This window comes from Perissodus microlepis, chromosome 9 (genome assembly GCF_051167445.1).
Source record: "Perissodus microlepis isolate ML-2025 ecotype Zambia chromosome 9, ASM5116744v1, whole genome shotgun sequence".
NCBI lineage: Eukaryota > Metazoa > Chordata > Actinopteri > Cichliformes > Cichlidae > Perissodus > Perissodus microlepis.
This window is the reverse complement of record NC_140469.1, coordinates 25,896,918-26,185,275: the sequence shown is the minus strand read 5'-3', so window position 1 is coordinate 26,185,275 and position 288,358 is coordinate 25,896,918. Positions and strand designations below refer to the sequence as shown.

The 288,358-nt window shown below is 41.8% G+C and overlaps 3 protein-coding genes across 6 annotated transcripts in view; 1 reads left to right on the top strand and 2 right to left on the bottom strand.

Moving 5' to 3' along the window:
• LOC146380592 (uncharacterized) overlaps window positions 1-4,157 on the bottom strand; it is a 6,112-nt gene extending 1,955 nt beyond the window's left edge. The window contains exons 1-6 of the mRNA XM_084939791.1: window positions 3,971-4,157; window positions 3,100-3,342; window positions 1,791-2,033; window positions 479-721; window positions 210-344; window positions 1-92 (exon numbers count right to left, since the gene is read on the bottom strand). The exon at window positions 1-92 is cut by the window's left edge and continues 3 nt beyond it. Coding sequence (XP_084795917.1) covers window positions 1-92; window positions 210-344; window positions 479-721; window positions 1,791-2,033; window positions 3,100-3,342; window positions 3,971-4,031 — 1,017 coding nt within the window. The 5' untranslated portion in view covers window positions 4,032-4,157. The remainder of the gene's footprint in view (window positions 93-209; window positions 345-478; window positions 722-1,790; window positions 2,034-3,099; window positions 3,343-3,970) is intronic.
• A 68,473-nt stretch (window positions 4,158-72,630) lies between these two features.
• drosha (drosha ribonuclease III) lies at window positions 72,631-212,628 on the top strand. 3 transcript variants are annotated; one of them, XM_084939787.1, is made up of 33 exons: window positions 72,684-72,702; window positions 72,804-72,843; window positions 75,142-75,970; window positions 76,046-76,114; window positions 78,265-78,565; window positions 82,133-82,274; window positions 83,514-83,674; window positions 87,727-87,807; window positions 89,528-89,614; window positions 89,763-89,849; window positions 92,561-92,632; window positions 92,976-93,057; window positions 95,512-95,586; window positions 96,712-96,881; window positions 100,086-100,210; window positions 104,660-104,759; window positions 109,074-109,181; window positions 114,067-114,174; window positions 132,018-132,156; window positions 132,258-132,318; window positions 132,597-132,656; window positions 137,833-137,932; window positions 143,636-143,738; window positions 153,662-153,732; window positions 168,947-168,991; window positions 175,128-175,285; window positions 184,028-184,133; window positions 185,293-185,434; window positions 190,289-190,371; window positions 191,901-192,004; window positions 195,464-195,556; window positions 196,565-196,611; window positions 211,986-212,628. In XM_084939787.1, the coding sequence occupies exons 3-33, from the start codon at window positions 75,144-75,146 to the stop codon at window positions 212,114-212,116; spliced, it is 4,038 nt and encodes a 1,345-aa protein (XP_084795913.1). In that variant the 5' UTR covers window positions 72,684-72,702; window positions 72,804-72,843; window positions 75,142-75,143; the 3' UTR covers window positions 212,117-212,628. The 3 variants fall into 3 exon arrangements, with proteins under 3 accessions (XP_084795914.1, XP_084795912.1, XP_084795913.1); XM_084939788.1 differs by lacking the exon at window positions 72,804-72,843 and having other exon boundaries at window positions 72,631-72,702; XM_084939786.1 differs by having other exon boundaries at window positions 72,662-72,843.
• Window positions 212,629-214,589: 1,961 nt separating this feature from the next.
• Window positions 214,590-287,524, bottom strand: LOC146380590 (cadherin-10-like). 2 transcript variants are annotated; one of them, XM_084939789.1, is made up of 12 exons: window positions 287,372-287,524; window positions 263,400-263,795; window positions 250,363-250,657; window positions 248,354-248,473; window positions 241,567-241,734; window positions 239,280-239,467; window positions 231,494-231,747; window positions 224,612-224,748; window positions 223,910-224,031; window positions 221,609-221,726; window positions 221,251-221,502; window positions 214,590-218,952 (listed from the first exon to the last, which is right to left on the bottom strand). In XM_084939789.1, the coding sequence occupies exons 2-12, from the start codon at window positions 263,631-263,633 to the stop codon at window positions 218,450-218,452; spliced, it is 2,391 nt and encodes a 796-aa protein (XP_084795915.1). In that variant the 5' UTR covers window positions 263,634-263,795; window positions 287,372-287,524; the 3' UTR covers window positions 214,590-218,449. The 2 variants fall into 2 exon arrangements, with proteins under 2 accessions (XP_084795915.1, XP_084795916.1); XM_084939790.1 differs by lacking the exon at window positions 287,372-287,524 and adding an exon at window positions 286,665-286,745.
• Between the last annotated feature and the right edge of the window lie 834 nt (window positions 287,525-288,358).

Here is a 288,358-nt window from a genome sequence, read left to right as displayed (position 1 = left end):
GAAATGATCTGTTATCCTGTAGCCAGCAAACACTGCTCCAAAGCCGCCCTTTCCTAGATGGTGCTCCTGCACATATCTGGCTTGGTATTCCCCTGAAAAGACACAAATGTTGTTTTACTACAGCTGTGACACAAATTACTCTCTGCTGTACCCTAAATGTTCATTTTGCTCTTCACCTGAGTATAAAAGCCAAGCTGCTTGCTACTTACGTTGCTGGTCGGCTGCTGAATTTTGGACGACGTTTTTGGTTTTGTCCTTTTTCTTTTTCTTGGGTGACTCTTTGCTGTCTCCCGCAGTCTTCCTTCTGCCATTTTTTGTGCACCCCTTTGTGTTTTGACTGCAGTCTGCAGATGTGGAAAACACCAAAAGCACATCAGCGTATTAGATCATACACACAAATATCTCCCAAACACTAATATCTTAAACCGAGCAACCAGCTGTGCACTTAATCTACCCCTCACTCAACTAATTAGCCTACCTTTACCAGCGTCCACGGAGGAAGACGCTTGCTCCCTGTCTCCACTCGTAGGCTCAGCAAGTTTAATCTTCTTTGGTGGACTGGTTGTGCTCGCTCCATCTTGCTGGGCCTTACGCTTCTCTGCTTTGACCTGATGTGTATCTGAGCTGGTGGAAGGAGCAGCCTGCTCAGTGACCCTCCTTCTTTTTACGGGGGTCTTCTTTTCAGGACTGGCCTTTCTTTTAGCCATCCTGCTCTTAGAGTCTATAAACAACAACAACACAGTAGTGAAAAAGAGTGCTCGACATCAGGACTGGAAGGATTTTGATGCCATTTTAGGGAGTATTGGTTAAATTATAATAACAAGTTTATCCTTTTGATAAAAAACAGAGCAACACCAGTCCATACTAGGTCTACTAAGACTTAGATCTTCATAACACTTGTTGATCTGTTTATAATTTAATAAGAAGTCGATATACCTACCTATAAATTTTGTTTTTTAAATTGTGCATTTATTCTTTATATAGTGTAACTACTCGACCTTATTTCTCTTTTTAAATCTAGAGGCAACCACGTTTTTGAGGTTGTATCAGCTTTCCATTTTCTATTAAAGTACATTAATTCATGTGTACTTTGTTTTCTAAAATAAAAACATCATAGTTACCCAATACCCCGTTGTTGTGTGAATAGCTATGGGTTAACTAGCTATTGGTGTTAATTTACTGATTAACTTATAAAACACATGCTCAATTTACTGAAAAAGTCCCACAGTGGCTTCCATCCTTATGTTGGTTTGTCCAGTTTACGGCAGAACACATCAAACCTGGGGCCCATGTCAGCCCTACTTGCGGCCGTATATTTAAGTGAAGAAATATAAAGCAATTTGGCACTTGAAGTGCCTTTTTTGTTAGGGGGGATTTATTTATTTTTGAGTCCAATGTTAAAATGCGTTCTTAAAAAAGTTAAAAAAAAAAAAATTAATATGAAGGTCGAACCCAGGTGTCAGCAACCTTTCTGATGATAAGTGCCATCTAAAATTTCCTTAGAAGTCAACGTGCCATATGATTGCATTAGCAATAAATTTAATAACGCTCTATATCAACAGTTACACACTACATAGACCAACTTTATAGAATTATATTTGTTCGCAGATGTTGGCACAGAGCAGATCAGCTATTTTGAAACAAAAAAATATACTTTTTTTTATCAGTAACAAGAACTCCATAACAGCAAATGAACTGTACAACAGAAAAGTATCTCCCAAACACTAATATCTTAAACCGAGCAACCAGCTGTGCACTTAATCTACCCCTCACTCAACTAATTAGCCTACCTTTACCAGCGTCCACGGAGGAAGACGCTTGCTCCCTGTCTCCACTCGTAGGCTCAGCAAGTTTAATCTTCTTTGGTGGACTGGTTGTGCTCGCTCCATCTTGCTGGGCCTTACGCTTCTCTGCTTTGACCTGATGTGCATCTGAGCTGGTGGAAGGAGCAGCCTGCTCAGTGACCCTCCTTCTTTTTATGGGGGTCTTCTTTTCAGGACTGGCCTTTCTTTTAGCCATCCTGCTCTTAGAGTCTATAAACAACAACAACACAGTAGTGAAAAAGAGCGCTCGACATCAGGACTGGAAGGATTTTGATGCCATTTTAGGGAGTATTGGTTAAATTATAATAACAAGTTTATCCTTTTGATAAAAAACAGAGCAACACCAGTCCATACTAGGTCTACTAAGACTTAGATCTTCATAACACTTGTTGATCTGTTTATAATTTAATAAGAAGTCGATATACCTACCTATAAATTTTGTTTTTTAAATTGTGCATTTATTCTTTATATAGTGTAACTACTCGACCTTATTTCTCTTTTTAAATCTAGAGGCAACCACGTTTTTGAGGTTGTATCAGCTTTCCATTTTCTATTAAAGTACATTAATTCATGTGTACTTTGTTTTCTAAAATAAAAACATCATAGTTACCCAATACCCCGTTGTTGTGTGAATAGCTATGGGTTAACTAGCTATTGGTGTTAATTTACTGATTAACTTATAAAACACATGCTCAATTTACTGAAAAAGTCCCACAGTGGCTTCCATCCTTATGTTGGTTTGTCCAGTTTACGGCAGAACACATCAAACCTGGGGCCCATGTCAGCCCTACTTGCGGCCGTATATTTAAGTGAAGAAATATAAAGCAATTTGGCACTTGAAGTGCCTTTTTTGTTAGGGGGGATTTATTTATTTTTGAGTCCAATGTTAAAATGCGTTCTTAAAAAAGTTTAAAAAAAAAATTAATATGAAGGTCTAACCCAGGTGTCAGCAACCTTTCTGATGATAAGTGCCATCTAAAATTTCCTTAGAAGTCAACGTGCCATATGATTGCATTAGCAATAAATTTAATAACGCTCTATATCAACAGTTACACACTACATAGACCAACTTTATAGAATTATATTTGTTCGCAGTTGTTGGCATAGAGCAGATCAGCTATTTTGAAACAAAAAATATACTTTTTTTTATCAGTAACAAGAACTCCATAACAGCAAATGAACTGTACAACAGAAAAGTATCTCCCAAACACTAATATCTTAAACCGAGAAACCAGCTGTGCACTTAATCTACCCCTCACTCAACTAATTAGCCTACCTTTACCAGCGTCCACGGAGGAAGACGCTTGCTCCCTGTCTCCACTCGTAGGCTCAGCAAGTTTAATCTTCTTTGGTGGACTGGTTGTGCTCGCTCCATCTTGCTGGGCCTTACGCTTCACTGCTTTGACCTGATGTGTATCTGAGCTGGTGGAAGGAGCAGCCTGCTCAGTGACCCTCCTTCTTTTTACGGGGGTCTTCTTTTCAGGACTGGCCTTTCTTTTAGCCATCCTGCTCTTAGAGTCTATAAACAACAACAACACAGTAGTGAAAAAGAGCGCTCGACATCAGGACTGGAAGGATTTTGATGCCATTTTAGGGAGTATTGGTTAAATTATAATAACAAGTTTATCCTTTTGATAAAAAACAGAGCAACACCAGTCCATACTAGGTCTACTAAGACTTAGATCTTCATAACACTTGTTGATCTGTTTTTACTGCTGAGTCCAAGAATAAACGTGTCACATTATTTTACCAAAAGACAAAGTGCGCCATTAACCTTTCTTTGATTAGACGTGTTGTAATTATGCCATTTTCAGTCAAACATACCAATATGGAAAAGAAATAGTACAAATTTATAAAAGACTTGCATAAGATGTGGCCTACTTCATACAGTGAATCATATCAGGCTTATATGATTTACTCATGAAAGTGGCCACTTTCTCATTACTTTCATATATTGTTTCAGTAAGTATCCAAAACATACAAGTTTCACACAAGACAGATACAAACTTTATAGGATTTATATATATCTTTTCCATATGGGTAGGATTCAAATGTTTCATTTTATACACAGACTGTCAACATTTTTAGAAAAGTAGATTCTGTTATTTGAGGGATTTTACCCAGATTTGATGTATTTGTTTACTTACTTTGATCTCCTGGATCTTTCTTATCTCCTGGATTTGTATTTTTTCTCGTTTCCTTTTTCATGTTAATTTTTGAGACCTTTTAAAAGGGAAAATGTCACCGTAACGAGGGAATACTTCTTCAAATGTGTGCACTTGTCTTTTCTAAACTGTTTAAGCGAGTTCCGTAAGTGAGCTTTCAAAATAAACTCAGGAGACTATGGCAACAGAACCTTGCCTTTCAATGACATCACCGACTGCCAGTAAAAGTGCTCCTAAGTAGTTTAAAGAAAAACACTGTGGCAGACAAATCCATAATAATTCATATAATTTAATAAGAAGTCGATATACCTACCTATGAATTTTGTTTTTTAAATTGTGCATTTATTCTTTATATAGTGTAACTACTCGACCTTATTTCTCTTTTTAAATCTAGAGGCAACCACGTTTTTGAGGTTGTATCAGCTTTCCATTTTCTATTAAAGTACATTAATTCATGTGTACTTTGTTTTCTAAAATAAAAACATCATAGTTACCCAATACCCCGTTGTTGTGTGAATAGCTATGGGTTAACTAGCTATTGGTGTTAATTTACTGATTAACTTATAAAACACATGCTCAATTTACTGAAAAAGTCCCACAGTGGCTTCCATCCTTATGTTGGTTTGTCCAGTTTACGGCAGAACACATCAAACCTGGGGCCCATGTCAGCCCTACTTGCGGCCGTATATTTAAGTGAAGAAATATAAAGCAATTTGGCACTTGAAGTGCCTTTTTCGTTAGGGGGGATTTATTTATTTTTGAGTCCAATGTTAAAATGCGTTCTTAAAAAAGTTTTAAAAAAAAAATTAATATGAAGGTCTAACCCAGGTGTCAGCAACCTTTCTGATGATAAGTGCCATCTAAAATTTCCTTAGAAGTCAACGTGCCATATGATTGCATTAGCAATAAATTTAATAACGCTCTATATCAACAGTTACACACTACATAGACCAACTTTATAGAATTATATTTGTTCGCAGATGTTGGCATAGAGCAGATCAGCTATTTTGAAACAAAAAATACACTTTTTTTTTTTTTTTTATCAGTAACAAGAACTCCATAACAGCAAATGAACTGTACAACAGAAAATGTAAATGCTATTTATGGTCTCCTCAAAACAATGATAAGAAAAATAAACTGGGCCAATATGGCATGTTTGTCAATACAGGGATGGACATGTTAATGTGATCTTTGGTCTCCCACTCAGAGACACAGGTCTACGAGTGTCCAGCATGCAGACCGCTACCTGAGGACACTCATGTGAGAGAAAATCTGCTCACACAGATATGTAGAGCCAAATACTGTCAATAAGGCCTCTGCAATGTTCTGAAGACAGTTAAACTTGTCAGGTAGTGATGTCCAGCAGGTGAAAATGCAGCTCCATGAACACGCACAGCTGTGGATTCCAGCTGTGTTATTTGTGTTTTGACTTTGACCTAATATTTCATCCATTCATTCGTTCATTCATTCGTTGTGTGAATCTCTAATAAAAGTGAATAGCAGGGTCAGGGTTTTTCTGTTATCCTTGTATACAGATCCACTGCAGTTTGATGCGCTGCTCACTCAGAGATAAGATTATACATGTTCAGTCATTACGCTGACACCAGGAGCATAATGGCTGTCATTACGCTTTTTCTTATTTTAGGGGATAAAACCCCTTATAACTACAGATAACAGCAACCAATATGTAAATTATTCAAATGCATTTGATTAATAAGGGTTGTATTATTCCTTTTAAGTTCTGGAAATTAAATACGTTTTTTGGTTAAAGTTTGCCAAGTGTTATCAGTTGCTATGAATTTGTATAAATAGCTTAAACTAATATTGTCTAATCATAAACGATTGGTGTTGTATATAATACAGCTGTAAAAAACTTGAAGGATTTAGCTTTGTGATTATTTTTGTTTTTTCAAAGCCGGTGGCATAACTGGACAGACTCACAGCCTGTGAGACATTTTACTTTCTGACTCAGTCTTACTCAAGGAAGCATGAAGCCTGAGTCATCAGTAAAAAGTATAGTATAATTGCGAGGTTCTGCTCCTGTGGAACTAGCTCCCAGTTTAGATTTGGAGACACATGCTGTCTCTACTTTTAAGATCAAACAAAACTTTCCTTTTTGATTAAACCTCAGGTGACTCTGAACCATCCCTTAAGCTTTGCAGGCTCAGAGTGCAGGATGCACAGAGGTTCTCCTCCACTATGTAACTCTCAGTGCTGTCATCTTCTCTCTTCTCTTTCTTTGCATCTCCTCAACCAGTTACAAGCAGATACCTGCCCTGCCCTGATCCTGGTTCTGTCAGAGATTCCTTCCTGTTAAAAAGGAGTTCTTTCTATCCGTTGTTGCCAGTCACTTGCTCACAGGGGATTATCTGGTTGTTTGATCAGTTATGAATCTGCATTTGTGTTTGTAATAAATAATCTATTCCATATTTATTGATAGTAATTTAGTATTTATTCAGTAAAGTTAATTGTTGTTGTTATTACAGTGATTAATTTTTATTTATTTATACAAATACAATTAAACATTTTAAAATATATTCTTTTTAAGTCAAGTTAAACCTTACCTTTGATCTTTGTATTCATTTATTTATTTTTAATATTGATTCCATCTATTAATTTTGCACACTCAGCCAATAGGCATCAGTATAAATAACAAAAATATCTTAAGAAGTTTCTTATGCTTCCACAAACTGTCACAAAAATATCACCAAATTTTAATTTGCTCTTATATTTATCAGTGAAAACTACAGAAAAAATTCCATTCATCAATTTGTAGCACAATGCGAGTAAGAATGCAAACATACTTTTGGATCTGAGACGGGCTCAAACCTAATGGAGGTCATTAAACATGCAAATCAACAAAAAGTACAATTACATCACAGACCACAAAATATAAGGAGCCACCAACACACTGTAGAAAAGTTTAATTCTCTTCGTCCTCTCAAAAAAACAAACAAAAAACAAAACCCAGATGCACCAGGCCGTCCACTTGTTTAAATGACAAAAGTAACACTTTTAAAAAAATTACACTGAGCACACTAGATCTAAAGATGAGACCTGTTGCCATCCTTGTGTAATTTGGCATACTTGAACCTTTTTCCATCTCCGGTCTTCACAGCCACCCTTCCACTTAGGCTAATTCTGATGAGGCATCAGTGAACAGATCAGCTGAAGGGCCAGATGAATCTCTCGGGTTCGGTGTCAGCTCTGTTGGATTTTTACCTGTTTCTTAAAGACATGACTTTCATATAGTGTTCTTTTCTTCCATTTCCTTGAACTTCCTCAATTCTGTTCATTGTGAGATGGACAGAATCAACTATCTGAGGCATGCTGAGATATGTTAGCATTAGGTTAATTTTCAGTTTACTGAGCTACTTGGGAATTACTTAAATACGATTATACCTTTTAAACTGTGTTACCGTTGGCATTTTTCATAGCTTCAACCAAAAACAAGGAAACAAATGATGTGTTTTCATGACAGGATGCTACTAACAAAATGCCAAAGATACAATTTAAAAATGGGTCTGAGTGTAGACAAAACGCTGGTTCATCCCTTGAATTAGCTGCCTTTGAATTACTCATAGGTCAGTGTTAAGTGACTTATGAGTGACCTAAAATAAACATTTCACTGAAAATGAGTGAAAAGTCACCCAATGTCAAAAGAAAAACAAAAGAAAGCCAAGAGAACTATTAGTTAACACAGCAGTCTGTGCCCTGATGCACTGGATTATAACATTAGTGAGAGGTACTGGTTACTCCCATCTCATCAGTGGTTTGGTATCTGATAGTCTGGTGTTATATTTTGCACCGCGATGAGAAAAGGTAATTAAAACTGACAATGGACCAGCTGTCCCACTAGCGAGTAGATTCACAGTACACTTCCATTTTTTTAACCAACCAGAATAGGTCAAGGTCGGCTGTGCAGCAGGCAGGAATTGGACCTAAAACGCCAGACTTGGGAAACAAGAGGTAAACTTAGAAGCAGCTTTATTGCTTAGCCTTTACCAAAGCACAAAATAATAACAGCTCAACTAATTCTCATTCACACAATGAAGAGGGAACCAACCATGAGGGAGAACAAAAAGAGCAGATTGAGACTAAGACAATATGTCCACATAGGATGATGAGGAAAATACTAAAGGTGAGCAGATCCATCCAGATATTGACAGTATTAATACCAACGCTGGAAATGGTATCAGAGCGAGAGTATCATGATAGGATTGATCCTTTGTTTCTGTCTTCTAAGTTCAGCAGCATGTAGCCCACTGAATGTCTTCAATTAGTTGTTTTTAGGAAATAAATAGATACACCTCAGACATGCACCCTGAAAAATATCTGAACCTTTTTGTGTTGACTATCATATCTATTTTATTTATATCCCATAGGACATTTAAACAACAGAAGTTAACCCAGAGTGCTTTAGAAACAGGCACATAGCACAAAGGTTTGATATCAATTTTGTTTGATTTGAAGAGGGTGGGGGGGCCAACTTCACTCAGGGACCATGGCCACACAAAAACATACGGTGAACGGCGCTGGATGTAACGTTTTTCAAAGTAACATGCTACTGTAATCACATTACATTTTTCAATAGTGTGGTAATGTAACAAATACTGTTTTCAAAGGGTTTTCAAGTATCTGCATGGCAGGTGATTAGAAAGAAAAGAAACATTTGCCCTTTTATTTCTGCTCACTTACAATTTGAGTCATGTGCAGGAAGGAGGAAAATAGTGGAGCAATCTTGAAACTTGACGTGTCGTCATATTATGAACCGCACTCTGGCCTTTTGTTCTGACAGCAGCTCTTTTGGTCCATTTTGGAAAAGGACACTGTGTATCCACCTGCTCAGTCTGTGCTAGTACTCTGTTAAGCTCATCACTGGTATGCTCGAAACTCTGCCCTCACACAGCTCTATCTCCACTCATCTATCATACAGTCCTCCTGTACAGGTTTTTTTTAATGTCTCATTTAAAGGCTGGTGACAGCGGCAATGTGTTTAAGATACATGCAGATACAGCTGCTAATAAAGGACTACAGTTCATCTCAACTGCGTCTCAGTCAGTTGGTCCTCTGGTTACCGCCCACTGAAACAGCAGTGTCCCTTTCTCGCTCTGGGGTGCATAACACCTCTGAACGTATATTGGGATACATCAAGGAGAGGCTTGCTCAAAATAACACCCTTGGGCGAAAGTTGGATTGCATCGCGGAACGGCTCACTTTAGTTGTGAGTTCTCAGAATCGGCTGTTTGGGCAAAAGAATGAAAACACCAGCAAGTTTGATACCATCATCGGGAAGCTCACAGTTCTCCAACAGGAGATTGAGAGACCAGTGTCGGAGTGTTAAAGAACAGCTTTGAAATTCTCATGAGATGTCGCAAAGAAAGAAAGATTACCATCATAATCCGGCTACCCCTTCGGCGCCAGCTGTGGGCTCAAGGCCGGAGCTGAACAAAAACTCCCTGATAACGACTGTGTTGAGTCTGTTCCTTCCCATTCCATGCAAGGCCACCTGGGTTGGCTGGAAGACTGTTTACTAAGCCTGGCAGGGCGAAGGACACTGTCTCAGCTGAACTTTGGACAAGCACACACATACATATACTGATACTGATAAGCACTCACTGACACATCACCCTCCCTACCCTGGATCCAACGCCACCTCCAACGCTTACCTCCCCTCTGATGTGGACATCGGGTCAGTTGGAGGCGCAGTCGAAAGATTGCAGCGGTCCCAGATCAGATGTACACACTGGAACTCTTTCCCATGTTGCTGTCTGTGTTTATTGTGTTATGGTGTAAAGATATCTGTGCATTCTTGTATTATCCTTCTGTGTTACACATTTCGATGTTTTTTTTCCTCGCTACCTAGCCTGACCTGTCTCCCCAATATGATGTTTGTGTATTGTATGTACGGTCGGCAAGGTCTGTCATCTCGAGACCTGCAACTGACAAATAAAGGCTATCTCATCTCATCTCAATAGAGACTGGGTGTTTCATATGATCAATACACTCGAGGCATGCTGCTGCAGTACTCAGCAGCAGAACTAGGATTACAAAAAGGTTTTCTGAGAAATGTTTTCCCTTCAAACAGACCACAGAACCACTTCATATTGCACATAAAATGGCTACTGGAAGCTTTCTATTCACTGGTGAAACAGGGTCCATACATTTCAGTTGAAGATAGTTATTTAGTTCAGGCTCTGAAAGCATTTGAGTGACAGTCCAGGGAGGAAGCCTAGAATAAAAGCTCCAGAAAGGTGATCCATGTAGTCCACTTGTGATTCACCATTTACCATTATGTACTCGAGATCTCCTGATGAAGGAAACCAAATTTTTTTGTCAAATTTTAAATAAATAAATGTTTAAGGGTGGATATGTAGATGGAAATATCTTGGAAATAGTTTGACACCCTGTTTTGATGCCACAAACATTGGAGCTGTGGAACTGGATGTGATGAGAGAGGCATCTTACTAAGAAACTCAGGCAGGGAAGCAAGCTGTCGAGGTATGCTCACCCTAAAGTATACTCGGCTTCACTGTCTCTAATTTACACAGTGAACATCATTTTGCATTAAATAACACTTCAAACTAGGCTGTGAACTCAGGAGTGTTTTACTGTGTGGTATCAAACCATTAAGGCCCCTTTTATACTGGTTTATATCCAACTTTTATAAATAGCCTATGCCAGGAGTCAGCAACCTTTCTGATGATGAGTGCCATCTAAAATTTCCTCAGAAGTCAGTGTGCAATATGATTGCATTAGCAATAAATTTAATGACGCTCTATATTATTAACAGTTACACACTATATAGAACAACTTTATAGAATTACATTTTTTCGCAGATGTTGGCATAGAACAGATCAGCTATTTTGAAAAAAAAAAAGACACTTGTTATTAATAACAAGAACTTCATAACAGCAAATGAACTGTACAACAGAAAATGCAAATGCCATTTATGGTCTCCTCAAAACAATGATGAGAGACTCCGAGGTCTCTGAGTGTCCAGCATTCAGACGGCTACCTGAGGACACTCTTCGTGTGAGAGAAAATCTGCTCACAGGGATATGTAGAGCCAAATACTGTCAATAAGGCCTCTGCAATGTTCTGAAGACAGTTAAACTTGTCAGGTAGTGATGTCCAGCAGGTGAAAATGCAAGCTCCATGAACACGCACACCTATGGATTCCAGCTGTGTTCGTAGTTCTGCAAACTTTGACCCCACAGAGTCAACCTTTTCAGTTCAGTCAGCTGCATTTCGATGTCATCTGTGTCCAGCCAGATTCCATATCCAAATCCAAATCCACTTGCTCATTAAAGCTTTCTGGTTTGATCATAAAATAAAACATTGGTCCATACACCTAAAAGTCCCGAAAACGCATTGTGAATTCTGTCTCGAGTCTACGGATGTATCCGTGTATTTCCGCGGTGCTGATGCTGCGCTGAGCGGACAGCTCCTGAAGCCTTTGAAGTGTCGGAATGTGGAAATTTCAACATCGCTTGAAAAAACTACCAGCTAGCAAAGTCCCTCTCACTGGTAGGCTACGTTATTTTTAGCCAATTACAAGTTGAATCTGGTACATTGGGTTGTTAGCTTAGATACCGTCATTAAGAAGCAGCACAACTAATGTGTCTATGCGAGTTAATTTACCTCAGATTAATTCACTGGGTGTCGTGCCATCAGTTAACCCTTCACGTGCCAGCTGTGTGGCAGGAGTGCCCAGGATTGCCGACCCCTGGTCTAACCCATGCGAAATACAGGGCTGCAAATTCCCCTCTTGTCATCTAAAACTATTGCCTATTATTGTCACAAGGGGGCGCTTTGATGCAGTCTTGCTGCGTTACGACCTTGCGTCTCGTGCGCAGTAAGCATTGGCTGTCTCTTCCTATGAGAGCTTTGCAATAATGGCGGTTAAGTGTTTTTTTCAACAAAGTATGCAGTGCTGCAAACTAGATAATGAGACCAAATTGTTTTTTTACATATCAATGCTAATAAGCTACTCTTTTATTAGGCCCCGAACTCGTTGGAGTTATTTGTCCCGGTGAGTCACTCGCTTTAGTTAGCTACCTGTTAAGTTTAGACAATGTATTTTTCCCGCTGATTAAGCTCAGAAACGTTTGAAAAAAACTAAACAAAACACCAATACAGTCGGGAACTGTGAGAATGTAGTGTGTTGCTTTACTTATCTTGTTGTTCCTTACAGTGTGGTATAAGTGTTTAATGTTCTAAGCTACAGATGGTACTGCCGATGCTAGGTGTGATGCTATAGCTGCTGCTATGTGCGGTTACTCAGGACTCAGGGAGGGGCGGCCCTCTGCTGCTACCGGTTGGGGTGAGAGAAGGAAAACAGGATAAAGACATGCTGTGGAAGAGAGACAGAGATTAATAACAGGTATGATTCAATGCAGAGAGGTCTGTTAACTAGGGGTGGGCGATAGAAACGATATAAATTTGGCCAACGATAAAGATTTTGACTATACCGCTCAATGACTGTATAAAAGATGGACGAAGCGACACCGCCTCCTCCCATTGTGCAAAAATGAAGCCAAAATACCCCGCTTGTGGAGGCTGCCATCTTGCAAATTTGGAGCCAGAGTCTGCGCAGTAGTGACTTGAGGTGGAGCGACTGTGTAACACTCCCGCCCACACACCCGCTGGACGTGACCGCAAACACGCCCCCTACATTTTTTACGTAGCACCTGTGGCTCGAGTTTTTTGCTGGTTTACCGTGACTGACGACTCGTTTAATTAAGGTAAATACAAGTTATATATTTAAAAATATATGATCCTGTCTGGTTACTCTGGTATGAATAACTCTGAATCACTTTATGGTAAATAACACACTATCTGCAACAAACTGTTTGTAGTTCAACATACAAGTGACGACCTTTGACCTTCATCAGGTTTTATTTAATTGTGTCAGAGAAACTCAAACGTGCTCTTCATGCAGCTGAGTACATCAAGTGTTTAAAACGGAAGCTGTGCAGGTCTGAGATCAGCAGCTTTGTGAAACACCAAACTGAGGTCCTGTTAATGCTGATATATAGTGACACAGTTACATGAGTGATTAATCCTTTTGTTTTTTTGTCTTTAACTTTATCAATAAAACAGCTGCAGCTTTCACTACAGCACGTGTGGTACTTTAACCTTTGTACTGTTTTCATCAGTTCATTTTGCAGTTAACATGTGAACATGTTGGATGATCTGTCTGCTGTCACTGGGTGGTGCTGAGGTCTGAATCTGAGGGCAGCTCCTGTAATCGCAAAGACAACAGAACCATCAAACTCAAATATAAATTTTATCCCTCAAAATTTAAATAAAGCTGATTCTTCTGTCCTCACACACTCAGGATCTGAAGTTCTTCTCTTACATTTTTTTCAGTATTACAGTACACTACAGTACTTTAATCCATAGTTCCTGAGTAATGAGGAGCTACAAGGTACAAGCTTTTTTTTTTTTTTTTAAAGTTACTGTCTTTATAGATGTGGCAAGAGACTGAAAACATGCTGTTGTTTGCACATATTTAATATTCAGGTCTGCACAGGAGCTGAAGCAGGGTGCAGCCTGTTGCTTTTACAGTATAATACTTGTAATAAAAGTACAGTAACAGTAATTAGTGACTGAGCAGCCCGGGGCGTTTCTCTTGATTTCTTTAGTAAATTCATTCACCTGCACAGCTAAACGAACCCTGACAGCCGAGTCCTCATCTTAGCTAGCTAGGTCTCAGGACCGAGCTAAGGACGGTAGTTACGGATTAGCTTACAAACACGTTTAACTTACCGAAAAAGTGCAGCGGGGCCTCGGGTCCTTCTGTCGGGTAGTCCAGTTTACTGAAGAACACCTCAGGCTGTCAGGTTAAAACACTCGGTCGTGTTTTCGTAGCGTAAACGCTGGCCCTCCTCTCAGAGCCTACGCTCTATCTGCTATTCCCGAACAGAGATACGCAAGTTTCTCCGTGACTGCAGCTGCCAGTCAAAGCTGTTTTGATGTTATGATGACGTTTCACCCCAATTTAACATCACCGCGGTAGGAATTAGAATCAAACTTATGGGAGAGGAGACCCCTTGAACACCAATCAGCGTGATGAGAACTATTGAAAACAAAAGAAAGAATCTTTGGAAAAAAATTATCAAAGGAGAATTTATTTATTTTAGTCTGACCCCAGTCCCATCCGCTAACATGGAGGAGGCGGGGTTTATGACCTATACTGCAGCCAGACACCAGGGGGCGATAGAGACGTTTTGGCTTCATTTTTGGGGAGCTGTCACGTCGTCCATGTTTTCTACAGTCATTGGTATCAAGCCTGTAAACTCAATATTCAATCCCATTCCTGGAAAAGGATCTCATTCATCAGGAATCTCTAATCCACAACTATAATCTCAGAGCATCTCCTTTTTGACTAAAGCTAATCTTTTATGCCAAAAGTCCAGAATACTCCTCATAATGCAGCTTGATTTCAAACCAGTCAAAGATGCTGTTTCTGTGTTTTGAAGGTCTGGTCCAGCCACCTCCACAATTTGTCTCAATTTAAGAACTTTTGTCTCAAGCGGTCTCTAGAAGCCAAAACAATGAAGAAGTTGGTTCCAGTCTTTTCCCACTGAAAGTGGTTCAAGCTTTTAAAAGGTCTTTATAAAACATTAGCATTTCATAAGAACATATTAAATTACAGTTTAATAAAAACACTGAAGCATCCATTTCAAACTCTCCTACTAATCTTAAAATAACGCTAGTTACTGTTTTCCAGAAAACATCATCTTCCCCTCCCATCAAGTACTTCTGAATAAACTGCAATCTGAAAGCTGCAGTTCTGCTCTCTCGGTGAACTTGTCCTTGTCCACCTTCTTCTTTGGGCAAAAAAAGCACCGCCTTTTTTAAGCCAACAAGGCTTATTTAGATTTGAGGTTCTCAAACCAACCTCAGTTTCCTGTGGAATTTGCAGACACCTGCAGCTCCACTATTTCAGTCTCCAAATTTCTCATTGATTTGGCTAAAACCAAAGAGACAGTGACAGTGTACTGCTGACAAAATTGTTTGATTTAAGTTTTGCCACCACTGCCATAAAGACAGAAAATCATCTTTCCTAGATTTAAACACTCTCCAGAAAAATCTCAAAGCTGTCCTAAAGTTTGTATCTAATAACAAAGCAGTGTTAAAATGCCAGGACACTATAGCTCAACAGTGATCTCACATACAACAGAAACAATTTCTTTTCTGGAAAGAAATCCTATATTTGTACATTTTTCTTGTTGTTCATGACCTTCAGAAAATGGGGTTATAACTTTTCTTCTGCTGTTTAACAGAAGATATATAGGTCTAACTGGCCGGTTTATCTTCAGTCCAGCCTTCCTCTTCACCTTCATCCTCTATCACTATCAGATTCTGTTTGATTCTTTCCTGAGCTTTCATCTCTATTTTATCTGTGACATCATTTTCAATTTGAGTGCTAGTGACACTCTGATTTTTTTCTTTTTGACAGAAACTTTTAAGGAATCTTCTATCAACATTTGACTACCTTCTGTGTCCTCTGTTTCATTTGCAGTTGTTTTTGTTTCTTGAGTTTTCCCTGAACTCTCCTTCTCTGCACCTGTGTTATTTTCCTGTGTATTTCCATCATAGTTTGACTTTGAGTTTGGACAATTTGCTCTACATTGTCTTCTTCTGTAGTCCGCTTTTGCTGCACTTCAGCTGCTTTCTGACCAAGTTTCACAGTAATTTGCTCTCCTTTTTCTTTTATTTCAGTGCTCCCTGAATCTCTGGCTTCCGTTGTTCTCTCTCTGTTCACTGGTCTAACTAATACACTGATCCATAAGCAGACTGTCTTACCTGCTGGTTCAGTATTCTCATGTTCATTTGCTGCCCTCAGCATTTGGCCTATGTCACATTACAGCTTATTGGTTAATGCAGTCTACCCACTAGTATATATGACTCCTATGTGACTCATGATATGACTCATGTGAATGTTTTAAATATAATGGACAATAAGAGTCACTAAAAAAACCAAAAAAATTAATCACTGACCTTAATACATGTATGGAATCCATCAGTGAAGATCTAGTTTGTTGGTGTCTAATTTTATTTGCTGTTTTTCACTGAAAACATACAAAAATCCAGTTAAAATGTATGTGGTGGGATGTTTTTAATCTACTAAAGCATATTCAAGTTCACTAAAAGATGATGGATCAGATAATGCTGGTTAAAATGACTCATTTCCTGTGTCCTGTTTTTTAAAGACAAATTGCCTGGTCTACACTGATGTTTCTCAGTCCACTGGATTAAAATAGAGGCTGTGCTCTTTAGTTACCTGTTGCCATGTAAAATGATCATGCATTGGAGCTCTAATGTAGATGGTTTTTTTTTTTCCATTGCCCACACATAAGCCTAATTGAGGGTGAATATACAGAGCTTATTTATTGAACCAACTCTAATCAACTCTTTTAATTAACTCCTAGTTTAAGTTTATACACAGAGTTGGTTGGTTTAACCAGAATTTTGAAATAGATGTGAAGACTGATGTGTCAATGATGCTTCCACGTAGCCTGCCATGCACCTCCCGGGAAATGTAACTACATTTCTGTCAGCACATGGCGAGGAAACTCTCAGCTTTGGTCACATTGCAGAGGACTTCATTTCCTGCCCTCATGTGTTTCTTCCTAATTAGAATCACCTGTGCCCTACTTTATTACATTTCCCCCATCGGCCATGTGTTGTTGATTAGAAGATCCTCAGTCATTCAAGGGAAAATTATTTCTGGGTCGTAGGAAGAGAGAGAACGTGAGTAAGCATACGTTACATAATGAAAAGCATCCTCTCTGTTCACCATCTCCTAAGCCAGTGCATCTCAGCATCTTTGTGTTTAAGAAGCTGGTTGTTCTCCTTGTGGCAATGGTAACCAGACCTACCTTCTTCTTAAGGAGTGTATGGACTGATATATGTGTACTTAAATTCAGTTTCAAGAAAAGTCTTACTTTTGAGTCGAGTGTCTTATTAATTCAATTGTTGTTGAAAAAAAAAAGAATGGAAAAAATACACACAAGAAAATTGTAATGAAATGATTTGTATTAAAATCAGTTTGAGAAAGGGCTTAATATTAAACCAAAACAGATGTGTCAGTTCCTCCAACAAAGCCAACAGAGTCATTAAAAAAACTCAAATGTTAGCTTTTCTGAATAAAATCAAACACCAAATCCAATTTTCTATATCTATTTATTTAATGAATGAGTCTTTGGTAAAGTCCTAAAGCGTGACATGTGTCATTGTGTAAACTGGTTATGCCAACCACAGTTGGCAGAAGTTAAACACAGCTACAGCACAGATGAAATTTCCTAAACACGATGATTGATATGCTGGTTTGGAGTGCGCAGCCAGGACGGTGAGTTTAAAGTTGATATCAACAATTGATAGAAATGAAAGAGGAGAAAGAGTGTGTACGACATGGTTGGAGAGGTCGAGGAGAACAATAGTTTCAATACAACAAGGTAGAAGAATTCCGCATTGCATTCTCTAATGTATCATGTATCATAATGTTACTAATCAGTGTAGCCACTGTCATCCGAGTCATCGGAAGCAAATACATTTTTCGATCTCAATAAATCACATTCAGTTCTTCAAAGTGATCTCTCCTTATTAAATATTAGTTACATGCCACTCCTGAACGTTTCTTCCTGTTAAAAGGGAGTTTTTCCTTTCCACTGTCACCAATTAGTTGCTCGTCAGGATCTGTTTCATTGTTAGAATTGTCTTGGTGCTTTTGTAGGGTCTTTACCTTACAATATAAAGTGTCATGAGGCAGGTGTTGCTGTGATTTGGTCCTATATGAATAAAACTGATTTTAATTGAGTGTGACAAACCCACAGATATAAACATGTTTCCAACCTAGTACAAAAGTATAATTTCCTATTGGAATCACCTCTGTGTGACAAGTGTGCCAACACTTAATCTACTCCATTACTAAAATAAACCTCATCACTGTAGTTGTCATGTTGGTGCCATTTAGAACTTTTAATATTACTGGTTACACAGTTACTTAGGTTAGTATTTTAGTCTCATTTTGGCAGTATCATTATCAGTTACACTGTCTATAGTTTTAATACTAAAGTAAAAGCTGTCTAAACTTCACACGGTAAATGTCATGCGTTGGTGTTTGCAGTTAATTAATCAAGTACTTAATTCTCAACTGGGTTTATAATTAGCTTAAATATTTGTCATGGCGGTGTTAACAAGGGTCAAACTTCACTAATAGCCATTTACATTCTGCTATACTCCTCGTTGCTTAGTTTCTTTGCTCATTAAGATGTTCACATCATACAGACACTTCTTGATCTCCCCTATTATAAACCTGAGGTCCCCCAGAAGCCAAAAAGAACATTTGGAGGCTCTTGATAAATAATGATTTAAAAAAAAAAAAGAACAGTATAAAGTCTTATTAAAATGTAATATGGAGATTTTTTTTATTCTACTGCTTTTATGTGTTTTGTACCATGCATAATTATTCTAAGGGGATTTAGTGCAGCCTGGTTCCCCTCATCAACCTCCTCCCAAAGTGACTATTTTATGCAGTGACAGATTAATTATTGAACAATCAAACTGATTATGGTGAGCTTCCAATTTAAGATTTGAACTGAAGGAGGCATAACCTTGCAGTCTCTCGACACAGTACAACTGGCTGTAGGTTGTCTAGCACACCTCAGTATCTCAGAACGCCTGAGTCATTTAAACCTTGCTCCTGAACCTCTGGTCTAAGTGGGTGTAAAACAATAGACCCTCTTTGACTTGGACTCACACTGAGACATGACTAGTGGTCAGACTGTGGTCATTAGTTTGGATCTCTAACAGCAACGGGAAGATGAAAAAGCTGCACACACTCAGCCGCACTGTCGGAGAATAAATGACGGGTAATAAAGGTACGTGTTGCACATGTAATGAAGTTAGTGACTGAATTCAGAATGGATCATTTTCACTGCTTTGGAGCACAGACTTCACAACCTCCATTTAATGAAAGCCAAAGGGGAATCAGTGTTATTTATAAGATAGTTTAAAGAGTGTGTCCCAGCTGATTTCTGGAACGCCTCATGAGATTCGTAGGCATGAACTGCCACTAATGCTGCAACTAATGCCACTGCTTCTGCTGCTGCCTGGCTATGCAGTGAGAATTCAGTATTAGTGTAACTGAGTGAGGATTAAATGTAACGTTACATTTTATTTTCACAGCTTGTGGAAGTGGAAATGGATCCCTTAAAGTCAAGTTTTGTTATGATAGCATTTATTGTAGTTACATAGTCTTAAGAGATTTAAGAGTCTTTCAGTAACTAATTAGTGATTCATGTTCTTCCCATCCATGTGTTAGTGTCCTTGAAGTAAAACACAGCAAAGACAGTGCAGATGGTCATGCCTGTGCCGTCTCCCATAGACCTTTGTCTATGTCTGAATAGGTGAATGACAGATATAAATGAAGAGAACGCAGAATAAAAGCACAACATGAATGCAGCCCATTTACCATTTAGGTCTTGAAAGGAGCCTACATGACTGGAACAAATTGGACTAAGTTTGTAATGAAAACACAAGACTTTGGCAGAAAGGTCTAGTTCGTTGTCCACTGAAAAAGTGACCACTGGCGTGAAGAAACAACTTACCTCAAGTACAATATACGCACCATTAACTGTGGGTTTAAAGTGCTAAAGCTTTTGTTCGTCCTCCAGCTACCCTGACCTCCTCCCTCCTCATACGCTATATTGCAGTATTTTTGATTCACCTCAAAAGATTTCTTCTGTATTACAAAACCCGAAGATACTTTTTATTATATAAAATAGGTGAAGTGATCTATTGGAGAAGCATTAGTCTCTGAATACATGCTGTTCTCCCTTTAAAAATAAAAAAAAACACCATCAATGGACATCCATCCATCCATTCAAAGACATTTTCTTTACCACTTACCTGGAGTTGGGGTAGGGGACCTTTCCCAGGTGTGACTGGATGTCTAACTTGTCTAACTACTATCTAATTATCCACAGCAAGTCTTTTGTCCTATCTTCCTCCTCTCATCCCAACCAGTTGAGATGGTGGCTCCTCCCTGAGTCTGGTTCTCCTGGAAGGTTTCTTCCTGTTAAAAGGGAGTTTTTCCTTTCCACTGTCACCAAAGCGCTTGCTCGTAGGGGGTCATATGATTGTTGGGTTTTTCTCTATATATACTGTAATGTTGACCTTACAATAATACAAAGCATCTTGAGGTGACTGATGCTGTGATTTGGCGCTATATAAATAAAATTGGCTTGAAATCAAACTGAATTATAAATGTGTGTGAGAATTAGAACAGAGTTAATAAACAAACATTTTGGATTGACAGCAATATGTTTTGACTACCTGCTCATGAAATCTGATCATTTTTAAACATTTTATGGTCTGTTTTGTTTTGGTTTTTTTAGTCAAAATCAGGGGGAAAAAATGCATTTAGGCCTGTGACACAATATGAAGTTAGTTTTGCATCAGCTTTTTGGAAAGGTGACAATTACAGCAAAACAATTCTTACATTTTTACATAAAACATGATATCATAATTAATAACTTCATCTCTGCAGGTAGCAATGTTTGATATTAATAAGGTCTGTCCTGAGCGCTTTATCTGGGATTTTTTTTTTCTTCCAACTGTCTTCTCAACCCGCTCATTTCCATAATAATCACCAAACAAATTCATACAATATGAATAATTCCTGTGAATCAAGGCAGGGTGCAGGAGGCTGTCTTTGATCATCATGTACCAGGTAAATTAGATGTTTACATAGACACATGCAGGACTGAGCTACAAAAGCCAAGTGAGCCATGTATGTGGAAAGAAAAGTGTAAGTCTTTGATAGTATTTATATACATCTTGTATGTATGAAGTAAAGTGGTATCGAAGTCTGAGATGCAGCCCTTAACTAGGTTATCAGGAGCCTTTGTGTGTTTGTCTAAATGAAAGCATGAAAAGTTTGGGAATTTGAAAACTCTTGTGTATCTCTGTCCTTGTTTGCTAGCTTATGTTTGGTCCTGAGAAAGAGGGAAAGGACCATGAACCAACATACAGTGAATGTTCCAGCAACAGGATGCAGGTGTGGAAAAGAGTAGTAGGAAATCACTGCTGCAAGCTGTGTGGTAGTCAGCATTTTGTGATTGAAAAGAAGGGTACAAAAAATAGCCCAAGGCCACTTAAGGAAAAGATGTCAGTCACCAGATGGAAAACAAGTTGAAAGCAAATGTCATTTTCCCTGCAAAGGAAAATGTTTGATTTTAGCAATTTAAAGCTGTTCTAAGACTCAGAGGTCTCATGTAGTTCATTCATTAAAGCGACACCTCTGATATTTTTCCTCTTACAGCAGGTTTTCTTGAGTCATACTGAAATCTTATGTCACATAAGCAACATGTGAAGGGCCCACTTTCATAAAATGTAAGACAAACAGCACCAGCTCACAATAGCAGTCATCTCAAGCTGCGATAGAAGCAAGAGAGCTACCCCGTATGAGTAAGCACTTGATATGGTGAGAAGCAAGAAGTCTCTTTTAACAGAAAGAGACTTCCAACAGAACCAGATTGAGGAAGGTGCGGCCATCTGCTGTGCCTGGTTGGGGTTTAAGGGGAAAGAGAGGAGAGGAGAAAAAGCAGAGCACAGAGAGACCACAGACTGGGACAAAACGCACACTGCGTGAGATAGTACATGAAAGCAAATTACAGATTTTTGAAAGGGTTTTTAGGTCATTTTCATTCTCTGGGTAAAAAAATGTTTTTTGTTTTCATAGAAGGTGGTTTGTGTTATGTGCAAAGTCCCAGCAAACATGATGGAAATGGCATCATTCTGTCCTGGATAAAAATTAGTTGGGAGTAATGGAAAACTTAAACTGTTGATGGACAGATGTCGACATTGTTTCCATACGTAATCGATGTCCCATCAGAACAAAGTATAAATATCAAAGAGTTTATTACAATGAAGTTTGTGTCATAAATACTTTTAAGCCATTTATGCTTATATATGTAGATTTTGTTATTTGTTCTGTAGTGAGCTCTACAGTGAGTGCAACAATCATCATAACCCTTTGATGTGAGCCTAATTTTGTGTAAGTAGCTCTGGCGGATGAGAAATGTGCCCCACAGTAGTGAGTCTGGGGTTTGAGTTTTACCTGGAGTACAATTTACCGTTTTAATTATAATTTTAATGTTCTTACTTTCCTCTTGAATTTGTTGCAATCAATAGATGGAAAATATGAATTCTTGAACACTAACTTTCTTCTTGAAAGGGTGATATTCAAGAAATATGATTAGTCGATGTACTTTCATCTTGATGTTGGCACATCTTTCATTTTGGAACTGTTTAGCCATGATTTGATGTCACGCAAAGACGACCAACAATTATTTAACTGTGAAATGGTTGTTGCAACTTGCTGGGTGTTCTTTGGAGGTCAAACATGGAATACAGTGGCTTGCAAAAGTATTTGGCCGCCTTGAACTTTTCCACATTTTGTCACATTACAGCCACAAACATGAATCAGTTTTATTGGAATTCCACGTGAAAGACCAACACAAAGTGGTGTACACGTGAGAAGTGGAACGGAAATCATACATGATTCCAAACATTTTTTACAAATAAATAACTGCAAAGTGGGGTGTGTGTGTAAGTATTCAGCCACCCGAGTCAATACTTTGTAGAACCACCTTTTGCTGCAATTACAGCTGCCAGTCTTTCAGGGTCTGTCTCTACCAGCTTTGCACATCTAGAGACTGAAATCCTTGCCCATTCTTCTTTGCAAAGCAGCTCCAGCTCAGTCAGATTAGATGGACAGCGTTTGTGAACAGCAGTTTTCAGATCTTGCCACAGATTCTCGATTGGATTTAGATCTGGACTTTGACTGGGCCATTCTAACACATGGATATGTTTTGTTTTAAACCATTCCACTGTTGCCCTGGCTTTATGTTTAGGGTCGTTGTCCTGCTGGAAGGTGAACCTCCGCCCCAGTCTCAAGTCTTTTGCAGACTCCAAGAGGTTTTCTTCCAAGATTGCCCTGTATTTGCCTCCATCCATCTTCCCATCAACTCTTCCCGGTCCCTGCTGAAGAGAAGCACCCCCAGAGCATGATGCTGCCACCCCCATATTTGACAGTGGGGATGGTGTGTTCAGAGTGATGTGCAGTGTTAGTTTTCCGCCACACATAGCGTTTTGCATTTTGGCCAAAAAGTTCCATTTTGGTCTCATCTGACCAGAGCACCTTCTTCCACATGTTTGCTGTGTCCACCACATGGCTTGTGGCAAACTGCAAACGGGACTTCTTCTGGTTTTCTGTTAACAATGACTTTCTTCTTGCCACTCTTCCATAATGGCCAACTTTGTGCAGTGCATGACTAATAGTTGTCCTATGGACAGATTCCCCCACCTGAGCTGTAGATCTCTGCAGCTCGTCCAGAGTCACCATGGGCCTCTTGGCTGCATTTCCGATCAGCGCTCTCCTTGTTCGGCCTGTGAGTTTAGGTGGACGGCCTTGTCTTGGTAGGTTTACAGTTGTGCCATACTCCTTCCATTTCTGAATGATCGCTTGAACAGTGCTCCGTGGGATGTTCAAGGCTTGGGAAATCTTTTTGTAGCCTAAGCCTGCTTTACATTTCTCAATAACTTTATCCCTGACCTGTCTGGTGTGTTCTTTGGACTTCATGGTGTTGTTACTCCCAATATTCTCTTAGACAACCTCTGAGGCCGTCACAGAGCAGCTGTATTTGTACTGACATTAGATTACACACAGGTGCACTCTATTTAGTCATTAGCACTCATCAGGCAATGTCTATGGGCAACTGACTGCACTCAGACCAAAGGGGGCTGAATAATTACGCACACCCCACTTTTCAGTTATTTATTTGTAAAAAATGTTTGGAATCATGTATGATTTTCGTTCCACTTCTCACATGTACACCACTTTGTGTTTGTCTTTCACGTGGAATTCCAATAAAAATGATTCATGTTTGTGGCTGTAATGTGACGAAATGTGGAAAAGTTCAAGGGGGCCGAATACTTTTGCAAGCCACTGTACCTGGTTACTGGTGGGAAGGGACAAATTCTAATCCAAACTAAGATTGTTCTTTAAACTCTAACCAACACTAACCTATTTATTGCTTAAACATAATGAATGAGTGAAAGCAAAAGAAAAAATCAAGTTGAAATCCAAAAATCTGTGAATGGCAAAGGGGAAATAAAAGGAAAAGTCAAAAGGAAAGGAAAGAAAGTCTTCTGACTGATAAACTTGTGACAGCAGAGACCTGCTACAAAGTTAGAGCTGAAATTAGAGTTCAGCAGGTACACCCATTGATCAGTTTTTCAAAAGATAGTCTCACCACTCCTTGAAGAGTCCTTGGACCTCTATGCAAAGCTCGTCCGAGGTGCTAAAGTTATTTAAGAGCATCTGAAGGCTTTACGATTTTATCTTCCTCCCTTAACTGAGCGGCTGTGCTGCCAGTCGACGTGCCCACGTTTGTGATTGGTCAGATGTCAGACTGAAAAAGCCTGACTTATTAAGTTGATAACCACTTTTTGTGACCGCTTAGCCTGAATGTCAGTGTTAGGTTAAGTGAAGCCAGATAAGGAAATTAGGTGTGCTGGATGTGCTGAGCTTGCTTCATAATACAGAGCTTTGGTGCCTTGACAGATCTGGGGTGGCATTATGTGACAGTCTGAAATGAGAAAATCTTGTTATTTTTCTGCTTCTTCTTGACAAAGCCAGGCATACTAAAAAGAATAAGCTTGGTTTTCTGTTTATTTATTCGTTTTACTCATATCATTTGGTGGTTTATCAAAGTAGGTCAGAAGGGATGCAGTCTGATCAAATCTGTAGTTGCTGAATCACAGACTTTCTGTTTGTGCATAGCTGTGTTACAAGAAAAAGAGAAGATTCGCAAGCTTTTATCTCCCATCTGGCATTCTGCATCTGTGTAATTAAAGCAAATGGAGGAGAAAGAGTGATATTAATATTAATATCGTTGAGATGGAACCCCGAAATCAAGCGCCAACAAAACACTTTTCTCAGAGGAAACTAAATTTCCTCAGAATGGGCTCGGAAATGCTCAAAGGATGACGAGTTTTTATATTTAAGGAAAATATAATAACCTCCTTCAAATGCTGCGCCAAGTCATTCTGGCAGTAGATAGTGCCTGCAAAGTTTAGTCAATATTTACTTTAGCATCATCAGCCAATATGTTATCACCTTCTACTTTCCCTGTCTGAACAGATAAGGAGCAAATAATGTGAGCATGTCCTCAGTAGGTAACCTGATTGCGTTCTGCTGAGCTTCTGTTTCTCTGCATGACTGCCGTGCTCAGAATTCACAGCAAATCTGGAGGAGTCAGACCTCTATCCCAGAGGTCACCAGGCACAGGATCCCTACTCTTCTTCTTGACAGGGACTGACATGTGAGTTGCCCCCTTGCGCTGCTCTCTTGTCTATGCTGCTGGCATGCTGATCATCCTCCCCTGTTTGCATTCTTTTCCTGTTTTTCCAGAGTAGTCATGCACGGCTGCTTACACTGCTGATTATCAACAAAGTTCTGTAAAACGAAATGTTTAATAGAAAGGCATTGAATCACTAGAGCACTGATTTGCTTTGGTTTATCTCTGCAAACAGTAAATACGGACAGTTTTGTCACTGAAGCATATGATGCTCAAAACAAAGGATGAAATAAGCATCTTTGAAGCTTCCAGCACGCATCATGATACACAGATTAAGATGATATGATTTTAAAAATGCTCAAACTTATTTGTACATTGATTGTGTTCAGCGCTGCAAAAACTATATTTATTTATGACATGCTCTAATTCATGTGGGTGTGGTAGTGCAGCCAACAAAGAGAAGGTTTGAACAACAAAATTTGCATAGACTCCTTACTTATTATGCACTGATGAAAGAAACATGAAAACAAGTCAGCCATGCTGACTGCCTTAGGAGCCAAACAAATGTATAAGTTTGGGCTGTAGGTGGGGGTTGGGCTTGAGGCACACAGATAAAATTTCAATGAAGCTGATTTGCCTCTCTGTGTGTCCTCACTATCAAGCTGCTGCAGAAAAAATGTAGCTTTGGATAAACCCAAACCAGCTCCTCTCCACAGTTGGCTCTGCTCCTTTATGCCTGGCTAAGCATCATTCCTGAGATGTCAAAAATTCTTGTTTTGTCAGAGCTGTTGGCATCTTGCAGATATGCAGAAAGTGTCTTTTGGCATATAAGCATTTATGTCAAAAAGTAAAATGGGCGTTATTCTCCTCATCACATTTTGTGTGACAAAACATGCAGAGGTATATGTTTCCTTGACCTAACAAAGTAGTTTCTGATGCCTAAACTTAACCTCCAAAATGATTAAACCAGTGAAAGCAAAGCAAAACGAGCCAAGGCTTCCCGGCTGACTAACTTGTAACCACCTCCAAATTTGAGTTTGTCGTTCTTGCAGAGAAGACTCCTATCTCTAGGCGTCCAATATTCCTGCAGCCAGTGCGTCAAGGTACTAATGTCCAGGGACAGCTCGTGCGTAACTGTGAGATGCCAGCAGCATCTTAAATAGGATTTAATGCCCCGAGATCAGAACATGTTGTCACGGTCATTCCCCAACTCAAATAAGTGTATTGCCTTAGAGACCTGTGGAGATGAAGAAATGCAGTATTTCAGTTTAGAGTAATTAAACAGTTTATGTAACAGAATTTTTTTTTAGCATTTTTTTAAACATTTTAATCTCTCAAGATTTCAAGACTATGGTTTCTGTTGAAATACTGAGCTCTAATATACAACCTAAAAGCAATTGTTGTCAAGTAGAGCTACCACTGATCATCATGGGCTTTGTATTGAGCTACTGCTACTTAAGTGAACTCCTTAAGATGCAAGCTTTGCCAAAGATGATATCAATGAGAGAGACAAACAGCAGCTAAATTAAAAAGTTAGCTAACAAGCTCAGGACATCATCAAAAAGTGTCTTGTTTCAAAAGTTTCAAGATTTTGATGAAGCAGTCACCTGTGACAAACATAAATCTACAGTACATTGCAATGGAAACAGCTTATTTATATAAGAAAAACTTTGATGCCTGCCACATTTTTTAGCCATCTGTGGCCCCCATTGGTTTACAGATGAGAGCCTTCAATGCATTTTGATACTGGGTCATTAGTCCAAGCTGTGTCTAAGCTAGTGCCATTCTGTTTATATCTGCCAGCTTTTTCCTCATTCGGCTTCCTTTCCTTTTACCCAGATAAGGGTTTGCTTTGCTGGAGGTAGGGCCCAGTTGTAATTTGGTCCCACACCTTTTCACAGTTTCTCTCCATTTTCACATGAGGAGTTCACCACACATCAAGTGCTGTTCCTAAGCAGCTAAAGTGGAGGAGGCTTGTAAAGCCCTCCAATGCAGAGTCTGCACCAATAAACGGTTACTAGCCACACAATGAACGTACAGCACCTGTTTTCTAAAACACAGAAAAACAACTTTGCTCTGCTTATTTCAGGTCTGTCTTAGTTATGACCAATAAAGGAAAGAGTGGGAACATTTTGATTGAAATTCAAACAGAATAGGTGATTTTTTTTAAAAAAAATACATTAATTCCTTTTCACAGCAAGTTTCCCACTGCAGCAAGGACACTCAAGCTTTCTATACGACTGTTAACAGCTCAAGCATGAGTCAGAGTTGCACAACTCACCCGGTGAGAAAGTGAAAGGGCTGGATTGGAATTGGGCCTCAGCTCTAGAGTATCACAAAACACATAAATCCTGTCCTGTCTGACAACTTTGTTTTGAAGCTTACTTTTGCTATATACAATAGATGGCTAGAAGTTATGTCCAGTAAAATAATAAAGTTTGGTTTCAAAATGTCCCCCTTGTACAATAAATGATTCTCCTCTTTACAAGCTGCTGTTTTTGTTATCAATTATATCAGGTCAGTAGATTTATATTATTTTGCTGAGTCAGATCAAAATATTTAGTGTGTTTGGCTTAGCTTTGTTAATTTTATTTCATCAGTGTACCCTTAATGCTCAGTTGACCAGAAATTAAAAGAAAAACTGTCTGAATCTGCATAAGTACTCAAATATGTTGCAGTGATGTTATTCTGAAACACTAGAGAACAAGTGTATGCACAAGTTAAAAAAAAATTTATTTGGTGCATCGCAGCCCCCTAAAGATGTTTTAGTAGGAACCAGAAGAAGACAAAAAATTGCACTTCTGAGGCAGGAAAAACCCTGATCTTGTGACCCTTTGGTTTACACCCACAGGCTTGTTGTTACTCATGTAACTGTAGCAATTGTCACGGCCCGGGGAATCGGCGAGACGCTGATCGGCCTTTTTCTTTCTTTGCTCTCTCTCGCGCTCTCTCTCTCCTCCTCTCTGTCGCCGGGGCAGAACTCATTGTGGGTTCACGCCCTGGGCGCACGCCCCACGCCCACGGAAAAGAACACACCTGATGCCCATCAAGGTGAACGGCATTTAAGCCAGGAGGTGACTGCTGGTCTTCGCTGGATCGTTGTCTACCACGCGTCAGTGAGAGTCAAGCTACAGCTCAAGATAAGTCAAGTGTCTTTTGTGAATATCGTGTGAATCTGTGTGTCAAGTGTGAAGAAAGAAACTGCAGTCGTGTATGTGGAGAGTTGGAGAGCGAGTGATTCCCCCCTTGGATTTGCCCCGTCCCTCACATTGTTGTATATAGCACTGCCCGCACTCTCTGTATATACACCTGGTGAACTCTGTAAATAAATCCTTGTGTTCAGCTGATTCAGGAGTCCCGTGTTTGAGTCCCCTGCATTGAAACTTAACAGCAATAAAGTCTTAACATCTCAGTCACAGGGGATATTTTACTGAACAAATGGTACTTTTTTGATACCTTTTGGTATCAATGTTGTAAAAACGTGGATCTGTTAGCCTGATTAACAAATTTACCAGAAAAGGCTCATTTGCTCCCTTTCAGTAAGATACAGGTGGAGGAGGAGAGTGTATTTCAGTAACAACTATGGCTGGAAATCTCATTAAGTCATGCACTGGTCTGAAAATTCTACACTAAAGAATTTCTTCAAACCATAATCATAATCATCCAATTGCCAGTGGAAAAAAGAAAAATAGCTTCAGCATGCTAAGGATCTCGTCACAAAAATCAGATCAACTTCAAATTTGTTTAGGGAGAACAGTGATTGGAGACTGCAGCACAAACACAGTTACTGTAAATTTGATCAGTGAAATTCCGATTCCGTTGCCTTTGAAATTATTGCTATGTAGACAGGAATGAGGTTTGCAACAACCCGTAGTAAATTGCTGTCCTCAAAGCAACCTTGGTGTGTCAAGACAGTAATAAAACAGCAATAAGACAGTCAGTCTGTGATGAATTTGTGATTAAATATGATCAAGCTGGCCATTACATGCAATCTGTGACCGTGGCAAACATCATAAATCTCTTGCAGTGTGCATATACCGAAATTCAACTTAAGCAAAAGCTCATATCAACTTCTCACACTAGGAACCTGGTTAGAGTCATTGGTTTTTTTTACTCATAGGAAATTCAGAAATCCCTCCAAAAATAATTACCGGTTGTTTATGGACAGCAATTTAACTACAAAATGATGTATGAATACGCTCAGGTCAGTTGATTAAAACTAGAATGCAGCTGAGCTGAGTCCCCACATCGAGTTGCACTTACTGACAAATACTGACTCCAACTGATTCTAACATGTAACTTACACAGCAATTATTTGTAAACCTTCACCAGCCTTTCTGACAGTGATTGCAGTCTAACTCGGTCACCACACCGCAGCACACCAATCTGCGCATTCACCTGAAAGTACTGAAGTACTTCAGTGTCCAACGCCCGAAACCTCTGAGCTGCTAGTCGCCATTTACAATCAGTCGCAAAAGGAAATCAATGGAATCACCAGCCAATCACCTTTTTTACTTAGTCATAAGAAGGTTGCTGTCCTAGATTTATTCATTTCAATTCAGAGTCAATGCACATGTGTGCCTTATTCTCCTAAATAACAAACTGAACCAAACACATAACTTCTTTGGCAGATGTACTAAGGCAGCGGTCCCCAACCTTTTTTGCGCCACGGACCGGTTTATGCCCGACAATATTTTCACAGACCGGCCTTTAAGGTGTCGCGGATAAATACAACAAAATAAAACTAGTACCGGTAGCGAAAAAAAGAAGATTTATTCATAACACACGTGAAAAGACCCAGAAAAACCGAGTTAACGATAAAAACGATAACAAAATAACGCTGAAAACCGATAAAAACCCTGAAAACCATACATTTCACACCTGAGCCTCAACTCTCGCGGCCCGGTACCAAACGACTCATGGACCGGTACCGAGGCCCGGGGGTTGGGGACCGCTGTACTAAGGGATTGGTGCAGGTACTGACAATGGATAAAAAGACTTGGTGTAATGTTTGTCTCTTAATCAGTAGTCATGGTTACGCTGACTACTGATTAAGGGTTTTTTGTGTTGCTTTGAGTTTTGAATATTTAATAAATGAGAGCTTGTTTTTCCGTTGAGTTTGCAGTTTTGATTTTTATGTTTGATTGGTTGAGTTTTGGTTTCCTGCCTTGCAGTATTAGTTAACAGTAATTTCTGGCTCTCTTCCACAGTGCGTCTTTTATCCTGCCTTCCTAAACCAATCCCTGAGCCTGGTTCTGCTGCAGGTTTCTGTGCTTGCTCACAGTGGGCTGTTTGATTGTTGGGGTTTTATCTCTATCATTGTAAGGTCTTTCCCTTATAACACAATGCTCCTTGAGGCGACTGCTGTTGTTATTTGTTGCAAAATAAATCAAATTGAATAGAATTGTATTATCATTCTAGCAATGTTGCGCCTCCTTTGTATTGGATTATTTGAGTTTTCTGAGTAGCTGTTTAGACTGTCTTCCTGTTCTAGTATTTGTTTGGAATTCGTCATGTGTATTTAGCTTTCTACTTTGAATTTGCTATTTGTGTTTACTTCCCTCAGTGTTTCCATATTCGCTCATGTCTCTGCCTTGTTTTGTTGAAAGTTCTCATCTGAATTAGTTCAGTCATGTTGCTAATTTGTTGACTTTGACCTTGGTGGAAAACTTGTTGAGGTCAAGGGAAGGCACGAAGGAGAATTAATAAGAAATCTCACAGCTCTCCCAAACAAATGTAATACCCATATTTGCCATGTTAAAATTAAAATGTCCAGAAGATCGACTACAAAATCCACATCTTACTTCATCCCGTCGTGTTCTATCACGTTCATTACATGGGTTGTAATTTTACACATACAGTAACCTAAAGTATAAATGTCTCATATTTCCTGCACTGTAACTCCTTTCATCCTGATTAAAGATCTCTATTTTCCCTCCAACCATCACTCATCCCAGCTGACCCAGAGTGAAAATTAATTAATGATAATTCTCAAGGCTGGCAAAAGACATCACTAAAGCAGAACTGAAAAGCTTTAATATAATTTGATCAGTTACCATGGTTCATAGTCTTGATTTAGAGAGCTTATATAAATCTTCATAGATTGAAAGCAAAAGCTTGATAAAAAGGAGATTTTGTCTCAGCACTGATGTTCAGAGTTCACCTGAGGATTTACCAGCCTCCTGTTTAAAAGTGTATGAGCAGGCTGTGGCATGAAATTGCAGGTCCACTTATTTAATTGGCCCTTACCTGATGTGCATTACTTTGCCAGTTTTGTTGATGTTTTCATGAATGGTAGGTCGATAATTCGTTGTTATGAATTAGGGGCTGGAATTTTCTCCTGCTAAAGGAGGTTATAAATAAACCATCGAATCATCCTTCCTTAGCTCTTATTATGGCTGCCACACAGATAATTCTAGGTCACTTCCCTCATTTAGGAACCTTCCTAAGCAAATCTGACAGTTCACCAACAACCCATGTTTCTATGTCTCCTTATTTCAGTATTAGTTGGTTCATTTCATGTTGGTTTTAGTTTTGCAAATATCCTTGGGCAAGTTCCTCGCCAATGCATCTGAGCATAAATGTGTGTGAATATTAGTAAGAAAGCACTTACATAGGAAAAGAATAGAAAAAAGTGAGTGTATGAATGAGTGAATGAGGCAAGTTGCATAAAAGCTCTTTGAATGCTCAATTAGAGAAAAGCAGACCAGTCCATTTATCAACTGTCTCGTTGTTTACTCAGCCGTTTTCCTAGTTTCTGCTTGGTACTGCTCTCTGCTTGTTGCTTCATCTCTACTGTAGTTTCTCAGTCTAGTTAGCCTTTGTTTGCTCCTCTGGCACCTCTTTTTATCCATTTTAATTACATTTTTTGTCATCCTGACTTTTCAACATCCTGCATTTATTACTCTCTCTATCAAAAGATGATTCAGATACATAGATTCAGATTAAAATTTGTTTTCTATCCTCTATTTCTTGCATCTTTCCTTAGATCTTCATTTGGGTTACTTGTAAAAAAAAAAAAAAAGAACTCAATGTTCTGCTACGTACTTGACCCGCTTGCTTAAAATCCAGTCTTGTCTTACAGGTTCGGTCATGCTAATCTTATAAAGGTTAATAGATTCTGAGTTTCCTGGCTGTAAGAGACTCAGATATCTAACATAAGCGTGCTTTGAAGCTGAATGAAGATAAGCCTATAATCATTTCAAATGATCTGATTGAAGGTAGCTTAAAAGTTGAAGATGATATAAACCTCCTACCTGTGAACTCATTATAGTGAAACCAAATTTTGCATTTAGACAGACATGTAAAATTACCTTATTCTCATTACTGGTTTCAGTCCAATAATGCTGATGTATTTCTGGAAAGAAATCTGGGACCTCTTGAACCTCCTATTACATTTTCATTTTTCAGCCAGTGCACGCTATTTCTGCACCAAAAAAAAAAAAAAACCCACACATCCTGCCAGCCTCGACGATAGCTTCTAATCTCAGTTTCTGACCCGAGAGGAACTGATGCCTCCTCGAATGAACCATGCTGTTCTCATCAACTGCAAAGAAAGAGAGAAGACTGAGTGACTGAATCATTTTCTTTTCATGAAATATCAAGCTATTATTCTCAAGTGTTTTTCAAAAGGTTATTTTAGAAAATTACCAACAATTTAGTGTGATATTAAAGTTATATCAAAAGTAGTTAATTATGCAATGTGCTGTTTATGTGCCTTCTTCATTTTAAACTGACACTTCCTTTTGAAATCCTCCACACAGGAACGTCACAATCTCCTCCATCAATATTGATCTTCACATCCTGAACAGAGTTGTAACTAAACTTAGTGAACTTAATGGCTTTATCGATTCTTTCAAATGAACAGGAGCGTGTGTGCTCTGTTGGATACTGTTTAAATAATCACCAATAACTCCAAGAACACCAGCAGCGATAAGACGTCAATCACAGATAACTCCTTCAGCAGTTTACATCATGAAACACTTTGATTACTTTATAGAGTCTGCAGTGAAAAAGAGGATGGCTGGCTCTCATGGCAATAGCAATACAGCATGTTGTTATATGCAGACATTTTATTTTAGGAAACTACTGCTTGCAGTATTATGCACTCTCTTTAATAACAACTTCCTAGTATCAGGTTGGACTCCTTTTGCCTTCTGTTCAAAATCTTTGTGCAGTAGAGTCGAGGTGCTGGAAACATTGCTCAGAGATTTTGGTCCATATTGATGTGATAGCATCACAGAGTTGCTGCAGAAGTATCAGCTGCACATCTGTTTGTTCCACAACTTCCCAAAGGTGCTCTGGTGGATAAAGATCTGGTGACTGTGGAGCCATTTCAGTACAATAATCTCACTGTTGTGTTCAAGGAACCTGCCTGAGATTATTTGAGTTTTACGATATGGAATGTCATCCTTTATGAAGCCATTACTAGATGGGTACACTGTGGTCATAGAGGGTGGGACATGATCAGCAACAGTACTCAGGTAGGCTACCCAGTTTAAATCATCCTCCGTTTGTACTAAGGGGCTCAAAGTGTGGCAGGAAAATATCCACCACACCAGGACACAAGCACCTCTACCACCCTGAACTGATACAAGGTGGGATGGATCCATCTCATTATGTTTATGTCAAATTCTGACACTACCATCTGAATGTTGGAGCAGAAATAGAGACTCATCATCTTCTCTTGTCTAACTCCGGTGAGTCTATGTGGATTGGAGTTTCGGTTTCCTGTCCTTAGCTGACAGAAATAGCATCACGTTCTCCAATTTTCAGCCTGTCAGAGATGCTCTTCTGCGTACCTTGGTTGCAATGAGTGGCTATTTGACTTACTGTTGCCATCACCTTGAAACACTCTGGCCATTCTCCTCTGACGTCTCACACCAATGACTCATTTTCTCCCAGAGAACTGCTGCTCACTGGATATTTTCTATTTTTCAGACCATCCTCTGTAAACCCTTAAGATGGCTGTGTGGGAAAATCTCAGAAGTTCCTCAGTTTCTGAAATACTCAGACCAGCCTGTCTGGTGGCAAGGTAATTTTGAACACCTTTCTTTACATTTTGATACTCAGTTTGAACTTCACCATGTCTACATTCTTAAATGCATCTGGTTGCTGCTGTGTGATCAGCTAGTTAGATCATTTGTATTAATGGCAAGTTGCTGTACCTAATAAAGAGGCTGCAGATTCTAGCCGGACTTTGATGCTCGAACCTGAATAAAAATTCGGTCTACATGAAAGTAATTTACAACAGCAAATGTGTTTTTAAGGAAGGGTAATTTCAAGTGGATTATGTTTTCTATTAATGTGACAAGGAAATTTGGCAAGTGGAAAATGGGCTGATAATGGTGTATTAGAAAGCTGTTTACTGACATTTTTATTTTCGTTCCAAAATAATTTCCTACCAGACTACAGCATCATTAATTCTGTTGTGGTCGGATTGTTTTACAGAGAAAAAAAAAGCTATTTTTGCTTGGAGACATGTTTTGTTTGTTAACATCTAAATTTAAAAAATGATTTATAGAATGGATTCAAAAGTATGAACAAAAGTTAAAAGTACTTCGAGTCGGCAGTGAGACTGGAAAAGTAAAAGTACATTACATTATATCACATCTAACCTTAACCAAACAGCTGTTGCCTAAACCCAAACACATATGTGTGAGAGATTATGGGCTTTGCGTACCCACCATCGGCCGTAAAACTCTCCTGACAACTCCAGTCCAATTTCTAATGTATTCAGAAACTTTGTCTGTAAGCCTCATCCAGACAAAAAGTGTTCCTAGCCACAGTCTAATTGGCAAGACAATTTAGAACCATGTGGGCAGTTACGGACTGTTACTTCAGTTGCTACACAATAAGGAAACCACAAGGGATATGGATGACTATATAATTTTTGCTACATAAAAAGTGAATTGCATCTTTGTGAGGCCTTAGCGACCCATCACTGGTGTCTTCAACACAGAATGACGGAAACACTGAAGGACGTTCCCCATTAGATGTACCCATTGAGGAATTCTAGTAATGTTGGTGACAGAAAACATGAACTCACGATTTGTACGTAGGCTTCTTTGCAAACACAGAATGACCAAAACACTGAAGGCCACTCCCCATTAAATTAAATGTACCCATTGAGGAATTCTAGTAATGTCGGTGACACAAAACATGGTAAATGGCCTGCATTTGTATAGCGCTTTACTCAGTCCTTAAAGACCCCAAAGCGCTTTACACTACATTCAGTCATTCACCCATTCACACACAGGCAATGGCAAGCTACGTTGTAGCCACAGCTGCCCTGGGGCGCACTGACAGAGGCGAGGCTGCCGGACACTGGCGCCACCAGTAGGCAAACATGGGGTTAGTATCTTGCCCAAGGATATTTGGCATGCAGCCAGGAGGCAGCGTGGGATCAAACCACCGATCTTCTGATTAGAGGCTGACCTGCTCTGCCACCTGAGCTACAGCCACCCCAAAACATGAACTCACAATTTGTACGTTGGCTTCTTTTTAAACACAGAATGACGGAAACACTGAAGGACGTTCCCCATTAGATGTACCCATTGAGGAATTCTAGTAATGTCGGTGACAGAAAACATGAACTCACGATTTGTACGTAGGCTTCTTTGTAAATTAAAAGTCACATCCAGTGAGAGCATGGCAGGACAGTCAGTGAGATCACCCTCACAATGAAAAAAAGTTCCCAGTATTAATATCTTTCTTATTATTTCTTGTTGTCACTCCTCCATCAAGCAAAGTTGCAGAGGCCTGGCACCTGTCACACCTAAGACTTGGGGAAAGCTCAACAGAGACACACCATTAACACTCACATCTACACCAAATACCAATTTAGAATCCCTCATGCCTAGACTTTGGGCTACCACTCGATATTTATGTTTCATGTAGGATAAATTGTTTGTCTGGTGATTCTCAGACTTCACTTGTAGCCTCATGGTTCACTCAATATATCATTCTGTCCACTGGACTTTAAAACCGATCACCAAAAATAAGATTGTGTGTTCCTGGTAAAATAACAGCAGCATACTAAATTTGCTTTGACTGAGGAAGATAAAGACCACCTCTTCAAATCTGAATGCAGCAGAGTTCATTTCAAAATGTCAGCCATCTGACATGACACAGTATGGAGTTACTGGTCTGACACAACAACAGAGTAAAATATGGATGTACTCTCCGTGCAGTGTCACTGTTATGGATGCACCCCAGGGTTTAGACTAATCTAGAAAGGTCACTGTCCTCCCTTTGCTGAATTCTACAGACATGCTTGTGTTTCCACACTGGACCGTGGCTGAAGACGACACTGATTTTGGATCAAAGTGGCTTGTGTAAGTCAAACTTTAGAAAGTACTCTTAAATGTCTCTATAGAAATATAAAGAGAGCATTCATCAACTTGGAAAACATTAAAACATGAGTTTATTGAAAATGGCAAAACAAATAGAAATGTTCTGAGGACATTCTCACAGTCTTAGAATCAGTGATACCAACTGTCCCCGCGAGAAGTGACTTCAACAAGGAAATGTCTGTCCTGTTTAGTTCACAATGCCATCAAAGACATATAGTTGCACTTTTCTAACTGTGAATACATTTCCCAAGAACCTAATGCTCATGTATGGTTGTAATTATGTGTATCTCATGATATTACTTAGGTTGTTTTTGCTGAAGTTTGTTGTGTGGTCTACACATTTCTTTTTTTATTTTGGTTGTGTTTTTTTGTTTTGTTTCTTTATAAAATCCCAAACTCCCGCCTGTTAAAGCAGGCTGTTTCTCCAGTCCATGTTCTCTGTTAACACTGCCTCTACATGCACCCTCTAAATGCAAATTCATTATTGTTTTAAATATATATTCTTAAAATGGTCAGCAGGGGGCGAATTCAAAGTCTATTCAAGTTGAATGATATAGGACCTCAGAAAACAATGAGTTTGTGTGTTTACCACAATATGATGATGATTATTTTGTAAATTACAGTTCCATTAAAGCCAAAAACATGCTGTAGTACATAGCGTCCTGTTGTTCTGTGTGTTTTCAGCTCATTGTGCACACTGCCACGGTTTGTTAGCTTTGCCATTTCAAACACAGGTGCACAGGTCTACTGATTGCATCACTCTCACTGATGAACACAGTGTTAAATTAGAATTAGACCTGTTTATTTAAAGGGAAGAAATCCAGACATGAGAGATTTTGACTGACTCCCGTGTCTTCCTCCTAAGTAGACCTTTAACCTGCAGTTTATGAATTCATCCACTGCATACAGGTGCATTTTTATGTATAACAGAACTGGTGTCAAAAGGTGCAAAGATTAATCCTTTTTTTCCATTTGACATTAAGTTTGGTGTTTAATACTATATGTGTGCAGTTTCCTGCATTTCTCGGTAGCTTTAGGTTCGGGCGATTGCGTGTGCGGGCATTGCAAGGTTATCGGGTGAGCTGTGATGTGATGAAATGTCCTATTTTGGGAGCTTTGATGCAACAAGCCCCATAAAACCCTGCTGTGCCAAGTGTCCACACTGTTTTCTCTGAGTGCTGTCGATCAGTCGGGAGGGTCGATATGTTCCTGTCTCTCGGGGGGAGGGAGGGGGTTATATACTGATGACTTCAGTGAGGAGACTGAGGAGTCATCTTTGTTGTTGACAGCGAGACGAAGAAACTGCAGGCCTTTCTTTGAACTCTTACTAACAGTCATTAATTTACTCTGAAAAAAGAGATGAAAAGCAGTGCAGTTCTTTCTTCTGCTTTGAATGAGCCTGAATTTTTCTGAAATCTTTTTTAAGGCATAAACAATTTTAATAAGGAACATCCAGACATATCAATTCACAGTATTATATTATGGTATACAATTTTTAAAACATAATATGAACTACTCCAATTAGCAAGACTGCAATGTTTTAGTAACCAACTCCAACAATATGTGATTCTGGACACTGACACATAGTATTTTTAATATTTTAGCTTTGCACCTTAGCATGTCCAAATTACTAGAATGAATAAGAGTTTGAGAGGTTAAACAGGAAGCGCTGAATCTGTCAGGCCAAAAGTACATGACCATAAAAAAGGATCATTCAGGACTTTTATTTGATGGGAATTATATTAAATGCTACATCGTATTTTGACTGGGAATCTTTAAAGAGAAGCTAACATGGGGAAAAAGATGTTTTGCTGTTGCTCACATGGTTTTTCAGAGCTATTGTGACATCTTATAGTTACAATAAGCTTAGAAGTAATGAGTTCATGGACTAATTTTCCAGCATGTTCCTAATTTTGACAATAATGAACATGTGCAAGATGGACAATTTCTTTGCCATAATGGCAAAAAGAAACCTTTCTTCTAGTAAAGAAAAAAAATTTGACTACCTTGTAATTTTTGAATTTAAGGTAAATATGTTGCGTAAAAACTCCCCCCAGCTCGTAGATTGAGCAAGGTGTGTGATAATAAAAGTAGCACAGCCTTTTAGCAGCACGAATTATCCATGTACATTTGGCCACAGTGGGATAACCCACTCTTTTTGACAAACTGCCTTACTCATTCATTAAAAAGCATATTGGTTTTTATTCTTTGCTTTCAAACCAAAACTCAGAGACTTGGTCTTCATTATTCTAACGTCATAATGTGTTTGTGTGAGTGGCTTCCTGACTGTAAGACCCACATTAAGTACTGAATGTTGTGTGGCTAATTAATCAGAAAAAGGGGCTAAATTCAGCACATTTACTGTTTCCGTCACCTGTTAGTGACGGCAAAAGCTTTTATACACTTTGAGTGCTACTTGCCCTTGAGGTCCTAAGTCACATGAGTGTTGGTTGCATATTTATGAATTAAGTGATAGTGCCTTTATAGTGCAAATTAACTCATGAGTGTAGTCTGCTTTAAATTGTAAATGAGAGTTTGTTTTCATGTATAGTGTGGCTGTTATATCTTGACCTCGGAAATGGATCCAGAAATCGTTAAACAGTCACTTTCCAGGCCTTTCAGCAGGACCTCAGACTCCATTAGCAAACAGAGCTGCTCTTTTACAGCAAGCGCACTGAAGTTCAGTACTTTTATCACGTTATGACAACTTCGATGTACTTGTTAGATTATGTTAATTGAGAGAAAACACCAACAGCTCCATAAAAGATGGTAAGTGAGCCACCATTTGTGGGTATTTCTGCCCTCTGTTATGGTTTTTCTGATTTCTTTGTAAAGGGTTAGTTTTGTCATGTAGTTTAGTCCTTGGTTTTCATGTCAAGTTAATATTACTCCCAGCCCTTGTTTTGTTATCCCTGTGTCATCCCCGTGTTCTGTCCGAGTCTATCGTGTCTTCTGTGTCGCGTCGTTGTTGTGTTGTGCTTTCACGTGTGCTGTCTCACGTGCCCTCGCTCCCTCGAAACAAACATGATTGTGATGTATATTTACAATATTTCAGACTTTCTACCCTTATGTTCATCACATGAAGTAAGATATTTGAAGCCTTTTTCTATTAAAATTTTGATGTTTATTGGTTGTATCCCATATCCCACATCGATCAACAATACAGGAATGCTCAGCTTCTGAAAAGTATGTGCTTTTATACACTCAGTATTTGGGGTTGGTTAGTGCAGTTCTGTCGTTCTACATTTTCGTCCAGACTCTGGGACCTTGACTCCTAAATGAAAAGCAAAAAAAGATGGAAAAAGAGGACTTCCAGCTGAGCACGTTTCAGTTCTTCTGGTGTCTGTGGTTGACGACTGCCTTTATAATAAGACTGCAACAGTTATCTTTAGGGCATCTGTGCACGCTGACACTGACACTGGCCTCCACTCTTTGTGAAGCTCTTTCAGGTTTTTCAACTTTTCTTGACAATCCTCACATACCCATTGCATATGCATCTTTTCCTACTACTTTAAGCTGTGTTTGAAGAAATAAACAGCTGAAAACACTTTGTCTTAGCTTGCGATTTCTTCATAATGGGAAATAAAGGGTCTCAGCTTGCAATGAATTTCGAAACTTTTCTTTCTTCTTTTCTTTTCTCCACACTACGGGTTGACTGGAGGCAAGCAATATTGTTAATGACACATTTGGCATAAGGTTTTGGTTTCACATTACTTTTAAGCGTCCTGCACAAGCGGTCAGGTGTGTGTATAACTTTGACAAGCCTTTTTCTTTCTGTGATCGTGGCTCGAGAGTTGGCAGTTCGTCTTGTAATCGGAAGGTTGCCGGTTCGAGCCCCGGCTCCGACAGTCTCGGTCGTTGTGTCCTTGGGCAAGACACTTCACCCGTTGCCTATACTGGTGCTGGTCAGAGGGTCCGGTGGCGCCAGTGTCCGGCAGCCTCGCCTCTGTCAGTGCGCCCCAGGGCGGCTGTGGCTACACTGTAGCTTGCCATCACCAGTGTGTGAATGGGTGGGTGACTGTGTATAGTGTAAAGCGCTTTGGGGTCCTTAGGACCAAGTAAATCGCTATACAAATACAGACCATTTACCATTTTCACCCCAAGTGCAATTTGTATGGGCCTGTCGACACAGCTTCCATTTAATGTTTCTGGCCAATTCAGTTATTCATTGAGGATTTGCTGAATGAATAGGAGTAAACTGACAAATACTAAAGGAAAACGGGCAGATGTTGAATAAATGCCCTTGCACCAAAAACACTGGCTCCTTTAGAATTTGTGTTTTGTAAAAGCCGGTGGGAGTCATGAAATCAAGGACAAAAAAAAGTAAAGGCAAAAATATTCCTAAATTATAAAATTATTATTTAAATAAATTGTCAGTGGACAGTGTGCGTCAACACTGCTTTAGCGGTGAGTCACTCATTCGTGAAGATGTTCACTCACATGTTTGCATTGCAACTCACCATTTCAGAGATTCAATACCACATTAGCACTCTGTGCCTGCTCTCTCTCTGTGCTCTGTTCTAAAGTTCTTTCATTTGTTAGTTCATCTGAATCTAAAACAATAAAAAAAGGAAGAAATCACTGACGATATTAAAGCCCTACAAACATTTTGATGTTCAGTGACTTGAATGAATTCTTTTAATATCCATTCATGACTTTGTTTGTCTTAAGGAAGGAACAACAATAGAAAGCTTAGCTAACATATGCTGTCTACTCAGTGTTTTACTTTTCAGCAGGAGAAACTGTTTACAAGAGATTTTGTTCACTGTCCTCTTATCATTTGGAAAATTATATAAAATTGTAACACATGACATTCAGCACCAAGTGGAACTAACTCTAAACTAGGCCTGCACAATTATAACTAGAATGATTATCACAATTATTTCAATCAGCACTGAGATCACAATTACTAGTCATGATTATCCACTTACAATTTTTGTACATTATTTTTAAACCTGGCCTAAGTGCATCTCTTAGAAGCAAAATATTAAGGCTTTCACTCCATTCATTGCACTTGATGATGTGAAGCTCGAAGCAAATAATTAAAATTCTCTCCCCTATGTGCTTGCTGTCTGGCCAAATGAGCTCAGGACAAGGCACAGAATATATTTAAAGGTCCTTTATTCTGAACAAACTGAGTTTTAAAAGCTATTAAAGGCTTAGGGTGAAACTATTTCTCTAGTTGATTACATCAACAACAATAATGGCTTGTCTTCTTTTAGTGCAGGGGTGAGGAACTCCAGGCCTCACGGGCCGGTGTCCTGCAGGTGTTAGATATCACCCTGGGTCACCACACCCAATCAGCTGTGTTGGATCAAGGACACATATAAAACCTCCAGGACACCGGCCCTAGAGGTCTTCATTTCAATAAATTGATCATTTTCCTAAGTCTGTTTCACTCACTGTGTTCACAGGATGCAGAACTTTGGCAAAATGGAATGGTGATTTCAATGTGTCTTATGAGCTGAAAGGAAACACACACAGCCCTGCAACACTTGCACTGGACAGACTCGTCACCTTTTCCTGTGCCAGATATATTTCAGTTTTTCTGCACATTTGCCTTTTAAAAGACTGTTTCCAGGAAATGTCAAGCAGCTGTGTTTGGCACATGCATCCATGTCTTCAGGCAATGATTTAGGAAGCACTTGTTTTTTGTTTTACATTTTGTTGGCAGAGCGCACATTTTCAGTTTTACTCAATGGTGTTCATTTAATTGTTGGAAGCCTGGCATGATCCTGGGTCTTTGACCCAGCTTTTTTGAGTCTGACGTTTTAGTTGTTGTTATTATTGTTTGTTTTCTGCAGCTTGTTGATCATTCATATCATTGTAATTTTTAGATCTTGCTGTATTTTCTGTGATCCTCAGGTTTTCTTAGTATTAGTTACACCTCCTTTTGTAATCCATGATTGTAGTTATTAGTTTTAGTTTATTCTCTGAACTTCAGCTAACCTGCCTTCCCTCTATTCCCTGTGTCTAGTTAAGTCTCCTCCATAGTTTTGCTTCTCTTGTCTTGTTTTGCCTGATTAGTTTCAGCTGTCTTTCCTGGTGTTTTACATTTCCATACATTTTCCATGTCCTCAGCCTCCTGGAGTAAGTCAGGAATCTCACCTGCCTGCCCTCCCACCATATCTCTGCTCTAGAAGAAGAAAGAAAATGTTGGACATCCTGTTCCAATCATTTCATTTCTCATTCACTGCACACATTAAGCAAACTGCCATCTCTCACTAGTGCGATCATACACTCCTTCTACCTGAGCTCCATGAACAGCACCTCCCTCTCTTGCAGTGGCTCCTGTTCTTTCTCTCAGCTGCACCTTCACCTTAGTAATCCCTCTGTTCAATAAAGTGTCATCCAAAACTGAAAAGCCACGTGAGTCTACTTTTGTGGTCCAGCCTTTGCACATCAGTGACTTGGCCTTGACAAATCTGTCCTGGGGTCAGGTGCTTGAGTTAAATCAATTGGCTTGTTTTGATGTTGAGGACTGAGCCTACCGAGTCCCTTCTGGACGATGAAGCTCTTTCGCAGTGTCTAAAGGCGTTTTCTCTAAGACAAGCAGACAAGCAGATCATGAATCCACGTGTCAGCGTCCTGCTCCGTTCATCCCTCACTTGTGAACAAGACCCAGAGACATTCAAACTCCACCATTTGGGGCAGCAACTCATTCCTTACCCACAATGTGCACTTTTCCAGATGCCATTAAAACACACTGGGATAATTCTCCTGCTACTGAACTGAAGTTGGTCCATAGATTCTTCAGGGTGGCTGCCTGCTGCTCCTAATACTTAAAGGGTTAAATGAATTGCCCTATGACAACAATAATGTACATCTAATGATAAATATTTCCTGGTTTACTATAAATGGCTGTCTCAGCCATGTTTATGAGGATTGTTTTCACTTGACACATTATGGGTATTTTGATTGTAATAAATCATTAACCACTTATCTAAATACATCATGTAATGCGATTTGACAGAACACACTAATTAATGTGTGCATTTTTGTCCGATGGGTGAAGAGAGTAAATTATTTTTGATGGTGTTCGCGAGAAAATAACAGGATAAGCAGCCTGAACTGTTTACAATTATAATTCCTAATGCACCCGGCACATTGTTGATAAAATTGCACTCTAGGATAATTTAATGAATTGAAGTAAACTGAAATTTCCCGAAAAAGCTGAGCTGAAATCAATAAAAATGAGTGTGAGTGAACCAGGAATACAATGCAAAACAAGATATGTGTTTTACTTCAGGATATCACAGGATTTATACAAGTGCTTAACCTCTGTGAACTGAGGATAGTGTATTTTTCCTCGAGTTTGACACTTTGATATCTACTAGTTTTCTTCTGCTCCTGCTGGATGCGTGGTTTATACCCAGTTTAATAAAAGAGAACTCGAAAGAATTTAATAGTTTAAACTGTGCTGTTTTGCAGCTCCACTGTCTTTTAACCTTCAGCTAAGGTTGATCGTGATTTATTGCTGTCTCAGAGTAAATATCAGCCTTTATTAACTGGTATTTTCTGAAGAAAAAAGACTTTAAAGAACCTTTAGAAATGATGTTAGACTATGTGGTCCGTAGAAATGGAACAATGAATGAAAGGATGTTTGTTACTTTTAAATGATGTTTTTCCAATTTTTGCTTATGTGTCCTTCAGACCTCTATATTTTTCTGATTAGTCACACAGCAGGCCAGTGGGGTTTTTATTGTTTTGTTTAGTAGCAATTTGTACTTTTCAGTGGAGAGCTTATTACTTATCAAGAACGCAATTCCGGTTTGCCTCAAAATAAACATTTCCTTTATGGCATGAATTTGTTCTACCTGCACGGTCCTGTTTGTGATTTCAGATTTATTTAGCAGCAACAATCTGACAGGAAGCATTACCCATCCTGCTTGAGCTGACAGACCAAATATGGTTAAAGCTTTCCTGAGTTTCAGGCAGGTACATTTAAAATAAAAAGCAAACTGGACTCCTTTGGGCTCGAGTAATGGTTACAGCTGATTCTTTCTCTCAGTAATTTCTCATCATCTGATTAAACATTTCTATCTTGAGTCAGGTGGTCTCTTCCAGAATGACAGTGTCGCCATCGATGAGAGAGGTCACCGAATGCTTTTATGCAGTCCATACCAAGGTAAACGGTGCTTGCTCAGTGACATTTGAGAAAAAATTCTATCAAAACATACAAAAGTGGAAGCAAAGTGATCCTTTTCCTTTTATCTCAAACAGTGTCCTGTCATAAAGCTTCGTACCTGTTTGCATCCATCTTTTGAATTTTGCCAAAATTGTCTGTTGTCTCAAGATGAGCTCCTCTCGCCTATGAGTCACTGAACTCTGTATGGGGCCAGTATTTTGAAGGGTATGTTCATATCAATTTAACAATGGAGGCTAGAAGCTTTTTCTTTATTATATAATTTTTCAGTAAAAGAAGACATTAATAAAAGATATTTTGTTTGTGGGAGTTTTGTTTTTGCACCTTCATTTGCTTTTTGTTTTGGGGTCATACTTTGGGTTGAAATGCACAGATTCCTAAAACTTACCTTGAACATCAACAACAATCAGTCTTTATATTATGTAAATTTCCTATAGTAAAAATAAATAAATATAAAATCAGGAAAGTATTACTAATGTTTTAACAGTTTTACTCCTCCACAACTGTCCAACACAGTCACTTATTCATACACTTATGAATACTCAGACTGCAAAATCATTGAGTGCTTTATCAGGCTTGGAGCAGAGCACATTTCAACTCTGCTCCAGCAGTCAGTCACAGGCTATTAAGTAAAATATATTTCTTTCAGGTCCAGTAACCCCAGCACTCAGCTCAATGGAAAGTCCCCCTTCTTAACGCGACGTAAACAAGCACAAATTGGTATTATTTCCACGTTAATTTGTATGAAAATCATGTGCACAAGGCTTGACTGCTTATCAGAAACTAACTTGCCAAAATAGTTTTATTCCTTGTTTAAAGTCCCTCAAATCACATTTCTTCTCCATTGTGAGGTTTTCTTTGAATTTCACATGCTCTCATATGATTGGCTAATTAGATCTCCTTAATTTAATATGCAAAAAACAATACAAATAAACATATGTGAATTCAATAAAGAACAGGGAGAAATCTGCTATACTTTAACAAGAGAAGTAGAGAATAAATCCATACTGTAGAAAGACCCGAACGTGCTATCATATTTAAAGTGTCTTAAATGGGCAATAATGATAGTAGTGGAGATTCAGTGGAGCTAATGGATGTTCTTAACCTTTCTACTTGTAAATGTCAGGAAAACAAAACTGTTAACCCTAAACTTGTAAGAACATGGTGGTACATCATATACACGAATGCCTGAGTGACATTTTTACCAGGTGCTCTGTTAAGTTTTGTTTTGGTTGCAGACATTTCTCAGACGTCTCAGCTCTGTTAAGCTGTCCTTCAGTTATACGGAGGTGGGGTGAAGCTTTGTTACTGACTTTACTGAGTGGGAGGCAATAAAAAAAAAGACTTGTTGGAGACGTACAGGTTCAAATATCTTCATACATTTAGTCAGCTATCCTTTAGATCTTTACTGTTGATGAAACCTGATGATTATTGGAGTTAGTTCATGCCAAATATGAAAATGGTTTCACACTTTAGATTCATGCTTTACAGTTCTCATGTCTCTCATGTATCTGACACATGCACAACAAAAAGTCTTTCAAAAGTGGATGCAAACACCAGTGTGTTTTTGTTGCTCTATGGTCATTCATTAAAAGAAAAAATATCCCATTACACCTCATGGATTCTCAAAATAGCCACATTTTCAGGAAATTGACATAATTTCCAGGTCAGGAAACAATTATTTTACCACAGAGTTTTATCCACTGGATCAATTTTAGCAATTTTACTGTTTCTTTCAATGTTCCTGACTACAGGGAAGTCACATTTAAAACTTAAACACTTCTTTAGAGCTTCCTTTTCCCATTCTCAACAACTTTGTATCATAAATCACTGGATGATTGCAGTATAATTATTTCCATGTCTTACAGAAACATGATAGATGAGCATTATCCTTTTCTTTTTCTTTTTGTACATTAACTTTGCTACTTACAGAAACCCAAACTGGTTAACATCAGTTAATCAAGCTTTCAAACAACATTAAAATTGTCAGATTGCAAATGAAATCAATAACAGCTGTGTATCCTTTAAGAGCAAGGTTTGGACATTTGACACACTAATTAAGTACTGTGCTATGAAAAGATTTTCTGTATCCAGGACTCACAAAACATTTGATTAATGCTCCAACTTCTCAGCCAGCCTATTGGAGTCATTGGTTGCCAGGTGTCCTGCTCAAACAAGAGTACTACTTCTACAAATACCTCTTTTTTTAACTTTGATAATTGTGTTGTAATTGCAACTTCAGTGTCCTGTGACAGAGGTGCTACCTGATGTAGCTTTCTGCTGCTCTTCCCCATGACACTTAAGAAACAAGCAGGAGCTTTGAGTGTTACTTTCTGTTCCCTGAGTTTAAAATGTTATGCCCCAAAAAAAGAAAAATAACATAAAAGACATTGTTTGGTTTTTGTGGTTGAAAGTTTTTTTTCTAACACTATTTTTCTCCATTCAGCAGGGGCTGAACTTGATTTGCAAGTAAAGATTTGCTCATCGAAAGAGTGAGGGAGAAAGAAACAGGACTGAGCATATGGACAAAATGATCAGCCGTTTTTGATGACCTGATGCTCTTGATCCTCCTGGCTGTTATTCACTTGATTTTACCATTCATTCATTAATTTAATGTTTTGAGTGCTCAGATTTGTGCGAGGGCGTACGATTAATGGAGTGCTGTGAAAATGTGTTTGAATTTTAAATGCATGACTTGTTGCTGTTGTTGTTGGTCAGAGACTGTTTCCTGGTCAAGTCGCACATCAATGTGTGAAATACTCATTTTAATTGGTGATTTCTGTTCCTGCCATCAAATAAACTTGGGGGCTTGAATATTTAATATTACATTAATATTATGTTATTAAATGTAATATTTGTGGCACAAACAGATGGAACAGTTAAAGTAGGGACAAATATAGCCATCAAGTCACAATGGCACCATATTACTCACAAGATTAAAATGAAAAATAGACATAAGAGGATGATAACCTACTGTTTTACTACACAGAAAGAGCTGCTCATTTTTACTGCCGTGTCATTTACTTCATAGCAGACTCAATCAGAATTATGATAACAGTTTAAAACAAAAAAATAATTAAAATTCTGTGTAACAAAACCAAAAAGATCTCATTTTGTAATTGTTTCAGTTATTTCTCTTTGCAAAAAACTAGCACCTGCATTACACACAATATGCTTCAGTTAAGGTGTGTTACCTTAATAAGCTTTAATGCTTCAACCCCGAGGTACAGATAAGCAGCCTGTTATGGAGAGCTCCTAATCTTAAGGTGAGATTATTTTTTACTTTAGAGCAGACACTGACTCTGTATTTTTCACATGATCCTTGGAGTGCAGAATTAAATGATTTGCAGGACAGCAAGAAGTGAAAAAGTTTGTTGAAAATTCAAGATAAATTATGCAATGTTAGCAAGAGACTTAAATGCAAGAATAGCTCGCTGCAGATGGAAGCTAATGCATAAAAATCACCATTTCCGTGATGGTTCTCAGTTTAACATAAAAAAACCGAGTTGCCCCTCCGTTGGTCTTCCTTGGTCTCCTGTGTTCTGGGGGTCTCTGGATGTCTGGAGCCTGGCTCTCCTCCATGCCTGCTTCATGGAGGACGGGCCTATGGCTCCCCACACCCTCTAGCAGTTTGTTAAATGAAGGAACCTTTTGAATACAAGCGCGCTCATGCTCACAGGTGTACACACGGTTGCTCACAAACACAAACTACACCCTTTTTGGCTGCTACCTCAAAGCACACTGTGCGCTGTCAATCATACGTGCTGCACAATAATATTCAATATTTAATATTTACTGTTATATACGCATGATGTTGTTTGGATGCAGATACATATATCTACTAATTGGTGCTGAGTTACACAAAAGCATAATTTCCATCTAGTTGTTTTCTGTCCAAATTTGACCAAGAAATGATGGAAAAAAACTCAGATGACTCTTCTCATATCAGAATATAGAGAAACAACCTGAAGTGTTGATTAAAGACATCACGCGGTCCTTTCTTTGCCCATCAGTCGAGCCTGTTTGTTACGATTTATCTCAGCTCCTTCTTAGCTCGCATTTAGAGCTAAGTGGTTTCTCTTAATTAACCTATCAAAGCTTCTGCTTTTGATATAGCATCAGCCATCTGCAGTGTGTTTTCTGCAGATGAGAGTTTAAGGGAGTGACGCAGTATGGGTTCTTGTACACAAAACTAATGCTCATGTGTTCAGACAAAAGTGAAGTGTAATACATCTGCCAGTTGCGCCGGAAATCTGGCATATTTGTGGAGGTGTCACAATTAAGGCTGACACCTTCTTAGTTTCTCTCCCTGGTAACCAAGACTGCATCAAAGCTCCTTGAAATTACTCATCTGCCTGCTTTGTTCAGATGTGGCTTCATGCAATTGGTTTTGCAATCAGTGATCTGTTACAGTAAGGGAAGAACATCAGCAAACAAATCTCAGGCAACGGCAAATCTTTTTGAATTTGACTCTTTTAAGGAAATGTGGTCAAAGATATCAGCTTCTGAGATAGACAGGGTTAAAAACTGTCGATTTATGGATGAATAAATAATATGAGATTCCTGATACAAAATGCAGAGATTAATTTACAAGTCAGATTCAATTTCTAAAAATGTTGAATAAGGATATGTAATTGTGCTGGTTTTTGCGGCACATGCTGTCTCCTAGAAGAGAATCTCATCTGTTCCCTACATTCAGCTGGGAAATGCTCTCATTTTTAAAATCAATACAGTCAAGTACCCTTCAAATTTCACATTAAATAGAAAGGATATCAGTAACTGAACATAATGTGCATTTTCAATTAATGTAATCTCTTAAGGGATAATTGTGAGCCTGTTTTACCTTTTTAACAAAAGGCTTTCCGGTTCAAATGTTTTCAACCCATTTAATGGCCTTTGTCTGTTATTGCTTCAACAGATACAGCCAGTAGGTAATTATAACTTACTATTGGCACTGACAGCCATAATTCTTTATGCACTGTGCATACATTTTCTTAGACTTGTTGAAAAAGCTGTTTCATCTGTGTCCAGGTCACAGTGGCAGGAATCTAATCTATCACATCCACAAATCTATGTACAGTGACACCTGCCTATCTCTACTACCAGTCCTGACGCTTATTCAGCTGTTTATGATATGATAGCTATGGCGGAATAAACCTGAATAAACATCCATCATGACACTGGATTTGATGCTGAAGCCAGGGAGGTGGAGATTTTGGTTGTGTGTTGACCAAAGTTTGGTTTGGTATTGCTGTTGCATACTGTGATTGCACATGCTTGTTTCTGTGATGATGATGCTGCTAAACGAGGGAATGCTGCTTAAATGCTTTTCCTGGTCTATATCCAGTATTGATGCTTCTCATGTGGCATCATGAGCACAATGCCTAGAATTGTTTGCCATGAGTTCTTTGGACATGGTTCAACCACAAGTTGCTAGAGAAAAATGTGTATCCATCCTTTAGGTTTGTCGGGTGGAATCAGTTGCAAAGAAGCTGCTTTGCGTTTGTTGCTAGTATATTGCTTTATTCTTTCACAGTTATCTGTAAATACTTGCTAACTGCTAGCCAAGGGGTATTAAAACTTCAAAAAGTGTGATTCAAAGTTCCCCTTCAAAGTAAAAGCTCCTGCCAATACGTTTGAAAAGGTGCAACTGTTCCAGTTTGTATCAGGCTTTCCCAATAAACTACAGCTTGGAGACGCAATTCCATCGATTCCATTCAAACTACAACCAATATGCAAGTGAACAAAGTAATCACAATGAGGTTTTTGGCAACTACTTGGGAAATGTACATTTTTCCCTGGCAACAGGTGGTTACCAAGGGGTCACTTGGCCTGTGTGACATGGACTTTTCACAGCTCATCAGATCCTTTATTTTCCACCTCATAACTGGTGGTTGCTGACTGGTTTCCAGGCCTGTGTGACTGGGGCATTATTCACTTAATCAACATGGTCACATGTCCAAAATGGTGGAAAGGTTATTGTTGCAGGTAGGTGGTAATCTGCTGGCTTATTTGCTTACTTATGAATGATTGGTGCATTATTTAATCCATTTTGGTCTTTTAGAAGGTGAAAGTGTCCCATATGAGGCAAAATTTGAGAGCAATAGAGATTGCTGTTTGTTTCAGCACTGTTTTCTTTAGAAATGTGTATCTTTTAAAATTAAAAGAAGGCATTTTAGCCCAAATCATGATCTCAATCAAAAATACGGTTACATCTTCATTTCTTTAAAGGTAATAACATATCTCTTTGGACTTCAGAGCTAGTTTTAGGTATTTTCTCTTCATTTTGACTGCAACTTTTTACATTTTTTTCCTTATAAACATTCATTTCTTTTTACATCTATATGTTTTCAGATATTTTTTTTTTATTGTTTGTTTTGTTTTTTATTTAAAACCTTTTCCAGTACAAGCTTCCTTTCCCTGGTGGTTCAAACATATTTTTCATTGTGTAAAAGCAGGGAGTTCACTATCACACCCCCAATGATACACAAAGGGTAAATCTGGGGGGTTCGGTATCTTGTCCTATAATACTTTGACCCATGCACTGGATGAAACAGTAAAACAAACCACAGCTGCCCCTGCAGTACCTTTGTACCTGCTGCTGCCTCAGTAACCCCAATAACATAATTGAATCCTGCATATTTTGTTTTTCTAGTAAAATGGACAGGGGGGGGGGGAACTCATACATTAACTCTGGTTGAATTTTTCTGAATACTTCTAATCACACATAATCACAGCAACAACCTACGCCTCAGTACTTAAGCTGAGTACATCAAAATAAACTCCTTGTTCCCTATTTTTCAATGAAATTTATTTCCTCTTCCCAGCACTACAATGAAATGTATCATATTTTACCAAATGAAAAATGTGCTTCATTCTCTGCAGGCTGCCTTTAATAATTATCTGTTTCTATGTATGTGCAGTCTCTGTCCTCCACAGTGGCTGAGATGGTAAATGCAAACTAATGAGGAACATGCTTCTGAAGAAAGCGGCATTATCAGTTTTTCAGTTATTATCAAGGAAGGAACTTTTGTTGGTTTTCGTCATAGCCGGATAATCACTTTGTATTTTACAGACCAGTAACTTTGAACATAATAAGCTACGCTGTCACCAGAAAGAATATCAATTACTTTTTTCTAGAATTCTCCTATGGACATAAGTATTTACCTAGTTTTAACCGTAAATAATAAGAATATGGGAATTATTCATTTAATCCCCATGTCTATACAAGTTATCTCTGGCCATGTAAACAGGCCAGAGATAACTTGTAAGCTGAGCCGTTAGGTCAGACTTTATAGCTTCTTACTCAGATGTTGTGGATCCATTCAAATCTGAAAGTGAGTTAAAAAGCAAAGAGCTGCAGTGTGATAGAAATTACCACACTTAAAAAGCCTGGGTCATCCTAAATTGGTGGACTAGATTTTAATGACTCAGGCATCCCATTACAGCTCTTTGCTTTTTCACTACCTCGTTCGCTTGAAGAACATTCGAGCCATTATGTAAGATAAAGATATGCTTTAGATAAACAAGCAGCACTAATTTGCATAAAGTCAAAGGGAAGGAACTAGTGGAAGACTTAATGAGACTTTGCTCCTCCAGAAAACCCTAGGTCAGTTTTGTAAGCTCTTATTATAACTGCAGTTATGAAGCTATAGCAAGCATGTGGATAAATGCCTGTAAATTGAGCATTCTTGTGGAAAACAACATTTTTACCCAACTCTATGCAGTCCTGAGAAAGAATTAAGTAGAATTAAGCCATCAGTTGATCCAAAATTCTGCAGGAAGAGTACTAACAAGAACTAGAAAGAGCGAGCAAGTTTCTGCTGTACTGGCTTTTCGTCATTGGCTTCCTGTTAAAACCACAATTGAATTTAAAATCCTGCTCCTCACATACAATGTCTTGAATAACCAGGCCCCATCTTATCTTAATGACCTTATAGTACCATATCACCTCACTGGGGTGCTTCGCTCTCAGGGCTAGCACAGCGAGACCGACAACCATTCGCACATATGAGCAGTTTAAAATCACCTGATCCCACTAACTGCATGTCTTTGGACTGTGGGAGGAAAAAGCTAAATAAATTGCAAATTTTAAGGAGTAAATTAAAAAAAAAAAAAATCCAAGATGTAGCAAATATGACAAAAATTGAAACAAATATATGCAAAGAAATTTTTAATTTCTTTTTATTAATTTCATCTGAAGATAAATCAGATGAATTAACAGATGAGTTTTTTCATCTTAAAAATAGATAAATAAATATAATGCACAAAAACTTTTATCATATTATTTGACTTGTTTATAACTAGAGGATATAACTTGTTTTGAACAAGATTTGAAGTAGTTTGTTGAAGATGCAACAAAAACAGGGGACTATTTTTACCATATATTCAAAGAAGACTGCGGTAGGCTGTTAAGAATTTAAAAGATTGTCTCTCCAGAAAACAAATTACATTGTGAATCCAGTTTTATATTTTGCACTTTACAAGTGGAACGCATAGTTGAATCTAGCCTGATAAAGGGAAACAGGACAAGACTTCGTGCACAGTATGCGGTCCATATTTGTGCAAGAGGGATGTTTTTATGCAATCTTCTTCTTTTTTGTTTCTTTTTTGTGTTCCACTGTGTGTTCAAATGCTAAAAAGAAAAAAAAAACAAAGCCTTTTAGTGACACCTCAGATGCAGCTGAGCTAAAATCATGTGGAGATGAGTAATGCTTCTGACTGCTTTAAAAGTGTTTTTGCACAGGAAAGAAAAGTATAATGGGACTGCTGAATGATGCCTGAATTTTAAATTTGTAAATGGTTTGGTTTGGGATTTGATTCAAGATGAATTTGGGGTTGGGATATGCCAGTGTCAGACGCAGTTAGCATGTTAAATGGAGTGCTTTTCTAAGTGCTTTATACGTCTTCTCTCTGAAAAACAAAAGAATCCAGTCAAAAGTCCAGACCTCAGCGTGACTGAAATACTGTGGTGAGACTTTAAATGAGTTATGTTTTAATTGAAATGAAATGCACTTCACACACGTACACACACGCACAGTTGTTTGTCGCCAGATGCCACGTTTATTTACAGTTTACATATGTTATGACCGACCACAGTCTGACAGCTCCGGTCTCAGCTGATTTCCAGCCTCCCCTCCGCTCCTCTCCGTCTCACTATAAAAGGGAATGAAAACCATCATCAGTCCAAACGCCATCAGCTGTTCTCACCTGCGTCTCCAGCACCGCCCCGTCGAGCTCACTGCACCACTCCTCCCCTGCAGCCGCGCCCGGGACCACACCTCCACCACACACCCCCACCGCCCGACTGAGGCCGGGGAGCTGTCCGGCCGAACCTACTCCCCCCCCCCCGCGAGCGAGAGAGGAAATCGGCCACAGCCATCTGCGCCCCCGGCCTATGGACCACCTTGAACTTAAAGGGCTGTAAAGCCAGATACCACCGGGTGATCCGGGCGTTGGCATCCTTCATGCGGTGGAGCCACTGCAGCGGGGCGTGGTCCGAGCAGAGGGTGAATGAGCGCCCCAGGAGGTAATAGCGAAGGGAGTCTACCGCCCACCGGATAGCCAAGCACTCCTTCTCCACAGTGCTGTACCGTCTTTCACGCTCTGCCAGCTTCCGGCTGATGTAAAGAACGGGACGGTCGGCCCCCCTTACCTGCTGGGACAAAACGGCCCCCAGCCCTCTGTTCGAGGCATCAGTCTGCAGAACAAAAGGGAGGGAAAAGTTAGGAGTGTGAAGCAGCGGCTCCCCACAGAGAGCCTTTTTCACCTGCACAAACGCCGCCTGGCACGGCCCCGTCCACTGAACCAGATCTGGAGCACCCTTTCGGGTGAGATCGGTCAAGGGGCTGGTCAGCTGCGCAAACCCAAGCACGAAACGGCGGTAGTAACCTGCCAGCCCCAGAAACCGTCTCACCTCCTTTTTAGTCTTGGGGCGCGGGCAGGATGCGATAGCCGCCGTCTTCTCCACCTGTGGACGCACCTGCCTGCCCCCCAAGTGGTACCCCAGATACTGTACCTCCCTCCGTCCAACCGCACACTTCTTCGGGTTGGCCGTGAGCCCCGCCCTCCTCAGGGACTCCAGGACCGCGGCCACCCGCTGCACATGCTCCGCCCAGGTGTCGCTGTGAATGATCACGTCATCCAGGTAGGCAGCAGCATATGCAGCGTGCGGACGCAGCACCCGGTCCATGAGGCGCTGAAAGGTGGCAGGGGCTCCGAACAAGCCAAACGGAAGCGTAACGAATTGGTACAAACCGTACGGAGTGGAGAAGGCCGTTTTCTCCTTGGACTCGGCAGACAAGGGAATCTGCCAGTAGCCCTTGGTTAAATCCAGTGTCGTGAAAAAACGGGCCGTGCCCAACCGATCCAGGAGCTCGTCGACCCGGGGCATGGGATAAGCATCAAAGCGTGACACTTCATTCACCTTGCGATAGTTGACACAGAACCGTATAGACCCATCCTTCTTCACCACAAGAACGATGGGGCTACACCAGGCGCTGTGCGATTCTTCTATCACTCCCATTTTCAGCATTTCAGCCAATTCCCTCTGAACAATCTGCCGTTTATGCTCAGGAAGCCTGTAGGGCCGTGAACGCACCGTCACGCCAGGCTGCGTTTCAAAATGATGCTCAATGAGAGACGTTCGGCCGGGCAGGGGGGAGAACACATCAGCAAAACGCTGTTGTAACGCGACAACGTCCGCTCTCTGGGTCTGTGTGAGATGGTCATCACAAGGGAGGGAGGCGGGGATGATGGAATTTGGTACCTCCGGCCCCAACTCATCTCTCTCCTTAACCAGGCTTACCAGAGAAGCGGTTTCAGCCTCTCTCCACTCTTTAAGGAGATTGAGGTGATAAATCTGCGTGGCCCCTCCCCTGTCCGACTGAGCGACCTCATAGTCAACGTCCCCAACTCGCCGTGTGACCACAAAGGGTCCTTGCCACTTGGCAAGCAACTTTGAGCTAGAAGAAGGGAGTAATACAAGCACTTTGTCTCCCGGTGAAAATTGCCTCAGTCTAGCCCCTCTGTCATACAGGCGTTGCTGACGCTGCTGAGCCTGGAGCAAATTCTCCCGTGACAACCTCCCCAAAGTGTGGAGTTTCGCTCTCAGGTCCAACACGTACTGAATCTCATTCTTGGCGGGGCTCGGACCTTCCTCCCAGCTTTCTTTAATCAGGTCGAGCACTCCACGCGGCTTCCTGCCGAACAGCAGTTCAAAGGGAGAAAATCCCGTGGAGGCCTGGGGCACCTCCCGCACTGCAAATAACAGAGGGTCTAGCCAGCGATCCCAATTGCATTCATCCTCGGTAATGAACTTACGAATCATGGACTTTAAAGTCTTATTCAACCGCTCCACCAGCCCATCCGTCTGAGGGTGGTAGACGCTGGTCCGAATAGATTTAATGCCCAGTAATTCGTACAGTTCCCGCAGCGTGCGAGACATGAACGACGTGCCCTGGTCAGTCAGTATCTCTTTCGGGATTCCGACTCGGGAGATGATCTGAAACAGTGCCTGCGCCACACTCTTTGCAGAGATGTTGCGCAGCGGGACTGCTTCCGGGTACCGCGTTGCATAATCCACCAGGACTAATACAAAGTGGTAACCGCGTGCACTCCGATGAAACGGCCCGATGAGGTCCATGCCAATGCGCTCAAACGGGACCTCTATGAGTGGGAGCGGGCGCAAAGGCGCTTTTGGTATGGCCGGCTGATTAACAAGTTGGCAGTCCGGGCAGGACGCGCACCAGCGGCGCACATCCGCTCGGATGCCCGGCCAATAAAATCGGGCCGTTATTCGCTCCAGAGTTTTTTCGTATCCCATATGCCCTGCCATGGGGTTATAATGAGCCGCTTGGAAAGTCATTTCCCGGCGGCCCTGCGGCACCAACAACTGGGTGTGTGTCTCCTCCGTGCGAGTGTCACGACTCACTCGATATAACCTATCTTTTAATAAAATGAAGCGCGGGTAGGTCCGCACGGCTTCAGGGCGCACCACGTGACCATCAATCTCAATCACCTGGTCAAAGGCTGAGCGTAGGGTGTCATCACGAGACTGCTCCAGTGGGAAATCACCCATGGGGGAAATTTCCGGAGCCGGCAGGGCCTCCCATGAAGGACCCGCCGTCTCCCCCTCCCCGGAGTCAGTGTCGGACGACCCCGCATCACCGCTGAGCGCCGCGCAGACACTACACGCTACTAACGGTCGTGATCGCATCCCCGCATATTGCCCTAACAGATGATGAAACCCCGGCCAATTCGTGCCCAGAATTAGGGGATGCGACAGGCGCGGGCTAACCACAGCCGTTACTCTATGCGTTTTGCCCTTGTACTTTAATAACAGCGGCACTATGGGATACCTGTGAACATCCCCGTGAACACACTTCACCTCCACCCATTCTGCCTCCAGCAATGCCCCGGGGCAAACCAAGCTTTGGTGCACGAGGGTCTGCGTACAGCCCGTGGCCACCAAAGCATGGCGTATACCCCCTCGAGTCCTTACCGGAATGCTGTATGTCCCTCCTGGACCGGGAGAGGGTGCTGGGCCACCGGCGACGCAGAACACCTGCCCCACTTCCATCAGAGGACAGTCCCTCCTCAGGTGTCCCGGTTGCCCGCACTTCCAGCACTCCTGCCCCGGCGTCTGTGCTGCTCTCCATGGCTCAGGGGCGGCACTGCTCATTTCTGATCCCTGGGAAGGCACAAACGAAGCAAAAGGATTTGTGGGGCTCAGTGCCGGCGCCCGCTCTGCCTGCCCTGGCGCAGGTACCCGGCGCCTCGGAGCCGGCACTGGGGCTTGTTTGCTCGGTCTCCGGCCGCCGTCCCCGGGCTCCCCCGCTCTAGCGGCAAGGTGGTCCTCCGCCAACATTACCGCGACCTCCAGACTCACGGGACGGTGGCACCGGACCCATCTCGCCGTCTCCGCAGGCAGCCCCTCCACGAACTGCTCCAGCACCACCTTGTCCACCAGCAGCGTCTCTCCCTCTGATGATCCCGGCTGCAGCCAGCGCACCGCCGCGTCGCGCAGCTTCCAGGCCCAAGCAAACGGCCGATCCTCCGCGGCCAGCCGACAGGCCCGGAACCGCCGGCGATGATCCTCAGGGGTGAGTACCATCCTGTCCACCACCGCCCGGCTCACGTCCTGGAAGCTGCTCCTCGAGGTCGGCGGCAGACTCAGGGCCGCCGCCTGAGCCTCCCCCGACAGCAGAGGAAGTAAACGCGGAGCCCACTCCACCTGCGGCCACTGGCAGGCCTCCATCGTGGCACGAAAAGTCTCCAGGAAAACCTGGGGGTCGTCCCCGTCACCCATCCGGGGCATCGCCACCGACAGCGGCAGGGGCTTTGGCAGAGCAGCGGCTCCAATCAGCCGCTCCAGAACCTGGGTCTGCCGGTCCGCCTGCTCCTGCAGCTTAGCCAGGTGAGCACGCTGGGCTGCCGCCTGGTCTTGGCTCATCTTCGCCATCTCCGCCAGCATTTGCGCCAGGAACTGCAAAGGCTGGGCGGGCGGCGCAGCCTGTGGGTCAGACATCCCCACGCCTTCCTGGGTTTCGGCACCACTTGTGAAATGCACTTCACACACGTACACACACGCACAGTTGTTTGTCCCCAGATGTCACGTTTATTTACAGTTTACATATGTTATGACCGACCACAGTCTGACAGCTCCGGTCTCAGCTGATTTCCAGCCTCCCCTCCGCTCCTCTCCGTCTCACTATAAAATGGAAGGAAAACCATCATCAATCCAAACGCCATCAGCTGTTCTCACCTGCGTCTCCAGCACCGCCCCGTCGAGCTCACTGCACCACTCCTCCCCTGCAGCCGCGCCCGGGACCACACCTCCGCCACACCCACAAAACTCAATGAACTGAAGTGACACTGTAAATAAAATTGTGCCAAATTTTCTCCACAACAATGTGAGACACTGATAAAGTCATACAGAAAACAGTTACTCTTAGTTACAGTTATTCCTGCTAAAGGTCGTTTTAAACTTAAACAATTACAAGGCATACTTTGTCAAAGAATTGAATCAAGCCTATAAATGGCAATATGCTGCTCCCCTTAACAGTCGAGTATAAATAAAATAAAATGTAAATTGGTGAGTTGAACGTTTACCCTTCTTAGAGTTGTTATCTGGAGAAAACTGGCTACAGAGTTCCAAAACTTTTTGTATTGCAGGCGGTAAATATGTTTATTTCTGCTGTAAAATTCAGCTCTTTATTTTGGGCTGACCCATTTTCAGACTTAACCCCAAGTTGCCATTCCAGGTACTGCAGGTGTTTTCTGATCTTATTTTTCAGTCCTGCAAAATTACTGCTGAAGTAAGATTGATAACACTGATGGGTACTGTTTTAAATGTATTTTTGCACGGGTGAGGACTGCAGCAGTTTAGATCCACAGCTTCCCCCTCAGCTTGAAATATACACAAGTTTACACCACATTTTCCTCTCCACAACATCATATCATAGACTGCCATGTCACACTGAATGAATAGCAGTACTGAAAATCCTCTATGAGGAATTAAATAAACAGTCTTGCTATTTGAACAACAAATCACCAAGATGGCGCGGCCACGTCCAGACGCCTTCCGACTATCCACTTTTCTTGTTTTTTACTTATTTTTTGCTCTGGTTTACATCCCAAAATCCTCTAGTCTTATAGTATACGACAGCGGATCACTTGTAAACATCGGTGACAAGGTTGCACATCTAATCTTGGACACTTTTAAACCCGACCCTTCCTGGCCGCCAGAGATTCTACGCGGCGCGGAGAACAACAAAGGACGGGCCGCTCATCCAAGGCGCAGAACAAAGAAGCGCCGGGGGAACCGCGCTGGCATTAGGAACAGACTGAGACAGCAGGCGCATCGCGCACCACTGCCCAGTATCCTACTGGCCAACGTACAATCCATGGAGAACAAGCTCGATGACCTAAGAGCAAGGGTCACCTTCCAACGTGACATGAGGGACTGCAACATTCTGTGCTTCACGGAGACATGGCTGACCCCCACCGTGCCGGACCGTGCCGTAACTCCGTCGGATTCATTCTTTGTGCCCCGCGCGGACAGAACGGCAGAGTCGAACAAAACCAAAGGTGGAGGAGTGTGTTTCATGGTAAACGGAAAGTGGTGTGATGCCAGGAGCATTTCTACTCTCTCCAGCGGCTGCTCGCCACATCTGGAGTTCCTGAGCATTAAGTGCCGCCCTTTCTATCTGCCCCGTGAGTTCACCTCGGTCATCGCCACGGTGGTCTACATCCCACCCCAAGCGGACACAGGTATGGCTTTGTCCGAATTACATGATGTGCTGAGCTCGCTTCAAAACAAGGACCCGGGCGCAGCCCTCATTGTAGCAGGAGACTTTAATAAAGCGAACCTCAGACAAGTCATGCCAAACTTTTACCAGCATGTCTCGTGTCCAACGAGAGGGGATCGAATTTTGGATCACTGCTACACGCCATACAAGCAGGGCTACAAAGCTGTCTCACACCCGGCTTTTGGAAAGTCTGACCACAACGCCATCTTCCTCATTCCCCAGTATAAACAAAACATACGGAGGGAAGAGGTAACCAAGGTAACTGCAGTAAACGCCAGGACCGCCTCCTACAACGCGGGTCTCGCCACTGGCGATATGAGCGCCTACAAAGCGGCCTCATACGGCGTGCGGCGCGCGGTGAGAGATGCCAAACGCCGGTACCGGGAGCGTGTGGAGTCCCGCTTCCACCAGGGCGACACACGGAGTATGTGGCACGGACTACGCACCATTACGGACTACAAAGCCAGGGACACTGCGCCGATCAACGCCGACTCTGCATTCACCAACGAGCTGAATCAGTTCTACGCCCATTTCGAGGTTAGCCAGGCGGCTAATGCTATCTACCGCCTGAATACCGAGGACAGTGACGTCATCAGCGAGAGACTGGTGACCAGCATCGCGGAGCATGACGTCCGAGCGGCATTGAGGAGAGTGAACACAAGGAAAGCGGCGGGGCCAGACGGCATCACCGGCCGTCTGCTGCGCTGCTGTGCTGACCAGCTAGCAGGTGTGTTCACTTACATCTTCAACGAGTCCCTGGCGAAGTCTGTGGTCCCCACATGCTTCAAAAGATCCACCATTATCCCTGTGCCCAAGAACAGCAAACCCTCATCCCTGAACGATTACCGGCTAGTTGCACTGACCTCGGTAGTAATGAAGGTGTTTGAGAGGCTGCTGAAGAACATCATCTCCTCCTCCATCCCAGACACCACAGATCCACTGCAGTTCGCCTACCGATCCAACAGATCCACAGAGGATGCCATCGCCCACGTCCTGCACACCACCCTCAGCCACGTGGACAAGAAACAGGGTAACTATGTGCGAATGCTGTTTGTTGATTACAGTTCAGCGTTTAACACAATAGTGCCCTGCAGACTGTTCACAAAGCTCAGGGATCTGGGACTTAACAGCTGTCTATGTGCATGGGTGTTGGACTTCCTCACTGGCAGAACTCAGGTGGTGAGGGTGGGTAGATGCGTCTCTAACAGCATCACCATCAACACAGGAGCACCTCAGGGATGTGTCCTCTCGCCACTGCTCTACTCCCTCTACACTTCAGACTGTGTGGCCACCCATGGCTCCAACACCATTGTGAAGTTTGCTGACGACACAGTGGTGTTGGGTGCCATCTCCAACAACGATGAGGCGGCCTACATGGATGAAGTGAAGAATCTGGCATCATGGTGCCAGGACAACCACCTCCAGCTGAACGTCGGCAAGACCAAGGAGCTGGTGGTGGACTTCAGAAGGGGTCAGCACAGAGACTACAAGCCCATTATCATCAATGGAGCTCCAGTGGAGAAGGTGCAGTCCTTCAAGTATCTTGGTGTCCACATCTCCTCAGACCTGACATGGGCTGCCCACATTCAGGTCCAGACCAAAAAGGCTAGGCAGCGCCTGTATCACCTACGACAACTGAGGAAGTTCAGGGTCTCTCCAAAGATCCTCAGGATTTTCTATACAGGCGCTGTGGAGAGCATCCTCACACAGAACATGACATCGTGGTTTGGGAACAGCTGTGTGAAGGACCAAAAAGCTCTCCAGAGAGTGATCCGTACAGCAGAACGCTGCTGCAGGATTGCTCTCCCCCCGCTTCAGGACACCTACACCAGGAGATGCCGGACTAGAGCAGCGCAGATACTGAAGGACCCGTCCCATCCTGGCAACAAACTGTTCCAACTTCTGCAATCTGGTAGAAGGTTCCGCATCATCCGGGCAAGGACAGAGAGACTCAAGAGGAGCTTCTATCCCCAAGCCATCCGGGCCCTAAACACACACACACCCGCCCTCTCACATCATCTATAATTGACTGAGACAGGACTCTCTTCCAGACACTCTAAACCAAGGCACAATGTACATTCCAAATTCCTTTAATTTTAAATATGTTTATATTGTCTATTCTGTAAAATAGTCAGATGTCTATTCATATTAATGTACAGAATTCACCTGCTTGCTGCTACTACTGCACATTCACCCAATGTATATACTATGTATATATATATATATATATATATATATATATATATATATATATATATATATATATATATATATATATATATATATATATATAATGTTCTTCCTCTACCCCCCCCCCATTTTTGCACATGTCGAGGAGCGTGTCAGGCTACATTTCACTGTGTGTTATACTTGTATAACTATGCATGTGACAAATAAAGAACCTTGAACCTTGAACCTTGAATCAATACCCTGTGCAGTCAGCAGAAAATTAGGTCTGCCTTATTTTGTTCCAAATCCTGAACGACCCAGATGCTGAAAAATCCTTAGCTTTGCTCAGTCGGTATTTACCCCACCAGCCACTTTGGCAGAGCAGCAGTCATTGTCAGAAGCTCAGTTTCTACATTTTAGACCCAGATAATTCACTGTTTTCCAGCACACTGCTCAAGCCTCTTTTAGGCACACTTTGATTTGTTGCCCTGAAGCCTTCAGAGCAACACAAAGCAAAACAGACAGCTCAAGCTCATCTCTCTCAGGTTGAGTTAAGTAAGTGAAGAATCTGAGTCATTCTGCTTGTAGGCCTGGTTGGTTCTATAATCTATTGGCTACAATAAAAATTCAAATAATAACATCTGGCCATGAGTTCTGCTGCAAATCACCACAATTATGAAACCAGAGGGCAAGTACCCATACTGAATATCATCAGGAGGTATCTTTCTGATTGCATTATTTTATATAAGTTAATACATCAGTCTCTTCTAGCTTTGCTAATATGTTTTCAATCTTGCAGTGTCATTACTCCGACTTACGCTTTTAGCTGTAAAGGTGTTTGTAGTTAGACTGGCTATTGGCAGCACCAGAAATAAATTCTCTGGATGAAAATGCCTTGTTGAGGTAAGAGGAGAATGGTTAGACAGCTGACAGGAAGGCATCAGTAACTCAAATAAACACTTGTTACAACTAAGGTATGCAGGAAAGCGTTTCTGGATGCACAATGCATCAAACCTCGAAGCAGATGAATTGCAGCAGAAGATCTCCCCAAATACCACTCCTGTCAGCAAAGAACAGGAAAATTAATTGTACTCATAGTTTCAGGCTCTCCAAAATCAGATAATAGAAGATTGGAAAAACGTAGCTCTGATGATTCTGCTGCAACATTTAGATTGTCGGAACAGAAGTGCATGTGTCCATCCTCCCAGGTATCATTGACTGGTTGTGATGGTTTAATTGGGTTATTTTCTTGCACTTTAGTACCAACTGAGCATCATTTAAACAGCAATATTTTTGCTAACCATACCCTTATAACCACAGTCTACCCATCTACTCACAGCTGTTTCCAACAGGATAACCCATCGTGTGCAGCTGACAAATTTGCACCAAATGTGTGATGTTATCATGTCAATATAGACCAACGGTGTTTCCAGCACATTGCACAATCTGTGCCACGAGTAATAAGAAATAAGAGAGAAACTAGAGAAGTTACTCTTTATGTTCATCATGAAGAAGCAAGGACTCAACCTTGTCTATCCTCATTCCAGTGATTGCAGTCATGTCAAAGCCGATGATTAAGCACTTCATAAAAATTCTTCAGACTTTCATTCTTTCATATTTGAACCTTGAAACAACAAAAGGCTTTTGAATCAACGCGCTCAACACAATATTAAAGTGTGCACGACTGAAATATCTGTAATGAGCGTTCATTTCACGATTACTGTAGATTGAAAGGGGATTTTAAAAAAATATGTATATAGTTTTTACCCACAAAGACCGTGTGGCTCAGCCCATACAGTATTTCGACTCATATAGCACTCCTCTTAATAGGAGAGATGATTCCAGCAGCTGCTGTAAATGGAATAACTAACATAAAACTGCAGATACTACGTTCAGTATTTCCACCCTCTTGGAGTTAAGTACGCTCAAAACCTACAGGTGACATAGATGAACTAGCTTTTAATCAGGTGAGTTTTTAATATTTGAACCTGTCCATTAAACACTACTGATGATGCGTTTATTTCAATACTTCAGTCTTCCCACAGATGCATTACTCTCCAGTGTGTCACCCAAACAACATATTTTCTCTTTGGCCTTTTCAGATGAAATGAGTCTTTTTCCCTTTTTTTTGAAAGAGGTAAAGCACAATCTCGCTCTGCAGAGATGGTGTTTTAATACTTCAAACCAAGGTTGTCAGTCTCTGCTTAATTGCACTGATTCATCTTTTGTTTGGTACTTTAATTCGGTGCAATCTTGTGGGTGTTACGCTTCACTACAGAAAAACAACCAGATTCAGGATGGCTGAGAAGGCTTACGAAAAATACGTTTTATTAATATGGAGCACACACCAAAAGACAGATTTTCAATGTCGGGGGCTTAACCTGGTTAAATCACTATGCCATACACATGACCTGCTCTGGAGCGATCCAGCCATCCATTTTCTTCCGCTTATTAAATTCAGGGTCACAGGTGGGCTCGACTCTATCCCAGCTATCATGGGTAGAGATGCAGGGGAAGACCTGAGACAGGTTGCCAGTTTATTGCAGGGATGACACAGAGAGACAGACAACCACTTGCGCTCATGGACAATTTAGAATTGCCAGTTAACCTAACCCACAGTGTTCGCATTATGAGAGGAACATGGAGTACATGCAAAATCCAAACCCCACACAGAAGGACCCAAGCCAGTAGATTTTGATCCAGGACCTTCTTGCTGTAAAGCAATAACACAACACTGCCAAATCTTCTCAAGAGCCATTTAAGATTAAAGTCAAACATATTTTCACAGATGGTCCAGACTGATATAAATTTTCATCTTAGGAACCATAAAGGCCAAACCTTTTCAGCTATTTTAGAAATCAAACCAAACAGAGCCATGTCATTACAACTGTAATTGTTCTCTTTTTATTTGTATTAAATTCACACAGAATCTATAACTTAGCCTATACAAGTGATACTGGTGTTTGTGGATTGCACTGCTACTTCACTCCCAAAACATTCGCTGTCAGACGGGTTTTTTTATTTGAGTCGATCCTTTTGTCTTGCTCTTCCCCTCTTCGAGAAGATATAGCCTGAAAGTATAGGAGGAAACATTGGGTGCATAAATCCTGCATTCCATAGCCAACATACTCCACTGCAGATGTGGAAACTATTTCTATTAAGACTTCTTTGCAATCCACCGAAAGGGCACACATACACACGTGCCCCCATCCACAGACAGCCACACAGATACTCACATTATCATGTGATGATAACATTTACATCACTAGCATCTAAGTGGACCCTAGCAGACTCATGTATGCAGAAAATCTAGCACACCTATTATGCAAGCTGGTGAAGGCAACACAGAAGACATCATTTTGTCTGCAGGGAGGACTGCACTGAAGCTCACTCTTCAGCTAAGGCACCAGTCACAAAGATGTAGAGACTGGTTGCTGACCACCGGTATCCACTGGTAGCTAGGAAAAAAATCCTTAACCAATTCCAAGTTGTTGCTGGAGGTTGCTAGCAGATGCTATGAAATCTGCTGCTAAAGCCCTCTTTACACAGGCCTGGCGACTAGACAATGACCTCTGTTAAGCACCGGTTGGAAGAGGAAAAACGTATACTCCCCTACTGGTTGCAGAAGGTTGTTTATTGTTCCTAGGTGACACTGGTCAAAGGTACTGCACCAAAAACATCCGTGCAACTGGCCATTAGCAGCCTGCCATCATCACCTGTGGTTTGTACGAAAGATGTTATCCAGAGTTGCATTGCACTTTTTAATGTTTCAGCCCATCTAAGCAGTAGGTGAGTGAGTGTTTGTAGAGTCGTATCTTCCATCTAAACTACAAGGGACCACATCGCTCTCTTTGCAGCCAGCAAGCACCAGGAACTACTCGCCAATTCATCAAGAAAAATACATGGAGGTTGCCAGGGGGCTGCTGACCAGACTTTTGGCCCTTCATAAGTGCTCTCCACCAAGTTTCATACTTTTGTTGGGCTTCTTATTTTAACTATTGAGATTTTTTTGACTATTCACTAAGATTTTTTTGTGCTCCTTAGTAGCTCCAGTCCTGTCATTTGATTGGATTTAGCAAATTTTAGAAAATAAAAAGTGAATTTGAAAGTAGAGTTAATTTAATTTCACCTCTCAACAGTAATGAGTCTGTGCACCTTACTATCAATTTGTAGAGTAATTAAGCATTGCTTTTCTGTCGTGCAATTCCCCAGGTGGTGTTTTTAGTCTCCTTCCTATTCTTTTAATATTGCACAGTACAATTACATGTTCAAGTTAATATGAAAGTCTCTGTGCTGTGTGAAGCATTTCTGTGAGTAGAAACCAGCTGAGCTATAATTTGACTGCCATAATTTCTATTTTCTGCAGCAGGACTTGAGCCCCTTAGAAGAAATAAGAGTCTGCATGTTGATTGCATGTTGCCCATTCTTTAATTAAAAAAAATACCAACCCTACTCTCAAAGTCTCTGCTTCTATTATGTTATAAGAGCTCCTTTTAAGCTGAAAGGATGTTCAGTCCTCTTCTTCACTTCACCAGCAGCTCTTTTGAAGAGCTCATTTCCTCTACTCTGTCCTCCTCTCTCTCATGTCCCACTCATTAAAGGAATCAATCAGCAACTGCCAAGTAAACTTCATCTCACTTTTGGTGTATTGTTTTAATCATAAATCTTGTATTTGTTATTTTAGGAAGCACTGCTAGCCACCACACAAGCTGTCTGATTTCTAACTTAACTATTGAAATATGGACAAAAATATTAACGTAGTATTAGGCTAAGTAAGGGCAAAGGCTGAGACTTAACACTGTTTACCTTCAGGTGTTTGGCTATGCATAAACATATGCTCAGTGATAACAGTGAATTAAACCACACACTGTTATTTCCTTTCTTTGCACCTGCAAAGTGTCTCCAAAGTCCACAGAAGCAAGAGGTTCATCCACTAACAGCTGTTCTGACTTTTGTATTCAGTATTGCAGGTGCAGAGTGCTCCATTAATCCCCCCCCCTGCCACATCAACAACAAAACTATTTGAAAGTTTTGACTTCTGTGCTTCTGGAGACAGACAACAACAGGCAGTGCTGTTTGAAAAACTTCCATACTCACATTTATTCTGGCTTTTCTTCTTTTAAGGTCCCAGGCTACTCACAAAACATCCAAGGCCTTCTGGCTAATGATACATGTGAATAAATATGTTAACATGGATTTAAACGTTTAGTCTTTCTGCCTGTAATCCACTCTGTCTTATTTTTAGTAGCAGTGTTGCTTTTGTCAAAATAACCATTTATATTCACAGTTTCTCCCCATTTCCTGTTCCTCTTGACAGAAGTAGGGAATGCTATTGGTACATTTTGTGCAGTCTTTAAAAAAAGTCAAATGATGGGCAAACTCCCTCTTCTATTAAAGCACAATAAAGCTTGTGTTAGCATAAATAATGTGATAAATTACCCATTACCTTTGCCTGTGGCTTTAGGGTTTGTGGGACCAGCAGTCAAAGCATAGATGCCCAGAGCTTCTTCTCTAATCATCCAAGGAATGCATGTCTCCTCCCACTTAGACATGCACACAACACCTCAGTTAGGAGGAACCCAGGAGGCTTAAAGCAATTGCCCAAACCACCTCAACTGGCTCCTTTCAATGTGGAAGAGCAGCGGCTGTACTCTGAGCCCCTCCCGATTGTGTGAGTACGTAATCTTTAAGGGAGAGTTCAGCTGTCTTTTGAATGAAGCTCATTTCCATCACTACCCAAAGCTCATAAGCACAGGTATGAACGTAGATGGAGCGGTAAATCTACAGCTTTGCTTTCAGGCTCTGTTCACTCCACTCTTTCCACACTTGTGCGCAAGACCTTGAAGTTCTTAAATGCCAGTGGGCCTCAGAGCGCTCGGATTGTGGTCCCACTCGGGGTAAAACCACAACCATGGCAGCATGATCTTTTCCTCATATTTTATGTGATACTTTGGATCCCTGCAGAGGTTTTCAGTATTTTCGAAATATATATGTGGCTGTGTGTGTGTGTGTGTGTGTGTGTAGTAAAACTGTGTAAATTATTAAAAACAAAGTTTACCTGAGGAGAAGGCATCCCACACAGTCTAGCAGCAAATGCAAAATCCCCTTTTTCTGTGATTTTATGAGTGAAAAATATGTATGAAAACATGTCAGAGAGGTTGGTTGTGTTGCAGCTTCCTGCAGATGGAGAAAATCTGCTTTTGTATTTTAAAGAAAGGAGAGTGAAGCTGGAGAAAGGCGGAGAATATTAATGCTGCCTGAGGCAGCCTGAAGTGAATCTGAATGGAGCTCTGCTGACCATCAGACACCTCAGAGGAAAGCCAAGAAGGCTTGTGAAAATGTCCTCCTCTCCCTTTAATGTCTCTGTCTCTTTCATCTCTGCCACGTATGGTGAGGTTACGTGAGGTCGCTTGAAGGACAATCCACTCGACAATATGAACGTATGATGATTTTTAGCTTAGATTTTTTTTTTTTAGCTTTTTGGGCCATTTTTTCAAGTCAAGTCTAGGCTTCAGTTTTGGTGAGTGAAATTCTATTTTATTAGTTCATTTCTTAGCACTAGCATCTCCAGCTCAGCCTCCTGTCCTTTTGTCATTGCCACGGTCTCCAAACCGTCCATCACAGCAGGTCTCACTACCATCTGACAAATATTTCTTATCCCTTTCACTTCTGTTGAAAAACTACTTCTGACACTCGTCTCCACCCTCCCTGCACTCTCTTCTTCATGTTACTTCTGCTCAGTCCGTTGTTTTGAATGGTTGACCTCTGGTATTTAAACTCTTCCACTTTCTCTACCTCTTGCCGCCTCCTCTTTACTGTCTTCCTCTCATTCACATACATGTATTCTCTCTTACTGACTTTCATTCTTCCACCTGCTCCCCACTCTCACTACAAATCACAGTGTTGTCTGGAAACATCATACTCCACAGAGACTCCTGCTTGACCTCATCTGTCACCCTATCCATCATCACTGCAAACAAGAAGGGGCTCAGAGTCGCTCCCTGATGTAATCCCACCTCCACCTTGAACCCATCTGTCACATCGATCCATTTCTACCATCATATAGTTTAATAATGAAGTTTTCATTCATAAGGTTCTGTCTAGAAAAAAAAAGTTGGCCAAAATTCTAATATTTTGAAATGCACTGTCTGAAGCCATCGGGTGACACTGCAGCAGCTACGTCCATCTTTTATACTGTGTATTCCTGTTACTTTATAGGTATTTGTGTTGTGCAAACAGTTTAGACACTGACAATCTGCAGGTGCATTTGCATACTAGTAGCAGCTACTGCTATATTTCTAAAAGCATGTGCACACATGTGCAAACATGCAATCCAAAATGAGGAGAATTTTTAATACATCTTTAAAACTTGTTTCAGTTTCAGGTTTCAGCAGATTTGGCTGGCTGCAGATGTTTGCTCCCTTTTTGCCATGAGAGCACTGGCGAGGTGGACATCGTCACTGGATTTTGAGAGATGAGGTCTCTCTGGCTCAGAGCTGAAGCTGAACTGATTAAATACGATGGGCAGTAAACTGAGATGCTAGTATTTCCACGACTGATTCGGTGCTGTTATATTATAATCATTTTAAAAATACAAAGTAATAATCCTGGCTTTGCCCTGTGGACTTGTGGAAGTGTGGAGGATTGTTTTTCACATTTCTTCTAGTATTTCAGAAGTAAAGAAAATATTTACTTGTCTGTCCAACCAGCATTCTTGAGTTGTTTTTTTTTACATTTTTTACAGAGCAGAATGTGCGTGTTTCCTCTTAACAAGCTGTGTGGATTTGTACACCTTAACCTTGTTCTTTCACATTAACTCACATACCAACAGGCGGTCCATAAAATCCCAGCAGAGGTCACAGCAATGTTATTGCGCACGGAGGTTAACAAGTGGGCTGTGACCCTTGTATTCAGCATTCATTGTATTCATCTCCAGAGACACACTGAGATCAATACAGAGCACTAGTTTAAGAGGCTTCTCTCAGAATAATACACGAGAAGTTCAACTGGCTGAGGCCAGATTGTCCCTCAGGTTCTTTACGTGTAGAAGAACAGACTGACCGTAAGAAATAAATGCACGATGATACACTGCAGACTCAGTCATTCATTCTGGAAAGAAAACCGGTTTCCATGGTAATGTTTCCCAAAGTTATTGCAATGAAATTTCAGGGGGGGGGGGAAAGAAACCCTCTGCTGCCCTCTAGGGGAGTTAAAGCAAAAGTACATGGGAATAAATGTAAAGATGGCCCTGCTTTCTTTATCTCACAAAAAAGAAGCTGTGGTAAACAGGATCAGAATCAGGATCACATTTAGTAGCCAAAGAAAGCAAAGATACATACATCCTTTCCTGATGTACAGTAGAAACAAGATGAAGCACCATGAAACATGGAGCACATTAAAGAAACATCTATAAAGAGAGCATCAACCTGCATTTACCAGTAATCATGTTCACAAGTTAAAGCCCCCATAAAAATTACAAAATACACCAACCTGTCCCTGTTTACATGTACTAGTACATCTCTAAAGACTGAAAATCAAGGTCCATGACTCTGGAGGAAGAGTTGGAAGCCATAGAATGGATCCAAGGTGTTTGAAGGTGATGGTCTGGGGATCCTCATTATCAGCTGGTGTTGGTGGCGGTTGGTTCACCCTTTTTAATCAAGTCCAAAGTCAACTTGTCTACTAGAGGATTTTAGAGCACTTCCCATTGCTGGCAGGCTTCATGGAGATTTTGTTTTTCCAGCAGGACTTAGCACCCTCCCACTGACCCAAACCTACTACCAAATATTTTACTGCTCATGGTTTTACTGCGCTTTACTGGCCAGCCAACTCTCCCGACCTGATCCCCACAGATAATATGAGAAGCATAGTCAAGAGGAAGACGAGAAACATCAAAATAGAGATGAGCTGAAGGCACCTATCAAAGCAAAATGATCAGCTGATCAGCTCAAGAATCCCCAACTAGATATTACGTGTAAATTAAGATACCATTCAAAAGTACATAATAATTTAGTTTTTGACTTATCTTGGGAAACATTCAAATCTTTTATAATAATCAGGCAGGCTAGTCTGAGTATTTCAGAGAAATCATCAAAGAAAATGGTCCAAGAAAGAGAAAATGTCCAGTGAGTGGGTGTTCTCTGATTGAAAATGCCTTGTTGATGCCAGATGTCATTATGACCAGTTTCTAGATGACAGGAAGCCAACAGTAACTCAAATAACCACTTCTTACAACGAAGCTAGGCAGAAGAGCACCTCTGAATACACAACATCAGGCTTACCAAAACTGAACAGCAGGAGATTGGAAACAAAAAAATGTTGTCTTGTGATTCAGATCAGACTTTGACATAAACATCATAAAAACACTGATCACTCCTGCCTTGTATCAACAGTTCATGCTACTGCTGGTATTCTAATAGTGTATGGGGATAATATCTTGGCACACTGTAAACCCCTTAGCTGAGCATTGTATGAGTAATGATGCTGACCATGTCCATCCCTGTATGACCGCAGTGTAGCCATTTTGTGATGGCTACTTCATGTAGGATAACTTATCGTGTCACAAAACTCAAATAATATCAAACTGGTTTCTTGAACAAGGACAATGAGTTCACTGTACCCAAATGGTCTCAATCCAATAGAGCACTTTTGGGATTTGGTGTGAATAGATCACGGATGCGTAGCTGGTAAATCTGAAGCAACTGTGTGATGCTATGGACCAAAATCTCTGAGAAATGTTTTCAGAACTTTGTTGAATCAATGCCATGAAGAATTAAACCAGTTCTCATTAGTTAGTAGCAATGTGTACTTAGGTGTATTAGGTGTGGGTGTATTTTCTGTTCGTGATCAATGTTTAAATAGTACATATATTTAGTAGGATGTATATGGGCCATGAGCTAAAAATGATGGCCTAGACTTTGTGCCTATTTAAAGGCAAGACTGGGTCTAGCAGACATAGTTCAGGGTTTAGGGTGCCGACGTAGGACAGTTTTCCAATTTCATTGTACTACTGTACTATGTATGACTGTGCAATGACAATAAAGAGTTATCTTATCTTATCTTAAATTACACACCACACACGTTTCCTAAAAGTAATCTCATTTTGTGTCGAAAGCATAAATGTTAATTTTATAAGCCACAGACAGACCAAGTTTAAGTCTCGAAATGGTTCTAAAATACGAAAAACGTATTTATTCATTAATTTATTTGTGCGCTACCACGACGCCGTTAGGAACCCACCAAAACTATAAAGTTCTATTGGACAACCCCAAATCCATGAATTCGATTGGTCCATCTGTGTCCGTCTCCTTAAACGTCCCGACCGGAAACACGGGCACCTCGAAAGCGTGACCAGGTAGCTAGCCGTATTGCATAGCTTCCAATAACAAATATTTAGAATATAATAATAACAATATAGTATCAACATTTAGAATTTCTGGATTGTTTGACCAACAGGAATGACACACTTTTGTTGTTAGCCCTCCTCGATTTGAAGGTAACTTCATACATCCTTACATGATGCTGTTGCTGCTAACTTGCTAACATTACCGTCTATCCAACCTTAGGATAGGGTAATAATGCTATTAAATTAGAGTATTCGCTTCTCCTTTAACCTTTACGTTACGCCGGCTGCTGCTGGTTATTTTCTGCGTTTTATGTTTGTATTGGTTAGGTGGAGTTCATAATTGCAAGCAGCTCGTTTAACGGTGCTCAGCTGTAAAAACCTTTACTATCTCTTAGCCTTTATTTGTTTTTTTATAAGACGCTAACGCTATTTTAAGTTTCAAAATCATTATATCAGGCTCAGAGTTCCGTATATGTACAACAATATTAGATTTCAATATACGCATTCGATTAACACATTAGGGGAATAAAGTGCTAGTCACAAATCTACGACTTTCGTTTGTCCGTCCAGAGAGCTTGAGCGAGATTGTTCATGTAGAGAAAGGGCTATTTAAAAAAACAAAAACAAAAAAACATTGTGTGACAGTGTATTTGATGCACCGACCCAACCTTTACTAAGCTTTTCTGATTGCTGATCCAATACTAGTGTTAAATGAATCATCACAATATTAAAGAAACTGGGATCCCGTCCTTATTTCTAGGCAGCATTAGGCTGGACTCGAAATCTTTCCCAACTCTCTCCAATAAGCAGGAAAAAAAAAACCTTCTAAGAATATTAATGAACGGAAACGATATTTATTAATGAAATAATACGTAACACGAGGATCACGATACCATGAAAAAAATAGCGAGGTAATATCTTATTTGTTTTTACCAGTATTATCTTTCCTGTGAAGCAAACTGGTCAAAAGAGACCCTCCACAATGAGTAGTTTGCTCTTACAGTCTGCATCACATTAATAATAATAATAATTAATACTAATAAAATAATTACAGCAATCGAGCTGTTTGGGAACTTTAAATGGAAAGAATTTCTTGTTAACATCCATCTGCAGCCTGGCATCTTTCCAGCAGAGAGACCTGCAGCATTTAGAGGGAAGTGTGAAGAAGAGCTCATGCACTAAATTAATTATAGTTTTAGACACAAATGATTTTGTAATATAGATTTATAATATAAAATATAACTCAACTTATAAGTTGACGTTCTTATAGATTAGCAGCTTATGCAGTAAATAAATTACAGTCGTGCACAGAAATTTTGGCAGTGCACAGTTTTTTGTGTTTGTCACTTCAGTTTTTATTTAGATTCTTTTTTGCATGTTTCTGTGATTTGGGAAAGAACAAAAACACGCGTTTCATATGTTTCAGTGACTTTTATTGGCAACAAAATCAAATTGATGCAAAAAAAATTTAAACTGTTGAACCACCTTCTTCATAACTTCTGGATTTCTCTGTGGCATGTTGGATATCGGCTTATGAGCCAAATCCTGACTGATGGCATTTCCTGCCTTATCAGTGCTTGAACTAGAAAGTTTTTTTGGGCTTCTGCTTTTCCGCCCATGGTGAGTAAAGACTGACTAAAAATGTCTTTTAAAAAAACATCTTCTTCCATTGATCCAGAAGCAGTTTGGTGCTCCATGTCACTAGGCTAAATTGATGAGGGCTTGGAGATCATGAATTTACCATTTTGGGTCCATGACCATGAAACTCTCCATACTGTAATCTGAGAATCGAGAATCTGGGGCTAGTCCTGTTCTTTAAACAAATCTGATTTATTTGCCAATCAAAGTATTTAAAACTAATGACAATACTAATGACTGTTTTTCACTTTATCAAAGAGATCTAAAAAAAAAAAAAAAAAAAAAAAAATCTAAATAATCAAAATAAAAAACTGACTTGTCAAAATGTATGCAACGCAAATGTTGTGCCAAAACTTCTGGCCATCACTACACTTTGTGAGCCAATACTAGTGGCCAATAAAAGTCTGATTTTCTGGTCTGATGTTTATTTTGGGCGGAACAAATGTTTTTTTGAATACTGTCAAAAAATTTGAAAAAGTCCAATGGTTCCTGAAAGCATCAACTCTGTGCTTTTTCAGTGATCTTCGGGGTCACTACACTAATCCCAGGCAGGGATAACGATACTACTACTAATAAAAGTGCAGAGTCGCTGCTTTCAGGAACCACTGGAATTATTTCAATTGAGCAAATAGTTCAGGAGTTACACACGTTTGAAACCACCTGTCTGACGCCAGCGACAGGTTAGGCTTTAGAGGCTTAAACCCGTGAGTGGAAACTAAAGCTTTCATGTCAGTCGATTGATTTTCAGATGTGTCTCATTCGCACGTGGATGTCAGTTGTGTTGACACGATTGTCTTCTTTTGTCCACAGCCATGTCTTTCCATCAGGATCGTGGGGGTCCCCGGGGAGGAGTGCCTCCTGGCCAGCATGGTACCAACCAGAACTACAGACCCACCAACATAAGGCCGCCCCCTCCCCAGCCTCCAGTTCCTTCCTACCATTACGATTCGCAGGCTGCCCCCTACATGCCTCCACACCCTGACTTCATGCAGTATCCACCACCAGTTCAATCCCAAACTTCCAATCCTCTTAACCAGTGCCCAGTGCGCCCACCTTTCTCGAAGCCCCCCACCCGACAAGGCTTCCCTGAACCGCCACCTAACTTTCCACCTCCTCCCTTACCCGGCTCCGCAGGTGGTCCCGCTCCAAGGGCGCAGGTGTCTGCTCAAAATGCCTACCACCCTTACATGATGCCTCCTGTGCCCCCACCGCCGCTACCACACCCCCCAATGCCTCCCCCCATGGCCTCTCAATCAATGAACTACCACGCTCCGTACTCCATGAACTACCCCCATCCTCCTCACCCTCCATTCCCTCCTCCTACCTTCAGCTCCAGCTACACCCAAAGCAACACCCAGTTTCAAGCAGACCACAGCATCAGGCACGGGGGGCAGTACAAGTACGAGAAGCCCATGGACAGCAGGAGGTCCCCGGAAAGAGGGTATCGGCACGATGATCACAGGCGGAAGTGCTTTGGCTATGGAGGCCACGGCGACAGGCACAAAATGGAATTTCCTGGAGAGAGGAAGGACCGCGGGAGAAGTCCAGACAGGCGCAGCAGGCAAGAGGGTGGGCGGTATAGGTCTGAATACGAAAGAGGCCGGACTCCCCCCAGACACAGGAGCAGGGATCGCAGCAGGTACACAGACGACGCTCTGCCAAATGAAATCAATCAGTGAAATGATTTCCTTTTAACTGCTCTGTCTGTTCACAGAGAGCGGTATCGGCACAGAGACAGTCGGAGATCCCAGTCACCCGACAGGCACAGAAAGAGGCCTCGAAGGTACACGTGTTGCTTTGTTTGGCTTACTGCAGCTGTTGTGAAATAGTACTCATCGATAAACCTTTTAAATCTGTAATAGATAAAGAAAAATCCTTGGTTTTGAAAGAAAAGCACATTTGGCGTTCATAGTTGTTTTTTAACCAGCATTTCACACATCAGTACAGAAGATGTTTTCAGATTATATAGAGAGAAGAAATTATACTTTTTCTTTCCCTGAATCATAGGAAAAAAATCTCTGCCATTGCTTTACTTCCTGTTTTGACTTCTTTTGCTCCTACTCTGTAACCAGGGCAGTAACGTTAAACCAAGCTGTAGTTTAGTCGATTGTCTCAAGCATCAACCTTTGTGGCTCCATTATAGTCTCTAAATGGCAATTGGGACAGTTTGGAAAATTACCAAAAGAAAGTAGCTGTCATGCAAATATGTTGACTACTCTCTTTATAATCAGCACATTTTAGTTATGGTGGATTTCATCTTATGGAGCAGTAAGTTGAAGATTTCTGAGCCTTCTGTTTATCAGACAAGAGACTTTGGTCTACTGGCATTGTTCAGTTTTGCACTGTAGCCTCCTAAGTTCTCTTTCCACAGTAGTTAAAGCTGGATTGTGCCCAACTGAGAAGTTCGAAGTGCACACCCTTGTATGAAATACATGATTTCCTCAGGGATTAATAAAGTACTCGGATTCTGAAATCTTTAGAACAAGAGTTTGCTTTTTTGGGGGGGTTGTTTTCTGGGGAGAGGCAGGTGCAGCAGTGACTAAGCAAGAAATAGTTTTTATTTAAACTATTTAAAAAGAGTTTAAATACCTAAGGTTGGGGCTGTGCGATATGACCAAAATCTCATATCCCGATATAAGAATTCTATCGTCCGATAACGATATAAATCACAAAAATTTAGCATTTTCTGTAAATTCTGTGAATCTCCTGCAGCTCGACTTGCGTGAAGTGTTTCCAGCTGCGCGTCATGTAGCTGGAGTCGAGTGTTTTAACTGATGCATGAAACTATACATTTTTAGACATAGGTTGTATGTATTTACACGGCGTGCTGCGGGGAAAAGCCTGTTCTAACGTTTGAGTCTAAGGTTTATTTTTTAGCACCTGACGGTTCTTTTTGCTTCTCATCCGTAAATACTCTGCATACTCTTTCGCGTGATTCACTTTATTTTGAAAAGTCTCAACAGGATCTTGAGCTTTATTGTGAAAGGTTTATGTAGAAAATAAACAAGCGGACAGGCTAACGTTGTTGCTAACAACAACGCATAAAAACAGTCGCTTGTCCGTCGTAGTGTGGTTATATTAAATATAAGATAAAGAGAGAACTTTAAGAAATTAATATAGCCACTACAGTGACCTTTAAAACGATGAAAAAATATTGCCGTAAACAGTTTATTTTGCGACACCACGAAACAAACGATTGCGTAATAGGAAACATAGACGTTTTTATATCGTCATCCGATATATATCGTTATATCGAACAGCCCTACCTAAGGTCTAGCTTTCAAAGCAAGAGACTGTGCACAAGAGAGGTGAAGGAAGGGCTGAGTGGATAGAGGTGATTTGCAACAGAAGGATGGCAGCAAAAGTAAAGGGGAGTTTTACAAGATGACAAAAAGACAGAGAGCAGAGCTAAAGATGCTCAGATTTTCATTGGGAGTGACCAGAATAGACAGGATTAGAAATGAGTGTATCAGAGGGACCGCTCGGGTTGAGCGGTTTGGAGGCTCACAGGGTTTGGACTTGTGCAGAGGAGGGAAAGTGGATATACTGGACAAAGGATGTTGAAGATGGAGCTGTCAAGCAGGAGGAAAAGAGACAGACCTCAGTAAAGATTCATGGATATCTACTTTAAATCAAAGTAATGATATCTAAGATCAAAACCTGAAGGCACCATACTGGTAATGAATCATTTCAAAAAACCTCTGTGGCAGAAAAAACTGTGGTTTCTTGAGCAGTGGCTCTATTTAGACAGAGGTCATTTTTCAAGCAAAGAAAAGTAGTATCATATAAACAGTTTAACTTATTAATTTCTTGCCGTTTTCTAGTATTTTAGTATTAATATATTTTCTTTGATATAATGAGCAAGTGTAAACATGAGACCTCAACTCAGATTTATCCTCATGTCTCATGTTGACTTTTCCTTTTCATATGTAGCCGGTCAACGAGCAGAGACAGGAAACGTGGTCGCTGGGAGGAGGAGAGGGACAGGAGGTCAGAGAGCTCCTCGGGGCTGAGCAGAGAGCGCAGCTTCTCCGCCATAAGGAGCAGAGACTCTGATGAAGCCTTCAGCGACAGAGACCGAGAGCGGGAGAGAGAGAGGGAACGGGACAGGGAGCGAGAAAAAGTGAAGGAGAAGGGCGATGACGAGAAAGAAGAGGAAGACCTGCTGAAACCTGCCTGGATTCGGTGTACCCACGCAGAGAACTACTATTCCAATGACCCCATGGACCAAGTGGTACTGTTGACATCTTTCTTTTTTTTCATAAAGCTAACATTTGCTAAATTCCTGATTTGTAACTCTTTTACAAAGTGTCCGTAACTCTAACAATATATTTGTCTTTCTTGCCTGAACAAGGGGACAGTAGTTCAGTGGTTATAATACATTCTTAAAAGGAAACTTTGCGAATCTTCTTTCTGCCATTACATTAATTTTGTTTGCAGTGGTGTTAAAGAAAAGATGTGCCCACCCCAAGTAGGCTTGCAATACACTAATAACAAGAAACCAGAGCAAAAGGAGTACCATAAATTATAAATACTTAAGAAATAATTTGACGTACTGTCCTTTCTAAGCTTTAGAAACCAGTTCAATAAGCTTATCAACACCAAAACTATTAAATACCCATTTTATTCTGTCATCATTGCCACACCATCCATCTGTCTATTTTCTGTTGGTTGGACCATAGGGTCTAAGCAGATAAGCTCAGCCCTTCTCCCCACTGGCCACCTCCTCATGTTCAGACCGAGCAAGCCGTTCCCCTCTGGTTCATACTGTTCCCAGTAGAAAAAGGTTGTCCCCAGTTACAGCACTTTCCAGCACCCCACCCAGTGTCTTTAAGAAGGCCGGCTTCCCTGGATGTTTGTTCACAGCATACACGAGGGTAAACCCACTGTTTCTCACCGAGGACGACTACAGACTGGAACAGAGTCCAGCCCCTTTCCAGAGGACCTGTTCCATAGCTCAAGCTGTCCATTGAAGTGAGTCAGACTATATCTTGCCGGTATCTCTAAACCTCACGCACTACCTCAGGCTCTTTCCGATCAGAGACGTGACATTCCATGGACAACAAGCCTGTATTCGAAGCTTGTGGTGGGCCACAGGAGAGTGGACTTCTGTAGCTTTTTTCAGGCTAAGGCTGAGTCAAACAAATGATGAACGCACAGAGATGTGGTGCAGAATATGCTGTGAAAATCCCACTCTAGCGGACAAAAACAGTGCCTTTTATATGTACGCAAATGCTCGTTGCAACTTCTTATCTGGTGCGCGTCTTTTATTTTGACAGCGAATGCTCACCTGCGGACCACTTATGTGCACCCCTGCATATATCGATACATTCCATATCCTCTTGAAGACCCAACATAGCAGAACATTTATGAACACCTAAAAAAAGCGTGCATATCTGTATTTATGCACTTACATGTGTTGTGAGTAAATAAAGTACCATAGATCTTTATGTATTTTTACATCGTATATTTACTTGTGATACTTTTTGGATTGATGGCTTTGTAGCAGTATATTTTTCAGCCAGTCAGTTAAGCTGACACTCAAATAACATCTTATTGCCACTTTTTCTTCTTTTAGCAAATCCTTCTCAAATGCTTTTCTGAAGTCTTTGGATCTTGTGGATACTGACACCTACTTTTTCTCCTCTCTCCTCGCTGACCTTTGTCCGTAGTCTCAAATGCTGGGTGTCCTCAGCTCCTTTCTCTCCCCACATATTACACATTCTGGCAGAATGTCCTTAAAGGAAAACTGAAGTGATATTACATGTCAAGCGGGAACCCAACTTTACTTGTAAGCATCCTTCACAAACAGATTTAGCTCTCCTGTGTCTCTGTTATGACAGAGAGGATGTTACCTTTGGGTGTCAATTACTGTAGCTGTGCCAGATGTGTGTGGAACTGCACTTACACTTCGATTACACTTCAGTGGTCCAAGCTTTGTAATAATTTAAGATACATTTCTATTGGAAAGCAGATAATTTTCTCTTTTAAAGGCATAAGTAGGTTTTGCAGTTTTGTTTGTGACATTGTTATACCACCTAACATCACATTTTGTCTTGATCAATAGACTGTTAGTGTGAGTATGTTAAAGAAACTCAAATATAGTTGTGCTTAAGTTTTAAAAAGTCAGTGTGCATCCTGGAGGCCTGTGGGTTTGTGACTGACCGTGTAATCCCAGAATCCTCCTGATTAGAGTCCAGCTGGGGTTCTTTGTTGCATGTCATCCCCTCTGGCTCAGTCCTCATTTCCTCTTTGCTCAGAACCGTCTCCAGTGAAAGCATAAAAAAACACACAAAAATAAACATAGTTTTAGTTCTGGCAGTCCACAAAATCAAGCTCAGCTACAATCCCACCAGACCAGCTCATCTCATCTCAATGCCAACCTTCATCAGCTGGTGCATCCTGTCAGCACGTCTTGTATAGAGTGCACAGTCTAAAATTCAACTGACAGAATAGTCTGATATTTCTATGTGATTTTATTATATTTTTAATAATAAAAAGGTTTCCTTCCATCAGTTGTCATTGTTCTCCTACAACTTTACATCCATCTGCACATCCATCCATTTTCTGCTGTTTCTGAGGGTTTGGGTTGTGGGGGCAGGAGTCTGAGTAAGATGCCCAGGCCTTCATCTTCCCAGCCACCTCCTCCATCTTTTCTGGGCAATATTGAGGCATTTTTAAGCCAGCATAGAGATGTGATTCTCCAGTGTGTCCTGGATCTGCCCCAAAACACCTACACTGGGAGGTCCTCAGTGGGCGTTTACATCAAATGGCCAAACTGGCTCCTTTCAATGTGGAGCACTAGCAGTTCTACTTCAAGCCCTTCAGCCTGTCTCTATGGCAGGAGCAGACATATGGAGGAAGCTCGTGTCCACCGCTTATTCCCGTAATCTCATTCTTTTGGTCTCTATCTAAAGCTCTTGGCTATAGGCGAGAGTAAAATGTAGAATTTTAACCAATAGCTTTCACGGCCTGCTCTCTTTTCAATACAACAAACCAATACCTCAACTTGGGGCAGCAGCTCCACACTTTTCCAGTTGAGAACCATGATCTCAGACTTGGAGGTCCTAATTCTCATCCCGTCTGCTCCACACTTGGCTACAATCTGTTACAGTATGAAGTGGAGGTCCACTCACAATGATGCCAATAGAACCACATCATCTACAAAACAGGGCAAATGATCCAGAGGCCACCAGACAGCATTTCATATGAACTGGTCCATTGGTATAATATTTAATGGAAAGATATCACCCCGACCGGTTGCGGCAGATGTCCACCCCTCCCTGAGCCTGGTTTTGCCCACTGTCACTAAAGTGCTTGCTCATAGGGGGTCATATGATGGGTTTTTCTCTGTATGTATTATTGTAGGACCTACCTTACAGTATAAAGCGACTCGAGGCGACTGATGTTGTGATTTAGCGCTGTATAAATAGTTTACAGTATAAACGCAGTATATCAGTATAAAATATACAGGAATACTTGTATGACTACCCCCCCAACCTCAGTTCTTTTAGATTAGGTTGCTTGAGGGTTAATTAGAGATGCATTATCTTAGGCTTCACTTAGGAGTGGGAGCTACATGAGGCAGACTGCACTATAAATAATAATAATAATCAATGAGCACAGGAGGAAATTATAATCTTCTTTTGACTAAAGTGGCTCTGACTGAAATATCCATTAAATATTAAAATGTTAGTTTGACTAAAAGATCCTGGAATCCTTTCTCAGTCTACAACTTTTCCATTTAACTTTCAGCAGTTGAACAAACTTGGCTTGTTGCATTTGAACTGCTGTATTTCAGGGAGACTCTACAGTGGTGGGAACGAGTAAACTGCGTGATCTGTATGAGCGCTTTGAGGAAGAGCTGGGAAACAGACAGGAGCGAGCCAAGGCTGCTCGACCCAAATGGGAGCCGCCCAAGACCAAACTCGACGAGGACCCAGGTTAGTTGTGCTATTTTTATATTTTACCTTTAACCTCAGTCTTTAAACTTAATTCTGTAAAGGAGACCTATTATGCTCATTTCAAGCTCCACATTTTGTTCTGATTGGCTGCCCTTTGTCAGAGGAAGATTTGAACAGCAAGTAGGCGGGGCTTATTTACCTGAGATGGCCATATAAGGAATTTCCTATCTAAATGACATCATATAGGGCCAAGAGTATAAAAAAACTTGCTGAAACTGAGTGTTTAGAGCCATCTAAGACAGAGCATTTTACATACACTGCCCTCATCATTTATAACTGGCCATGTTTAATATCTGCTGTTGTGACTGTATGTATGTATGTATGATCGTCTTTAAATAAACCCTTGGCCTGCACATACTTGTGTTACCAAATAAAAGCCATCAGCTAAAACATCTGTTGACAACCTTTTTTATTGATATGGGGGAAAAAAAGCTTGCTATCTTCTCAGCAGTGCATTGGGGTGAGACAGAGATTAAGTTATGTTTCTGATTTTATCTGCAGGGCTGTCAGCCCGATTGTCTATTTCACCACCGCAATAATATAAATCTCACTCAGGGAGATCCAATTTGCTAAATATGCTGCTCTGGGTGCCGACTTCACAATCAAACACTCGAGTTAAAGTGCTGATAAGAATTAAAGACTCTGCTTAGCTAAGGGCCACAAACCATTCAGCAGAATGGTAATTATAATCCTCATTTTGGTTTGAGGTTTGTTTTCGGTGAGGGAGAATGACAAGTGAGAGAGGAGGAGAGAAAACACGAGTGCCAGATGTCAACTTTGGCAAGTGCACCCCGCTTTTAATCTCACAGATGCATTAAAGTCTGCAACTGGCATGAAAATTGGAAATTGTTATGAACAACAGTGTTTAGACAACGAAACCACCACAGTTAGCTCTTAGTCATGCTAAACTATATTTGTTTGCATAACGAAAGATTAAGCAAGTGCAAATTAGGTAACAGATCTTAAGGTTTGCTGTGTCATCTACACAGCCAGGGTGAGTATTCCTCTTCAAGAGTTGGCAGAGCCCGAGCGCGCAGTTTTAAAGCATTTTGACAGATTACTTTACTTTGACTCTGCCTCGTGAGTGTAATACTTTGCGAGGGCACAGCCGAGCAGAGGAGCTTAACCACTCGACCAGCTCCGGCTCGCCGAATTAGTTTTAATCGTTAGCCGCGTAGCATTCGCATGATTAAAGACCTTCTTGCACTGTGGTTTCAGATGACAGCAGCAGCGACTCAGACTGTGAGTCAGAAGGCGAAGGAACCACCTGCTCCAGCAGCTCTGACTCAGAGGTTTTTGATGTCATCGCTGAGATCAAAAGGAAGAAAGCTCACCCCGACCGGCTGCACGAGGAGCTCTGGTACAATGACCCCGGGGAGGTTAGTGTGTCTTAACAAAAGGATGCCAAGGATAGATTGTTCTATCTTCTGTGTATACCTCTTGAATTCATATCCGACAAAGTATTAAATCATACGGAATATCTCAATCTGAAAGCATTCCTGAAATACTGGAAGACATACTGTCGATGTGAGAACGATAAGGCAGCTGCACAGGCAGGCTGAAACCTTTAACCAAAACATTTGGTCTTTTGACAATAGCTGACTTTACATTCATTTTTGAAACAATGATTTTAAAAGTTAAAGTAAATCAATCAAATAACATTTTTTTTACACGTGCACTACAGCCCAGAACTTTCAAAGACATCACCCCGCAGAGAAACAAGTGAGAATGCAGATGTCCCCTGCAGCCAGAACAGACATTAAATGGTCCTTAACCTGCCAGCTCTCTAGATCAGAGTCCTTGTGATTTATGCCTATGTGATAACTGATGATGTTAACTCTCCTGCCCCCCTGTACTCTCTACCCAGGAAGCACCCTCTCCAAAACCAAACAGACTATTTCCAGCACTTAGATGTAATCTGATGTGCTGGCTCCTGCTGTGCAATGTGAAATTGACTTGATACTGGCCCTGCATTGTGAATAAAAGCAGGAAAACTGCAGAGACCTCACTTTGCATTAGGCCACAGGCATTATAAGAAAAGCACTCAAGTAATCCTGAATTAAAACCTCAAGCAGAATTTTGCATCAGCAAAATATGACTTTGCAATCTCAGTAATTAGTTTTTTTTAAAAAATCTGTCAGATTTAACTGAGTCTACACATATGTTTATGTATGTCTCACTTAACGAAATAAATTCATCAGAAAACATAAATAATATATTATATTTTTTAGGAACTAACAGTACTTTAGTTTTAACATCACATTCCCATATTTTATTTACTAAATGTGTGAATTACTAAGTTATCATTTGTGTTTTTCCTCCGTTTAACTGATATTTATTTATATAAAAAGATTGAATATCCAATCCATGAGCCATCATCACAATACTCAGAGGTCAGACTCCACCTGGTTTTGATCTTGGCCTTCATTGATCTCATTGACACACTTTTATGTGTGTTTCGACCAGTTGTCATAATCCGTGCACAGACATCGAAGCATGACAAACACCTGCCAAACCACTGTTTTTATGGTGCCGTAACACTAGGTGTCTCCAAGAACACATTTTCCTGACACATGCACTCGCAGTTCCACACAGGCTGGACCCGTTTTGTCTTTAAATTCTTTGTGGCATAAATTCAACAAGGTGCTCAAAACATTCCTCAGATTTTGATGTATATTTACATGATGGCATCACACAGTTGCTGCAGAGTTTTTGGTGGCACATGCGTGATGTGAAACCCCCATTCCACTACAGCTCTATTAGATGGAGATCTGGTGACTGTGGAGGGCATTTGAGTACACTGTTGTTTTCAAGAAACCAGTTTGAGAGGATCTCAGCTTTGTGACATGACACATTATTGCTGAAAGCAGCCATAAGAAGGTGGGTACACTGTGGTCATCATGGGATGGACGTGGTCAGTAATGATACTCTGTTGTGTTTAAACGATGCTCATTAACAATGTTACTAAGGGGCCCAGAGTATACCAAGAAAATATCCCACACACTAGTACACCACCACCACCACCACCACCCTGAACTGAAACAAGGGAGGATGGATCGATGCTTTCCTGTTTCATTCAATTTAGAACCGTCCAAATGTCGCAGCAGAAAATCAAGATTCATCAGGCTAGACAGCGTTTTTACAGTCTTCTGTAGGGCTGTGCGATATGACCAAAATCTCATATCCCGATATAAGAATTCTATCGTCCGATAACGATATAAATCACAAAAATGTAACATTTTCTGTAAATTCTGTGAATCTCGGGCAGCTCGTCTTGCGTGAAGTGTTTCCAGCTGCGCGTCATGTAGCTGGAGTCGAGTGTTTTAACCGATGCATGAAACGATACATTTTTAGACATAAGTTGTAACGGCCGCCGTTTTCTTTGTGAGTATTTATTACACGGCGTGCTGCGGGGGAAAGCCTGTTCTAACGTTTGAGTCTAAGGTTTATTTTTTAGCACCTGGCGGCTCTTTTTTAATTCTCATCCGTAAATAATCTGCTCTTTCACGTGATTCAGTTTATTTTGAAAAGTCTCAACAGGATCTTGAGCTTTATTGTGAAAGGTTTATGTGGAACATAAACAAGCGGACACGCGATGCTGTTACCGTTGTTGTTGCTAACCACAACGCATAAAAACAGTCGCTTGTCCGTCGTAGTGTGGTTATATTAAATATAAGATAAAGAGAACTTTAAGAAATGAATATAGCCACTACAGTGACCATCAGAACGATGAAAAAATATTGCCGTAAACAGTTTATTTTGCGACACCACGAAACAAACGATAGCGTAAAATGAAACGATAGACGTTTTTATATCGTCAACCGATATATATCGTTATATCGAACAGCCCTAGTCTTCTGTTGTCTAACTTTGATAAGTCTGTATGAATTGTAGCCTTAGTTTCCTGTTCGTAGCTGACAGGAGCGGGGCACCTGGTGTGGGCTTCTGCTGCTGTAGCCCATCTGCTTCAAGGTTCGACATGTGCTCTTCTGAAAACGTTGGTTAAAAGAAGGCGTTATTTAAGTTACTGATATACTCTTGTCAACTCACTGAGCTGCTGCTCAGTGGATAGTTTGTCTGTTGAGACCATTCACTGTAAACACTGTAGGTGGTCGTGTAGGTAAATCCCAGTAGAGCCGCAGTTTCTGAAATACTTGGACCAGCCTGCCTTTTCTTCCTCATTCTGGTGGCTGGTTTGAACTTCACCGGAGGATCTTGACCATGTCTCAATGCCTAAGTGCACTGAGTTGCTGCCATCTCACTGGCTCATTAGGTGTTTGCATAACAAGCAGTAGAACAGTTATGCTCTACTGCTTGTAACTTTCTCACAGGTAACTTTATAAAGTTACCTGTGAGAGTATATACTAGTTTTAAGACAGTAGATAAACTGCTGTCCAGTAAAGCCTGACTTATTTCAGCAAGAAAGACACACTCCACGTGTATTACAACAGCATGGCTCTGTAATTAAAGAGTAGAAGAAGAACGAGTAGAAGAAAGCTTGTCAAAAAGGATGTAGGGCATCCATATGATCATTGCACCTTTGTCCAGTATTCATCTGTGTTAGATCCACATAGGTAAAATAAATACTGACTTTAAATAATCCAATAAAGAAGAAAGAAACCGTACCAGCTATGCTAAGCACATACAACCAAAGTCCTTCTATAAAGAAGTCTTCAAACTCAGCAGCCCGCAGAGCCTCTGGGCATTTATTTTGAAGCTGCTGTCTACATAAATGTGAAAAGAGCCATAACTTTTATTTCAGTGAGACATAAAAAAACACATATATAGACTCACCAGCCAAATCTAACAATCTGCTTTTCCACCTGCAGGTTGGACTTCTAGTATCCACAGAAAAAGTAACACAATCCTACAGCTTCATTAGTGGCTCAATCCTGGCACCAGAGCACTGAACAATGCCGCGCTATTTCATGTTTTGAATACACCTAGCTACATCTTTACTGCAAGGGAAATTACTGATGTGTGAATAAGTCTGCCACCAACCACTTGAAACTGCCGTGACCCTCGTGTCAATGGAACGTGGTTGGTTCACAGGTTTCCTGCTTTGGGTCTTTATTGGCTTTTTGGTTGCGGTGACAGGACAGCCGACTTTCACATTTTAGGTATTCTGGGTATTGTTGTCTCGTCTCTATGTCAGTTGCACTCTTCCTCTTTCTGCTTTGAATAAATGTCATTTCCACTTGATGGAAAGACAGTGTGTAATAAAGTTATAGGCCAGCAGTTTTATTGTGAGGATATGTATTGCGGAGACAATGTCACAAAGTGAAGTTTAAAAAGTCAAAACTTCAAACTGCAGCAAAGAAATAAAGGTCAGGAGTCTGCAGTTTAGAGATGTAAAATGTTGAGCAGCCCCTGTGTTATACATGGCAAGTGAAGCAGTTCTGTCTGATTTACGTATTTTCTTTCTGTCCAGATGAATGATGGTCCCCTGTGTAAGTGCAGTGCCAAGGCCAGACGTACAGGGATCCGCCACAGCATCTACCCGGGGGAAGAGGTATGACACGCCATGAATAAATCACCCTTTCATAACCTTGAAGTTGTGCCACGCGGGGGCAAGGGCATTATTTTAGTCAGGCTAAATGCATTTTCTATACAGAGGCCATCTTCTATTGTGTTAAAGGTGAGACAGAAGCATCTTAAAGAACAAAAGGATATTACATTTCAGGAAATTTGACTGGGGAGTTGCGTCCGAGTGATTCATCGACTATTTTTCCACACACTGAGATTTTTCTTTTATGACTCACTTTCTTACTTTGCTGTGTTTTGGAACTATAACTCCCACCAGCTGCGTGCTCATCTAACAAGTAAAATGCATTTTATCTACAAAAAGCTCAGTCGCTCAGTTTCTTTTGCCTTTATGCCCAGTAGGAAATGATCAAACTCTGGGATTGTTTAATGAATCCTTAATGACTTTATTAACCAATGATAGGTACGTTAAATAGTGGTAAATGTGCATCATCCTTCAGACAAAGGCGGGTAAATGTCTGCTCCATACTCACTTGTTTGGGGATGTATATTTGATTGATTGATTGATTTTTTTAGTAATATTTTCTGTCTTAAAAAATCTGTCTCGAGTTAATTAGTGCGTTAATTTCTTGTTGCTCTTTGTTGACCTGGAAGTTGTTAGTCAATTATTTGTTTTAATAAGTTTCTAATGTGTATTGACTTTATAATTATGCTCATTATAGGATGCCAATTAAGCTTTTACTCATCACTCATACCAGCAGTTTGTCTTCATAATAACCTCTGCAAACATGCTTTGCTCTTCACTTACTTCTGCACTTAACAAGATGCCTCTGCGTGACTGCATTCATCTGCAGAAGGGAACAGCAATGCCCCCCCCCCTTTTTTTTTTCCCAGTCGGCTCAACCAGCTAATGAGTGAAATCCTATAAAGAGTCCATTAGCAGAACAATCCACTGTATAAGCTTAAGTAATTTCTCAAGAAAACTGGAAAATATGTTGTAGTTTAACCTTCATAATTAGAACATTTTGATGCCTTTTTCGCTCCAAATCGGTATAAATTGAATGTTTTTTGGCTTGATTATAAAGGACCAAGAAGGTGAATGACAGATTGGAATTAAAATACTTTAAAAGTAGACTGAAAAGATGGAATTAGCCACTGTGGCTAATCGCTGTCTTGGTCAGTGTTGTATTCATTAAAGCAGCGGTCCCCAAACTTTTTTGCGCCATGGACCAGTTTGTCAGACAATATTTTCATGGTCCGGCCTTTAAGGTGTAAATACAACAAAGTAAAATGATGCGACCAAGACAAAAACTTTGGTATTTTGTAAATATAGTAATAAACACAAATTCATTGTGTAATTGTGTGACTTTATTAGCAGCGTTCTCCTGAAATGCGCCAACAACAATGAGAGTAACATCCTCCTCTATGCCCCTTAATGCTCTCTGGTCACTATGGTAACGTGTGTATATTTATTATTATTATTATTATTATTATTATTATTATTATTATTATTATTATTATTATTGTTGTTGTTGTTATTATTGTTATTGTTAGCCAGCCTCAAGTGGACATTTGAGGAACTGCAATTTTTGACACTTTGATGTTCGCATCACCGTTAAAGTTGCCGTCCTATGGGTCTATAAAGGAAAAAAGGGAGTTTCAGTTACATTTACTTAAATTCGCTCATAAATGTCGAGCACAGAGGAACACCTCGGTGTCAAATATTGACTTTTTTAAATCTTTTCCAGCCTGTGAAACGGTGCCGTCCAATGAACAACAACGCTGGCAAACTGTTCCACTACAGGATCACTGTGTCACCTCCCACCAACTTCCTGGTATAACTTAAAATAAACAACTAGGTTGAATACATGCTAACCCATTGTTCTGATAGTAGCCAGTTTGTTTATATTCACAGCACTCTACCTAAACTACAGCGCTGTGTTTGCGTGCTCGTGAGACTGTTCTTGTTCTTTTCTGTTCCAGACCGACAGGCCGACAGTGATTGAGTACGATGACCACGAGTACCTGTTTGAAGGCTTCTCTCTCTTCTCCCACACTCCTCTCACTAACGTAAGCCTGCTTTGAATTGTTAGCAGCTCGGGCGGTAAGCCATGAATTTTCCACCACAGCACTCTCAGGTTTTTGACAGTAACAGTGGGTGTCAGTGTAAAGTCATTTTTCTCAGTTATGCTGTTGTGTTTTATAGTTTCTATTTTTATTTATTTACTTGTTCGGAGTCGGCAGTTCCTTTTGCGCTGAGCTTTTCGGAGGCGAGTGTCACACAGAGTTTACTCTATTTTGTTTGTAAGTGTCATGTTAAGCATCGCAAAGGTGAAGTATAAGTGTACTGGGTTGGTTACGACTTCCTCATTGACATTTCACCTCGGGGGAGTCTTTTTCTGCACAAATGCTTGATATAGTGTGTTATTCATAGATATGTGCAGCTTCACTAATGACTTAAAGGCCAAAAGGTTGTCTGGTAGAAACAGGATACACAAACCGAAATGCAAAAGTGTTTTTTGTGGATTGTTTCTTTTATTGGTGATATTTTAGGGCTTTTTTTGGAAACTCATTACTAGGATCCTGCTCATTAACCTTAGGGTTGCAAGAGGTATTCACATATACATAAATCTTGCACATCAGTTACCTTGCAGCTACATGAGGTCGAAAACAACAAGAGGAAAAGGAACCACATGTGTAATCTCTGTATATAAAGTGCAGTCACTGAAGTCCATGCAGTTAGAAAACAAAAACACATAAGGGATTTAAATGTAATTGATTATTCCTTTTTACATCATCTCCGTGCGCATTTCTGGACCACTTCTATTGCTGCTTTTACTTTAAGATCACTTTGTGAGGTTGCAGTATGACTGGTCACATGTACAATTCCACAAGAGAAAAACTGGATAAATTGTTCTTCCTTATAAAACGCATATTTCTCATTTCCACACCTGAAGGCAGTAGATCTGGTAAGGAGTTTGTCCAAGAGCATCCAAGTCATGTCCCCTAGGGTCAGACTTTCAATACCAACTCCAACTTGAGGCATCTGAGGATTTGGGGGGAAAATAGCACCTGAGTTTGTGCCATCGTGTAATGGTACATGAAAATACAACGTGTTTTTTTTTTTTTTTCCCCACACCATCTCAATCTTCCCTCATTTCCCCACCTTGCACACCTGATGTGGCTGCATGCAGGGTTTTGCCTTCTTTCACAAAATGAAATGATGTATTAAAGCAGTTGAAAGGTCACTGCTTTAACACATTTGAAGAGATCCAGCGCACATCATTCAATTCAATTCAATTCAATTCAATTCAATTCAATTTTATTTATATAGCGCCAAATCACAACAAAAGTCGCCTCAAGGCGCTTCATAGATACAGAGAAAAACCCAACAATCATATGACCCCCTATGAGCAAGCACTTTGGCGACAGTGGGAAGGAAAAACTCCCTTTTAACAGGAAGAAACCTCCGGCACAGGAAGAAACCTCCGGCATTGTGCAAGCAGTCATAATGGAGCTTCCAGAAAGCGATCTAAAAATAGCAGAAAACCCTGGAAGCATGTCAGCGCCACACAAGGAGACTTTGTTCAAGGGGACATCAGCCAAATTAAAATCAGGCATTAGTTTTGATTTATATGGGTGGAGTTGCAGAAGTTTGCAATAGCAAACTGATTTTTCTTAGTTTTTTTTATTCCCTTTTCCCTCTTATGTGTGAGCCCGCCTGCTCGAAAGCCTGCGGTTTAAATAGCCCAGGCCCACGATCAGTTGTGCAGCTCAGTCAGATCTAGATTGGCTGTGATGGGACACTCTCAACCTTCTACGTGTCTGTTGAGGCAACACATCATTTTTTCGTATTTTCAGCATTTAAGTGGACCATCCCTCCTCCTTTTAGCTCCACTCTTGTCAGAAATAACTTCAAATCGACTCTTGGCTTCGGGTCGACTTCTTTGTCGCGTGGACAAAGTGCTCCTCTCTCCCAGGGCTGACCTTGTCACAGAGTCCTCTTGCTCACTTTTGAAGGCCCATCAGTGACTGTCAAACACTAGAGTGGCTGTGATTTGAGAGGAGCCGCTCTTTCTCCCCGTCCCCAAAGTGGAAGTTTTAAAGGAGAGAAATCAGCCGAGGGGATCACCAAACGCCGTTTCTGGAATATTTCCCTCCCCTCTCTACGTATGTGTGTGTTTTTCCTGCACGTTTGAATACTAGAGCACTCGGTCAATATCCCCTCTAGCTTGAAAAGAACCCAGAGGATTAGGCATGATTTGAACTGGATAATTTACACGGCCCTTGTTAAAAGCTGGGGTAAACTCTTCGTGGCAGTGCGGGGATTAGGAACCGTAGAGTCTGGTGATATTAGCCCCCTGCTAGTTGGCTGCTGGGATGGGCAAGAATGAAAGTAGCTCCCAGGTTAATCTCTTAAAATGGACCCCTGCGCTCTAACAACAAAGACCGTGTAACTAGGGAGATTAAACACAGAAGAGCAGGCTTATCTATTTAGCATGATTTCAGTTAGTTAATTTTCAAGAGTCAGGTGCTCACGCCTGTGTGAGTGAGTGGGGGGAGAGCACTTGTACATGTGTGTTTGAGTTGCTTTTTTTTTTTCCATGTGGTTTCCAAATATTCCAACAGATGTGAGCTAGCTCCACTGAAGACAAAAAAAACACCCCAAAAACAAGGTTTTAATGAGTTTCCTTGCAAAGCTGTGACCTCTGCCTAACGCCATGGTAATGAGTCGGTCTGTCCGTTCTTCTTCTCATCCTCTGCTCCTTTCATCATCACAGATTCCATTGTGCCGTGTGATCCGCTTCAACATAGATTACACCATTCACTTCATAGAGGAGATGGCACCGGAGGTCAGTAAAACCCCACTTTATCTGCCAGCTCTTTTTCTCCCCTTTCTCACCCCTTTTGTTTTTATCTCAAACGGCTGAGACTGAGCGCCGCTGAGCCCCGTGTAACTCTCGCACCTCAGTGCTCGGATGAGTGAAGGTGCTAATCCTTTTAGAAGAGGAAAAAGAGCTTCCTTTTGACCCGCTGAGGGTGATTGTATCAATAAGGTGGCTTATGTGATAAAGTCTCAGAACTGGATTTAGTTATCAATCATATCTACATTATGTGGTAGTCTTTGTGGCTGCATGCTGCTACTGTATATTCACGTGGCGCTGATAACAAACCTCTGCTGTCTCTCGTGTACAGAACTACTGCGTCCGAGGCCTGGAGCTGTTTGCCTCCTACTTGTTCCGGGATATTCTTGAGCTTTATGACTGGAACCTGACAGGTACGATTCCCAAAGCGAGGGCTCGCAATTACACACAGATCACAGAAACTCCCAGCTTTATCGGTGATTGTCGCTTGTAAATTGCAGCGTGTCCTACCAGCATCTCTTACGCATGGGTCACAAAATGAGAGGAAATTATCTTAAATTGCAGCTTGGACGCTACAGAAATACCAAAATGGGCATCTTATTGAATGCCATCCTTTATTTTTATGGAAATATTTTTTGTGTATAATAGTTTTGCTTTTTTAAAAGCCTCGATTTGTCTTGTTTTTTTGGGGTTTTTTCTTCGACATAAGTGACCATATTTAGATGAGAGGGTGCTAACGCTTGCAAGGTTTGTTAGCAAACTGCATTCACACAAACTCACACATACAAACCTGCATTAAGAGTTAAAAGGTGGGAATGCACTTTGTTAAAGCAGCCAGCTTGGCTCAATAAGATAAATTCTGACTCACTGAACAAAACAGCTCTGAAAAGTTGAAAGAACTTGTTCAGCTAAATAGAAAATACAAGAAAGCGAAGACCTCGATAAATCAGATCTAGTATGAGCTTAAATTTAAAATTAATAGAAGTATTGTGGTGTCTGTTATAGATACCACAATGCTTGCACGCAATAGATGCAATAGAAAATGTTGAGCATCTCCAGTAAGTGGTGCAGAGGCTGGTAAGGATCTATTACCATTTGGGTGATGCTTGTATCCACTGATGGAGAATTCCAAACTGTGTTCATGTAAACTGGATTGAAACAGAGCAATTCCCTCAGCCACTATAATGGATGCATTCCAACAGCTAGCAGTTCGATAGTTAGTCCGCAGAAGCATTTCTTCACAGCAACGTGTCTGCGATTACATCGACGTTTAAACCACAACCACTGCAGTCCGTCTGTATTTCTTCTTACTGCTCAGAATAACGTTACGTGTGAAGCCAGGTACACTGTGGTCCCAGGAAGCGTGAGTGTTTCATCTACACGCCTACACTTAATCAGCCCAACGAGCTCGTTCCGTGTTATTGTCCCGATACCTCCGTGGAACAGCTGTGAAAGACGGTCATTTCCTTCATAGCTTCTCTGGGATTACAAGCCTCGCTCCTGGTGGTAGAACTGTCAGTGCGATCAGCTGATAGAGATTCGCTATTCCCAAAAGTGTAATCCAATTTTAAAACACTGGTAGGCTTTTAAAACTTCACTGCAAGACAAAAGGTGGCTGTTTCGATCTTGCCTAAAACACAGTGAGCAAGGAAAATCAACCTTTATGTTGAAGTCATTAAAAACAACATCATGAGCTGCTGCAACAGACTGCCTCTCAGTGTTTCACTCACCCAAAGTGGAGCACACCTTTCTCAGATGAGTGCTTCAAGCCCCATCATTTGGTCGGTAGCTGCGTTAAAAATGATCCAAAGGGGAACAGACGCCATCGGCAAGAGGTCAATTTTTGGAACTCCAGTTTTTCTAATTCCGTTTTTTCTTGTTACAGATGAGGCGACAGTGATATAGATATATATGTATGTATGTATATATACTAAAATACTTCAGGATGGATGCACCAAAGCCTCATCAGGCAGATTATGGCATATTTGTCAAAACTCCCTAAAACTAAAGATCAACTGTCTTTTTAATGTGATTTTAGTTAGTTTTGTACATACATCTAACTCATTTGTTAGACTATTTTTCAGTAAACTACAAAGTTTTACGATGACTCGTCTAGTTTTAAGGTTAGCTTTAATCCACTATTATAACGTTGCTGAGACACCTGTCAATCACTATGGCCAAATTTCTCATTTTAAAACTTTAAAAGTAATAATCTTTGACAGGTAAGTTTAAAAAAACAAAAACAAAAAAAGTTTATACTGTGAAATATATTTTACTGCAGGACTCACTTTTCGTGTCAGCCCCCAGTGGCCATTTGAGGAACTGCATTCTGTTATAAACTTACTTGCTGTAATGTTTTCTCAGATGCATATATAGTTGAATAACAAGGCTCATAAAACTAAATAATGGATTTTTTTTGTTGCTTAGTAATAAAGTTATGCTTTCTTTTCTCCTTGGTTACAATCTGTTGAGAACTGTGTTGAAATGTGTTTAAAACAATGTAATTTTCCCCATTATTACAACAGTGCTGCATTTTTGATAACAATGTGCACAGATCATGCATTTATATTATACCTGTCAGAGTGATAATGAGGAGATAAGATGGGGGCAGAGAGCATTGGCGACCAACACCTAATCCTATATGAGTTTAACCTTTGCAGTCATTACACATACAGAGAACATTTTAAATATTAAACATAGTAATTCACATTTAGAGTCACATCCATGATATGAAGGAAAAGCTTGAATTCTTATTAATAACTCTTATTTTAAATAATTGGGGTCTTCATTTCAATTTCATGAAGTTAGACTCTTAATAATGAGTGAAAAGCACGTAAGACTGTCATTAATAAATGTCTTTTTTCCAGATCCGGAGTCTGACGGTGAGGTCTCTGGATGCCCACGTTTCCATTTCATGCCACGTTTTGTCAGATTTCTGCCTGGTAGGACTCGTCACAGAACCTTCTTTTTTTGCCATTTGTCTCCCTCTTGTGGTCTGTAATTCTTAAGCTGTCTCACGTTGCCTAAAACCCAAAAAACTCTCCTCCAGCGATATCCACTCGAAGCTTTTACACTCATGGTGATAGTTGTGGTTCGTTCTTGGTAAAATGGCAGATGGAGTTAGTGCCTGAGCCTCTGCGTGTCTGCCTGGTATTCATCTTTGATGCACATGATGGTGCTGGTGCACTATGATATTACCGCAGCGTTTGTCATGACAGCCGTGCCCACCTACTTTCTCTCTATCGAAAAACAATTTCTCTCCCAGTTCTCCCAATTTAGTCGGCTACAAACACTTATCTGTCTCTTTTACAAAAGCGCCAGAAGACCCAATCCAGTGTTTCTGATGTGATCTGTAAAGGGGAAAGAGGCAGAGAGCAAACAGGGGAGTTACAGTGAGAGCACGATGACGGTGTGTTTGGAATTTAGAGTTGCGGGGTGTGCATTAGTCCTAATGCATCCCGGACTGAGAGGACAGTGGCTTTTTTTTTGGTTTGTGTCCATCTGAAATGGAGGTCAATCAATTTTGCATGAGTGTCTATTAAACTGCCTCTGTTTGACCTGCTTGATTGCACGCTTGTGTTCAGCTGTATTTCTCTGCACATGCATATGTGTGTGTGCGGTGCCTCTCAGCTTATTTCTGATCTTGTAATTCAGGGCGGACTGTTATTATAAGCGTGTCATTATGTGCCTTCACGTATCGCGCGCCGTCCGACCTTGCATCAGCTCCCCTGCTCACCTGTGCACTTCCTGAACAGTGCCATTGTAATGCACGGGGACATTTTCACAGTATATTTTCGCTGAATATTGGCTGAGAAACTGAGAGTTGGCAGAGGTGAGGCGGGTTAGATGTATAAAACAGAGAATATTCTCCAACAGCATTCTTGATTTTTATACAACAACACATGGATGCTCGGAGAAACAGTTAACCTCCTATAACTGCAGTGAGGCTTTTACATTTTTCTTTTTTTTCCCATTAACTATAAATATCTGTTGAACTCTGTCTTCAGCTTCTATGCATACGTGGCTTTATTAATTTATTTCTTCTTTGTGTTTATGAAATGTCTCAGATGGCGGGAAGGAGGTGCTGTCAATGCATCAGGTGCTGCTCTACCTACTACGCAGCAGCAAGCCCCTGGTCCCCGAGGAGGAGATTGCAGATATGCTGCAGTGGGAGGAGCTGGCGTGGCAGAAGTACGCCGAGGAGTGCAAGGGCATGATCGTCACCAACCCGGGCATGGTGAGGCCCTCGGCTTCTTTGTTACGACACCGAGGTGGCTTTGTCTGACATTTCAAGGACGTTTGCGCGTCCCCTCAGACACTGCAGGAATGAGGCTGCTCCTGTTAGCCTGTGACACGAGCAGCCTCACCTTTTGTGCCCAGGGCGTTTGTTGTCATCGGCACTATTACGGCAGGAAGGTTTTTATGTCGCAGTCAAAGTTGGTTAACCTTCTCGTGTGGCCCACATTATGAAGGAGGTACAGAAATTGTGTCTGGGTAAAGGTGAAGATGTCCTTGCTAGCAAGGATGTTGCATATGAGCAGTGAATGTGATTGTGTAACCTTTGGTGTGGGTGAGTTATTGAGTCAACTGCTGTTCCTGGCAGAACTGAATTGTTGCTGTCAGCCTTTCCATACCGTGGGTGTATAATGGTCTTCCATTGCTGCGCTCAACTTAAAAGATTAGACCACCAGTCAAACAAAGTGTATTAAAGAGGTCGTGTCTGGAGCTTTACCCTCTTTGAAGAAAACAGAGTTATCAGAGGCAAGGGTCAAAGCAATGGATCACGACACTCCCAGGAAGCTTTTTCCAATATTGGTGATTGTTTGGATGGCTGATTACAGCCACTTCATTCTCTCTGACCAAGCATGGTTTTAAAATATTTACAGCTCTAAGCCCAGCGCCTTAAGCTTTGATTAAATCACTGCCGTTCCTGTGTGTTGTCTGTAAAACATGCCAGAAAATTAATATTTTAAACATGCCAATCACAAGTTCCCCGAGTCCAGGGCAGAGTTTCCAACAGGAAAGCTGTCATGCCCGGCGGCTGCGACTGGTCGGGAATGAGAGTTCAATCAGTGTAGCGCTAGCAGCTGTGCACGTGCTCGGTGGGTGACGGGCGTGAACTCACCTCAGGGTGTTTATTTCCCACTTCCAGGTTAAAGATAAAATAGCGAAGGCTCTACCAGCAGCGGTGCATCGAATCAAGTTTAACCTTGTTGAGATGCAGCCATGAATAACTTGGCACTCTGGTTTAGTTAACATGTGTAGCCGATCAGCTGAGCAGGCAAAACATATCAACTCATAATACCCTTTGTTTTTTACACTTGCACTTTCTTCAGGCTGTTGCTTCTGGATTTATTTCTTTTTAATCTCCCGCTGTGAGGCCTGGCAAGGGTCAATTTAGGCCCGCCACTCTGTAGCAAGGAGGAGAGGGAGGAAAGAGAAACTGAAGGCCTTATTATCCCAGATGTTTTGTAACAGCAGCCAAAACACACATTATGTCGGTTTATGAAATGCCTCCCACCTGAACATCTCAGATTTATCTTTAAAAAAATTCCCTGTTACGCACAATTTCAGGCTCCTGCTGTTATTAGTTTTCTCCAAAATGCTTTTCAAGGCATGGCAGTCGCATCTTTTTAGGAGCCATTTTCAATTTCATTATCTCGAAAACTACTTGCACTCGGTCATTCGAATGTTTTAGGGTAAATACCTGGTACTGTGGCTCTATGAATACAGACTCTCAGCAGTGTCAGCTTAACAGAGAATGATGGATGCTTTAAATTTGATCTCTGACAGCAAATTTAAAGACCTGCAGAAACCACATTTTTGCAGGCAGGGGGCTGATATTTGATTTACAGCTTCTCATAAACAAGGACCTAACATTTTTTTTTTCTTTTAAAACAGTCCAAATCTGCTGAATGATTTTGCAGATATTAAGTGTATAATATGGAAACTTCACTGTGATATTCCCCAGGAATGACACAGTGTGCCAGCTCCACGTGAACTTTTTTAGAAAGAGCAAGATTGTGTTAATGTTATGCTCAAAATTTGTGATGTTTCTCTCTCGTTTTCCCCAGTATGAATTTTTGAAATACTCTTATATGAGTGTAGCAGCCAATGAGCTGTGAGACCACATTCACAGAGCCATATAATCAGATATTTATCCTGAAAAACGGGAACGACCTAGCTTAAGTCGTCATGCATAATTACTTTAAGGAAGTGTATCTTTCCCCTCGACTTCTTTCAGTTAAATCTGAGGTGGGAAGTTTCTGTTAAATCCAGAATAAAGTAACAGCGCCGTAAAATGGAGTGTAATAAAAGAAAAGTGTTCAATGAAATAAAAGCAGCTTAAAAATGCTTAAATAGAACAAAATGGCTCAGTCAATTATAAAAAACATAGAAGTGGGAAAGTTTACTAAATGTAGTAGAGAACAAGCACAGCAAATAGCAGATGGCAATAAAGTGGCTCATTATACACACAGTTTAAACTGCAGCTAACATTGCAATTAAGTTGGAAAAATACACTGCAACCAGGCATTTTTATCAATAGATTAATTAAACCAAACCAGCAGCATTCTCATTTCCGTAAGTCACATAATTGATAGGAAACACAAGTGTTTTCTTGCAGGTATTTAAGTGTAAACCATACAGCGCTCCGTAATCAATAAAAATGTCCTTTCAGGGCTAAGTGGTGTAGGTCAGCCCGTCCGTACTCTCGCTCTGTGAAAAGCCCTCACCTGCTGCGTTACACCAAGGTCACATGCCGCTCCGAGTGAAAGCATCCGATGCCAATCACGCGAGGCTCCCCTGACGCCATCACCTTTCAATCTGTTACAGTGCATTAAAGCATAGGTGGAGGAGCTGAGGACACTAAATGGCCTAAGATCTGTGAATTAGCATTTACAGTGTATTTGTCGGGATTGTAAACAGGGCAATCACGCCGCCAATCAAACCTGATTATGTCGCTTTAACGGCACAATCAAAGTTGCCTGCCGACCTCTCGCTCTCTAATCAAACTTTGCATGCAGGCGGCGACGGGCGGACACGGCTAATGTCAAGGTGAGCGCAGGCCTCCAGCCATCTGCCATGCAGATCAGCGCGCCTTATGCCGCGGCCCCTTCCTCTGATCCCACCACACGCCTGACAGGCCAACTGTGATTTGGGAGTCGGCCGAGGACATGTTGCCTGTCAATCTCCTCCCCGATAAGAGCGTCAGAAGTTAGCTCGCCATCCCCGGCATCGCTTTATCATTGTTGCGCTCACGCTACGAGCACAATCTGGGCCTCATCTCATTATACTCCTGTGACAGATGACCCTTGTTGGGTGGATTATTTTTTATTTCACATGCTAGCAGCAGGTGACTGATTGATGGTTGCCCGGTAGCTATGTAAATATGTTTCTCCTCGCTGTGCTGACTTCTTTGTTTTTCTCCCCCCCCCCACAGAAACCGAGCTCGGTGCGCATCGACCAACTGGACAGGGAGCAGTTCAACCCAGACGTCATCACTTTCCCCATCATCGTTCATTTTGGGATACGGCCCGCGCAGTTAAGCTACGCTGGAGACCCCCAGTAAGGCCGCCGACATGCACAGATAAATAGCTTCCCCCGCTGCTCACCGGCCCCCTCGTTCCCACCGCTCCTCGTTCGTTCGGTGGCGAGAGAAGAACCGGCGGCGTTGCACGTCAAGGAAAGACGAGAGCGGCGTATGTCAAAGAGGAGGGGCGCTAGCTGAAGGGGAGGAAGAGGAAGAGAAAACGAGCGGCGTGACATTTTTACATGCGTCGTCACGGGTCCCAGGTTTCCGCTGGGTGCCTCCGCGGCGGGAGCTGGCGCGGTTTGTCTCGTGAATAGTAATGCAACATACACGCACCGGAGGGCTTGCAGTAGGGAATATTGTACTGTGCCGCTGCATAATTAACAAAAGCAGTGTATTAGATCATGTGAGCGGCAGTCTCTGAGGTGTTCAAAGAGATGCGACAACATCGCTAATCAAAAGTCAGCACACAACTCCTGCACTCTGATGCTAAATTTAAACCTGTGGCTTTCTTTTTTAACTCAAATGTCTGGTTTAAAGCGTAACAGTCAGGGAGAGGTGCGGGAGGAAAATGGTGGTGATGAAGATGCAAACAAGAGGATGATCATTAGGGAATCCATTTAGGCAGAACTAGTTTGCTTCTTCCCTCTGACTAATGTCCCCTCTCCCCTGCTGCCACGTTTTAGCAGTCTGTCCACTGAGCACTTTCATCCCCGTGCACCCTGCTGCCATGTCAAACTTCTCAAAGCGGCAGACAACGACAAATTTATGGATGGATTGGGACATCATTAGCTGATGCAGAAACGAGTAGTAAGAGACCAGCGGAAAGGATTTCCTACCACTGCTAATGATGCGTGTAGCGAGGGCAGGAGTCGGTGTTGACTGCGGCTGCAGCAATGCCACAGAGAGGGAGTCTTGGACACAGCAGCAGCATATATTAACTCGGGAGACTGAAGATGCTGTGTTGTCGTCTTCTCTCCGCGCCGACCGCTGGACACGTGCGCTCGGGGGCTGCCACTCGAGCTTCCCCCAGCTCGACCAATGAGGCAGGAGTGATGGCGTGACAGAGGTCAGGAGATGTATAGAAAAGCAGGAGCGACACACACAGGGGGAGAAGGGGTAAAAAACTATGCAGAGGAGGCGAAACCCCTCTTTCAGAAAAGCCCTCAAACGTGCTGTCGGGTTTTCATGTCGGTCTCGCTGAATAACTACAACACCGCCAGCGTGGCTCGAGTTTGAACCGAACACCGTCACGTTCATGCCTCGCTGATGTATGGCTTCAGAGTGGCAGAGTCTCTTGTCACTCATGAGCCTGAAGCTGAGCTCATAATTTGCATACCGAGCCGTGATTGGGCCGTTTTCTCCTGACACTGACAGTGACACTCTACTGACACAGTGTTTCCATGCATCATTTTTCTTATCCGTGCCTGCGTCGCTCACTGCAGTTACATTTCACAGAACGCAAAAGCGGCTGTCTTTATTTTTAAATGGGTTTTCCAAACGTTTAAGGAGAATGGAAATAAAACGGTGCACAGTGTTTGATGAGGAAAGCAAAATGAAGTTGATTTGATGCTGTCAGGTCCTGTAATGCTGAAGGCTTCTCATTTTTCTCAGATCACTCGGAGTCAAGTCTTTGGTCTGAAAAGGCAAAGAGTGCAATGTAACGACTAAAGCAACAGAAACGTAAAGAAATAAAGGAATTTATACACTTTCTTTACAATAAATGACCTTTTTTAAACACAAATATATAAAACTTATATTTTCCCCCATTAAAAGTTTTCAAATTTACAATGTTTAATGGATTAAAATTGTCTACTTTTATTTTTTTTTATTTAACCATAGAGCAGCTTCGTGCATTGGGAGCCTTGAGCTTGTTTCATGGCTTCATTAGCTGGCTGGTCACCACTTATTTTACAGAGTGGAGCATTTGAATCACCTGTTGAGATGAACCATTGATTTCAGTAAGATTCTTGATCTTTTCTTTTAAATGCAGCTTTCTTTTTGTTGGCACTCTGACACTCTTCTGGTGTCTCATCTTTGGCTCTTTCTCGCTTTTCAAAGAAGCTCTTCAGCGACAGGGTTAGTTTGTAGACTTACTGATGCCTGGGGGGAAAAAAATCGGACTGAGTTAAGTGCGGGCAGAACAGCATGAAAAAACAATCGGTTTAAAACAAGACAAAGTTGAAATGAGATGCAGCATGTGAAAACCAGGCTAAAATAATTAATTTTTTAAGTTGTTTTCATGTTTCTGTAAATAGTTTTGTTAATTTTTATATGAATTTAGATTATTTTGGTTTAGCACATAGTCACTTATAGCAGGTTCTTTGGCTAAAGAAGGAAAAGTTACTAATGGCTGAATTATACTTCAGCGGGAAATCTACATTACAGCGTAGTCGGAATCTATTCTTGACTCTAACCTAACCGTAACCTGATGTGGAACTCCCGAAATATAAGAAATTATGACCAAACAAATAACATAAAAACCTGCAGACCAGCGCGTTTCACAAGATCGAGAGAAGAGAATCATAAAGCTACTGCATCCAGCTGTAAGCTGTAGTCATGCTGGTTTCTCTTTTTTCTCCATCACCCCACACACACACACACACACACACACACACACGAATGTCAGCATGTGAAGTAAAATAATAAACTTAAAAACTGTTTACAATCATCTGTGCACCCTTAGCCCTCTAGCTTCTATCCTATTCTACCCTAAGTCTTTCTGACTGAATAAAGCTTTGTCTTATCTCAGCTTTTCAGTCATGTCAAACTCCTTGAAAACAGTTAAAAAAAACAAAACAAAATGTATAAATAAATGTGTTTGTGTATCAGGTGTAAAATCCCTCCAAACTGCTGCTGCTTTGCTGCTAACTTCCTCCTACTATAGCGCTCCTACTAGCTGCTGCAGTCCTGCAAACAAAGAGGCAAACACAGTTAAATGGATCAGTTTGTGTGGATGGTTTATTGAGTAAGGATCGGACTAATATCTGATCAATGCGTCCCTATCATTGTGTCTTATCTGCACCTTAAAGCGCTCTGGAGCGTATTTACAAACCAGAAGAGACAGTCGTCCCACTCTGGGCCTTCGTAAAAGGGGTGTGGACAGCTGCTCCACCATGCAGCACCCAGATACAGAGACAGTGGTGTTAGGCCAGTATTACAAGTACTGTATTTCATCATTGTAGTGGGTATATGAAAGAGCAATGTAAACATAAAAGTCACTTTTCACTGCTGCTTTGGAACACCTTTTGCACCGCACTTCCCAGATCTTTCCACACTGTTCTTAAAATTCCACTGTGGAATTTTGAAGCCAGAAAGCTGTGTTTGAATGCCAAAGCGCCATTACTGTAACAGATAGATGAAGCCAGCAGTGGTCTACATTTGAAAAGGGCTGGAGATGGGGGAGGAAGGGGAGGGGGCGGTTGAAGAGAAAGAAAGAGGCAGCATATGCTAATGAAAGCATGTGCAGGGAATGGCGAGAGCCGTGGCAGCGCTACCCTGAGAGCACACAGCAGATCTGTGGAAAGGTCATTGGAGCGGATTGGGGACGAGGGGGCCTCCCAGGCTGGATAGACTCTCTCTCTCTCTCCGTCTCGCTCTCCCTTTCTTCCTCTCCGTCTCTCGTCCGAGCGGGGCTTCTGTGCGGAGGTGCTGGTGAGCTGATAATCGGGGCGGTAAAGCCGCCTCATTCCCTCGTCTCAGTCTCTAATGAAGTCCCCGCTATTAAAGCTCTATAATTCTTCTGTTCCACAGTATACCCCCCACCCCATCACCACCATCTCCCTCCTCATCCTCCACCCTTCCTTCCTTCCTCCTCTCTCTCCCTCACTCCTTCTGTCATTTTATGCCACTCTCCCTGTCAGCGCGCCATCCTGTCCCCCAAGCCCCTCCATCCCACCAATCATAATTGAATAACTCTGGGTAAATGAGGAGAAAGTCTCCTGAATGGGAGCAGAACGGTCACACCCGGCCCTTGGTGCATCAATCAGGGGGTCTGATTGAAAAGAGAGGGAGAGAGAAAGCGGGAGAGAGAGGGGGGAGGTGGTTGGTATCATGGCTACATGTCACCTTGCCGATAACTCCGTGCCTCTTTTCAGATGCAAATGAGAGGAAAGACAATGGAGTTTTATAGAAAATGAGAATGAGGTTGCGAGCCAGTGTCACGTCTGTTCCCTTTTTTTTTTTCGTTCTTTTTTTACGACGTGAACTGAAAATTGTGAGTGAGTATCTCTCTGTGTGTGTGTGTGAGAACTTCTGCCCACAGCTCAAACAGTAGACATCTGAAACACTGACTCTTCTGTGTCCACTGCCCCTCACACACAAGCAGCTGATGCAACAGAGGCTGCTGGCTGCTGTTAAATTATGTTTGATATCAGGCAAGCTTCAAATGAAATATTGATGTGTTGTTGCAAAGGATGGAAACAGAGAGAGAAAGAGAGAGGGTGGACTTGTCAGCATGTCACCTCCTTATTTACCGTCCGCAGGTATCAGAAGCTGTGGAAGAGCTACGTGAAACTACGCCACCTGCTGGCCAACAGCCCCAAGGTCAGGCAGATCGACAAGCAGAAGATGACACAGAGAGAGGTGGGTGAAAGAAAACAAAAGCGCCTTTGATATGTATTTTTTTTGTTTCTTTTCTCACACTCATAATTTATCAGTAGAACGCACTTTCAGTGGAAGCGCGTGTCCTGGAGATATGAAAGGTGCTGCTGCAACACTGGCGCTCTTACTCTCTCTGCAGAAGTAAGAGATTCACAGATATTAATTACAAAAACAAAACTATTACCATTGCTATTATTCCTGCTGTGCGCACTGATTCAAAAGCTGCTTATCGGAAACTCCCTGCCAGTACTCGCCGTTATTGCGGTAACAAAGATGCTATTTCACTCAACAAAAGTGAGATGTTCAAAACTTACAAAGGCAGCAATATTTGATTCTTTTTGTTAGTTTTTTTTTTTGTTGTTGTTGTTAAGAAAACGTAGCCACACTTTGTTGCATTTAATGCTTTTTTGCAGCAGAGGTAATTTTCTACACATTAATACCTGGAGTTTTTCAAATTATGTTATTTTTTTTGTGTGTGTGAATATCAGGCTTAAAGTGGTTGCTTTTACTTAAAGCGTAACTTTACCGCTGATTAAACAGTCCAATAGTCCAGCCAACGCGAGGATATTTAGTCATTTTTTATTGTTAAACTATTATTTTGGCCATTTCAACCTTTTTCACAGTTTCTGATATTTTTTCTTATGTTGCTAAAGTTTTGCACTGTTGAACGATGGTGCACTGAAGAACAGAGCAACATTAAAACATTAAAAGTTTGCACTATATTACTACCTTTCTCACTCTTCGCACCTTCTCGTCCACTTTATCTGTTTTAACTCCTTTGTCTTTATTTTGACGACTCACATTTGTTTTATTTAATTCAGTCAGGTGACCAGATCACCTGGGCTCTAGCATGCCTTCTGTGCATACAGACCATTAAAGCGTCCCATCCTAATGCACTTCCTGTGTTCTGGGCTAAAATTCAACTTTTCTGCAGTCTGAGTCTCACGAGTCGAGGTATTATCGGTGCACTTGAATATTGTTTTATGACAGATGTGAAAAATGCGACGCCACCCTTTAATGCATAATTTAGTTGATTTTTACTGCTCAGAATAAAACGCCTGTAACTGCGCTCTCGAGTTGACTGTGAAGGTCAAACCTCCACCTGGGAGCAGGAGTGGAAAAGGTTTAGGTTTAGTGAAGTAATAACCGTGTAGCCACGGGGATTCATGGGGTGGTGGTGCTGTGTGAGAGTGTGTGGGGCCTGGGCAAGCCGAGAACAAGCACCTTGCCGCACTGCATCCTTCCTGCAACTTCTCTACAGCAGACACAGCTTCTCCTCTAATTCTTTGAGTGTGCTGCGGATCCAGCCTCCTCCTTTGGACTGTTTGATACACTCTGGACCAATAATGAGCGAGAACTCGGAGCTCAATTAGCTCGTTTCCCAGGTAGCTCGGCAAAGCTCCCCGGCTAACAGGCCCTGACAATCCCACTGTCAACCTGCACTGGAGCAATTAGTGAACCCAAACACTGGATCCATCATGCTCCTCCAGCAGCATTAGCCATGTCAGTGTCTCCTCACTGCAGTGGCAGTGTGGCACCGCTATTTACTTAATGCCCGAGGGAACACTGAAGCTTCCTCTGTAAATGGTCGTTCACTGACAGACTAAATGTCTGCTCATCTGATAGGCATTTTAAGAAGCACCCTGTCAGAGGTGTTCGCAGCAGTGTTGTGCGCCTCAGACGGGACCTTTGATACTTCCGCATTCCCTCTGAAGTCCGCAGAGCTCCGGGGAGAGCAGAGGTGTGGCAAAAACTGGCCTACACACCCAGGCTCACGCCTCTGCGCCCCCTCTGCATCTCATGCTGAGAGCACAGAGAGGTGTGTGTGTGTGTGTGTGTGTGTGTGTGTGTCAGACATGCAGGCTGACTGTGTTGCCCAGATGGCCTTTGTGGCATCCCCTTAGCCAAACCACTGACTGGTCCTCAAAACCATTCACACAACAACGCTGTCATGTTTTTTTGCAGTGATTGTTTGCAATATAAATAAAGTTTTTGGTTAAAATTGTTCCCAACATAGAGCGAATAGGTGAAGTGTGTTATAAGATGTTATTTGTCTCTGTATTAGAAATGAAAGAAAATGAAATACAGAACTGTGCTACTTTATTATCTCATATCTCTAATTTGAATAAGTATTCAGCCCCGAGTCAGTGCTTTGACAGTGGATTCAGCTTCGAGTCTTCTCTATCAGCTCAGCGTATGTGGATTTGGGGATTTGCTCCGATTCTTCTTTTGCAGCATCTTCACAAAGCTATCTTAAACTCACTCCACAGATTTTTCTGTTGGTTTCGAGTCTGAGCTTCAGCTCGGCCACACAAGAACTTAACGCTCTCTTTCCTCAGTACGTTTCAGCATCGACAGGGATGTGCTCTTAAGGATGTCTCTACCCAGTTTTCAGACTGCGGCTCTCTTTACTTTATTGTTTTGGTTCTTTAAAATGGACCTGCTATGTTTTTGCCTTATTTTCTGTCATTCATATATATATTGCTACATTGGTGGATGCTAAAATTAAACATGACTGAGGTTTCAAATAAAGAGGTCAGTGCATGTCAAAGTAATCCCTGTGAGCCAAAAGCTCAGGCATCAGACTGCTCTAAACACACAGTTTCAGACAGTAAATCACCCTTTAGATTATATCTTGTTTGGATTATTTGGATTATGGGTTAAGTACATTGAACCTCTGTAGAAACAGAGATTTTACCCAGAAGAACAGGCACCAATCATCGAACGTAACATTAGGTTAGACTACAAAATTCAGCCTGTGATGGTGGCACATCAGCTGATCTCATTACCATAGCATTATGATGTCTCTGCAAACCAGCTTGCAACCCACCCTTAACCTTTGCTACTGCTAGTCATGTTATTTTTGACTCAATAGTATCTGTTGTGCTCTGTTCTGTATTGGGCAGTCTTCCTTCCCCCCCCCCCCCCCCCCCGTCTGGCTTCTGACCATAAATGTGGGGTAATTACTGTAGTGGTCTGGACTAAAGAAGGTAGCACAGCAAAGTTTAATAAAGAATCACTGGTATTCATTATCAGCATTTCCTGCACATCTTATGGAAATTAGGGCATCAGCTCTAGCAAATCATATGCTGGATGACCTAAAATTGCAAAAGCTTTAATCTTGTACTGGAAACAATATGGTAGGAATAAGCTACAGGGCCCTAAATGAACCGGCAAAAGCTGAAGTAAATGGTGCACACAAGCTACGGATGTGCACTTGCCTTCCACAGTCATTGAATTTCAGACAGTGTCTTTGGTGTTTGACCTCAGCCTGCTCCAAAAACACAAACACTCTTCACAGCAGAAGAGTATGATGATAAAAGTCAAATGTGCCATGACTCGTCTCTTTGACCAGCAGAAAGTTATGTCTCATCTCCTTCCCACACTGGTTAATTATTTACTTTTATTTACTTTTTGTGCTTCTCGCTCAAATTTTCGTCCTGCAAAACTGAAGCATTTACATATCATTCGCACTTCTCTGTGATTACTGCTTTCCATATACAGTGGTTGGCTGTCCATGGAAAGTGTGTGTGTGTGTGTGGTTGCACATGCACTTGTGCGCGTGGGTGACGGTGTTCACTTTGATGCACAGTTCAAAGTAGGATGGCATTATTTATTCATGCCTTTGTTGTTCTTATTTCCTCTGCGAGTCAAAAATTCCTGGCGTTCCATTTTAGGCAGATCACGGCTAACTCAGACAGAGTCGATAGCGTCTCCGCTGAATGAAACACATGCATGCGCACGCACATTTAGGAGGTGCTGTCTGTCAATACATCTTCCATCTTGGTTGTTATTTGTAGGACCTCTTATCTCAGACTCAAACTCTCCCTTTACTCTGCTGAATCTGCTGTAGGGCTGACATGTTTGTCTGTTTGTGTGTCTGTAATGATTCCTGGTGTTGCTGATGGAGGTACCTCTAGGCTCTGGTGTGGTGGGCCTAATGGGCAGGCAGGTGCCTCAGCTCTTGGTTGCAGCGACTGAAGCCTCATCATCAGCTTTCTTACACCCAGGAGCACCACAACCACCACTCCCCACAGCCATGCTGACCTATGGCAGCGCCTCAATTAGCTAGAACCAGCAAAGCTGTCACTTCTCCTCTTGCTGCTGTCTGCTGCTATGCTATATGTGTATCCTGCCATGGAGGTTTCAGATTATTGCATGTGCTAGCCTATCTGTTGGAAAAGCAAGAGTCAAAGAAGGGAGGGAGCGAGGGTGGGGTGAGGTTTTGAGGATGGGAGCTGTCCCCGTAGGCTGTGCTCCAGTGGATCAATAATTGACTGGCTGGTTGTTTGACAGGAAGCTCTTCAGAAGATCCGTCAGAAGAACACGATGCGCCGAGAGGTCACAGTGGAGCTCAGCAGTCAGGGCTTCTGGAAGACTGGCATCCGCTCTGACGTCTGTCAGGTAACACCACTCAATTGTATGCATGCATATACAGCGTAGATTCCATGGATCAAATACACGAATGTACACATTGTTTCACAGTTGCATAACAATGAAGCATAACGCCCTGGTGCTTTTAAAAGTAAAGGGATTCAAAACATCCTTTAATGCACTCCAGAGAGAGAAACAAGAATAAACAATCTTTTAAAACAAAGATTTATATATATATTTTTTAAAAAATTCTATAGTAAAGAGAAAAAAACAAACATTTTCCTTAAATTCAAAAAGCAAAAAATCCCCAAATTCAAGAAGCTGAAAGCACAGAGTGTGGAGCATTTTCGTTCAAGAATGAAAGAATCAACTTTGTAAGTGGACTGGTATTTATATAGCGCTTTTCTCAAGCATTAAAATCCCTTTTACTGGAAGCCCCAATCACCCATACAGCGCTTTATTCTGTGCCTTTAAACACTTTGTACCTATCAAATATAAATGCACACTCACACACTGATGGATGCATCAGGGTCCATTTGAGATTCGGTTTGTTGCCCAAGGATCTGCAGACTGGTGGAACCAGGAATCAAACCACAGCTACTTATAACACTTGTTGCTGACTGACACAGAAAAGCTAAATCCTACCCATAATTGTCAAATTAAATAGACAATAATGCTTTAGTATTCTTGGAGTTTTGACTGTACTATAGACAGCTTTAATAGCAGGGAGGACGGGTTTATAGGCAAAAACGTATTAATGACTGTACTTAGACCTAGAAGAGAAGGAGAACTGCGAAGTTATCAGTTAATACTATTAGGGTTGGTTAGCAAGGTGCATTCACAGACTGTACAGATACAGCTACTGGCACTAGCTTCAGTTAATATGCAAAGGAAATACTCAACATTTATCCATCAAAACTGGTGTGCATCCTTCTTGGATGGTTTCTTAGTACAACTAACCACACACCAAGTCATACGATCTGTCAAATAATCGGATTAACATGATCAGAAATGGCAAATAGATCTGTGACACTACATGGTACAGGTTAGAGTGGACCCAAATCATTTTTTTGTAGCAGGCACTTGTGGGATTCTACTTTGCATTGTTTTCGTCTCTATGGACTGTTTTCCTCTGTAATTACATGTTTTTTAGTGCCACCTTCTGAGTTTAGCTAACGTTTGTCTAAATCTTGTCTACGTTATATCTGTTAACGATGTAAGTACAATAGTTTCAGGGTACAAAGTGAAATGTTCGCTTTGTATGCTCGTGGCAGGTGGCTGCCCCTCCCTGAGTTTAGTTAAACACGAGGTCTCTTCCTGTTAAAAGGGAGTTCTTCCTTCTCACTGTCGCCGACTCCTTGTTATTTACCCTGCAACGTGAAGCCACTTAAAGCAGCTGCTGTTGTGCATTGGCTGTGTATAAATAAAGCTGAATTTGTATTTAAAACCAAAAAGCAAACATAGTCGCTAGAAGTTGGACACATGCACATATTGCAGTGGCTCCACTCAGACGGACACGTCCACTGCACAGCCACAGCCCGACACTTGTCTTCTCTTCTTTCCACACATTGCGTCACTTCTCCATTCAAGTGTCAAAATCTGTGTAGGCAAAGCGTACTCCCACAGAGCCGCAGCGGTAGCCATACCTTTCATTAAGTAACGACTCCGACTGGACAGCTTATTTATATGCCACTTGACTGTCACTCAGCATTTCATGCACTTTCAGCAGCAAAAATATATTTAGGAGGGATTCTTATTTTTATCTTAACGGTAGCTCATTTTCTAGGAAGTGGAGCAGCATGTTCAACTTGCACTTCGATGTGTGCACGCGATTTCGAACGGGCAGAACTAATGAGACTTGAACCATAACCCTGAATGTGTAAGCAGCGCGCTGTGCCCACTGAAACAGAGCGCTTGTCGTGCTCATGCACTACATTGATAGTCAGTGTAATGATATAGCTAAGTCTGTTTGAGTACATTTTTTATTTATTGTCTATTCTAGGATCTTTTTTGTCTTACACTTCTTACTGATAAGATAATTGGCATCAGCGTAGCACGTATTATTCTCTCGGCACACCCACTATCAATGTAATGCGGTGAAGGTATCCTACAGCTGATGCTGCTGCTCACATTTGGAGAGGAATGACAGAATGTTCTAGCCGTGCAAGCCAGACCTCTCTTACAGCAAGGTCTAGCAAAGAAGAATCCGATCCATAATTGCTGTCCAATTATATTTGCTTCAAGCTGTACCGCTACGACTAATTGCTTCATGAATAATTTCAGTCCGAACTGCAGCGGTACAGTCTACACAACATGTGACACAGACAATAGATAGCTGCAAAACTGACCCATAGTTTCTCGATTTTAAAAGCAGACTTCGTCTTTTTTTTTTCCGGAGCAAAATCAACCCCCTTGTTACAAACATCGTTCGGCAACACCAAGGTTGTTTCACTTGAAAGGCTCTGTCAAGGACCGGGCTGCACATCGGGGGCAGAGATGGGACTTATTTATTCATCACAATTTTATTTTATGTTCATTTTTTTTTTTTTTTTTATTCACTGCCTTTTTTCTCACTCTCTTGTTTTCTGTTCTTTTTGGCTCCCTGATCACATTTATGTTCAGTCCGACAGTCAAAAACATTTAAAAGGGAAGTCTGTTTTTCTTTTTCTACAGTGGAGAAAATAAGTGTGGGTGGGTCTATGTTTTCTGCAGCAATTACTTAGTATATATATATTAATCCACCTACTTATAAATTATATAACTAAGGCAAAGCATGGAGAAATACAACTGTATCAGCTGTGTTAGGGGTAGGTAATAAAGCTCGCCTGCAAAGGTGAATTTCTGCAGTAGTTTACGTTGCACAATATATACAGCCTAATAAAATCTGTGGAAGCACTGTAAACCAGAGGCCTTTCACTCACATCACACATGGCTCAATGTGCATCAAAATAAATGAGCCTATCAACGAAAAGAAGCAGGAAGCATAGGTGGTTAGACAGCGGTTAGCGCTGTCGCCTCACAGCAGTCCCGGTTCAAATGCCGGCTGCAGTGTTCTCCCTGTACATGCCAAGACACGCTGTTCAGATCAATTTATGATTCTCAATGTATTCTCTCTGCTTTCTGCCTCACTAGCCAAGTTGCTGTTAATTTAACAAAATTGTTATTTAATGATTAATTAAGTAGCTCTACCGGCTGTGATTCAGGAGGTAGAGGGGGTCATCTGCTAATCAGAAGACTAGTTGGTTACTCAGCTCCTCCAGACCACATGTTGAAGCGCCTTGGGCAAGACAGTGAAACGCAAATTAGTCGTGATGCATCCATCAGAGAAAAGCCAAAATGTACTGGGTTTGAATTTAGCCCTTGAGTGGGTGCTCTGGCTTCCTCACACAGTCCAAAGAGATGCATGATAGGGTTGCTGACTCTGTGTTAGTCCCGTGATGGCGACTCTTCCAGGGTCTACCTAGGCTCGTGCACTGTGAAAGCTGGGTTAGTCTCCACCCAACCAGCTCCAGCTCTGCCGTCTTGCACTGTAGCTTCTGATGGTAGTCCTTCAGATCTGCAGTTCTCCACCCACCGTAGATTCTGGTTGGATTGAGCAAACAGCAGATCACAAAAGCGAGAGCTGTAGTCCAAGACGCTAAAGTAGAAACAAAAGCTGGAAAAGAGCATGTCTAGCATGGAGTTATCCTTTTGTAAATCGATAATGGGTGGTATAAATCTCTCCAACACATAGTTATATAATTTTTTTTATCGCTAAAATGAGGTGCCAAATATGCTTGGGTGGCAGTTAATAAACCTGACTGGCTTCCCAGAGTAAAGCCTTGGTGTGGAGTCGTGCTTGTAATACTTAAATCAAAGAAAAAGTGAATTCAGGCTGCTAGCCTGGTTGGAAGGTGTCCAAAATACCCAAACGTCACCCGTGACAGTAAATTAGGAATTTCTCACCTTTTAATTAGTGGCGTATCAACTCTCTAACAAGCCCCCACCCTGCCTTTGTGAACACAGAGACATACTCAGTCACTCAGGCAGTCGTAAGAACAGGTCAGGAGCAGCAGACATGACCGGGCCCCGGCTTTGTTTAATTGGCTGCTTAACAAGGCCCGGGGACTGTGTCACCACGGCCCCTGTGATGGCCCCAGGGCTACGTGGCAGCACCGCTTGTAGCCGCCGGGCCTCGGGCTCACCCTCCCCAGTAGCACTAATTAAAACATGCACGGCTCCTTCCTCTCTCATGTGGTGGCACGGGGTTAATGTGTGTACACCAGCCTTTGTTACAGTTTCTCAGTCACTCCGAGGGGAAGACTTGATAAGCCTCGGCTAATGATTCCGCAGATTGGCTCTGCAGACTGCCGAGCTCCGTATCCGACCACCGACTGTTTCGCTTTAACTCCCACTTTTCTTGTCACATTCCCCTCACTCGCAGCTCATCCTCCAACCCTGCCCTGCCCTTGACTTTTCTTTTACTTTGTTGCACTCAAACTTTTTTCTTTTCATATGTGAGGGTCAGCGGGGGCTGTCAGCGTTTGTTCCAATGTAAGTGTGTCAACATGTCAGAATGGGCTTCGATTTTGACTGTCCTGTCCAAATGTGAATTTCCCCCATCTCTGTCATTCCCTCTCGCTCTGCAGCAATTGGGTTTTTGATTATTTCTTCTCTCTGTTGCAGAGCACCACTTAATAAATAATGACTGGCTGATTGATTTCTCCCTCCCCGTTCCCTCCATCAACCCTCTCCCATTCTTTCTCCCAATCTCTTCATCACACTTGCTCTCAAAACACGCTCCCTTCACTTTTCTTTCATATACGCCATGATCCTTGTTCTCTGCCTCTTCCTGTTACTTGAGATTTTCTATTTTTTTCTTCCTCTCCTGTCTTCCTTTCTTACCCTGCTTGTCAATTCTCTCTGTCCTCCACAGCACGCCATGATGCTCCCCGTTCTCACCCATCATATCCGCTACCACCAGTGTCTCATGCATCTGGATAAGCTCATCGCCTATGTCTTCAAGGAGCGCTGCCTCCTTCAGGTAAGAATCTGTCATGACGGTTTGATGTGACTGTGAAGGCCTGTCCCAAGCTTACTTAAAGGCTGGCATAGATGATAACTAACAAGATAGATAACATTAGGCGACTCCGTGCAGTGCTTTCAGGCGGTGCACAGTCTACAGGTTAGATAGGCCGATAAAAAAGTAAACATTCTGTGCAGGAGCTTGTTATGCACAGAGATCCAGGGAGGCAGCGTTTCCCCTCATTACTGTGCCCAATCCACCTCTGCAGGGATAGTTCAGGTGGAAACAGGGGCTCAGGAGTCAGCTAAGGTAACACACACACTGGCCTGAGTCATATCTCTGCAGTGAGCAGCCCAGGTCTGCTGTGAGTTGCAGTGACAGTAGTCAGGACAACGACAGCCTCCTCCGTAATGCCAGCTCTCCCCTGTCAGGTCCACAGCCTCAAGCTGTGTGCTCTCAGAGTGAGCTCCACGGCTGCCTCCAGCAATATTGAAGAGCTGTCATAACCTGATACATTAGAAATCAATGTGTTGTAGCCTATACATAGTTAAAAAGGGGAAGGATGCATTAAGATTCGCTCAGGGCTCTGTGTGTCTGTGTGCCAGACTGCTCAGTGGTCTGAGAGCATTTGTGTGTGGTTTTTGCACATATCGATCAATGATTGGCCTTTTTGTCGTTTGCATAATGACGACCTGTCATTACAAGCGCTAAAAAGGAAACACTGGCTTGCGAGGCCAGCCGGTAGCTGACAAGCTGCGGCCTCTTTCATCGTGAAGATGTCCATTTGAGCTTCAATGGTTGGTCTCTCTAGGGAGATGTTAATTGATCTGTCCCTCCCCATTTCTCCTTCAACTCCTTCATCTCCCGTAGAAGATGCACAGAAAGAAAAACAATCATTTATACATAACAGCTCACAGGCAGCGCGCACTACAGGCTTCTGCAGCGCCTGTTGCCTGCCTGCATTGCAATTCTTGCCATTGAGGTGGTAATACCGTGGCATTGCTGTGTATCTGTGTGTGGACAAAGCCAGGGCTGTCAGCAGTTCACCACTACTGGGACTGAAATGACCCAAGTAGGGAGCCATCATTGCTGGGCTTAAAACACTTTCCTCATCTACAGCACACACACAGCAGCGCCTAATGTCCCACAGCACTCACACACACTCTGCGCCCAGATAGATTCAGACAGAACGGCTGCAGGAGTGCAGCGGTGCCTGCTCAAACAGCCCCGCTCCGAGTCAGAGCGGGTTTCAGATCCGCCGTCACTTCTCATTTGCCTCCACTCGGATGGGATGATCACATTTAATGAGATAAATGTTTTCCTGTGACAGTCCGCTCATTTAACATGAGCAGAATCAGCTCCCACCCTTTGATTGCGTTACAAATGAATTGTACTTTGATAGAAGGTTTGTGTGCTTTGAATATAATTTATCTTTAGTTGTGTCGAACGCATAGGTATAAAAGTTTTGGCACAGTGGCTACCATATTGTTTGTTTCAAGGAGAATGGAACAAACACTAACACACAAGGAAGCGAACTGGTCAAATCCATTGCAAGTTGTTGTTGTTTTTTTCGAGGGACAGCTTTTTATTTGACATAGTTTTTGTCATTAGGTTTAGCTAATTTGACAATATCTCATTAAATGATTACCTTGCACATGTTAAGCTCATAGACGGTATAACAGATGGACACAGCCGGGGCACAGTTGAGCATTTTTTGGACTTGACGTCTTGGTTTTTTTTTTTGTTTTTTTTAAACCATGTGATGAGCAAAAGAGAAGATCTGGCTATGAAACTGCACTCAGTCAGCATACCCTGGATAATCCTCCATTATCCAGGGTGGCCAGTTGTTATTATCATCAATATAACCTGAGACTGGTCACTGCAATCAAAAAACCCAGCAGCTACGTTTTTACTGAGGTCACAGAGCAAAGGAGCCGAGTGCTGTTTTCTCATAAACTTCTATACAACCTGAAAAATTTTCATCCCTTGGTGGCCATGGAAAAAAAAATACAGGTTTAAGGCATTTCTTGTGCATTGGCTTCACTTTTCAGACCCAGAAGCCACAGTCCATCCATCTTTAACACTGTCTGTGATTCAGCTGCAGTGCAGGGTGTACACACAGACTGCCAGAGCTTCTCCTCAGTACGACTAACAAAATGTTGTGGATTGTTTGGTCAGTCTTGCGTAATGCATGCCAAAGCACCAGCTTTGCTTGTTGCTTGTTTTGACCCTGCATTACAACAAGAGCAATGACCAACAGGTAATTTCTTACAGAAGCTGAGTTGTTCATTTATAAATATATGTGAAATATTTTACAGAATAAGTACTTTTACAAGTGATTTAGATCTTAAAATATATAGTAGCATTCACTAATAAACAAACAAAAAACAGCAGCTTATACATCTAAACGATTTAATGATTGTAGAAGAATTACGAAAAGAATGTTGGATGAAGTGGTGTTAGATACGGAGCCCCACAAGGGACATTGGAGGGGAAAACATGAAGATGAACCTTTGTGAGATCTCGCAAAATAGGCCACATCCTTCGGAGGCCGCCAGCTCGAAGCTGACCGGGAGGTCGAGGCACGATGTGCCGGGAGGTAGAGGCACGATGCGCCGGGAGTGCAGTTCTAGTGGGCCTCGACCTCCCGGTCAGCTTCGAGCTGGTGGGTAACAGACGTCTCCGAAAACATCGGAGCACTTTTGCAAATATGTGATGTCTTGATAAACCGAGCAGATATTTGAACTTTACACAGCTACATTCACGCCTGAAAATATGTTAGAAGTTTATTTTGTGATGCAGAAAGAGTAATATTAAAACTAAGTAGCTGCTGCCATTGTTGGAAACTATAGTTGGCTGGGCCGTGCTATGAATTCTGGGATAGGTTGGTGTTACGTTCCCCTAAAAGGGGTCTAGGCGATGAGGGGGGGGAAGTAACAAAATGTGTCCGGGTCAGAAAAAGGAGACAGAGGCAAAATGGTTAAATTAAAGATTTTTATTAAAGTTTCTATTAATATTCAACTAAAAGAGACGGACAAGCCGCTATCACCATTTAAGGAAACAAACAAAACTCAAGCGTTGGTCAGTAAAGTAAAACATAAGTCAAAAAGAGAGAGCAGCTCACTAGCTGCAAACACAGACACACAGCTCACTAGCTGTAAACGGCAAAAACACATGGCACTCTGGCCCAGAGCTCACCTTTCCCTGGGCTTAAATACTTTTAATTACTGATGTGAGTCAGCTGTATAAAAGAGAAAGGTGGCACCTCAGGCAGAAGAGATTGTAGGACACGGCCACACAAGCACCTTCAGGAGGAGGCCCTGCCGTAACAGTTGGGCCACGAAGGATACACCGACTCGGCCTTCAAATGCGACCTGCGAAGGATGCGGCCTATTTTGCGAGATCTCGCAAAAGTTCATCTTTATTTTTTTTTCTCCAATGTCCCTTGCGGGGCTCCGTAGTTAGATGCCCTAAAAAAGATACTGAAAAAAACACGTTGCCTGGAAACAAACAACTAAAACAGAATAAGAAACTGTTAAATGTTAAAGTTTATCAGACCATCCTAATCTGCCTGCACTTTAGCCCCTCAGCTCTCCTCCTGAGGCCCTATAACCATCAGATTTGGCTGATTTGCTCAGGATTTCACTCTGTATTTGCTCAGATTGGTTCTCCACACTCTAAGCACTCTGTTCAGTTCAGCTACGATTCCCCCACTGCCCTGACAGCCAGCAACCCGCCCGGTACGCCACACTTTTCCCTCCTCTGACCCAGGCCAACATCCCATCAGCCCTGCAGTTATTATTCATCTTTTACCTAATTACAGTGCCCTATGTATTTATTTATCAATCACAGCTATCTAGCTGTGTCTCACGTTACAGCAGGCGTCATATTAAAATTTGTGTTGCTAGGCAATACCACATCTGTTGTTTTACATCATTTTCTGTGGCGTCAAGATGATGTCCTCAGTGGTTCTAGGTATAAGTAGTCATGAATTCTTTATTTTTTATCCCCCACATCACATATTATTTTTCTAAAAACTTAAATTAAACCACCTACTTTAGGAAAAGTTGTGAAATATGAGATGATGTGGTTACATGATTTTTAAAAAAGCCAAGGGATCAAAATGACCCCCTCAGCGGTTCTACCGTGAACTGACGCTACCACACATTGGAGGTGATAATTTAAAAGCATCTGTTCATCCTCACCTGTTTCTTCATGTAGAGGTGCAAGGTGTCCTTCACCTGACTGCTTCATTTGGGTTTATAAGCTTGGTTTGTGGCATAAAACAAAAATAATCTCAAACTGGCGAGTTTGTGTTCTTTTCGCACCAAGAAAAGTGTGCGCATGACGTGGTTGCACTGCATATGGATCAACAAATGTATCGCCACTTCCTAGTTTTTGGGCTGACAGTGATTATTATTATTAATTTAGTTATTTTTGTTTTATCTGCATTTCATCTCATTAATTTTACATATTTATTTCACTCCTTAAGTCCTTGAGCCAGCCTGACATGTAGAATTATACCAACTTAACACACTTTATTAGGCTCATTTCTATGCACAGCACCAGCATGGGAAGAAAACCCTGGGATAATACTATAAATATTAATTAAATTTCACACTTCAAATCCGAAACAAAAACAGAAGTGCTTCATGGAAAAGCTTTTCAGGATCTTTAAATATAGACTAGACTGACTCACAGGTCATCATATATACTTGCCTACAGTCTTTAAATCCTCATGTTGAAGGCTATAGTGAGCATTTCTCCAATGAGGAGCCAGACTTCAGTGGTCTGTCTGGGTTTGGAGCAGTAGAATATGTATTTGTGAATGGCTTTTCTTGTTCTATCTATGTAGAGTAATGAGCTGTACTCCTGTTAAAGGAATGAGAATTTATTTCCCTTTTTTCATAAGAGATGAAAGCGGCTTATCATCTGAGAAGAGCTGGGTGCAATCGATGCTTGTTTTCAGCTCATTCTCTATAATGTTTAATGAACGCTTATCTGTAAATCCAAATTGTAAGGAGAATAAATGTTGCTGATGTACATTCACCATAGTAAACTCAGTCAGTGAAACCATGAAACATCTTTTGATTCTCTGTGCAGCAACATACCTGCTTATGCAGTAGAGAAAGGCAATGTGATCCCGGCATGAGGCAACTGACAAAAACCCAGCCTGAGAGCGGGAGCCTCTGCACTGCACTTCCCCCCCCGCCCGACTGCAGTGGAGCTTGGGCCCTTTGAAGTTCCTCTTCTGAGAGCCTCCCCGTTAAACATTTAACATTTAAAACTTAGGAGGGGCGGGGCACGGTTGGAGAGACATGTGTTCATGGTCGCCACATGCTCCCGCATCCACACATCCAACAGACCCTCATAATCCCACCCAGCCCCCTGTTGCTTCATCCTCGTTCCTCGCTTTTGACCCATGCTGACAGAATGAGAGGCATCACAGAGCATCTCAATAATTTAACTGTACAAGTCCACAGCCGTGGCTCTGATATTGCATGCTTTTGTTTGTGTGCCCCTGTGAATACGACTGTGACTCTGTGTACTGGGGTATTTTATTTGTTTTCATGGCAACACATTACCATCCATGTGATTGAGGTGTCCATTTGATTCAGTTGGGGAATACAGTTTCACATGCTTTAAATGTTTTCTTTTGTTTCAGGTTGAATACCTGAGTTTTGGTAGTGCTATGTACTGTATGCTGGATATTAGAATGATACAGTATTTATTTATTGCCAGGACTTTTGTGGTTGCTGTACACATGAACTACAATATGGAACTAACTGTTAACAGTAGCTAAAATGTAGCGTGAACTGGACCCTTGTATACAAGACCTTTCCGAATTCTGACAATCCAATATGGCCGCCAGGTTGGGTGTTTGGAGCCAGATGTTTTTTAATATTGGAATTAAAAGGGTTGATTGCTGTTATTGGCTAAGGCTTGAGAATAGGTGTAGTCAGCTTGACATCACCTATTTCTTTGTGAAGTACTGTTGTGAAGGTAAAAATTTAGCATTTTTGCTGCTTTTGGAGCCCAATGTGTGATCATTTTAGAAAGTCCCGAGTGCTTACATTTTCAGCTAACTAGCTAGCAGATTTGGTTAGCTCAGTGCAATCAAAGTTATAAAATACATACTAGAATTTCACACTCAAGCTTAGGTTTTCAGTCATCTAAGACATTGTAGTCTTGAGTGCTTAAAAAAAAAAGCAGCTGGACTTCTATCAGGTTGTAAAGATGTTTCACCTCTCATCTAAGACGTCTTCATTTCAAATTGGTGAAAAGGTACGGGTATTTAATCCCTACTGGGGGTTGGCCCATTTGAAGGTAATCCTGATGGTCGTTGACCCACAGTTAATCACGCGAGTCATCACAGTCAAAAGCCAAGGTGTGACATAAAGGAATGGGTCGTTAACATACCTGGACCCAACGTGTGAAACCTCTGTAAGATATTGCCCCAACCCATCGCTGTGAGAGCTATTCAGGTCACACGATTGTGGGTTTCTCATGGTTGAAATGCCCGAAAAAGAATCTCAAGACTGCATAAATATTTTTAGGGTTATTTTATTTTTATTTTGTTTTAAAGAATTAATTTAAATAATAATAATGGATTGGATTTATATAGCGCTTTTCAAGGCACCCAAAGCGCTTTACAATGCCACTATTCATTCACTCTCGCATTCACACACTGGTGGAGGCAGCTACAGTTGTAGCCACAGCTGCCCTGGGGCAGACTGACAGAAGCGAGGCTGCCACATCGCGCCATCGGCCCCTCTGGCCATCACCAGTAGGCGGTAGGTGAAGTGTCTTGCCCAAGGACACAACGACCAGACAGAGAGCCCGGGGATCGAACCGGCGACCTTCCGGTTACAGATACGCTTCCCAACCCCCTGAGCCACAGTCGCCCCGTGGCTCAGGGGGTTGAAATGTTTTAGACAGACTATACCAGTTTGGCAAACTAAATTTTTACTCAGACAATCCATATATATGTATGTAGGTAGGTATGTAGGTATATTTAACCAACAGGCTAGTAAAATACAAGATTTTCACTCACCAGAAGCAAAACACACACTACTCAAATGCTTTGTGTCAAATAGCAAACCATAAAATTAGTCAAATAACTTTAGAAATGCTTGGAAATGGATCAAAATCACCCACACATGGAAGAGGTCCAGTTTAATTACTCAGAGCAGTGGACGAGGCCTAAGAGATATCTTTCAGCTCCATTTGTCAAGACACCTGTCAATCAATGTGACCACGCCCTTAACTCAGTTATCTAGGTCAATGGGTTATTTAAAATACATCCCACTCAGACTTGTTGTGTAAGAAAATATCTGTTTTGTTTTGTTCTGGGTTTTTTTTTTGTTTTTTTTAACTGGCTGTAAACGTGTTTATTTGTGCTGTGAAGCTGGGTACGTTGAGACACCGTGAGTCGATTGCAATTGACTCACTTTGAGGGAAAAACTATAGCCAGTTTTCTTCATTTTTCAGCCGCTTAATCTGAACCAGTACCTAAGGCTATAGTTTTATATTTCTAGTTTATTGTCTGATTTGACTGATTGATACAACTACCACAACACGAGACAGATATATTGTACGAATGATTCATCTTGAAGACTACTGCGCCTGCCTGATGTTTACATTCTTCGATTCACTGTGATGGAGAGCACCGCTTGCAGTGCAAAGGTGGTTTGCAAAGGATATAGTTTGCATTATGTATTAGTGAAGAGACTGAAAGAACTGTTAACTCTTAAACTTGCCTAATATTGTCCACTCTCCTCTTATAAAGTTGTCTGAGAAAATACAAGGAGCCCAAGTGGATCTCTTACAGTTCTTGCAGTCTCCATGTGGTGTGCCCCGCTGTGGTTCATCAGAACTGCTTGTTGGAAGGCTCGCTCTGGAAACCTCCTTCTCCCACACATGCCCGGGGTTAAATTGGAGAAGGGTTGTATCGAACCATTTCTGTACCTTTCTAACAATCCATCCGATATTCACTCCCACTCCATTCTGTGATTGGCCAGCTGTATGGAGGCGAGGAAGATGCCAGCGTTGGAGTTCTCACTCAGCAGGATGAAAACGAGGGTAACACCAACAACCAGATTGGAATTAATTGAATCAAACACATTAGTTACTTAACAAACAGATTTAAATACAACACCAATTGAAGGCTAAGTCCTCAAAGAGCCACGGGGTCCGTGGGAGCTTCCAAATCAAAGAAATCAATAAAACCTAAGCTGTTTCAACATGCGTCTATGTCTTTGTAATCCCTTGCAAAAATAACGAATCAAACATCTCTGTTTGTTCAAGCCTGATCCTACTTTTTTAGAAATTAATGAGCTTCTACTTAGTGAGCGAACTTGTTCAGAGACAAAATCTTTATAGATTAAACCTTCATGGCATGTTGGTAAAAGACTATATCAGTATTGTGATGCAGTGCAGTTAGTCAAGTCTAATTTACAATGAGCCCAGAATGCTTCAGTCACATTGTTGAGTGGGACAAAAATCCCATGACTCTGATGTGATTCCTGGGCATCACAGAATCCAGTATACGGTGGCACTGCTTTTGTTTAAGGCCTCAAGTGGCTTTGCACCTGCATAAGTGATAGATATGCTGCATCCATATTCTCCTTCATGATCCTTAAGGTCTGCGTCTCTTTCTCTCCCACCACAACCGAAGCTTGTACAAGAAGGGGCAGCTTTCCTTTTTGCCGCCATTGCACCATAACTCCGAAATAATCTTCCTGGCGATCTTAGACATGGGTCAAGTGTGACTGTTTTTAAGTGTTAGTGAAGGCACACCTTTTCCATGAAGCATTCAGCAGCCGCTGATGGGAAACACTGGATGGAGAATGGTTTGATGTGATTGTGTGTAGGAGGACGGAAAACTATGAAACATGTGTTCCTCTCGCTTCTTGATATTTCCATAACAAATGTGCCTATTTTATAATATTCATCTGTGCCTCCTAAAAGATTATTTCCACACGAGTTAACCTGTTCTCACCAATATTTCCATAAGAAATGAATGAAAGGCGATTTACTAAGTGTTTCATTATGTGAAGGACGTGATAACGAGCGCAGTTATATTCTCAAAGAACTGAAATCCAAGCTGTCATCATGTGGCTAAACGGCCATCATTCAGAACAGATCTCCAGTATTCTCTTCTTTTATTCGTCACAAATATCCAAAGCATACAACCAAAGCTGTTGCCTCGTTATGGCTGTCAAATCTTTAAAACGCCACAAACTGGATTATGTATCAAGGATTTCTGATGGACAGAATCTCTTTGCTCAAGCTTTGACTTGTGTCGTGAACATCCATCAACGTAATGGTAACTCTGTTTTATATCCTCAACCCCTTTTTTTCGCTGTTTTTTTCTTTAACCTTTAAAGCCTGGTTTTTATCCATGCACTATTTTAAATAAAGCTGTACAGAGTAATTACATCATTGTGTTTGCCAAGCAGGCAGATCGGCCCATCGGTTTTCCCTGCACGCGGGTGCACGAGCAGCACCCTTTCCAGTCAGGTCCTCGGCTCTCAGCTGAGCGATGATGTTTATTTCCGTTTAGCCAAAGGCGGTCGAGCAGCAGCCGAGGCAGCGATCGCTAAATCCAAATCACTCCAATACTTAACGGAGTCATTATCTTGACAGGAACAGTTGCAGACGTCAATCCTGTCCACAGAATCACTGCTGTTGGTTGTTGTTCTTAGCAGTGAGGGATCTGCAGTGTATTTTGTATTTTGTTTCATACTTTTTTTCTTTAGAGGGCCCAGCACCGTAGTTCAGGCTGTGTAGTAGGCAGTCATTGACTTGTGTTTGGCTTCACACAATGGGGGAGGTGAGATTGGATGTAGACGTGGTGGGTTGTTTTTACTTATATTTTTATTTTTTTCTCATCAAAGTGTCAACGCGGTGCTGAGAATTGTTTGATTTCTGTTTGTGTCATGTCAAATAACTGATTTTTTTTTTACCCACCTCCCTCAGAATGCTGTTACTCTTAACCAGAGAAGAAAAAAAATAACAGATGCTGTTGAATTTGTCATTTCTGTGTTCAGGGCTACAAAGCTGAAGGCCTCTTGAGCAACTATAAATATTGAAACCTCTCTGTTAACGTTTTACATATATATCTCATTGGAGCTTGAAATTGATTTGAAGTTGGCTGAAAGGAGACAAGCATTTTGAAAAGCAAGCCCAGGGGAAAGAGTAGTTGGAGTCTTTTTATTTTTTCCTTTCTCTTCTTTTTTTTTTTTTTTCTGGTCTGAGATTAACATTCTCCTAATGTAAGATTGATAAAGGCTTGACATATCCTACTGAGCCCTATCTTTTTCCTTTTTCTTCCCTCAGCGAGTTTGAGATGTTCAGCTGCGGCAGTCTTTCTAGGCACAGTGGTTTTTGTCCTTTTTTCAAACAAAGCTGAATGTCGACTAATGCGTTTCCTTCAGGGTTGCTTTACTTTAAATTCCCACTTTTGGCTCTCTTTACAGGTTTGAAAGTTTTAGTCATTAATTTTCATGCAAACAACTTTCTCTGTGAGAAAGAAGAGGAATCCTTTTTCTCTCTTAGCAGCTCACCTAAGTAGAGCTACCTCCCCTCTTTCTCCTTCATCCAGCATTATTAGGCTGCTTTTCTGGTGTTACAGTTGGTAATTAGTCAATTAGGCAGTCTAAGTCCAGGATGGTAAATGGAAATCAGACTCTGTGGAGATTTTACACCAGGCCTCGGGAGGTTTTGGTCATGTTGTTGATGTCTAAATGCTGTCAGTTTGGCTTTTGTTGCTCACTGTGCGCTGCACTTGCCCTTTGTAAAAGCGTATTTGTGGTATTGCGTTGTTGTCTGCAAAGAATTTATAAATACTAAAGAGAGTCTAGAATAAATGGAGTCCTGTGGAGCTCTAGCCCAGAAATGTTGAACAATCTTCCTCAATTTTCATTATGTTTTTTTTTTTTTTTAACAGAAATGGTCCAGATACAGTTCAATGTTTTATTATTTTGAGAACTCTTGATTGCAGTACAATAGTTTTCACAGCACCCCGGGCCACTTTATGGTGTGCACCGTTTGGATTTCATGCATTTGCAGCCATCCAGTAGAGGTGATAGATGGCCAAAACCAGCTGCTTCTTTTCTGGGGAAGACAAATTCCCCTGGATTTTAGCTGTCATAAAGAATCTGCCAAATCAAGCATGTGGAGCTGTGGCGGCACCTTGTGAATAAGGAAGAAACCAAAAGTAGCTTTATTGAAATTGTTCATTTCATGTTGTATAAATGAAATTTAATTTTTTCTTTTTGTGGAAACAACAATTATTTATTTATTTTATTTAGAACTAACTTGATTCATTGTCTTCTAGATAAATGGGAGCCCTTTAGGATACAGTCGGATTTTATCCATATTTCCAATGAACTGGAAACATCATTCTACTTGAGTAGAAGCCTAAAACAGGAATGGCAATTGATCTCATCTATGACTTTGATGTCTGTCTTTTTAAATCTGTGGTTACAAACAAAGTGGAAAAGACACATAAGACAGTAAAAAGCAAAGAAGGACACAAGAAGCACTTACGAATGCCAAAGGACAGCTTTTGTTAGTGTTTGTACATTGTAGCTCTTGAATACTGCTTCTTTCTTTCTCCTGAGCAGGCAGAGTGTATATAAAACAATTGAGGTCTTAACAGTAGAAATTTGACAACTTTGGAGAACTTCTTACATGGGCTGTTCCACAACGCAAGCCACACTATTTACCAGCTCAAATATAATGCTCCAAACTGCATACAAATGGTATAGTTCATTAACTTGGGATAACTGAGTTGAGGCCTAGCAGACAGTTGCTGGCTGCATCTGCCAAGGTCAGTCCATCTGGGAGTCAAATTGGCCATTTCCCTAACCTTTAAGTCCTCCTGAAATCCAAATGGATGAGTTAAAAAAAACAACAAAAAACAAAACTTGACCTATTTGTGAAGTTTGTGAAACTGACTGGACTTCTTTGAGCTTTGTTCAAGACTTCTCACCTACTTCATAAACCAGGGGTAGGCAACCTTTCTGATGAGTGCCATCTAAAATTTCCTCAGAAGTCAATGTGCCATATGATTGCATTAGCAATAAATTTAATAACGCTCAATATGAACAGTTACACACTATATAGAACAACTTTATAGAATTACAGTGGCTTGCAAAAGTATTCTGCCCTCTTGAACTTTTCCACATTTTGTCACATTACAGCCACAAACATGAATCAATTTTATTGGAATTCCACGTGAAAGACCAACACAAAGTGGTGTACACGTGAGAAGTGCAACGGAAATCATACATGACTCCAAACATTTTTTTTGTTGTGTGTGTGTAATTATTCAGCCACCCGAGTCAATACTTTGTAGAACCACCTTTTGCTGCAATTACAGCTGCCAGTCTTTCAGGGTCTGTCTCTACCAGCTTTGCACATCTAGAGACTGAAATCTTTGCCCATTCTTCTTTGCAAAACAGCTCCAGCTCAGTCAGATTAGATGGACAGCGTTTGTGAACAGCAGTTTTCAGATCTTGCCACAGATTCTCGATTGGATTTAGATCTGGACTTTGACTGGGCCATTCTAACACATGGATACGTTTTGTTTTAAACCATTCCACTGTTGCCCTGGCTTTATGTTTAGGGTCGTTGTCCTGCTGGAAGGTGAACCTCCGCCCCAGTCTCAAGTCTTTTGCAGACTCCAAGAGGTTTTATTCCAAGATTGCCCTGTATTTGGCTCCATCCATCTTCCCATCAACTCTGACCAGCTTCCCAGTCCCTGCTGAAGAGAAGCACCCCCAGAGCATGATGCTGCCACCCCCATATTTGACAGTGGGGATGGTGTGTTCAGAGTGATGTGCAGTGTTAGTTTTCCGACACACATAGCGTTTTGCATTTTGGCCAAAAAGTTCCATTTTGGTCTCATCTGACCAGAGCAGCTTCTTCCACATGTTTGCTGTGTCCCCCACATGGCTTGTGGCAAACTGCAAACGGGACTTCTTATGGTTTTCTGTTAACAATGACTTTCTTCTTGCCACTCTTCCATAAAGGCCAACTTTGTGCAGTGCACGACTAATAGTTGTCCTATGGACAGATTCCCCCACCTGAGCTGTAGATCTCTGCAGCTCGTCCAGAGTCACCATGGGCCTCTTGGCTGCATTTCTGATCAGCGCTCTCCTTGTTCGGCCTGTGAGTTTAGGTGGACGGCCTTGTCTTGGTAGGTTTACAGTTGTGCCATACTCCTTCCATTTCTGAATGATCGCTTGAACAGTGCTCCGTGGGATGTTCAAGGCTTGGGAAATCTTTTTGTAGTCTAAGCCTGCTTTAAATTTCTCAATAACTTTATCCCTGACCTGTCTGGTGTGTTCTTTGGACTTCATGGTGTTGTTGCTCCCAATATTCTCTTAGACAACCTCTGAGGCCGTCACAGAGCAGCTGTATTTGTACTGACATTAGATTACACACAGGTGCACTCTATTTAGTCATTAGCACTCATCAGGCAATGTCTATGGGCAACTGACTGCACTCAGACCAAATAATTACGCACACCCCACTTTGCAGTTATTTATTTGTAAAAAATGTTTGGACTCATGATTTTCGTTCCACTTCTCACGTGTGCACCACTTTGTGTTGGTCTTTCACGTGGAATTCCAATAAAATTGATTCATGTTTGTGGCTGTAATGTGACGAAATGTGGAAAAGTTCAAGGGGGCCGAATACTTTTGCAAGCCACTGTATATTTGTTCGCAGATGTTGGCAGCTAACAGCGAATATGGCAGCTATTTTGAAACAAAAAAGACACTTTTTATTCATAACAAGAACTCCATAACAGCAAATGCAAATGCTATTTATGGTCTCCTCACAACAATGATAAGAAAAATAAACTGGGCCAATAGGGCATGTTTGTTAATACAGGGGATACACATGTTAATGTGATCTCTGGTCTCCCACTCAGAGACACAGGTCTCCGAGTGTCCAGCATTCAGATGGCTGCCTGAGGACACTCATGTCAGAGAAAATCTGCTCACACAGATATGTAGAGCCAAATACTGTCAATAAGGCCTCTGCAGTGTTCTGAAGACAGTTAAACTTGTCAGGTAGTGATGTCCAGCAGGTGAAAATGCAAGCTCCATGAACACGCACAGCTGTGGATTCCAGCTGCGTTCGTAGTTCTGCAAACTTTGACCCCCACAGAGTCGAGCTTTTCAGTTCTATCAGCTGCATTTCAATGTCCTCTGTGTCCAGGCAGTTTAATGCGAGACAAACCCAGCTGCTCATTAAAGCTTTCTGGTTTGATCAGAAAAGAAAACATTGGTCCATAAACCTGAAAGTCCAGAAAACGCATTGTGAGTTCTGTCTGAAGTCTACGGATGTATCCGTTTATTTCAGTGGTGCTGATGCTCCTGAAGTATTTGAAGTGTCGGAATGTGGAAATTTCAACATCGCTTGCATTTTAAAACTGCCAGCTAGCAATGTCGCTCTCACCGGTAGGTATTTTTAGCCAAATACAAGTTGAATCTGGTAGTTTGGGTTGTTAGCTAAGATGCCGTCATTAAGAAGTGGTACAACTAATGTGTCTATGTGAGCTAATTTGCAATGTGCACCTCTGGCCCGGCCATTTTTTATTTATTTTTTTTAATGCACCTTCTCAGATTAATTCACTGCGTGTCGTGCCATCAGTTAACCCTTCGCGTGCCACAGCCGGCACGCGTGCCCAGGGTTGCCGACCCCTGTCATAAACCATACAGCTGTTATGCCAGATGATATGATTAATAGAGATCCTGTAAAGTTGGACTTTTTAACTTGGGAGTCTTTTCGGTTTGACTGACTTTTGGAACCAACCTCAAGAGGCCACTAGAGGAACTGCAGCTTTTGGTGGTTCTACACTGACCTGGAGGTTGCCAATTGTTTTTCCCGTCTTCCTTTATTCTGCTCCCAAGTGGCAGCTCAGATGTCAATATATATAGTCACTAACGCAAAATAGCAACAAATGCATTAAGAATGCAAATAGCATCACTGAAAAAAAAGTCTCATGACCTAAGCAGCCCTAACACTCGAGCAATGCATATACCAGGAACTTAAAGCCTCATTGGCATTGTCCTGCATTTGACTACAACTGGAATATTTTGTAAAAGTTAGGTAAATTAAACTCCTTGGAAAATTAGGGGCTTTTATTTTAGTGTTTGGCGCTGTGAAAAAGAGTCATGAAAAATATTTGATGTACTGTTTGTGCGTGTTTTGTTTTTTTTAAATAGATTTTAACTTTCTTAAACAATCAAGTTGGAATGAAATGAGAAGAAACGTGCAATTTGCTCAGATTCATTTGAAAGCCGCCCAAGTATTCTGATCCAAAACTACTTTGCAGAATTGTTGTTTTTTTCTGTCTCACTTTGGTGACGAGCCAAAAGGTGACCTCACACTCGTTGTCTTGGTGATGTTACTGTGATCCATTTGCTGTATTTGGCAAATGGCCTTAGCTTTATTCACCATTTTGCCATCTGGGACACTGAATCAAAGACGCTTTCAGATGGAGTTGTTTGGAGCTCATGGTTTCCTCCATTTTGTTAAAGGACAGGATAATAGCCTGCAGCAGAGGATGAGGATTAAGTGAATGGCTCTGACCTGTTGCATCAACCATTATAATCACAATACCGAATAAAAGCATTGGTCCAACTATGGAGTTCTTTTGCGTTGCAGTGTTTGAGTCTTTTAGAGTATATTGCCTTAATCCTTTCAGTTCTTATCTTCTATTTTTTTTAACAATAGTTGATAAGCTATCTGTCAAAATATTTAATTAAAATCCAAATCCTTCAACCTCATTGATTCTATTAGCAATAAGTGGGTGTTTGCCACTGGATGCAGATGAATACTGTAATCGGTGCACACTCACAACTCAAGTATGGTGCGCCTCTTGGGTAGTTCTTATTTTAGGTCTTTAATTGGCTGAAGAGGCCAATTCTGGAACCGTTAACGTTCTCGCAGTGTGGGCATTGATGTGAGGTGCTCGAATAGGGGACTCTCTCCTTTCTTTGCTGGTGCTTGCCTCTGGCAGCTTGTCTGAGATCCTCTTCATGGAGTGTGGCTCCCTCATTTAAACTGTTTTTCCATGCGATTGCATATTGAGTGCGGTCTTCCTAGTTAGAGCTGTTTATTTGGAAGTTTGATCTTGATTTTGGCCTTGATTTGTTTTTGACACCTGCTGGTGTCTGCTGGCCGGGATCTAATTTTGAGCAGAAAAAACAAACAACGCCTCGTTCTCTATTATTTGATTGATTGAAACTATATGTACTTGAATGATTACTGCATATAAGTTGTAGCCACACAGGGGCTTGTGTTTAAACAGCCAGCATGGGTCAGTGCTTCAACGCTTTCCACTGTAGCGTTTGACCTTTCAGAAATTACTACCTTAGTCGGCAGTAATGCAGACTCCATCTCATATATATAGGTGACCTTCCTGGTTGCAAAGAAAGCTGTTTTTACTCATGCACTGCAGCCTAAACTGTTCTAGACCAAACAGGACTCAAAAGATCAGACATTAAATGGCCTTTAACGAGCAGCTTCCTCGTGCAAAGTCTGTGATGCCTCATAGCATGCATGTGAGGATTGCTTAGGTAACAGTCTGGTGACATATCACAGCCAGTGAATGGACATCACATGTTCTGTCTGTCTGCTCTACACAGTCTGAACCACTGCTTACATCAAACAAATATGTTTCAAATTGCTACTACCGTACTTAGACTTGCTATTTTAACACAGATAGCTGTAGACCTCAGGTCAGCAGTCATTCCTGTTATTCTCCTTTGAAGTCTGCCTGATGGGCGCAGCGTAGTTGGTGTATTGTAATGCAAAGTCTCTGTGGACGAGTCTGCCACTCACAAAAAAACGGCACAGCCTCACGCTTGCTGTCTGATGATGAAATTTATGTCACTTGGACCCTAGCAGACTCAGAGACGAGGGAATTGTAAAGCGGCTATTATATTCTAGTTGTGGACACAGACAGCTGGAGACACCACGGATGAGTAGTCAGTCACGTTACTCTTTGTTAAAGTCTTTGATAAGTCAGACTAAAAGGTGCCTGCGTAGGTCCTGCGTTGTAGGCTGGCACCTCTGCAGATAAATCTGTGCGATCATTAAAAAGCAGCAGGCTTGTCGATGCCCGCTCAGAGCCTTGCGATCGTTGTCTGGTGACGAAATTCACGTGACTTGCACCCAAACACGCTCACAGATGCCAAACTGTAACATGCTTCTAAGAGCATTCACGCGGTCGGGTACAACTTCATGAAGTGCTTTTACAAGTACTGCAGGGGTTACTTGTGACAGTCAAAATGCAGAGTGTGGAAATTTTAGCTCTGAAATGGAGAGACTGCTCAACACTTGTATGTGTATTAAATAATGATCATCACCCTGTGAGACCATTGAAATAGATCTCATCATCATGCTGCAAGCTCAAAATGTTAGTGAAACATATTGAGAACTTTTTCAAATCAGTTCAGTTCAACAGACAATCACATAACACCTTGCCGCCAAATAGGCACTTGGCATTAGTGGGGAGGAAAAACTCCCCTTTTCCAGAAAGAAACCTCTGGCAGATGTTTCTCAGGGAGGGGCATTCATGTGTTGGACAAATAATAAACACCCTGGAACTCTGCAGAACTGCACAAAGAGCTAATAATATGCATAATTGTCTAAATTGAGACGCACTACAGGTATTTTTTTATCCAAAACGGAGGACCTCCTGACACAAATTACGTAGAAGGATTTCAGATAACATCCCAGTCAGATTTTCAAAGTGTGACAGCAACTTCCTGTGGGTATAAAAAGTGTTCAAAATATCCCCGTTTGTTAATCAACGAATGTTTCCTCTCTTTCAGCTGGCCTTAACTCACCCCAGCCATCACCTCAACTTTGGCATGAATCCCGACCACGCCCGCAACTCGCTGTCCAACTGCGGCATCCGCCAGCCCAAATATGGCGACAGGAAGGTCCACCACATGTACATGAGGAAAAAAGGTCTTTATCTCAATGTTTTCTTACTCTAAAAATGACCAGTCGTTTTTATCAGGCAACTCTAACCCTACCATCCCGGGGATTTTTACATTTTTTTTTCGCAGGAATCAACACATTGATTAACATCATGTCTCGTCTGGGACAGGATGACCCCTCCCCTTCCAGGTAGGCTGCCTGCGGGCACATATCTGTTCATGCTATCACTGACCACAGGAGCAATCAAAGGGACGATTCTTGTGATTAATATACCCGGCAGGCCTGCTGACAAGAAAATTAACTTTAACTGTGAAAGCAAGGGATTTAGCAGGTGAGCAGGTGTGTGTGTGTGTGTGTGTGTGTGAGAGAGAGAGTGTGCGTGCATGTGTGAGAAGCCCATCTCTCCTGCTACCTCTTCTAATGTCCTAACATCTCCGCCTTTCCTTTCGTCTCCTCCCCATCTCTAGGATCAATCACAACGAGAGACTGGAGTTCCTCGGTGATGCTGTTGTCGAGTTCCTCACCAGGTGAGAAAGCGCCTGCGAGCCTCTGATCGACACCTGCGCTAATTGAAGCCGACGAGAACACTATCGGCCTTTGTCTCTTTTTTCCTTTCTCACCTTCTCACTCCATTTCTCCCTCTTTCTCGTTGTCTACATCTATCCTCGTCTGTCACAGCCACGCTTTTCTCCATACTTTCAACTCATTCAAGACAGTGATTTACTGGTAATTGGAACTGGGATGTAAACCCCACCCCTCCCACCACCTCCTCCTCCTCGTTACCTCTCACGCCGCCCTCAACCTATTTTAATAGGCTGAAATTCTCCATGACAACTTGCAATTAGTTGTCTGGAATGCTGACTGTGTTATTGACTGCCAGGTGAGTGCGGGCGCTGCTGTCCGGCACTTACCTAAGCACAGCACATACTGCTCATTATATATATATATATAGCTACTACTAATCTCATACATTACTTAGCGAGATAGCCCACCTACCTCCTCAGTGTTCCACCACTTCCTCCTCCTCTGAGAGGAAATGTGAGAAAAGTGCAGAGATTATCAGTAGCTATAGTTTTTAGACAAAGGCACTTTTTTTGTGTGTTTTGGCAATTTGCCTCTCCACACCGCCACAGTGTTTGAAATCAAACAATCAAGATGTGATTGAAGTGCAGACTTTAAGCTTTGATTCAAGGGGTTCATTAACAGTTTAGGAAGTACACCCATTTTTATATATAGTTCTCTGCTTTCAGAGGCTCAGAAGTTATTGGACATAATTGAAAAACATCCCTTTATTATTTCATGACAGATTAAACAGATAAAAGTTCTGGGGTTGATTCCAGGTGTGGTCCAAACGGACGTTAGAGCGAGGGAGGGAGGACATCGTTATGGTGGGTGGGCGGGCTGTTGGAGAGGTAATAAAAACTTGAGGAGCGACCAAATCAACAATGCGGTCTGAAATGTGGAATGAAACACAAGGAGGCAGGTGTATTCGTGTCAAGGTCTACAATCAAGAGATGCCTCCATGCATAGAAATAGAAAGGGTTTACAGCATGGCATGAACCACTGGCTACACTCAAGAAACTGTTCTGAAACAAGCTGTTTGGACAGAGGAGACTAAAATGAACTTATACCGGAGTGAGGATAATCTGAGGCCGATCACAGTTTTATGGCATGGGCATGTGGTGCGAGGGGTGCGAGTGGAACCAGTGCTAGTGGGATAAATGATGACCCAGAGTGTACTTATCCTTATATTAATGATAGTATAAATTATGTCAACTTGCCTAATTACTATTGAATCTCTGAAAATTGGGAACCATGTATAAAAAAAAAAGGCTATACCGTATTTTTCGGACCATAAGGCGCAAAACAGTCAGATAAGTCAAACTTTACTCAACTCATTCTTCTTGCTTCCTCCACTTCCGTACCATTTATTCATTAATGCTGAATTCTCTCGCAGCTGCTCTATTCCCATGTTGTTGCAGTATATTAATGACTAACCTCGTATTGTGGATGGATTATCTCAGTTGTTCTCCTGACTGAAGTTTGGTCCATTTCAACTTTTATCGAGTGGAAAAAAGTTAGCGTTCATCCTGCAGCTTCACTGTTTATATTATGCTAACAAAGCTGTGTCACTAGCGATCACGTAGCACATCATTATATACCAGCTAGTCCAACTTCAGTAACCCTACAAACGTCACTGCTGTTTAGTTTTTTGTCTTCATTTATGTTGGAAGTGATAGCAGAGCTGTACGTTTTATTTTTTTCAGAAGTCTTTCAGTCAGAACATGCTATATATCATGTTTAGGTAACTAGCGAAACTGGCGAGCTAACTTCCTGCTAACTTCTAACTCTGTTAAGTTTAATAAATTCTGTTTTAAAGGATGCCTGGATGTTAAATTAAATTTTTACTCCTGGTAAAGGAGCAACACTGATCATTTTATTAAGGATGAAAGAATTTAGACAGTTTTTAACTCTCAGTGATGCTGCAGTGTTCGTTTGACTTTGGGACATGAAGAGGATGAAATTTGGGACCCTGATTACTCGGTGAGGCTCCTGACTACGGCAGCCCTAATGCTCCGACAATCCATCAGGCGGTGCGGCTTCGTAGTTTGCCTTATAGTGCAGAAAATACGGTAATTAATAAACAGTTAATGAGGTACTTTTGTAAAAACCCTTGAATGACAGGCCGAAAGTCTTCACTTCAATCACATTTCGATGATTTGACTTAAAATTCATCGCGGTGAAGTCCGGATACCTAACTGTACTTTCCCACTGTTCCACCACATCCTCCTCCCCCGTCTCCGAGCATAAATGCTGTAACATATAAGAAAAGGGCTTTTCTCTCTCCGCGAGGTGTACCCTTCACACGCATACATGCACATAGAAAAGGGAGAATAGATTTTTATCAGATTTCCATTTGCCCACCAGCATAACTTCTCCTACCAGAATTTCATTTGTAAGCCTCAATGCTAACACTTCCATAACATCCAGGAACAGGATTAAACCTTAATAGGAGCTGACACTGGGTTACAAAGGATACCGCTTCAGCTCCTTATGCACCAGGAACTGTGTTACAAAGAAGGTGGTTAGCCTCTGTTTCTCTTGGTATCTCCGGGCATGTTTTGCCACTTTCTCTCCTTCTCACCCCCCTCCTCTTCTTCTGCCTTCCTCTTTGATTGTTAGCGTCTGACGAGACATGCTTGGCCTACGCTCTGGCCCTCTGAATTATTTATCAGCCTCTTGTCCAGTTAAATGGGTACAGCAGATCCGGCCAACTGCCTCGTGCACCTCCAGCATGCACTGCCCTTGGAGGCTATCTGCGTCTCTGCTGTTCAGCCAACAGAATATTTTGCACATTTGAATAGCTCCAAACGCTGGGTGGGAGTTAGTGTTGAGTAGAGGGGAGCAGCGAGATTATTTTTTTTTTACAAGGGTCAGCAGCTGATGTAAAGAAAATAAGGCCACATGCAATATTTGTAAGTAAATATTTCATCAGAAGGACTTTTTTAAGTCCAGGTGTTTAAATGAGTAAAAATTATTAAAGATAAATGCTTGGGAAGTCATGTTTGTAGTTGTGTTAAGAAAAACCGAGGCACGGCTGGACGCATTGATTTGGTTTCTTTATTTTTGGGCCAGAAAGTACAGCAGCACACGTAAAGAAAAGCACACGAGGAACAGACTGCAGATGAGCCTCACAGTTGGTGTCTGGAAAGTGCCACAGTTGGTGGAGGCTATTAATAAGCAGAGATATAAATACAGTGTGTTTTCCTACCTGAAAATTGCTGTGGAGGCCACTCAGTCGGGTTGTGTGACTGACACTTTGGCTAGCAAACCAAGAGTCTCTGGTCTCATTATTTTCCATTACACTAAGTGGGTTTTATTAATTCCAAGTGTTTTGTTTCCACACTAAGATCACAATACCCTGACAAATGGACCTCTCGTGAATTTGGAAAAACGGAACGCCACCTGCTTTCCTCTCTTTGCATTGATTAGAAATGACTGAATTAAATTGCCTGTTTTAACTCAAATGAAATCAAATGACACGCCGCAGTTAGGGAGACGCCGGACCGTAATGAAAATGGAACCTGCTAGCGCGGAACCCAGCTGTGGAACCACTCAAGCGTCCGCCGCCATTTTCTGGGTTCCAGCGCAGACCTGGAAAGGCTGGATATCTCGGGAAAATTAATTAGTCGGTCTTGAAGAGTTTTGAAAATGCAGGATGAGGCAGCGTGAAATGGCATTAAACTTTTTGGACAGACCGGGGCTGTCAAACTCTCTTTAGTTCATGGGCCAAGAACAGCCCAATTTGATCTCACATCCTATATAACAAGCTAAAAGAAATCCACTACTTTAGTCTGAAAAAGTACATCCAGAAAATGTCACATTTATCAAATCCTTCATTTACAAAATAATGGATGAACTTCCTGAGATATTTTATGGGGGGGGGAAAAGGCAATTCAGTCAGCCTGCTGTCATCAGTCAAAGAAATGTGTTGGCACAGCTCCTTCACTTAACCGCTTCACTTCGGGGTGGTGTGTCAAGCCATGCATATTTCTTTGTCAGTAACAAATATGCAAAACTCGTGATGATTCAGACGTTTGGCTCAGAAAAGAATCGGCAAGAAAGAAAAGGGAGAAAATCCCAAAACGTGACATTTAAAGGGAATTAGACGTACCAGACTATACCAGTTTGGCCAGTTGAAAATATAGGTTGTTGTATTTTGTCATTATGTCATCGTTTATTCCGCTTTTCCTCACCAAACCTTCTTTCTAATGTAGACCTAATGAAATAACTAACAAACACTAGCCACTACAAGCTGTAAATGTCATGTCATTCGCCAACAGGCAGTTATTTCTGTGTCCACCCTTATATGTACCGATTCTCGTCCATGTTCATGAAATGAAAATTTTCCACTTTGAGACAGGAGGGGTTGATGGTGGAGTCATTTCACTGCTCACACCAGTTTGAGTCATACGCAGATTTTCACACATCATTTGTATCATTTTTAAATATTCATTCAACATATGGCGCTCGGTTGAGCTCGGGCATTAACAATGACTTGGTGAGGTTTAGGCGTTAGAAACCTCTGAGTTAGGTTCAGGAAAAGATCACAGTTTAGTCTTTTAAAACTTTTTCTTTTCTTTATCGTTATAAATAAAAGAAATAAAAAATAATTCCTACCTAAGCATATCACAAATATTACAAACTTGTGCTCTCGCTGACACAGAAAAAATTGGCAATTGGTGTCAGTGGGGGAAAAAAATAGATTGCTCTTTTGTGACTATTTCACATTTTGCTATGAGACTGGACTGAATAATAGAGCCAGCGAACACCCGTACTTGGCCCATGTAACAGTGAATCCTTAAAAGACACCACGTTAACACGGTTTTCTGGTATTTTTAGCAACTCGCAACTAAAGCTAGAGTCCAAAACGATGCCCAGTTTTCACATTTGCAAAGCCGTCTTTGGTGGGCTGCTTTTGGCATGTAGATTGTATGTTTGTCATCCTTATTTTGGACAGTTATTGGCTTATTTTTCTTCATCGCAGATTCTCGTGTCTGTTGGGCTGAGCAATAACTTTTATTCGATTATACTTGGTCATATTTTTCCTATCCTTTAACATGTTCGGATGAGAAATTCTGATTTGAAAAATCATAAAAAGGCTAACTTGAACTGTTTTGTGTTTGATTTCTCTTTCCACAGTGTTCACCTGTACTACCTTTTTCCCAGTTTAGAGGAGGGTGGCCTGGCCACCTACAGAACGGCCATCGTACAGAACCAGCATTTGGCCATGCTAGCCAAGGTAAACCTCGCCCACCTCCTCCAACGCATTACCTTCCTCTGCAGGTCAAAGTGGTGTAAGGTGTCAGATCTGGCAGGAGAACATGTTGGAGGCAGTCTTATTGTTTTCTGTCTTGCTGTTATGACTTTGCTCCTTTCTAAGCAGGCACTGGGGAAAAGAGTAATTTTGTCTCGATGCCATTACTACCCCGTTTTTGCCCCCTCAGGTTTGTAATTGGAGTTAAAAGGTTGTTGTTTCGGAGGACTAGACGAGTGCGGCTGGGGTCCCTATGGGCCCCTAGAGGTCTCCCTGAAACACTCTCCAGTTCCTGTTATCGCTAGGCCCCCTTGCTTCCCTCCTTCTCTCTCTTGCTGGCAGCGTCGTAGAGCCAAGCTGTACTCACTGGCACGTTTGTAAAGAACACAACAATAATCGTCCCGTGATGTGGAGAAAGCAATTAAAAACTTCAATCTTTCATGTTGCTCCCTGCTGAATACAAAGATGCAGCCGCCCGAATCTGCATTAGTGCTGTGTAGCAGTTTGGCTTGTTTCAATTTGCCGCTCACGGTAAAGTGAGTGTGATACAGTGTTCAACGTTGCCAAGTTGTTTACCAGGCTCCTCTAAAGCCGTCTGCTCAAGAACACTCGCAATTATCTTTCAAAAAATATCTTGAGCGAGCAACGCACAATCCGCCACTTCACTTGGAAGGCTTAAAAGTCAGAGCGGGTTCCCTCTGAGTTGGAGTATTTATGAATTGTGATTTAATTTGTGCGTGCAATCACCGGGGGTGGGATACCACCAACAGTTATCAGCCGTAATTAAATAGCACCCTGACTGTTTTTTGTTGTCTGTAGTGCGCTGCCAGAAGAGTCAAGTTGGGCTACTTTCGACTTGGTTCATAGAAATAGTTTGCAGAAAGTTTGCCTGACCCTCAGTCTCACACATCACAGCACTGAATTGCAACCTATGCAGATTATTATCTGCGATGTGCTTTGTTGTTAGAGCGAAAAACTCTGTTTGATGTTTATTAGTACACATTTGAAATTTTACAACTTTACGGGCCTGCATCAGTGATGTAAGCATGGGTCGCTTTAATCAACCAAACCCTTAACTGTGATTTTAACAGTAACTGCATTTAGTTAGAAATTACTGCATGCAGTCACCCGTTAGTGAAGTTTTTGCTTTCAGCATATTTTTTACTACCAACCAAAAGAAAACAGATGTGAACATTTAACCCTCTGGGCTCTATCCTTGTTCTGTTAATGCAAATGGAATGAAACTTCCCAAAGGTGTGTATTTTTTTCAGATTTTTTAATTTTCAACATCAGCTCCTTAATAATATCAATAATATTCACTATACACCAAATTGTTCCTCTTGACTCTATCGTGGCCATTTTTGGCCAATTGAACCCCATTATAACCACCTTTTTTGATTCCTTGTTATTGGCAGTACTATATCATGTGATTTAGGTAAAATTGCTTTCATTCTAAACTCAACACATGAAAATTGTAGTTTTTAATGTTTTTTACCAAATTACATCATTTACCCATTTTTGGCCAAGCAAGCGATTTCATGTAATATTCAGAGTTTCTAGTAGCGGCCTTTGATGGCTTACCACACTCCAATGGACCAAAAGAATGAAACAATTTTGACATAGGTTTGATCTTAAGGATCTAATAGTTTGTGTTTGTGCATGACATTGCAGCACAAACATGTATTTGCAAGATAGACTGGAATAAATAATGACGCATCAAACATTACATAGGCTGCAGTGCATTTCTGTGGATGCAGGCTATTGAGCTTTGAGGTTCCCAGTCAAATTTAGCTTTGAAGCACATGTTAAAAGCACTTTTACTCTTGTATTTTTCATCAAAAGATACCATACCCAAAATATTAACTCTAGAAACAAAAACAAAAAAACCCCAATCACAGGACATTTTGCAGAGTTCAAACCTGCAACTGCAGCGCAAACAACAACAACACTGTAAACGTGTCCTGGAGTTTATGCAGGTGCAGACAGTGCTACTGCTGTAAGTAAGCCTAACAGCGTCCAGATCATTTATTCTGGCTATATGGCAAGAAGGTCATCACTGCTTGAAGCACTGTCTGTATGATCTGGTCAGAGAGCAAGGACAGCAAGCAGTCCTCTGCCCTTGAAGAAAAGACATCTGCCCAAGATGAAGAAACTTCCTCTCCAGAAGATGAGGGGACAATCTCCAAAGAGGCTGACTGCATCACCACTGATGTTGAGTACTAGCCAGTGCCTGAATCCTCTTCTTTGGGGGAGGATTGGGGTTGGGGGGCATGGAGGTGGAGGCTGAGCAGCTGATGGAAAAGAACATAGGAGCATTTTCTGAGACAGAGGAGCCGGTGACTGAGTGGATCCCTCATGAAAGGAAAACCATGTGGGTCCCACCACTGAAGAGAGACTGCTCTACAATCCAGTACCCACTGGTATCAAACCAGGGGTCACCCTGTATGCAGTTCCCTGCATTAGCAGCCTGAGATCTACTTTTGACTTTTTTATAACAAAGGAGATCTTTTAGCTGCTGTGCACCCTTACAAACGGGAGGCGAAGGTGTGAGGATTGTAGGATTGTAGATGAAGTGGAGATGTGAGTCTAAACCAGAATAAAGCAATACATAGCATGTTGGATGACAACACTGGAAGTTCTCAGGAAGTTAAAAAAAAGGGAAAGGGGTTCAGACTCCAACTGACGGAGGAGCTCCAAGGACAACGTCTTTCCTTCGGGCACCTTGGCAGAGGAAGCCCTCAGATGAAAACTGGCACAGGGGAGTTTTTTTGTTTTTCTGTCACTGCACAAAAAAACAAAGATGCATAAAACTCATTGATACTTTTAATTATTGCTATGCATCTAACCTCCACCATGGTTAGAAAATAAATGAGTTTGCATGTATTATTTAGAAGAAAAATGGGGATTTTATGCTTTTATCCCTATTTAAATCATTAAAATTATGTGATTTAACTGGTATTTAAAGGGTTAAAATTCTGGATTTGATTAAGATTTTGGTCTTGATGAACAGCACTGATGCTAATCTAAAAAATCAAGTCAGAAAAAGTGGAAATTTTTCTTAATATATATGAATTTTATAGCATTTTGTAAACGTAAACAGGGGGTGGCCATTTTTGGCCACGGACAAGCTGAGAGGGAGTTTTTATGTTTTTGCTCTCCCTGCACAAAAATAACAATGCATTATAATCAATGTTGATGTGAATCAATTACATGCCCCAGACTCTACTATTAATAATACAAGAAATTTCAGTAGCAATGCAATTATATAAAATTGCGAGATTTGAGGTTGTCTTCCAGCTAGTGCAGTGGACAAACAAACTGGTGTTTAAAGGGTTAAACATTTAAAAAGTAATAATTATTTTATATTTATGAAAAGAACTGAAGTTACTTAAAAGCTTTATGCAGAAAAAATGGCAAAAAACCATAAAAATAATAAAAATTACAGACCTAATCTTTTGGTGGCCACTTTTGGCCACGAACAAGCTGAAAGGGTAGTGATTTTGAACAAACCCAGAGGGTTAAGAAAACACAACAGAGTGCGGATATCATCAGGTCAATGCTAGCAAACTTGGTTATCAAGCTGCAAACAGACTGTCCCGGGTTTGTCACATACACGGAGATATCTGCTAATTAGTACCAGGGGAAATACCGATAAATCGCCAACTAAAATTGGAGCACAGAATTCCTGGAAGATAATTAACAGCACTTCAACCATCGCTCTCTGTTTGATAACCGCTTTAAAGGCCATTAACACCAAACAGTGATCCAGTGGCTCAGACCAGTGACTTAAATTAACTAAGGTTAAGCCTTACCTGTGGTAGCATCTGCATGTCAAGGAAAGTGACCACCGCTGTAATTTTAAACTTTTATAACTCATCCAAATGGATGAGTTATAAAAGAAAATTCATCCTGCATGCGCTTGTTTAAAAAAAGCCATTTGAGACCAAAACCACCAGGTATACTAGAATGTAAGCATGCTTTGTAATGCTATAAAGTTAGACCTTTTAACATGGTGTCTATGGGGATTGATTGCTTTTGAAGCCTCAAGAGGACATATATTGTTTTGCACTTTCACATTTTATGAAAATATACATTTTTAAATTGTTTTTATTATTTGTTAATTATACAACACTAAAAAACTTGACATTTTACTGATACTTCTTGGTTATTGTGGGTAAAAACTGGACATTAATTGGCTTGAGAAGCTCATATCTTGAACATGTTGGGGGTCTGTGGAGTTTGTGGAGCCGCAAATGGCTCCAAAGTAAGGTTTTTGGCAGTTCCACATTGGCTTAAGTGTAGCCATGCTCATGTCTTTTGATAAGTGTAGCTTTAAGATGATCTTGATGGTCTAAGATGATTAAGCCAAAGAACCACTTATGCCAGTGTGAGGCCTCAGTCTGTCCATCCATGACTCCCAGGAAACGCTACTGTGATAGCTGAAGTTTGGTAGTAAAAACTCCATTCACACTGTAACCGTCCAGCAGACTCGGTACATGCGAGTACATTTTCATTAGTTTAAGCAGTACAGCCAACCAGAGACCAGAAAACATATCCCTTTGTTTTTGCATTTTATACATTGAGCTTATTTAGACTTCTGCAGTGAATCTACGCCCTGACTCAGAAACGCCTCTTAACATTACCCCTCACCCTTCCACGCCATTCGAATTGTTGCGGGGTACATTAACTCAACGTGTATTTACATTTCTCGGCAGGTGCACGTCAGGTTCCACCGTAGGGTTTTAAAGGAGTGTTTGGTTACACCGTACAACATCGATGTCCCACTGACGCATAATTCAGGCATTACAGTGACCTGTGAACTGGATGGATCAGGAGCCAGTTGAGCAACTATTTAATTTATGATCTGTTATCTTTTATTTATTTATTTTTTAACTGCTCTTATAAATGCATACAAGTGTGGTCTCATAACTAAGAAATCTGACCTCAAACTTGTTACATGAAACTAGCTGTTTTCTTGTTGCTTATTGGGGTAAAAAGCACAACTTCAGCTCACTTTTGGAGCCTCCAAAGGCCGTTGGAGAAACTGCAGCTTTTGTCTTTTCCTCATTAGTGACTTGACTGTATTTACCTTGCATGCACTAATATCCTATTAAAAATTAGGACATGGACATATGTTTCAGGGAGAGTTTTGTAAATCCCAGTGACATGTTTAAAGTCAGTACGATGATTCTGAGCATCAATTCTTTATATGAATGGAAGCTGCTGCTCAAAGGCCATTTCTCTGTGGTACAATTTTGCTGTACTGATGTATGCTTTTGTAAAGAAAGTAGCGTCTAGTAAAAGAACTACTTTTCAGAGTGAATGAAGGTCACCACAGTGCGATTTCACGTTTTATCTTGGGATTATCTAGCGTGCGTGTGAGCGTGCATCTGCCTGTATGCACACGTGTGAACATTCTCCTCCTGTGCCGGCTTAGTGCTTCATGCCACAGCTGGACAGCACATGAGCACATCTGTCAGTGCCATGAAGTAGAACCTTTTCCAGCAAGGGCATGCAATTTTTTTCATTTCCCCTGAGTTTTTGGACTCTTACATAAAAGCCTGTGAAAGTGCGGAATACAAAAAACAAAAAGAAACAAAGAAATGAAACAGGTCATCATTTTTTATGTGGTTATTAGTGAGGTGCTGTTGACAGCGAGCTAACGTGAATGCATTTGTTCATTTGCAGAAACTGGAGCTGGATCGCTTCATGCTCTACGCTCACGGACCGGATCTGTGCCGGGAGTCGGACTTGCGGCACGCCATGGCCAACTGCTTTGAGGCTCTGATGGGTGAGATTCCCCTGAGATCAAGAGAGAAGCGGGGATGATGGTCGGGCAGGAGAACAAAACAGAGGAATGCATTTCGAGTCAACTAAATATGTAAATCTATTCCTAAAAGGGTAGATTTCCATATACTGAAAACAAATACTTTCTCTCCGCTTGTGTAAACACAACACACGCATTAGTAGGGGGATTTAATAGTCGAGTTTTAGTGGACTTTGCATCAGCGCATACTGAAAACGCTTTAATGCATAAATGTGTTTAATTCAAATGCTTTGAATGAAACTGAACCTTTTCATAATAATGTATTTCCTCTTTTGTTTTTTGTGCGTGTTAAACGGTATAAATAGCTGCAGTGGATCTCCCATTAGGCTCTGGAAACATTACGCAGCTTTTATTGATCTCTGGAGATGCGGTTTGACCTCTGGCTGGAGATGCTATCCCCAGAGAGCTGCTCTCCTTCGCCCGCACCAAACACATACACAAGCTCGCTATTCGTCTCTCCTGCTGCTCCGTTTATAGGGTTTGTGCAGTGATTAGGACCCTGTGCTGGAAACCACACACATATAATAAAAAAATCTCTTGGTGGGGACCCGTCTCCCTCTCTCTCTTCATCCTACCCCATGGGCAGCGCTAAGCTAAGCCTCACTCCTGGAGAGCTGCAGAGTCGGCAGCTTTCCCCATCTTATCACCATCTTGATTGAACCAGTTCAGCCATCTCTGCGCTCCCCTGATGATAGATACAGAAAGTGGGTGACTTTAAAGAGATCTTCTTCGCTTCCCTCCCTCTCACGGAAAACAGGAGAGCGACGGTGGGAAAGTGCTGACTAGCGCCGCGGCCTCTTCGCTGGGCCCGCGGCCCCATGCTTGTAACAGCTTCATTATCGGCAGAGACAAAGTCATAATCTATTCTGTCCCGTGGCTGTCGCCGCGCACATCCGAGCAAGGCAGCAGGGCCGCGACACTGGATGCCTCTCGTCTCTCTCAGCCTCTACCCCCCGCCTTCTGTCCTCCAGTTTCATCTTTAGAAAAGTGATGAATAAACAGGGTTCGTGCTGTAAAGGAACCGGTGAGAAAACTTGCTGTCAGAGAGCACCCTGTGGTGATGGGTTTTTGGGTTGCTAACTCAAAAATATCGCCCACCCCTCTCTCATCTTCCCGCTCACCGCAGACACACTCGCTGAGGGGCGCAACATGCACACGTACGCAAAAAAACCACAAAAAACGAGGCTTTCAAAGTCACTTGCATCGAGAATGCCGTCTGATGTTGCTCCTCTTCTTTCACCGAGGCTTTTGTCATCTTCATTTCAGGTTTCTTTTTTTTTCTTTTTTACTCAAACGCCTCCTTTAAGACCTTGTTGTCGAGCCGTCGATCTGTCTCCACCCTCCCCCGTCTCTGACTTAGTCTTTATATCCTTTTGCGTTTCTCCATCTCTCTCTGCCCCCCCCCCGCGATCTAGAGTTTGGGTGTTATTAGGTGAAAGATGTGCCACGAAGATGATGAGTCATGCTGTCACTCTGTCATCTCCTCCTCTTCCTTCTCCTCTTCCATCCTCACCCTGCAGCCCCACAGCACTCTCTCTCCCTCACTGAACATAGCACTTCTTTCTCCTTACAAGACAAACTCGGATCGCTCGCACGTGCCGTAGGATGGTACGAGGGGCACGCGAGCACTGTCATTTCATCCTTGCGCACGCTGCTCCCTCTGACAGAGACGTCAAACCACCACTTTCGCAAAAGCAGCAGGCGCCACATCAACAGACGTGCACTTGCAGATGTGTCGGTGCCTCGTTGTCTGAAGTTGCCATAATGTTTTTTTTGATTTTTCTTTTTTCCCTCCCTTTTTAACATTTTTTTCTTTCCCCGTCGGCGCGCTCATGCGTCGAATTCAAATGGGCCTCTTTCCACGCACGCTCCTTTTGAAAGCTCTGATGGAATATGACATGCTCATAATATTTCCAGGGCCCTGGCAGATAACTTTAACGGCTTACTATGCATGTTTTCTGACCTTTGTTTTATTTGTTTCTCTGCCACAGTGACCATTGAACCTGGGCTGTGTTGGAAATGGCAGATAATCTCCTGCTTTGCATGGGCAAAGCTTTCTCTCCGCGGAGCTGAGAATGTGTCTATCTCCTAACCCTGAGGCAGGGCCATTCTCTTGCTCGAGACGGAGAGAGAAAGGGAAGGGAGAGAGCTGGAGAGAGGACGAATGGAGGGAGAGCAGTGGAGGAATGGAAAGCAAAGGCATCTGCAATGCAAATAGCTGCCCTGCAACCCTGAATAATTCAAAGTGTTGAATGGAAATCTTGCTTTTCTGATCCCTCGTCATTAACTTCTGCCGGAGTGGGCCATTCTCATTTGGGCTCTTTTGGCCTGCGCACCTCCCATTCTGTACAACGCCCCCCCCACCACCACCCCCAACCACTCGCTCTCACCCTCTCCTTCAGTACTTTTGCTCTTGCCCACTTTACCTCTTCGTCTTTAGAAACCACTTTCTCCCACTGCTTATTCATAGAAACTCTGCACGCCTGTTGCCCTCCCGTTTCCCTCTCAGGTCCTCTTCGCTGATAAGCCTCGCCGCTTCCTTCCTACCAAACTGTTTGAAAAGAATTGCGAGAAGAAGAAAAGAGGCCCCACTCTGTTTTATGCCCCTAATTTCCTTGTACAGTTGATCTGTGGATTATACGCTGCCAGCAGCCATGGGGGATACAGATGGTGAACCTTTGTGAGGCCCCCTCTCTAAGCTCTTCCTATTAAAAGAACGCAGAGAAAGGATTATCTCTCACTTGCTGAATATCAGATTCATACACAATGCGCCCGGTGTATTCATTGAGTGAGAACTGCTCCTTTTGTTAATTGCCGCGATGGTAGCAGCGGTGGAGTTGGTTTCATGCGCGCCCTCTTTTGTCTTTCCATCTCACCCCTCGCTCGAGCCTCATTTTTGAAACTGATGTTATAATGCACTTCGACTGCCTTTGTCACCGCCGCGCTGAAAAATTCTATTTTTGTGTTTTGCTTTTGTTTATTTTTTTGCCTTTAATGTGTTGCTTTCCCTGTCCGTCTGCTGCTTCATCCCCCATTGAGCTGAGAGGGAGCTTAATATATTATTTGATGGATTAGAGCCTGAGCGTTTTTGAATAATTCATTCTAGGTTATTAATGTGTCTGTCAGCCACTGGTGTTTCATATGCCCCTGACTCTGGGTTTTTATTGGTCACTGAAAGCCCACAGACATTGGAATTCCATTCCTAAACATAACGCTGTACAGTCAGCACGGCTGTCTGAATTAGACTTGTGACAATGTGGAGATTCATTAGAGGCTGGCCTTCTCTGGCCATGACTGATATCCTCTGCACAGCACTGGATTCAAACTTGGTACATGAAGTAAAGGGCAAGAAAAAAAACATTTTTGGCCCTTTTTAATAAAAAAAAAAAAAAAAGGACAATCATTATAAAATATGACTTTTTTTAATTTAAAGTATCATAGTCGGTGTATCAGGACAGAGATGGTTATAAAAAAGCCCTTAGTGAACCTCCAGCAGACTTGGCCTAAGTTCATCGTGGCCCTGCATGTCGTGGGACCGTCCTGTTTGGCATTCCTCTGCATGGAGTTTGAGGATGGTGCCTCTAGACTGGCAAAATGGGTGTTGATCCCCCCATTTTCAGACGCAAGACTGGAAGGTGTGCTTCAATTTCAGAGGGATTATACTCTATGCCAGGATGCTGGTGAGGGCAATGCCTCAAATTCAGGAGGCTCAGAGTCATCTTCATCCTGGTTGTTGAAGACTGGAGTGTTTTTTATTCTCTCAGATATACTTTGGGGTGCGTAGGAGTTTGGCCTTTCAGTCTTTAGTAGTCTCTCAGTGCTATGGGGGCTTGTTCCTGATGGGAATAAGATTTTGGCCTTTGCCGCCAATTCTGTTTTTATTTACTTTGTTTATTTGGCGGTTTTTAGTGTATATTTAATATTGATTTAGTGACAACACTCAGTTTATATTTTGTATATCCTATACAGGACTTTGGCCAGCTGTTGTTTAAAATGTGCTACAGGAGACTTTGAGTTGACTTGACTTGACTTTTATGGACAGTATTTCTTGGCAGAGCCAAGGGGTGAAAGGTTTCCTGTTTGGTGGTCTTGGGGATCATGCCTGTGCTTTTTACTGATGATGTAGTCGTTATTGCTGCATTGAGAGGCGACCTCCAGCTCGCACTGAGGCAATTTACAGCTGAGTGCAAAGCTACTGGGATGAGAATTCACACTGGGTGAGGTCATGGTTCTCACCCAGAAAAGATTTGATTGCCTTCTCTGGGCTGGGGAGGAGTTACTGGTCCAAGTGGAGGAGTTCAAGTATCCCGTATCAAGGTTCATGAGTGGGGAAAGAGTGGAGTGGGAGAATGCCAGGGGGATTGGTGCTGCAGACGCCGTAGCGGTCTGTAGTGTTAAAAAGGGAGCTGAGCGTGAAGGTGAAACTGTTGATTTACTGGTCGATCTACTTTCCTAGCCTCACCTATGGCCATAAGCTGTGGCTAGTAACCGAAAGAATGAGATCACAGATTCAAGCAGCGGAAATGAGCTTCCTCCCAAAGGTGTCTGTAGCTTTTCCTCAGATAGGATAAAGAGGTTGGTCATTCATGAGGGCCTCTGAGTAGAGGTACCACTCCTCTGGAAAAGAGTGAGTTTAAATGGCGCATGACTTGGATGCTTCCTGGACCCCTCGAAGGTGGGGTGTTTCAGGCATGTTCAACCAGGAAAACACTCTGGGGCATATCCAGGACTGGAGTGATAATGCATGTTGGCTGGCTTGTAAACGCCTTGTCCTACTGGTAGAGCTTGCAGTTGGAGTCTCATAGAAGAATAGATTTGAATGTATTTGTCTTTTTTATATACTATTCAGCTTTTATTACATCGTTTTATTACATCTTTTGCCCACTTTTATTTTGAAAGCACATTTCTTAAAATATAAATTCTGAAATTTTACTATAAAAATAATATTTCAGTATGTTCAGATTTTTTTTTTGTTCCGAATATTTCAATTTATTTATTTATTTTTTAACTTCTGTGGTTTGTGTTGTGCAGATTGCATCATAAAATGCAATAAAGGGAGTTCCATGTTTGGGTCTGGTTCATGTTTGGGCACTGCAAAAATTTATTAAACCAGGCTAACAAATCAAGGCTATAGAAAGGCTATTAAGAGCAATAAATAAGTTATGTAGTCATTTATCAACATAGCAAACAGGTGATCCAGCTTGGGGAAAAAAACATTTTAGTGAACTGAACTTTGAGGTCTTACATAGTGAGTCATTTCTCAGGTTGGTTATCTGAAATTGAAGGCTTAAACTCGATACATTTAACAAGGGATTTGGAGGAAAATAACACTTTCATATTCTATTCAGATTCATGTAAAATGCTGCTGAACTTCAGTCTTACGTCTGTGTTATTATTATTGTGAAGCTAAGTGAATCATAATGTCCTTTGGGCACGCTTGCTGTGATTTTCATGGCTATTGTGAGATGTTTAATAGTTGTAGACCTCGTGCATTTCGTACTGGCTTCCCAGGCAGAACTGACAACTGAGTGTTGAATGCACTTGAGCCCGGAGACTGCAGAGTGATTTGGCCAGGGCATGATGTTACTGCAAGATGAGCTGTAGAGAGATGCTAGCATTTAATTACCAGTCGAGCTGTTCGGGTGTTTTTTGTGGGCCGTGTGTATTCAGGGCGTCAGCTTCAAGTTTGCAGGCTGACGGGGTGGCCTGAGAAGCGCATATCTCCGTTTAATGATTGCGGCAAGTTTGATTGGATTGCTTTGGGGCACACTTTTTGCACGGACAGCCTCCTTGTCAAGTGTGTTCTCACTAGATTTAACTGCATATCTTGGTTTCTTCATCCACTGGGCCCTTTGATTGACACCAAAGGTGTTGCTTTGAGATTTTTAATACCTTTTTAAATCCCTTGAGGCTCTCCTGGTTTCTAACCGCTTACCCCTACATTCTCCTTCCACTTGGAAAAAGTTTTGAAAATCTAATAAGAAGCAAAAAACTTTGAATTTCAACAACTTTAAAGCCTCCATTTGGGGAACTTTCCAAATCTGCAGTGTCATCAGAACATGAAGAAAGCTGCCTCCCGGCCACACCCACTCTCCCCGTAGCATTGGTGCTCGCACACATGAATGCGTTATGAGTGGTAGTTGAAAGACATTGAGAAGTTGGACTTGAGAGGGAGTTCTTGCACTCTCACAGCTGGTTTCCAGAGGTAACATCTGCTTTGTAGCAGCATCTAGAACTGAGGTCCGCATTATGGTAAAACCACAAATCTCAGCGCTGCTGCTTAGTGGAAAACATCCTGTAGGCGAACCACTCCTGTCTCTAGAGCCTCTCGCGGTCGGCCTCAGTGAGACGCTCGCCTTCGTCGTGCCAAGATTACAGAGGGCTTTCCCAGTGATACACATCTGCAAGGGCTTTAATGTCTTGCTGTGCTGACTTTAAAGAGGCTATAGATTTACAGATACTGATTTATAGGCATATTCTGTTTCACATCTAGGACGGTTCAAAGCATGGCGAGAAACGAGTTTTTGTCTAATAGCCACTGTGGCTGCTGTCTTCCAGAATTCACAAGCTCCTTTCATTAGTTTAGCACTCAACTAGATTTTTGTATTAGTAAAGGGTGTCTAAATGATTGAGTGTTTTACTTGCCAAAGTGGCTGCTGGGTGAGACAAAGTTGGCAGGCTTAATCAAATTTTACGAACATTTGGGCAATGGCTGGTAGTAATTTCCCATTCTGTTTAGAAGTAAAGAGCATGAAAAGCACATAGAGTGGGAGTCCATTTGTGATTGTTTGTGTGCTAGGTGGTTTGTTTGTATTTCTTTATGGTTTGGTTATGTAGGCAGCATCTTCACTGTTTGTGTGTGTATGTGTGTAAATGGCCTGTTAGCCATCTGAAAGCAGTTTCCCCTCCCCAGATGATGAATCCCTCATATGTTTTTGATGTCGTCCATGAAAGCAGTTTGCGCATTTAGTCTTGCGACCGCACCGCGCCCCATTTCCACTGGCTCATTTATGCACATAATAAAAACCGCTGCACGATTGTATACCCAATTTGCCAGGTGGTTATTGCTTTCTAAATTGAATGAGCCACCCTAAGTGTGATGGTTTGAAGTTGTACGCAGCTTAAAGGCACCATGATAGTTCCACTGATTTTAGTAGAAACAGTAGAGGAGCAAAACAACAAAGGGGAGTTGACTTGTGAAAAGAAGCTGACTGCTGCAGCAGAATGAGCCGAAGAAGCGGCGTATCATTCCCATAGAGGGAGAAATTTGGAATACTTGTCTTGTTCTTTGCTTGCTGTGGTAGCAGATCTCCTCATTTTGGGACCAATCTTCAACCAAATTTCTTCCTTTGTCCTGTTCCTTTTGTGTGTTGGCGTATGCACATGTTGTGCAGTATTTTATTATTTTTTTTATCCCCCCCTCGCAATTCAGGTTTGATTCAGCGGACATTTGCACCAACACTCATGTCCAAGATTGTAGGCGAGTGACAAAAAAGATATTATACTTTTGTCCACGTTGTCCGTGGGGGGGTTCGAAGATGAAGTACATATGTCTGTATGTGTTTGTCGGGTCTATTCACAGCCCAAGAAGTACACAGCACTGCTTTAAAAAGAGTGCTCACTCCAAAATCAAATGAACATATTTCTCTTGTGGCATGTAGTGCTGTTTATTCATCAGAATTGTTTTGGTGTGAGTTGCCCAGTTTTGAAGATATCGTCTGTCTGCCTCATATTACATATAATGGAACTAAATGGCACCCACCTTGGGGTGCTTAAAAGACCAAAAATGCATTTGAAAAACTCAGCAGGAATGTCTACTTTCAGGAATAATGACTCAGTCACTTTGAGAAAAGAAAAAACCCCACAAAAACTTCATTGAGCAATTTTATGTTACTTTCTGAAGTTTGCTGAAGTAAGAGGCAAATAGACAACACTTTTCTGCTCCTACTGAGCACTCAAAGCACTTCTGCATTTCTACGTGAATGATGGATGGAACATGTATGAACGGATGGAAAGGAATTCGGGATTCATTGTCTTGCCAAAGGACACTTTGTTGGGGATCAAGCTGCCAAACTTACTATTAGTAGATGACAGCTGCCAACCGGTGTAAACTTTTAGCCATTAATTTGGATCATTCATTTTTCTTTTGTGTCACAACTGTGGGCCTTCAGTCACAAACCGATGCATACTTTTTGCACTGCGATTACTTGAAATTGCTCAAACAAGGTTTGTGAGCGTTGACGAAGTCATTATTTCTGAAGTGAGACATTCTTGCTAGGTTTTTCAAAGCTCTTCGAATAACAAAAGACAAGTGCTATGCTGCTCCTCTATATTGAAGAGAAGGCAAGTCATTTGAAAGCCAGAATGTCTAAAAAGTGGCAACTCACGAAACAATCTAAACACAGACCAGAAGGAAAAAAATGTCATTTTATTTTGGGGTGACCTGTCTCTTTTAAAGCTGCATTCTTCACAATGGCCAGCAGGGGGTGAGACCTCTGGTTGCTGCAAGTTCATGGGAAAAAGTGGACTCAGTAACTGCCTGACAATCACCAGTTGTTGGGGAAAAATGTGCATCCTTTAATTGGTTGGTGGGTGGTTGCAGAGGTTGCTGGCTGTTGCTAAAATAGTCGCCTGTAGTTTGCAAAGTTTGCACCTTTCCAACTGGTTGCTGAATGGTAGTGCAATACAATCTCGAAATAGTGACATTTCACTTTCAGAATAAAGGTGGTCCCTTACTGGTGCGACCAGCGTGTTTCAAAAGGTATGTTTTCTTTTGAAGGTGTACAATCTCTGTTTCTGGTTTGTACCACATTTTTCATTTTCACTCCAGCTTGATCAGCAGTTGCCGAATGTTGCAGACAAATCGGCGTCTTCCATGGAAACTGCAAGCAACTGCACCAGTTGAAATCTGGAGGTTTCTGGTGCAAGACCAAATATCTCTTTAAAACAGTTTTACCTACAAACTTCCAGCAATCACTCGCCAACCAGTTGGGGAACGTACATTTTCCCTACCCACCAGTAGTTTGGGTTGGCTGTAGCTCAGGCGGTAGAGCAGGTCATTTACTGATCGGAAGGTTGGTGGTTCGATTCCTGGTCTGCATGCCAAATATCCTTGGGTAAGATACTACTAGGAGATACTTGGCTCTCCTATGCATCCATCGGAGTATGAGTGTGTGTGAATGTTAGTTAGAAAGCACTTAGAAAATGTGTTTGTGTGAATGGGTGAATGCACAAGTTGTGTAAAGCGCTTTGAGTGCTAAGAAAAGATCAGGGTTTAGTGTAAGCCGTGTCCTCGTGTTTGACAGTTTGGTAGATTTCTTGCTTTTCATGTCCTGTTTCACAAAAGCAAAGAATTCTCAATTCAGATCCACAAACAAATTAGTCACCTTGGCTAAGACCATTTTATAAATGCTGTCCGTGTTCATGCCTAAGCATGTGAGGCAGGCTCAGCATGACAGAAATTCAAGGTTTCTTTGACCTTAGCTGGTTACATCTCAGAGTAGTGATGCAACCATCTCTGCCTCCCTCCTCCTCGTCCTACTCATCCTGCTCTCTGACAAGGGGGAGGTGGATGTGCACTGGAACCCTGAGGTCATTTCACCATGAAAAAGCAATAAAAATGCACTCCTACTTTTAAAAAAGCAATTATAACTCATTGCGGAGTTCAATTAATTTTAAGTTTTCCATTAGCAAAGAACTCTGATATTGCCTCAGATTTGGTTGAAGTTTTTTACACTGCACTGGTGGAAAGATGTGCTTTTTCACACTAATGTTAAATAACATTTCACATGTTGTACAAAGTAAGGTTCACAAATTGCAGCACAGCTACATTGTTTGCACACACCTCTAAATAAAGTAAGTTTCTTATTTCCTGTTTTTCATTTCAGGGGCCGTGTATTTGGAAGGAGGCTTGGAAGAGGCCCGGCAGCTCTTTGGGAGACTGCTTTTCAACTCTGAGGTAACTGATTTGGTGTCTGCCCTTTGCCACACTGTGGTTTTCTGCACAGGAAGCGTATTTGCAAGGGTATGCGCATCTCTCTTTGAGTCACAGAGCTGAGCGGCAGACAAGATTTTCTTATTTCGATCTGTGTAAGACGTCTCTTTTATTCTCTCAAACCCACACACAGCATGTTTTGGCAACATACCACACATTGCATATTATTGAGGCCTTGCCAGCACCAGAACCTGAGATCTCACAAAATCTCGCTTTATCCTGCTGTACTTTTGACTAGCTGCTTTTTGTGTGTACGCTGATATGCACAAAGATGAAACAATATAACTGAGAAAAAATGAGATGTGGATTAATCCATAGCAGGAAAAACAGCTCATGTAGTTTGAAAAATTAACTTGACGATGTTGAATATTGCAGATCTCCACTCCTGAGCAGGAGACCTGCTATTGTTTGTAAGTGTGTATGTGTGGATGAGCTCAGCAGGCATACATACTTAATAAATGAATCAGTATTTTGCATTTATCTTGGCTCGAGATGTTCTGAATCAATCAAATAACTTGCAGCTAGTCTAGTAAGTAGCAGCAGGCTTGCTTCTAATTGGCTATTGAGGTTGTTTGCTGAGAATCAGTCGGTGACTCCCACACACTGTATGACACAAAGAACTCTATCAAACAAGTTCTGTAGTCTTTGAGAAACCAGATCAGAGACTTCAGGGCTGAATCTTTTAAAACCTCACACCACAAAAGTTACCAGAGAAGATGATCATCAAGTGAATACATATCATAATTGTCTTAAGGGTTCGAGATCAATTATTCAGTGTTCTGTGCCAAACTACCTTTTTACTAAGTTTTTCTTTCACTTTAATTGATTGAACAGCTGGCCTTGATTCTTTTTTCTTCCCCCCTTCAGTTGGCCGAATTTTACAGTGAGTTTCTTCCACTGTAAGGCTGCCTATTGAGTATTTGTGTCTGCCTGCAAAGCTGAAAATGTCCTTGGTTCTGTTTTGCTGTCATCCTGCGGCCATGAAAATCAACAGGAGTTATCAAGCTTTTCATCTGTCTTCATGCAGAGGTTTTTATTTGTTAGAACAAGACATTCCCCTTTAAAAACATATTTTTGAGTCTGTGGATGTGATAAAAAACCCCACTATAACGCAAGTATTCTTACATCCTTTTTATGAATAGCAGTCGAATGTTTGTTGGAACAGACTGAGGATAGGGTACATTAGATATAAAGGCTGATTTAAAAACACAAACGTGTACAAAATCCCCAATCGCATAGGCCTAGAGACCAGACAGCAACCCCCTGGCAACCATCTGTTGATTAGGAAAAATGTGTAATCCCCAACCAGATGGCAAATGTTGAAAGTTCCTAATCAGTCAATAAAGATATATAAACTTTACTGAAAACCTCCTGTGAATACCTTGGCCCCAACTCGTTGCTGCCGTCACATGTAGCTTGCATGGAAGATGGAAACGTTGGCAAAAACTTGCCAACTGCTTGCCGAGTGACAGTGTAAAGTGCAGCACAATTGTGAAACTGAGACTGTCGTCCTTCAAAGGAAAAGTTGCATGTTCTGAAAGATGGTAGTTATGATGTTAAGTTGCTACTTTTATTTTGAAGGTGAGCATTGTCCATTTCTGGTTTGCATTGTACTTTTTCAAGTTTCATTGCTTCTTGGCAGCAATTGACGTAGGGTTGCAAACAATTTGGTTTCTCCCATGCCAACTACAAGTAAGCGGGACAATCTGCTAGCGACCCAAGCATTCACACAAGGTTTTCTGACTGAGGCCAAATGCAGATGTATAAATAGGGCTACAGAGAAAAACTGCTGGTCCATATATAGTGATGGCCTTGGACACTATGTTTGGTATTTGTTGTATCACACAGGGAGAGGAACATTGACTGTGCTTGTGAAAGAATTATCAGTGTGATCATCCTTCTATTTGTGCAACAAAGGCAAACAAAGTGGACAGTGATTATAACGTGAGGTGCAGAATAGTTATAGCTTAAATTGTGCTCTATCTATATTCTCTATTTGATCTTGCTAATAAAGATAAGAACTACAAAGAACTGTATCAGAGGATCTAAGATTAATGGAGGAATAAGGACATTCAAGCTCAGAGAGGCTGAAAGGACTACACAGAAGCTAAACCATTCAACACTAATGAGCAAGATCTTAAAATCCATTCTAAACTCTAACAGGAGGCTATAATGGTGGCCAAATTGGGATGTGTTTTCTATATTCTTTGTTCTTTTTAAAAGTTTCCCTTCAGATGTTTGATTCTCCTGGAGATGAGCAAAAAGTGAGTTAGCGTGGTCAGTATAAGAATAATAAAGTTATAAGTCACTTTCTTCTAGTATAAAATGCACAAAGATGATTTTCCTACGCTGTGTGCATAACCTTGAAAGTTCAGTGGGAATCTATCATTTTCAGATAAACACTATGACCCTTAAATGATGTTCAGGTACAATGTAAATTACACATTATCTTTCCGTGTGGTCTTACCAGCTGCTTGGACCTCATACATCTTTGTACTCATCTTTCTTTTTGATCATTACACATCTGTGAAGTTTTGTGACTGGGTTTTAGTATGGTTGTTGACAAGATCAGCAAGCTAGGATTATTTTGCTTTAGACTGGATAATAAGCAAGGTTAGAGACATAAATGAAGCATTAAGATGAAGGAGGGTTCTCAAGCGGTAATGAGTGGTATACGGTAGGGCTGCCACAAACGATTATTTTGATAGTCGACTAGTCACCGATTATTTTTGCGATTAGTCGACTAATCAGATCATCATCCATTGGACGTAAAACGTACACCAGCAGCATCTGCTCTTATATAACTATCATTAGCTTACAGCTTTAAGTGTTTAAGGTATGTGCTAACTAAAAATAAAGACAAGATGATAGTTTGTTAAATTTTAATAAAATTTGCAGATTGTTTCGGTGAAGTTTAATAAACTCGTTGCTATCTAAAATATAACGGGACACCAGAGTATATTCTGGAGCATCTCACACTTCTGATAATCAGCTGTCTGCTTGACGTTTATTCAGCTGTGTAAAAACTATAACTTTAATCTCAGCCAAACCGATTTACTCAGGAACAAATAAAATACTAAAAAAAAAAAAAAAGCCAAACAATAACATTTTTAAGTTATCTAAGTGACTTATATATCATGTTTAACCTGAGTAGCGAAAGACGGCGGTGGGTTTGAAAACGATCTGCCCGGAGTCCGGTGTTCTCACGGGATCTAGTGAGCCTTGCTCCCGGCTCGCTATCGAGCTAGTGGGTAACAGACGTCTCCGAAAATGTTGGAGCGCTTTTGAAAATATGTGGTGTCTTGATAAACTGAGCAGATATTTGAGGTTTACACAGCTACATTCTCGCCTGAAAATATGTTAAACGTTTATTTTGTGACCCAGAAAGAATAATAAGAGTAATATTAAAACTAACTAGCTGCCGCCATTGTTGGAAACTGAGCTGGGCTGCGCTATGAATTGTGGGACAGAGCTGCTTCTTCTTCTTCGGGGTTTAACGGCAGCTGGCATCCTTGTACATGCAGTGCTGCCATCTTCTGTTTCAGTCCGTTATTACACTCTTAAATCCTACTACTTATTCCTGCGTCTTTTGTGATCTTACAAAGCTTCAAACGACGCGTCGACTATTAAATCAGTTGTCGACGATTTTGATAGTCGACGTAATCGTGACTAGTCGACTAATCGTGGCAGCCCTAGTATACGGTAATGTCAGTAGAACAGAACAGAAGAACTACCAACATGCAGCTAGCTTACCTAGCATGGGCTCTGTGGATAGTTTGTTGGTTCTTCTCAGACAGAGGAATCGGCTCTTCCACATTGGTGCCTGTACAGCACTGAACAGCTTTACACTGTCAGGTCTTTCTGCTGGTTATATATCATAATAAGCTCCATTACTGTCCGGAGAGCTGTACACAGTCATTACAAGGAAGAAAGCACCATATTGTGGCTGTTTTTAGCAAGTGAACTTTACAACTTCTAAAAAGTTGTTACCAAGTTGAATTCTTATGTCATTGCACTGACAACACTAAACTCTCTCCAGTGTTATCATTTTGAGTATCCTGAGTATGCAAGGCTCTCCTAAATGTTGTTATCAGAGTCTGAATCCACCACCTTCAGGTCCAAACATGTGGTTTTCTGCCAGAAAAAAATGTGGCCTGTTTTATCTGGATTAGGGAGAGGTTATTACCCTAAGTGAAGGTGTTCCAGTATGTCAGGATCTTTGGTGCATCAGTAATGTGGGTGTTGTAGCAGACCATTGTGTGAAGAGTGTATAGGAATTTCTTTTACTTATGTATTAATCACATTATTTTATTGTATAATGCCTTGGTGCCACTGGATTTTAACAACTCATACATTAAGACAAATGGTGGGGGTGTAGTAAGGAAGTTGGGGAAAGCAGACCACTCCACAGGAAGAGTCTTTTGTCTCTTCGAGGAATCTGGGAGGTAGCAAGGGAGTGTGAATCTTAAGGTGTGAAACAGCTGTGTACTGCCTTTTGTTCCTGGAGAAGGTATTTAACTGAGAGCCATGCTAGGCTCAGTGAGACTCTGCTGACCGTCTGCCCCGTGGTCATGCAGGCTCTCCACAAGCTTGGTTGTCTGTTCTTTGTGTGTTTTGATTAAAGAATGTTAGCTACCACTCATCTGCAGGCTTTATTTAAATGGAAAACTTCCAGAACAAGAGCCTAAACTTTTGATTTACCAACTGTGTATTCCAGTCCTCACCTCAGGACACGAGCTGTGGCCAGTGATTGAAAGAGTAAGTTGCAGATACACTTTTGTCTGGTGGCTGAGCTGAGCCGAGCCACAGCGATGGGGCCAGGAGCCTAGACATCTGGAGTAAGGTTGGTGCTCCTTCACATTGAATGTAACCAGCTGAGACGGTCAGACTGTAGGGTAGACATAGGCCATGCTAGCGATATATCTAATCTGACCTGGTACCACGTCAGTATCCACCAGGAGATTTGGGAAACCCTCCTTAGATACATGTAAATGGGCATCTTCCTGCCGCCTTTATACAGCTGCTTTAGACTCATCTGCAAGACATTTATTGCAATGGACTGCAATTTATATATCCATTTGAAAAATGTAAAATCTGAAGGACTACTTGTATCGACCAGTGTCTGCAGCTATCCACGTGTAGGTCAACAAGTGAGTATAATTCTGGTGTTTGAAAGAGCAAAAATTAGCTTTAGAAATACAACTTCTTGCCAATAGAAGATAGAGTAGAGTACACACAACCCTACAATTTGTGCTATACTGGCAGGTAAAAGTACCAGGCGTCTGTTGATAAACATATTCCCCTTGGGGTTTAGTGTTGGATGTGATTATGGTTTGTGAAAGGCTTTACATAATATTGGCGCTAGTAATATATTTGCAATTAAATGCGATCAATAAGTTCATCTCTACAGTAAGATGAAACCCATTTTTCTGCCATGCCAGTTGAAATGGTTACAACCTCTAATCTGCCAACTCGCGGTTAGAGAAGAAAATAAAAACAAGATGCTTTTGGGTTAAAATACAACCGTTGCCACCACTTCTTTTAATGCTCTGTTTTCTTGGTTTCTATGGTGACATGTTCTCTCTTTATTTGGACAAAATACATGGTGCAGGCACAAAACATACTTCCTGTGGAAATACTATACTTAAAGGTTTATGGCGCAAAAAAGCGTAACAATGCGTATCCATGAAAAACAACAACATAAACATATTGATTAGGTTGCATGCAACTAAAATTGCCAGTAAAAGTTGAGGGAAGTTCAACTTTAGTTTGAAAGTTTTCAGACATGCAGACTGAGGATTGAAATAGTATGGCTTGACAACCCCCACTCCCATCCCCACCCCCTGCTGAATGAATCCTCCTGATGGCAGCTCTGTTATACAAAGCTGAGAGGAGACAGATGGACACAGACCAGAAAGCCAAACACCAGCCAGGTGGTATGATGGGTATGCGGGCGGGGAATTGGAGGGGCAGACCGGCGAGATGGACAGGCAGGAGAGTCTGCAGAACCACTCGAATCCTTCTGTATTTCTAGCTTAACACGTCAAAATGGGTCTTCACACATTATATTACTAAACTAAGGGATGCAGTGCAAAACGGAAGGACTCTACATTTTTTTTCTATCGCACCCTTTTTGCTGGTGTTGTATTCCATTCACACATGGGTGATCAGTCACATGCACTCCTTGTGTAACAAAAGGATGCTGCCTGGTGACTCTCTCTTGCTCCCTTTTATTTTCTCTCTTTCCTTTCCATTCTTTCCCCCCACTCACACCCCAGGATGTCATTACCCCCACAGATGTTTCCCCGCGCTCTTATGACAAGTCAAAACAAAAGCTCCACAACTCCGGAGGTAAAATTCAGAGCCGACTACCTAAAACAAAGCATGCATGTAATTTCCACCTCAAGACCTAGTCAGACAAACAGTATCCTCAGTTTTTTTTTCACCCTCTCTGTTATTCCCTAATTGGTATGGCATTCATGGCTGGAGTGCAACAGTTATTTCCGTCTCCTTGTTTTTCTCTCAACACGTCACCTTTGCTGGCTCTGGTTCCCAAACAACGGGGCTCTTGCCGAGGATGGAATCTAGCTTCATTGCACACAGAAGCCCGGAGGAAACAATAGATGCTAATTTGCTAATGACATTACTGTGGAGGTTATTAAAGCATCAGCAGAGAGGCAGGAAGCATCTTCTTCAGGGGGAGTTGCTCGATTGCTCCCAACCTGGACTCAACAGCAGTGCAATATTGCTGGGAAAAGATGTTGATGCCACTCTGCTGTCCTGAGGGAAGTACCTCTTTTGAGGAGCAATCACCATAATGATCTCACTAGTTGCCCATCGGCTAATCTGTTGGATTTTATTAACACCACCACACAAGCATGCACACATACACTCAAAGGCCAAATTTAAGAAAAGGTTGCTGTGACAACAAAGTGAGCCACTGTGGCGCTGAGATAATAACTTTTGGTGATATGGCTTTGCCACCACCTTTCTTTTCTCATTTCTGGGTGCAGTGCCAAAAAGGGTTTTAGAGCAGCTTGATTTCAACACACTCAGGCAGAGAATGAAAACATTTGAATTTTTCAACTCTTTCCCACACTTTGATATCAATAGAGGAAAAATAACACAGAATCAGGTTTATTACTGTTTTTCCCCCCCAAAATGTTGCCTATTCTGACATTATCCCTAAACCTCTGAGATGGGCTCAGAATGCCCATCATCACTACCAACAGCCATGTTCAAAGTGTTCATTTAAACTCCTTTTAGACTGGATCTGGACTACTGCATTAACTGTTTAGCAATTACATTCAGAACATCAGTCATCAGTTTTGATTAGCAAACTGTGTCAACCTGATGGAAAGGTATAGTGCAGGGGTCGGCAACCTGCGGCTCCGGAGCCGCATGCGGCTCTTTAGTCCTTATAGTGCGGCTCCGCGTGGTTTGGGAAAATAAATTAGAAGTATTTAGCTTAAGTGTATTTTATTTATGTTAGTTCTTTTTAAACTTGTAGTTCTAAATTGGAAGATTATTGTGATATTGAAATATAAAAATACAATTATATTTTATAATTTTTTCATCACTCAAAATAAGCGTCACACTCGCGGAAGCCGGTGTACCCGCCGAAACGGCATGCATTTATCGAGACTTTCAACCCCAGGTAGGCCAATTATGGACCTTCGGATCCACATTATGTCAGCAACTATTCTCCACCGTGAACTATGTTAAAAACAAACACCGCTCACACCTCACAGATGACAGCTTACAGTCCTGCGTAAAGATGAAAGTGACTTCGTACAGCCCTGAGTTGCAGACGCTGTGCGCAGAGGTTCAGGAGCAGAAGTCCCATTGTAAACATATCACGGCAGACCCGACGATGTTTCCATGAACATGCTTTTCAGCATCTCTTTATTGACCACTTTTCACACACGGTTGCTGTACGCATACAGCCAGCTGCAGCTTTTCAGCTCACAGCCTGACACACAACAACACAACAGCATAGATAGCACAGACGTTAAGGCAGCGAGGTTGCGGGTGCCGCTCAGGTGCGTCCGCCTCCCCTGCAGCAGCGCTGCAGACCACGCCCCGCCACACACATTAACCAGGTAAAATACATACTTAGGCAGAATATTGCAAATATCTACTTTTTTTATTTTTTAGTAGCATAGTGCTTTTTTCCAATAATTTTTTAAAAGTCAGGTCAAGGCCAAAGGAGATATAAGGGTGGCGGCTCACAACAGTTTTTTGCTACATGGATCATTTTAGTTCAGCTGGGTGTCTTTCCTTTTGTTATATTTCTTTAAGAGTTCAAAATGTGTTAATTACATAAATAAAATGTAATTTTCTCTGTAGCACTTCATGGATTTCATAAGCAACACACCTTAGTTGTTTACACAAAGCATAAAGGTAAAAAACAATATATACAGTGTTCTCTTCATTTTAGATATCAAAACGTATTTGCGGCTCCCAGTGTTTTCGTTTGCGTGGAAACCGGGTCCAAATGGCTCTTTGGGTGTGAAAGGTTGCTGACCCCTGGTATAGTGACTCAAGTGACCACTGGTTGCATCCATGTAATGCAGAAGAGTATCTTTGAACCTTGAGCAGATGAGCCACAGCAGTAAAGGGCCACACCTGTCAGCTAAGAGCAGGAAACTGAGGCCACAGTTCACACTGGGTCACCTTATTCAGAGCAACTGAAGATTGGAAAAACTTGCCTGTTCTGATGAGTCTTGAATTCTGCTGCAACTTTCAGCTGGTAAGGTGGGAATTTGGTATAAATAACATGAAAGCATGGATCCATCCTTCTTTGTTTCAGGCTGCTGGTGGTAGTGTAATGGTATGGTGTTTATTGTCTTGGCACACCTTAGATCCCTTAGTACAGCGGTCCCCAACCTGTTTTTGTGCCACGAACCGGTTTATGTCCAACAATATTTTCACGGACCGGTCCATAAGGTGTAGCAGATAAATACAACAAAATAAAATGAGTAGCGGTTCCAAAAAAAAAAAGATTTATTCATAACACATGGGAAAAGACCCAGGGAAACCGAGTTAACGATAAAAAGGATTTTAAAAAATAATGATAAAAACCCTGAAAACCATAAATTTCACACCCAATCATCGACTCTCGTGGCCCAGTACCAAACAACTCACGACTCCGTGGCCCGGGGATTGGGGACCACTGCCTTAGTACCATCTGAATGTAATTTAAACAACCACAGCCTTCCTTGGTATTGCTGCTGAGTATAACCATCCCTTTATAACCCGAGTGTACCCATCTTCTGTTGGATGACTCACCACTTCACAAAGCTCCATTCATTCCAAGCTGGTTTCTTGAACAATGGAACGGGATGTCATTATGGATTTACAGCTGATACATTTTTTTTATGCTGCCATGCTAATGGAGCTTAATCTCTGAGGAATGTTTCTAGGACCTTGCTGAATCCGTGCCATCATGAACTAGGGCAGTTCTGAATGCAAAAGAGGTCCAGTCTGGTACTAACTAATGAAACTTTTATTTAAATATTTAACTAGCTGCTTCAACAAACCATTTTTAAGGAACAAAAATCACCAAAATTATCTCACTAGTGGCCCATCAGCTAATCTGTTGGGTTTTTAGTAACACCACCACAGAAGCCACCACACACTCAAAAGCCAAATTTGAGAAAAGGTTGCTGTGACAACAAAGACAGCCGCTGTGGCGCAGAGATTAATAACTTGTGGTGACATGGCATTGCCACAGTCTTCTTACTTTACTCATTTCTGGGTGCAGTGCCAAAAAGGGTTTTAGGGAAGCTCAACTTCAACACACTCAAGCAGTGATGGAAAACAGTTTGAGTTTTTCAAGCCTTTCCCCTGCTTTGTTGGCATGTATTCCAAAATGAGTGTTTTTGCAAAAAGTAAATTAGGTTTATTAGTGGATTTTTAAATATGACTCATTCTGAGGTTTTTTTTTTTTTCCTGTGGGTGCTTTTCTATCTCTTTGTGTACCAGTAGAGTGTGCTGGGTTTATATGATCGTACAGGTGACCAACTCCCTCCATGTTAAGGCCACCTCAGTGTCTTACAGCAACAGTTCCTTTGTACCTATAATTTAAATTCAAGCTATTTTGTTGTTTCTTTGTAAAAGAAGAAACACAAAGGTTATATGAACCACAAGCGTGTGCTTCATTTATCTTTTCACTCTGGCTCTCTTTACCTGTTTGACACCCTAGTGTCCCTCTCCATTCGTTGTGCAATTTGAACCGTTTGTCCAGTTAAGCATAATATTGCCCGTGTTTGAATGAGAATGTGTATGCTTCTACTGTGTCCTTGCTTTGCTAATAGCCTGGAGAATGAATGCATTCACTCATTCACAGGCCATTTCTATTCATATACACTGTTCTGCCTACACTCAGAGGAACTGTAAAAGGTGTGCTCTTAACCTCAAATATAAATTGTGCGGTACAGTTCACCAAAAGAATCGACGTTAGTTCACATATTTAGAAGATCACCTTGACCACTCACTGACAGAAGCCTTTGTTCTGGACTTTGGGCTGCTTTTATATCAGTATTGATCAACGGCACTATCTCTTATTGATCTCTCCGCTGCACTACTACTTTTGATGGATTGATTGGCAGCCTGTAGCTAGAGACCAATTTGTCAGCGAGCACTGGACCTTGTCAGAGAAGAGCACCATTATGTCCCAATCATGGACAGCCAACAATCCCAGGGGTTGTGTGTGCTTGAGTGTGTGTGAGTAAAGGGGGATGTGACGCTGAGTCTTCACGGTTGGCTTGTGAGGCCGGAGTATGTGCAAGAATGATGTTGTGCCTCGACTCCCCTGTGGGTTAAAGCATTGGTTCCCAATTTCATTTGACATACCCCCAAAGCCCTGAGAGATGGTTTCAAAAGCTGCTTCATCAGACCGCCCCTCATGGCGTTCAGTTGAACTCATTTTAGACAGGATCTGACCTACTCTCAGCTTGCCGTTTACTCTATAGCAATTACATTCGGCATACCATTTATCAGTTATGCTACAGTCACATTGGGGAAAATAGTGGTTGGAGACCGTGGCGTGGCCAAAATTACTTCAACTATGTGCAATGAAGTTGCAGTTTCATAGCCCAGGAAATCGTTGCTTCTAAGGCAGGGACCGGGTTTGCAACTGCTAATCAGTTGCTCCCTTCAAATTGATTTTGGGGTCAAGCTGGTTAGTGATATATTGTCTGTTTGCTTTCTGTTGCTGTCTACATATACAGAAATTCACGTCAAAGAGAAATGTAAGTACGTACATTCAAAGTCCGACCAGAAATGCAAAAATTTCACAATTTTTAAATCAAAATGACAAAATGACTTGCTTTTATAAGAGATTATAACCACAATGCAATTGCCATCAGTCAGACCACGATTCTTTGGAGACAAGTTGCCTCCCGCTGGGAGACCTCTTGTGGTAAATAACCTGCTACTAGCTAAAACATAATCACCGTATGATGGAGCTTGCCTGTTTGCTTAGTTGAATCCAGGTGGTGATGCAGAGGCGGGTTACCGTGGTTGGGGAAAACTGGATTAAAGCTGAGTCCAACAAAAGGAAGATCAGAGGCATTTTTTCCAAATTGCCCTTTATTTTGCATCTATTTTCAAATGTCATTACAGGTAGGTCAGTGACATTTGAATAAACATGTTTGCATGTGTTTTCCCCCTTCTGTTTGTAGCAGCAGTTATATCCTCCAAATGGTTGTGATTCAGCTGCTGTACATGATGATTTGTGCCCCTAGTAATTATACCTTCCTTACACTGGGAGAGAGAGTGTGTTTGTGTGTAGGGGGGGAAAAATGTTGTTGTTATTCTTAAATCCCCACTCGATGCTGGCTTAATCATTGTCTGACTTGTCTTTGGAATGGCTGTAATTGAAACATTAGCTGTTCGGGTCTATATACAGCATGTGGGCGGATCGCGAGCGCCTTGTGGATGGATTTTAATCATAAGCCTCGATCTTAAGCCGAACCAACTCGTGTACTTCACTTCTCCCTTTGTTTTTATGTATGTATTTATTTATTTCAAGTGTCATGTTCTCCCTTCTTGTCCTTTTCATTCTCATTTCCCCTATGCCGCTTTACATGCGTCGGCCTAGGTGAATCACTTTCATGTGTTTTAAAGCAAATTGTGCATCTGCAAAAGAAGTGTGAAAGCAATCAATCCATTAGCCGGCGCTATCGACGTTATTTTAATAACCGACGACACGTGCATTCGGAAGCAAGCTCAGTGTCGACTTGATAGGCGCTGTGTACTTAGTGCTCCTCCACCCAGCTCGCAGGCTAAGAAAAAAAGGACAAGCAACCAAAAGGAAGCATTTACTCAAACGTATTGACCACTTTTCATGAATTTTTCATCGGCTGCTCAAGGCGATGGGTTGCCAGCTGGGTGCGTTGAGAAGATGAGGCGCCCATTCGATGCTGCTGACCACACACAACCCCACCCCCCATCCCCCGTGGGCTAGCACCGCATTTTAAAGGTTTATCTCCTTGAACCTTTTAAACACCTGAGTGATACTGTACTTTAGAGGCCCTCTCCACATCTCTATCACCACTATGACTCACCCAACATTAGACTCTAGGCCTAAAACTGCCTCCGGCTGGCGTTGTCCTTGGCAACAACTTGAGAGCCACAACTTATTCTCTCTCTCTCTCTCTCTCTCTCTCTCTCTCTCTCTCTCTCTCTCTCTCTCTCTCTCTCTCTTGTACTGTGTATATTTCAGCCTTGGTCTCTCTACTATTCGATCTTGTGTGGTTACCTCAGAGTAGGGTTGAGGAAACATGTTGATCTTGCACATATTTCTCTCCACAGGCAGGGCGGGCAAAAGTCCAGCGCTGCTAGTATGCGTCTCCAGAGGAAACGCTCCTCTAAAAGCTAAATCCCACCAATACTCCACCCGCAAACACCCCTCACCTTCGGCTCAAATCCACATCACAACCCACCCTTTTACAAGCACCACCTTGACTGTGTAAGGTCGATATGCAGACTTCTGGGCCTGAAAATGATCTATTTTCTTTCACCATCGCTCACTATTGGCACCTGAAAGCACTTGGACAAGGAGTTTCCTACATAGAGGCTTGTGTGGTGCGCTACTAGAGTCACCGCCTTATCAACGCATCATCGTCGAGCGTTACATTTAATTTTAATGTTGAGAAACTACAACACAATCTTTGGATGTCAGTGGAGTGAGCTGTCAAGGCTAAAAGAGAAAGTCAAATGGTACATTTTCACAGGAGCTGTCATTTCTATGCTTAGTACACATTATCTTGTCATCTCAAAATATGCACAAAAGTTGAGACGTAAGCTGCTCAATGCATTATTTTTAAGCTTTACTTGTTATTTTACAGTTAAGTTTAAAATTAAACTTTTGTAGTCTGCTATGCTGTGTTATTGAGATAAAACTACCCACCAGTGTTTAGGTAATTAAACTCGTCTCCTGTTGCATCATTAAAGTGACATACATAATTAATAATCAGTGACAAAGACGCATCAATAATTACGTTCCAGTAACGCATATGAATATCTTTTTAGTGCCATTAGCCTCTGTGACAACACCCATTGGTTTTGGGCTCTACATTTTGAAGCTTCAGTGTTAGCATTTGGTGATTTTTAATTGTTTTAGAGTCAGATGTTGCTTTATATGGATGAAAGATTAAAGTGCTAATTTATCAGTGGACATTAGCTGCCTTTCATAAATTGCAAGGGTGGATCACACAGTCACACATATAGGCTAATTACTAATTAAGTAGAACAGCGGTCCCCAACCCCCGGGCCATGGACTGTTTGGTACCGGGCCGTGAGAGTTGAGGCTCAGGTGTGAAATTTTGAGGTTTTCATGGTTTTTATTGTTAACTCTGTTTCCCTCGGTCTTTTCCCGTGTTATAGTTGTGTGTCTTATTTTGAAAGAAATGTTTACACGTAACCATACCGACCAGAGAGCGTTAAGGGGCAGAGAGGAGGATGTTACTTTCAGTGTTGTTGGTGCATTTCAGGAGGACGCTGCTAATAAAGTTACAGAATTACACAGTGAATTCGCCTTTATTATTATATTTACCAAATACCACAGTTTTTGTCTTGCTCCTATCACTTTATTTTGTTGTATTTGTCAGCGACACTTTGAAGGCCGGTCCATGAAAATATTGTCTGACATTAAACCGGTTCGTGGCGAAAAAAGGTTGGAGTCCGCTGAAGGAGAACACTAATAAAGCTCTAGAATTTCACCAAAACTGAAGCAAGAACTTCTAGGTCGATCTGCACCAGATAGAAGGCGATAATATTACTCACGTAGTCCATTAAAACACTCCAAAAGGCTCCAACAACGCACACAGAACACACACAGTGAAGCACTCCAGTTTAATGACTAAAAATGAGTAATAAAAATAATTATCCCCAGAGCTCTTACAAGGTGGATTATTGAACCTTCAAACTGTATTTTGTACCAGGTTGTAAATGTGTCTTTTTAATGTGTATGTTGACTCACATTTGGAGAGAGCCTCTAGTGGCCACTAGAAGAACTGTCTGTTTTTGACACTTTGCGTTGACTTCATTGGAGGTTACTCTTAATAATGCTAATAGCGCTAATAGTTCCTACATGTGAACTGATTTGTCAGCGTCACGTTTCAGAGGGAGTCTCTTCCTCGTTAGGCACACTCACTGCTTTGGAAATCAAGTGGCTTTTATAGACAACTCACTCTCTGACTCATTTTCTATACATCTGTCCAAATCAGGTGGTTTACAACACTCTGTTTCTCTTAACCACACATACACGTGCGCACATAGGCTTAAAAATATTCAAGTTCAAGTGCTACATCACAGAAAATGCATGGTAAAATTCAACAAAAGAAGTAGTTGCAGAAAAATCGTTTGAAGGTTGGGTTCCTATTCACAGTGAAGGAAAGCGGTGTGAGAGGTAGTATATTGTGCCCGGGAAGCTTTTGTAATGTTCAAAACCAACCAATCTGAAGCCGAAATAACCCTTCATCTATAAAGAATGCGCTATTTTTGAATATTCATTTTGGGTTCTTTTGCTACTTTTAATGATTCGCTGTGTTTATTTGTAGTGTTAATGAATTATGTTCATTAACAGGGTGACCCTCATGCCAAGGGGAAATGCACTAATTTCTTCCCCCTGACTCTTCATCTCTGTTCTCTTCTGTTTCTGTCTTCACAGGATCTGCGGGAGGTCTGGCTCAACTACCCACCACACCCCCTGCAGGTTAGGAGAGATATGTTTTATTATTGATGTTTATTTTGTCTGAGTACCTCTCATTAAAACTCACCTTACCCCCAAGACACAAAAGCCTTCGCGAATCTTTGAAGTTTTCCCGTCTAAATGTGCGTGTTATTTTTCTTCTTCTTCTCGTGTGTGTCGGTAACAGAGGTGGGCAAGCTGTTAGGTATTTTGCCTGAGGCTGACTGAGCTCTTTATGGCTGTCACAAGGCTCCCGGTAGCCTTCCACTAGTTTCTATTGTTCTGTTCCCTTGTCTCGATGCTCTCCATTTTGGTCGAGACCCTAATCCGCTTTTTCACTTACTCAGTCTCTCTTGCCTTTTCTCTTTGCCACATCATCCCCCCGTTTCCCCCCTCCTCATCCTTTCTCCATCATCCATCTCTTCAGTCTCTCTCCGTTCTGCTGCTCTTTGCTTTGCATGATCTGCCCAGAAACATTAAACATGTCAACAGTGTTTGTTTGAAATTAGGATTTGGAAGAAGAGATCAAAGATGCCATAACAGGATTACAGTCCCGAATCACATGGGGCCTCCAGGGACCGTCAGGCATCCTTCTCTCTGATGTGTTTGCGAGGAGAAAGTGTTTCTTTGTGTGTATGCCGAGTCGTCTTTAAGCGCTTTATTCTCTTCATCTCGCTGCGTATGTACATTTTTACACATCCTGCTTTTGCCCCCCCAAAAAATAACATTGTGCTTTTTTGTTTACCTACAACATATGTTTGGGTTTTTTTTATATATATCTTAGCCTCCTCAACCCTGTATTTGTTATCCCCAAGATCCACAGAGAGCCTGGATGTTTTTTGTTGATCTTGTTCAGTGCTCAGACTAAACCCACTGTGTACCCAGCAGCCTGTTTTCCTGGTGAGCTGCACAGGCGGTGGCAGCAGTTACTGTGGGCAGGGTGGAGCTCTTGGGTCAGTCCTGCTATGGCTCTGTGGTTCGGTTGGTTCCTCCACAGTGTGCTTGAGTAGTCATACAGCCTCATTACCACACACTGTGCATTGCAGAGGTTTCCTCTGGGTGGTCCTCTGCCAGTGGGATAAGACCTGACTAAATTGTGTCAGCCTCTGGGTAGCTTGAAAGCACCCTGAACCGTGATGTGATCTAAGCTGTATTTACCCTTTAATTGTTTATGTATTTAAGTATATAATCTTGGAATTGGAAGATTAGGCCTCATTCTCAAATATGTGCAGAAAGTTCTCACCCTGAGGAAAAGTTTATATCACCGCGTGCATTTAAAGCTACAATCGCCCATGCCGAGAGACCTGTTGGCAACCCCCATCAAAGAGTGCTCCCCAGGGACAAATGTTGACGAGCGGTTGTTGCAGGTTGCTGGTAGTAACTGTGAAGCAGACGCTCAAGCTCCAGTTACGCAGTTCAATACAAACAACATGTGACCGCAGCAATCTCACCTAGACATGGCCAGGAACCTCCAGCCAAGCTGTTGGGAAATACTCATTGTTTCCCAGCGATTTGAGGTTGCCTGGAGGTTGCCGATTGGTCTGTAGACCTTGAAGTGGATCATGGAGAAAGGATGATCTGATATCGTCGTGTTGGTGTTGTTCCAGGTTCAACATCGCAAGTGACCAATCACATTGTTGTGACGTTATTCTTTTGCACGCCAAGCCATTCGTGCATTTATGAAATTCCAATGTTGCAAGGACAATATCAGTTCTGCTTACCGTTTATTAAAGGGTTAGGGTCAGGGTCAGGGTCCGTTGATCAGCGGACAGAGGCGGTTTCTCGCAGCTTAAGTACAGTTTTTGGTTTTACGGCGGTTTTTCCCGAAGTCGCAAAAGTATGACGTCACAACATTCTGATTGGTCACTTGCAATGTTGATCCTGGAACAACATTTAGTATGATGATCTGGGAACAACACCAACACGACGATATCAGATCGTGCCACGGAGAAACGAGTGATATTCTAAGAGAAAAGTATGCACTACTAAAGGCAGAAAGTAGGAGAATTTCCATCAGAAGAAACTGGAAAAGAAGTGTCAGAATCAGAAGCTGAAGAAAAGGCACATCTTTGCAAGAGTGACCTGTGTTGACATAGATAGCATTAACCTATCTGGAGAACATGCAAACTCCACGCAGAAAAGCTCTAACCAAAAATGTAATGCAGGACGCTCCTGCTGTGAGGCCTCATTTCCAAAGCATTTTCTTTGGAAAAACATTGATTTTAAATAAATAAATGCTTGGGCTGCAATAATGGAGTTGATAAATGTTTTTTACCCTGAGACATGGACTATGTCTCAGGGTAAGGAAGAAGCGAAGGAAGAAGAAGGGGAGAAAACAAGCTAATTTTGAGCCTAACAGAAAACCAATATTTGAAAGCAGGCCATGAGAAAAGGAAGGAAGCATGGATGAGAAATTCACAGCCATTGCTTAAAAAATGCTGCCAAGAAATACGAGTTTAATGACTTTTTTTGATTTTTTTTTATATATTTTTTTGGGTCTTTAAATAAAGGTTTAATGAAACCTTTATTTAACCAGGACGTCCCTTGAGATTTAAATCTATTTTGGTGTCGTAGGCCAGTCCAGGTGTGTTGGTTCCACCTCTGAGGTGACAGCCCCACTACGGGTTAAATTACCCTCTCATCAGCACTGATGAAGCCTCTTGGAATAAAGTTAAAATGTCTTCAAGAACCTAAAAGAAGTCGCCTTTGACCGAAGCACACGACCGTCATGACCTGAGTGACTGAGTACCTACACAGACATGTTCGTGCTCTCTGTTTCTAACTGAGCCTCTATTGCCTAAATCTGCTGTTGAAAGGTAACAAGGTGTGCCAGCCTCCCCCCCCGACCAAGAGAGGGATGACAGGGCAGAGATGAGAGAAGCTACCTTAATGAGGTTTGAGGCGACGGTGATGGCAGCTGGAGGTGGTGTGTGTAATTGTGCGTACACAGATCTTTGTCATAGACGCATACACTACCCTGCAGCAGCCTCACCCTACAGAATACTGCGGATCACTCTGCGCTCCTTCCTTTTTCCTTGATTCACACCAGCACATCATCACCCCCAGCTCTCCAGAATAATTTACCAGAACACCATTTACACTGAGTTTGGATTGCCAAATTCCTCCTTTAGTTTATTGAGGAGATACATGAGAGTCTGGATTTTTTTTATTTTATTTTATTTTATTTTTTTTGGCCTCAGAAGACCTGGGCTGTGATTCTGCTTTCTGTCTGGACTGAGCTGAAAGTGATGCTTTGAAGCCATTTCAAACATGTTTTTTTCCCCCCCATCTTTTTTCAAAACTGCTGTTGATTCTTCTTTTTTTTCTCTCTCCTCTTCACTTCGTTTGAAGCCTTGCTGCCGGCCATTTCCCCTGAAGGATAAGCTCGCGCCTATGAGTGCTGAACTCGTCAGATGTCGTTAGTTGCGATGCATGACATTTACACGCCTTTCGTTAATTAACAGAATGAGCAAAAAAGGCAGAAGTGAAATGTTTCTTAGGACACACTGGAAGATGGAACCATGACATTACCGGCAGCACTCCAATTAAAATACTGAGTTTAAAAATACATCTCTGCTCTGTGCAGCGGCTCGACATGGGAGACTTTGAGAGCGCTGTTTACTTGTCATTCCATCACGAAAACGGAGACAAAAGAAAGTGCTGGAAAATGAAGAAAGTGGCTATCTTGCCTCTGAGAGCCTTGCGTGCATTCTTTATTCTTATTTTCAGGGTACTTCGTAGTGTAAAATAGAGCAAACTAACAAGGTCAATTGAATGTGCATGCGTTCCCTTTGAGTGTCCACGTCTCAATGTTTCTGTTTTCTGTGGAAAAGATGTCTTGGTCAAGCTAACAGTTGCACCACGTAGAGACCAATTAGTTCATTCTAGCAGCCTAATTAATGCACCCATAAGGATATCTGTTGATTTAACAAACATGCGCGTACGCATTTTCTTTGCATATCATTTCTTCGTCTTCTTTCTTCATATGTTCTTTGTAATGAGCACAGACGAGAGGAAATGCTGTAGCTAAAGAGAGCCGTGGACCCATCTACCTCTGAACTCACCAAGCCCTGGAGCTAATGTTAAAAGCATAATCTATAGCGATTTACACAACTGAAAACCGCTCTTTCAAGTCTCATCACAGTCACAAGTAGGCTCACATAACAAGCCAAAGCATTTACAGTACCACTGAGTCACCAGAGATATTAATTGACTGTGGGAATCATCAGATTTACAGAGAGTGGTGGGGAAAGGGAGATGTTTGACTTAAAACTTAATGACTAAGAGATTCCATCTGCTCCAGATCATCTGAGTTTGTTTTGAGTCGGAGGAAAAACACACACTCTAAACAGGCCCTAAAGCAGCGCATACTGCAGAGGTTCATCTCATTTACTGAATTTATCTGACACTCTTATGCAGAACGACTTCATTGAGCAAGTTTCTCTTTGGTGTGTTATTCAAGCATCCTTGAAGTGGTCTTGCTGGCTGTTACTAGATACATATTCAGGGCTGTGAGATATCCCAAAGCAAAGAGCACATTTTTAAAATTAATTACAAAACGTATATGCAAGGGCAAAAGAGTAGATTTAACAGCGAAAGCAATTAGGCGCATCAAACGCGAGCACATTATTCATAACTACGTATCAAATTTTATTCAGAAAATTTCATATTTATTTCTTTATGTATTTATGCCCAGAAGTTGGGAAATTCCTGCAGTACATTAGCCAAAATGTTAAAAATAACCCATAATGGAGTGAGTTAAATAAAGAACAGCTCAATAAAATGAATACAGTGCATCAAAATTATGATTTAAATGGAGTAAATGAAGTATCAAAAAATAAAACAGGTCAACAATGGTAATAAAATACCTTGTAAAAAAAGGTAAATATAATACATAAGTAACTGAAAAGGTGAGAAAGTGCTGGATAAAAATTAAGCAAAAAAATAAATAAAGTGCAACAAAACACTGTAAAAAAAAATTCATATATATTACTCAAGAAATGTAATAACACTAAAAATACTGAACATTATTTATACTTAAAAACAAGTTGAATACAAACTGCCAACAGAGCTATACCGCTTGTTTTTTCTGTCAAATACACTCACTGGCCACTTTGTTAGGGACACCTTCCTAATATCAGGTTTTTTGCCTGATATTAGATTTAACCAGGGTCTAGAGTCATTTCCATCCATGATGTCATACGCCTGCTCCACCACATCCCACAGGTGGTGCACTCCTGGATTAAGCTCCGGTGACTGTGGAGGGCATTTGAATACATCGTTGTGTTCAAGAAACCAGTTTGAGATGATTTCAGCTTCGTGATCTTATCCTGCTGGAAGCAACTTTCAGAAGCAGGGTGCACTGTGGGCAAAACCCCAACCCTACCCTCTCGACGACGGTAATCATATCAGACCACGTTAGCAGCGTTAGAAGACAGGAGTTGAACCTGGTTGGCTGCTGAGTGTATATCCTGTTACAGTGGTGGATGTTCTCATTAAACACAGTCACCCTAACTCTGAGTGATGTCAGTGCGAGAGAATTTCCCTTTTGCTAGAGCAACAGTGAGGTGCAGCACTGACAGAGTTTAGGTCAGGGGTGTGTGCAGGGGATTCAGGTTCTTCCTCTTCAATCAAAACACTGAAAGAAAAACAACAAAAACACACAGACTGTGGTTTTGTGTTTGAGGATATGTTATTATGTAGAAGCAAAGGAGGGTCTTTCCCAAACTGTTAGCACCCTGGAAGCAGTCCGTAATTTAGCATAATCACCGTGCGCTCTAGCACTAAGCTCTCTCTTTACCTGGTCTAAGGACTCGCCAAAAAGTAAACACTGAAAAATTGCTACTCACTAAATGTTGGCTCTGGCTAGTCTCAAATCTATAAAAGATGAGTAGGAGTGTGTTCGGGTACAAATATTGAAAAGTGATCTGGCATACGTACGTAGCCTTGGAAGGGTCAAAACAGACCAAGTGCTGGAACTCACTGATAAATAGACGTCTTGTTTATTGTTGCCACAGCCATCATCCTAAACGGGAACAACAGATTTCAGCGAGTGCTGGCATTCTGTCTGTTTTCGTTATATCTATAATGACCAGAGCTCTTTCAGGGCCCCATATCTCGTCAGCAAACCTCCTTTGTTGCTATCTTTGTCCTTTTCCAGGTACAGGAGCCGCAGACAGACAGGCAGCTGATTGAGACGTCGCCGGTCCTCCAAAAACTGACCCAATTCGAGGAGTCTATTGGAGTTTTGTTCACACATGTGCGCCTGCTGGCCAGAGCCTTCACCTTAAGGACCGTGGGCTTTAACCACCTCACCCTGTAAGTACCTTCGCTGTTTGTTTGTGGATAATAGAGTTACGGCCAATTAAAATGCAAAGTGTGGCGCTAGCAGGCCAGATGCAATTTGCAGGGATGCTGCAGAAATAGCCAGACTTTTATCTGCCGCTCCCTTCAGAGGTGATGAGGCATGATGCATTATAATGTATAATATAATCTGAAATGCTGGGAGTTTTAAATGTTGAGCATTTTAAATTGTTGTATCTGTTGTGAATGCGGCAGCCGCCTCCTCCCACATCATCATTATGTTTACCCCCTGCAGCTTATACATGTTCTCGCCGTCGGTAAAGCTGCTTCTGTAACAAATGATGTCTTGAATGTCACGTTCAAAGTACCTTAGTGAAAGATGGCTTTTTTTTTTTTGGTTTGTTTGTTGGCACAAAGCCTAATCTGAGGGTTTCACAGCCAAGAGTGAGGCCCAGGGGACTGTGAAGTCCTCGTGTTTGTAGTCTGTGGTACCTGTGAGGCCATAACCCTGCTGTCACATGGGAAAAAGGAGGTTTGATTCATGTCTTATTTCACTGTCCACCCTGTGAACTCCTGGATTCTCATTTAAAGCTCTTTGCTTGTCCGTATTTACTTGGTCATATATATTTATATATGTATAACACTGTTACACAAAAGACCCTTTTTCAGAAAGTAATTTGTTTACTCCACACAATTGAGGGCTGAATCTGAGAAACTAAGGGACACCTTGTCCTTTGCTCCTTCTCCAGCTGGGCAAATAGATTCTAATTTAAATTTCGCTTCCAGTATAAATGAAAACAAAATAATCTGGAAAAAGTTGTTTTTTTCCCTCAGGTTTCCTGTACAGCGATGCGTTTTTCCTCAGACTCTGGATTTCCTGATTCTGTGAAAACATTGAAAAAACTGACCGAAGCTGTTTGTGTCTCTGGATCACTCAGCGTCTCTCAGGCTTTCGGTAACACGTGACAGCGTTACTCAGCCTGGGTTTTATGTCGCTTAAACTGAGGCTGCTGTTGCCGCCCGTTTGCATTAAACCGACATCTCGTGATGGAGGCAGGCCGGTTGGGACTTGAGGTTGCTTTTATGAGACTTTATATGAGGCTTTAAAGTCAAACACACTCCCTGATTAAACCCTAACTTTCCACGCTCCACCACCTCTACCTTTTTTATTTCATTTAATTAGATTTTTTTTAATTGAAGTATTCAGTTGGGGGAAAAAAGTTGTATAAAGGGACATTTAACCAAAATAATCATGGTTATGATTTTTTTAAGAGTGGCTGCACCGCCCCACAGTTTGAGATCCAGTGCCCCATCGCCTGGGTCTTTTGCCAGGTTGTTACTGTAGCAGTCTTCTAGATCATTCAGCTGCTTCCTTAGAGAGGATCTCGTCCCATGGTTGGATGCACTTCAACTCCAGCACTGCAGCTGGCGTCAGTCGTCCTCCTCCTGCTCTGCTCTCCACTGTGGACTAGTTAACAGAATCTTCTGCAGGTGGAGATTAGGTTCAGAGAATGCAGGCTTAAGGCACACTTCTGAATTGGCTTTGCAGTCTAATAGTCAATTTCGCTTTGGAAGGTTCCTAACTGGGTGAAGTGATCCGGAAGTCGTAAAAGCTGGGTGAATTCTCCTGGATAAGTTATGGATGGAGGGAATTTGACTTTGGTCATGGGAATCTTAAAGGAAAGGAGTTACATTGGATCATCTCTCGAGCTAGAAAGAATAAGAACACATTACTTTGTAGGTTGTGTGCTGGACACACTGGTAAGGGGATTAATGTGAGAACAGTTGGATTCTCTGATAACAGAGTTTCTCTTTTCCTGAGTTCTCAAAAATTCTCCTTCCTACCTTTCCGTAACCTCGTGACAGTTTCCTTTGAGATATGTGAGAAATTGAGAAAACGCGATAGGGTGTCATTTTTGAACTATTTGCCCGTGCTCCATGTTTCAGGCACACAGACTTGACTTTAAACACAACAGTCCCACCTACCTGCTGTTTAAGTTTAGTGGCAGCCAATCAGAAGAAAGTTGCATTTTTAAAAAAAAAAAAAAAAAAAAAGAGGTTAAAATGGCTTAAACGGTAAAGATTATTTAACTCTATGAATGTTGCAGGTTTCAAACACAACATATTGATCTAAACATGAGCATTAAACTACATACAATAAAACATATACAGTAATTCTAAGGTGTAAGTTTGCTTTTTTCCCCCCTTTTTCTATTAATTACAGTGTTTCTCTGCAGTGCTGCTGTGATTTATCACTGACATTGGAACACTGGAATTTTTTTCCGCCTCTGTTTTGACATCTGTTCAATAGTTAGTAAAGTTACAAACTTCTACAAGGACGACTTAAAAATTGATCGGGAAGAGAGCGGCCGGGTCTGCCCGAAACAAACACGTCGTTATTGTGTAGCTGCGCTCGTTTACTCGTCACATGAAAGGCTGAAAAGATTGCAAATTTCATAGCAAAATGTTTCCGCTAATGAGACCGTTCACTCCAATTTGAGGTGTTTCTGATTCAGACTATGAGAGGGTTATTTGCAACTGAAGCTTAACTCACTTCTGAGCTCCACCAAACAACACACTAGTGAGTTTGACAGCTAAAGCAAATTATCCTTGGCAGCACACCTCTGATATCTTATTGGCAGGCTGCACTCTGTAATTGCTTGCTTAGATTTGGACTAGGACATTGCTCTGTGTGCGTGTGTGAGTGTGCATGTGTGGATTACATTCACGCACACACACACACTGCTGTGCATGTTCTAATCCATCACTTAAATGTCAAATATCTCTCCAGTCAGGGTCAAAGTTGATTAGAGGTCCAGAGGTTTGTCTCCTACTGAGCTTCACTTTAAGGACTTTCCAACTCAAGGTTGATCCCGATTATATTTTCCAATTTGGTGACCTCATGTTTAAAAACAAATAAATAAATAAGAAATGCAGGGGTGGCAATTTAAACAAATGTATTTTTTATTTCACTGAATTGTATTGTTGCTTTTCCTGGAGCAAAAACGAGCAAATTAATATATTTTCAGGGTAATTTATGTTCAGTAGCTCATTAGTAGCCAAAGGCATGTTGACCTAAATAGAGCCGACTGACTTGAAAGCTGGAACTGAGCAATGGCTGCCCATAAGGACCAAAGGTTATACCAAAGTGGGTCAGGCTGTCGTGATAGACAAGAATAAGGTCAGAAAATGGAAAGGAGGGTCACGCGAAAAGGTAGGCCGAAGATGAGGAGACGGGAGTGACCCAGGACAAGCTGACCTAGAAGGAGAAGACAGTGCAATATGCAGGGGTGGGAGCTGATGGTGTCTTGATGCGGCGGAGACCGGAGGCTAGCATCAAACAGCAGTAATGGAGAGCTGCGGCCCCCAGGCGATGAGCTTCCTGTCTCCTCTCACAGCGGAAGAGCTGGGTGTGTTGCAAGTATCTCACTGTTAGGGAAAAAGGATGAAACGGGGTCCGGCTTTTTCTTCATGTTCAGTGTTTGTTCAATGAGAGCACGTTTCACTGTACAGCTTTGAAAAGAAGCCATTTGAAACATTTATATGTGCATTTATATTTTATACGGTAGTTTTAGGTTAAAATTGAAAGTTAAAGGAAATTAGTGAATGAAATTTTGTGATTCAGGCTGCTGTGAAAAGCAGAGAAACGTATAAACTACAGAGAAGCTTCTTTGCCGCTTTATTCTCGGACCTCTAATCACTGCAGATTATCTAATAAAGGGAGCCTGTTATGCTCATTTCCAGTTTCACAGTTTTGTTGTTGGACTTGGACAGCTTTGCATGATTCACAAATGCAATTTACAATATTTTATTAAAAATAATCCTTCATCTTATGCTGGGCCTTGATTCAAGAAGTCGATTCATCAATTCTCTGAAGCAAGCTGGTGCAGCTCCTGTCTGCCCTCCCATTAGACTAGCTTAGTTTTGATTGGCTGCCCTTTATAAACAAAAGATTCGGGTTGCTGTGCGCCAGAGCTGACCATTTCATGGATCTCATCGATGACGTACGGACCCAGGAGTAAACAAAGCTGACTGTTTAGAGCAGTCTGAATCCAGAACACCTTGTTCAACAAAAGCTTTGTTATCATCTTAAAAGCATTAATATCAGCAGAAAGAAAACACAAAAAGAAAACAGAGAAGAAACTCTCAATAACCAGCCAAACACTGAATGTTATCCATGAGTCAGTTACACAAAAGGACTACAGAGCTCTAAAAGGTCTCCGAACTTTGTCGAATATTCTTTCAGGACTTGTGTTAAGGTTTGTAGCGTGACGGGGTTTTCCCCTCCCAAAACAATGCTGTGAGCTCTTTGGCATTTAAAAAAAAAAAAAACGATTGAATTAACTGAAATAAGTCCTCATGTCACTCATACTTAAATATTTTTACTTTTATCTTCGACCAGTGCCGGTTTAAGTCAAAGGCACTGGTGTTGCTGAGCCGGCCAGTACCTTTGTTCTCTTCAGCCCTTCATCAGATTGCTGATGTAACCGCTCCTGTTGTTTTTGCCGCCTCTCTCATAAGTTTACGTTGTTTTTTCAGTCTAATTAAGGCCTCGTCTCTTTAGACATCATATTTTAGATTTCCAGTTAGAAACTACCAAATGAACTGCAAATCTTTAATCTGCCTGATTTTTAATGGAAAAAGTTGAACAGGCCTTGCATGACCATAAAAGTGGTCGTCAGTGAAGTGTCCAGGTGCTTTTCAGCCTTAAGAAAAGTGGGGAGTGTGTCTAAAATTGGCTGTAATTTCTGCAATACTTTCCTTAAGCTCCTTGCATTAAAGAGGCACTTCAATCACATCTTGATTGCCTGGGTTAAAATGGTGGTGTGCACCGAGGCAACTTCACCCAAATTGTGCCTTTACCCAAAAACTATGGACCTAAGTGTATGTTGATGTGGTTTTTACAAAACCTCTCAGCTTTAGATGCTTTGAGAAGTGTTGGGCTTCATGTTTAATGTAAGCATTCACTGTGTATGTATGTGATGGATGTAAGCCAACGCGTAATAGGAATTTGCAGTTTACTTTAGTTTGAAAATAGAAATTAGAAAATAACACTGAGCAGTGAAGACTCTTTAAGCAGATAGAATTCCACTTGCATGATCTCCTATAAAGAATTTCCTGACCGTGAGATTGAATAAGATGAGCTCAAATAATGCAAGCTTTCAGCCTCATTACATAGTTTATTAAATAGTTTGTAAATTAAGCTTTTATATAAATCTAATTCCAGCTTCATTTTCTGTTCAGTGCAGCTTTGCTAGAAGAGACCCTGAGATTTCTTTCTGTCAGAGAGTCATTTTAAATTAAAACTGCTCTTTTCATGCGGTGCAAATGGTTTCTCCCCTTTTTTTCCCGGTTGCCTAAAATCACACAGTTTCCTTACGTTCGGAGTCCAAAGTGACCGCTCCAGTTTCCCCCAACTAAAGCAAAACTTTGTCAGAAGTAGTTGGCGATTACACATCTGAAGCTTACACAAGCATGCACATATGAAACAAGAACATTATTTCCCTAAAAAGAGAAAAATAGGCTTTAAAAATGGTGCGCTTGCCCCTTTTTGGAGCGGGCAGCCTGTCGCCGCCTCTTCAGAGGGCCTGTTAAAGGTATTTTAGATCAAAGTCAAAGGCGAATAAAGACCTCGGCTCCACACTTTACTTCAATTTCCCCCACCTTACTGGAGCATTGTGCCTCTGCTGTTGAAGTGAATAAGGGATGGCTCTTTGTGCCGCTTCACACGGTGACGCATTCCTCTTTGACCTACTCTATCTCTTCTTTTTCCCCCCATCTCTTGCCTTTTTTTCGTTTCATCTCTCACTGTCACTCCCCTCTTTGCCTTCCCGCTCTGTCTCCTATTGGATGTGAAATTAGCTCACACTACACCTTTTCAATCGTCTCCTATCCACCACATTCTTTCTGGCATCCCCGGTTTTACTCAGCTCTCAAACGGTATACGTGATAGATTTTGAGCCTTTTACCACACGTGTGCACATGTACAGTGCTGAGGTGCAGGATGAAAACTGACTGATCTCTGGTCTTTGTTCCCCTCCCCTTGTCCCCCTGCTTTTCCCACCTCAGTTCTCCACGCTCTCATGAGCTGCAGCAGAGCCTTTTCATTAAGAAGCTCTGTGATTATTTTTAATGTGGAGTCTGCATTAGGCAGTGTCCCTTCACTCCTAATGAAGCTCTGTCCTGGGCCTCGAATACACAGTGATATCAAAAAGTTCTTGGTGTATCAACTGTTCTGTGATCTTTGAGTGCGCAACAATTCAAATCAGTTTCTTCTTTCTTGTATTAAAGATTTACATATTTAAGAGGAGTTTGAGTGACAAGTAAAATTAAAATAAAGAGTTACGAGGAAAATCGATTAAACCTGAAGACGGCAACGTTATGCTGGTGTTGTAGTTTGAAGTTAGCACTCCTACTTCTTATGCTTCTACCATCATCAAGTCAAATAATAAAATAAATAACAATACACATAACAGCTAAAACAAAAGAGCAGCAACAAAACTTTCGCAGTGGACAAAAAAGCAGTTTTTAGAACTGATTAAAAAAATTGTCATCTGTCAAGACGGGTTTCTACGAGGCAGGTCCGGGTCCAGTCGCCGTTCATTTTTAGGTAGGCCATTAGGAGAGACCCACTTGGGTGGATTTAAGTTTGGATGAGTTTCTCTCCTTGTGCACCTGTAGAGTGCTTCCAGCATGGCTGCTAATATTAACTCTCTTCCTGAAAGTAGTTTGTTTACTACTTGAAATTCACCACAGGCCTCCGAGAGCCTTTTCTGTTAAACTGACCAAACTTTCATGTCAAGGATCATCAGCGATGCTGAGATCTGGGTTTCTGGCTACAACTCAATAACCAAACAGCAGCCTTCAGTGTTCAAGCTCAAAGGAAATGAATTAAGTCTGGAGTGCAACCAAGAGCATGCTCACCATTTTGTTTGACATTCACGGGGTTGTGCACCGTGAAGTCGTGACCGAATCGTTCCAAAATTCTACTTTAACATCCAGAAAACCACAAACCTGAACTGTTGGCACCAAGTGCACTGAAAGGGTTTTTTATGGGGTTTTTTACATCCAAAAAGTGAAATTAAAATTGTTTGGGCACACTGGATAAGATCCCAGACATATTGAGTCACAAGTGCATGTGGTGACAAAACAACTTCCAGGGTGTGATTGGAAATGAACAGCCACGCTGGAAGGCTACCTTACACCCCAAAGCCAACTACACAGGTGTAAAGGCTTAGCGAAAACTTCAACACTGTACGATCGTTTTTTAAAAGGATGACACTTGATAATACTTTTCTAAATAAACTCATACATGGTGATGCATTGAGTTTTAGAACTGTCGGTCCAGTTCAACAGTTCTAGTGTATATTTTTCATTGTAAATGGTAAATGGGCCGGTACTTTTATAGTGCACTTTTACGCTACCTGACCACTCAAAGCCGATTTCATCCATTCACACACGTTGGCGCAGCACTTTATTCCATGCCTTTGAGTGCTTTCTAACTATCTTGCGCACACACAAAGACACACAGACTCGGTATCTTGCCCAGGAACACTTTGATATATGTTCTGGAGGAGCCGAGGATTGAGCCACCGACCTTCCGATTGGCAGGCAGCCAGCTCTGCCTGCTGAACCACAGCCGCCCCGAGATAAACAATTGGTCAAAAGAACAAAGAAAAAACAAATGAAGACTTTAATCAAAAATCTAGACAGACACATTTCTGCTTAATATGCTTTAACTGCAGTTTCGCTCTGTTTTAACCTCAGATCTCTTTGGCGGCAGCTCATAAAAGGCAGAAGCGCTAAAAATTGGACAATAAACTTTGGCCTTTTTCTCTCTTTGATGTCAACCACCTCCTCATCTTCTCCCTCTGTATCTTCCTCTCTCATCTTCAGACTTCCCCTCCTGCATGGAGCTCTTAGCTATAGATGGATATGCGCTCTGCTGCTGAATATACCTCCCTGCTTGCATGGCGCTCGCTCACGCCCACCCTACCCGACGCTTCCTGCCTGCCTGGCATGGCACCAGCCCACATCTGCAATGCTAATCTATAATTCTGTTTAATTAATGACCATTACAGCAGCAACAGCAGTTGCGTACCCCCCCCCCTCACACCCCTCTCGTCCTGCCCTGTCTAACACTGTGCGGGGAGTTACAGTATCCTCCCTGCTTTTCACTGGTAGTGGAGAAAGGCAGGGAGCTGATGTACAGTATCACAGTGCTGCCATGAGCTTTTTCCAGGAATTGTTGGAGGGTTAAAAGATGTTCTCTAAGGCTGCGCGCACAGTTGCTGCCTTTGTAGGCTTAGGATTTTGACAGGCTCTCCTGCAGGTGCACCAGAATTTTTCTTTTCTTTCTTTTTTCTTCTTCTTACCTTTAAATTTGAATTGCAATCAAAGCTGAAGGATTTCTTCATAAGGGCCTGCTACTTCAGGCTGCTTCCGACTTGTCACACACCCTGTCAGTGCAGCTGTTCCCAGAGGCCACCCATGAAATGTACATCAGCCGACTTTGCCGTTTCTTTTAAAAGACTAAAAGCTCGGTAGATTTGTCGAGAGAGCGCGATGCCTTTCATGCCCCATTGATGTGTACATGAATGACCTCATGTGAAACGCTCCCTGTTCCCCCTTTTTTAACCCTCCTCCCATCCCACATATCGTTTCATTCCCCACATTATCCTTCGGTAACCTTGTGTTTTCTCTCCATGCCTCGCCTCTGTTTACCCCACTCGCTCTTCCTTTATTTTTCTTATCCAGGGGCCACAACCAGAGGATGGAGTTCCTGGGAGACTCCATCATGCAGCTGGTAGCCACAGAATATCTCTTCATCCACTTTCCTGACCACCATGAAGGACATTTAACAGTAAGATCAAATCACTTAAAACACTCCCCTAAGGCTTTTTTCCACCTGCAGCCATGTACTTCTCACATCTTCCTCTTTTACACCTGTGTTTGGTCTTTATTCCACCGTCTCCTGCCTTTTACATCATTTGAGGGGTAATATTTCTTTCCCCACCTTCTTCCCTTCTCATAAATCTGTGATCTTCCTCTTTTTTTTTTTTTTTGCCTTTTTGCTTCCACAGCTCTCTTCCACTCACCCCCCTCATGCTGTGCCTGTATGTTTACTGTACTCCTCGTGATGGGTATTGTCATGAGACGGAACTGTTCAGTGTTTTTCAGCAACACATCTTTGTTGGCACATTTTTGCAAAAGCTGTCAAGTGTCTGAAAAATAAAGTCGCGTGCGCGCGAACCTGCACGGCTTGTACCACAGGTACAAAGCAAATGATCACACTTTGAACACGCAAGTCCATTTTCCGACGGCGTCAAACAGCATTGCGGCGCCGTCTTTTTAGTCGAGCATCAGCACTTCTCTTCAGAGGACCCCACTGCTGGAGGCTGCAAGGATTGAGCTGGTCTAAAAACTGAATAAGAACCTCTGCAGTTATTTTTTTTATTTTATTTTTTATGGATATTTCATGACGTAATTTTTGTAAAAGCATCCAGCGAGCTTTGGTTTAGAGACTGAAAGCTCCAGCAATGCCCAAGAGTCAAGACGGGGTACATCTGAAATGGATTTCAAATCGAGAGGAAGAAAAAGTGCCCATTCAACTAGTGCTTGTTTCTGTGGCTCCAATTGTGATTGCGTGTGTACTGTTAAGGAGGGCATATCACAGCAAGACACATTCAGTCATATTGCATTCCATTTGCTCTTTTCCACATCTTGTAGCTATATTTAAAGTGTTTTTGTTTTTCCTTTTAGGGACTTAAATGTACTTCAACCAATCTAACATGTTGTAAAGGCGCTCAGCTCCAAGTCACAATGCAATATTTAACAGACTAACGTGCAATCACCCTGAAACATTTATTCAGCGTAACCATGTCTGTCTTTGATGAATTATTTCATGTTTCCCTTCCATTTTGATGTTTCTGTGTACTTCTGCAGTGTGGATCTTTCTCTGGTGTTTCCAGTGTTCTGAAAGGCGGACTTTAAAATGCGATCCTCTGTTTGTTCGCCCGCAGCTCCTCCGTAGCTCCCTGGTAAACAACCGCACGCAGGCCAAAGTGGCCGAGGAGCTGGGAATGCAGGAGTTCGCCATCACCAACGACAAAACCAAACGTCCAGTCGCGCTGCGGACCAAGACCCTGGCCGACTTGTTGGAGTGTAGGTTCCCAGCTCTTTGATTCATCTCTGCAAATCTAAAATGACTAGAAAGACCGTCTTTATAGACTTTTATAGACCCGACTCCTTTTCTTGTATGTCTCTCCAGAATGTGCAGTTTAAGATGGCAGCATGGTGTAACGTTATTGATTTCTTTGTTCACTCTGTGGTGGATGTCAAACAAAGTCACTTCTCTGCTTAAGAGGCTGGAAAATGCTCCCTGTGTTCCGCTGTAGTTTTGATTTTGGGCTTTTTTAATCTTCCTGCTACAGCTGCTAGATTTTCTCATAATTAATGAGCTATTAATTGGCTTGTGGTTCTGCCAGCTTAATAAGACTTTTGTTTTTTACCAGTATGTGACTTGCAGTACAGTAAATGTATGCAATATCACTGGATTCATCAGAACTGCAGTCTGGATGGGTCATGGGAGTTTGACCACCAGGTCTACATGACGAGGTTTATGACCGCACTCCCCAAAATTACATTTTTATAGCCCATCAGGTTCTTGTTTAACCAAAGTTGGAGCTCTTTCTGGCATAAAGTCAAGCATATTTACAGTGAGTGTCAGACTCCTCTAGGACTCCCCCTTATTTCCTATCCTGTCTGTGATACTCATGGACAGGATCAGCCCTAGGTAGGAGGGGGCTGATCCTGTCCATCTATCTCAACAACCTCAAAAAAAAAAAAAAACAATCCTGTTTTGTTTTGTTTTTTTGTTTTTCATTATCTTCATCAGAGCTTGGCTTTCAACCTTTAAATGCACTGGAATCTTTTGCAGCCAGGATAAGAGTCAGTATACCTGCAAATCTGAGGGCATGACTTTCTGCTGAAAAATGGTGGAATAGGCTTAGCAAACAGGCTTGGCCAGGCCTCGAGGGCCGGTGTCCTGCAGGTTTTAGATCTCACCCTGGGTCTACACACCTGAATCAAATGATTAGTTCATTACCAGGCCTCTGGAGAACTTCAAGACATGTTGAGGAGGTCATTTAGCCATTTAAATCAGCTGTGTTGAATCAAGGACACATCTAAAGCCTGTAGGACACCGGCCCTCGAGGCCTGGGATTGGACACCACTGCCATAGCAGGTCACAGTAGACGCACTTCTCTTTTCTGTTGAAAAGAGTCAGTTGAGGCGACTCAAGCTTCTGCTTAGGATGCCTCCTGTGCACTTCCCTTTGGAGCAGCGGTCCCCAACCCATGGACTGGTACCGGGCCCCGAGAGTTGAAGCTCGGGTGTGAAATTTATGGTTTTTATTGTTTTTATCATTAACTCGGTTTGCCTAGGTCTTTTCCCATGTGTTAGGAATAAATCTTCTTTTTTTGGGGTACCGGTTTTATTTTGTATTGTATTGTATTTATTCGCGATACCTTAAAGTCCGGTCCGTGAAACTATTGTCAGACATAAACCGGTCCGTGGTGCAAAAAAGGTTGGGAACTGCTGCTGATTTCTGGATGGACCCAAACCCGCTGGAAATATGATATAGTTCATCTGGCTTGGGAAAGTCTGGAAACTGTTGCTGAATATCTGGATTACCCCACTTGGCCTGCTGCTGGGGTATAGGTGGGATGCAAAGCAGCTTAAATAGCACCATCAATATAAAGCCTTTTCCAGACATGGAGTTTGTAATATCACTGTGCTCTTCAGTCTGTTAGAGAGATGGCTTTCTGTCTCTTAGATATGGCCCACGACTTCATTCATACGTATCCATAACAAGCCATATTACTTGCAGTATTATAGATAATAGAGTTTTCTTACCATGGCAGCTATTTTTGTGTTCTCTGCAATGTTTATGGGGCCACAGCTAAGCATAAAACAATCGGTGAATTGTCTAGTTGGATTTTTCTGCTCCTGCTTTAATAGACATTTTGGTATTTCTGGTTATTATCAGTGGCAGTGGGCAGTTGATCCCCACGATTTGCAACTGGATTCTGTGTGGAAATGACCAGGAAATGGATACTGACACCACACATGACAGCGTGTCTCACAACTAAGGATTAAAACGCTGAAAATACAGCCAATATATGTGCTTCAAAAGTGGTGGGTTTGTGCTTTTGTCTCTCTGCTGTTTACACAAAGAGAGTGAGTTTGTTTTTAATGATTAGCTAAACAGAAAAATAGAAATAACAAAGAAGTGAAAAATAATGTGCCCCAGGGCGCTGGCAGTGAGTAGGCAGCACATGCCACTGTCATTCAAATCTATTTTAGTATGTATAAATTATAATAAGTACGAGTACAATATAATTAGTGTTGGACCACCTGTTTTTCATGATTTTGGTCATATTTGTGCAATTTAGTCTTGTTACTGTGGCTCTGGTGGACCTATGTTAATTTTACCTGCTATTTAAGGTGTAAACAGGGGTGCTGCCACAGTGAGGAGAGTTCAGTCCATCAGTGTGGTACTTCTGTTGTTCTGTCAAACTCATCTGGTAGAGTTTGTGGGTGGGAAGCCGGTCAGGGATCAGCCCGTGTCACCGGTGCTTTTGAGACTCTTTTCTGACAAGCGAATTAGAAATCCATGGCCCTTTTCTAGGCCGCTCTCCATCACAACCAGGAAACAGCCAACAAGCAACTAGGCAAATAAATCATCCCATAGTAACTTATTGGAAACATGCCATTACTGTATGGGAAATATATGCTGGAGGCCATTAAGAAGCTGTCTCTCCGTGGTGCTTGATACTTTCGTCCACTGCATTACGCTGACAGATTTATTTTTTCACATGTAAAATGTAATTTTCTACATAAACATACTAAACTCGTATAATATAGTAGCACAAGTGCATATCATTAAACAGTAAGAGGATTGTTATTCTACCTGCAGCAACTTAAATTTGGTGGTGCGGCGCCGTTTTGGGGGACCGGACCTCCACAGACATCCATGGAAAACAGGAGCAGAGCATTAATGACAGTAGATGTGGTTCTTTAAATAGAGAACCTGGGGTGGAGGGTGGGTTGGGCTTTGTGCTCCACAGTCCGATCATCCTATTGTCCCTCTGGACGATCGCTGATGACCAATAGCACCACCTGTGTGGGAGGCAGAGGAGGTTAACATGTACCCATTATCCACCCACCGTAATGTACAATGTGTGACCCAAACACAGAAAAACTCCACAACACGCAGGGAAAAGAATTTAGTTCTCACTTCCAGCATGAAGAGACACTTACATGTTGACATACTGTACGATAAATGATTTGGCTTTATTGCAATTAATTAACATAAGTGGACGGATGTCAGCCCAAACAGATATATAACATCTGCACGGCTCTTTACTTCTTTACTTTAGACCTATAGTTCTCCTAACTCATCCAGTCTGTTTTCTGTTTAAAATAGTTCATTCCTGTCTTCTCCGCTTTGCATCATCATCTCCGCGCACACACAGCAGAATTTTCCACCCACAATAGCGCCCAGTGGGGGGGGAGTTATGAAGATGAAATAAACAAAGGCTTCTGCAGGTGCACTAACATCAAGCTCTCGTTTAAAAATCAAGCCAGTAGTCAGAAATATACATGTCTGTCTTACAAGTTATAAATGAAGATGCCAAATGAAACGACAGTGAGGCAGAGTCACTATATTTTTAATTAAATTGATCACTAAATTTGATTATGGTTGATACCCGATACAGCCCTACTCAAGGGGGGTTGCTGAGCGGCTTGCACAGACAGGCCTGAGGAGCTTAAATAAAACACTTTATAAGCTGACGTGAGCTGGTGTTCAGATCAGCTTATCTGCGAGGGTTTGGCCCTTAATAAATTCCAGTATTGATTGGGCTGTAACAGATTCTTTTGGCAGATCTCGAGTTTTTTTTCATCGCCTACCTATCACATATAAATGTCCCTCAACCCTCAAGCACCTAGGTGTACATCAAATCCGATAAATTAAGCTAGAGATAACATTCACTTGATTTCAATCCTGCAATTAAAGGAAGTTCATGGTGGACTATAGGAAGGTATAAGCTGAACATGAGCGCAGGGATTTGCATGCAGAGGGAGAATGGAAACAGAGAATTGGAGGAGACCTTTTGCGGTCCACATTAGGCCAACGGGGGGGCGCAGGCAGGGACAGGAACTGTGATACAAAGGGAATAGAAAATGAGCCATTCCAGTTTGGTAGATTAAATGAGGGAAAAAAAGACTAAAAAGCACTAATGTTTTTCAGGCCAGCGTTCAATAGACAGACCATAATGCATGAATCACAAAACAACACAGGGCTTCATATCATTTGCCTTTCAAATCAACCCTCGAAAGTTTGCAGCGGAGCAGAGTTGATGACACGGGAAGAGGACGCGGGGCAGCGCTGGAGATGAGTGCAGCTCTTCTGTATATGAACAGTTGTGCCCTGCAGCTACAGCGGGCCCTCACTGGACTCCTGAAATATATTACCTATTATTTCTCTCTCATGTCCCACTGTCTTAGTCACAGGGATGAGTGAATGCAGTGGCATCTAATGGAAGGGGAAAACAAAGGGACAGCCATGAGATGAAGATGACACCCAGCACCTTCTGCTTACATTTCGGGGTTTTTTTTGTTCTCAGAGCAGTTAGGCCGCCAGTTATTTATTCAGCTTGACATACAATTTTATCTTATATATGACATGTTTCTCTGAACTCTGTGTGGCCCTTGTAGTTCCAATTTCCTGTGTGATAGAAAAGGACAGTCGGCTGCAGAGCCATCTTTTCCAATTGTTAACATTAACATCACGTCCCTCGCCGAGGGAGGCCGCTGCTCTGGTCTCTCTTCTGGTCTTTGTTAATGTTTTATTTACTACAGAAGCAGAAATGGAGCTGATTGTTAAACAAAGCAAAGCACCCACCTCCTTTTTTTCTCGTTTAAAAAGGTGTTCTGTCTCTTTTGTTTTCGCAGCTTTCATCGCAGCTCTCTACATTGATAAAGACCTGGAGTACGTGCACACATTCATGAACGTCTGCTTTTTCCCTCGACTGAAGGTGAGTCCCTATTGATAGCTGTTCACCGCTCGCACCTGATCAATGAGCTGCTGAGCCAAGCACCTAAGAGAGAGACGGGGAACGAGCGAACCGGGGGGAGATGATGAGGAGGGGAGCTAATGGCAGGGCCCTAATGGCACTAGCATCGACGTGAGGCCTGAAGTGGTGCTTGGCTTTTGAATGCCTCTCACAATGGCGGCTTGGGTGGCTATTTTAGTCATCTTTAATGGGAATCTCAACGGCGTTGGGATGCATGCACTGGCTTGTTAATGTTAGTCGTCTGTGTTTTTCTATTGATCCGAGAAGTGCTTGAAGTTGCTGACGGTATCCACTTCTGGAGTGTTGCGAGAGCTGAATAAGTAGGCTTCAGTCAAAACTTCAATGGCAAGATGCGCGTTAGGAAGGACGGGCATTATATCCTTAAGTGCTCAAGTCTAAGTTTAGATAGAAGAGCTCCGTTTTTCCCTTTATTACCGCTGCTGCAGTGAAAAGACACAAACTGAAACCGGGCGTCCGTACACACACGCGTGCTCGTGTACGAGTTTCCTACATAGCGCGGACCTCTCCTTGTGAAGCTGCTGCAGCGGTCTGATATGCCATGCTAATTGCTGTCTTGGTGTGCCTCTCCAGGGAGAATCCCCAGCTCTAGAGGAGCTGAGCTTTGCGTCATGGTCGCTGCAAGAGAGCACCTCATTTCCACTTCCAAGAGAAAAGTTGTGAAACAGCCAGCATGTCTCCTTACATAGCCCTCTGGAAACCACAGTGTTGCAAACTGTGCTGCTTCATCCAATTTAGATGGAAATAGAGAAGCAAAACCGGGAACATAAATGCTCCTTTCCTTATGTTCGCAGTTTTTTCTTTTTCCCTCTATTATGCATGTTAAGGTGTTTGCATGAGAGTGAATGCATCACCGCACTCGAAATGTACAAGAGGTAGGCTATAAGCTACAGCCAAATTTCTCACCCTTCAGCGAAAGGAGTGTGGACGCCCCCCGGAGAGAGGAAAACCGGAAAGGAGGAAGAAGGGGAAGCAAAGCACGAAAGCAAGAACAGTAGAGATGCAGGGGCTGCGAGGGAGCTGCAAAGCGAGAGAGAAGCAGAAGCACTCTTTGTAGAAAATTAATAGGAGCAGACAGTTCTGGATTCAAAGTCTGCCTTTTTATGACAAGGCTGCTTCCCTGTTAATGGAAGGGCTTTTAGAAGTCCCCCTTGGATAAGAGAAATGTATCAGAGCTGCACACCTGGGAGACTCCCAGACGCTCTTTATTTCTGGCCGGGGATTGGCTTTTGTCTTAAGTAGCCTGTGATTTGTGCTCACCGCCAAGACATAGATGGAGAGCCAGTCAGAGAGAGCGCAAATAAGTCCAAAAGGGGGTAAAAGCTTGGAGATGGCAGGAATGAAATAAAAGCATGAAGGAGTGAAGGAGAACGGTTGTAACTGCAGTTCATTTTCATTGTTTCTGATTCTTTGAAATGAGTGGGTGAAGAGAGAGAGTTTGGTCACAAGTGTGTGTTGTTTGTGTGTTGCAGGAGTTCATTCTGAACCAGGACTGGAACGACCCCAAGTCTCAGCTGCAGCAGTGTTGTTTGACCCTGAGAACGGAGGGCAAGGAGCCTGATATCCCACTCTACAAGTAAGGCCACCATATTACCGAGGCTTGCATAAATTTCTTTCGGCATTATCTAGAAGTGCCAGTGTGTGATTAGAGGTTAGTCTTTTGTGCTTAGTTTATATTTAAATACAAACTAAACAGTTATAATTTCTTGGCCCCATCAGGCAAGTTTCTTACCCGAAAGCCACACTCTTCATTGACATAAACCATACAACAGAGACAACTGTTCAACTCGAGGCTTCATCATAGTGGCAATTCAGTACGGAATCAATAAAGTTAAGAATTCTACTAATGTCAAGAATCAAACAGCTCTTAGAACTTAAAAAACTTTATCAAAAACTTCACATGGGCACAAAAACAAAAAAACTCTCATGACTTATAGTATTTTGATTGTAAAAACTATTTGTTTTTTTTGTTTTTTTGTGATTTATTACCTAACCAACCCCTGGGAGTTAGCCCAACTAGCTACTCAACATGGTTTGCACATTTGTCTAACAAGTAAAAGTCCCTCAGCGTGATTCTGGGAGACACAAATCAAACAGTACTGAGCTACCTGCTGTGGAGGACTCCTTGTGAATACGGGAGCAGCTGAAAATAGCTTTGAATTCATTCAACTTAACATCTGGTTAAGCTAGGTTGTTAGCATCCAGCCTGGTTCACAGGCAAGCTAACATTACCTACCAGGATACTGAAAAAAGGCAGCTACCTAACTTAGCAAAGTACATAATATCAGCTAATTCAGCCAAAGTGCTCATTAAATAGCCATTCATTGTAAAATGTCTTTATCAGCAAATGTTATAAAACACAACAGAGTCACACAGCTTGCTAACTGTAGCTTGCCTGCTAACAAATTTAATTGTTTGCAGACTACTGAGCGGATTCTGGGTGGCTAACTTGCCGAATTAACATTTATGTCTAAACATAGCTTTCTGCAGAACTAGCAGTGCAGCAAGGGTACCCTTTCTCCCTTTTTTGTGCTTTTCTTTTGTAAATACTGTTTTGGTCATTGCTTCTTTATGCTTAGAATTGTAGGCACACATGGTCAAGGATTTTTATCTTCATCTTTAACTCAGCTCTGATTAAACACTACTTCACGCTATTTAAGCTATTTTGCCATTCATTTTTCAGAGCAGTTTCAAATCTATGGCTTATATACAGTGATGAATCCTTTAACTTTTTATATAGCTGCATATTTCGATTAATGTAGTAGCCATTTATATTTTTGCAAGTTTTTTTTAAGCAGTCTTAAGATACATTCAAGTGCTGCCACTTACTTAAACATTTTAAGCATAAAATACATATTGAATTTGAACATGACATCTTATTAGCAATGGTAAGAAATTCAATTTTTGCGATTAAAGATCTAATCTAAGTGTGTATACACATGGTTGCACCGTACACTTGCTCAGTCTCTTTAGTGTGAGCCCAACTCTGCAGTCCAGAAGGGTCAGGCATCACGTGGGCTGCAGCACAAATTCAGGGAAACGAACTGGCACAAACATAATTTACAAGACTACTCGTCATCAGACTCTAAACATTTTGAACAACTGTGTAAAGGTCTTTGTTGTTGTGATGAGAAAAGAAAAGATAACTAAAACGATCTCTTATTTGACAAAAAAGCCAAGGAGCAAGTGTCATTTGACAGAAAGCTTTTGAGAGCTGCCACGATGCAGTGTTTGTGTCACCACTGGAAGCTGGCAAACAGTTTTCTCAGAACAAAAAAAAAAGAGGGGGGTCGTCTCGAGGTTCACGGGTGGTTGGAGACGGAGCGGTTCGGCGTACAATGAACTCCACAATTCAGCATCTAATCTGTCCCCTTTTCCTCCCCGTCTCTCTTCCCTTGTATTTATTTAATCGTCTTTCCAGTCCCCCGTGTTTATTATTCCGTCTATCTGCCCAGCGGATGGCGTTTTTTTTTTTTTGACACAGCACAGCTCTGACACCGCAATCAACACTTCCCTCCCCAAGTCCACTGCCCACAAGAACGTGAAGGAGAAACAAATAGAGCTCCTGGGTGACCTGAATTTCAACAATTCACACAGCCCCACATGTACAGGAGACACAAGCTTACATAAAACCCAGCCTCTGATGAATGGAAGGCTTCCCCTCCATCCTTGAGCGTAATTACTTCTTTCTTTCCCCTTGTTTGATGTATACACAGTAGCAGCCGGTAATATTGAGCATTCCTTTGACCACCTCGTGAGATGACCTGACCCCTGTTGGTCGATAAGCCAGACTCATACAACTTTCATAGCATTTCATGGAGCAGTTGTTCGGCGTCAAATCTGTCTTGCTGTCGGTCTTCGAAGTCTGCGGGATTTGTTTACAAGCGTCAACGGTAGAGAAACACAGAGTGAGACTAGGGTGTGAGTTGGAAAGAAAGAGACTAAATTACCAAAAGAGGCAGGAAAGGACGGGGAAAAAAAGGAGAAGGAAAGGAGTTAATGTACCGAGCCCCCTGCTAAAGGTTCCCTGGTGAATGTGCCTGGCTGATGACAGATCGACACCTCAACCCGCGCTCTATCACTTTCCTGTACATCTCGACACACCAGGGAGCGCACATATACACCCATCTCGCACTGTACAGAAAGTGGCCCCAGTCTGGAAGTAGCTTTTAGCATGAACGCAGCGCCAACGACTTCCCGACGGCCCCGTAGATTTCCCTTTTATTCCTTCTCCTTTTGTGTTATTTTAGCGCCGCGATAATTCCAAGTGACACGCTCTCCCCGTCGAGATTTGGCTAGAGCAGCGCACACAGGAGTCTTATTTGCTCGGCACATGCTATGTGCTTCTTCATTTGTAAGCGAGAAAGGGGGCTGAATTATTGATAAAGTGTCATAAGTGACCACGTTGCATTAAAAATGGATTTGCTCTCCTGAAATAAGTAAATTGTCTGTGAATAATTTAGGTGACTCACAGCTTGGGTCTGAGATGTTTATGCTAATGTTAACATTTCAAACAACTGTCTTGTACACATGTCCCTGCAGAAATAAAACAAAGTCAACATCTGGCTCCTTCTTCTTCTTCTTCTTTTTTAAATGAGGTACATCTGTAAATTACTTCAGTGATAGTCTCTTGTCATCGCTCCCTCTTTAGCGTTTTCATTGTTTACCCTTCTAGCGCGCCAAAGACTCGCAGGTCTCTCAAAGACTGTTGTCACTCTTTTATTTCAGTTCCTCTCTCAACGTGTCACTTTTTTATTTATTTATTTATTTATTTATTTCCCCACACTCCTCTTCAGATCTAGGTGTCAGAAGATGAGTGCGGGGACTTTGGGAGGCTTTAAAAATTGTTTATGTGTCCCTCAGATGGATTGCGCGTCTTCTCAAAGAGCGCTCTTTAGTCGAATTACATTTGTTCCAATTCAAAACTTTTTTTTTTTTGTATTTCTCTGAAGGACGGTTTCCCCGAGTGTCCTTGTGCTTCTCTTTTTCTTATTATTCCTAAACTCTACCCTCCTTCCTCTGTTGGATTTTGCAGGACCTTGCAGACGGTGGGGCCGTCGCACGCGCGCATTTACACCGTCGCCGTGTATTTCAAAGGAGAGCGAATCGGCTGTGGCAAAGGCCCAAGGTGAGTAAGATGGTACAATATAATAAGACACAAACAAGACAAGGCGTTCTCCTTCTCAATGCACCGCTAATGGGCTCCAGTATAATGGCTGCACTTTATTGATGGTGTTTATTATAGCAATTAAGCTCTGGCTGGCCTATTTTATTGCGAGAGACATTATGCATCATGAAAATGAATCGATCTGTTATCGATCTGATGTAAATTCTGTTATGGAAATATCACTTTGTGCCGAGGAGAGCTTGATGAGGCGGCGCTGCTGCTGGGGCTGTGTTTAGGTCTACCTGAGCTATTGTGTTCACACATTATATCTATTTATTTTTATTATAACCCCCCCTTCAGTGTTGAGTTGCACACCTTTTGTGTGTGTTCGCATATTCATGCTTTTGTAAAGTAAAGAAAGTGAATCTCTGCGCCGAGGCCTTTTCAGGGTTGGAGGGGTTGACGATAAAGCTGCAGCTGAGCCTGCGAGAAATGAAACCTAAATCCATCAAACATCTTTGCGCCCCCCCCCCCCCCCACACACACACACACACACACACACACGTGAAAATCCCCTCCACGACCCCCTACTTGAAACCGCTCTCTCTTGCACTAAGCTGGCGATAAGTTTGTCCCTTCCACAGAATCTTTGGCAGCTTACTGTTTTTGTATTTACATGACTTAAGCTCCCAGCCACCTCCACTGCTGGGCTATGATCACACACCACATAATATATACGGAGGGGACGGTGAATTGCAGGAGTAAACAGTGCCCAGCGTAGAGCCACCGATAGGCTTACCTTTTGGAAATGCGTGCACCGTGTTACCTGAGATTGTTAGCGAAGAAGGGCTCCTTGGAAAACAAATATAATGCACTTTTGATAATCCTCTCAATATTGGTTGTGCGGTATTTTTCTCTTCTTCTTCTTTTTTGACAGGAATTCAAAAAAAGGACATTTTAAATATGCTAAAGACCTTTTTCTCTCTCTTTCTCTGTCTCCTTTTCTTTAAAAAAAAATTTCTAATCTAGCATCCAACAGGCAGAAATGGGAGCTGCGATGGATGCGCTCGAAAAATGTGAGTTGTTCGGCAACAAAGACCTCTCCTCGCCACACACACATAAACGTTTTCACACTTTAAGCCCTTCACATGCTTTGCCTCAGTGTTGAATATTAGCTTTGGCTGTACAGTATGCAAGATGGCTGGCAGAGAGCTGTGGCCTGACCAGCCGGTTGGCTGCAACATATAGGACATTAGGTTGTTTGAAGTGCTAGCCCAGAGCACAGGCATGGGGCCTAGCCAGAGATGGAGAAGCAATAAAACAAAGACGGGGGAAGCTAAGCATCCTCGACCACGTCGATCATCCCCGGGGGACGGCGGCAAGTTTGTTTCGAGAGCCACGCAAAGTTTGCATTTTTTTTAAAATGTTGTTTTCAAGCGCTTTTTAGAGACCACGAGAGCGAGGCTGCACACTCTGCTCCGCTCTCTTATGCTCAGCGCTCCTCTTCAGATTTGAAGGAGTGCAGCTGACGCGTCCCCCTACGTGCTGCTTCACTCCTTGGCTGTTTTCCATCTTGTCATTGTCTTTTCATCAAACGCCACTTAAGGAAAATAGGTAACGTCTCATTCGCTGCTAAGTAAAAAATACAATTACACGGCTCTCAGAAACACATCCACGAGCCTCTTCCAACACCTCCAATTTGCTTCCTATACTCTGCATACGTACGTGGGCATAATAACCTCCATTAAACTGAGAGTGGAAAGAGTTTGGTTGTAATGTTTGGACCAGGTTCAGTTGCTATCTGTGTGACCACATTAATCAAATGTACAATTTGTTCTTTACTCAACTAATTAGCTGGAGGTGAACACAAATGGCTTTGTTGGAACAGGCCTGTGGAACTTGCAGAGGGCAGAAAGGTCAAACTTTGATTTCATTTGGCTTCTAAATGAGGCCTCCAGCCACTTGTGATTGATACTGTTTGCGCACCCATGCTTTAGCTTTTTATGAAACATTAGCATTAGTGTGTTATTATTTAAAGCCGCTCTCTCAGCCTCCCTCCCTCCTTATCAGGGGGCGTAGTTCAGAGCACACAGTCTCTCTCCTGTGTCATCCTCCCTCCCTTAATTCCACCCGTTTCCTCTCCCCAGTGTACACCTCTGTCACCATGATTGATAGATGCTCATTCCTAGTAAATGAACATTTCCCCCCTCATAAATTGCTGTTTCATGTGACTAGATTAGCAATGCCTTTTAAAAGGTCAGGTAATTTAAAATCATCTCTTCAAGTCTTCCTTCCTTTGGCACAAAAAAATAGCTTCCAGTTCTAGAGCTTTGTTTGACTTTGCACCGTCACTTCATTTAAATCCACTAATTTACAAGTCAGCCGTCAGCTTGATGTACTCTCTGCTCACACCGACCTGTCTGTTATGTTACTCTGAGCAGTTTTTAAGAACATTTACAGAACTCTGCAGAGATTTTGAGCCACTTCTCATTTTATATTTTGTTTGCAAAATGGCATGGAATATTTGGTATCACTGCGCTTATTCTTCAGCATAGCTCAAACTCTCTTAGAGTTCTTCAAGTAGTCTTCAGGAATAGTTCTGTGGGATTGTTGAAGGACATTCAAAGCTCTTCTTTGGATGATGGCTGCCACACTGCATCAGTAATGTTGAGGTCTGGGTTCTGGGGTGGCCAATAGATGATGCTCCATTGTGTGTTTTCCTGTTTGAGCATGATTTTACAGCATCATCAGTGTGTTTGGGATCTTTTTCATGCCTAAACACAAAGCTGTTGCCAATCAAATGCTTTCCATATGCTATTGGACGGTGGATCAAAATCTGATTGTTCTTTGTCGTGCTCATAATTTCATTAGTTTTGACAAAAGCCCCAACACCACTGGCTGAAACGCAGGCCCAAACCATGACAGATCCTCCACTGTGTTTTACACATTACTGTAAACCAGCGGTCCCCGCCCCCCAGGCCACGGCCCGGTACCGGTCCGTGAGTCGTTTGGTACCAGGGCGCAAGAGTTGAGGCTCAGGTGTGAAATTTATGGTTTTCAGGGTTTTTATCGCTAACTCGGTTTCCCTGGGTCTTTTCCCGTGTTGTAGTTGCGTGTCTTATTTTGAAAGAAATATTTACGCGTTAATAGCAACCAGAGAGCATTAAGGGGCGGAGAGGAGGATGTTACTCTCAATGTTGTTGGCGCATTTCAGGAGGACGCTGCTATTAAAGTTATTAGACAGTCAATTCGCGTTTATTATATTTACAAAATAACATGGTTTTTGTTTTCTCGTATCATTTTATTCTGTTGTATTTATCCGCGACACCTTAAAGGCCAGTTTGTGAAAATATTGTCTGACATTAAACCGCTCCGTGGCGCAAAAAAGGTTGGGGACTGCTGCTGTAAACAGTGTTGTACCTCTCTCCTGAGCTCGTATTGATGATGATTTGAACCAACAATTTCTAATTTCGACTCATCACTCCATCAGACCTGTTTCCACTGATTTTCAGTCCAGTTCTTGTGTAATTTGGCATACCTCAGTCTTTTCTCTCTGCTTCCTTTCCTTAAGAATGACTTTGTGACAGCCATTCTGAATCTTTTCTCATTTCTTAAGGACATGACTTTCAGCTACTGCTCATCTGCCGTAGATGGGTTTTTTATGCCTGCCGCTTCTTCTTTTGTCCTCCACTTGTCAAGTTTCTACAAATTTTTTTGGGGGACGCTCTGCACACGATGCTGAGATATGCCAAGTTTTTAGCTAATAGCTCTTCAGGAATCACCTTGTTGGTACAAAAATACTATTTTATGCCTGTCAAACTGTGTTATCTTTGGTATTTTTCAGAGATTCAGCTAAAGAAATGGGAACAAATTGTGCTTTTGTGACAGGCTGGTAGTAACAAAGTGCCTAAAGATAAAATTTAAAATGGGTTCTTTGCTAAGTTCGCTGTTATGTGTACACAAAAACATTCCTGTGAAAGTGGTCAGGTACAAGGCCTGGACTGAAAATAAGTGAAAAAGCTGCCAATGTCTAAAGAAACCCTGAACTGTTGCTCAAAGCAAAAGAAGCTCAGGCTCGAGACTTTTGCACAGCACTGTAGATAACAGCTGCGTTACAGGGAGGTATTCTTAATTAATTGTAGTCGTTTAAGACACGAGTTGTGAGAACTAATGTTGATGAAATGGTTTTAAAAGACCATGAATGATGAAAATCCTTGCAGTTAAACCTGCCTGTAAAAACTTCAGTGAACTGTTGCTTGTTTTTAGTCCAATCGCTTCCATCTTTCACAGATAAGCCTCATTAATTAAAGGTCATATTTATTTCAAATGAAATATAGTGTGCTGATCATTCCTTATTATTCATAACTTAGTGTTCAGGCTTAAATGAATCACTTTGGTATTGGAAATCATAGTGAAAATTCATTAATTCCATTGTTGAACATCTTTTTGTTAAGCTAAATATGCAAGGTCAGTCAGCAGGGTTCAAACACACTTTGAAGGATTTGTGTGTCTCCTGACCATGAGCTTGTATAATGAGACTGGAGCTCATCTGCTGCAGAACCGCCTGACGCATCAACTCCTATTGGAGCCGCATTGTCTCTCATGTGATTGTCAAGAGCCTCGCTTCATTTGTTCGCATAGCAAGACTAATCAAGGACATTAGTCCCGGTGTCATGTAATTCGTCATTGATTGTCTTATTGGCCCTCAGTGCAGTACTGGCTTACACCATTACTCCTCGTGTACAACAGCCCTACCTTGTGTTACTCTCGGATCGAAAACAACTCGACGCAACGTGTCAGGATTCATTTCCATGTTTTATTTAAAGCCTCCTCGAGTATCAGCAGCACTTTGAGCAGGATTGAACTTTTTGTTTCTGCTGCAGAGCTTTTCCTGCCTGACAGAATCCGCGGCTCCAGCGGTGTCAGAGAGGTGAGAGACATGGCTGTGTTCAGTCAGACAGCTCAGAGCTCATTAAAGAGACCGGGCCCCAATATTTGGTGTGTGTGCTGTCTGTAGCTGATCCGCTGGTGGCTCAGCTGATTCACATTTCATTATTTGATGGCCCGCGTTTTGACAGTCTCCTGCCTGTGTCTGTCAAGGTAGAATTAAATGTTAACCAAGGCCCAGACTGGAAGAAACATGAGTGCAAACAAATCGAGCTGAGAGCAGCCAGGTAGGCGAACGAAATCGACGTGAGGAAGGAGAGAAAGAAGGAGCCGGTGGTGCAGTGTTTCTGAGGCCCTGGGGCTCCATGCACCGTTAGGTCTAAGGCGACATCAAATATACATGGAAACGGCTTAAGCATTTATCATTCATCCTTACAGATAGTACAGTGCCTGTTTAAAGTCTCCCATCTCTCTATGGCTCAGCCCCTCCCATTGCCGCTTTTTTAACCAGCTTCCTCACAGCTGCTTGTTTCTCAAACAATACGGTATCTGTTAAATAAGAGTAGGAGCCTCAATCTGCCTAGTAGCTGGAAGGGGAGCTGCATTCTTTCTTTAGCTCTCTCTAAAACCCTTAATCTCTTGATAAAAGCACTGGATGTAAAGAGGCAAAGTAAAGTACAGTATGCAGGATCTCCATTCACTGGCTTGAATCTTTTGTTTGGCCTTTGGCACGATGGGAAAATCCCTTCATCAGCACTGCTATACAAGCATACTATTGGCTTGTTGACTGATGTTGTGCGTGTGAGCTGTAGGTGATGGACTCGGTCTATTGTGCCTGTGCTTTGGCTGAATGGTGATAGACCAGTGTATGTTCTTGAGCTCTTAAACGGGAGCTGATCTCTCATCACAGATTCTACCTCCAGCTGCTCATTTCAGCACTGCTGCTGAAGTTTATATTTAAAAAAGGAAGCCAGTGCAGAAGTGCTTTAAAGCTGCATTTTTCTCTAATGACCAGCAGAGGGTGACTCCTCTAGTTAAGTCCAGTTCTGTGGAAATCTATGGAGAAACTGCCTCGACACCCTTAGTCTGTGATGTCAGTAAACATGGTGTCAGTCAGTAGTTTTCTGTCTTATTGAATCATAGGGCGTCAGCGCATTTGAGTTTTAATTTTCTCAACTTTGATATTCGACCAGTGAAATCGCATTTTACTGGAAAGGAAGGAACACTTCCCAAAAGGAAGCTCAGTTGACTTCTTTCTGCAGCATTTCCCTTAGAAATCCTGGGTAGATAAGTGCTGTTGCAAACAGGCATCCGTCCATCATTCCATGACAGGGTCCTCCAGACATCCTTCTACCCAGCAACACACTCCATTTCCTCCTGAGGGATTCCAAGATGTTCCGGGGGTAGACAAGATATATTATCTCCCAATCAGGTTCTGGGGCTACCCCGAGGGTGTCCTTATACACCGGGGATCCTCCGAAAGGAGGTGCCCAGTTGACTTCCTAATCAGATGCCACCTTGAGCAGCAGCTTTACTCCAACATCCTCACCTGTTCTCTAAGGATGAGCCCAGCTTCTTGAGAGCAAACTCATTTGCCAGCTTCTATTCATGACCTTTCTCTTGCAGTCATTCTCCTATGGTCATGAGATCTGGGTGAAGTTGGAATATAGATATATGGCTAATATGAAAGCTCCACCTTTTGGCCAACTCTTTTTACCATGAGCAGTTCACTGTTTTACCTTCCCATCACTCATTAAAAGATCCCAAGATCCTTAAACTCTCTCACATGGAGAATCCTATCTCCACCAGTCCAGAGGAGGCACCGAGAGTCGCAGGTGCTGACTGTTATCTTGACAGGTTTGCACTCTGCTGCAAACCAGTGCAGGCTGAAGGTCGATGAATCCAACAGAACTACATCAGATGCTTTCTGAGGCAGCCCGTTCTCACTCCCGAGGCGTAATATAATGACGATTTGTCAAGTCCCGCAGCATTCCTGAGGAACGCCGGGTTCTTATAACTATGCGCCGGGTTATGGATTAAATCCAGTAGAATGACGGTCCCGCTGTAACACACGTTCCAGCCATGTGTTCCAGCCCTAACCCTAACCTTATTGCTAACCTTAACCAGCATTTTAATGACGTTAGATAGTGTTTTCCAATGCAATTTAAGTAAAACGAAAGTACATGTGTAGATTCACTCCAAACGGTTTTCATGTTTCCTCATTTTTCTGATCTCGTATCTAGTGATGTGTTGGGTTCAATGCAATGAACATTAATGGAATCATAATTTTTATGTAAGTATATTGGGTGTCTTATGGTGTTCAACTGTAAAAGTTAAAGCCAAGGATAACGGTACAGGTGATGGGCTCAGTCGGCTCTGTCAATTGTGAAGTCGTGTCACAGCCTTAAACTTTGGCTGAATAGTGAATGCTGAAGCGAAAGGACAAAAGAGGGAGCTGATCTCTCATCACAGATTCCACATCCAGCTGCTCGTCTCAGCACTGCTGCTGGTGGGCACAACAGAGCGCGTTGTTGCGCAGGCCCCCCAACTGCCAGTTCTGCACCTGAATCTCAAGCCTGCAAACCTCCATCCTTGAGAGAAATTACTATGTTGTCAATTAACAAAAAACCTGTGCGGAGCGAAGTGTAATAACACTTTAACCAAAGCTAATCAGCATGCAAAGAGCACCGTTTCTCAAAGGTGCTTTTCTGCAGAACGCCAGACGGCTGAGAATTCACAATATACTTTTGTGATGCCCAACACAGGCCGAAATGAAAAGGCTTGTGTATCCTTAGCAACCATATTCTTTGACGATTGCTCTTGTGCTGCATGTTAAACAATGTAAATGGCCAAATTTTTATTTATTTTTTTCCTCTCGAGTGGGTTATTCTCAAGTCATCTCCTAGGGAAAAATGCCGCTGATTTCCATATTTTAACTGCAATATGTAGTTTTCTCTCCGAGGCTCACCAAGTGTTGCTTACTCACCGAAAGCATATTGAAATAGACTGTGTGTTTCTGTGTGTTCATGCATGTGTGTGTTTCTTTCAGCATGCTTTTTTTTTTTTTTTTTGCTCAGTGTTCTTTCTTCAGGATTTTTTTCCTTCTCTTTTTTTTTTTTAATAGGATATTGCTGTTATCACACGCTTTCCTCTCTGTTGCCATAATGACAAATTATAGTGTTGCAAGGGGAAGAATACATTATCCTTTTCCATTCACAAGCCGGACACATATTATATGGAAATTGCAGGGGGGTTGGCAGTGGTTCATTTGCCATAGTAGGTTCTTGAATTTTGATTACAAGAACTGGTTGAGGACGACCAAAGCACTGCATGGCCTTTACTCGCTCATGGCTAATTCCTCCTGGCAATCAGTTGTAGAATTTGCTGTTCTGAAGCCCTGGCTAAGGCCAATTATGCTTTATTCCATAAACTGACAGGAAAAAAGAAAACTACCTCACAGCTCTCTAGAGAGCTCAAGGTGACATCTTTAAAATATTTCATATGCCTAAACAACTCTCCAAAGAATTTAAATTAAATTGAAAGGCAACCTAAGCCTCGCATTTAGGAGGCTGGAAATCCTTTCAAAACATCTGAATGCACAACACCTTTTCTCTTCTCTTTTTTCAACATTAGAGGGGACATTCTTCAACGTGAAACCCTTTCATGGTTTTCGAATTACTGATTATCAGCGCCAAAGTGGAGGTTAAACGCAACACAGATGGTTAATGTGTCCCTGCAACATGTGAGAAACATTTTCACTTGTGCTCCTGTGGTTTATCTTTGCAGCCGTGGTCATGGGTCTGCAGCAGTAGGACAGCAGCTTTTTGCAGAAAACACAAATCCACAGCAGATAGTCGAGTAGTTGTCTAAAACCCTAAGGCGCCATGTTATCAGCTGTGAGTTCACTGTCTGGACAATAGAAATAATTAAATTTTCACATTTATTGGGGGGATAATGTACATTATCTACTCATGATACAGCTCCTAAGTATTTAAGACACTGCCGTATTTTCTGTTGTTTGGCTCTGTACTGAAGCACACTGGATTTTTAAATAACATGGTCTGAGGTAAAACAAGAATCCTACAGATGCTTAGAAAGCCTTCAAAGATATTACATTGCTGAATTGCTTAAGTTAAAAAAGCACGAGCCAATCAATGAATACCTCTTCCATCTTTATTACGCAAATCCTAACAGCAGAACCAAAACACTCATTTTGTTTTGTGGTCGGGACCTTCAGAGCAAATGCAGTCTCTGCTAGCAAGCATGCAAATTCAATGAAAATTAGCTATTAAATCCAGATTTTGCATCACTGGCAGAAACCAATACCTATTAAAATGTAAAAGGTATGTTGTTTGCATGCAGCTCTAGCAAAGTAAACCTTATCAGCAAGCTTGTACCATTTGGGACGTGTTGTTTTAATGTTTAACAAGAGCCTGACACAAGGCGATGAGACCTATCAAACTATCAAATAAACCATCAAGAAACTGATGTGTTTCTGCTTCCATGTTTGTTATTCTAAAGCTGGTCTTGAGATTTCATACTATCATAATTTTAAAAGGTCTTCTGCCTTATCTTAAGCAGTAGGAACCATGTAAAAGGGCTGAATTGTAGCTTGATGTTGATGATTCTTTGTGTCCATCTTGGGCAAACAGGCTAGGAGAATATAATTTTTTTATGAAGTTCTTGTTTTTTGAAGACCCAGCAGTGAGAATTTGAAAAGCTGTTATCCTGTTAATGGTGTGTTTAGACCTGCAGCATAGTAAAGTTTTCTATTCAAAGGCACAAATCGACTTGGGGCAAAAGGAGCCGAATATGCATCCGTGCAAGTTCAATATATTTCACCTTTAGTGTTGTGATAGCATATCAGATGAGATTCTCCTGTAGATTGTGGATTTTACTGAGACCACCCACTATCAGCAAGCTTATTGTCGCCCTTTAAAGGAAGCTGAAGGTGTATATTCAACTTTGAGAAAAACAAAATAGAGGACTTGAAGAAAAGTAAGGGAAACTGTAGGATTTCCTTAGAAGTTCTGGAAATATCCTCCTGTGAACCGATTCCAAGTATTGATTGTACTTTGGAAGGAAGTAATTCTTCCATTGGCTGTTAGGGGCTAATAATAGCGGATTTCAAAATGGTCCAGAAACCCATGAGATGAAACTTCACTTCACATTTGTTCTGATGCGCCATAAGACTAGTCAGACATCAAGAAAGACCTTAAGAACTGCAGTAGATTTTCACCAGATACCTGCAGTTCTTTCCAGTGTCATATTTATAGCTAAAAGTGTTTCTATATTAACTCTTATTTCCAACATGCAGGTGTACAAATGGCTGAATAAAAGAATAATCTAAACCTTTTACTGTATCTCCTTTAACCTTCAGCTCAAGTTTATCATGAGAAAGCATTTAGAATTGATGTTGTGCAATGTGGTCTCTGGAAATGGAAAGAGTGAAATGCATTAAATTAATGGGTTTTTGCTTCCCTTTTTTCCCCTTAAACATATTTCATCTTCAAACTCTTTGTCTGCTCATTGCATTAGTAATCTAATGCTTCTATCAACAATTCAGGTTTTACATTGGAGAGGCTGTTAGTTATTAAACAGGCAATTCAGTTTGGCCTTAAAATGAACCTGTGACCTCTTTCTGTTCTGTTTGTTCAGATGCTATTTTACTTGGCGCAGTGGTTGTCCTAACAGTTGGCATAATCTGGCCTAGATGACCTGGTAGACCAGGTATGATTAAACTCAACACACTAGCAAAAAAGAGGTTTATTAAAACTTCATACACCTGGGCCTTGAAATGTAGGAAGTCTTTCACTTGTAGATTGAAAAATGGAAAAAGAAAGCATGGTCTTACATGAAAGGAAAACCATAACCCTTGACTCTTACATTGAGGGGATCTAGTTGCTGTGGAAGGTCGTGGTTTGGATCCACTTGTCCCCTTTACAGGGAGTGCAGAATTATTAGGCAAGTTGTATTTTTGAGGAATAATTTTATTATTGAACAACAACCATGTTCTCAATGAACCCAAAAAACTCATTAATATCAAAGCTGAATGTTTTTGGAAGTAGTTTTTAGTTTGTTTGTAGTTTTAGCTATTTTAGGGGGATATCTGTGTGTGCAGGTGACTATTACTGTGCATAATTATTAGGCAACTTAACAAAAAACAAATATATACCCATTTCAATTATTTATTTTTACCAGTGACACCAATATAACATCTCCACATTCACAAATATACATTTCTGACATTCAAAAACAAAACAAAAACAAATCAGCGACCAATATAGCCACCTTTCTTTGCAAGGACACTCAAAAGCCTGCCATCCATGGATTCTGTCAGTGTTTTGATCTGTTCACCATCAACATTGCGTGCAGCAGCAACCACAGCCTCCCAGACACTGTTCAGAGAGGTGTACTGTTTTCCCTCCTTGTAAATCTCACATTTGATGATGGACCACAGGTTCTCAATGGGGTTCAGATCAGGTGAACAAGGAGGCCATGTCATTAGTTTTTCTTCTTTTATACCCTTTCTTGCCAGCCACGCTGTGGAGTACTTGGACGCGTGTGATGGAGCATTGTCCTGCATGAAAATCATGTTTTTCTTGAAGGATGCAGACTTCTTCCTGTACCACTGCTTGAAGAAGGTGTCTTCCAGAAACTGGCAGTAGGACTGGGAGCTGAGCTTGACTCCATCCTCAACCCGAAAAGGCCCCACAAGCTCATCTTTGATGATACCAGCCCAAACCAGTACTCCACCTCCACCTTGCTGGCGTCTGAGTCGGACTGGAGCTCTCTGCCCTTTACCAATCCAGCCACGGGCCCATCCATCTGGCCCATCAAGACTCACTCTCATTTCATCAGTCCATAAAACCTTAGAAAAACCAGTCTTGAGATATTTCTTGGCCCAGTCTTGACGTTTCAGCTTGTGTGTCTTGTTCAGTGGTGGTCGTCTTTCAGCCTTTCTTACCTTGGCCATGTCTCTGAGTATTGCACACCTTGTGCTTTTGGGCACTCCAGTGATGTTGCAGCTCTGAAATATGGCCAAACTGGTGGCAAGTGGCATCTTGGCAGCTGCACGCTTGACTTTTCTCAGTTCATGGGCAGTTATTTTGCGCCTTGGTTTTTCCACACGCTTCTTGCGACCCTGTTGACTATTTTGAATGAAACGCCTGATTGTTCGATGATCACGCTTCAGAAGCTTTGCAATTTTGAGACTGCTGCATCCCTCTGCAAGATATCTCACTATTTTTGACTTTTCTGAGCCTGTCAAGTCCTTCTTTTGACCCATTTTGCCAAAGGAAAGGAAGTTGCCTAATAATTATGCACACCTGATATAGGGTGTTGATGTCATTAGACCACACCCCTTCTCATTACAGAGATGCACATCACCTAATTTGCTTAATTGGTAGTAGGCTTTCGAGCCTATACAGCTTGGAGTAAGACAACATGCATGAAGAGGATGATGTGGACAAAATACTCATTTGCCTAATAATTCTGCACTCCCTGTAGAGACAAGAGCAATACAGCTCAATACTAAGTTATCCTGAGTGCTCTCCAGATGACAAAGCACGTATATCCTGGGATGGGATGCCTTTTATTCATGAGGTACTGGCAGAAAAAAAAAAATAAAAGTTGGACACAGCTTCCATAATATCTCCCACTGCTTATAGACTCTGCATTCTGAAACAGCATGTTGTTTTGGGGTTTGGGGGCTAGCTTGTTCATTCATTACAGGTAAGTTCTCGCTTCTGGCCAACATATTTTTGGGGGGGTTTGGAGCCAGTAAAATGGTTTTAATTAAAGCTTAAAAATGCAGAGCCTGAGGTTACTGGTTACTGGTAGTTATGTTCATTTATTCTGCCTGTTAGACTAACTTGGTTTTGTAGCCAGTCTGACTGCTTTGTTTTTGTTACTTCATGTTGGCTTCAGTCCTAGAGATTGGTGGTTGGGAATAAAGGTTCACTGAATGGTTCGAGGATTGTGAAAGTGATCTAAATCAAATGCTGCGACCTTCATAAGTCACACATCCATTCTGTCCAGTTTAACACTTATGGATGAGTTTGGACTGTTGTTTCTTTTCATCCCGAGGCATAATATACCTAGCTTGACAGATTCTACCAAAGTCTTCCTGTTATGCACAAGGTGTCCTCTGGCATCAAGTGGTAATGGCTCCATTTCCAAGACCTGCAAATTCCACATTAGGAGATTGGAGGGATGGTGCTAAGCTGTGATTGGTGACAAGCCCAAACCTAGCCTAGCGTCAAGATTTGGAAAATCAGTGCCACATTAAAGGAAAAAAAACTCTCTGCAGTTTGTCATCCATTTGTATGAATCCAAATTTATGAAAAATGATAACCTGATACTTGCAAAGTTCGTAGAATTGTACAAAACACACAGAGGACCTTATTTTAATGTCCTATAAGTACAGACCATTGTGGCTCCTCTGTTTTCCCTCACAGGCTATCTTTAAAACGTTTGAGGGAAAAGGTATTGGAAGCCCAATTTGCCTGAGTTTGCATGGTCATGACCAGTGACTGGAAAAACTGCACAGTCAAATGTGTGTCTCAGCGAGTAGACACAAACCACCGGGCAGCTGTCATGCATGCTGTTTTAAATTGAAGTTTGCAGTGGGCAGGCACAGTAATGTAAACACTTAATGGAAAATTACCTGAGCAGTGAATATTAAAATTACAAACGGTGCTGCTTGCCATGAAAACTGAGGGAAGTTGCTTCTTTAAAGACGACACTGGTGCACCAAATCTGGTGTTTTCAATATTTTTAAACGAGTCACTGCTCTGTTATGTGCTTAAATCATTTTAACTGAAGGGAAAATGTATTAACAATAAGTAAAATAATCTCTCCTAAGTATGCCAATATGATCTCATTCCAGTTTGTCCAATGTGAGTTGTTGTTAGTACTCTGAGAAGAAGTTAATTACCTTTCTTGAGCAGACAAAATAAACTGTCAGCTGCCACTTTCTGGAATTGTAACAGGCATTTTTTTCTGTCACCTTTGAAAAATCTACTCAAATGTCTGAAACATGAAGAGAAAAAGCTTAAGTAGCTTAAAAAAAAAGAATGCACTTCTTTTGTTCATTAGCAGTTGACATTTTGATGCTAGACTCACTAGCTTGACATTGGCCTCTCTTCTTTTAAATTACTTTATTCTCATCTTGATTCTTTGATTCTTATTTTGAATTGTTCCTACAGCTCTTGTGAAATTCCAACCAACACAAAGAAATGTTTTTGATTGTTTTTTTTTTTTTAAAGTAACTGATGTTTCAGTTGTTTTTCCCGCAACTTTTTCATCTTCCACAACCATCCAAAGCTCCAAGATTGCAAATATGAAGGAATTTTAATCGATTTTGACTGTCTTTTGTGTCATTTTCAGCACTGGGTGGAAAAAAATGAACTGGGTATCTGAGGCAAGCAAAACTAGTTGCTTCTACTTGTGTGATTTCTGTAACATTATTTATACAGTTATCTTCGTAATACTTACACAACCTTTGCTACAAAGTTCCTATCCACCATTGCCTGCTGTATTCTTGGGTTGTGTGATCTGCAAAACAAGCCCAAATCTTCACCCCTCCACCACCGTGCCTGACAGTTGGTATTATGTGTTTGTGCTGACATGTTGTGTTTGGGTTTCTCCAAGTACAGCCAAATACCTCAACTTTGGTCTCATCTGTCCAAAGATTGTTGCAGAAATCTTGTGGTTTGTTCATGCTGCCATGTTCTCTTTAGACAGAAGGTCCATTCCTTGAAATGCTCTATGACAGTGGTCCCCAACCTTTTTTGCGCCACGGACTGGTTGTGTCCGACAATATTTTCACGGCCCGGCCTTTAAGGTGTCGCGGATAAATACAACAAAATAAAACCAGTGCCAAAAAAGATTTATTCATAAGACATGGGAAAAGTCCCAGGGAAACAGAGTTAACGATAAAAATAATAATAAAAAAAATAACAATAAAAACTGATAAAACCACTGAAAACCATTAATTTCACACCCGAGGCGCAACTCTCGCGGCCCAGTACCAAAGGTCTCCAGTCCGTGGCCTGGGGGTTGGGGACCACTGCTCAATGAGGCCTTTACTGCAGCCACCTTGAGTTGCTTCATTGAGTTGCACTGGCAGCTCTTTGGACCTCATATTGAGAGTTCATCGAAGTTCATCACTTAGAATTAACTCCAGATCTCTAATCTACTTTGTTTGTCATGAAATAACAAGGGAACAGGCCTCACCTGGCCACAAAAGTGCTTCTCAGTTACTTTAGAGCCTTTGACACCATAGGACTATGTACAACGGCTGTAATTCCTAAACAGTTAAAGCAGTGTTTTTGTTAAAGCCCTTGAGTTAAAGCTGAGAGTCTGCGCTTGAATGACAGCTCAATTGTTTCCTTTATAATCCACTGTGGTGGTGCATAAAGGCAAAATTGCAAAAAAGAAAAAAAGTGTCTTTGTCTAAAAACTTCCGAGCCTGAATCTAAGTGGAACCTCTTACAAATGATATTTTTAATCTCAAAGGTGTTTCTTTCCCTTAAAGGTTAAAAAGTTTAAATTAAAAAAAGGTGTAAACACTTAGTCATTGCAAACTTGATGCAGCAGAATACTTAATAAAATATTCCTTTGTGTATCTGTCACTCGGGCCAGATATATCCGTAATCCCGTATTTGCTGCCGTTAGCCTTTTAAGCACATTCTCCCGAGTACGCCGCCCCCACATTTCACAGCTCTTAATGAAAATATGTGACACAGAAATGTGGAAATCTTGAAACAGAAACCAATTTGCGTCTTGGTGGAGACTTTCACAGAAAGCGGTTCAGAGTGTGTCTCTCTGATTGACACGAGTCCTGAGCACTTCAGTTGTTGTGGTTCCCACTTCCTGAGCCTGGGCTCCCTGTGTGTTTCACCACATTTGGAGACGACTTGAGCCAAGTTGGCAGCAAGCAGAAAACTCAAATCGAGGCCTCAGAACTTCTCTTTAGAAACTAATGGCTGATGTAGCCAAAGCTGCAGTTTGCTGGTTGAACGCCAAGTAGTAGCAGCTTTAAAAGAGGTTTCTAAACGAGCTGTTTAATATGAAAGTTTTCAAATAGACACAATTTCAAAACGTTAACAGTTTCTTTTGTCTGCTGCTTATATACCTTTAAGCTTGTATCTGTTTTTGTTTGATATTTTTCTTCCTGCTGTCACACTACGCCATCTTATTACAGATCTCATTTTCGAAATGTTCGCTTGTAATTATGTTATCAGATCTCACAGTCATTGTGCTGAAACCAAACAAGGCCTGTCTAATTCCTTGTTACTTCATCATTATTAATGAAATAACAACATGAGGGCAATTTAATTTCAATACTGCCTGCAACATTTTCGCTCATTTGACCTAAGTGACAGCATGACACATGCTATGAAAACCATAGTCAGTGCAATTTGGGAACTAAATTGCTGTCCTCACCCAGTTGGAAACTGACCTTGTCTCCTCACACCTCTGCTTCTGTGTTTCTCTCTCTTTATCTGTTCTCCTTGGTCGACTCCTGTGTTTCCCGCTCTGCCTCTCCCTGTACCAGATAACTTCCCACAGATGGCTCATCAGAAGCGCTTCATCGAGCGGAAATACAGGCAGGAGCTGAAGGAGATGAGACGAGAGCGGGAGCGGCAGGAGAAGGAAACCGAAGACTCGGAAGAGTACAGGAAGTGACAGCGCCTTCTTTGGGACAGCCAATCAGGACCCGGGTCCACATTAGGGAGTCTTCTCTGCAGATGTTGCAGCTGTTCAGGCAAGAGCTAGCAAAACGGAGGTGCCACTAGTTGATCGTGAAGATGTAGTAAGGAAGATAGATGGATTTTAGGTAGGGATCAAGTGGGTCGAAGTGACCGTTAGCACAAATATTTGGGGGGAAACTAGCTTTGTGGCCAGTATTTTCAAAGTAAAAGTAGGACAAAGGGCAAAGGGAATTAGAAATGAAGCCTCATGCGTTCATGTTTTATCCTGTTTATCACTCCGGCTCTGTCAAAGGTGGCTTTATGTTGTCTTATGTGTATGTTAAATATAGAGTGGAACCTTTTTAAAAACAAAGCCACAGCACGACCTCACCGTGTTACTGGCACATGGCAAAAAAACCCCATTTTTTTAAATGGAGTAAGAACTGTTAAATAAACCATCAGAGCATCTATTGTAAATAAAGTTTCTGATTCTGGTCCAAAAAGTGAGATTTTCTTATTTATTTTTTGTATTAATTGTAATCCCCTCCCACTCTGATCTCTAAACCTCTAAAACAGGATGAGTCCGTAATACTCCCTCACTACAGTGTCACCATCTGTCTCACATCTGCCACTCATCCTCTAATAATCAAAATGTGATTTTCCCCCCCCCCTCCTCTACTCTCTTTTTAACCTCTCTCTAAATCCGATTGGCTGTCTAACAGATCTTAATTATAGATTGTCTAATTAACAATTTCCTCAGCTCAGTAGCCTCTGGATCCAGCTATTTAGCAAAAGCCGTCATATTAATAACTATCTGACGTCTAGAATCGGGTCTTTTATACTGAGATTTATTGTAGATAATAAATACGTACCTGTGAGGATGGTAGCTGTCTAGCATACTAGCCTGTGGCTGCTGTCACATTTCAGATAAAAGTTAAATTTTTCTTCATAACTAGAGGGAAGAAAGTGAAAGTGGTCCACTAGAGCTGCCACACAGCTGTCTGTCAAACAATGTTATTCTGAAAGAGAAAACCTCACAGCAGCTGATATTTAGAGAGATTTGAATGTTTTATGTAAATAGTAAGAACTTCTGCCAATAATTTATTATCTTACTGAGCATTTTTGGCTCATGGAAAACATAATAACTAAAAATTAATCATTTTCTCATTCTTAAAGGTTAAGGCTGTTCTGAATTTGTTCATATGCACAATTTGTGAATGAGGCCGGTTGTCATGGCTACACATTAACGACCAACAACTACAAATCTATTTTAAGTTAGACCGGGAGCACCGTACTTAACAACTCAGAGACAACTGAGGTTTTATTGATAAAAGGAACAAATAGGTGCAAATAATACAAATGATATTTTTATTGTTTATTAAAATTCTCCAATTCACTTTTTCTTTCTGACACTTGTTCTGCTGTAACAGGTGAATTTCCCCAGTGTGGGATTAATAACGTCTGCTGTATCTACGACACAAGGCTAGATTGTTAGTTACTATAAATTGTAATACTGAAAAAAATGAACCAAATAAGTTTTAAATGAAAGAAATCAAATTACTGTAATAGCGTCGAGTAACGTAATTTAAAAAATGTTTATCGTGTATACTTTAAAATGTGTTTAGATGTCAGGTGTCTTCGGTATTGATGATGATCTGATGATTGCACAGTACATATTATACATCACTCTGCTGCCTACAGCCACATTAAAGTGAATGTTAATTTTTTACACCTCAACGGTAAAAGGCTGATGGGATATTGTATTCACCCCGCCGGGCAGTCAGCGTTGACCCCCAACATTATGAAGACGATTGCGCGATTTAAAATCGGTACCATAGGTGAATCTTCAAATCTCACAAGAGGGCAAGTTTTCAGAAGTTTCCAAAGTCTCTCTCATTTTGCAGTTAAATCACCATCCTGTAGTAACTTCAGCACTATTTGTGGAGGAGTTTCTTGTTCAGACTCATGAGTCGTCTGGTTAGACTCTGAAAGCAATTAATGTCAGTTTGTATGTAGACGACAACAGATTTGCAACAAATAGGAAAAGATTTGTGATTTACACTGATTTGTCTGAGTTAATCTCTGTATTATCACAAGCAGATTGCATGTAATTAATGACTTGAACCCATTTAATCGCAAACTGATAGCAGATTGACTTTGTCTCATTGGTGTTTTATCGATTTCTCCATACACCAAAGTTGCTTTGAGGAGAACAGCTTACTGACAAGTGAAGTGACCTTGTTAACAGCAACAAGATCGTGTGTATCTGTAGCATTAGTGTAATCGCTCTAGCTTTTTTCTTACTTGAGTGTATTACAGTTGTTCCTGCCTTCGCTATCGGGAGAAAGAGGACATCAGCATCACCATCTACAGTTGCCGCCTCGGGTTAAAGAAATGCCTCACGTTGCACCTTGAGACACACAAATCTGTGAAATATTCTGGAAGAAAACATAAAGAGAAACGAGTGGTTGATTTTAAAGATATTTAATTGTGTCATATAAATATTCAGTACAAAATATCACGGTTTACAAAGCAGATTGATGGATGGCCAGTGATGCAGGGCCCCTTACAAGTACCACGACCTCTCAAATTGTTTCTACATTGACAGAACTGCTCAATCACATTGTCACCAACATAATATAGCGTAGTAGAGTTGAGCCCCGAGAGCGACCATGTCTAAACATCAACAACCACAGATCTATTTTATCTGGAGAAAGAGGACATCAGTGTCACCATCTAGTTGCCTCAGCTTTAAGGAAAAAAAAATGATGTGGCAGCATGGTTTGTTTGGACGTGTAACGTTTTCGACGACTTTAACTGAGCCCGGCGCCAACGCTTGTAGACAATTACACTCGCCGTAGGAAAACACAAGTACGGCTTCGTGATGGCGATATCCTGACATCCTGTATGAAGACAGAAAACTGTGACGACTGAAGGGGAAAAAAATGGTTTTGGTGAGTGCTGCTGTCATGTTGACTTTCATTTGAGACCTCGCATTGCACCTTGAGGCGGAAAAGCAGTTTTCTTATAGTGAAGGGTCTTTAAACCCATTAAATGCTTATCATAGCAACATTACCACAGTCTGAAATGGCCACTTACACAACAGGAGCTCCAGCAACAAGCTAATAAACAAAACAAGGCGGCCAAGAAATAGAAAAGAGAACTGGTGTATATGATATAAAGAATTTTCCAACCACTGTGCAATCAGCTGGCTCGTGATAGAGGGGAAAAAAGTAGCACTATGGCAATTATGCCATTGTGTTTTGTTATTACTGTTTCAAATGTCTGATAAATGTCAGCCTCTTCACTGGTTGGCCTTTAGCTAAAGTGAGGGCAGAGCTTGTTTTAGCTGGCCTTTTTTATTTCCTGTTGATATCATTGTGCCCTCCTGGTTTAGACATTTTTCTCTGTTTCACAGCTGTGTGTTTGTAGTTAGGCAGCTCTTAAAGTAATTTCCCAATTTTGCTGTGGTAGAGATCATTTTCACAAGTTTCCTCCTACTTTTGAAAAATTAAACCTTTGTGATCTTGCTGCAGGATAATGTTTTGACCTTCTCTCTGAGCCGAGGACACACCTCTGGGCTTAAGAACCTAATTCCACACCACTCAAAGGTCAGGTGCCCCTTGATAAGCATGTTTATGGAAAGGGCTGTTAGTCCCACAGGAAATCAGTTGGGTAAAGCCTGAACATTTGAACCAGCTTCATGTTCAGCACTACATACAGTACACGTAATGAAGGGCAAAGGAAGAGACTAAAATAATGGAAGGGTTTTTTTTAAAGGAAAATACTGGTGTTCTTTGCTTTTTGGCACATTTCTATTACTGTACTGCTATGTTACATTATTATACATTCTACAGTGCAGGACGGAGCCCTTCTCAGGACACAAAATCTTAGCTAAATAGTGTTTAAGGTAGGTAGTGTGACACATTTATCACTCTTTTGCAAAAGAGTGACTGCTCCATTTTTTTAAGGGCTCTGGACATATGTTTCCCATTCATCTTCTTCTTCAATGATCTTTCATAAAATTAATACACGATAAAAGGTTTTAAGCTTTGAACCTAGCCAGTCAGCCAGTAAAGTGTACCATGAACATAAAAACATTTGATTTGGAGAAAAAAAGAATTATAATAATTAAAAATGGGGGGGAAAGATCACTACAAAAATTATCAAATTTAATTGTTTTTGTTAATACAGTGTTGTATAATAACATTTTTGAATATATTGGTTGCTTGTGTTTTGTGTGTGTAGTAAAGTAAAGCCTAGTTATCGATAAAGTGTTTCATCCTGACTGCCATCACCTCTTTACAATTGTTAGCAACACTTAACGGGGAAAAAAGTTATTGTCTGGCTAAAATCAAAAGTGACATTTAAATAGTTACTAAAAGTCTCAGTAAAGAGTAGAGCTAGCAACTGTTTGTTAATAGAGCAAAAAATGCTATTAGCTAAACAGAATGGATGAACAGCTAGCTAAAATTATAAATACAGCAGTGCTGATTTTTTTTTTTTGTATGGTCTGTTAACAGTACAAAACAACTGATAGCACAACATAATAGAAATACAGAAAACAGTAGCTAGTTGAAACTATGGACAAAGCACAGTGGGCTTTTTTTGGTTGAAGTGTAGTTAGTAGCTATGTTGTCAGCTAGCACTATGAATTAACATAGTAGCAAGGTGAAAGACTGGAAAACCATCAAGTGTTAGCTAACAGTACAAAGAAAGTTGTTAGCTTAAAGGATAGTTGGCTGAAATTAGGTATTAATATAACGCATTTTTCGCTTAAGTACAGTTAACAGTTAAATTATTAGCTAACAACAGTTAGCAAAAAGAAGACTGGGGATATGTCAAATGAAAAAGGATGAAAACCACTGATTTAGCCTTTTATTTTTCCTTAGTGAGAAGAGAATGAAGTCTGTGGAAGCATTTTGCTGTTTTTTTTGTGTGTCTGTGTTTATTTTGCGGGGTTTTTTTTTTTCTCTTTTTCTTTAAATTTAAGGCAACTTTCTTGATTCGTTTCATGAGCTATGATGCTTTGCATGAAGATGTAAAGCTTCACATTAATGCAGACTTATTTCTTTAGGCTCCAGTCAATATGTCCCTATTGTTTTTGCTGCTTACATTGATTCAAGTGCTACCTTCCTTTCACTCTCTCTTGAACAGATAAAACGAGCCATTTAAGGGAAGAAAATAAAATTGCATAATGAATTTTAATGGTAACTGTCCACAAGATGTTTAACCTAATCTAATTTAATGCTGTAATTTCAGGCTCGGTGGCATCCTCTCAGCATCTTCCAACTCTGTGTTTCTGAAGTGAAGTGAGCAAAAAGGTCCAACAAGACCAGTATTTTCCCCCTAACTGAGCCTGACACATGTTAGACTTGTGGATTTTCATTGCAGCATAGAAAATAACACTATTCTGTGCACTTCATATTTCACCCTGCACAGAGAAAAAAAGACTGCTGACAACATTCAGCTCAATAAGGAAATATTTGGTATTTCAGCCCACCTCACAGCAAATGCTTTAAGCCGTGTGGTGATGAAAATCAAATACTGTAAAAATGATAAACCAGTGTGTTTGCAGGTGTTTGTAGTAGCAGTCCTTTACCACCGCTTTATATAAGCATTAAAGAACAACCACCACTTTTCAACACCTGCCACAACTAACTCAAAATTTGATGTTGTATATTTCCCCCACCTTGTGTGGAACCATATTTTTCATTTTCTTGTGGCTCAAACTCAAACTGTGGCTAAGTGTTTAAAGTGAGGCAGCCATTGCTGAAAGAGGGGATTGTTTGGGAGATAGAAATCCCTAGAAAAACAAAACAACTGTACAGCGTATTGTATCATATTACCGTACATACACAAGCTAAGATAGAACTCACAATATGCAGCATGTTTTTGTCCCAGAAACACTGAAAAATACATAGGCATATCTGTTGGTTTACAAAACTGCTTGTTGAAGTGTCCGTCACAGGCAGCTTTGGAGAAAAAAGAAACAAAGAAACAAAAAAATATCGGTATAGATATATTTGGGCCTCATGTACACCCCATATACACACACAAAAACCAAAAAGTCTTGACACAAAGTCTGTTTTAACTGTGCCCTCGCAAAAACGCAACTAACACTGACTGGACACACAAAGCCTACGTCTGGTCACCGGAGGGGACAACTGAACGGTGATCGAAGGCGGTGAAAGAGCACTCGGACAGACGGCGCTCGTTTCTCCGTCCTTTCGACATTTCACTCGCCACACGTGCACCAGAACCCTCCGGATGTTTTCAACATGTGTTTGGGATTTTTGTTTTTTCTCGTCTGTGTGCCAGGTTCTCGTTAGGAATCCCTGTCGCTGTCGTCGCCCCCGTACAGGTCCGCTAGTTTCTTAAACCGGGGTCCCCACTCGCTCAGGTAGTTGTAGTCCTGGTCACTCTCAGTGGTCACTGACTCGAGCGAGCTGAGGGACTCCGCTACAGAGCCGTTCCCCTCGTAGGCGTAGGTGGCCAGGGAATCGTAAGGCGGCGCCGTCGGGTCGCTGTCGTTGTCCTGGAGCCTCTGGTTGATGAAGTCTCTCACGTCCCCGTTATTGTCCCGAGTTGGGGGCAGCACAGGCCGTCGGATCGGAGGATAGAAGGCCTCGGGGACGATGTCTCTCCTCTGTTTGCTCTCCTCGATGGCCTCCGGGTTGCGCAGTGTGCCGATATCAAAGGCCTGGGTGTCCTCCTCTCCGCCCCCTTCGTCATTGTAGCTGACGACGTTGTCCCTGACATCCTCTTTGGAGATGATCAGAGGCTCCTTCTTCCTCTGCCTCCTCAGGGCAGCAAACAGTACCACGATCACTGTGTGGAGAACAAAAACAAAGAACAAATATGAGAGTTTGGTGACTTTTGCTGTTGTTTCTGTGCTCTCTCTCCTTGTTCTGAAGGCCAGTGACTGTCCTGGGGGAATTGTTGATGTTGTGTGAGTGTGCACTGATGTTCAGGGACTTTGTCTGACTTTGTAGAGCAGGCACTGCTACCACAAGGATGCATTATGCATCTCTCGCTCCTCAGGGCCGCTGCTGCTTAAGAACATAAAGGAACCCCCTTTAAGAACATAGCAGAATACATTACGTGCTAAAAATGCAACCTCTGTACCATTAAGAAGCATTATGACATTCAAGGGATGGTGTGAGGGTTACTTTTAATCCTTAAGTATTCAATTGGTGTTAAACAACTCAGGGTTGTTTAAGTGTTATTTTTGAAAGAAGTTCAAATTTCAGCAAGTTGAGACAGTCTAAAACTATATTTGTTATCATTTTTTATCATTAATTATATTTTTATATCTTTTATGTTTTCCTTGGATTTGTCTTATGTTCCTGGTGACATACGCTCTAACCATAAGGTCTTATAAAAGATAGCTACTGTGACAACCCCTGTATTTTTGTGACGATCTTCTTTTATAACTGCAAATGAGCATTTTCACTATTGCTTTCTTGTTGTTTTAAAATTGGATATCATGAGCAAGGATCAGACTGTGAGGCTGCACCCTTATTGGCTAACAACTTGTGACAGACAAGCCCATACCCTGTAAAATCCTCCTTTTTGAAACATGGAATGACCAAAGTTTAAAAAATGTAGTCAATGTTGTATTCGTGCAACCTGAAATGAGTGACTATCTCATAAACTCATCAGTGAAGTGTTCACTGAGTTTGAGGCAGTGGGACAATTTTAATAGACTTCTCTAGGACTGGAAAGGGGTTTTTTTTGCAACCACAGGTAAAACTCGTTGGTGGCCATTTAAAAAGAATGCATGTTTAAAGCATGATGGCTTTGCTTTTTGGACCTGGAAGCTACATCCATCTTTTATACTGTGTATGACTATATCAGACTACAATAAAGTTCTAGCTGTGCACAAAAACAGCAAAGCAATGCAGCCAAGAACAGCAAGACCTTCAATATTTCCTGTCTTTTTCATCTTGATTTCACTATCTGCAGGCTTTCATCCAGGTCATCCAGAAAGTTACAAACAGGTCGAAACATGTTGGTCAAGTAATAAAACTGTCCTTTATGTGTTGGAATTCTTTGCCTTTGCAAATAAAGACATAGAGGCGATCTGCTAGATGTTGCAAGATGAAAGATACTCCAGGTTCCAATTCACAAAAATAGCCTCAAGGTAAACATTACAGTATTAGAAAGAAAACCCCAAGAGTCGGACAATGAAAGGATTTGGGCAAAGGTGGGGAGGATAAACTCCCTTCAACAGGAAGTGACCAGGTTGTAGAACCAAGCTCACAGAGGCCATCTGTTGTACCATGACTTGTTTGGGCTGTGGGGTAAGTACAAATGTCCTGTTGTCTGAAACACTATGCCCCAAGGTCTGCTGCTGCTACATCATCAGCTCTTTCTTAGACAACAGGCCCTTGACGGTGGACAGTTTGGTCATCGTACACGAACAGCTACATTGTATTATCTGTACAAATCTAATGACAGCATCCACACACTTTTTATGCTGACGTGTCCTGACTCAGATGTTAATACTAACTCTGTTCACTGTGAAAACTGAAATGTATTTTTTCTTAAATGTATGTTTTCTTATGTTTTTCAAAGCACGCCGAAACCCCTAAGAAAGGATTCTAATTTTTCTTTTTTTTCTCCTTTTTTACTTGTCAGTCATGTTATTTTATGAAACTCAATATTAATGCTGAGTAAAAAATGAATTTCCAGTAAACCCGCAATATTGTATGAGAGGCATTAATACTATAGCTGAGGTTTTTGTACTTACTGAGTTAAGACTGAGAAGTAAAGGTGCTTCAAGGTATGGCAGCAATAATTACTTGGCTTTTGAAACCTTCACCAGGCTGTAGTTTTTAAATAAAAATGCTCCTATCTCACCATCCTAATGCAATGAAGAAAAGCATCCTGTTCAAGTCAGTCGAGATGCTGTAGATCTTCACTGCTTCGCGGTTAAAATCAAATTACGGTGACAGCTGCGGTCACTGGCAGAATTATCCGCCCACAGGAAGTGATGAATCAAATTAAGCAGTGAAATACGAAACCGACTGTTTAACACCTCCTATGGATTGCTTTGCTGGAGAAGCTCTGTAGTGAAAAGCCCCAAAAAGATTTATGCAAGAAAGAACGTAAGGCTGTACTCACTGAGCAGGATGATGACACAAAGCAAAATGGCCACCAGGGCGCCGGTGCTGAGCCCCGCCCTCGCTGTGAGCGCCTCTGCGTTGCACGCCTTCATGTTGCCCTTGCGGTCACAGGTGCAGACTCTGATGGTCAGCGTGTTGGTGCTGCTTTGCATTGGGAACTCCCCATCAGAAATGACCACCGGCACATGGTGGACGCTCTTTTGCAGGGTGCTGTAGCTGTTTCTCCTTGTGAGGATTGACGCTGTGTTGTCTGATGAGGGAAAATCTGGTTATTTACTGTAAAACGTCAACCAATCAATCACACATACAGCACATTAACAACAGGTAATGAATGTAGGACACACGCAGTGTCTTACTTTTGTTGTCGTGGACAGAGAAGTTTGCCTTTCCAGCAGCTTCCTGAGCAAGATTGAAGAAGAACCGGTGTCCTCCGAGCGGGGCATCAGGATCTGTGGCGCCCACGGTTTGTATCACCTGAAGTGAGAAGCACACAGGTGAGTGACAGGGCAACCCAACCCCAGCCGTGAACATTTGACCACACCTAAACTGCTGTTTGTGCGGGTGCTAGTGTTTTAGCTAGCTAATGGGTTGGCAGAGCTATGAAGAGGAAGTGGAAGCTGAGCAAGAACACAGCTGTTAAATTTCAAACAAAGAATAAAACAACCAACAAATCTAATTCATACATGCTTTTGTGATGCTGTCTCTCTAGCTGTAATGCGTCTAATTAAAGATAACTCCACTGCATGCGCGTTAGCATCTGGTAGTTGCATGTTAACATCGGCTGCTGTGATGAATAACCGAGCTGTTTATTAAGATTAAAGGGATGGTTTGTTCTTCTGGGAATTCGTAAAGAACAAATAGTTAAGGGCGCGCAAACAAGGAATAAACCTCAAGAGGTTTTCTGATGGTAAACGTGTGCAAGGATATCATCAGCAAAGTGTCACACTGAATTAAGCTACCTAGCAGGATACAAAGTAGTTTAAAGCGGCCTCATCTGTATCTGATGCAACATGAAGGCACCAGGCTGATTCTGCATAAATGATCATTTTGTTCCCCTTGAAACACAGTATGAGTTTAATATAGTGATGCTGTATTTACTTAATGGGACAGTTCACCTCAAATTCAAAAATAGGTGTTTATCCTCTGGCTTAGAGTGGTTTGTATTCAAGTAGATCATTTTACTGTAAATTGCTCAGTTTTGGAGAGATGAATTGTGAGGATCCCTGCCTTGTCCTATCCTAAGTAATAACTGGGTTCTTTCTAGTGAACGACACCTGAAAATATAATTACTATGCACAAGGAAGAGTGGCTCTACACTCATGAAGATATATTTTTTTAAAAGCTAAGCTAAGTACAGAGAATTAAGGGGGCAAGCAGCAGCCAAGTGCTGATTAACACGACCGTGATCACAGGAAATCCACAACAGAACAGATGGAAAAAACAAAGCAAAGTAAAAACAAGAATCAGGTTGCTGCAATGACCCAAAACCCTGATTGCAATGCTGTGGCTGGACCTTTGGAGAGTTGTGCATAAATGAACACCTGCAAACCCCATAACAACTGTATGGGGGGGTGACGGCTCCTTTGATTGGCAGGTGTCTCAACACAGTCAGCTGTAGCCAGACACAAGCTCCTAGGCTTCTTCATATTCTTTCGGCTGCTCCCTTTAGGGGTTGTCAAGGCGACTCATCTACCTCCATCTCACTCTGTCCTTAGCATACACAGCAGCACAGTTTCCCCGGGCACCCTGCTGGTCAACAGCACCGGTGGCAGTCGTCGTTAAGCCAGGTGTCGGCCAATCATGTGAAAATCTTATTGATGATCCACATTTGATTTGGCAAAGATTTTACACCAGATTCCCCTCCTGATGCAACCCTCCCCGTTTATCTGGGTTTAGGACTGGCACTAGGAGATGTGCTGCGACAAGAAATGTAACAGCCACATCACTCATGCTTAAAAGAAACTATGAAGCACACAAAAAAACCCAAAACTGACATCCTCTGATTACACACATTACAAAATCAGTTGTTTTTTTCATATGCTGGCTCTAATTTGACATTGAGGAGCCCTGATGTAGAAGGACAAATCGCACAATACTCCAGGGCCAGAGGAAAAACATCTACATTATCACAGGCTAACGCTGTGAATAGACTTTTTATCTGTAAAGACTACAAAGAAGTCTTGCAAACTGCAGCTTGGACCACATTTTGTTAGTAAAACAGCATTATTCGGACTTTACTAGTGATCCTAAAACTGAAGACTCACTATCCACATTTATCTCTGAGGTATCACAGACTTGGGTTTTTCAACCCAAGAAGAGCTGCAAATCCAAACCCAGCTGTGGGAGTCTTACATTAAAAGGTCTACAATGCAGCTCTGTTTTTTCAGAACCTCTAGACATCTCTTTTCACTGTGGATCTGTTCTCGACTTCTTTAATCTATTTTGAGGAAGAAAACTGCTCTTTATCAACCTGAGATGTGAAAGTCTGGTCCTCAGAAGCGGTCCCACTATCTAGTAGCTTAAAACACACGTGACAGATTTATAAATTCTCTCTGAGGCCCGCTAATTACATGCTGTGCTGGGAGCGGGTGCATAATCCTAAACGGGGAAGTCGAGATGAACCCATGACTACGGCTTTGTGTTGGGTAATAACCAACCTGATTAGCCTTAGCGTTCTCACACACAAACGTCTCATAATTGGTGGCGAATGTTGGAGCGTTGTCGTTGACGTCCAGGACTCTGACGTATACAGGTACCCGGCTGATCTGTCGCGGGTTGGCTGGGAAACACAAAGGTGGACACAGTCAATTTACATGAGTAATTATTAAATTTCATTAACAGCAGCTCTGCTTTAGGTTCCAAGCAAACTCATTACAGTATTGTGCATATAAATAAATAACAGCTGGTTAAAAACACAAATCAGATGCTCCAAGTTTTGCTGATTTCTTTGTTTCCACAGTTATATTTATGCGCAGACTCTGCAAAAAGTTCTAGTTTTCACTGACAAAATAAAGGAAAGTAATAATAAGGTAAAATAAGGTCTTTGGATGTGGAAATTATTAGGATCATTTTTTTTAAGACAACTGGCAAAGATGAAGGGAAATTGCAGTTTGCGGCAGCATTGAACTAACAGCAGCAGATTAGAAAACAAAGACGCTTGCTGATTTTTATATTTAAAATTAGTGGGAAAACAGATAAATGGGCACCCATGCTATTTTTAGAGAATGTAAACTATGGGCTGGGGAAACAAACAGCAGCTACCAGCCAATACTTGGGTCCCAAAAATCCAATTTGGCTGACAGAATTGGAGGAAGTACGTGAACCGAAATGTCTCTTTCTGGTCCGGCTGCTGCACTTACTGAACTCTGTGGCGATGACGGTGATGTTGTGCCAAGCGTTTTCCTCTCTGTCCAGCTCCCTGAGGATGAACACTGACCCGTTGCCTGCATGGATGTTGAACACTCTGTCCATGTCTGTGCGCCGATCAATAGTGTACCTGCACAAAACACACAGACAACGATTGGCGTGTAAACTTGTGCACTCATGCTGAGTGGAAATGTGTTGTTTTCCAAGGGCGACAGACACAGGGTACAGTCACATTGACAGAGCGTCTCAGGTGTGTCTTGGTCGAATCGACATTCTGTGTGGTGGACACAGTGAAGAAGAAAAGTCTACTTTGCTGAAAGGAACACAATTATCTTTATACATATATATATATATTTTTATATGCACAAATAAGAAAAATATGAGTTAATTTGAATTTACAAAGCTTTTCTCTATTCATTTGTATGGTATCTGGAAAAAAAGCATCAAAAAGAAAGACTTGATTTAATTTTGGCTGCTCTCTGGATCACTTCCAGGACTGCATCTACTTTTAAAATCACTTCCTGAAAGACTTGACCATCTGCAAATTAGGCTAAATGTCCTCCACTGTATCAGGACAGTGAGTCTTTTAATTTAATTTTCTTTTTGTGGAAGAGGATAAAGTTGAAGTGATCCAAATCTGGGAAATGCCAAGTGAAGACTGTGTTGGTGAGGCCAAAGAAAATGGGCGCACACAGTAGCACAGCATAAGCTACATTTAGATTCTTCTTCTACAGACACACCGGGGCCAGAGTAGCACAGTTAGTCTGACCCTGGAGAACAAATCCGTGGCATAAAAACGAGGGACGGTCATGACTCTTGAATATTTTAATAGCACTTAAGTCATTAAAAAGAAAAAAATACAGCATGTCTGTTTTTGCCATAAAATATACTAAAAAAGATTCACCAGTTGGTGACAGTGTAAGTAATAGATTTCCACTGAAGTCAGCTGAATATACTGAATGACCATGTTTTGCTATCAATAGATGTTTTTTTCTTTCCCGATGGCACCGGGACATTCCGAGATGACAATGCCAGGAATCACTGGGTTCAAACTGTGAAAGAGCAGTGCAGTCATTTCCAGCACAATCTTTGGAATGTGCCACAGTACGCGGGGAGATCTTGGGCAAAAATTATTAGAAATCTGACTGGAAATAAATGCTGTGACATCGCATAAGCTTATTGAAACAACGCCACGGTGAACGGTGCCATCATCAAAGCTAAAGGCGGTCCATGAAAAATTTAGTGTATTTTTATTTTTTTTTTACTTTTTTAAGGGGAGGGGGGGATGCTGTGTAGACGGCAAATCTCCGTTAGCCTGGATCGCCCCGTGCGTGGGGCTGCACAGCGCTAACGTGTTAACTAGCTAACCGCGCTAACGCGTGGACGCCATGCAGCCCCACGCAGGGGGCGATCCACGCTAACTCGCTAACAGAGATTTGCAGCGTTAATGCGGTTATGGAGTTAACGCCATTTTAACGAGATTAACGCTGACAGCACCAATGTAAAATAAGCTACTTCCAGCAGAAAATGGTAGTGGGCAACTATCAGGTAATGGGGCCAGTAAAGTAAAGGAGTAGCAAGCAGCCATCCAAAAAGACTCTTACTGAAAACTCTGAAAAAAATAAACAACAACTAGCGTTTTGCACTGGCAGGTGATCTTCAGACAATGAATGTGTCTAGTTCTCAGTGAGTATCCAATAGTATTTCTGCACAAAATGTTAATCACTATTAAAAGCCTGTAAATGTCAGAGGCAACAAAAAGCTGCCGGTCATTCTCCTGGTGAGATGAACCATCTTTGTTGGATCAGTTTGGCACACATGTTTGCTGACTCTGGTATCACAAACATGCACGTGCAAGAAGTCACAAAGGGAGTGACCTACAAATGGTAGTCGCACTAGGAGCAGCCCAGACGTGCACAAAAAGGAAACTTGAAGGGAAGGTGGCCCACGTTTACATCGGGCATGGTTTTATTGTTATTAGGCCTAGAGCTGTCTGACTACACCTTGAAACATCTGCTGCAACTAAAACACCACAGAGGAGCAAGCAGCAGGTGTAATTGAGCTGTATTCACAGAGAAATCAGTGGGAGACGTGGAGCCTGAGAAAAACCTGAGCACATACTGTAAAAGTAAACCCATCTGCTGGACCAGATACATCCAGCAGGAGTTTAATAAAATGATCTATTTTTGGTTATTTGGGGGGAACTGAACCTGTGACATATAATAATAAACTGTCTTGTCTGGCACTAGCAGTCTTGAATAGTCTGCCCTGTGTTGATACACACATTAGAGCCAACGGGTTATCCAGTTGTGTTGTTTTTCTCTGCCTCCCAGACTACTCTGTGATGCATCAGTGTGATTAATGGAGTAGCAGGCATCAGGAGGGCCGGCGTAAGAGGAAGGAGACCCCCGAGGGGAGACTATGAACCGCGGCTCTCAATGCATCGCCGCATCCCTCTCCTCCCTCCACCGATCTTCCCCCTCCCCATGGGTGTCACCCCTACCTCCTCAGCCCCTCCCTGCTGCTGCTGCTTCCTCCGCACAAACATTTTGGTGTCTTTATCTAAACACTCCCACCTATTTTTCTACCACCTCGCAGGCCTGACAGTAACTCTAACCTTGTTAGATGTGCGTCAGCCGTGGGCTTTACTAATTGCTTTTCTAATATTCCCAATAATTCAGCTGCCTGGGTCTAACCCTTCCCTTGATTAATGGCGCAGAGATAACGGCGCTCCTCGTCCTGACCGGACAACCAAAGTGCTGCTCTCAGCAGGCACACAGCTGGCTGGTTGGAAGGCCAGGCAGAAGGACGAGGAGGGTTACAGAAATGTTAGTGATCAGGGGGTTGGGACGTACATTATTGCTTCTTTCCTCCCTTCTGAAGTGACCAACCGACTTGACACAGTATTTTGAGAATGTTTTCTTCAACACGAGGTCAAAAAATCTGTATCAAAATGATCTTTGTTTCGAAATCATTTCAGTTGTTATATTTTGGAGAGGTTAGCTATCCTTAGTATCAAGCACCAGCTCGGCTACATGTCTATGCAAAGCAGTGCTAACGACACTATGAAAAATAGTAACTGAAATGCTGTTATATGGCACCTAAAAGACTAAAAAAATGACTCACTCTTTAACCATATTTAGCCCAGATGAACATCAGGGTTCACATTCACATTTAGATGTTCAAATAGGCACTTTTCACAGCACTCGATGGTCTTTGAGGGCTTCTCATCCAAGCGGGCCAATATAGACGGCTAATAAAAAAGTGTTCGAAAGCTTCACTATGGCAAATCTGAACCCCGGTTAAATGAAATGTTCTCTAATAACCTTGAATATTGTTCGTGCTTTAAAGGTCTGAACATCACTAAAGAGATCCCATCACAGTGGGATGGACAGCCACCAGCTACATACATACTGGCTCTACAGCAGTTCTTCAATAATAAAGCAGAATAGAAATGCTCCATATAAACACCCACATCAGATTAAACACACTGGCTTCAGAGGAGTGAAATAAACATTTTCATGAGCCCATCTCTATTATCTTTATTGTACGTCCTCTATCTTAACATACACTCACTGGCCATTTTACTATTATACACCTTGTTAGTACTAAGTTGGATCGCCTTTTGCCTTCAGAGCTGCCTTAATTCTGAAAATATTCCTTAGGAATTTTGGTCCTATTGACATGACAGCCTCATATCATGCTGCAGATTTCATCCATGTTTTCCATCCGTTCCATTAGATCCCAAAGATGCTCTATTGGACTGGCTTGGTGAGCTTTGGTGACTGTTGAGCCCACTTGAGTACAATGAACTCAACAATACTCAGGTAGGCTGCACTGTTTAAACAATGCTCAGCTGGTTCTAAGAGGTCCAAAGCGTGCAAGAAAATATCTCCCACAAGCATGGATCCACACAATCATGTTGTTTACGCTAAATTCTGACCCTATAGAAATGTTGCAGTAGAAATCAAGAATCAAGAAATCAATATTAAAATTTCCTATGGCCCAATTTTAGTGAGCCCTTGCAAACTGTAGCCTCAGTTTCCTGTTCTTAGCAGTGTTGTCTTCTGCTGCTGCAGCACACCTGCTACCAGGTTCAATGTGTTTTGCATTCAGAAATGTTTTGCTATCTTTGGTTATAATGGTGATTATTTTCACTTTCCTATAAACTCGAGGCAGTTTGACCTGATCCTCTGACTTCTGGTATCAACAATCCATTTTCTCCCAGTGGACTGCTGCTCACTGGCTTTTTTGGACCATTCTCTAAACCCTAGAGATGCTCGAGTAGGAAAATCTCAGTAGATCAGCATTTTCTGACACATTCAGACGAGCCTGTCTGGCACCAACAACCATGCCACATTCAAAGTCACTTTAGTCACCTTTGTTCTCCATTCTGGTGCTCAGCTTTAACTTCAGCAGGTCATCTTGACCATGTCTATATGCCTAAATGAGTTTCTGCCAGATGAGTAGTCAAGTATACCCCCCAAAAATGGCTGATGAGTGTATATGTAAGTACACTGCTCCAGAAATGTCAGCATCCAAGCAACTCTACTTCTGTAGAGAATCTGGTTTTTAATAAAAGCTCTTAACACGGACAGTACAGCACTGAAAACACACTGGCTCTCCACATTCACAGAGCCAGTGACACTCTTGCCAAAGAGGCATTCAGTGAGGGAAATGCATGACATATTCATCACATCTTATTCGTATTTGTTCAGGCCAAAGTGTTCTGTTTAAAAGCATGTAAGCTGCAGACTGCAGTAAATCAAATCTCATGTAAAGAGCTGACCTGAAATCTTCAATCAGAAGGAAAAATGTAGGATGACACATGCATGTGTCTGCATGAGTCTATATACTGCACTTATGGATTACTTAAGGATTTGCGTATGCATCCCTGCCACACACGTGCACGTGTCCGCAAGTCGCAGCGAGCTAATAAAGATAACCGTCTCAGTGACTTCCTCATGCCAGGCAGCCCCCGGGCTTCCCAACCCTCGTCCCTCCTCCTCCTCCTCCTCTGCACGGCTTTAAATGCCACAGGGTAGCTACCTCCTTGATGATGGGCGATAAAAGAGAATGATATCATATTTGACACCTGCAATAAAGCGGTGGAACTTCAACCTTGAGAGCCAACTCCCTTAGTGCATCATAAAAATGAAAAAGTCTGAAGCTGAGTCGAGGCGCAGCCTCACACCCCACTGCCATTATTCCCATTTAATACAACGCTCGCATAATTTTGTATCTCCATGAGCTAAGTTGTGTAAGTGAACTTTTGGCACTTTTCATTATTTTGCTGCATTTTGTATGTGTAGCAGAACAAAGTGTCTCCCTACGCAGGCCTCATTATTTTAACGCTGTTTATGTTAATGGTGAAGAAAACAAGAGCACAAAGGTCCATTTACAACCTTCAGAACATTAAACAACATTTCGCATTAAAGATGAATAATTCACTTAATGGGAGCTCCAAATATCGACTCTGTATAGAAATCAGTTAGTGAGATATTATATGCTTAACTCAAGGTTCACATGGTGGTTTTTACTTGAGTTTTGTCTTGTTTTCTTATTGTGTGAAGCTGCTTAAAGAGCGAAAAGCTCAGCCTTGAGTTTAGACGATGTTATCACAGCATGTGAGCCTCTGTAGTCAGATTTTTATAGTGGATTTTACACTGCATGTTGACAGTGACTGATTGTTTATAATGTAAGTGGGCGAGAACAGGTCAATATCACAGTAAATGTATGTTTATTCAAACCACAAACTGAAGCTGTGATCTAACCACTGGGGTATACAACTTTGTTAAATGAGTTGTGTTTATTGATTTTTCAAACAGTCTTAAAGATAATTGGGACCTGAAAATCCAATCTAAGGGCATAAGACTTCTTTTTCTTCTTTTGCTAACATTTAGTCATTGTATATGAGATAAAACAGAATCCAAATTTTTACTTCTTTCAGCAGCAGTTATGCTCATTTAGAGCCCACGCATGCTGTAGTTTCAGTTTTCTGGATGCATTAACTTTGATTCATGTTTGCACAAACAGAAATTAAATTTTATGCACTTCATTTATTAACTTATTAATTTCACTTCAGGTTTATTTATATAACACCAAATCACAATAGTTCTCCTCAAGGTGCTTTACACTGTAAGGTAAAGACTCTACAGTATTCTGGCGAAAACCCCAAGAATCAGTTAAAGTGGGGAGGAAAAACTACCTTGTAACAGGAAGAAACTTGGCTCAGAGAAGGCTTTTTGACACATTTTCAATCATTTAGCATTGCTAAAATAAAAGACTTTGATCACATCTCCTAAAATGACATACAAATCCATATAAAATATTAGAAACACATAATGTTTACACACATTTGGATATGACATCTGCTCGATCGAGAGCTAGGGAGAGCTGGGTGGCTTGCTGGTTATCCAAAAATTGTTTTTAACTTTTCCCTAATGTTCTTCTTGTTTATTAATTCAATTATTTAGATGGGTTAGTTATTGTACCTTTTGTTTAGTTGTATATTTTAAAGTATGTTTTGCCTTTACAATCTGTAATTAAATCATCTAAATGACTTGTAAAGCCAACATAATCCCCAAACTAAATCTTAAAAGCTAATTTTGTCAGTTCTCCAACTCCCAGTAGTTGTACTGTTAACGAAGACTGATGAGCGGTCCTCAACTTGCTCAGATGTTACTGAAATCTCCAACAAAAGCAATTAAGTGGTGCTTGAATGAGCTATCATGCTCAGCCTTTTTATTGGCTTTTGAATAGAAATCAATAGCTGCCTTGAAGTGCGTTCGGAAAGATCACACAGCAGCAAATTTTGAAAAAGAGCTAAGCTGTGAAATAAAAAGAAAACTGGAGATGCAGCTTGGTTCATTTACCTGACGAGGCTGTTTTTGTCATCCGGATCAGACGCGCTGACGGAGCCGATGGCGGTGTTCTTGGGCGCGTCTTCTTTCACCTCCATTACATAGCTGGCACGCTCAAACACGGGCGGCTCATCCACGTCCTCAACGATGATCTTGATGGTGGCCTCGTCCCTGAAGGGGCCCTTCGAGTAGAAGCGGGGGTTGATGTGGACGTTTTCCACCTGGACACGAAGACTGTACTGCCGCTTCCTTTCATAGTCCAAAGGCTGCAAAACAGAGACAGAAGAGGCATGAAGAAGAAGAAGAAGAAGAAGCACCAATTCCACTAATTACAGCTTAAAGTGCTAATATTTACTTTACATTTGTGTGCATGAACAGGTTCTATAATTTGTCACATTTTATTTTAGGTGCGACTGCCAGCTTAATGAATAAAAAACAGCTTTTCCAGAGTATCTAATGAGGGCATGTAAAGGGTCTTAGTGTCACATTCAAGGACACTAACAAGATTGTTGATGGACAAACACGGGCTGCTGCACACATCACAGCTGTGCTCTCGTGGACGTCTGCCTAAGCGCTGCTGCATAATATGACTGATGTGGCATTTCAGTGGAAAACAAACATGACAACAACACGGTCTGGCTAATGACAGGATTCATGTTTTAAGACTGGAACTCTGATTACAGTCTGCCTTATAACACAAACAAGAACAAAGTTTTTTAATTTTTTTTATTATCAACTCCTTACATGTTTGCGCTTTGCTTTTCAGTTTGATTTCCTGATGCTCGGCACAGCGCGGCTCTATGAAACAATCAATCACAGCTGTGCACAGAAGTTTGCTGGGTGACATCTGTTCATTGTGATGCTGTTTCTCAGATCAACATACCAGATTATTACAGTGATAGTGAATGGTAGGAATTTGGTGAAAAAGAATTAAAATGCAGAGAAACATCTACATTTCTAATGTATAGGTTTAAGATTAGGTTTCAAGTTTCAAGGTTCTTTATTTGTCACATGCATAGTTATACAAGTATAACACACAGTGAAATGTAACCTGACACGCTCCTATATAAATAGTATATACATTGGGTGAATGTGCAGTAGTAGCAGCAAGCAGGTGAATTCTGTACATTAATATGAATAGACATCTGACTATTTTACAGAATAGACAATATAAACATATTTAAAATTAAAGGAATTTGAAATGTACATTGTGCCTTGGTTTAGAGTGTCTGGAAGAGAGTCCTGTCTCAGTCAATTATAGATGATATATATTATAGGGTTCGTTTTAATATAGTATCATATAGTATGATCTTCTAGACTAATGTGGCAACATTAATGTTATTATGCTGTGTAAACTCTTTAAAAGCCATTTTACAAGTTTCAAAGACAGGGATGCTGGATATTCTTGAGAGACTTGGAAGTTGTGCTTAGACTTGACAACCAAAGTTTCCCTAAGAATTTGATTTTATTTATGGTCGTAGTGGTCGTACTTCACCCCTACATTCTTAAATTAAATACAACATACTATAAATAACAGACGAATAAACGACTGGGTCTCCAGTGGGAGGACAGATAGTCCAATTCCACCTTCCTGAATACACATCCTTGTCCTTGTTGGTTAGCTCAGTCACAACCATCTTAAAAGGACGTTCATTCCCTGTTATGAAAGATTTGCTCCTTCATAACAAGTGGGTTGATTTTTTCTTTAACTCATCCATGGCCGTAGCATGGCTACACAGACTAACAGGTGTGTTGTCCTATGGTTCCACACATCCCAGGAATCTGTGCTTCAAGTTTGCTGATTGAAATCGTATTTTATTTACATGGCAATATCTACACAATATATGTGCCCGGGCACTGCACCTGTACAGTTTATGAAAGTGAATGCTGTTTGGTAACCAAGCTAGCTAGCATTAGGCTGTAATGTAGCATTCGATTTATCATCCATATAAGGTAACTTCCAACTCCAAAAACCAAAAGTCATACCAGCCAAAAGACCAATGTCAAAGATTCAAAACGTAGAGTCCGGAAGCAGCGGGCAACTTTTATCCTTTATCCTGTTGTGACACATGAACCAGTTTTCCACCTGATTCAAGTTCTGATTTATGTGGTCTTCCAACTTAGAGTTCATCTCCAGTGCACAGTAAGAACCAATGTCACAATCTTAAGTCCCAGAGAGCACGGATAGAGTTTGATCAACCACAAGCAAAGAGACTTGCTAGAGAAACTGGCTCCTGCCAGCTGACCAGGCTGTCTCAGCCGAGCCTTCACGCAATGTGAAACCAGGGTGAGCTGGTTATCAGTGACTTAGCTGTCTATATAACGGCTCAGTCACACTAGAGTAAAAATCAGACAGCAACCTCCTTACAAGTAGGAGAAAAATCAATGGCTGTTATTACACTGAACTCTTTTTGCTGTTGGAGTACTTATTGCGACTAGCTGGGGGTGTTGCATGCTTAACTTCTGTGCAACCACTTTTGATTTTGAGACCTGTCTCCAAACAACTGTGGCCCGTCTTGTCGATTGGTGAAGCTTTGCAAATGGTTGCTGTTTAATTGACAAATGCAGACAGATTGACAACACCTGGCGATCCATCTATAGTAAGTCAGTCTAACTGATGAGTGCAACTCGTAGTAGAGTCATACTGAATTGGTAATATTCTGGTTGTAATACAATCTTAAAGCAAGTTGCTAAGTGTCTATGTTATTTTGCAGTTAAATCACCATCCTGCAGAAACTACATTGTTCTTTGTGGAGGAATTTCTGTTTCAAATCTGTGGCTCGAACAGTAACTAGTTAATGTTTCTAATGTACATTTTTTGTGTGTAGGCAACAACAGATTTGCGATTTATCAGTTAATTGCTGTGTTATCAGAAAAAGATGTAGGCATATAATTGGCAACCTGACCCCATTCAATCGCAGACTGATTGTCTTATTGCCATTTTATCACCATCCTGATGCCAACAGAGTCACTTGGAAGACAGATTCAGTGTATTTGGATCAAACTTTAAAAGTTTTGATGTTTTCAGCCTTGTATACCTGCAAAGTGCACCTGTCTCAGTAGTTACAACACAAACATTTCTCCCCCAGGTAAAATGCATTTTGAAAACCCGCTATAACCTTTTAAAAATATGACAATGCCTCTGGTCTTTTTTTTTTAATCAACTCCTGTATGTGAATATGGATCGGAAGCAATCCATTCACTTAATGTTAGTGCAGTAGCATCTCCTACTCTTATCTGGAGCCTTGAGCAAGCAGGCAGGTTAATAACAGAAGAGAAACGAAGGACGATGAGGAGGACTTTTACTGGAAAGTCTCCACAAGAAAGCTGTCAGCCACTCGGTGATGTTAAGGTAATAAGGTGAGTTAAGGTAAAAAAGCTTCTGGGACACAGCTGAAGGCATGATTACTGCAAACTATCTCAAAATGGGAAATAATCACTGCTGGAATATGTGCCAAGGAACGAAGGGGGGAAAAAAGGCAGATACTGATGCAAAAAAATCACTCGTTTGTCAAAATTATTCCGCTTCATCTCCAATTTCAAGCATGCCCCTCCTCCCGGCTTTTATCCCAGACTTTATGAGGGAGTGTTAAGGTTAAAAGGTTAATAGGGATGATTATAAAAAGATTCAAATCAACTGAAACAGGGGCATAAAGTCCTTTCATCATAGCCATTCTATTGAAGAACACAGATGATGAGCTTCAGTTTGTCGTTGCACTTTTTCCCTATACAATACTCACACTACATCTTTTTTTCCTGTTGCCATACTTTCATTTCTATCTATTTGTACACATAAAAGAACACAGCTTAGTTGCTTTTACGCACGAACCCTGATCTTCTTGCATCTACTGTACACTGCTGTTGCAGCCTATAATTTATGGACTGTGCATGATGATTAGGAGCCTGATTCCTTTGCGGTTCTAATGGTTTTTTTTCCGCTGTTAGCTTTTCTCTTTTAGGTTCCCTGTCTGAACTTTTTATTTTTGAAGTTGTAGCCAGCAAAGGTATCCCCTCATTGATGGAAATAATTGGGGAGCGGTGCATTTTAATGAGTGTGCGCCCAGTGCTGAGCTGGAGCAGCTGGATCAGAGTGAGCTCTCTCACCGGCTGCCTACTGTACATATAAAAGGACGCCGGGTCTGCGATTGTTGGGAACAGCCAGTGAAAGCTTGGAAAAAGGAATCCAGATGGAACGAGCTGTTTTCTGAAACTGTGAATAGTAACATATTATGAGTCATTGATTTTCACTGTTTGGTGCCAAGCCGGGGAGGGGGACCGCATGTCCACTGGAGGAATATGTTCCTTTGAAGGGCCGGTACAATCAGAGATGGGATGACAAGCCCATTTAATTAGTATGTTCAAAATTAGGGCATGCTTAGTCCCCACACACAGTGTGCCTGCACACCACATCCACTACAAAGGGCAATTATGTCATCCAGCACTTAATGATGGCATGATGGAAGCGATCGATCGAAGGCTGCAGAGAGGGTGCTTGATAAGGCAACTGCCAGATACTGTTGAATACATCAAACACACCACAAGCAGAATGCTGCAATCCATACTCAGCATCAATATTTCTGCTTTGGTCTCAGCTGAGGGGAAGAATGAATCTCACTGAAAACATATGTAGTGGAAGTGTGGGGAAGTGGAAGTGGATATCTAATAACTCTGCTGTCCGTCTCCTAGCTGCGTATGGAAATAAAGTTTGTTTTTTTCCCTTTATCGAGCGCTGCTTATTGTGTTGTCTATCCTTTCGGTTACACTGAGGGAGTGAGTCCTGCATGTGGTGAAAGAACTGAAAGTCTGTGTTTCGATCATTTCTAGCTCCGTCAGTTTGTCCTTGGTCACTACTAGAGGAGATTTGTATTCACAGCTCAAAACAGTATCTTACACACAGACTCTAAATTCATTCTCAGTCTGCAACAAGCTGTTTTAACTCCTCTTGTTACAGTAGGTGGACTTTCTTCTGATTGGCTGCCAGACAGTTTAACCTTCTGTACCCTGTACTCACAGGAAGGAGGTCAACGTCACCAAGATTCAAACTCTTGGTGACCCGATGGAGTCATGACAATACCCCATCGGCTTTTAATGGCTAAGGTTAAAAACTATGAAACTGAGTGTTTAGATCAGCTTCACAGGGGTTACTTGCCATTCACTGACCTCCTTACTTGAAACTAATGTCTTATATATATCTTATACAGCCATGAAAACAATAAGTCCACTTCAGTTCATTCAGTATATTGCATTTTTCAGCAGAGTCCTGCAATTCCACACAAGACATCAACCCAGCTTCAATGGCAATCAGCCTAACTCTTCCCTGTTTCACAGTAAAAGCATTTAATTGGCTTTTATTGTAAACCTGTGTCCGATTAGTCAACCAGATGTTGCCGTCCTCGCTAGTCAAGTCGAGTCCAGTCAAAAACATTAATTATTCAGCTGGTTCTACGTAGCGACCCGTCACCAGCCAGCAGCATCCCTCCGTCTGTGACGGGAAGTTATAAACAAACAAGTGAAACGTGACGTGTTTGCTGTGTTAGAGGACAGTGAGATCTGATCACCTTCTGTACAGGTGCAAGAATGCTAGCTTTGAAAGAAAGAAAGTTATTGGTGTAAGCATTGCTAACATTAGAAAACTATCCAAAAAAAAACCAACTCAAAAAAGCATGAACAGAATGTTAGATACGTTTGCAAAGTGTGTTTTTTTTAAACTTATTTCTCTAAATTCACCGTGCATGTTCTTTAACCTCCTAAGACCCAAACTCTTCCATGGCATGCATTTTTAATTTCTCTTTGATATTTGGGCTGATTGGCACCTGATGAACGTAAAAACAAAGAATTACCAGATTTTTTTTTTAGCTAATTTTTGTCTCTGAGAAAAATGAGATCCACATATGAGCATATTTGTTTAAAATTTCAATAGACCAGTGGCAGTATAATGTCCTCGTAATGCTGGGCATACACGGTGCCATTTCTGGCTCATTTTGAGCCGATTTTTCAGTCGTGCGACCGTTTTGGGGATCGGCCCGAGTTTCGCCTTCATCGTGTGTCGTGCATCATGTAGTATACGTGGGGTAACGAGAAGCGATTAACACCTCACGACCAGCTCCCGATCATCAATCATTTGGTCATAAGAAAATCAAACCTGTTTGAAATCCTGTCGTGAGGGGGTCACCGCGGCCTCTCACACTGCGCACGCGCAAACACAGAAATGAAAGTGAAAAGACAGTGCAGCGTGTGATCTGGACACAAGCGATGGAGGCACAACTTGTAGAACTTTGGAAAGCTCATCCGAGCCTTTTCGATGTGGCCTCACAAAATTATCACGACCACAACAACCGTGAAAATAATTGGATGGACATTGCTGCTCAATCACAGCTGCCTGATCAATGTTTTTCATTAGCATTTTAGCAAAGTTGATGGTGGTGTGAGTCTGTGTGAGTGAAAGACAGAGAGGGAGAGCGAGTGACAGATTTTCCGTTATAACCTTCATGTTATGGACGCGCAGTGTGAGCACTCAGGTCGCATCAGAGCATCGGGCTGCATAGTGTGAGACCCTGCATCATGACCTATGAACTTCTAACACCTGCGAGTCAATCGTGCAGTTTGAGCAGAAGCTGAATAACACGACTGAAAAAAATCGCAGTGTTTGCCAAGCTTAAGTGGATATCAGGCCCTTGTAGAGCAAAATGTAGTAATTTGGTCTAGACAACCCAAAATGTGATTTTGGGTTGCCAGGTCCTAGGAGGTTAAAGAAAAAGTACAAAACACTTCTAAGTAAATTCTTGAATTTGAAAAGTTTTTAGCCAATTCTTTAAAAGTTTTCAACCAAAGATTTTTTTTAAAATGTTCCTGCTAAACAAAATGAATAAAATCCTTAAAAAGTCTCCAACAAGAACAAATTATATTAGAGATGTCAAGGTTATAAATTGTGTAAAAAAATGTCATTTATGATTTTAAGGTGATAATTCTATTCATTATAATTCAGTTTTACTTCAGTTTATTTCTATAGCACTGCTTCACCACAACATGCACCATAAGGCTTTTAATTAGGTGATGCCAATAACAGTGAAAGCTCGCAATCATAAGAAATCATAATGCTGTTGAGTATGTAAGCTGAATTTTATGAATGTGTTTCATTTGTTATATTATGTTTGATTTTCCTGTTGTGCTTGTGTAATGTATTACAAAAGATAAAAAGTAAAGGTTATAAGTTTAATTGTATTAATATCTCATCTTTTATTAGTTTTAGGGCACTTTTAGGAGAACATTTACACAATGTTTGCACAGCACATACAGTCACAGCTGCACGTTGGCAGAGATATCGCTAGTCTTGTGCACACATGAAGTAATGCATATAGCATGAGTGAAGTCGTTGTGCAGCCTGTGCATGCACGTCTCTCGTGTCAACAAAATTTTACTGTAAATAAACATGTATTTTAAAGCATTTCTCTAGTGGAAAATATGCAGAAGACAGAAATATTTCCCAGAATTTTTTCCTGGTTTGTATCTGCGGGGCTGCCTCTGAGGAAGCCTGAGGCTCATATAGTTCTCCACCAATCACAGAGTCATTGCAGCCTGACAGGCGAAACCCAGGGCAAAAAGATAACAAAGCAGCGCCTGTTGCTTATGATTCTTGCTGCTGTAAAAGCTGTAACATAATAACCATATCAGTATTTCTATCAAGCTGCTTTCATAATCTTGAAGACACAATTTGGATTTTTTTGGCGAATAAATCAAAGTGAAAGTGTTAAAACTGCTCATGTGATTCCATAAAACCTCCCCTTAGAGAGTGCCTGACCTTCCTCAGCAAAATGACACCCTCCTGTGTGCTCCTATTGGTGGTGATCTCAAACATCCCAGGCCCATCGCTCCCAATAATCCGGTAGTCCATCTCCGCATTCTGGCCGATATCCGCGTCCATGGCTCGGATCACTCCCACCGCAGACCCAACCTCGATGGACTCGGGTACCCTGAACTCATAGAGGGCTGCAAAGAGTTTATGAGATGAAAAGATCTGGTTAATCGGAGCAACACTGAAGCTGTTCAGAAAAAAAAAAAAAGAGAAGGCTTGAAAGTGTGTGTGTGGCAGTAGGACTGCAAAAACCAAGGCCATGCCCTTGGTGTTTCTTTTCATGCCAGATTTCAATTTTTTTCCCACACAAAGATGCAATTCATATAAGTGGTGAATTAGCGACTCTTTTTTAAGATCTCCTCAAGTCTAATCGAAAAGCAATTACAACACCCCTAAAACGCACCCCGGGATCGATTTAAAACAAACCGCACACACACACAGTCACACACGACGCGCCGGACACAAAAGAAGCAAGCGCCACCCCTGACAGCCCGACGAGCGTCATAACGTGAGTATTTTTTACGGCCTTGTTAGTGAAAAAAGAAAGAGTGTAAGTGGGTGAGTCAGAGAGCAGGAATACAAGAGAGCAGGTCAGGAAGAAAGTGAGTCAGAGCCAATCAGAGAGCAGCAGTGTAAAAGCCAGCCGAGGAGAGAGAGCGTGTCAGAAGGAGTGTTGGATTTAGTGCTGCTACATTTGTAGATTAGCTGCGGAAAGACATCTCATATGTGCCGAAACATATTTCAGCTCCAAAACAGACGTTTGGCCTTTCACGTAGGTTGCTACAAGCCGTATTGACTCACCACTTCAAGTTTAGGATGTAACATAAATTCTGGGACAATTTGCTCAACATAAATTAATTGCTTCTTCTTCTTCTTCTCCCTCCCCCCAACCCACACTTATTTTCTGAGATGATTTCTGGGTTTGAGGGGGGATAAATTGATGGCTGCCTGTCGGCCGCGGCGGCCTCGGTTGCATCTCGTATGCTTAAATAAATAGCTGGACTGCGGGAGGGGAGCGAGGGTGATATACACACAGCCTGCAGAGACAAACAGCAGTGACACACTAATAAAACATGCTGACAGTGTTTTGGCAACGCCTGAGTCGGCAGGTCTCTGTGACGCTGACACTTGCCTCCAAACACACACACACTGCACCACTAGAAGGTTTCCCTGGGCTAACAGGTATTTAGCATTGGGTGGAAAAGAAGAGGCATCACTCCGGCAGACAACAATGATATCGCTTCCTGACACTCTACCTCCTCTGGGTGTCCCATTACAATATCTCTTCCTCTTTCTTCCTCTTTCAATCTACCCACGACCCCCACCCCTCCACCCCCCCTCGCCTCTATCACAGGCTGTCTTTCTGCCGTCCGCTTCACTCTTCCTCTTTCTTCCCCTTTCTTTCCCCTCCTGTCACCTTCGCCATCCCCGTCGTATCCGTCTCCCTCCCTCCCTCCTCTCGCTCTTCATTCATTGGTGGAGGGGTTTGAAATGACAGCAGCTGCCACCCCACCACCACTGCCACCACCCCCGGAGCTGGTGGGAGTTCCGCAGGCGCGTGTTTGCCTTGCGTTTCGCGGCTGTGCGCACGCGTCACCCACCGTACAGTGAAACGCGTGGGGGGAGCGAGGGACACGACAACATCGGTAATCTGTCAATCTGATCTGGCTCCCTTCGCCATTTATTTGCCAGATGCAACGAGAGCAAAGAGGGAGGGAGAGGAAGAACGGGAGAGAGTATGTGAAAAGAGAGTACGTAAGGAGTAAAGACGAGTGAGTGAGCGATTGATGAGTGCGAGTGTAACAAAAAGAGGAGAAAAATGCACCAAGGACAGTTTGAGCACTAAATTGAGAACAGTGGTTTTATGGAGTAAAAAGGCAGCAGAAGACTTAATAGCAAGAGATAGACAAAAAGAGAGGAAGAGCAGGGGAGATAAAACCCAGTGAATGTACTCTCTTCATTTAATAGGGATTACAGGGCTGATCTGATGCACTTTGCAGGACCCTTCGCTCTGTCATATGGCTCTATATTTAATTATTCGCTGCCTTTAAGAGGCCCGCCTTAGTCGCACAAAACCCAGAGCTCCCTGCAATAATCCAAATTCATTTTGAAACTGACACCAGATGGGGGCTGCCTGCTTGGCATCGGCTCACACTGACAAGTGGTTCTCATGAGCTGAGGATTGGTCACTGTGTGTGTGCATGCACAAGTCCACCAGAAGGGCTGTACTCACTCTTGGTGAAGCGTGGTGGGTTGTCGTTCACGTCTGAGAGGGTGATGCTGACCGTTGTGGTTCCTGAGAGCCCGCCCATCTGTCCGGCCATGTCTTTAGCCTGGATCACAACCTGGTAGTTTTCTTTGACTTCCCTGTCCATGCCAGGCAGGGCTGTCTTGATCAGGCCTGAGGAGAGCAAAAAAAAAAAAACCAACCAAAAAATGAAAAATGTAGATTTACAAAGAGAATAGCGTGCATTTGATCAGAGCAGGCAATCTGTAGCTTCATCCAACTCATTATTTTCTGTCTTCCTCTGATTATCTGTTATTTTATGACATTAAAATCAGTCCAGCTTTGATTTTAAAAAACTAGGGGGAATCAGGAAGACAATAACAACGCAAAAATCTGGATGAAAACCAGAGTTTTAAAAATGCTCCAAACTCTGAAAAGTTTACCCACTTATGTTTATTTGCTTAGAGAGAAACAAGTCGCTGCTGCATAATCAGCAGCTCGTTTGCCCATTTTCCTCTTCACCGTCTATAACTGAAAGCATTTTCTGAGGTGCGCTCGGTACAAGAGGACCCGGTGACCTCGTTCACCCTTCAACTCCGGTCACTACTCACTTTTACGGCTTTTACAGCAAACTTTTGACAGAGTGGGAACATAACATCAGAGCGAAAAGCAATTTAAACCTGCTTCTTTTTAATGACAGGGTTTTTTTGTGTGAGAAAATCTGCAAAAATACATAAATTGACATGCTCTATTCATACAGTATTCCAGGTAATCGTACACGCTGGCATAGAGAGAAAAGAAAACAAGTATGAAAAGATAAAAGCATGCCTGGACTCTAAAGTGTAGAATATGAACACTGAAGCAAAAATAATAAGCAGTTAGTAAATTGATTAATCAGTCACAAAACTGAACAATAGCTACATTAAATAGCCCCAAACCACCAGCTGCAGCTACTTAGTTGTGATTGCAAAATTCGTTTTTTTCTACGCTAAGCAAAATATCATTAAATAATGCTAAATTGCCAGAAACGGCAGTTCCTCTAGTGGCCACTTGAGGATGCTTTCTAAAGTGAGTCAATCCCCATAGACTCCCATGTTAAAATGCCTAACTTTACAGCAGAAATGATCATGTCTACCCTGCTACAAAATCCTTTTTATATCCCAACAGATAATACCTCCCTTTGTGACAGGTGCACTGTTAGATTTTCTTTAATAATTCTCCCATTTCCATTTAATTATTGCTTTAAGTTAGGAATGTTTCACGTGGCTTTGAGCTCTCCGTCAAGTCTCAGAGCTGGACCGCTTCATTTTAATTGAGGTGTAGGTGCCTATTGAAGTAATTATCTGCAAAATCACATGGCAAGAAGTCTGTAAATGAGTAAAACTGTAGTATTTTAGCTGTATGCTACTATCACAAATGACAAGATATCTCTGTCTGTGCAATGAACCCATAAAGTCTATGAATGCACCTTGTTAAACAAGCTTGCTACTGTGGGCTGATAACTTGGAACTCAGATGTGGTCACTTCTGGCAACAACATAGCAGTGCAGCATTTACAAACTAATGAACACATGGCAATGCCTCAATGCCTAAGTGTTAGCATTTTAGCAGCTATGACGTTGGTTTTTTTGGAATCAACTGTGAGTGATAATTTGCTGCCAAAAGAAGAAAAGAACAAGAAGTGAAGACAGTTGGGTAAAAAATGCACCGAAAGCATAAACTCCCAAAACACTTGTTCTATGAATTGAAATCATGGATGCTAGCTTACATGCTACATGCATGCTTACATGCATGGATGCTAGTTAGATCTGTAGCTAGCAGCTACAGATCTAACTGTAAAGCACCCACAACTCGAAATATGCAAACATTATGCTTCAATAAAGTTCCAGCCAGTGACTTATAAAGGAAATCCCCCCTGTACAGCTGTTATGAAGGTGCACCTTTCCTACAGAAGCCAAAATCAGGCTTCTACGAAGATGCTTTTAACAGAGTTGGGAATTTTAACATGAAAGTCCATGGAGAATGGCTCACTTTTGCAGCCAGTCTCAAGTGGCCACTTGAGACACACGCTGCCAAAAAGCCGGATGAACAGACTTGAAAACTAATTTTTTCTGACTGCCTTTGGCCTTTCAAATAACTCAGTGTGATTTAATGTGGTAAATGTACAACATCAGTAATAGATACAGTATGAACATGAGTAATAAATACTTTCTAAGGAGTACATTTGCTCTCACATGACAGAAAATAATGTGTCCACGGGTGAATTGGGTATATCTATAAATATATATCTTTAAATAAAGTACAGTTCTCACCTGAAACATGTCTAAAAATAACAGCCTGAATCAGCTGTATTGAATTAATGATATTTCATCTCTTAGATTCATGCATCTACAGGCCAGATAATTAAACCACTAAGAACATTTTATTACTCAAAGGTCAGTGCTCTTGCTCAGCAGCATGGAGCTCAGCGGCCACCCAGGAGCACATTTTAGTGTCTGTGTTCTCATGATTTAACTGGTAAGTGGACCAAAGAGCCAACATACCAAAACCACGGCGTATTCCTTTAATTTCCTAAGTGTAGCATTTACCTCCAAATGCATTCGGCACCATTTATCTGCTCTTTTTTCTGAATTAACACTCTGTTAATGTTCAGCCTTTCAAGTGCCGTGCAGTTGCTTACTTCTCGGCTCTGACACCTCAGATCTCTAGTTTGGAGTCAGGACAGAGAGCGAGTGAAGCGGTAATTGGCAGCATATTCAAAAGGTGTGCTCCATCTCTCATCAGAGTCGGCCTTAAATCCTGTCTGCTATTACACGTTTGAATTTGAAGCATCATAAAAGAGGAGCAGGTGGAGGGGGGAGGCGGCGAGGGGAGACGCAGACAGACATAGCGGAACGGGAGAATGAAGATGAAAAAATAAATTTCACCCTAAATAAACTGTTCTGACAAACTTCAGCACTTTTCGGCAGAACTGATGATTCACTGCATATCAAACAATAAGGAAGAAGGAGCAGCTGATGTGGCGCATCGCTCACGCTCAGATCAGAGTGGCCTACGCTGTTCAGAAGGCCCTCCAACTTGCTCCTTTTGTTCCTCCCATACAATAACTCCCCCCCTCCCCAACTTCTAACAATGTACAATTTATCTCAGACGCAAGGAAACAGCGATCGTTTTGACGGTGTTGCGGGGAAGCAAGCAAAGGTATAGCATCTTTAGAAAAGCAGCATCTCGCTCGCTCTGCACCTCTGGCTACCTTTGTTATTGTTTAATGACTACAATGCACAGAGAAGAGGAGGAGAGGAGAAACAAATCCTGCTTATAATGTGATGTCCAGGCATGTCTTTGTGTAAGAGGGGATGTCAGCTTACATACCACATGTGGGATAAACCATATTACTGTTAATCCCTCTGCTAATCTGCAAATGGCTTTTTTTGTCATTCTCCTTTTGTTTAAGCGGGGAAAAAAGGACACGAGCGGGATGAGTTCCAAAGCGCACATTAATGATTAAAAGTAGCAAGCGGTTACATTTTAGGGGTTGGTTATTTGCCATTCTCTCTGTCTACAAATCCCTCGCCACACGTCAGCCTGCGAGGAGAAGGCTGCTGGTTAAAGGGAAATTCACTGCATTTATTTCAGGATTTATCCTCTGATAAATTGTTTTTAATTCACCTTCCCGCTGAAGCAGCGTTCCCTCAGCATGCCTGCGCCGTTTCTGTTTCGTTAGCCATTCGTTATCTTTCCCACAATGGCCACCCCCGGAAAGAAAGGTGTGAACTTGTTGCGCTGAGCTGTGGGTTACACACGTAGGTGGAGAGTGCAGTGGCTGCAGCATTGTTAGAGCAGCAGGATGAGAGGCTTTCTGCTCAAGAAAGAGCAAGGAGCTGTGCACATCAGTCAAAAAGCAGCGTCCTTCGGGGCTGCTGTGCATGCCGCTCTACTAAAGCTGCTCTCACTGAGGAGAAATTTGCTTTTTGTGTGACGGATTTCTCCTTCAAACTCTATAAAATTTTTGTTTAAAACAAAAAAAAGAGACTACACTATACTTTTTGCTTATTTCTATAAAAAGCTTTCCTTTCATCTAACTTTTAAAGTTGATTTCTTTTATTAAAGTTACACTCTCTTCTCTCTTTGTGTGTATTTTCTTTATTAATGCTTAAATTTATAAAGGAAAACTTGAATTAAAGCCAAACTTAAATTTAGGATCTACTGGTATTTTCCCACACAACCATCCCGTGGATTTACAGGGAATGGTCTGAAAAAGAAAAAATATCCAGTGAGTGGCTGGGGGGGGGGGGCGCAAAGATTTGCTGGAGGTCAAAGGAGAGTGACCAGACTGCTTTGGGCTGACAGGAAGTAGCTCAAATAACCAGAATCCATAGCGCACTGAACCGTGAAGCAGATGGGCTACAGCAGCAGAAGACCACACCGGTGTGCCACTCCCTTCAGTTACAAACAGGAAATTGAGGCTACAGTTCCCACGGGTTCCCCAAAGCTGGACAATAGGAGATCAGAAAAATGCTGCCTGGTCAGATGAGTCTTGGTTTGTGGTGCACGCCATGTCACAAAGCTCATCTCAAACTGGTTTCTCGAACATGACAATGAGTTCCCTGTACTCAAACAACCTCCACAGTAACCGGCTCTCAATACAATGGGAGCTTCAACAAATCTGCAGCAACTGTGTGATGCTGTCGCGTCAATATGGCTCAAAATCTCTGAGGAATGTTTCCAGCAACTTGTTGAGTCTGTGCCACAAAGATTTGGAGTAGAAGGCAAACTTGGAACTAGCAAAGTGTACATACACACTGGAATCTATATGTTTATGAAACTTGTTAGAAAAAAAGAAAAGAATTATTATGATTTTTAAATAATTACTTTATGCAATGAATTTTTATATATGTCAAAGACTTCTATTGTGAAAGGAATGAACAGGAAGAAGTCCTTTTTGCATAAGGTTAGAAAAAACCCTTTGATTCCAAAAAAACAACATGGCATCCAAAGATCTTGTCAATACAAAAAGTGACATCAGTCTGGTTACATGTCTGTCTTTCACAGACAGTCTGCAGGGTCAGAACACGAAACCCTCAGTGGGACAATTTTCACAGCCACAAATCTGTTTAATTGTTTGCTTTTTGTTTTTTTAGCACCAGACTATATCTAAACCAGACTGCCATCAACACATGGCTGTCAAAATCAGATTTTCACTACACAGTGATCACAATCACATACATGAATGATGACACTGTGGCAGTGGATATCATAATATATGATGATAATGGAAGGTCTCTACTTTACAGTATAAAACATCTTCAAATTACTGTTGTTGTGAATATAAATAAACCTGAACTGAATTTAACTGAATTAAATTGGCTGGTATAACAACAAGCATTAAAATCAATATTGCACCCCTGCCGTTGCAGCTGCCGCAGGATAATGCAACATCCCAAATCTCAACACTCCACACATTTGTTAAAAATCCTTGAATTCAGTCCCTGCTGTGTGTGAGAAAGTGTCAGTGTTGAATCTTATATTTCAGGTAAAAGTATAAAAAGGCTAGATTTTCAGAGATGAAGGACAAGAAATTCTTCCCTGTCAAAGCAAAGGTGAGAGTTAATTAGCTAATTTTTGGTAGCTACCTAACTTTGATCCATCAGTCTATAGTTTCAGGGTCGCCATGGTCAGCTTTCTAGGTCACCTGTGACAAGGCAGTAACATTTTAAAAAGGTTATATGACATAAACCTAATTAAAAACTTATTTCCAAAGTTATTTAAAAGAACTCAGCACCAAGAACCAGAGTCAGGGGAAGAAGGAGATTGCTACAATTTGACCACTTTTTGATTCCATGACGTGGTTAGAGGAGTGTGTTTAAATAAGATCCAACATGCAATGAACAAGCACAGTGGTGTTGCTAGTCGATTTACCAACTATCTGACATCAGCTGGGATAAAAATAACTGGCTGTGGCACCAGTAGAGCTTACTAGATTGAGCAGGTGACCCACATGCCGAAAGGCTAGTGCGGGGGGGCTGGGTTAGAGTCTGACCCGGACCACATCCTGCTTTCCTGTCTACTCTACAGCCCTGTGAAAAATAAAGGCTAAAAAGAGGTCTAAAATAAATCTAAAAAAAACAAAAAACAGTTGGAATGCATAGAAAAGACTCATTCTGTCCAAAAGCTGTATATAAAACAGACATAGTAAACTTTTAGTTAGTTTTAGCCCCTTAAACCTTATGCTGAGCCTTTTTGCCACTGAAATGTTTGCTGTTTGAAAACATATGTGCAGGGTGGTGCTCTATTTGTGGGCATAACTTGTCACAAAGAGAAGCAGCAGTGGGTATCACCACACTTTTCCCCCCCTAACATTTTACATATTTAAGTTTATGAAGGACATAATAAGTAAAAGCTCCGCCTACTTTAAAAAAATAAAATAAACGGCTTTTAGCAAAGTTTTGTGATGGTGAATTTACGGGGCTCTCCGATAACATGTCAACTAAGATCCATCAAACATTTGTGTTCAGGCGTCTGTACTGAGATGATGTGGGAATGATGCTCTGAATCCTTAAGAGTCGCCCCCTACTGGTCACTGAATATAACAAAATAAGTAGGTGGAAAAAAATGGATAAAAATATTTAGACTGATTGCTTGAAATGACCTGAGTTGTCTGCTGTGAACCGGGTGTAATAATGTCTTTGTCTAAAAGAGATAGAGATACAAAGACGTCTTTATCTATCTACTGGAGGCATTGGGATTATTTTCAGGTGAGGTTTCTTTTTTTTTGCATTTTACTAAACACTGACCTGTTTCTGGATCCACGGAGAAGTACGGCTGGCCCTCCAGGATGCTGTAGACCACTTTGGCGCTGTTCCCGTACGTGGCGTCATCGGCGTCTGTGGCTGTCACCTGAATTACTGAGGTCCCTGCGGGTAGGAAGATTCATGACAATGATTTAGATCAACTCTTCAATACTGCTGAAAATTGCCTGCTGGATAATTGGTTAAGCTGATGCACCTTCTGATGAGGTGTCGGATCCTCTTCTAATCACGCCCATGCAGAATGTGACGGATCATTTCTGTCCCTTTGCGTTACCCAAACCAATCTTTATTCCTCGGCCACTTATACCCTTATACATGATTGATTTTTGCAGGTAATCAATAACTCCTAATGTATTTTTCTAAGTATATCTCTCTAAGCATGCCAGCAGCACCTATACTGGCTCTCTGCAAGCCCCGAGAAGCCTATTAGCGTATCCACAGATCTGGAGTGTCTGAGAAGCCAAATATCTGATAGCAGGCGAACGACTGTGATCCATTTTCTCTTCCAGAAAGGCTGAGGCCCTATTTCAGTAGAACAAAGGGAAACGGTTAGCCAAGTGCTACCTCCCAAATGGCGCCTTGCGGGGCCAAGTGTTGCCTCATTAAATGCAGAAGAAAATTAATTGAGTAGAAATATTTAATGGCAAAGTGGTATAAATATAGAATTGTGCAATACAATGGGATAACGACCTCATGAAACTTCTGTAATTTGATGTCAGCAGAGATCAGTGTGGGGTGAGACCAGAGTTTCCCTCCTTTAAAACCCATGTGATTTGTATGGATGAAGGATGTTGTAGAAATAAAAAAAAAACAGACAGAGAAAGACCACGGCTGTCTGATTTGCTGTAAGTGACAGTTCGGGAGGATTCTTGAGCAAGTTCACCGAACCTTGATCGCTAATACCTTTAACTAGGGAATTAGACTCAAAGAGGCTTTTCTGACATGGCGGCTTTTAGAAAATATCACTGATCCACATCAGCCATCTCATCGGCAACTTTAAGCTTTCGAGACAAGAATTTTCTGACAAACAACTCAGGAATAATCACGGTTCTTTGTGCAGGGGGAGTAAATTACCCCCAACTGCAATCATTCACTTGTCAAAGGGAGGAGCGCGTCAAAATCTTGAGAGTCCGAGCGAAGGATGTCAGAGCCGTGAGACTATAATAAAACTCAAAGTGTCACATTTAAAGGGGCAGTGTCTCAAGGCAGTCACTCGTGAACACATGCTCTGCCAAGCGGTGACATCACACCTCGGTTGTTGCCATGGGCACCCGTGCTGCCCTTAGATAAGTGCCGGCCTCTCTCTTGGGGTTGCTGAACCAAGTGACAACTCTGTCACATGTCTGGGCTGCAAGACCAACGTCCCTCAGTCCCAGAAGCACGGCAGCAGCAGCAGCACAACATATAGTTCACCCCGTGTTTGCGTGCAAGTATTGATGACTTTTTTTTCCTATTGTTTATCTATATTCATGAGGCTGCTGTGTGCTTTTAGGCTGGAGCCAAAGTGCACCGTGAATGATTTCATTTGCTGTTTGAATAACAAGCAGAAAGGATGCCGCAAAAGCAGCGAATGGTGCCGTGCGGCGTCTAAGGAAGTGGCAGTGCAGAATCCACAATTATTCACTGTGATGACACAGCTGACAATGTCGGTAATTAAATTAAATGTCGTTTTAACAAGATACAATACTGTATTTAAAAGATTATCTGCACCGGCGCTGTCGAGACGCTTTTACCTTGTTTATTCTCCGGTCATAAAACAGCTCCTAGTCTTTCTCGTTTAATTAGTTGGGCCTTCTTTGTTGCGTCGGCATCATTATTATGATTGATAAAGTCCCATTGATCCGGTAAGGCTGGCATTTTATAACATCTCTATCCTGTTTGAATCATAATCCTTTTAATTCGGCTCCTCTTGCGCGCACCTTCATTTGTGTAAACATTTAATTGTCTGATAGATAGCTCTTTTTAAGAGTCTAATATTTACGGCTGGAACGTACCAATGTCAGACATTTCAGGGACTCTTGCCATGTACGGGTCCTTGGTGAAGCGCGGCTCGTTGTCATTGATGTCGTGGATCTTGATGATGAACTCGGACTCGCCCTCGAGCGCTTCGTTGGTGAAGCGGTTGACAGCTTTGGCGTGGAGGATGTAGAAGGCCTTCTCCTCCCTGTCCAGCCTCTTGGTGGCATGGATGTCCCCTGACTTTTCATCTATCTTGAACAGGGTCCCGGCTCCTTCCCCTGTCAGGACATACTTCACGCTGCCATCTCCTCTGTCAGAATCCGAGTGAAGCTGTGTGGAAAGAAAGAGGGGAAAAAAAAGGAGAAAATATGATTTGGATCCCCTGCTACAACACAAAACACCCATTTCAGGCAACAGTTTGTGGCATTTTCACTTTAATGAATTTCCATTTTGCTGCTTTCTACTGCTAATTGTTATAGCACAACAGAGATTCAAGCTCGGCTTTATGAAAGCTTTCACATTTGCTTAATTTCCTCTTATGAACAGCGAGTGTCAGCTACCCTTCCACATTTAAAAAAAAGAAAAAAAAGATCTCCTTGTTAGCCTGAGCAGAAATGGTGACAGTGAACAAAAATCTTCATCTGCTGCAGTCCAAGCTGCACCGCTTGATTGACGGCTGCAAAAACACATCCCGGCGATGAGCGCTTTGCAGCAAAGATGTCAGCAAAAATCACATTTCAAAGCCGAATCGCGGCATTTCTGATCGACTGCGCGCACATCGGTGATCTGACCAATCTGGGCCCTGGCAAATAAACGCTGACAGCTTTTGATAAGTGTGTTTGGTGTTATTTAACAGATTCATATCATCTCTGGTAAACTGTCATCGTGTTGTGACGATACACATTCACCTCGCCTCTGTGAAGCTTGCGTCCTGCCAAGAAGAAAGCCAGCAGCCGGAGCGTGTAAAATGTCGCATTCACTGCTACTTTTTTACTTTTTGCTGAAAGGGTGGGTGAGGGAGGGGACACACACACACACACACGCATGTCTGTGGGGTTACCAGCATGAGTGAGCACACGCCCCGCAGCCTGCCAGTCCCTGATGGATCAGCAGCAGGACCAACATGCCAGAAGACCACGAGAGCCCACTTGTGTGTGGAGCTCCTCGTTATTATTATTTGCTCTGTTCCTCCCTATCTCCTGTTTAATTTTTTTCTGCATGAACAGCAGCTTAGCATGCTCTGACATTTTAATTCCACAGCCAAATCTCCCCCACCCCAACCACACACACACAACATATTTATCTCCGAGAACTCATCAAAAGCTTGTCCAGTCTTTTCTCCCCTCCCACTACTTCCCTTCCTACTTCCCTTTCCCCTTTTTTAATAACCAAGGACACAGTAATAATTGCAGGGTGGGGTGGCGGGGGAGGTAGAGGGCAAAAAAGGAGAGCACATGTTTGCAGACACGGGCAAACATGTCAAGCATAAACCGAGGCAAACGCAATCCGAATGTTTACCCGCGTAAGTGGATGCCGGGATGTAATTCCGAGGTCCGTTATTGACACCTCATTAACTCAAGTGAGCCGGCACGTTTGATTTTGCCGGCTTGAATGCTTATTTTTTTTCTCCCTTTTGCGCCGGTAGTTTCTGTTGTGTCTATAAAGGTTCTTGGCTCAGCCGGTGGACAGACTGAGGGGGGGATATTGTGCGTCGCAGCTGGGTCACGTGGGACCACATTGCAAAGTCTCCCTTCTCATCATATATTAAAAAGCTTTTCATCGCAGGTGCTCGGAAGCTTTACTAATTCATGCTGTTTTATCAGGGCAAAGCTGGCACATGTGAGATGAACAGCTTTGTGGATTAGCATCTTTAACACTGTTTTGTTCGACTGCTTGAATGCTGGTAAAAAAAATGACTGTTTTCATTCCTTTCTCTGTCTGTCTAACCAAGCCAGTCAAGTGTGTTGCAAAATTTTGACTATCCTCGGATTAGGATCTCGAGTGGAGCACTGTTTCATTCACCCACTTTGAATTCTGGTCAAAACAACTTTCCTGTTTTGTTTCGGGGTTGGTTTTTTTCCCGCTCTGCCTAACCAAGCCAGGAGAATATTCTGCAGAATTTTATTTGTTTTCTGTTCTGCTTTACAGTATGTGCTCCCAAACAGAGACTCAGTTGGCTGAAAACAATCCACTTCAACATTATTATCTTTCCCCCGCTGTTATAGCTGCAATGTCCTTCTCTATGATTGTCTATCAAGCTGCCTATCTCTGCCGGCACGACAATTCAGTTAATAACTGTTGAGTCCTCTCTTTCGGCTGAGATGTGAGATAGACAGTGTGACATATGCTGTGTCGACTGTCATTTCTATGGAAACAGAGAGCTCTCGTGGTTTTGAAGACTTCCTCCTTGCTACACTGAAGGATATTACAAGGAAGCTCGGAGTATCGAACTCCAGCACTTGCTGCAGCGACCCCGTCCCTCCCAGTTGCCCACCTTGCCGGTGAGGAAAATTTACTGCTGCCCTTCTACTCAAATTAAGGAGGGGGGTGGTAAGAAGAAAAAAAAGACTCTCTCGGAAATCAATGTGGCAGCCCAACGTGCATTCACAACAGCCCTTTGATCAATTTATATCGAAAATACAATTAAACTGTCACAGGGGGAGAAAAGAAAGCCACATGTGCATTCAGTTTGGTCACCAAGAAGCCCTGGCACATCAATAGCTTGCCTTTTCTCCTCTGCCCTCCTATGGCACCAAATCGTAAAAAAAGGCAGGGAGCATGATGCTATATCCATTAACACTTGGACTTCTGGTCTTTTAAAAAATAGAAAAAAAGCTCTGCAAAAAAAAAACTTCAACAGAGCCATTGCTTTCCTAAAGGCAGAGTTCAACATTTAGGGAATGGTTAAGAGACTAATGCTACATGCCGCAAATACTGACTTTTAAATTAAACGGAAGAACTGAAGAAAAAAAACAAACACATTTTTTTCTTTTACAAACTGTAAAAAACACACATCAGAGCTAAACTGGACAGCCGCTCTCTAGTAAGTAAAGTTAGACCTCAGTTACACAGTTCTAGTACTGGTCAAAGACTTCAATTCAATTTTATTTATAAAATTGAATCACGACAACAGTCGCCTCAATGTGCTTTATATTGTAAGGTAGACCCTACAATGATACATACAGAGAAAAACCCAACAATCATATGACCCCCTATGAGCAAGCACTTTGGCAACAGTAGGAAGGAAAAACTCCCTTTTAACAGGAAGAAACCTCCAGCAGAACTTCCTGGCAACTATCAGTTGGTAGGGAACGATTTATAGTCCATGGCCAGTTGACGAGTGGTTGCTGGCTATCACGAGGTGAAATTGGTTGCAAAGCAGTACGGACTTGCGCTGAAAATCTCTTTGACATTGATTTGGTCCCTGGCCGGTTGATATGGTTACCTGCAGTTTTGTCTAATTTTCAAACGTGTTGGTTGCAGCAGTATAAAACTTTTATTCTGAAATTGAAGGTTTTCTCCATTAAGTCCATGTTTTATACTGTCTATGTGCCCGGTACAATCTATCACTTTTAGCTAGGTAGCTAGCATTGCCTTGTGTGACATTGTCCTCATCCTACTAGAGTTACTATAGTTTTATATTTTTAATTGATTTATGGAAGATTTGCCTGGGTTTCAATTTAGCTCCAGTTTTGCTTTAGTTTGATTTAAATGCTTTCATGCCTGTGAAGCCCTTTGAATACTTAAATTGTGTTGAATTTATAAATAAAACTGATCTGATTGTAGGTTTTATTAGCTTCATTAAAATGTACAACTATAAAATTATCTGTCGCAATATCAAGTACACATCACACTGTCACTAAACACACAGATGCCAGGAGGACTTTTCATGTAGTCTCTTGATTGTGATAACAAAACTGGCAGAACAACTTAAACTAAACTAAAACTAAAAACTTTGCTGTATATTTTTCATTTATTTTACTTAATTACTTGATTAATTATTCCAAATGTTATGTTTTGGGTTTTTTCTCTTACTGGCTAAAAAAAGGTTGGTGGACTAGATAGCAACCTTTTCCAAATTTAAACTTTTAGCCATTATGAGTAGACTATCAGGGTAGCGTACTTGGTTAGCTTAGCACAGCATGAAGTTGCTATTCATTTAAATAAATGACGCACAAAAGTCTAGTTCAGTCTAAACTTAAGTGACCGTCCAATGAGATGACAGCGCCATCAGTGGACCACAGCTCATTTAAGTGTTCAAGTAGAACAAAACAAACAAACAAACAAGAAAAAACAAATATTTCTGAAAAAAAAAAAATATATATATTTTTTTAAATTTCAAATATTTTATAACAAGACAAAACTGCAAACGTGAACTAACATTTTTTTTCTCACTCTTAACAAACTGAAGCCTTTCATTGAACTACCAAATAACCAGATTGTGGCAGCACTTCTGCTATAATTTTATTCATATTTAACAAATAAAAAGTGTACACATTAGTTTTTGAGTCTCTCACTGAACTAGCAGCATGTTTGTACTCCCTGCTCATACTGCCTTCATATTAAATCATTTTTTGCCTTTTAAAGAACTTATTTTAACATTGTACTCAACAACAAACAAATCCTGCCTAACAAGAAAAGTAACTTCAATGGCCAAACTGCTTTATATGTCTTCACGTCAATATATGGGCCGCATATAAGGGTGACGTGGGCCACAAGTGATCCCCGGGCCGCAAGTTTGAGACCCTTGGTCAAGTTACTGAGGTGTAGATTTTGCAACCTTTAGAAATATTACTTTAACGTTGCGCTAACCAGCTAATTAAGCATGTTATTCGTCATACAGATTTGAATTGAAAGTAAGTAAATGATCAGAAATGTAAAACTAACAGTTATGATTCTTTTGGTCTGTTTTGTACTCTCACTTATTTAACAGGATTATACATTTACTTAAACGTTAAACATTATGCAGTTACAGAACTTTGCAAATGAGATTAAAATCTCATTAACTGGCTAAGATTTGGTTGAAATCCTTCTTTAACACATTTAACTGTGTCAAAACAGTTTGTAATAATGTTTCTAAAATTAGTGTCTGTGTCTGGAGGGATAAAAGAATATGGAAAGAATGTGGAGAGTAGTCACACTCTCATCAAGAAAAAAATGAAACTTGATTTCAGGGAATACTTGAAATGAGTCGATTTGCATGGGAAACAGGCTGAAATGTTCTCACTTTTCACCAAAATTGGAGTTCAAGGACTCAATCACAGAGAAAAATGACTCGTGAGGAAGAATTCCTTGTGAATTGTCTGTGAAACAAACTATAAAGCCTTTGCTTCAAGCCTTATATCATCAATAATGGCCTATATATATCAAAAACCCTTCATTCAATTATCCCACTTTGTTAAGTGACACGATAATATTTCTAAAAGCTTGTAATTTCCCCCCAACAATGAAAAACAAACATATTTCTGTTCCTACATGCTTCATCTTGCAGTTTGAAGTGGGCTGAGAGGTGAAGTGGCACTCATCAGACATCTGTGTGTGATAACTTATGAGCGAGCTGTCTTTGTTTGTGAAATTAATCAGCTTCAAGAGCAGCAAATGTTAGCGCTGACTCGATCTGGTCGCCATTTGTGCTTCACTCGAGTTAGGCCAGAAAGATGGCACTGGAAACAGGCTGCTTAGGGCAATTAGCCAGTTAGCCTTTAAGGCCTTGTGTCCTGGCCTGTCGAGAACTGGCTGCCTTCTATGTAGCCAGATGGTAGCCTCAGACTGTGTACAAAAATAGCCTATCAAATGTCTGTTGATGTGTAAACTTGAGATATGCAGTGAGAGCGGCTGCGACATGAAGGTGAAATGTCACTTAACTTACAATCCTCACTTGTGGACATCTGACATCTCTTGTTTTGTGCATAATTTTCAGCATGTTGTATTTTAATTACAGGCAGTTGTCAACAGTTTAACTTTTTTGTATCACTTCAGCTACTAAACAGTCATAAATACACGTTTAATGCTTTTTTAAAATGATCATTTTTGCTCTTGGTATCACAGTAGGTTTATACTTAGATACGTTTGCACTGCATGACATTACTAAGAAGTGTTGCTTTTGTCTTTAATTAAGTGTTGCTTGAGCAGAAAGAATAATGCAACCTCTTTGCAAGAAAATAAAAAGAATTTAAGTTATATTTAAATAGGAAAAAAAGAAATTAAATGAATGAATGTTGATACCATCTACATTTGGATTGGCTGCCTATAAACCCTGCTTTCACCATCCAATTCTCTCTGCCCCCAGGTACGAAATCGACAGTGCAACCAACACAAAGCAGTAGGTATTGGTAACTTTCCTCAGGTGGGTGGAATGGTGGAATAATTTAAGAAGGAAACCCTAACCAGCTAAGGAAAGAGTTCTGTTGTCAGGCGAGGCAAAGAAAGCAAAGAAAGAGACTGAAAAGAGAGACTGCATTGCTCCTATATTAGCTTCTATTCATTGGTTCTCAGCTATACTCAGAATTCAGATCCTTACAAAGTTCCAAATGATCAGTGCCCATGTCTTAAAGACCTCACTGCTCCATATTATTCCAAATGCAGCACTTAGACTGCAGGCTATTAAAGATTATTCTTCAAACGTTCTTTTTCATGAAGCTTACAGTCAGGGCTGGATCAGGTGACCATGAACCAAACTTTAGTCATAGGACCAGGCTGCTGGGGGACTTCCTGTGATGCACTCCCATGCCTTTGTTTACCTTTTATCACCACTAGTTTGTGTTTTCTTCTGTTTGTCCCTGAGTCCGGTTCCTCTGTGGGTCACTTCCTATTAACAGGGAGTTCTTCCTCCCCACTCTCACCAAGTTCCTGCCTACAGAGGATCATCTGATTAATGGGGGTTTTCTCTTTAATGCTTTAAGGTTACCTTGATACAACTGTTGTGACTGTTGCCAAACAAATAAAACTGAACTAAACTGGAAACCTCAGGTTGGGATTAGCAATGGTAGCAGCTCCAGCTGGTTCAAAAGCGGTCAAAATGTTTTTCCTGTTGTTCCTCTACAATAATTAAAAGGGTTGTTATAGTCAAGTGTTGAATTCTAAAAAGATACACTACTTGACCTATTCTATCTGGAACTGTAAAATTAATAAACTCTTGTTGCAGTTGTTACAGCCATGCAAAAACAACACAATTCTTCTACAAAAAATATTTAAATGCCCTTTAATCCGTTGTTTGTGGCGTTCTCAGTAAATGGAATCCAAAACATACTTTATCTTTTTAATCTGTGAGGAAAAAGCCTGAAGCAACTGTATAATTAAGAAGCGTAATATAATAAATGTTAAATGGTCATTTTGTCAAGTCTGTTGACTTGAATAGATGAACATTTACATTTTAACTGCTTCAAGAAATTCTTTTTTGACTGCAGATGTGTCAAAGGTTTTAATATGTTGGCGGCTCTACTGTTAAAGTCTAACTATTCTTTGCTCTACTTCAGTAAACAACATTGTTTAAAAGCTTAAATATCTCTGTGTGTTTGTACTGAATCAAGAATAAATTGATGCAATATTCCATATTTTATATTTCGAAACTGTAAGATTTTTGGTTTGTCGTGAGGAAGAAGGGGATCCGTTTTGGCATCAACGTACTTGGCAACGTTGAATTTCTTTTTTACAGTATAAAAAATTAAATGACATTAACATGAGACTCTAAAGGCTTTGATTCCTCATTGAGACCGTCACTTGGCTCACTTAAATTTTTTAATAAGTTGACATTTTTGTTTCCTTTGTGTCGAACTTTCTTGAGCAGGTGGGGCTGCTTTCACTCAGCCGAATAATGCCGGGCCAACGAAATACTTGTGATGTTGATGAGAGAAGATTAATTAATCTGACAAAACCAGTGGGTGTTTTAAACACTGGTAGGCAGGTGATAGCATGGAGATAATTGCAGGTGCCCTAGACATGTTGGCGTATCTCTCTCAGACATCACTTCGCCCCTGCAACGTTGTCAGACAGATGTTTACCGGGTGTCATCACCGCAAGACCTCATCGCGCCCGTTTCCTCCGAAGCTCACGCACAAAAGTGCCGCCCCCCCTCGTGCCCACACTTCCCAGAACACAACAGGGAACTTATCGCCCAATCAATAAACACTGCCAATGCATGCTCCAGGTCGCCACTGGAGACCTGCAGGGGCTGCCATGTCTAGAGTACAGCCAGGCCTGCGCCATATTGCAAACTCCTTGCTTCTGTGCCAAGGTGAGCAGCTGGTAATAGGGGGGAGTATGAACGGAGACCAAAAACCACCACCACCCCCAGCCCCCCCACACACAAAAACAAAACACACAAATCCCTGCACCTTTCCACTGCCATAAGACTCGCGAGTCCTTTCCCCAGGATGCCTCAACCGCTGAGTCATACAGGGCTGTGGAGCGTATTATGTCTGTATTCATCAGCCTTTTTTGTCTTTTCTGTGAGTTCTAGCCTATTACTGGAGGCTAGTATTTGCAGGTGCGTGCGTGCGTGTGTGTTTGCATGTACGCTGGGGTGTTTGTTCACTACGCTGAAGACTCTACCCACCAGGCCCAGAACCACTGGGGCCTATCAGGGGCTGTAAATACTTTATGAGATATGATAGTGCAGCACAAGCACTCCTCAACCACAGGCCATTAACCATTTTCAGTGGATATGTGCCCTTTGGTAAAGTAAGAAATAATGAAATAAACAAACATTCTCTTCCCCCAGTGACAGCCCAGGCCCTCTGAGGCCTGTATGCAGCTCGCCTGCTAATGAGAGGCAGTGCAAGGCTTCCCTTTCTGCAGGAAAAAGAAAATCATTGGCCAATACAGCGAGATTAGCAGCCAACCAGCTCCCCAACAAGCCACTGCCAGAGTCTTTTCCATCACATCTTGATCGCTTCTCTTAATTTCTTCCTGTTCCAGCTGCTTTTGTTACGCTTGCTCTGGAAAAATTGCAATTTCATTTGTTAGTACTTCACAGCTCGATAAAGCTGTTGTAAAGAGCAAAAATAAATAAATTAAAAAAACTAAGCCGAGGGAGATTGAGTTTACCAAATAACTGCAGACGTGATGTTGTAATTCAAGTGCAGTTTCATCATTCTATCTTTTACTGTGTGTCAAGCGCCGCTCCCTTGTTTATAATAACCTGTCATTGTGTTATTTCCAGTTGTTTTTTTCCCATCACAAACAAAAGCGGTTTTGTTCCACGCTGTGCTTGCCGGCTGCCACGATGTCATTCGCAGTGACAAAAGCCTTCTCTTTTGTGTTTCTTGTAGTTTTTCACCCATTCGGAGCCTCTACATGGCAAAAAATACGGCCTCCACCTGAGGATACAGATGCAGATGCTTGCACTCTATGTTGAGCCATGTGTTCAACTCAAAAGCTATTCATTCCCTTTAGGGCTTCATTCATCACTTGTACTTTATCTGGCAATTACCAAACAGTAATTGCAATCAGATAAGATCTACATACTGCAATCCTATGTGACAACTGGCTAGTGAGCTGACAATGAGGAAAAGCACCCAGCTGCACGTACTTAGGAGGGGAAACAACAAGTGCTCACAGTCATGATTAAGTGCGCTGCTCGAAGGTTGATGCTTTAATGGTGTCTTCGGGATATGGGCTCTTAGGTCGCGGCCTCCTACTCTCTAAGTATATACCTCACTCAGATAATCCATTCTTCTTATGCTATTAGTCCCTTTACAAGCTAAAAGGACAAGTGGGACATCAATCACCACTCTCCAAAGACAAAGTGGTTTGATCAAGCTCTGTATTTACTTTTGATCTTCATTCATTCTGGGGTTTTCTTTTCAACTTTTTTTTTGTTCTTTCTTGTATTTGCTCGCTCGCAAATGTTGTAATCCTTTTAGGCAAGAACTGAAAGTCAACCCTCACTCGGGGAGGACGTATGTTGCAGAATCTCATTTGGTTGGATGACTCCATCCTCCGTGGACGCACGATAGGAATGCAAAGCACTAGCCCCATTCAGCCCCTCGCACAAAACAGCCTTTCTTCCGACTCAGACATCCTGACCTTGCCACAACGCTTCACAATCTCCTCAATTACAGTAGGTTGGAAGAGGAGACTGATATCTTGACTTCCCCTTCGCTGCATGTAAAGCAAGCATTATTTGGCCCATCTTCTTGTACACCCCCTCCCAATGTTATCTGGGTCGACACTGTGTTTTCATTTTGTTGAACAAATAATACCTTCGGCGGAAGTCATATTTCACTGTAGGGCAAGACAGCCGCTTTAGGATGGTTTGATGTGAGTGGAATGGACATTGTGCAAGCAGCCACAGAGCTGACAGTAAGCACAAAATATATTGGACAGCCGACAGCAAACAAAGCCCGGGGATGGATGGATGGAAGTCCGATATGTGAGCATTACCCGATCGGAGTATCACGTCACGTCGACTAATAGATGACGGGTTGATTCTCGTATTCGCGGGGATAGAATGATACATTCATATATAGGACTTTATTTGTTGTGAAGGATGTCATTAAGCGGCGATCGTTGCCACTGAGTGTAGTTTGCAGAGGACAATTACATAGTGTATGTATTATGTTACCAAGACTAGGCACCACAGGTAGTTAGGTTCTGCCTATCAGTGCTATTATAGGAAATGAATATCAAAATTGCTGTATCACAAATTCAAAATTTTCTATGTGTGTGACTGTAGCATGTAAACGAAGCAATATTTGGTTTCTTTTCAGCTTTTCTTTATAAACATAGGATTGGGGTTAGGGTCGTTCCCAATAACGATTTCAGGGGATTAATATATTTTCTATATTTCGGAAAAAGGCAAAAGAACGTTTTCCCAAAAAAATTATAAAATATTTTTCATGTGCGTCATTTAGAGTGAGTCGTCATAAGTCTCAGGTTATTGCACGTAAAGTGACAAGTGTGCCCTTGACCTTGATGCAAGTGTGACCTTGCATAATATGAGTAAAGATCCAGTAGGTGAGCATTCTGTGCAATTTGGATCAAATTGCAGAATAACGATTTTTGCAAATTGTGGACAGAGAAAGAGGCAACGTCTTCTCACAGCATGAAACCCATGAACTAAAACCAAAAATGGCCTATTCTGATATCTTAGCGTCAGGTTTAGGGTCAGTTTTGGAGTTTGGAACGATAACTTAGACCTCACTATGTTAAAATGTCTTGAATACAAATGTACAATTAAAAGCAGAAAACTATTTAAAATTTAGTTTGTTTGGGTCCTAGGCCAACAGTGTTGGAGTGTTTCTTGGAAAAAAAAATTTGAGCAAAAATTGCCACAAAATTTGCAAAAGTAAGTACAGACTAGAACCAAAGTAACAAGCCAGCCCAAAGTATCCACTACCATATGTAGGCCTACATAAAACAGCAGTCCTACAGTGCCTGTGTTTGTGCAACTGAATCAAATTTTAAAAATCCTACTTTAAAAACACAAAACAAAAGAAAAAGTTTCAGTTTAATTTTGACAAAATCCAGCTGCAGATCAAGGAGACTGACGGCCTTGGCATTATTCATTTAAATAATTATATTCATCTAGTTGTTTGTCAAAGTCACACTTAACCACTGGAGACGGGGAAAAAAGAGCCAAATGTTGGTCTGGAGCCACAAGTTCAAGACCAGTCACTGTGACAATTTCACTGCTTTACACATTCAGATCACACACAAGCCCATGGTTTCAGTTCAAGATTTGGAGAACATTCATCAATACTCTATTTCTATTCATTTCTATTCTATTCTATTTAACCTTACTGTTCATTTTAAACTGACGCCAACTGAAAAGAGTAAACTTTAACTTCTGCTGTGAAAGTTTGATCTTAAATTTGACTTAAAGTAGTATGCAAAAGGTCCTGAAAGGTCTTAAATGTAACTCGTTTGCTGCAAACATCTTCATTACTACAGCAGTCATTGCTGTTGGCCCTTTCTGGTGATCACTTATCAATTTTACAGTCCAGACAGTTTTCGTAATGACGTTGGAGATTCTGTATGTGCTGCTATTTTCTTTTCCAAACTATGATGCTGTTATGGCTGCTCTCACCAACTACTTCCTTTCATTCCCCGTGAACAAATTGAAGATGGAAATTGAAAAAAAAAAAATATGGGTGCAGTTTAAGCCACACCAAATGACACTTGGGCCCAAATTGAGAGCTATATGTGCATGTGTATAAAACTACGAAAACACGACTTGCTCGTTGTTAGTAATAAAAATAATTATACTACATAAAATGAAAATTCTGACCGTTTTTATACAGGTTTCACTATAAACATACTATATTTTGCATCAATAGACTTTTCCCATGTTAAATCTTTCAAATGTGAGAGAATCAGGTCCAGCTCTCACTAGCCTGACCTCTGCCATTTATTTTATCCAAGTAAAAGCACCCCGAGAGTAGTGCACTCTGGTATTTTTCTTGTAAATCTTTCCTTCAGATTTTAAAGCATCCTAACTTCATAAATATTAAGTACCGACGGCACTTCTACGGGGATTTACTTTAATAGATGAACACCAGCACTATCTGAATTTGAATTAGCAACTATCTATAAGTCAAGATAGTAAATCTGAGGAGGCATTCAGTACCTACTTTTGTCACTTAGTGCTTTTTTATGCCTGACATGCTTTCTGTATGCAATGGATATGCTTTAGTGTCCACAAAAGAGTTTTAAGGTTCAATTTCCTGCCTTAATTAGCATACTATATTATGGCCATTTTGTTTTATTTCCATTGATGTGTCTGATTTATGTGCACTCACTGAAAAAGCTCTGAAAACTCATCTGCGGGGCTTATTGAGGTGTCTGTGCATGCACTTATAACTGGTGCCTAGACAAAGCAGAACAAAAACCTAATCACTGTTTTGTTGGTTTTTTTTTTTTATCACGTTGTTTTGTTTAGCCTGTGTGTAATGCTTGTGCGTGAGTGGATGGTCGGATGTGGGCTCATCTTTAGTCATGACATGAAGCTGCTGTGTTTCATCAGCAGCAGGTTTCGGTATAACAGAGCAGCTGCAGTTTGCATCTGCCTGTAGTGCAGATGCTCTGCTGCATCTGACAAAGAAAAAGGAAAGAAAGTTGAGCCTTGTACTACCTTTCCGACGTACTGCTTATCGGTCCCGGTGTACTCCTCCAACAAAAAGAACTGGTTCCACATCCAACCTCGCTTAGAGCGTCTCAGTGGCACTCCGTTGGCATCCTGTCCTGTCAGTCCTGACCCCCTCCGCCCCCCTGTAGTCCTTCTCAAGGCCCTGAGCCCTTGACCTGGAGAGCTGAGGTGGACCATGGCCCACAGCACCATAAATATGCAAACTTTCCTTCTATCCATGGCCACGCCACCACAGCCTTCTGTTTTCTTTCCACTCCTCAGTGGTCTGTGTCCAGGTTTTTTTTTTGTTTGTTTTCGGTCAGAGTATCGGATCAGTTCTCATGCTGTAATCTACTGAAGCAGGAAAGGCTCCTCAGACTCACATTGGGCGGCAACCAGCATCTAGAACATTTACAAAGACAAAGCAGAGTGTCAATATTGGGAGGAGAGGAAGTAATTTGTTACTGCACAAGCTCTTGTTTTGTTTCATAACCTGTCGTTAACACCAGCTTAGTCTTCAGTGCACAATAACAAACATATATCTTTAAACACTTCTTAAGAATCTACTGATATGAAGATCTATGAAGTCATTTTATAGCCACAAAACCTCAATCTTAAACATAAGGAAAAGAAGGAGTTTATATTATAAATGCAAAAGACATTTCCATCCAAATCCTCGCCTTTACATTTCCCTTCACTTCTCACCGCTGAATCGCTTCAGTGATCTTTCACTTTCCCTCCAGATGGAACTGATCAGCAGGAAAAAACCTGCGCGCTACAGGTGGTTTACTGCTGCTGGGAGCTTTCGTTTGCTTTCGCAGGTGAACTGAAATTAATTAGTTGTAGATTTTGTAATGAGCCAAACCTTCAGAAAGGTTCAGCTTCTCAAATGTGAAGATTGGCAGTTTCTCTGTGCTTTACCACATTTCCTAAAATAAACATTGGTAGTCTCGACAGTTAATAGCCAAGGGTGTGGTTGATATGAACAAACACAAGCTGTACTCCAAATGAAAGACAAAAATAAATAAATGGCTGAAAAAGTTTCACAGAGACAAACCTATAAAAAAACCCAAAAGATGAAGATTAATTTTTGTTTTGGAGGCAGTCCAATGCTTGGACTTTTTGATCATTACAACGGCTGCACAAAGTTTTCCAAGTCAGGTGCATCTCCAGAGCTCCAAGAGAACTGCTATCAAGAGCTCAAACCCACAACAATAAATAACTTCAAGCATGTAGACAGCAACGGGTTTGCATTTTTCTGAATTCTATCACAATTAATTGCTGTATTATGAAAGTTTGTATGTAATTACCAACTTGACCCCTTTCTCGTCACAGACCGATTCCATTGTGCTGCCATTTTCTTTCTGTCTTGATGCTTTGAGGTGGCAACTGACCGTGTGCAGCTGCAAACCTACTAAACAACTATTTCAAAGGAAAGATATTTCAAGTTCATTGCACAGAGCTGCAGTAATTTGGGTTGTGCTGCAGTCTCCAACTAGTGTTTTCCCTAGTGTGACTGCAGCATTATATTCACAGTTAATTTGGTCATGCAGTGCTTGATTTTCATGTTGCATTAGTGAAGCTGTGACAACATGAGTGCAGTGGGTAACTGGTTTGCATCTCCATTTTAGGAGAAAAGAATTTACATAAAAAACGTAATAATAATAATAATAATGAAAATCATCATCCATTTGTCATTGCTTGCTAAAGGCAGTGACCCATTAAGAGCAAATGTAAACATATCAGGGTAAGGCTTTGTTGAGTTAACATGATCACTTATTCTAATCAAACAGAAGGACTTGCAAATAATATTTGGCCTCTAATACAAGGCTGCTGCAAATATAGCAATGCTGGCCTGTGCAGCTTAGATAAATAAATGCCCTGGGCATTGTTTAGGAAACGTTGTATATCATTATAATTTCAACATTTTTTACATTCTGTGAATAATAGAAGTGAAACAATCTAAATGCATCACTTTGGGATTATTTAAAAACCAACTAGGTGACCCAGAAAAAGCTCCATCACCCTTATTTTTTATTCCCATATCAAACCTTACACGTTGAAATCAAAATGCTCACGTCAAAAGATTTTGTGAAAATCAAATACAGGAAAAGCTGGGCACAAGACCAAAATGATAACAGGAATGCGAAGGGCAGACACGCTCACATTTCTGTATGCTGAATGTCAGTCATCTGATTGATGGGCAGGCTGAGTGCTGCCTAACACGATAAATTTAAGATTAGTATGTTTGCACATCAACGTATAGGCTTACATCTTGTACAGCATTTGTAGAGCTTTATCTGAATTAAGCCTCTGAATCAACATCTAATAGAGTACACGGCTGTATGTGGAGCGGCCCGTTCTATCTTTTTAAGCAATCTGCTTCTGCACACTTTATCTGACCCAGCAGAATGCCAATGGGCAATGTCGAGGCCCGTTTATTACCTTAAGATCAGGGTAAAGATACTGAACAAAATGACTGTTTGCAAACCATACAGAATGGCCCTTACGTGGGCGGCAGAATATCTGCGCTCAGTCATTTCTCCCACCCATTCTCTTTTTCTGTCCGCTGTCCTCCAAAGGCCAGTGAACACTGGCAAATGTAAGAGGGAAACGGAACAAGAAGAACAGCAACAGGACGGAGGTGGAGGAGGAGCAGAAGGTAAAAAGAGAAAGAAGGCCATGTATTATGCTTTTGTTCTCATTATTCCTCAGCGGCTGGGCGATATCCAGGCCGCCAATGTTCCTCAGCTGAGGTTTGGTAGGAGGGTTATCAGAGGGTCCGCTGGGGAGCGTCTGCAACGTTCCTCCATATCGCGTGCTCTCAGAAGGTGGGAGCAGAGGGATGAGGGGCCTGGGGAGAGGGGCAGTGTAGCCCCAGTGTAAGGTAGGTTTGGTCAGCTTCCCTGCGCAGACTATATCAGAGAATGATGAAACGATGTCTCTGGACATGAATTAAGTACCCTGACCTGCATGCAGAAGTGCAGCCAGACAGACTGAAGGGAGTGAGAGAAATGGAGCGAGAGAAGAGCGGGGAGAGGAAAGGTGTCGGCTGATGGGAGCAGAGCCGGTAGTGTTGTGCTGTTACAATACCAGAGTTTTTGCTGTAGATACAACACCTTAAGTTTAGTTTAAAATCTGATGCTGCAGAAATAAAGAAGAAAAAAACCCCACACATCAAACAACCGCTGAGATTCATACAAAACAGATGCCGCACTACATCGACTGGGACAGCTTTGCAGCAACTTTTGTACAGAGATTTTGATGTTGGTTGGGTGTCTTTGTAGCGGCTGCATATTTCTCCACTGTGCCAGTCTGTCAAGCTGTTTGTGGTGAAAAAGATTCGGTTCAAAACATAATGGAGAGTTTGATGCAATTGTGTGTTTTCAGCTTATTTGGCAATGTCTGCTGCATTGGCAGAGGTTCACAAAGACAGTTTGAATGTCTTATTTACTTTCACTCCTACAAGCCGATCCCAGAGATCAGCCAGGGCACAGACTCCAACGTCATGTAAAGATGCTTGTCGACTGAACTGTTTTTATTAACAATGCTGCAGCATGCTTTTGTTTGCCTTCCTTACATACCCAATGAAAAGAAAAGCGTCTCCTGGTGAGCTGGAGATCATCACAAAGTTTATCTGCAACCTTGTTTTGACAAAAGTTGAGATGCCGTGCAAAATGTAAACCAGGATACTGACTGGGAAGTGATTTAAACCATACACTTCATTGTATATCACAGATAGAAATGTGTGTATACATCTTTTTCTTTTTACTTTGGGCAACAGCATTTCGAGCTTCAGAGGTTTAAGACTCTAGTACTACCCAAACCCAATGTTTTACAGAAAAGCAAAACAGATTATTTTCTAAAAGAAATATGATTTTTTTTTAATGTGTGTCTTGGAAGAAGACTTTAATGAAAACAAAAACTATGTTTTCTGATTACCACGGGTTAGAGTTAAGGCTAGGGTTAGGACTGCTGGTTAATGCCTCAGCATCCAAAACTCAAAGCAATTCATATTGACACAAAGAGATTTTTGAAATTCTCTTACTAATGTTATGCAGCATAGTTGATAATTTCCCCAGATTAATGATAATAAGTCTTTCACAGTGGTGAGACCGTTTACTTCTGAAATAGATGTGATTTTACTATTTTACACCCAATAATTTTACTGTTGTTGGTAATTAGTTAAATGTTGTCTTTACATTGTTTTTAATGAAAAACATAGTCTAAATGCTTTAAAACATTTTTATGCCCAAACCTTTATATTACATGTAGCACTTCTAAAACCAGAGGACCATATGGTAAGGATTTTCAGACACATGTGCAGGTGTGCAATATTTTTACACAAGTACAATATTGTGCAAAAGGCTTGAATCACCCCTTATTATTATATCTTGCTAGGAAAATGGGAAATAGATGTGTTAATAGTAATTTATTGAAACATATAAGGCAAAAAGAATTTGTACAATCCTTGAATATTTGGTATATACACAATAATACAATAGTTCCCCAGGCTTCTTCAGGGCTCTTCTTTGAATCTTGCCTGGTTTTTGTTCCATCCTCTATCAAGATGCTTCAATAAGGTTGAATCTGGGCCCTGAGGAGGCCAATCCATGACTGATTGGTCTGTTTGGTATTTCTGTCATGCTAAAAAATAAAGCTGTTGCCAATCAGATGCTTTCCAGATGGTATTACATGGTGGATCAACATCTGTTGGTACTTTTTTGTCTTCATCGTTCCATCAGTTTTACAAAATGAAGCCCAACCATAACAAAGCCTCCAGCGTGTTTTACTGTAGACTCTTACTGTTCTATTGCTGCTGATTTTAAGCCTAGCTCTGGTGTAATTTGGCATTCCTCATTTTGTTCAAGTTTCTCTTTTATGCCGCTTCTTCTTTTGTTCGCCACTTGTTTAGTAATTTAAGGACACACTGCACACCATGCTGAGATATACCAAGTTTTTAGCTAATTGGTCTTCTGCAAATCACCTTGCTGGTATAAAAATACTATTTTATGCAAGTCAAACTGTGTTTTCTTTGGCATTTTTCATAAATTGAACTAAAGAAAAGGGGAAAAATTATGTGTTCTTCTCAATAACAAAAATACAATTTCAAATTGGTTCTTTGGTAAGTTGCCTGTTATGCGTTGACACAACAGTCCTTAACAAACACAAAAAACACTGTAAATGGTGATTTGCAAGGAAGAGGTGAATGTCTTCAGAAAGCCTAGAGAACTACTGGTCAACACAACTTTAAAAAACGAGGCAAATTGCAAAGACATTTGGGTGACTCAAGACTTTTGCACAGTATTGTATTTAATTTAAAGGCCAAAACGTAGAGATATTTAGTTTAGACTTGTATCCAAGTTTCTTGAATATGAGAATCCATATGTGAGAAACAGTACCCATATTTAACTTGATATACACTAGAACCATAAGCAGATAAATGACTATTAAAAAGACATGCTGATGAGTTTCCATTGTCCTTTTAAGGAATAAGTTACCGTTTGTACACATTTCAAAAGAGGACTGATCAGACTGGTCTTAAAAACTAACCATCTCTTCACTTTCACAAGTGTTAAGTTGTTTATGACAAAAGAAAAATATCAGTAGAGCTACTGCTGTTTATTTTTTCTTTGTATTCATAAGCGTGAATGATGGCGTGTCTTGTGGACTGCATTGTGGCACGACTTCAGAGAAAACCAGATTCTGTGATCTGTTAAACAAATGTCAAACCGAGTGTTTGTTTATGTCGCCTAGATGAGACGCTGAACTTCTGCATACAGGACACACGTGCCTAAAGTTAGATATCAGGTACTTACTGTGACAACACTAAGGGGCAAAAGGGGTGGGGGTGGGGAGTGAAGGAGAGGTAGAAACGTCCTGTCAGAGCAGCGTCAGCAGTCAGGCTCGGAGACTGGCCCATCCATTACGCTACCTGTCTTCTAGAGGCAGCCAAGGCATGCCCTGTTTTCCCCTTATGAGGCAAATTGAAACTGGGGGTTAGGTCCCCTCTTTCTCTTTTCCCTCATGCGTTGCAGTTTATAGCAGTCCCCCCTCCTCCCCCCTCCTCCCCCCTCTCACATCTCCATCCCCATCCCCCGGCGTATGCCTGCTTTGCTTGCATAGGCCTAAGCTGATATGCATTATCGCTGGGCTTTTTCGCTGAAAGCCAGTCACTTTGCATGTGTCCTCTGCCTGGCTCAGCACGGGGTGGGGAGGGGGGAGACTTCCAGGTCAACAGTGCGTGCGCTGATGGAGGCAGGTGAAAGTGAGATGGACTGTCAGGCTTCTTAATAATGCCCGTAGAGAAATAGTCTCTCAGACCACCACCCTCCGCTTTCTACTTCAACTCACAGGCCAGACGCTCTGTTTCCTATCCAAATTTGTAAGATGACTGGATGATTTTTCCCCTGCTCTCTCTCTAGTTTTTTCCCTTTTTCATTTCCCTCCCCCAACTCCCTGCTCTCTCGACTTTATGAATTTACTTAATTGACGCTGGAGAGGAGCATGTGGGACTTTGTGCTATTGATTTGCTGTAGGCTTCAGTGTGGTTGGAAATACCAGCCAGTCTCTGGGGTGGACTCATGAAGCTTTCTACCTCCAGTCCCTCAGCACTGGGAAGCCGGCCTTTTCAATGGATTTCTTCATAATGTCACTGTGGAAAGCTAATGCTTTCACTACATAGAGGGCTCCACTGTCCCTAAGGAGCGCTCGCCCCATGACCACATTTGTCATACCCTAGAAGCCATATTGTACAGTCCCCTGCTCTGATAATTCTCTTGACAAGGGACCACGACCAGGAGTAAGTCAGCTAAAGCTTGATTTTTGCTACGTCAAAAAATGTCATGGCTGGTTAAGAATGCTGCGGTGCCACATGGAGCCCAGTGGCTACGACAAAAATGCTTGCCTCTTTACATTTATACTCTATGAGGCTGACGTTGAAAGAAAGAAAGGATGGAGATTTAAGGGAATTTCTGGTTTCTTTCAACTTGGATCTTATTTTCAGTACTAAAATACATCATTTGTATTTGCCTTCCTTAAAGAAGTCTGAGAGATCAAGAGAACGCAAAACTTAAACTAGATACACCAAACCTCTCAAACAGCCCAACAGCGCAGTCGTAGACCCCATGGGAACCACAGGACTACGGAAAAATGTGCATTCCATGACTGGCTGGAAAGTGATTCCTGTGCGCTGCTGGGTGCTGCATCAAAAACCGCCTTATGATTGCTATGGTTACAGTTTCCAGACAAGTTGGTGTCTTGCGTGCAACCGCTCGGCAACTACTCGTCATGTGGTAGCGAAACATAAAAAAGGATGATCCAAATGTAAAATGAAGAACGTTCATCTGCAAAGTAAAATTTGTGCCTCACCGCTGCAACCAACATGTTTCAAAAAGTGCAACTTTTACTCACTTTTCACACTTTTATTACTGCATGAGTAGATGGTGAGTGTTTGGAGACGCAACAACATGGTCTGTGCAAACTATAGGCACCAGTGGGAATCTGCTGGTGATCAAAGCAATTGCAAGGAGGGTTTTGGTGCAGTGCTGAATACCTCTTTGCAACCAATTTCACCCAGCAGCTGTCGGCGACGGCTTGCCAACCAGCTAGGTCACTCTCGGCCGGTGGTTGCCGAGGGCGCAGGCCTTTGTGACTTAAGCAGCAGCCTCTGATGCTGAAAATTGAGGTCACTGGTGCCAAAACTGAACAAAGTACATTAAGCTTAACAGAAAAACTGCCAAACTGTTGTATAAATATCAAAGAGCTAAATATATGTATGTATGGTACAAAAGTGATTTTGGTATCTATAGCTAAGTTCCCGAGACCAAATCATGGATTATTGTGGTGTGGCCACTCTGATGGACAGGCTCCTGTTTCAGCTAGCTGTCTGCTATTCCATTAAGCATACTTGATGCAATTATTAGATAAATAATACAACTTTCTCTACCAGTAATAATTATACATTCAAGAAATCCACATTGAAGTATCCTATTTGTGTTTTACTTAGGACTAAATAGCAGGTATTTATGTTTGTGCCATGCACTCATTTGGTCTATGCATTCATCCAGATAAAAGGCATACATAGACAATATGCATAGACTGTGGTCACTTCTGTGTGCAGAAAAACAACATGGCAGTGGCCAGAACGCCATAAACAAAACAAACAAAACCAATTAGCGATGCTGCACCATTATTATGCAGTTTAGGATTTTAACTCCAAATAAAGTTCATCTAAAAGGTTCTGCTACTTCCTCTGTGTTTCTAGATCACACTTACGGTGAGTACAATGTAATTAAAACTGAGAAAACTGAGAAATTATGGTGGAGGACTACAGGCTAAACACAAGCCGTAATTAACCCTAATTTTCTGTTAAAGAAAGAGGAACCGGAGCAAAAACGTGCAACCGAAGAATAAAAATGAGTCTGCTCTTGTTCGAGCCATCTTCCTCGAACGCCCATTGCTGTAGGTGAATTTTGAAACAGAGGTCTCGTCTTTCCCTGTTTGCTTTCTCAGGGAGCACCATCGTCATAATGAAGGTGTGTAATAGAACATGACACCATAATTATATTCTCCCAGTTAAGAGGCAGTGTTTACAACAAGCACAAGGCTGCCTTTATTTTCTCCCTCCTTGCACACACACACACACTGGCTGCCTCGCCTGCCCCGTCTTCACTTCATATCATGTGCCATTTAATTGCATTAAAAAAAATGCTTGATGAAAAAATGAAAAAAGCAAATTGCTTTAAATTGCCTGTCACAGATTGTGTGGAGTCACCATAGAGCAATAAGACTTGTGCTTTGTGGTGGGTGCTGGGTAAGCAAGATTAATGTGTCTGCTGCCAATTTTAGAATGCCCCATGATTCTACGCTCAAAGAATTGCCTGGGATAACATTTTGAATCAGAGCAATTAGTTATTAAATGCATCTATCGGGTTTATCGAACACAGGACCGTGAGGATAGAGACAGGGACAACGTGAGCTGCACAAATGCATTCATCAATACATATTGGATCTGGCCAGCTAATGGCCTTTTCTGTGAACATGGGCTGTTACAAACAGTGGGCCTGGGTGGCATTTTAGCCTAATCTAGAGTAGATTACTCCTCCTCTACTTCTCCCACCTTCTCTTCTCTTCTTGTTTTTTTTATTTTTCCCTAACGAGGGATATGAGCGACACGGCAAAGCACCCTATCGCGCCCGTTGAGCCGAAGACTTGCACAGCAACCCAGAAAAAACCCCGGGGGTGCAATTAAAAGTGAGAGAGGAGAATGTCAGCCGAGTGGCTGAGCAAGGGAGACGGGAAGGAGGAGGAGGAGGGTTGGGAACTGGTGCCACAGGTAACCTGGTCATGTTACAATCCACAGAGGAGGCCCTTATAAGGCTGCTAATGTGAGGAGGTGTCAGCAGCAGGTTGTTCTCTTTGGCCTCCCCGTTTCCTCGTCCTTGCTTCATCTCAGACTCGGTTTGTTAAGTCCAACTCGGAGTGGATGTCACAATCCATGTTATTCCGCTCGCTGGAGAAATCGACAGCCTAAATTCCAAGCGTGAATAGGGAAACACTCGACCCAAATGTGGGAGTCTCCATTTGTCTTATTGCCCATGTGGGTTAGTGGTTCACAACCGACTTCCCTGAAGCCAATTATGAAAAAAAAACTGAGCATCTGGGTGAACTTTTGCTCCCTTTTCCCGTTTTTGCAGCAAAATGGAAACCAAGAGAGGAAAAAAAGCAATGTCTTCACAACCCTGTCAATATATATTGATCTTTTGTTTAGCTGAGAAACTCTGTCTAGACACACTGTCACATTGTCTTGAAAATAACTTCACCCCACTCCAATCTGATGTACAGACGTGCCCACTGCCTCACAGATTAAGGCAAGGAAATTGAACACTAAAAGGAGGTTTCAGACAGATGGGGGATATTACCACAAAAGAAAATATATATTTAAAAAAATCTCCACAGATTGAGGAGGCCAAAATCATCATAAAACGCTGCAGAATAAACAGCTGAAAATCCCCAGTCAAATCGGAATGCAAAGCTGAACTGAAATTCCTCGCTGAACGCCTGCAAAACACCAGAGTCCTCTAGTCGAAATTAGGATTCAACCTGCAACATTGGAATAGCACCAAGATTTAGTTAAAGTTGCTCTAAGTCCCCTATCTGCTTCTAAATAGCACATTAAGTTTTCAGCAAAGATGTGCTACCAACAATTACCCCTACCGATATATTCTCAGGGAAAGGATGTTATTAGATGTTTATCCACAGACTAATAACATATCTGAGGAAATATTTAGAAAGAAACGGGATGCGCTGCGTGTGAATCCGAAAAATTGTAGACTATACGATTAACCAATTTCCGGATCATACGTGTCGGGGATGTGAGGCTGTGCTTTTGAATGGACGACAGTAATCGAAACAAATTAGCTCATACTATCCCTGTCACACACACACATGCACACACAGATAGGGGGAGACCACAACATTCATCCCAGTGCACCGCTCCAGAGCTCACTGCAAACACATTACCTTGCCTCGCTGCCCAAATGCATACCAAATAACCCATATAAATCATACAATCTGGGCCAAGTCAATGAGAGCTATTTTGCCTGTTTTTCTAGTTATTTCTACTGTGCCATCATTCAGCAGAGCCCGCATCACTCAGACCGAGGCTCTCACAACCAAAGCTGGAGTGGCCCAGTTTAAAACCCACAGAGGGCTCCTGAAGTAACCATTCCTCCAGCACACTTGATTTTATATGTCTCTTCAGTCTGGACTAAATTGTGGGTTGCCAGCTCTCCACACACTGCTTGGTCTTTCAGCTCACTCCCTATTCCTTCTTCCTGTCGTCACAAAAACAGAGATGGGCACCTTTGAACTTACAACAGTGTTTATGGCAAGTGACAGAGCAGCAGAAGAGTATCCTCTCAGTTCCTTCCCCTAGTGTGAGATGAAGTGATTCCCAAACTTTCGTTTATCCCACTGAGTCCTGTCAGATGAACCTTTTCATACTCCCCTCAGGTTCAAATCAGCTAATTTAAGTCCATTTTACTGGATTACTCTAAGCTAAGTATTTACGCTTAGTGATTAAATTCAGCTTATCCTTTAATCAGTTACACTTAGCAAGCTGTCATAACATTTACTCATAAATACTGCCTGACTACCTCAGCCATTTGTCCACTGCTTACTTACATTTAGCAAACATGTTAGCAAACAGCTTCAACCACTTACCCATTATGTGTGTTTTACCAAACAATTTTATTCATCAATTACTTTTTTAACATTAGCAATTTGAAGATGAATTTACTTTTTAGGAAATTTCAATGGCCAGCCATACTGGCCATTGAAACCAAATTTCCCCCCTGTGGGACAATTAAAGGATTATTCTATTCTGTTCTATTCTATTCTATTGTTAAGTACTTGTTTCAACTGCTTATGATTGACAGACTAAAAGTAGCTACTTTTATGTCGTTGAAACTTGTAAACTCACCAAGAAACACTTTGTCTGCCAAACACTTATATATGATTGGAAAGCCATGTAGACGTTTGGTAAACAATCCATATAGTTCTATAGAAGATAACAGCAGTTATCGCCCCCTGGTGGCCATTAAAAATAATGTATGTTTAAGGCAAATCTTTTTTTTTTACTGTCGATGCTGTTTATGAACATTTTTGACTGCAAGCCATATCTCTAGTTACTTATTTCAAACTTTTTATTTACAGCTTTACTTATATATTTTTTTTAACAGTTACAAAGTTTTAATTTGTATCCACATTTTTAGTTTGATCATTTTTAGTTAGATCATTTAACATTTTATTCATATTTTTAACAAACCTTTAAAATATTTGCATTGATTCTAAGCTAATACACAAACAATGTGTATTAATACTTTTAGAAAACTTTAGAAACGTTTTCATGACAGTTGAATGGGTGACAATGACATTTTTGGATTATTTTTTTATTTATTTATTTGCTATTTTAATAGTAATTACTGTTCTTGGATTTTTTTATATTCTATAATTCTGGAATTTCTCTCTGTGAAGCACTTTATTAGCGCTTTTTTTAAACAAGGTCATAAAGCTTCCTCTTCTTTGTATTATTATTATTATCATTATTATTATTATTATAAGCATACCTCTGAAATAGTTTTATAAATAACCTTTTTATAAACAGTTCAAAGCGCTTCCATACTACTGGCTGTTCAGATGCTATCTATACTTTTAGTGAGCTTCACTTATTGGCTGTTACCTACCTATACACCTGACTATTTTGTTTGTCTCTACTGCTTAGATCAAACAACTACTCTAGTTAAGCATTACTGTATTAAGGCGGCATGAGTGTGTGACAGATCTAGGTCCAAATAATTACTTTAAGCCCTGAAAAAATACGATTTCAGACTATGACATCATAAACAACAGAGACTCTCACATTTGAGCAAGCAGCTTCTGATTCCACATCCGAGAATTAATTGACTAAATGGGAGCTTAAAATCATTATCTCCCCTCGCCAGTTCTTCAGTTCTGTGCTAGGGGCTAATAAATGGAGGCCTGATTTTGCTAAATGTCCTCGTGAAAAGATTAATAATGTCTAGTACCCTGGTGGCAAACAGATGTGGTTGTCCTCTGCTCAATGGCAGAACAAATGGGCATGAGATGTCCTCGTGCATAAAGAGCAAAGAAATAATAGCTTAATGGCATTCATCCTGTGACACGTTAGCAGATGAGACAGCCTGAGTTGTTTGCTTTCCTATGTGTTCACCGGAGCACATGTTTTGTCACCAGCAGCCGTGTGGTCTAACACAGCCCTCTTCTGAAGGACTGACAATGGCAGAGGGGGGTTAGGGACGGGAGGAGGGAAGAGGCTCAATGGAGGGTCTGCTGGCTTCCTGCATTTCCCACTGTGGCCTTTGTGGTAATACACTGGTGGTTATGGGAGCCTCCGTCTCTATGCAAATCAGTGTTTGCTTCCCAAGTGTTTGCATGGCTCATGTGAAGTCAAGCGCAAGAGTCTGGCTTTTCTGTAGATTTAGCCTTGCACAGTCTGGAGGCCAAAAGGCCAGAGAGCATGCATAGGTGTAGGGATAATATTCACAGTAAACCAGGCAATTAAAAGGCTGAAATTTCTGTATCAATGACATTGTTTTTCCTCCGTTATAATACTACCCTTCCAGGATATTAGATTAAGACGGAGCCATTGCTTTTAAATGATGGTACGTCTCATGAAGCAGATGCATTGATTGGGCTACACAAAGGTCAAACTCGGTGCAGTGAATTGAAAATCAGTAGAGGAGTTGTGTTCCCACGTTTGTCTCAGCCTCCCTGTTGTTACAATTACACGAAAGGGAGCGACGTGGAAGCACATTTCCATTCAGGCGTATATTGACTGTAACAGCAGGTCAGCAGCAAGGCAGCTACAAACACAATCGTCACAAAACCCTAAATAATACATGGAGCTAAAACAAAGACATCACCAACTTAAAATATGACCCCAATAAAAGGCTGCACAGAGAAAATGTGTTCCCCCCTTTGACTAAGAGTAATGACCTTCCCACAGATGCCCACCATAAAAATCACACAGAGACAGTTAGGAGCACCTGTTTTTATATTATTAACAGTTGAGGCTTTACACATGTTCACAAGCTAGAGACATGCATGGCTTTTGACTCTTCGTAAATTGGACAAAATTCCTCTCAAACCGCACCCGACTAAAACCAGCGAGGCAGCCGAGTGTCAAGAAAGCCATTTGTCACGGGCAAGACTCCTGCAAGGATATCAGCCTAGCCTTGGGATAGAAAAAAGCACCACAAATGAAAACAGTATAAATTGTATGAATACCACTCAAGAATAAGCCGCAGACTTTGTCAAGGCTTCTGAATTTAAATGGCGCATATAAATACATATTTTGGTAGCAATGCTCCTTAAGAAATGAAAGGAGGGTATTTGCTGCCTTCTCCTTTTTGAACAGATCCGGCTGGTAAATAAGGGTCTTTCAATCCGACCACGTCAAAAAAAGATTCAGGCATCGTCTCAGATGCAGAACAGACGGCCATGATCTCCTCTGACCTTAACTGTTACTCATGTTTATTTACCTCTGCTCGTTACCCCTGAGGGACAGCGGCCTCATCACTAAAATGAGCGCTGAGATGGCTTGTTTTTTTTTGTTTTTTCTTTTCAATTCCACTCCCGGGAATGGATGACTCTAATGAACAAAGAAGCCCGATTGATCCGAGTTAGCGTTTGATTCCCCGGTGCTGCCGAGGCCCACGCTTCAATATGCTGGCCTGCCAGCAGAGCACCCCTTGAACTTTGCTGTACACACATCTTTAATCACACTCACCTTTTCCGTGGCTGGTGTGACTTCCAGCTTATTTGTAATTACCAAGCTCCTCGGGGGGGGGGGATTGGCTCAACAACAGGCCCGGCCATAGGTCAATGAGAGACACTGTAGCTGGCCATATGGGCTCCGGGGCCTAGGGGCAGAGAGTGGGTGGACGGCCGGCATTGGCACCGGGAAGTTACCAGAATGGTCAGAGCAGGAGATTGAATTATTCAGAGACAGGGGACAGCCTTATCGAGCAGCGGCCACATTGCACTGACGTTTTCACCCCAGTTTCTATTTCCCATTTCACACCTGGACTATTGCCAGATAGGATATGTTCAGGCACCTCGTTTTACCCCAGATTCACAATCACCAGCCACCAGTCAAAAGAGGGTATAGTGCGTTATCTATCACCACCTTACCACCCGCAGCACCTCCTCCCTTCCCTCGTCTGTTGTCACCCAAGCAGCAACAGCATGGTGTTATTACAGATAAACAATCAATACTGCATTAACGTGTCCGCGGAGGCTAGCCGGCGTTAAACAGGCAGACGAGGAAAATAACTCAAGCCAAAGTCTCGTGGACTTCAAGCATTGCTCACATATATACACGTACGGTGTATATAAAACTCAAGCTACTTTCTTTCATTATCCCCAGCCATCATTTCTTTGTGTTTGAGGTCAGTGGATACATTTCTTTTCCTTCCTCTCCTCACTGGTCACAGAATAAAACTCCACTGCATTAAAGAAGTAATACCCTACTTTATAGCAAAGGTGACCATGGATATTGGAGAGCAGGGACCCATACGATCGATTTGGAGCGAGGAATGGAAATTTTAACATGATTCCCAGCCAGGCATTTTAACTTGGGGAGTACTGGACCCTCTCTTTTGATGATTGCTTCCAATCCGACTTCCATTTCAAAATTCTGACGACGTCTTTATTTGGGGAAAGGGCAGCGAGCGAGGCGAGCCCTGGTGCCTCGCTGATGGCTGTGTGGTCCTCTTCTTCTTTGCAAAGCTTCTGTGCGGCACATTTGCATCTACATTCCCAGTGCAACTGAAAAAATGAAGGCTTTTCTTTTCTTGGTCCAGAACTTCTGTGAAAAAATGAAAACAAAGGCTTTCTTATGAGGAAGCCTTAATAGTCCCTCCCTCTCCCAGACTGGAATTAAATACTCTTCATTCCATCCTCATTCATTAAGCCCCCACGCCCACAACCTTAACACCATACGGGGCTATGAAATACTTCGCACAAACAAAATAAAGGAGTTGGACTTGGCTGAATGAGTGCGGCGACTGTTTACTAATACTGCTGCTCACTCTGCTTTATTACAGAGTGCCAGGCTTTCCATTACTGCGAAGGGAGAGAGAGAAAAGGAGGAAGAAGCAGAGGAGGGAGCGGGCAGCATGGAATAAAGCGAGAGGGAGAGAGAGACTGCCAACGTCAGATTAAAAGAAGAAGAAGAAGAAGAAGAAGAAGAAGAAGAAAAAAACACGGCTCAGTTGATTTACACCTTCATTACTCTCCCCTAACTCTGCTTATTGCAAATCATGATGCTGCTTTATGAGCTGAATCCTCTATTACGACAAGGCCGGGAAGACAGTGCTTTAGTCCATAAAGCAACCGTACAGTAACCGCCACCCGGCAGCACCCGACCCACTCATCCTCCCGCCCCAGCTGCCAGGGGGAAGGGAAGCGAGGCAGAGCCCAAGTCGCTGCCGAAACTTGTTCCAGCGCGCAAATCCCGAGCTCGCTCGCTTGTCTCCTTTCTGGCCGCTTGCCCGTGGACAACACACCCCGATATCTCCAAGCCAGATGCCAAGGAAGTGTGACTTAGCGGACGCAAAGCTCTGTGGCTACGTCTGGAAGGAACTCACAGCGAGTGTTTAATGTTACGTGAGCGCTGCCATATTTAAGTCAACAAACATGTAGGCCATTGGAGGCGTGTGTTTACTGCTTCCCTGCCACCAAGTGAGGAGGTGCTACTGATGCGTTTACTCGAAGAGCCTTTGGGGGATATGTGTGTATTTAGATAGAGAGCAGTATGGCTTTTTTTAAAAAAACTTTTATTTATTGAACCAAGGGGAGGTCTTCAGAGCACACTTGCTCTTTTTCTTGCTGTGATTGAATTTGTGAGTGTGTGTGTGTCAAGAAAGAGACGGCGAAGGAAGCCGGGTGCAGGACCTAAATAATCAGCAGATAGGCTGAGGCATGTAGGTGAGCGCGGGTGTCGGTGTGCTGATGTAAACAGGGCGCCTGTGCAGGAGGCACCCTGGATGGAGGTTTGTTCTGTGTATGTAACACGCTGCTCCGGCCTGGCCTGTCTGACTCCCATCTGGAACAGAGTTGACAGAAAAGTTGACAGATGCTTCACCGACGTCCATTATTTATGAGACTGAGGAGATCCACACTGCATTTCACAAGTGTCTGCTTCTGCTACTGTAGGTCGAGTTCTGACATTGTACTCTGTGTGTGTGTGTGTATGTGTGTGTGCGCGCACCTGCTGCCTCATGTTTGTGTGCAAAGGCTGATGAACCGGTAGCTCAAGGTATCATATCCACTTTTTTGCACATTAGCTCAAGCACACCAATGTGTGCTTAGGTACTCCTGTTTGCACATTCACTCTAGTGAACGCCAGACCTAAGTAACCACTCCACCTGCCTATGTGAGTCTAACCCTTGACCTCTGGAGTGTCACTATATCCCTGGTAGGCAGGCAGCCCATCAACTCAAGCACAGAGGACCGTACACCAGCAGGCTCCTGCTCTCTTAAAACCCACTTAAAGGCTTACAGCTGGGAGGCCTGACCATCGGATTGAATTAAGGCTATGATTAATTGAATCTAGTGGTGAGTAACTTGAATGACTGATGTCTCGTAGGACCAAAGGTCCAGACACAATGCTTCACAGTAAAGCTATATTCATTCAGTCAGTGACATCACAGCCAGCTTCAGCGTGCCTGAGGCATGGATGGTTGCCTCTAATATTATTGCTCGGAGTGCCGCTTTAAGCCCAATACCACCGGCGGTTCTGCTGCTCCTGCTCCTAACAGCGCCAATGTTAATGAGAGGCACAATATAATTAATACAAATGGAATGTTTAATGCAATTTTTCCATTTCAAAGAAATTCCCCCGGCATCTTTCCCAACAATGAATTCAACTCTGTTGCATTGTCCTCGGGCAAACAATAACCCACGTTTGGCATTGCCTCCATTAGATCAAACTCAATTATTGCAGAGCGCTTAAAGCTCTTCCAGCACAAGGCTGGACTCTAAGGCTGCTCCAGCAACGTGAAAGTCCTCCGGCAGGTCCTAGCCCATTTGTCTTTGACGGACAGCGGCGTCAAACAGTAATTGGGCGCCTGTGACACATCTGTTTGTCAGTTATTCATGTCAGAGCACAGTGTTCAGCTGCTGGGGGTCTTAAACAATGACCTTTTCTCAAAGGGGACAGGTTTCCCCCTTATGTCTGAGGGACGCTCAGGGTATTATTTAGCTTGAAACAGCAGCGTTCTGTTATTGGTGTGTCCCATGTTGCAGCAGAAAGCTCCTATTGTGTCCTTCCCCGAGGAATATACAGTCCCACGGCGGCGCACACACTTTGATTCGACAGGTAGCTTGTGCGGAGGTCTTTCTATTTCTCTCGCTCACAATGAACCATCCTAATGTTTTGAGAGGTAGGAGAACAATGGCAGAAACCTCTCTTTTTCACTCCTGAGACTGAAAGTAAATAGGACCTTTGCTGATGTGTTTGCCTGTTCATTTACAGCACCTCAGAATACAGCCTGCACATTGTAGCTCTCCGGGAAGAAAAAGAAGAAGAAAAAAAACAAACCTCACAAAGGCAATCTACAGGACAATAGCACAGCGAAGGAAACAGGCGCACAATGGAGTCCAGATATCATTCACAACATAGACAGGAGACCATTATCCACAGAAGGAGGGGCCCATGTGAAGGTGACAGGTTTGGGAGACAGAGGAATTGTGCGCTCAGTGCTGCCACCAAGACAACAGCATCCCTGAAGCCTAACCTATAAGGACAGGTTTTACTGCGCCAATGCCCGCTGGGTTGAGGTGTTACACGTCATCTGCAATAACCTGGATCATTACTCCTGGAGGCTGTTAAAGGGGAAAATCACATCATTCTGCTTTCGCCGCTGCCAAGAAAAATTGATACGCTAAAAGTCATACAAAGACACACCTCAATATGCACACGCACGCACGAAGGCCCACAAACAACCTCAGCATCGCCCTCTCTCGCAAACAGACACATACGCGTAATTACGCAGCCGCGATCTATCACGTACTGTCAGTGGTGTCTGGGGGGTTAACATACCAAGGCATCCCAACAGCGTCCCACCAGCCAGCGTTGCCTGAAGCTGACAGCTCTCGCTGCTGCTGCCTTGCAGGGGTAAAGTAAGCATCATTATTGCCTTCTCTCACCATACCTCTCTGCACTTTCCTCTTTTACAACTCTCCCTTATTTCATCCAGCACTCGACCCTTTCCCTTCACTGCCTCCTCTGTCTTCATTGTACTCCAGTCAGGCGCTAATGCTCCTTGTCCTGTGGCTGGACTCTCTGATCTCCTATTACCCTCTCGTCATCCAACAGTCAATATTACCAACTCCCACCCCCCAAACCCACCCACCTCCTGACCAATCCTCCCCTCTTCCTCCCTTTGCTTTCACAAAAGTCTCAAAAGTCAGACAGACAATTTTGCCCCTCTCCACCCACCCCTTCCACCCCTCCAAGCTCGTCTTCCATACACTTATTAACTAGCTGTCATGTTCAGCAGCCTTCCCCCAGACAGTGTTTAGCGTTCCTCAGTCCTCTTACTGCAGTCAGAGTTAAGCCTCTGGGCTTTGCACAGACAGGAATCCAACTAGAAGGGAAAGGCAGGACCTGCGGACACGATCTGTCTACTGCACTCACTCGCACTCTCGCTCCTGAGCCAGGTACCTCAAAGGCAGCGCTGAAACACACACATCATACAAGACGTTACCTACACGATGGCTTTTTTAAAAATTAAATACCGGTAAAGGAGCTAGATTACAGAATCTAAGAATTCATCCAGGGATGGAACAATTACTTGTGATTAACCAAGTTTTCTTAAATGACATAGTTTTTACTAATTGCAGAACGCAAGATCCTCTCAAGATATAGTTTTGACAAAATAGCACTCATTTTGGGGTTTAAATTTGTGGGTGAATTTTCACCTCTCTAGGAAGCTACATTTTCACCTCTGTCACTTAATCTGTATGTTAGCGTGGTGTCTGAAACACCCACGAACAAATTTCCATGAAATTTGCCAGAGAGATCAGCCTCAAGCCTGAGAAGGGTTGATTAGATTTTGATAGTGATCTGGATCTGTGATTTCCACTATTAGATGATTATTGTTTTCCACACCCACATACTGGATATAGAGATTTAATTCAAAATCCAATCCGCAGTCTAACGGTATGCTCGCTGGGTCAAAAAATCGATTTCACCTCAAATTTAAGAACCAAGGAATGTTCAGTGTCCTTGAAGGTGGGCTCCATCCAGTTTCCGCTCATATTTTCGATGACATCCAGGAAAGAATTCAACTCCTGGGCTCGACTCATTGTGTGGTACCTACAATAGTGGATTTGTCATCTGCCCCGTCGTTCTCCACCCTCCCCATCCCAGGGCAAATGGTGTAAGAAATGAGACGTGGCTGGTGGATAGACTTTCATGCCCCTGCTTTACCAGTGTCATTTCCGCAACTCTGAAATTGTGCCATGGTCTACGGGGCTTTGTTGTAAATCACTATCTCCCACTGTCAGACTGCAGTCTGCTGCACACTGTGGATGCCGGGCTTTCTGCTGCCTCCTGGGTGACTAATATATCTTGTTAAATTGTGCTGAGAAGCGTGCGGAGAACTGTACACCTTCGCTCTTTGTACTGTGTTTGTTTGCTAGCATTTGTGCTCGTGTGTGTGTGTGTGTGTGTGCGCGCGCCTCTTTCCATATGTGTGTGAGCCTGCGCCTGTGCATCTGTGTCTACATTTCGTGGCTGAACAGGAAGGTGAGGATGTTACTTTTGCAAATACGTTCGCTAAACTCCACAAGTCTGTCAGGCTTTGTTGGTAATTCAGTTAGATTGCCATTCGGTTAGCTCAACCACCACATAGTGTCGGAGCTGTGAAGCTATCTCTCAGCCACTTCATAATTAGAAAAGCTGTGGAGCCAAGCCACAGTTTGAGGGGGAAGAGGGACCAAAAAAAAAAAAGAAAAAAATGAAAAAACTGTTGGCAGACTGCGTTATTCAACATTGGCAATGATTTACTCCGTCTCCCACCCCAAAGACACGAATCTAAGTGATTTCATAGTCACATCCGTCCTACTGTGCCATACTGTAAAAAGCTGCACTCGTCTTTTATCACAAGTTCATGCGCTCTTTACTATCAGCTTCATCCAGCAATGTGCATTACATTACACACACACACACACGCACACACACACACACATACCACATCTCTGTCCAACCACTTTGAAAACAGATTTAGGAGTATATTTCTGTGTAATTGGTGTTCTCCTACACGAAGCAGGAAGTGATAATTAGTCATTGTTAAGTGAGGTATAAATTGTCAGATCTGTGTGGATTTATCTTCTCAGCACACAGAGTGGAGAATAGGCCTTTTTCGGAGGGATTTATACAGACTCTATAGGGATGTTCAACCCTCCTGGCCATCGTCCAGCTCGCAAATCCCTTCAGCTGAAACCTGTCGAGAAGCAGCCTTCGCGTGGCTTAACTGTATCCCATCTAATTCTTGTGTCTTTTTTAGTCATAGCAAATTCACTCTGAGACTCAGGTTGACCTTCAGAGGCAAGGTGAGGGCGGACCCTGACAATACGAATCTAATAACCAGAAGTAGACGTCACAAATTCCTGCCTTCTCTGTGAGTCTGTGGGTGAGAAACACGCGTCTCGCCTTATTTTGGTTTCCATGCAATTATGGATCTGACGGCTCCATAAATAGGCGTCTCTGAAGGGAATCTGTCTCATTAGTAAAGGAGCAAGTTAAGAAGTCACCATTGTGGCAGCAGAAAATTTGCTCTAATGGTCACAAGAAGCCTGGAGAAATAAAAGACAGCGTCACGTATTTAGTGGAAGGGGGGGAAACTTCAGATTTGAAAGGAAGAGAAAAAGAGAAGAAAAACAGAGAGACCTATTTGGCTGGCACTGAAAGAAGCAACTCCAGATAAATATTTGGCACAAGAAAATCTTAGGAGGAATCCCGGAGCACTCGCAGAACAAACAACGTCATGATTTATTATCACATCATACAGACCGTGACTAATGCACTCAAACAATCAAGGTGCATCTACTGAACTACAATGCCCAGGGGTGCTCTCTGCCTCTGACTTCAAACATTCGTAAACGAGGCACACACACACACAGACGGACACACACACACACACATTAGAGCCGCTCGCCGTGCGCGCAGGCTCAACAAATGCCCACAAGTATCCAAACACGCTCACAGGAGAGGGAAAGACGGCCGCAGAGATCACCATAGGGGATCGGAGGGTGCTTCAGCACAGACCGCTGGGATGTGATTTTATTAGCTCCAGATGCCACTGCAGAGAGGGCTAGAACCGTTCAATATTATGAGCAGGACACATCAAAATGATGCTGCCCATCTGGAGCACAAATAATGTAATCAGCTCGGGTCACCGGTCATCGTCGTCTGGCCATCGGGTAAACCCACCATCCGGTGACGTCAGCGCTCACAGGGACAGACAGGAGCCGGCCGGCAGAGTGAGACTGGAGCTTTTTGGAATAGCCCCTGAGCTGCTGCACATGCCCCACAGAGGAGAGATATATGTGGGAGAAGAGGGAGATGAAATGTGAGGGGCTGTCTATTGTAATCTGAGCTCTGCTTTAGAAAACGCTGATGGCTGGAATATGTCTATCCCCCCTCCGCCTGTCAAACCAGTTCAGCAATATCGCTTAAAAATGTCTTCATGCGAAGCTCCAGCGCAGCCGGCGCGATAAACACATACATGATGTACTGTATGATCCCCACACACATGCACACATACAGACTCTGTTTGCAGAGCCTTTAAATATTCAGTACCTGCCATGTTTTCTGTTTGACTTTGATCAGCCACAGATTCGACTCTGTCCCTTTCATCTCAAAACTTCAAACCAGCAAATGAAAAACCTGGACCACAGAAGCTATTCTGGTTAAGACAATCTCCTTTCACCACGCTGCTTTGTGCCATATAGAAACAGGTGGGAAGTTGTTCCTGTAAAAAGGCAAGCAGCGAAGTTAACCCACTATTTTCAGATGTAAAGCTTTTTTCTTTCTTTTTCTCCCTTATCCTCGGATAAGAGGAGCTCTTGTTTGTAATTTTAAAAGCATGTGTGAAGAGGCGTGCTTATTGCAGAATATTCCCCGGGTAGTTTGACAACTCCCCCAAACAACTTCTTGGCTGCCTTCAGGCATATTACCGCAGGCTTACTTTAAGCCAGAGCAATAACTAACATGGAGCAATCTGCAGACAAACAGGAAAGGATGGCGAAACTTTTCCAAGCACAGAATTCAATTTTCAGGATTGTGCAGGGGCTGCTGGATTCACCACACCTCTACCCCATCACCCTGTCGATACCTGCAAGTTTGGAGTAAAACAGCCAAGTTAATCCCTTTATAGCCTGCCTGCATTATTCAGCGAATCCATTAAATATTTAAAGCCACATCACTGATATCATCTTGTTGTCAATAACGCTGGAGGACATGTTGTTTTTAGAAAACTTGAGTCAACTCCAGGAGTGCCCTCCCCCAGAAAGAGGAAAAGAAAGCAAGGCCTTTGAGCTGATCTCTAACAGCAGAGCAAAAAAAAAGAAAAAGAAGAGGCAGCAGAGCATCACAGTGCGACTGCAGGCGGCCGTAGATAGACAGTCATCCGCCTTTATCAGAGCACGCTGTCCCACCTGCATCGATTCGCATCCCGTGGATTTGCCACTGGCTTCAGCGCGATCATCGGTGGAGAGGGGCGGAAAAAAAGGGAATCTTCACAGATAGATTCACGCGAGCGTCGGGGTGGGGGTTGGGGGTTGGGGGGGGTGAAGTTTCATACGCGACAGAATAAAAGGCAAAGGTGCGTTGAGAGCCCAGGCCTGCATGATCGCATCACAGGGCAAAAAAGAAGGGAAAATGCGTCGCAGAGGACCTCTGTACCGGGAGGAGCACGCTTCCTTTCTACATCCACAAAATGAATGAGAATTGCGCACAGAGCCCTTTCACGAAACAGAAAAGTTAAAGAACCCACTGGCCACTGATTGACCCCCGATATAAGTTGAATGAGCAGGCTCTGGACGTGCAAACAAATAACTTCGATTCAAACTCATTTCCAATTCAAAGCCCGAAGTTACCCCACTAATTAGTCTCCTCCAAATATGGATTTTCTTTCTCTCTTTCTTTTTTTGCCCCACTTGCGATTTCATTACAATCCATACAAGAGGAAACCGTCTTATAAAGGCGACACGACTAATTCGCTTTGGTCATATTCCAATATAAATTAACCCCGACTCGGACAATACAGCGCGCCGCAAAGACAAGAAGTAACTGTTCGAGCGGCGAATCGGGCACAAATGAGACAATTTCCCACCGGCGGAGAGAAGTTGCAAGCAAAGCTCACCTGATAATGAAGTTTATTCTAGGGAGGAAATGTTCCCGGGGTGTTGAAGGCGCACGTCGGAGCCAAGTGTGTATCCGTTCGCTGCAGCTTTTTTGTTGCCCGTTGTTCCACCTCAACTGCGCGTCTCAGTCGCGCTGCATCACTTCTCGCTGTGGATGTCAGGGAGGCTGAGGGGACTCAACCCTCCCATTGGCTGCCATTCACAAGTCCCCAGCAGAAAGGGAGAAGGGGAGGAAAGAAAGAAAGAAAGAACGAACGAAAGAAGGAAAGAAAAAAACAGTGCCACACTCCGACAAAAAACTAAACAAAAGGAAGATGGCAGAAAGGGGGAGATTAGGAGCTCCGGTGGGGCGAGCGCGTTCAAGTTTATTAATAAGCTTGATGTTTTATTTGTGCATCTGCATAATCCCCGTGATTAACAGCTGCAAAGTCATAGGTTGACTGCGGGTTGGGAGTCAATCAATAAATCTTTATATTTGCGAAAGCATCCAGTTAGGCTCGCTGCATCCTTTAAAACCGTGTAAACCACAGATCACGGCTTATTACAATAGCTAATTAAATGTGAGTAACTGTGTGAACTCAAGTGTCATGCCAGGGCAAATTAGCATGTGTCTTAATATGTCCCTATTAAGCCTACAGCTACTATGCTTATGATAAATTCAATAATATGCATGTATTTTCTTTTGTGCGTCCAACAGAGCTGCAAATGTAAATGTACTTAAAGTATGGCTATGAATCAACTCTATGAACTGAATAATGCTGCTGCAACAATCACCATACACTTACTATTAAGGCACTTCTGTTAATAGCAGCCTGACTTTACTGCTTCTATTACATCCTGCTGTTTCTACCACTAATACCTCACGATTAAATGCTACCGCAGGACTATCCTTATTATTATTATTATTAGTCGAGGCTTCTAATATTAAAACCTCAATCTAATACAGCATCCCTGCTATGAACCCTACCTTTATAAAGGTTATTATT

Coding starts and splice junctions, on each gene's coding strand:
- drosha (XM_084939788.1), top strand. CDS start 75,144: ATGTCTTTCCATCAGGATCGTGGGGGTCCCCGGGGAGGAGTGCCTCCT. Junction 82,275..83,513: donor CAAACTCGACGAGGACCCAG/GTTAGTTGTGCT, acceptor CTGTGGTTTCAG/ATGACAGCAGCAGCGACTCA. Junction 114,175..132,017: donor AGGAGCGCTGCCTCCTTCAG/GTAAGAATCTGT, acceptor CCTCTCTTTCAG/CTGGCCTTAACTCACCCCAG.
- LOC146380590 (XM_084939789.1), bottom strand. CDS start 263,633: ATGGATAGAAGGAAAGTTTGCATATTTATGGTGCTGTGGGCCATGGTC. Junction 239,468..241,566: donor CCCACCACGCTTCACCAAGA/GTGAGTACAGCC, acceptor AACTCTTTGCAG/CCCTCTATGAGTTCAGGGTA. Junction 224,749..231,493: donor GACAAAAACAGCCTCGTCAG/GTAAATGAACCA, acceptor TGTTTTGTGCAG/GTACACTATTGATCGGCGCA.